This window comes from Macaca thibetana, chromosome 11 (genome assembly GCF_024542745.1).
Source record: "Macaca thibetana thibetana isolate TM-01 chromosome 11, ASM2454274v1, whole genome shotgun sequence".
In the NCBI taxonomy this organism is placed as follows: Eukaryota; Metazoa; Chordata; class Mammalia; order Primates; family Cercopithecidae; genus Macaca; species Macaca thibetana.
The window spans coordinates 115,171,332-115,458,085 of NC_065588.1; the positions used below are offsets into that span (position 1 = coordinate 115,171,332).

Below are 286,754 nucleotides of genomic sequence, written 5' to 3' on the forward strand. Positions count from 1 at the left end.
GCAGAGCTGTTTTTCATCTTCCCCTCCTATTGGAGCTCAGTGTAAGAATCTCAGCACAATCTCAGACCTGACACCTGCAATTAGCACTTTTGGCAGAGCCATGTGTTTAAAGACAAGTAAGAAAACCCTTGCTTATTCCAGAGGCTGCCTACCAGCATGGGGTACGATGACCCAGGCCGTTTTACCCAGCTGTTTCCTCTATATCTTGCAATCAAAGATTACTTTAATATCTTTTTCCTTCTACCAGATCATTAATTCTCATTATTTTGGCATCTAAACATTTTTTCATGAGCATCAGACACTGGGTTTTAGAGCGAGTGGCTTCAAAGAATGAATCTGTCAAGGCTATGATATATGAGCTTAAATCATTTCTTGCCTGTATTTTTTAAAGGAACCCATTTCCCCCTTTTCATATTCCTCAAAGCACGAGGCTAATGTGGTTACAATAACAAAATTAGCTCATCACTTACTAACTGTTAATTTAATTTTTAATTGTCCATTAAATCAGGCTCTGAGCTGTTTATATTTTAATTTTTAATGTCAGGGAGTTAAATTGCTTTCCAAATGAGGGTTACAAGAGAAGGCTATTTCTGACTCTCAAAACAAGTGAAATCATATGAAGTCATAAACATGATGCTGCTATTTTCTGGGGAACAAGGCAGAGTGTGGACAAAGCATGAGGAATTAAGATAATCATAAGTATTTATTGAATACTCACTATGTGCCAAACTCTGTGCTAAGTGCTTTAGATGCATTACCTCATTGATTCCTTAATAAATTACATGATGTAGCTTTTATTCTTACTGTCATTATATATATGGGAGAGCTGAGGCTCAGAGAGGGTAAGACATGAACTTAAGATTCACAGCTAGTAACTAGTTGAGCAAGGAACTGATCCAGTCTCTCTTAATCAGATTCTAGAACTTTGAACTAGAATGCTATACTACCTTGTTTGAAGATGTTGCACTGAGGAAAGGATGGGAAAAGACATGAGGGTGGGAAGATAGTGTAGAATAACGGGAAGAGTGAGACCTGAGAGGGATACTCATGGACTCCCCAAAGCCAACTCTCTGGGTCTCAGATTAAGAATTTCAGCCAGGCTCAGTGGCTCAAACCTGTAATCCCAGCACTTTGGGAGGCCAAAGCAGGAGGATTGCTTGAGCCCAGGAGTTTGAGATCAGCCTGGGAGAGATAGCGAGACCCTGTCTCCACAAAAACCAAATACATAATAGCCAGGTGTGGTGGTGCCTGTCTGTTGTCCCAGTTACTTGGGAGGCTGAGGTGTGAGGATCACCTGAACCCAGGAGTTTGAGGCTGGAGCGGTCTGTGATTGCGTGCTGTACTTCAGCCTGAGTGACAGAGCAAGGCACTGTCAGAAACAAATTCAGGCAAGATAATCTAACAAGTCTATTTGGGCTATTGCATTCTCAAATTCTGTAACATTTCACCTGTAGCTAAGAGCTATTACTAGCTGAAGTTCTCGTGGCCAGAGAAGAGGTTGGAGCTGTGGGCATCCCTGCTGTCAAAACCGGAGAAGCCAAAGTGATGCTTCCTCCTTGGTCCTTCCTCTAGTTCTTTGTGGGACAGAAAAGAATGGTGGAAGATGAGGTCCTATTGCCTAGCTACTTGTACAAACAGTGTTGTGTAAGCCTGTGTGTGTGTATGTGTTTGTGTGTGTGCATGTGTGCGTGTGTGCTGAAGTTCAACAATAAATACGGGATGTGGAAAGCCAGAAAAAATATTGCAGAGGAAAGAGGCAGAGTGGGCAAAACCTACATCAGCTTCTGAAATTATTATTTGTTTTGAGAGCGCCTCTCAGGTAAACTTTGAGAGTATCTCTAAACATCCCTAGGAGGGGCAACAATTCAAGCTAACCCACAACTGGGAATTAGATGAAGGCTAGCTGAAAACTAAATAAATAGCTTCTCTCTCTCTCTCTGTCTCTCTGTCTCTGTCTCTCTCTGTCTCTGTCTCTCTCTCTCTCTTTCTCTCTCCCCCCCCCGCCCCCCCATTTTCCTCTCTTTTTTCTTTCATGCTTCCTTTTTCTAACAAACACTGGGCATTCTCTAATTTAGGCACTGCATTCAATGCTGTGGATACAGTGGTGCAAAGGGTAGCTCTATTCCTGCATATTGGGAATTTACAGTTTAGAAGTTACTCAAGAACAAGGCCAGGCATGGTGGCTCATGCTTGTAATCCCAGCACTTTGGGAGGCTGAGGCAGGTGAATTACTTGAGGTCAGGACTTTGAGACCAGCTTGGCCAATGTGGGGAACCCCATCTCCATAAAAAAAAAAATGAGCTGGGCATGGTGGTGCCTGCCTGTAATCCCAGTTCCTTGGGAGGCTGAGGTGGGAGAATTGCTTGAACTCAGAAGGCAGAGCCCGCAGTGAGCTGAGATTGCATCACTGTACTCCAGCCTGGGCAACAGGGTCTTCCCCGTCTCATCCTGAGTGAGTCAAAACTGAAAGAGAAAGTATATCATTGCCAGAGAGATGTCATCAATTTCACAGCTTTTCCAAGATCTGGTTCTTCCATGACATCTTAGGAGCATCACAGCACAGAGGTGAAGAGTATGGACTCTGGCGGCAGACTGCGGGGGGCCAACCCTGTCTGCCCTCTTTCCTTCAAGCTCTTGGACTTTGGGTAAGTTACTTAACCTCTCTGTGCCTCAGTTTCTTTGTCTGTGAAATAGAGATAATAATAGTTTATGCCTCTGAAGGTTGTTTTGGCATTAAGTAAGTTGATATTTACAAAGTGCTTAGAAAAGTATCTGGCATGTCATAAATGCTAGGCCAATGTCTGCTAACTAGATAACTGTTCTTTTGCATATCCCTACATAGATTCCGGATTAATAGCCAAGCCTACACTTAGTTGAATTCCTTTTGGACTTTCTTACATGCTGGAGGATCTAAAAATAAGAAGGAAGTAGGGCTTTCAAGCTAACTTCTGTTTTTCTTCCCTGACCCATTATGAACAGGCTCCAGCCACGACCAGCCTTACTCTGTACCATTAGTGCCCAAGGACATTTGTTTCTCAGAATTCTTGGAAACATTACTGGACAGTCAGGTTGCCTGGGTGACATGGATCATTTCCTCGTATGCTTGATACCCTTGGCCCAGATTTTACCTTCTGGGAATGAAATGTTTATGCCCTAAACCATGCCCTAAATGAAGAAGTTATATGTATGTAGCTTGTACATGTTCAGGAATATTAGTCTAGTGGCAAGCCTGCCTGGGACCCCAGATGTCTCCAGCTGTCTCTGTCCTTAGGAGAACATTAGGAAAGGTCTAAAGGAATAAAAGGACAGAATAAAGCCAATATTCTGACCCTGTCTCCTAGAGCACTTTCAGGCCCATCCAATGGCTTCTGATAAACAAGTGAGCCCTAATAAGAAACAAGAGGAGCAGTCAATGAAGCTTGGAGGTGTTGGCTAAATTCCCACTGTGATTAAATTTTATATTTTACCCTGGGCTGGGATGGTTTCCAGAGATCAGTTTGTGAAAACAGCTATATTGAGCCAACTCTGTTTTCCTAAATAACCGAAATTCAGAGCTCTCTTCTGAGTTGTCAGGGGCTGAGAGAAGAAAGGGCTCTCCTTGGTGAAAAACAAACCATCTTGGGGTCTGATACCATTTAGTTTTCCAGATTATTAACAGAAGATGTGCAGAAAAAGACATTTGCTCAAACCAGAATGATCTAAAAGAGGGACCATGGATTTAGGGCTGAGACATCCTGAGTTTGAGTGCTGGCTCTGTCATTTGTTAGGTGAGTGTCTTGGGCAAGTCACTCATCTCTTTAAGCCTTATATTCCTCATCTGTAAAATGGGTATGTTAGTTAGCATAAGCTAGTTATGCTATGGTAACAAAGAGCACCTCCACCCCCAAACCTTGGTGGTTTACAGAAACAAATATTTATTTCTCACTCATATCATATTCTGGCTATAAAGCAGAGCTCAGCTATGGTTCTGTGGCTCCTTTCCATGTAGATTTTCATTCTGGGGTCCAGGATGCAGAAGCACCTGCTTGCTATCTTGGCTTTGAGACTAGGGGATAAAGGGTGATGGCAGAGTCATGCAAGACCTCTTAAGCTTTTGCTCGGATATACTCTGTAATCACCAGTGCTCATATTCTATTTGCCTTGGGGTTAGGAATGTTACACTTTTCCCACAGAAAGGCAGTGTAAGTTACATGGAAGTTAGAGGGTCCTATACCAACTCTCTTACAGAGAAGACAGCAAATAATTTAGAACAATAATATGGCCTACCCCAGTGGAAATAATAATACTTCTTCTTCACAGGGTACTTATGAAACCCAAATGAAATCATGCATATGAAAGTTTATTACAAACTATAAAGTTCGCTGTTCACGCCACTCATTCTCTTTAATGCCAAGCTATCCATGGGTCTCATAAAGGCTGAATGGAGACATATTGTGTGTATATCTCTATTTGTATGGAAATCTATTTGTTTTCAAATATACTTCCATTTATTTTGAGGTGATTATCTCAGTATCAATTTCACTCCACATAGCCCTCCTTATAACGGCCCAGAATCCAAAGAGTTTAGTTTTGTATGAAGATGAGTGTTGAGCCCAATATTTCAGAAATTTGTGATAGAGAATTTTGGCATTGCCTGGCTCTGTGTCACTAAGAATGACAGACTCTCCTAAAGGGAACCAGGCTTTGTTAGTTGGAATTTGACTCTTCATTGCCAACTACTCATTGATAGACTCTTTGTTCTTACCACTGGAGAAGACACTTACAGAATCATGTCAGAGACTGGCACAAATCCCCATGGATAATTGAAGACCTGGAAACTGGAGACCTGGAAATTTAAGAAGATTGAGAAACATAGTAACACTAGCAAAAAACTCATTTTGACATATCAGAAGACTTCATTAGTTGATGAATTTACTCAATAAATTATATTGCCTGTCTGCTATCTGCTAGGCAGTTGGTATTCAAATAATTTGTTTATTCATTTGCTCTTTTATTTATTTGACAAATATTTCATGAACATGTGCTGTGTGCCAGGCACTGTTGTAGGCACTGGGACTATATCAACGAATGGCACACTCAAAACTTGCCATTAGGGAGCTGATCTTCTGGGGATAGAGGATTCGGGATACACACAATGAATAAAACAAATAAACAAGGAAAATATGTGGTATAATGCCATACAATTAAGAAAATAAGAAAAGAGGATAGGAAATGTTGAAAAGGGGGCTGAAACTTTAAATACGGTACCCAAAAAGGGCTGGCTGAAAGAGTGCCATTTGCAAAAAGACCTGGAGGAGACGAAGAAGGAAGCCTTGTGAAAGAACAATCCAGGCAGAAGGAATAGTGAATGTGTACTCTCTGAGGCAGGAGCATGACCCTGGCATGCCTGAGGAACCGTAGGGAGGCCACTGGGGCTGGTATGGCATGAGCTGGGAATAGAATAGTAGACGATGATTTGAGGAAGAAACAGGTGGCCATATCATATAAAGCCTTGTAGGCCATTTTAGAAACTTCAATCTTTTTCCAAGTAAATGAGAAGCCAAATGTAAGGTTTTGAGAAGAGGATTAACATGAACTGAATTACATTATAAAAGGTTGCTGGCTGCCATTTTGCTATGGATTTAAGGGTGGCCAGGACAGAATCAAGGAGGTCTTGTTACAAGGCTGATGCAACAACATAAGTGGGAGATGATGGTGGCTTAGACAATATTAGTAAATGGTGGTGATATTGGGTGGTTATATTTGGAGTATGTTCTAAAAGTTTTAAAAGTACAGCTGCCAATATTTGCACATGAATTAGATGTGAGTTGTGAGAGAAAGACAAATAAAACAGAGCCCTTCTCTTCATGGGGCAATAGGCACCCAAGCACACAATCATAAAGCAGATAGAAGTGTAGGGATAGAGGTACATACAATTCCTTCTGAGGTACCTAACATAGAACTGAAGAAGGTATCTCAGCTGGATTTTAATGGATGAGTGGGATGTTCCTAAGAGAAGAGGCTCTAAAAATGGTGTTGTGGTTTGAATGTGCCCCCTCCAAAACCCGTGTGTTGAAACTCAAAGGCCAATATGATAGGATTAATAGGTGGGACATTTTAGAAGTAATTAGGTCACGAGGGCTCTTTCCCCTCACTCATGAAGGGGTCTAGGTGTCCTCATAAAAAGGGCTTGACAGAGGGAGTTTACTCTCTCTTGCCTTTTTGCCTTCTGCCATGTGAGGACACAGCAAGAAGGCCTTCACCAGATGCCAACACCCTGATCTTGGAGTTCCTTGCCTCCAGAACTGTGAGGAAATAAATTTCTGTTCTTTATAAATTACAGAGTCTGTGGTATTTTGACATAGCAACACAAATAGAGTAAGACAAATGGTATGTACAGACAAGTAGAAGCCACTCAATGTTGGTGAAGGGAAAACTGTGGTTTAGAGGGTGCTAAGCCATGAGGCTAGAACAGTGGTCAGAATCCAAACTTTGGAGGATTCTATAGGCTAACTTGAAGAACTAGGACCCCTGGTTGCAGATGTTACACTTTGGTCTTAGCAACAAGTGACCTGATCAGATTTGAGTTCTCAAAGAGTCCTCTGCTGCAGTGTGAATAGTAGATTGGAGGTGGTGGCAAAAGGGGAGGCAGGGATGCAAGTAAGAAGGGGGAGTGAGGCTTGACTCAAGGAAGAATTGTGTTGAAAGACTTTGACATCCAGTTCTCAAAGGGATCACAGCCCTGAGAAGGAGCAGGATAGGGTTTTGAGGCAGGGCTCCAACGACTGTACTCACTGGCTACACGACTTCCTCCCATGTAGTAGAGGCTTCCCGCCCTTTTCAAGAACTTGTAGTGAGGTTTTGCAGCATTCACGTGAATGTTGGAGAAAGTGACCATTTTGGAGGGCAAGGGACAGAAACCCAACTTAAGCTATAATAGCATGCAGCATGAAAGAATACTGGAGCAGTCCCATGTCCATTTCTTTCAGTTGCTTACCCACAGTAAGAAAAGCATTAACTTTCTCCAAATATCTCTTCATAAAAAGCAAAGATAAGACATGATTGGCTGTGTTTGGGTCACATGCCTATCCCTAGACCAATCATAGTAATTAGGAAAACATAGAATGTGATTGGCTTAGACTGCATCTTATGATAACCCCTGTGGACCTGGAAAAAGTGTCTTTTCAAAGAGAAAGAGGGATAAGGAAGCTTACCGGGTAGACACAAAACAGCAGCATCCATATAGTTTGAAGAAAGCTCTCAGGAAGGATGTTGAGGGAGAAGAGATGACCTGTGATTGAGGAGTCAACACTAGCTCCACGGTTCCTCATCTCTTGGCTGACCGTGTAGGCTGTATTAAAATCATGCAACTATCATTCAATTCCAAATTAAGCAATGAGCTCTCAAACTGTACAGACTTTCCTAGGTAATTCTCTATGCCAGAATAACCTGTCCTTCTCAAACTTGGCCTCATCCTCAACATAAATGTCTTCTCCTTTATTAAATGTTTCTTTCATAATCAAGGCAGATTGATTCTCTCTCTCCTCTGTGTTCCTATGGCAGTTCATTATACCTCTGCTATAACATCTGGGATGTTGCATTGTACTTGGCTGCTTACTGTCTGTCTACAAGCTTTGCCTTTTAGACTGTGAACTCCTGCAAGATGATGACTGTGCCTCATTCATCTTTGTATCCGAGTTCCATGAACAGTAACAGGCACATAATAGACACTCAAAAAAGATAGCTCAAAATGGTGATTTTCTTTTCGTGTGTTGGGACTGGGTTTGTGCAAAGTCAGCATTACTTACTGGGCATGTAAGATGGAATGTTAAATATTCAGAGTGAATACATGGTGTCTGTCATCAACTCTTCTTTTGAAGAAATGCCTTGCCTCCTCTTCTCTGCTTAATTTATTTTCACCTGACTAATCATACCACTGCATACCCCTGGCCACAAAGATTGAATCAGACATGAGTCCATGACTCAAAATGGGTAAATTGGGGAAAATATTTTCTTTCTCTGTATCATATATTGCAAGCTTGAGATTTCTGTGGAGCAATATTGCTGTCAACTGCAAAAGCCAATAATGAAGCCAGACAGAGAAAAGCTGTTTCAATAGAAGAGGAGAGAGAATAGAGAGAACAGGAGGAAGGTGAAGGGAAGTTGAGGGAAAGAGTTAGCTAGATCCAGCTAGCCTAAAGCATATGAAACCCTAGGACTTAGAGTTACATGAACAAATAAATACTCTTTTTGCTTAAGCTGAATTCATTTGGGTTTCTACCGTTTGCAACTGAAAATGTCATAATTAATACAGTATTACATCTGCTTCTTAGAGAGGCACAAGTCCTTTGGCAATATAAAAGGCTCTGTCAAGTCCTGCAGGAAGGAAACTGATGTTACCTTGTTTTCATTGAACCAAGTATTTCCCAAATTTGTTTGATCACTAATTCCTTTTTTCCAGTAACAAGTATTAATATCTGCAGGTCTACTACTTTTACATTTTGTGAAATATTGGCTAAAACGTTGGCTACTTTAGATTAAGAGAGCATACACTTAATAATGTAAAATGAAGTGAACTAGTGTTCACAAGGTGTAGATTCATAACTTAGATCAGCTTAATTGGGAGAATTATCCTGAATTAGGGGAAATCCTCTGTCCCCAGAATTATTTGTAACGCTTAAGTTTATAATGGTAGTAATGAAGTAATAGTAGTATTAGTAATTATTACTGCTCATTAATTGCTACTCTAGTAATTAAAACAACTAATATTTGTCAAGCACTTACTATGTGCCAGACACAGTGCTAAGAAATTTACACAAATTATCTCATTTAGTCCTCACCTGTAAGGCTGGCATTATTATATTTTACCCATGGAGCAAACAGGTCAGAAAAGTTGAATAACTTACCCAATGTCATAAAATCAGGACATGAAGGGACCAGTGTTTGAACTCAGGTCTGGTTGATATTGTAACCCGTGATCTTTGTCATTGCATGTTCATGCCTGTGAGCTTGAAAATAAGTCATCTAACTAGATGCATTGGTCATCTCTGATAACTGTTGCTTAATTGGCACACATACATTTCCACCAAGGAATCTAGTCAAAGAAACTCCTCACATTTTAACATGCACATTTTACACTACTCACTGGCCAAAGCAACTCATGTGGATTATAAATAGGGGCTGCTAACATTATATTATGATTTGTCTCCATGCTCTTTTAATAGACCTAGTGTTTGCAGCTCTATAGAGATGCAGAACAAATGAGAAATTTTGAAACAACAACAAACCCGCTACTGTCTGAACACTGCTATTTGGAGGGTGAGACTGTGTTATGAGCACAGGAACTGACATAGCTGGATTTCTTATCTGTCGATAGATGCCAATTTGCTAACATTGCACTATGGCATTGCAGTAAAAGCCCCCACTTGCAGCACAAGAATCATCACTCAACCCTGACGCTGACGAATGACCGTCAGAGCTTAGTGTGACTGCTTCCTGGTGTGGGAAGGTCGCTACCTGATACTACCAGTCACTACTAGCCACAGTGAGGAGCCAGGTGCACCTAGACAAGCAGAAAGGGAGGCCATGTGTGTATTAGGGATACAGCATTTAAAGGGAAGGACCCTGGATGAGAAGTCTAGGACTTGGAATCCTGGCTCTGTCATCTGCAAGTTGAGTGACTTTACTGAGTAATCACCTAATGTCTCTGGGCTGTAGATTTCTCCTCTGGAAATGGAGAAACAGAGTTTGCATTTGCCATCTGAGAAGGCACTTGTTGTCAGAGTGATAAAAAATGTGTTATGTGAAAGCACTTTTTTTTTTTTTTTGAGACAGAGTTTTGTTCTGTCACCCAGGCTGGAGTGCAGTGGCACAATCTTGGCTCATTGCAACCTCCGCCTCCCAGCCTCAAATTATCCTCCTGCCTCAGGTTCCTGGGTAACTGAGACTACAGGCGCATGCCACCACACCTGGCTAATTATTGTATTATTATTATTTTTTTTTAGTAGAGATGGGGTTTCACCATGTTGGCCAGGCCAGGGTGGTCTTGAACTCCTGACCTCAAGCGATCCGCCTGCCTCGGCCTCCCAAAGTGCTGGGACTACAGGCATGAGCTACCGTGTCTGGCCTGTGAAAGCACTTTTAAAACTCTTAAGTGTCTATAAGGTATAAGGTGGTCACACACTACATTATTGATAACAGTTATCTGGGGGAAGGGCAGGGAGGTGTAGTGAGATGTTAAGAATCTTTAAAAAGACTAAAAAAGATAAGATTTTTTAAGTCAGCTGTAAAAAATACATCATAATATGATGCCATTTACATAAAATATAGATATGTGTGTAGAAAAATATACAGGAGAATATTTTCCAAAATACTAGCAGTTTTAGGTGGCATTTACCTTTTTCCATTTACTTTTCTATGTTCTCATTTTTACAATGGACATGGATTATTTATATGGCCAGGAACAAAAAAAGAAAGTAAAACACCTCTTTTCATTTGGGAGTTGCGGCAGACACAGAGATACATTGCTCAGATCTCCCTCAGAGAAAGCACTGGCTGCCGAGTTGTAAGAAGTGTGGTTAGCTAACAGCCTTCCACTGTTAACTCCTTCAGCATTTGAACCAAGGTCCTGTCCTTCGAGAGGGAAGCTCAAGCCAATGGCTAAACATGAGAAGGATAATAGGTCCCAGCTATTTCCATTCAAGGTAGACTCATCTTTAAAAAAAAAAAAAAAAACAGCTTTATTGAGATATAATTAATATATAAAAACATGCACATATTTAATATACAACTTGATGAATTTGGACATATGCATATGCCTATGAAACCATCAGCACCATCAAGGTAATAGGCATATCCGATACCTCCAAAAGTTTCCTTGTGTTCCACTGATTTCTTTTTCTTTTTTTCTCCCTTGAGACTTAGTATATAACTCAATTGGAGCATGCATCACCTTGTATTAGATTATCTGCTTTAGTGTTTGCCTCTGTTTCACTAGGTGGTAAATGACTTAAGGGTAAGAACATGTTTTATTTGTATTTGTACCACCAGCCCTCATTTATAGCACATAATAATTGCACAGTAAAATTTTGCTGGATGATTCTGACCTCATAAGTTATATATATGGGCTGGGTGTGGTGGCTCACGTCTGTAATCCTAGCATTTTGGGAGGCCAAGGCAGGAGGATTGCTTGAGGCCATGACTTCAAAAGCAGCTTTGGCAACATAGTGAGACCCCATCTGTACAAAAAGCAAAAAGAAAATAATTAGCCAGGCCTGGTGGTATGCACCTGTAGCCTCAGCTACTTGGGAGGCTGAGGCAGGAGGATCACTTGAGCTGAGGAGGTCAAGGTTTCAGTGAGCCATGATCATGCTACCACCCTCCAGCCTGGCTGACAGAGCACAACACTGTCTCTAATAACAACAACAACAACAACAAACTATATACATGCCTTAGCAGAAGCTTGGAGTTTTTTTAAAGAGTGAAACCTAGCTTGAAGAGATAAAACTGTACTCGCTCATATAAATACAAAATTTAGATGAAAATAACTTCAGAAACAGCTGAATATACCCGTACAAACGAAATCATCTGCACTCGGTCTTTCTCTCCATCTTTCAGCCCTGTTTTGCTCTCTGTTGTCTTCATTCTCAGGTGGGCTCTCCAAGGACATACACTGCCTTAGGTATATGTCCCTCCAGTCAACCAATCGCAAGAGAAAGAGAATAAATATTGTGTACTATCCCCTTTCACAGTACTATAAAGAACTGTCTGAGACTGGGTAATTTGTAAAGAAAAGAGGTTTAATTGACTCACAGTTCAGCATAGCTGGGGAGGCCTCAGGAAACTTATAATCATGGCAGAAGGCAAAGAGGAAGCAAGGTGCCTTCTTCACAAAGCAGCAGGAAGGAGAAGTGCAAGCAGAAGAAATGCCAGACACTCATAAAACCATCAGATCTTGTGAAAACTCACTCCTTATCATGAGAACAACATTGCGGGAAACCACCGCATGATCCAATCACCTCCCTCCAAGTCTCTCCCTAGACACATGGGGATTATGGGGATTACAATACAAGATGAGATTTGGGTGGGGACACAAAACCTAACCATATCATCTTTATTGATGGTCCCAGTAAAATTCCAGAGTCGAATCTCATTGAACCAGCCTGGGTCACATACCCATCTCTGAATCAATCATGATGGCCAGTGAGAATATGCTGACTGGCCACACCTGGGTCTTGCATTCATCCTTGGAAAGCAAAGGGGTATGAACCCTAACAGAATCACAGCCTGAGGATAGGAAAGAGGGTGGATTACCAATGCTCTCATCAGAAGAAGGGGAATGAATACAGGTCAGGCCAAACAACAGATGTCCGTGGTACATGTTAGGATTCCACACTGGGGATACCAGCAAAGAAAAGACAGGTGTGATCCATTGAGGAAAATGCTACAGGCAAACACCAGATGCTGGAAGCCAGATAAACAGGGGAGTGAATCTTCTTTTTGCAAAATTAATCCAACAGTTTTCCCCATCCTTTTCTTGTACAGTGCTCTATTACATTTTTGTGTTTACCTCCAAATTATCAAATGCATATCTGCATATGAAGACATATATTCCCATGCCTTGGGGAAGTAGGTATTAAGTGAAATTTCTTTTAAAGTAAAGTCACTATTCTATAGTGACACCATGCCCTTTGTTTCCTGTCTGATTTTTACCTAGTAGGAATACAATGGGGACATGCAAATCCCGCCCCTCAGCCCAGGAAGGGACAGGATAACTGACTCCATTGTAGCACAATATTTATAAGATTAATCAAGAGAGGATTTGCATGATCAAAGTTCGAGACACTGAATTCAACAAAGTTCAGTAGGCATCTTTCCTGTAGGACTTCTCAGATACTTCAATATGCTAATCATCATTGAGACTTTCCAGGAGGGACACTGGGGATGGCAGAATTTCCCGACTTTATTATTTTTTTTTCCCAGCACTGAACACTTTCTGAAAAGTGCATATCACAGGGCATGTGTTACGAGGAAAACATTTTGGGTTGGCTCTATAATACCATTATTTTAAACATTTTCAAAATTCTAATGATGGAATTTGATCATTATATAGAACTGTTAAAAACTAAAAATGACTTATATTTTGTGTGTGGCAGACCATTGAACGTACATAGGCACAGCTATTAAACAATACCTCTATTTTAAAAGAAATTTCATTGGGTTTATATGGGCATAAACATAACCTCAAAAGGTGGAAAATCCCTTCTTCTTGCCAGATTCCTTATCTGGGAATGTGTCGTTAAATCCTTTCCAATCATACCCCAGCCTTATTAAGTTCCAATCTCCTCTTCATTCTCCTTCCCATCCCAAGACACTGATATTTCCATTCTTTGCCTTTTTCCTACCTGTTCCTGCTTCCAGGCCTTTGCTCCTCAGTTTCCCCAGCCTGAATTGCCTTTATCTCCAGTCCATTATATCACACCAAATAGTCTACAATCCACTCCTCTATCCTTCCCCACCTTGGCTCCTGTATGCCAGATTATAGTTGTGTGGGCAGGGGGCACAGCTACTAGAGAAGTGTCTAACTGTATGTGTATGTGTTGGGACGGTTCATGTTTGGGAGTCGAATCCAGTTGCAGGAAGGTCAGGAAGAGAATGGGTCATAGGGTTCTGCTTCCTCTCTCATACTCCTTTCTCTGGCTGGGGAGACATGGAAACAGCCTGGGGAAGCAATGATCTATAAGAGGAATGGATAGGTGATATGGTTTTGCTGTGTCCCCACCCAAATCTCACCTTGAATTGTAAGAATCCCCATGTGTCAAGGTTGGGGGACAAGTGGAGATAATTGAATCATGGGGACAATTTCCCTCATACTGTTCTCATGGTAGTGAATACATCTCATGAGAACTGATGATTTCATATATGGAAGTTCCCCTGCACAAATTCTCTTGCCTGCCGCCATGTAAGACATGACTTTGCTCTTCATTTGCCTTCCGCCATGATTGTGAGGCCTCCCCTGCCATGTGGAACTGTGAGTCAATTAAACCTCTTTTCTTTATAAGTTACCCAGTCTTGGGTTTGACTTTATTAGTAGGGTGAGAACAGACTAATACTATAGGGACTGCAAAGTGTGTGAACTCTAGTCTTACTCTTCTGCCTCTTCCTGAATATGTGACTTGGGGTGAATTGTTTTCCTCTGTGGGCCTTCAGTTTTTCCCTCAGTAAAATGACAGGTTTGGGATAGACCAGTGATTCCCATACCTAGTTGATCACTGGCATCATCTGGAAAGCTGGTTAAAAATATATTTTTTCTGGGCTCTAATCCCTGACTTTGGGTGATGACTGGGAATCTGAACTTTAACAAACTCATCCAGGTGTAGGTAACACTAGACTAGATTATTTCTAAGACCTTTTTCCCAAACAAAGCATTGATAAATATCCTGTCCATCTTGGGGTAGTGGAAGTCTCTCTTGCCATCCTCTCTACTACTGTGGTTCTGATGAAACTGTCAGTCACAGAACTCTATTGATGATCCAAACCTGTCCAATCATAGGACTACACTCCTCTGGTCACTGGAAAGGACCCATGAGAGTCAAGTGACCAAGAAAAGTCAATCAGAGCTTTTCCCTAGGACTTTTTACTTGGAGCTGCAGGAGAAATAGCCTATTGGCTAAGGTCATGGAACTCAAGGGGTGTTATCCAGAGCTTTCAGGTGGCATATGCCCTGCCAAGTGGAGAAAGCCTTTTGGCAGCAGTAAAGGGTGAGGCTGAGCAGAGAAAAGTTGAAATAAGATGGATAGAGTCAGACAATCCTAGGAACCTTCAGTTTCTCATGTCCTGAGAACTTCCCTAATTTCTATGATCTGTTCTGTGAGTTACTCCCTATTCTGTGAACCAGTAAAGCCTCTTTCTGCTTACATCAACTAAGTTTGGTGTCTTTCACTTGCAACTAAGGATTCTGTGGCAAAATCAGGATTATATCTGAGTCTGACTCCAAAGTCTGTACTTCTAACCATTGTCCTATCTTGTACTCTTCCATGGGAACAAACATAACAAATTTCACAGATGTCCCTCCATTCCCTGCAAAAAGTCCCATGCCCTGCAAACAGCTTCAGTGATGGTTAAGGTCTTAACCCTCCTGCATGAATCTATTGCACTCTTTTACTCCTCCTTTTGCTCTTATAATACTTTTTTTTTTTTTACAACTCTTTTGCTAATAGTCATTTACTGCAGTGGACCATAATTTCTCGTATCTGTATTAAACCTTTGTTTAAACTTTTTTATTTTGTCTCCTCCATTAAATTATAACTTCCTGAGGGCAGAGAACATGAACTGTATCTTTGAAAACAGATTTTTGGTTGGGCAAAGTGGTTCACACCTGTAATCCCAGCACTTTGAGAGGCCGAGGTGAGTGGATCACTTGAGTTCGAGACAAGCCTGGCCATCAAGGTGAAACCCCATCTCTACCACAACTACAAAAATTAGCTGGATGTGGTGGCACACACCTGTAGTCCCAGTTGCTTGGGAGGCTGAGGCAGGAGAATTGCTTGAACCTGAGAGGTGGAGGTTGTAGTGAGCCGAGATCTCACCACTGCACTCCAGCCTGGGCGACAGAGCGAGACTCTGTCTCAAAAATTAATTAATTACTTAAAATAAAAAATAAATAAAAACAGATTCTTCATCATTATAAGCACAGGTGTGATCAAGAGCATTTTGATTAAGACACAAGGGCTTCGGTTCTAATCTGTTGCACCAATTCGTGAATGGGATTTGAACCCAAGAAGGGAGGTCCTCAGAGCTTGTGTAAGTTTGTATTATGTCATTCAAAGTCACAGATGTGATGGATTGGGGACCCCAAAGAGAGAACACCCAGAGAAACCTGCCTGTTAATTTGGGATGATTTGAAGGAAGTCACTTTCCTCTGCAAAAGCAGCCACATCTTCCCAGCAGCAGGCAGGATTCCCCAAGGAAACAGAGACCTAATTTATACATCTGGCAGACAAGATGTTAGTGGAAGTACTTAACCTTGATTCCCTTGCCTCACTTCCCTAGAACGTCGGGAGTGATGGAAGCTGCCCTCCCAAGATCCAGAGCTCAGACCCCCAAATGATGTGAGTCTCACAGCCATCCAGAGCCACTGCTCAGGGAGAATCACTCAGCCTGACTCTCTTCTCCAGTCAGAGATGAACCCTCATTCCGGGAGTCAGAAACAGAGACCCCAACAAACCAGGGACCTGGTCCCTGTCCTCAGCAAGTCTAGGATCTATTTGAGGACACAGTTCACATCTGCACATGAAAACCAATTTGGAATATTTATAAGGCTGCCCAGTATGCTGTGTAATCAAACAGTGCATGCTGAGTACTGATAAAGACACCCCAGCCTTAGAGCAGGAAGAAATCTTATACATTTGCCAGTCCAGGATCTCTGAATGGTGGCTCATGGGCTGAATTTGACCTGTAGATGGGTGTGTTTGAGTTATACCGTGGTTTTTTTTTTTCTTTTCTTTTCTTTCAATTTTACTATTCTTTAAACAGGCTTTTAAACTTGGAGAGAATTTATATAAAATACAGATTTGAGCTTCTCTTTAAAATTAGGTGATCTGGCAGCTTTACAGGCTTACGTTCCTGCATGGTCACATCTGGCTAGAGCTAAGCAGAAGGTGCCCTCTCAAGAAAGAATACACTCTACAACTTGCCAGAGTCCTCACCAGTCCCTACTGCCTCCCCGATTCTGAGGCTCAGTGTCATCTATTATGTGTTGTTGCATGTGCGCTATTGTTTTTCTTATAGTTAAAAAAAATCACTCTCTATACTCATTTCCTACCCAAGAGAGAACAACCTCAAGTTTATCAAGAGGATGGCACTTAGCTTGTTTCTCTTGCATAAATAAACTTCCTTGTGCATTAAGCTCCTGAATGTGTGGTCCCTGGTTTCTCCCAAACCCTATATTTGAAGAAAATGAGGTTGAGAAAGAGGAAGAGACTGAAGTTTGGCATCATGGAATGAGCTCTGAGCTCAGTTCAAGTAAAGAGGACTGGAAGCCTTGGTCTAAAACCCATCAGTAAGTATGTGATGACTATATATACCTGGAAAGTTTGTAGACTTACATTCTCTCTGAGCCTCAGTTGGTCCATCCATAAAATGGACTCAAGAATAACCATCCTGCTATAACAAGATTTCTTAGAAAAAAAGAATAACCATCCTATGGGGTTATTCTGAGGATTGAAAGATGTAAATCTGTAAGTACTTTACAGACTATAAAAGTGTAAGGAACAAGAATAGTGTGCCCATCAGTGCTCTGAATGTTCTACTTTTATAGTTTGTGTTTAATTTGGGTCCCACAGCTCCTGCCATTGGTTTACCTAAATCCTTGCAATTCTGAAAAGAACTTTTAGTCTTTTAGACTTTTATTTGCTTCATCTTCTTTATGGGTAATAGAAAAGTTGTATTCTTGGATCTGCATCATCTGTGTTATTACTTACATACACAGATGTTTTTGATGCCTCTTCCAGGGAATATTTTTGTAGATATTTCCTGAGTTATTGAATCAGAGGAAAAAGCAAGTGATCTCTTTCTATGGCTCAAAATAAGAATAATAGGTGATAGTTCCTGAGCTGTTACTATAGGCCAGGCATCATACAAGACAGACTCTTCACATTCATTTGAACTTCACAGTGGCCATATGAGGTGTGTCTACCAGGAATTCATTGCCGAGTAACTAAGTAACCAAAATTTAGCAACTTAAAAATTGCAATAAATTTGTAGTGCCTCATATATAGTTTCTGTTGGTCAGGAATTCGGGAGTCATTTCACTGAGTGATTCTAGCTCAGGCTATCTCATTAGGTTGACATCATCTGAAGGTTTGACTGGGGCTGGAGGATCCACTTCCAAGGTGTTTCACTCACATGGCTGGCAAGTTGGAGCTGGCTATTGGCAGGAGGCCTCGGTTCCTTGCCATGTGGACCTCTCCATAGGCCTTCTTGAATATGCTCCTGACATAGTGACTGGCTTCCCCCAGACTAAGTGATCCAAGAGAGAGTGAGGCTAAGGCTGCAGTGTCCCTTATGGAAATCTCAGAAGTCACACTCCATCATGGCAGCAACATCCTATTGGCTGTGTAGTTCAGCCCTATTCATTTTCAAAGAAGACTACATAAGAACTGAACTTTCAGGAGAAGGAATTAATGGAGGCTATCTTTGAGGCTGGCTAGCACAGTCTATTATTCTCATATTTAAAAGATGGAGTAACTAAGGTTTAGAAAGATTATGTAACTTGTCCAAGATCACATGGATAGTACTGGCAGAGCTGGGATTCAAATCCAGATTTGTCTATTTGAAACTATGCAAATGGAAGCCCTGAACCACTCAGCTCTACTGCATCCCAGATATTTTCAAAACTGTAAAGCACTAAGCAAATAATTCTGCTATTTGATAGAATATTGCGGGAACAGGTATGATTTTATTGGTAAGTGAGAGATCATTCATTTACCTAGTCATTCATTCATTTATCCATTTAACAAACATCCATGGAATGTTTCATTTTTGCTAGGATCTGAGATAAATGACTTGGCTAAAATCACATAGCTGACAAATGGCAGAGTAGGTCACAAACCCAGGTCTGTATGACCCATAGTACTGTGTTCCTTCACCACCTAGATGGTTGCTTTGAACTTATTTTATATGTCTTCAGAGCATCTTGGTGAAGTCCAGAGAAGTGAAGTGACTTCTCACAGTCTAAGAGAATAGGCTTTAGCAAATACCAGATTTCTGCCTCAAAAGAGCTCTATGCCCTAGAGCAGAGAAACATTCAGACCTGCAAGAAAAACTCAGCTGTTGTCATGATTCAGATCTCACATTTTTTGTTTAATGGGAATTAGGTCTGAATCTCAACATATTTGATATGGTCTGGACGTTTTGTCCCCACCAAATCTCAGGTTGAAATGTGACCTCCAATATTAGAGGTGGGGTCTGGTGGGAGGTGTTTGGGTCATGGGGGTGGATCCCTCATGAATAGCTTGGTACGTTCCTCATGGTGATGAGTGAGTTCTTTCTCTGAGTTCAAGCAAGATGTGGTTATTTAAAAGACTGTGGCACCTCCCTCTTCTCTCTCTTGCTCCCTCTCTCACCATGTGACACACCTGCTCCCCCCTTCGCCTTCCACCATGACTGGAAGCTTCCTGAGGCCCTCACCAGGAGTGGCTTCTGGCGCCATGCTTCTTGTACAGTCTGCAGAACTGTGGGCCAAAAAAACCTCTTTCTTTTATAATTTACCTAGTCTTAAGTACTTCTTTATAGCAATGCCAAATGGACTAACACAATGTTCCAGGCACTAAACAAAAATATTATCATGTTAGTGTTTAATGGGTATAGAGTTTCAGTTTTGCAAGCTGAAAAGCATCCTGGAGATAGATGGTAGTGATGGTTGCACAACAATGTGAAGGTACTTAATATCGCTAAACTGTACACTTAAAAATGGTTAAGATGGTAATTGTATGTTATGTGTATTTTACTACAATTTTAAAAATATATTGTTGCATTATCTAATTATGTCTTGAAGACAGCCCCAGATGACAACATGTCTTTTGGAAGAAGAAATCAAGGCTCAGAGATGCTAAGTCACTTGCTCAGTATCAAATAGCTGAGAACCAGAGCTGGAGAATTGAAACCTAAATCCTTTCTACTAAAATACATAGTGCCCTTTTCTCTTGCTCCTGGTTTTGCAGCCAAAGGGAGGCCAGGTAACCATTTCACCATTGCTAGGGCAGCAATTTATCAGTCACTGAACGCCTTGGGAGGCAATTGGCCTTTATGGTCTGCAATCAAGCTGGGGAGAAAGAGCTGAGGCTCTGGGCTCCTTGACCAGGGACAGCTGACTTCAGAGCAGCAGTCTGCAATGAGCTAGTTCTCGCAAAAACATCCCAGGTGTGCCTTGGCTGCGCAGCTGGTATAATTAGCTAGCCTGGGAACACCACAAAAGATATTTACAGGTCCAACTGCTATTCTCAAATATTTTCCTGCACCAGCTAGGCCAGATATTGTCAGTTTTTTAAACTCCCTGAGATTCTGGGATTATTTTTGTGTAACTCGTGTGTGGGAAGGGGTTGCATGTGGCATTACCATCACGGGCCCAGGCAAGGGGCTGGGAGCTGACTCGGGGCTGTCCCAGTCTCCCTCCCTTGCTTTCCGAGCTCGGTGCTTGTACTTTCCATCTGCAGTCTCTTGCTGGGAAAAGTGACACTTTAATTCAGAACAAGTGAAAAGGAGGCTCCACTTGGCTTAATGGGAAGTGACCAGGGAACACACTGGATTAACCAAGGGAGATTGTAAAGTGCTGTGTAAATATCAACTGCTGGACCACTGTGGGTGCGAAGGCATTTGAGTCCGTCTGGAAGAGGCACCAGCTTCCCGAGGTGAGGCTGAGTTAGCAGCTTTGCAACCTGCTGAAGTTTGGGACTTGCTAGGTGTTGTCTGAAACAGGCAGGCTCATTCTGAAAAGAGTTTTCTAGCCTTTCTGGGCCCTGCAGGTGCTTCTTAGTGATTTGCAGGAGTAGGAACCCTGATCAAGAAAGAGAAGAAGAAAATTTTATTTGGGGAAGACCTATCAGGAGCCAGGGCTTATGCTGTATGCTGTCACACAGAGGTGGCTAACAGCTTCAGAGCTGCACATGCCCACCTTTGAACCCTGCTTCTGTGTCTTGCTAGGTAACTGAACCTGCGTTTACCACTTAACCTCTCTGTGCCTCATGTTCATCATGTATAAAAGGGGGTTAATAACATCTACCTGATGAGTTTGTTGGGGGAATTCGAGAGGATTAGCCTTATGCCTCACACATAGTCAACACCCAGTGCATGGAATTTGTTATTTCCATTGTTTATATTGTCATCTCCTGGGGTCATGATTCCAATGTTTATGGAGAATAACCAGTCACCAGTAGATCTAGAGAGATGCATGCAAGGTGGGTAATTTTCAATATTGATCACCTCTTTTTTTCTCCTACAGCAAGAGCCAGCAAACTTTTTCTGTAAAGGGTCGTATATTAAACATTTCTGGCTTTAAGGGCCAGATGGTCTCTGTAGCAACTACTAGGCTCAAAAGCAGCTACAGGCTGGGTGCATTGGCTCTGTAATCCTAGCACTTTGGGAGGCCGAGGTGGGTGGATCACCTGAGGTTAGGAATTTGAGACCAGCCTGGCCACCATGGTGAAACCCCGTCTCTACTAAAAATACAAAAAGTATCTGGGCATGGTGGTGCATGCCTGTAATCCCAGCTACTCTGAAGGCTGAGGCAGGAGAATTGCTTGAACCCGGGAGGCTGAGGTGGCAGCAAGCCGAGATCACACCACTGCACTCCAGCCTGGGCAACAGAGTGAGACTCCATCTCAAAAAAAAAAAAAAAAAAAAAAAAAAAAAAGGCCGGGCACGGTGGCTCAAGCCTGTAATCCCAGCACTTTGGGAGGCCAAGATGGGCGGATCACGAGGTCAGGAGATCGAGACCATCCTGGCTAACACGGTGAAACCCCGTCTCTACTAAAAAATACAAAAAACTTAGCCAGGTGTGGTAGCAGGCGCCTGTAGTCCCAGCTACTCAGGAGGCTGAGGCAGGAGAATGGCGTGAACCTGGGAGGCGGAGCTTGCAGTGAGCCGAGATCGCGCCACTGCACTCCAGCTTGGACGACAGAGTGAGACTCCATCTCCAAAAAAAAAAAAAAAAAAAAAAAAAAAAAAGGCAGCCTGTCTTACAGTGATTTATTGGACTCTTAATACCTGATCACTTTTCATTTTGTTTTACAGCTAGTGGTAAATGTGCTTGATGTTTCATTTGAACACAAGCTCCTTGAAGTCAGCATGTGTTCCACAATGTCTCTCTCTCTCTCTCTCTCTCTCATTTCTTTTTTTTTTTTTTTTTTAACAGTCAGGGTCTTGCTCTGTCACCCAGGCTGGAGTCCAGCATTATGATCATAGCTCACTGCAACCTCATCCCCCTGGACTCAAGTGATCCTTCCACTTTAGCCTACCAAGTAGCTAGGACTACAAGCATGTGCCACTGTACCCAGCTAATTTGTTTTTTAATTTTTTTTGTAGAGGCAGGGTCTTGCTATGTTGCCCAGGCTGGTCTTAACTTCTTTGCTCAAGCAGTCCTCCCACCTCAGCCTCCCAAGGTGCTGGGATTACAGGCATGAGGCTTTGAACCTGGCCCATAATTGGTTTTGTGTGTTTCTAATTTTCTCTAAATGAGGAACTCAATACATGCTTCCTCATTGGATTATCACTGTGGGAGGCTTCAGGACAGTGAAGTGGTTAAGATCACAGGAGTCAAAGTCATAAATGCCTAGGTTCAAATTTTGGTGACTTTGGTCAAATGACTTCACTTCTCTGAATCTCCAGAAGAATTTTTATAGTTCTCCAACTATAAAAATGGAGATGCACAGAGTACCTATTCCACTGGGTTGTTGGAAAGATTGACTGAGATGATGAATATAAAATTCTTAGCGATGTGCCTGGCAAGTAAGCAAATACTTAATAAGTGTTAGCAGAAGGGACAAATCCCTGAACCAGAACAAAGATACGCCAGATACTCAATAAGTATTTGTGCAATGCCATTTATGAAGCCTAGGGGAAAGTCTCTCTCTTTCTCTGGGCCTCAGTATCCTCATTTGTGGACTGGTGATAAGAAGTTGTACTGTGGGGCCAGAGTGAAGATGTAGTGAGACGGTGTGGTTGAGAACACTTAGCAAATCATACAGGTTCTCTGATGACACAGCTACTTTTACGGGTATTGTCTGCAGTATCCTCTGTCTCCTTTTTATCTCCTTAGTAACCCCCAGCCCTCAGCTCTCCCTCCCCTAATTCTTTTTGACAACGGTTTATCTACCTTGGTGTTATTGACATTTTGGGCTGGAGATTTGTCTGTTGTTTGGGGCTGTCCTGCGCACTGTAGGATGCTGAGCAGCATCCCTGACCTTTACCCACTCGATGCCAGAAGCACACTCTACCTCCACCAGTTATGACAACCAAAACTGTCTTCAGACGTTGCCAAATATGCCTGGAGGGAGGTCAGAAATGCCCTCTGCTCTGGTTAAAAGCCATTCCTTTAGTACAAGCCTAATGCATATAGCAAGGCAAAATTTGGAAGGAGGAAGAGGTGTCTGGGGCCTTCTGTGCTGCAGAGATACATGGAGAAATGATTACTCCATCTGCAGGGACTTTGCAAAGTGTGGCCTCGGACAAGTGTCTTAACCTCAGACAAGTGTCTTAACCTCTGCAAGCCTCAGTTTCCTCATCAGTACATTGGAGTAAAAATTCCCACACCCCAAGCGTTGTGGTGAGGACCCAGTGGAAGAGTACAACCACAATGAAGACTGAATAAATCATAACTATTCCTTTTATTGTGTCTTTTGTTATGGTTATTGAGGTATGATAAAGTTCCCCTCTGCTTCTTGAATTTCAGATTTCATTTCAGCATTCATAGCACAGTTTGCAAACTGAAATGAATAAACTGGATTTGACCTTCAGATATGTTTTATTTGGCCTTCAATGTGATTAAAAAATGTTTGAATTCTTAGCTTACATTTAAATGTTGGGAGATTTTTGTCTAGAATTCCAGATTTGGGGCTTTTCCTAAAGAAGGGGGAATTGGCCAGGGCTGGAGCTGGTACGTGCCACCCCCTTTTGATAAGGTGTGTGCTCTCCTGTTCCTCCAAAGCCTTGCCAAGCTCATTTCCACTTAACTCTATGGCATTTTCCTTTTGATTCCTACAGGTATTTGAGTTTGCAATCCCTCAAAATGTTTTTGGAGAATTTTTTTCCAAGGCCCTCAGAGTTGGTGATTCTTATCCAGGTTTTTCTATTTCTTTCTTTAAAGCTGAGCCACTTGTGAGGTAAGGGTATGTCACTTTCGATGCTCCACCTAACCTCAATGTTCCTTTGACTTTCTGACTCTTGACAGGGAGCCAAGGTGGGACCATCTCCAAACCATCCCTTCAGTCTGGGGTGCTGTGCGGGGGTTTGAGTCTCTGCCACCCCCATTCTGTTATATGTTCCCATTTTCCTGACCCAAGTCCTCCCCCAATCCAATCTTCACCCAGCGAAACCAGAACTGTCAGCTTCTCGACAACCGTTTATCAGACGCAAGGAAATAACAGCTTTTAACCACGCTTGAAGACTGTGATCAAATTCTGAACCATTTCCAGAAGTGCCCCTTGGGACCCAGGGGGAGACGTGGTTTCCATGATAACAAACTCTTTGCTGTCTCCTGTCTCCGGCCTCTCGGAAGGGAAGCAGATCTTACCTCCCTACGGTGCTAGAGGAAATTTAACTACAAAAGCTGGCAGAGGTGACATATACAGAAACAACAGCATCACCTTGATGGGGACCTGTAATCAAATGTGCTGTCCATGACGGCAGATATAATGGAGAGTCTTGCAGCCCCCTTCCCTCCAGACACGTCTTCCAGGTTTGCCTGGGCCAGCGTCCAAAATGGAGAGATGGGGGAGCTATGACTGGAAGAAAGACTCAAGTTCTTTCCCGACAGGATTATAGCCTCTCCTTCACGCGATCTTGGGACTTAAGTACTTTCCTGAGAATTATTTAAAAACTAAGTAGACAAAAGAGAAAACAGAAAATGAAACTAGGAAAGGCTTGGGAGGTAGGGAAGAGGCTTCCTTCATTTGAAAAAGATGATACATGCAAATTACTTACAGGCTGATATCAAGAAAGCACTCCACGTTTGTGGTATTTATTATCCTCTGATTGGCTGTGCCTCAGAGGCTACAGTGATAACCATGTCAAACTTCTACTGAGTTCTTAATTTATGTTCATGATCATTTTTAATTCTCACAACAATCTTATCTGGGCATTGTTATGGCCATCTCAGAGATAAACTGAGTCTCAGACTGGTTAAGCTTGCTAAGGTCACAAAACCTATTAGCAGCAGAATTTGGTCCCAACTCCAGTCTGTCTAATTCCAAAGTCCACGGTCCTATTCTACCACATTACACTGTATGTCCTTATCATAGTCTGAGTAGAATCAGTGTTAAGTCTGCAGGGAAGTGTAGAAGAGCCTGTGAACTTCTGAAGTCAATGGCTATATCTACCTTATCTGTCATTTTATCCCTCAAGGCTAGTGTAGCACCCAGAAACATAGAAGGTGCTCAATAAATATTCATGGGATTAACGAAAGAGCAATGATTAATTCAAATAGATGTATTTTTATCGGTGGGCTTTCAGGCAGGGTAAAGAGATGTGTTTGTATTGTAATTGTCTGTTTAATTGTCTTTCTCTGCCTCTTAATTGTGAACACCTGTTTCTGTGATGGTGTCTGAATTCATTTGTTAGGGATGCCATAACAGAATATCACAGACTGGGTGGCTTAAACAACACAAATCTATTTTCTCACAGTTTTGGAGGCTGGAAATCTGAGATCAAGGTAACAACAGTTTCATTTCTTCTGAGACCTTTCTCAGAAGTCAAATACTTACCTTGTAAGATGGTGATAAGTGCTAAAGAGAGAGCGAGAAGAAAAGCAGATATCTTTGGTAGAAACATGTTTCAAATTTGAATGTAAGATGATGTTATAAAAGCATGGGTCCCTGTCCAGTGATGAGATCTTGGAGGGAGGCCTCCGACTATGGTGAACCACCACACTCCAGATCTACCTATAAACACACCCACCCATCCACTCATCTGTCTACCTGTCATCTATCCATCATTGATCCATCCATCTATCCCCTCATCCACCCATCTATTCATCCATCCAAGTATTTTACTCCTTGACTGGAGACAGCCATCTTCTCACTGTGTGCTCACATGGTTATCTCTCTGCACTTGAATGTATCCGGTGTCTCTGTCTGTGTCCTAATCTTCTCTTCTTATAAGGACACCAGTCATTTTTAATTAAGGCCCACCCTAATGACCCCAACTTGAACTTAATTACTCTTTAAAGACCCTGTCTCCAAACACAGTCACATTCTGAGGTACTGTGGGTTAGGGCTTTTAAATTGGAATTAGGGGAATAGAGTATATAATTCAGCCCATAACAATGTCTGTTTTGTTCACTTTCATATTTCTAGAACTTCACAGAAGGTCAAGCGCACACAGTTGGATAAGTAGGTTTAATTAATGAATGAAGGAAAGAATAGAAGACAGAAAAATGGATATGGAGGATGGACAGGTGTCATATGGATGGATGAATAGATGGGTGGATGAGGGGATAGATGGATGGACTGATGATAGATAGATGACAGGTAGACAGATGGGCGGATGGGTGTGTGTATGTATGGGTAGATCTGGAGTGTGATGGTTCACTGTAGTTGGAGGCCTCCCTCCAAGATCTCACCAATGGACAGGGACCCATGTTTGTGTAACACCATCTTACATTCAAATTCGAAACATGTTTCTACCAAAGATATCTGCTTTTTTTTTTCTCTTTAGCACTTATTACCATCTTGCAAGGTAAGTATTTCACTTACATATTTTGTTTATTGCCTGTCTCTCCCAACTAAATCCATGAGGACAGGCAGGAGCTTTTTTCTCTCTTAAAGTTCAGTGTAAACATTTTTATTATTTGCTTATTTATTTATTAGAGACAGGGTCTCACTCTGTCACCCAGGCTGGCTGGAGTGCAGTGGCACAATCATAGCTCACTGCAGCTTTGAACTCCTGGGCTCAACTCCTCCTGCCTCAGCCTCCTAAGTAGCTAGAACTGTAGGCATGCCCAGTTGTCTGTCTTTTGTACTGTTCTATTCTTAGAACCTAGAACAAATTAGTCACACAAGATGTATTCAGTAAATATTTGGTAAATGAATGCATGAATAAGTTAACCTCCTCCTATGGCCCCCATCTGGATACTTCAAGAGCCAGTGGAAGACTTTCCTTTTCAAGAGGCCTTTTCTGACCACCCAGTTTGCAGTAATCCTCATGCTTCCCCAGAGGTGGGAAGTGTGTTGGGCTATTCTCATCAGGTACTAATTATTCATTTACATCATTAATGTGCCTTGATTGGTAAAACAGCTTGTATAACTACAAAATACAGATTCAACCCCACCCCAAAATGGACTAAATCTAAGTATCTAGGTGCAGGACCCTGTATAGTCCTCCCCCAGAATATTCTAAATTACATGGTTCTCTAATCAACTTTGAGAAACTGTGTAATGGGGAACCTGAGGTCATAACTGCTTGAGAATTTAGTCAAGTTTTCTGTCTTCATTTCTTGCAAACAGCCACCTGGTAACTTTCCCTCTATTTGTCTTAGAAGGATTTGATTTCCTCTGATAGACATGTACAAACTATGTCACATGGAGACCTTTTCTGATTACTGACAGTGGAGTGGGAAAGGGAGTTGAGCCCCCACAGATTTTGAGAAAGTCCACATCCTTTGGTGCTTCTGTTACAAGGTCTCAAGTGTGGGAGCTGTTACCTTATAACAGAAGTGAACAGGAGACCAGGTTCTCAGGGCAAAGGTTGCAGATCCAAGGGCAAAGGCCTCAGGGTCCAGCTGATTTATTTCCTTGCTTTTATTAACACATTCCCTCTCTTCCCAACCCCCTACCCAAGGGTTTACAATGTGGGTGGTTGTGGTATTATGTTGGGAAGAGGTTAGGGAATCTTTCACTGGGGAAATAACACTTCTTCTTCTTTGTTGTCTTAGATGTGTTTGGAAACTGACTAGGAGCTCTTATTTCCCTCTTTCTCCTCCTCCTCTGTCTCTTCTTTTTCTGTCTCCTCTTCCTTCATCTCCTCCTTCTCCTTCCAACAGCTACCATATATTGAGCACTTAGCATAGGCCTGCCTCTATATCAAAAGTTTTACAAGTATTGTTCCATTGAATCCTTAGGACAATCATTTGAAGTACAACTATGACCTTCCGCACTTCCCTTTGTTGTTGTTTGTTTATTGAGACTGAGTCTCGCTGTGTTGCCCAGGCTGGAGTGCAGTGACACAAACTTGGCTCGCTGCAACTTCCACCTCCCAGGTTAAAGTGATTCTCCTGCCTCAGCCTCCCAAGTAGCTAGGATTACAGATGTGCACCGCCACGCCCAGCTAATGTTTTGTATTCTTAGTAGAGATGGGGTTTCATCATGTTGACCAGGCTGGTCTTGAACTCCTAACCTCAAGTGATCCACCCGCCTTGGCCTCCCAAATTGGTGGGATTACAGGCATGAGACATCGCACCTGCCCCCACTTTACTTTTAAGGAAGCTGAGGTTCTGAAAGGTGAAGTCACTTAAGTTTACACAGCTTGTTACAAGGCAGAAATGGGATTCAAACTCAGTTTGTCTGATGCTAAGCAAAGCTTATGCCTATAACTGTGACACAAAGACAAATAAATCCAAATGCCTACATGAGATGCTTAGATTACAAGGAGTGGTGGAGACTGTGGCCAACTGAAGAATTCCTACCCTGGGTAAAGGAGGCTTCTGCTACCCATCTCCATCTGAATATTGCCAGGTGCATGGGGTTAGGGGCAGTCTTCTGATTTTTCAAGATTAGCTGGAAATTCAAATCTTTATGCAAAAATCTCTTGCATAAAGATTTTTTTCTCTTTTAAATGTCAGCAACTAATTGATTTTTTAATTGTGTAAGTCAAACATGCCTACAGATGGAATTTAGCTTGAAAATTACCAATCTGTGACCGCTGCTTGAAACAACCACTAGAGTGCAGCTCCCATGGGCATGGAGCTACAATCCATGACATCCATCCATTGGCCCCAGATTCTGAGAGTCAGATTAATCTTTGTCTTCTTGTATGTTATCTGCTGACTCACAAAGAGCTATGGCTTCTGTAAAAGGAGAAGACCCAGATACTCTCAAAATAATATCTTGTGGAGCTGCATTGTCCAGTATAGCAGCCATCAGTTACACGTGGCTATTTATATTTAAATTAATTGAAATTAAATAAAGGATAACATCCCATTTCCTAATGTCACTAGCCACATTTCATGTGGTTTGTGGCCACTACGTCAGGCAGCACAAATCAAACACATTTTCATCATCACAGAATGCCTTACTGGATGGACAACCCTATTGAGAATCAAACTCTGGACCCATCCCTTTTCTCTGCCTTTTATCTCCCATAAAATACCTCTGCAGGCTGGGCACCGTGGCTTGTGCCTGTAACTCCAGCACTGTAGGAGGCCTAGGCAGGTGGATCACGAGGTCAGGAGTTCAAGATCAGCCTGGCCAATATGGTGAAACCCCATCTCCACTAAAAATACAAAAATTAGCTGGGCATGGTGGCACACACCTATAATCCCAGCTACTCGGGAGGCTGAGGCAGCAGAATTGCTTGAACCCGGGAGGCGGAGTTTGCAGTGAGGTGAGATCATGCCACTGCACTCCAGCCTGGGTGACAGAGTGAGACTCTGTCTCAAAAACAAACAAACAAACAAACAAAAGCACCTCTGCATGCCCCACCCTCCCAGGGAAATATCTGCTAGTGACAAAGTAACTCACCTGGAAAGAGAAAAGGAAATAATCTCATATATGTTAATGGGAGAAAGCTAGTTGATCAGTCCACCTTCCTCTCATAGTAAATATGGACATTATTAGTGTCCTTCTGGAGACTTTTTCCTGTGCCTCATTAGTTCAGAAGAGTAATTCTTGGAAAGCATTTCAGAACAGACAGATGAGCAGCAAGCCCTTGGAAATGATTTTTGAGGGTACACAGTGCCAGCTCTCTACCCTTGGGAACTCCCACCCTCATGCTGTGTCTACTGCTGCTTCTGCAAGGACATCAGTGTAGTAAGTTAGTCCATGTTAGTCCTAGCTCACTGATGGGAAGGAAAATTAAATGGAGGCTCTCAAATGCATCAAAGAGGAAAGAGTTCTTGGTGGGAATGTAGAACAGCTAATAAAAGAAGACAAGCTTGAAATTAATGATGATTCAAAAATGCCAGAGTTACCAAGGCTTTTTTAAGTAGTCAACGAGAAAGACAAAGTGCAGAAATTGGAACATTTACCAGACATGAAGAAATTGCAAGAATAGTTATCAGCCAAGAAGTAATTAGAAAAGACTTGGATGAGCTGGGGCATCTGCAAGGTTGGCAGAGAGTAAGGCATGGATATAAAGTGAAACTGCCAAATTGCCCCATGATTCAGGACCTGGGTGGGTGGGGAGCCAGAGTATTAGGGGAAAAGGAAGCCAGAGGAAGGGCTATCTTTGCAGAAAGTTTTCTTAGGATAGTTATCTGGAATTGTAACAAGAAGACTTAATGAAGAATTGAAGTGAGCAACATAGAGAAGTAAACCTTTTCAGAGTGGTACAAAACTAATTACAGGAGACACGGAAGACTCAGTCAGATGGAGATCAAAGTGTCACCTTTATTATTGATAAAAAAGCTCTGCTGGAGACACAGCTTGTGAATACTCTCCTGAATTGAATTTATCCCTCACTCCAACTTCATCCAGACCAGTAGGACAATGCCTGATCGTCTAACCTCAGAATGCACACTTTCTGCAGGCAAGTGGATCCCAAGAGAGTGATGACTTAGATGAGTGCTTTCAGTTTCTTCTTCCAGATGCACCAATCAAGTGGGGCAAGAGGTCAGGAATGTCACTCTATTGGAGGTCCCTCTATAGAGAAACATGAGGAATGGGGAATAAATTCCTCCTGTTCCATCCCCTCGCCCAACAACATCAGATTGTTTCAAGAAAATGGTATACTGAATATGAGAAAATAGAAATTGTGAAGTCATCAGAATTTGAGGAAAATATGTAGGGCTGCCTGCCAGCCTGGAGTAGTCAGTCTCTCTCTCTCTCTCTCTCTTTCTCGCTATCTCCCCCTTACTCTTTTATTTCCTCATTACTAGATTTTTACGTGAGTAGACTTTACACTGAAGTCCTGACTCAATCTTAACTTCTTACTGCATCTGCTTTTCTTGGATTATCACATTGACTCTATGAGTTAGGTACTATTATCTCTCCATTTTACTGATGGGAAAACTGAGGCTTAGAGATATTAAATATCTTGTCTAAGTCACTCAGCTAGTAGGTGGAAGAGCCAGGATTTGAACCCAGGCTTGTGCCCTTGTCCACTCCACTCCACTGCTGCCTCAGGACAGACAGAGAACCTGACTGGTTCAGCCTCTTTTTTGTTTGTTTGTTTTCATATCAGACCATGAGAAAAATGTGTGGGTCCACAGGTATTTGAAGACTTGTCCTATTCAGTGGCAACTAGAAGCCCCTCCCTTTCTGTGTTGCCTGTTACAGACACAATACAGGCATTGGATGTATAATACAGACACAATACAGGCATTGGATGTATAATACAGACACAATACAGGCATTGGATGTATAATACAGACACAATACAGGCATTGGATTTATAATACAGACACAATACAGGCATTGGATGTATAATACAGACACAATACAGGCATTGGATGTATAATACAGACACAATACAGGCATTGGATGTATAATACAGACACAATACAGGCATTGGATGTATAATACAGACACAATACAGGCATTGGATGTATAATACAGACGTAATACAGGCATTGGATGGTCGAGAGAGCAGCTCTAAAGTCAGACATATCAACATTCAAATTCAAGCTTAGCCACTGACTTGCTATGTGACCTTGAGCAAGTCACTTCTGCTCTTTGGGACTTAATTTCTTTGCCTATAAAAGGGCATTTTTCCCATTTATAAGAATTCAGTGAGCTACTGAGTGTTAATATTTAGCAGAGCAAATGTGGAATGAATGCATTTTGTTGTCGTTGTTGCACAGGAATCAGAATAAGGAAGGTTAAACTTTCCATTGTTTGCCCAATTAGGACAAACCTCTTTGGGCTGCTGTGTTTTCGCCTATGGTGTTCCTCTTACCTACACTGTTCTTCCCTACCCCCGCCAACTCCCCCAGTTTGATGACCTCCCACTTGTCCTTCAAGACCACTCACCTTTTTGGAGCCTCCTTAGACTCTCCCAAGCAGAATAAGATGCTCCTTGTACACATCTCTGCTAGGTCCTTCTTCCTTTTCCTGTTAAATATTATGATGAGCTGGTAACTTGCCTCTCTTCCCAACTCCCAACTAGGCTAGAACTTTTAAAAACTCGACTAGGTCTTTCTTCTTTTTCCTATTAGAGTTTCTTTGGTTTGGGCTTTTTTTCTTTTTTCTTTTTTCTTTTTTTGAGATGGAGTCTTATTCTGTCACCCAAGCTAGAGTGCAATGGCATGATCTTGGCTCACTGCAACCTCTGTCGTCTGGGTTGGAGCAATTCTCCTGCCTCAGCCTCCCAAGTAGCTAGGATTATAGGCATGTGCCACCATACGTGGCTAATTTTTGTATTTTTAGTAGAGAGAGGGTTTTGCCATGTTGGCCAGGCCGGTCTTGAACTCCTGATTTCAGGTGATCCACCCACCTTGGCCTCCCAGAGTGTTGGGCGTGAGCCACTGTGCCCGGCCTAGAGTTCTTAAAGTATGATTTTACAATAATATCACAACTTGTCTGTCTCCCCAGTTTCCAACTAGGCTAGCTAGAGCTTTTCAAAACTAAAGAACCATATCTGGTTCACCCAAGTGTTCCCTCATTTCACTTGGGCAACGTGTTAAATGCTCAAAAAATGTTTGAGTAAATGGATACTTAATGTATTAGTTATCTATTTCTGGTTAACAAATCATCCTCTAAGACAACATACTTCTGATCTCACACTCTGTGGGTAAAAAGTCTGGGTATGTTTTAGCTGAGTCCTCTGGTTCTGGGTCTCTCACAAGACTCAGCTGGGAAAGATCCACTTCACAGACTCGCTTATGTGGTTGCTGGCAGGACACGGTTCCATGTGGTTGCTGGACTGAGACCTCAATTCTCAGTTGAATTGTTGGCTAGAAGCCTTCCTTGATTCTTTGTGATATGGGTCTCTCCACAGAGCATTTTACAACATGGAAGCTGCCTTCAACAGACTGAGAACAAGAGAAAGGACAAGAAAGAGTGGCTGCCAAGAGAGTGCTAAACAAAAGAGAGTCATGTTTCCTGTAACCTCATCGTGGAAGTCACGTGCTATTACCTTTGTCGTACCCTGTTCATTAGAAGCAAGTCACTATGTTCACCCTGCATCAGTGGGAAAGGATTGCCCAAGGTTGCAAATATCATGAGGCAGGGATCACTGGGAGCCACATTGGCAGCTGCCTGCCATGCTTAGCAAAGCAGAGGGTAACCAAAAGGAGAAAGAAGAAGGAAAGGAAATACCAAAGGGAGGGGATGAGGAGGGAACGAGGAAGAAGAAATAGTGTTATCCACACAATAGGTGGGTTCTAGCACTTGTTGGGTGATGGCCCAACGACCACAATCAAAGAGGATTTAGCAAGGGGGTTTTATTACTTGCAGTAAATAAAGAAAACAGGGGTGATAGCTCCCAAAGCAGTGCCTTCCTGAGCTGGGGGCTGAGTCAGGTTTCATAAGGATAGGGTAATGAGATGTGATCTGATTGGATCTTGCAATGAGGTGATGCCAAGAGGAATGATCTGACTGGCTTCCACCATGGGGTGATTCCAGAGCTCGATCTGATTGGATCTTGGATTCTGCCACGTGGTGTCCGTGTCTTAATTCAGTCCCTGCTCCTTGGTCTGAGCACTTAGGTTCCCCTTGTGGTTGCATACTTGGTTTATCCAGGCATGCTAATGTTATGTGACCTTCAATCTGGGAGTCCATGGCAGCTAAAAAGAAATGACTCTACAACTTTGTTACATAACAATTGACTCAGATTGGTCTAGTGCAGTTACAGTAAGAAGAAAGAAGAGAAAGGAAGCAGCAAGAAGGAGATCAGTCATAAAATACTATGCATTTGCTGTGTTTCCAGTAAGGTGATTTGAGACACAGGTGCCATGACATGGCCCCACCCCATGGGTGTCTGTCAAGATGAGAAGCCAGAAAACACACATAAGGGATGATTATTGGCAACTCAGGGTCATGGGTGGGGAACACTACATGGTTCACCAAACCTTAAATGTTATGAGATTAAGATTAGGGTGAACTTATTGGGCCTGGTGTGCTAAGAAAGCTGAAACTTGAACTGGGGCTTGTAACATGAGTATATTTGGGATAGAAAAACAGAGTGAGGAACAATGTGGGAGACTGCTTAGAGGTAAAAGACTTCTTAAAGAAAGGGGACTCCAAAATACCTGCCATGGAGGATTCTAGGAGGCTTCCATTGGGAGATGAGATTGCAGAAGCAGATGGAGATCAGGCTTTGAAGGCTCTTGAGAGTCTATGAGATAATTTTGAACTCATTTGGGGTACAGCTAGGAGACTGTGAAGGTGGTTTGTGAGATAATTTTGAACTCATTTGGTGGACAGCTATGAGACTGCAAAGGTGGTTGAGTGGAGGCAGCGTGAGGCAGGGTTAAGCACAGAAATTTGGAATCAGGAACACTGGCTTTCCAATCCCTCTGCCACTTACCGGGTGTGAGAAGCTCTTTGGTCAATGTAAGTTCTCCAAGCCTCAGTGTCTTCATCTGCAACATACTAATGTCTCCTTCATGGGTTTTTCTGAGGATTTAATAAATAATGTATGTAAAGTGCTTAGCGTAGTGCCTGTCACCCGATGAGCTCTCAATGACAATAATAAAGTTATTATTGTTACCATTATTATTATTTCTGAGTTGGGAATGGGACACATGGAGAGAGATGGAGAATTTTTTAAATGTCAAAGTCTTCCTCTTAGTGGCAGGCCATTCATCTGGCCCCTTCTCTTGTCTCTTCTTGGTTGTGCACCGTGACAGATGAGCAATAGGGACTTAAAAGTGACAGATGTGTCCGTCCAGGACAAAGAGGGGAGGGCCAGAGGGAGGTAGGGTTGAGGAATGACCTCACAATGCCTGGAATCATGGTCAATGGAGCTGCAGAGGTTGAAGGAACTGTCTTCACAGAAATGTAATTCTGAGGCCAAGCCAAGGGCAGAGTTTCCAGAATTTGCTTGGGGCACTGGTCTCGCAGTTCTCATTTGGAGGGAGTGGCCTGATGTGGATTCTAAAGACAAGAGGGTCCTTGGAGGTCAATGGGATGGACATCCCTCCTTGTACTGTATTGTTATTCCTTGAAGGAGGTTGCTGACCTGAGCAACTGGATTAGGGACAGTTGGGGGCGCCTTGGACTCAAGTAAATTAAGTTCCTGAGCTCTGTGATGGTGAGGTTCAGTCCTAGGTGAGTTGGGAAGTAGAAAAAGTTTGTTTGCTTTTTAAATTCCTCGTTTTGCACCCCCAAACTCCTTTTTATTCAGATAAAATATCTTTCCAGCTATGTCTCATGCTGTAATTCTTTCCTGTCTTCTTCTTCTAGTGAAAATTTACCAACCCTGGATTACATTCCCTGCAATTCTGCTTTTTACTCATTTCATAAAGCAGTGGCTCTCAGACTTGTGAATTTCAAGAACTAGTGCATTTTTTGTGTTGAAACTTCCACATTGAAATATAGAGAGAGAGTGATATAGGGACAGATACAGAGATATGGATGTAGCTCAATGTAGAGATTGCCAACTCCTTATTCTTTCAAATACCTTTAAAAATTGTTCTATAAATGACATGGTTTTTAGAAAAAAAACTCTAAACAAATAAGAATAGTCTCGAATAAAAGGCAATCCTTTAAATATAATAATTTTAGCGTTGTAAGAAACTCTCTTACATCGACTTTATTTTTTTGCACCATGGACTATCATTTAGAAACTGTTATCATAGATAATTTATGCCAAGGTGTTAATGGCTTGATAACATGTTCATTTAGGAAATATCCAGCTCCTCCTATGTGTCAAGCCCTGTTTTAAATGCTGAACCTGTGGAGATGGAGAAAACTGGATATCTTGAGGTCAAAAAATTTAGTCCGGTTGGGAAAACATTTATAAACACTGATGCTGATACCAATGCAATACCTCAGAGTGTGTGGGCTTTTCTAACAGTTTAGACAACATTCTTTAAGTGTTCAGGAGGGCAAGATGCAGAAAGCCTCATGACTAAGTAGGAGTTGAGGGAGGGCATTGCAGGCAGAAGGAACTGCCTGCTAGAGGGTGTATGTTAAGGGCTGTCATTTATCCAGGAGTTACAGTGTGCTGGGTGCTTTAATGTCACCTCATTTCAACTCAGCAACAACTGTATAAGTTGGATATTAAGACTCTCATTTTATCATAAAGAAGGTTTAGGAGGGGGAAGTCACTTGCTGAAGATCATGTAGTAAGAGACGGGCATGGGGTTTGAATCTAGCCCTTCCTGATGTTAAAACCTATGTATCAAACCACCCCAGTGATGTCCTCCAAAAGCTTTAAACGGCTCTCTGATCTTATCCATACCCACCTGTACTGCTGCATCCCCCATACTGTTTACAAGAAAACGAAACAGGAAATGAGAGATGTAGTTAAATTGTCAGTAGGTAAGGTTGCCAAACAAAATATAAGATGCTTGTTTAAATTTGAATTTCAGACAAACAATGAGTACTTTTTTTTTTTTTGAGACAGAGTCTCACTCTGTTGCCCAAGCTGAAGGGCAGTGGCACGATCTCAGCTCACCACAAACTCCACCTCCCTGGTGCAAGTGATTCTCCTGCCTCAGCCTCCTGAGTAGCTGGGATTACAAGTGTGTGCCACTATGCCCGGCTAATTTTTGTATTTTTAGTAGAGATGGGATTTCACCATGTTGGCCAGGCTGGCCTGGAATTTGTAACCTCAAGTGATCCTCCCACCTAGGCCTCCAAAAGTGCTGGGATTACAGCGTGAACCACCGTGCCCAGCCAAGTACTTTCTGTTTTTTAGTGTAAGGATATTCCAAATGTTACATGGGATATACTACACTTTTAAAAATAATCCTAGTTCACCTGAAATCTAAATTTAACGGGTGTCCTATATTTTTATTTGCTACATCTGTCCACCTTTTCAACAGGACAACACCTTTGCCTTTATATTCCAACAAGAACTTTCAAAACCTAACAGTAATTTACACAAAAAAGTTTCTGCCGCCCACGAAAACCCAAGTTCTCACATCGCCAAACTGAAGCTGAATTTCAGTGAAGCAAGATGGACCCCTCCTCCAGACTCTCAAAAGTCTTTCTGAGCAGTTTATTCATTTTGTTCAAGAATATGACTTGCTGTATGGAGAATGTCATGGAACAGACTGGTTTCCAATGTCGCGATATCCACGGAAGAAAAATGGGGGAGAGCACACGAGTTTTCAACCTTCCCAACTTGAGAATTCCACAGTCCTATGGGGGCTTTTCAGGGTCTGTCATCCCCATCCCATTTTCTCTCCTAATCTAAGAAGCTGAAGTCCAGCATTGCCTCCCAGCTTGAGAATCGCTTTGTAGGCACTGGCACACCTGACCCATTGAGAGCGGGGAGGGAGTGCACTTTTAGAGCACTTAACAGTGACAAGAGCTTTCCTTTATTCTCTTCTCCCTGCTATTTGACAAACAAAAGAGTTGTTTAATCACAGAAAGCAGACAAGTAGAGTTTTTTTTTTTTTATCTTGAGCCATTCACTAACGGGATCAAATTTGGGTTGCCTTTGAAGAAATGAAAAAGAGTGGCTTCTTTTCCTTCTTCTTTCCTGTTCCATCAGCTTCGAAAAAAAAAAAAAAAGTCAGCAATTATTTGAAGAAAAAATGCTTATGGACATAGAAAGTTCCCTATTGGTTAGAGATGCAAAATCAAACCTTTGGGCTAATGCTATCCAAGAAGCTGTTCAATATGTTTTTTTCTTCTTCTTCTTTGTTCTACTATGTTTTTGCAAGCCCTCTGATGCAGGGCTTCACATTTTTTGCCATCTGTCTTCCTGGGGCTGCCTAGAATGGGGGGTTCAACAGCTAGGTTAATCTAAAGGTTTCTTGGAAGCGTAGGCTAGTGTATAGTGAGAAGGAAATATAGTGACAGAAACTTTGCATATGTTGCCACATGTAATCCTCACAATAATACTAACAGATAAATATTGTTCTCAGCACTTTATAGATTAGGAGACAGGCTCATGAAAGTTCAGGCAAGATGAGGTAACATGAAGATTTTGGGGAGTCTTGGCCTTTGGGTGAGAGTTAGAACAAGCAGGCTGATTCTGCTAATTTGACATCCACTGAAATACTCCATTGACTCACCCTAGTTGAACTCTTTGCCTTCAGAATTACTCATCCTTACTCTAACAATATTAAACCCCAAGCTGCTATTGTAATGTGGGTAGTTTTTTTTCTCTTCTCTTCACATGGGATGATGTAGAACAAACGAAAGTCTTCCCACCTTCCTGACAGCTCAGAAAGAATAAGCAAAATAGAGCAACATGTTCATTGAAAAATAGATATCAGGTTCTCCAAGAAAAAAAAAAAGGAGAGAATAACATACTGGTGCTGGTCAATGATGGGGTTCACTGACCACTTTGGAAAAGTCCCAGGATTCTAGCACATGGAGTGCACCTGCTCACTAAGTGATTGAAAACATCCATATAAAGCCACCAAGGCAGGTTTCAGAAACCTGCCCAGTACAGTCAATTCCCTTCTGCAATTCTTTTCCACCATACTATGGGCAACAACCTACTGGTCTACAAGGGTCATATCCTCAGATACAAAATGACAAGTTGGATCGGGAGTAAGATTAAGGTTGAGGTGGAGACAATTCAGGTGGTAATGATCAGCTGTGTGAATCCACGTTTTTATTCAAATATTCATGTAATCACTCAGTAATATTTATTCAGGCCCCACCATGTGCCTGAACCTGTTTAGTGTGTTGAGATTATAGCTATGAACAAGACAGATGTTATCTGCCCACAAGGAGTGTTTACTAGTAGATGAGGGGAGTACAGATAGCTTTGAGTGATGAATTACATTATGTATTATATAATTATAACATGTGACAGTTGTTTCAAAGCAGCTCTGGGTGTGTGTAATGGGAGGGGGGCCGATGTCACAGGGGAGTCAAGCTAGTCTTTTTCTAAGGGGGCAGATTTTGAATTGAGATCTGAAGGATGAGTAAGAATTAGCTAGGTGAGATGTGGGTGGCAGTGGGGGTGAGAATGAACATCCCAGGCAGAGACAACTGCTGTGCAAAGATTCAAGGGGGAAGAAAAAAAAGCGTGGTGAGCTCTTCTTCTATCACTGCACCTTCTACCCCAGTGTTGTGATATTCTGTTGCCTGCACAGAATGAGCCTAACAATGGAGACTCCCAGGGGTTCTTATCTATTTGGGGATCTAAAGTCCCTTGGAGAGTCTGATGAAAATGCAATGGTTTTATCCCAGGATAATGCACATAGACATATAAGCACAATCTTTTCAGGGAGTTTATTGACCCCATAGACCTCGGGCTTCAAAACGAAGTACACATGCCTGAGTGGGACATTCGAGCCCCTTGTACTTCTCCAGACTCTTCTCTGGCTGCATCCCCATTTCCAACACTCAGGAACTGAGCTACTTCTGGGAAGAGGCTCTGTTCTCTCTGACTCTTGTGTTAGCTGCCTATTCTCTCTCCTCTGCCTGAGACCCCCTCTGCTTCCAGCCACTCTTCTGGGGCTCATACTTATCTTTAAAGGCTCAGCTCAGCCATCGCTTCCTCCAAGAATTATTTCATAACTCCCTCAGACTGGGCCAAGGATCCCCCTCAAAGGCTTCCCCCACTAAAGTGATCCCTCGGTATTCTGCGTTTCACCTGTTTTATGGTTTGTCCCCCTCCTACAGGACTGTGAACTCCTTGAAGGCAGGGGCTGTGGTTATAACTAGACCCTCAGTGCCTAGTATAACACTGTGCCCTAAGAGATGCTCAGTAAATATTTTCTGAACGAATGAATGGAGTGTGCTAATTCTTATCCCCAAACATTCACTTCCTAGTCCCAAAGCTTGGATTCCTACGTGACCCAAACCCCCCTGCAATGTGAGAACTGAGCCTCCAGCTGACTCCCCATCAACAGTCTCTAGTTCACGATGATCGTTATTCTTAGGCCTTCTATTCCCATCTCTCTGAGCAACAGGAGCTACTGTGAAGTTATTTGCATCAACTAAAGTCCACGCTACAGCAACAGGCCCTTTGCCTCTTGTAGGAAACTTTGTAGGTTTACTTCTGTTATTGGATCACTCCCTTTACTCCAGCACCCAGTGGACATCTTAAACATTAACATCTAAGGACATTATTACTTCTTACTGACATCTACCACACACTTAATCCAGATCCGACCAGCCCTGGGGTAGTCTTTTTAAAAAACTTTGTTCCTCAAAGTGTGGCTGTGGCACCAGCACACCCTGGGAGCTGGCTAGAAATATGGAATCTCTGGCCCCACCTCTGGCCTGCTGAACCAGAAATTACATTCTAATAAGATTCCCAGGTGATTCTTGGAAAGCACTAGAACACACTGTTTCTCAAATTTGATGCACCTTGGAATCATCTTGGGCGCTTAAAAAAAGAGGGGGGACAGGCACGATCTCAGACCAAGTGAATCAGACTCTTTGGGTGTGGAGCTCATGCATCAGTGACTTTAAAACTGTCTAGGTGATCGAATGCACCACCAGGGTCCAGAAGCATTGGGATGAGATGATCTATCAGCATCAGCAGCATCAGCACCATTATGATATCAATTCCTATGAGATAGGTACTATTATTGCCCCATTTGACAGATATGTAAACTGAGGCTCAGAGAGGGGTTAACTCTTACCATAAGCAACAAAGTTGATAAGTGGAAGAGCCAGGAATTTGCACCCAGGTTTGCAGCCTCCATCCCAAATCCACACTCTTCACAAGCAAGTTTTTCTACCTCCTGCTGTACTAAGGCTCGAGCTTGTATCATGGGTGGGCATCTTATTCCTCCAAATTTTGCTTTTCAGCTATTTAGAAGCAGGCCTTTCTTTCCTAGGACTAGCCCAGAATTCTGAAGTCAGAACATTCTCATCAATTTTCATTGCTTCCTAACTTCTCCCAAGACGTAGGTGCCTTCCCTCAAGCACTTGAGCAAAAGTGTTCTAATTTTATTCCTATCCATTTCTGGACTTATTTCTTCCACACTACTCTGCCCACCCAGTCTCTTAGGTTGGCAGTTGTAGAGACATGAACATTTTTGTGCTTGGTCCAGTATTGGAAAAACTGACTGCAGAAAATGAGACTCTTGCCCAGGGGATACCCAGCGCCTGTCACTGGCCTTGATCGTGACTCTCTGGTTTCTCCCCTCTATCTGTTATTATCCACTGAGATTGACAGAAAGTCCAGGAGTCCTGTTACAACTCTGCTGCCTCCTCAATGCTGTGTGACCTGAGAAAGATCCTGCACCCACTCCAGGCTTCAATTTCTTGACAGTTAAAAAGAGGGTTCAGTTCTTCAAAATGTTAACCATAGAATTACCACATGATCCCACAATCTCACTCTTAAAAGAATTGGAAGCAGGGACTCAAACAGATATTTGTACACCAATGCTCAGAATAGCATTGTTTACAATAGTCAAAAGGTGGAAGCAACTCGAGTGTTCATCAACTAATATACAGATAGGCAGAATGTGGTATATCTATACAATGGAGTATTATTTAGCCACAGAAAGGAATTAAGTGCTGAGACATACTACGGTGTGGATGAATCTCAAAAACATTAATTTTGGTAAAGTAAGCCAGACACAAAAGGACAAATATTGTATGACTCCACTTACATGAAGCACCAATAATTTAAAAACACTTATAGAAAGGGAACATAGAATACAGGTTACCAAGATCTGCGGCAGTGGGTGCTTGGAAGAGAGGGGAGTTATTATTTAATGATAGCTTGTTTTGGATAATGAAGAAGTTCTGGAAATGGAACTGGTGATGACTGCACAATGTTATGAACATATTTAATGCCCTAGAGTTATACACTTAAAAATAATTAAAATGGTAAATTTTATGTCACATATATTTTACCACAACAAAAGATGCAAGTATAAAGATTAAATAGGTGAGTCTATAAGGTTAGTGATCCTGTAAAGTTAACTTCAACTTTCTAGGCCTAGGTAAGAAGCCACTGATTTTGCTATTCATTTCTATTTTTATTTTATTTTAATTTATTAATTTCTTTTGAGATACGGTCTCACTCCATTACTCAGGCTGGAGTGCAGTGGCATGAACACAACTCACTGCAGCCTCCACCTCCTGGGCTCAAACAATCCTCCCGCCTCAGCCTCCTGTGTATCTGGGACCACAGACACGTGCCACCATGCTGGAGTAAATTTTTTATTTTTTGTAGAGATGGGGTTTCATTTTGTTACCCAAACTGGTCTCAAATTCCTGGGCTCAAGCAATCCTCCAGCCTCAGCCTCCCAAATTGCTGGGATTATAGGCGTGAGCCATTATGCCCAGCTTTGTTTTAAATATACTTACTCAGTCCTCACCCCGCCTCCTTCTGGGGCTGGCTGTATCACATCCAAGGCAGTGTTCCAAATGCTTACCTCTGTTCCAATGTGGGTCTTTCTCACCAATCTGTGGCAACGGGAGGAAAACACAGTATGGACAATGCTGGGAGCTTGTCAGCAAATGAGATTTAGCCCATTTAGGAGCAAAGTCTTTAATTCTGAGATAGTGTCTTTCACTTCCCTACATTTTGGGTTTAAAATGTATTTCCTTTTGTGAAATGATCATGATAATTTATGACAGTTGATTCTCCCAAAAAAATTGTCTATGCTTGACAGAAAAAGTGACAGCCTCTATTTATTTAATGTATTTACATTTAAAAAGTTATGCTTGTTTGTGGAAACCCAATATCCAGGGACATTCGTTCTAACTTAGAAAGAGTCAATATCCTGAGAAGGATGGATGGACCGAGGGACAGAAAGTTCAATGAGACTTTGAGCAATGGCCAAGGAGAAAGAGTTCGTTACTAGTCTCTAAGTTTATGAGGCTCCCCGCAAATCATACCTGCCTTCCTGCTCCCCACCCACCTTCTTCATCATTCTCCTTCCATGGTTTGTCTTTACACACTTAATCTACTTGGGTTGCCTGCCTTCTACTTGCTGGTTTTGACCTCTGAGTTCATTTTGAGTCTACTTTCTGAATTACTTCTTCCCTTCTCCTTTTTACCTCACCTTATTGTCCTGAAAAAAAAAAAAAATTCAATGCCTGCCTCTTTCTGGAAGACATCCCAGGTAACCCCCCTGGTCCAGAGCATCTATTTTGATGACCATTGTGGGAATTCCATGGTGAGAGTTGCTGTGGGCTTTGTGCTTCCTTTATTCACTGAGTTTGCTGACTGAAAGCACCTACTATGTGCAGAGTACTGCGCTGGGGGAGTGGTGATACATAGGGTGAGCAAGGCAGACTGTTTTCCTCCTTTGTCGAGTTATGATTTAGTAGAGGGAGACAGGCAACAAATACATACTAAACAGGAAGATTGCAGGTATGGATAAGAGCTATAAGAATAAACCAAGCTGATGGGAGAGGGAAGCAGAAGGACCACTTATTGTGGGGTGATCAGAGGAAGTACCATTTGAACTCAATAAAGAGGAGTTCATATTTTAAAAATCTGGAGGTAGAACGTTTCAGGCAAATGCAACAGCAAACACAAAGGCTTAGAAGTAGTAACAAGCTCAGCAATTTTGAGGAACACTTATGAAGCAAAAATCCAAGTGTCATGTCACTGCTCGTATTAAAGTTCCTCCAAAGCACATTACACTAAAGATAAAATTTCAATCACATCAGGCTTCTCACGATCTGGTTCCTCCTCTTCTCTCCAACCACACTTCTGACCACTCAACCATGAAATTCTGTACTCAGTGTTTTTCAAGCTTAAACTTGAATTAGAGCCACCTGGAGAGCCTGTCAAAACACAGATTGCTGGGTTCCATCTATAGTTTCTTTTGCTGTGCAGAAGCTCTTAAGTCAATAAGGCTATGGTAGCGCCTCGGAATTTGCATTGTCACCAAGTTCCCAGGAGACATTGATGCTGCCAGCCCCGACTCCACTTCAAGAAACACAGCATTACTGTAAGCAAAGTGAGTTCTGTTTTACCTCTGGGTCTTTGTACATGGTGAGCTCTCTCCCTGAGGTGCCTGCACCCTTTCCCTGCCTCTTTGGCTTGGATCACTCATACTTTGGGTCTTAATTTTCCCTGATTGCACCAATACAGAGAAGAATTCTTTTTTCATGCATCTCCTCAGCCTTCTAAGTTTAGCCCTTAATATCACAGATTACTCCACCCACACCCTGGATTGGAGGCAGAGATCTTTTCCTACTGCTTTGTTGAAACCTCAACACTTGGTATAATGCCTGGCACTTAGTCTGTGCCCAATAAATTTTGTCAGTGTGTTATAATAATTAGAAAGGGCACGTGATTTGAGTTACTTTTTTTAGCAGTCAGCCACACTCTGTCCGTGGTTTGGGGCCAGAGCCATATTAAGTGATCCACTTAATATTAAGTCTGGCTTCACTCAACTCATGTGGAAACCCACCGATCTATCTTTCCAGGTCAATGCCATCTTCCTTTCTTATTTATAAGTTTCTGCAAGCAGGGAGTCTAGCCATCGTTTCTGAATTTCCCAACCTCCTCATCTCCCAGGAGACCCCATCCAGCCCCAGAATCACCTGGTCTTCCAGCCCTCTGGTCACTGTCACATTCTTCATGTTTCTCAGACATAGGCTCTTTTTGTTTGTTTGTTTGTTTTTTTGTTTGTTTTTAAATTATACTTTAAGTTCTGGAATACTCGTGCAGAACATGCAGATTTGTTACACAGGTATACATGTGCCATGTTGGTTTGCTGCACTCATCAACCCGTCATCTACATTAGGTATTTCTCCTAATGCTATCCCTCCCCTAGCCCCCCACCCCCCGACAGGCCCCAGTGTGTGATGTTCCCCTCCTTGTGTCCGTGGGTTCTCAATGTTCAACTCCCACTTCTGAGTGAGAACATGTCGTGTTCGGTTTTCTGCTCCTGTGTTAGTTTGCTTAGAATGGTGATTTCCAGCTTCATCCATGTCCCTGAAAAGGACATGAATTCATCCTTTTTTTATGGCTGCATAATATTCCATGGTGCATATGTGTCATATTTTCTTTATCCAGCCTATCATTGGTGGACATTTGGGTTGGTTCCAAGTCTTTGCTATTGTGAATAGCACTGCAATAAACACACCTGTGCATGTGTCTTTATAGTAGCATGATTTATAATCCTTTGGGTATATACCCAGTAATGGGATTGCTGGGTCAAATGGTATTTCTGGTTCTAGATCCTTGAGGAATTACCACACTGTCTTCCACACTGGTTGAACTAATTTACATTCCCACCAACAGTGTAAAAGTGTTCCTATTTTGCCACATCCTCTCCAGCATCTGCTGTTTCCTGACTTTTTAATGATTGCCATTCTAACTGGCGTGAGATGGTATCTCATTGTAGTTTTGATTTGCGTTTCTCTAATGATCAGTGATGATGAGCTTTTTTAAATATGATTTTTGGCCACATAAATGTCTTCTTTTGAGAAGTATCTGTTCCTATCCTTTGCCCACTTTTTGATGGAGTTATTTTTTTCTTGTACATGTGTTTAAGTTCCTTGTAGATTCTGGATATTAGCCCTCTGTCAGACAGATAGATTGCAAAAGTTTTCTCCCATTCTGTGGGTTGCCTGTTCACTCTTATGAGAGTTTTTTTTTTATGTGCAGAAGCTCTTTAGTTTAATTAGATCCCATTTGTCAATTTTGGCTTATGTTGTATTGCTTTTCGTGTTTTAGAAATGAAGTCTTTGCCCATGCCTATGTCCTGAATGGTATTGTGTAGGTTTTCTTCTAGGGTTTTTATGATTTTAGGTCTTATGTTTAAGTCTTTAATCCATCTTTAATTAATTTTTGTATAAGGTGTAAGGAAGGGGTCCAATTTCAGTTTTCTGTATATGGCTAGCCAGTTTTCCCAACACCATTTGTTAAATAGGGAATCTTTTCCCCATTTCTTGTTTTTGTCAGGTTTGTCAAAGATCAGATGGTTGTAGATGTGTGGTGTTATTTCTGAGGCCTCTGTTCTGTTCCATTTGTCTATATCTCTGTTTTGGTACTAGTACCATGCTGTTTTAGTTACTGTAGCTTTGTAGTATAGTTTGAAGTCAGGTAGCATGTTGCCTCCAGCTTTGTTCTTTTTGCTTTGTATTCTCTTGGCTATATGGGCTCTTTTTTGGTTCCACATGAAATTTAAAGTAGTTTTTTCGACTTCTGTGAAGGAAGTCAATGATAGCTTCACGGGGATAGCACTGAATCTATAAATTACTTTGGGCAGTATGGTCATTTTTATGATATTGATTCTTCCTATCCATGAGCATGGAATGTTTTTCCATTTGTTTGTGTCCTCTCTTATTTCCTTGAGCAGTGGTTTGTAGTTCTCCTTGAAGAGATCCTTGTAAGTTGTATTTCTAGGTATTTTATTCTCTTTGTAGCAATTGTGAATGGGTGTTCACTCATGATTTGGCTCTATTTGTCTATTATTGATGTATAGGAATGCTTGTGAGTTTTGCATATTGATTCTGTATACTGAGACTTTGCTGAAGTTGCTCATCAGCTTAAGGAGTTTAGGGCTGAGACGATGGGGTTTTCTAAATATATAATCATGTCATCTGCAGACAGAGACAATTTGATTTCCTCTCCTCTTATCTGAATACCCTTTATTTCTTTGTCCTGCCTATTGCTCTGGCCAGAACTTCAAATACTATGTTGAATAGGAGTGGTGAGAGAGGGCATCCTTGTCTTGTGCCATTTTTCAAAGGGAATGCTTTCAGCTTTTCGCCATTCAGTAGGATATTAGCTATGGGTTTGTCATAAATGGCTCTTATTATTTTGAGATACATTCCATCAATACCTAGTTCATTGAGAGTTTTTAGCATGAAGAGGTGTTGAATTTTATCAAAGGCCTTTTCTGAATCTATTGAGATAATCATGTGGTTTTTGTTATTGATTCTGTTTACGTGATGGATTATGTTTATTGATTTGCATATGTTGAACCAACCTTGCATCCCAGGGATGAAGCTGACTTGATCATGGTAGATACGCTTTTTTATGTGCTGCTGGATTCAGTTTGCCAGTATTTTACTGAAGATTTTTGCCTTGATGTTCATCAGGCATATTGGCCTGAAATTTTCTTTTTTTGTTGTGTTTCTGCCAGTTTTGGTATCAGGATGATGCTGGCTTCATAAAATGAGTTAGGGAGGAGTCCCTCCTTTTATATTGTTTGGAATAGTTTCAGAAGGAATGGTACCAACTCCTCTTTGTACCTCTGGTAGAATTCAGCTGTGAATCTCTCTGGTCCTGAGCTTGTTTTGGTTGGTAGGCTATTAATTACTGCCTCAATTTCAGAACTTGTTATTGGTCTATTCAGGGATTCTACTTCCTCCTGGTTTAGTCTTGGAAGGGTGTATGTGCCCAGGAATTTATCCATTTCTTCTAGATTTTCTAGTTTATATACATAGAGGTGTTTATAGTATTATCTGATAGCAGTTTGTATTTCTGTGGGATCAGTGGTGATATCCCCTTTATCATATTTTATTGTATCTATTGGATTCTTCTCTCTTTTCTTCTTTATTAGTCTGGTGAGTAGTCTATTTACTTAATCTTTTCAAAACACCAGCTCCTGTATTCATCGATTTTTTGAAGGGTTTTTCACATCTCTATCTCCTTTAGTCCTGCTGTAATCTTAATTATTTCTTGTTTTCTGCTAGCTTTTGAATTTGTTTGCTCTTGCTTCTCGAATTCTTTTAATTGTGATGTTAGGGTGTCGATTTTAGATCTTTCCCGCTTTCTCCTGTGGGTATTTAGTGCTATAAATTTCCCTCTTAACACTGCTCTAGCTGTGTCCCAGAGATTCTGGTACGTTGTGTCAGATGTAGGTCCTTAAGACACCACAGACGCCTTCTACTCAGCATGACAAACGGCAAGTGGGATGGTTAGGAGCTGGACACTCAGCCAGAGAGCTCGGTTCAGTCGCACTGGATGTTGAATATAGCAATACTTCAATTTAACTTGGGAAATAGCTTCTCCTACGATCTCACTCCAGTGCCCACCCCCTCTGCATGACCTGGCCACTGCAACCACTTCCCTGGGACGCCAGCTGTCCTATACCCAATATCCATCTGATGGGTCAGAGCCATGCCATATGAGTCTGTTTGTTTGTTTTATTTTGTTGAGACAGTCTCATTCTGCAGCCCAGGCTGGAGTGCAGTGGTACGATCTTGGCTCACTGAAACCTCCACCTCCCGGGTTTAAGAAATTCTTCTGCCTCAGCCTTCTGAGTAGCTGGGATTATAGGCACACACCACTGCACCCAGCTAATTTTTGTATTTTTAGTAGAGACAGGGTTTCACCATGTTGGCCAGGCTGGTCTTGAACTCCTGACCTCAAGTGATCCTCCCACCTCTGCCTCCCAATGTGCTGGGATTACAGACGTGAGCCACTGCACCCGGCCCATACGAGTTGTTAAGTGCTTTGAATATTACTCCTGGATAAGAGCATGGGCTTTGGGCTCAGAAAGACCAAGATTTAAATTCCAGCTTTTCTGTCTACCACCACTGCGTGACCTTAAACAGACATTTTATCTCGCTGAGTCTCAGCTTCATCATACACAAAGGATGGATTCCAATAAGAGCTCCCTCACTGCATTGGTATCAGAAGGGAATGAGATGACATTTGTACTTAGTTCCAATGCGAGGCACATAGGAATCATTCAACAAATGCTAATTTCTGCTGTTATTAAAATTATTGTTATGAATATTCTCAGGAAAGAAAAATACAAAGAAGCTACAGAATGTCATTCCTAAGAGGATCCTCAGGCCCAGGAATTGCAATGGTCAAGATGGAAAATATATATGCATAAAAAAGCCTGGATGAAATGCAATTAGGAGTGGTGGGGTCTGTGGCAAAAGGTGAACATTTTCCATACCTATAGTCATTCATATTCTCTATTCTTAAATACATTGTGGCCATCAAACAAAAAACACATCTGTAAGCGAGGTTCATACTCTGGGTTGCCAGTTGGAGACCTCTGAGAGCCTAACCCTTTAATTGTACAGATGGCAAAACTGAGACCCAGACTTAGCAGTAAGAATTGCCTAAGTTCAATGAGGACCAGAATGCTGGTCCTTCAAGCCTTCAATGCATTGCCCAACCTCTCTAAAGTCCCCCTTGAAGGAGATCAGATTGGGAGTTATGGCTTGTTGCTCATATTCCTGAATAAATAGATCTAGGGAATCCTTCATAAAGTCTAATTGAAAGAGATATTTTAAAAAAAGCATTTATCACCTTTCTAAAGACAAAATTCTATGGTACTTTCATTATAATCACGAATACATCCTCCTCCTCCCCTGCCATGGAAAAATAAAAGAGAAATGCACTCTAGATGTTCTGGCTGTCTGACCTCAGACAAGTCCCTTCACTTCTTACAGAGACTGCTTCAAAGGGTCACAGTGAGAATTAAATGCGAATATGTACATAAAGCGCTCATACCAAAGAGGAAAGATTAAACGCTCCAGAAGTTATTCTGGGTTTTTGGGTTGTCAGGAGCTTACATAGAATCTGGTCTGCCTGTAAGGCAAACCAAGTTTCCAGGAGAAAAATGATGCATTAACAGTCGTGGTCACATCACAACACTAACTATCGATTTGTTCACTAATTACTTCTGCAACATCCAATCTGGGGGCAAGGCGAAAGCGAGGGTGCTGCCGCAGAGAGCTTTCTCCCAAAGCCCCTGGATGCAGAAGACACTCGTTTTCAGTTCTGCCTCCACATCTGTGTACAAGGGCATATGAACAGCCTTGATTTTCTCTTCCTTGTCCTTTTTTTTTTTTCTCCCAAACCAAAGGTCAGTTGCCTTTGTCTTCTGCTTCAAAGCATTCCAGGAGAGAATTCTGTACTCCTTTCAGTAGAAAAGAGTAACAGACAAGACACAGCAAGCACATTCAAAAGTTGCAGCCTGTCTTTAAAGGCAGAAGGCACTTGAGGCTATATATAATATAGACGCACAACACACACACACACACACACACACACACACACACACACACACACACATAAGACGAGCCATGACAGATAGAGAGATGCTTTTAGATATAAAACTGGATTCTTTTAGGCAAGTTTTTTTTTCCACCTTCCTGTTTATAGGAACAGAGATTTGCACATCCATATTTGAATATTACAGCAGCTTCATACAACAGGTGAGATGCTCACAGTGTGCGTATGTCACATACATGTTGTTTGTAAGTAAAGGAACTAAGCTACGCACCTCTACACAAAAAGGTTGTCGAGTCAAATGCTAGAAGCACCCTTTCTAGCCTGGGCAAAGGAAATCTCAGGCTATTACAGATAGGTAACAGGGTGCACACAAATGTTAATGGCTGTAATACTGCTGTAGGGTCTCCATAGTATCTTTCTGTCACTGATGCTCTTATATACTACTTATGCTTTTACAAAATGGAACAATTCTGAATGAGGAATATTTTTAAGTGAAAAGATAAACCACAAAAAATGTTTAAAATTACCTGAGGAGAGGAAGAAAATAGGGTAGACGGGAAAGCATGTGCAGGCTTGTCTAAATATACCTTCTTAGTAGTTTTGACTTCAGAGCCATGTAAATATTTTACATTTAAAGAAATAAAGTTATATTGAAAAGTAATCCTTAAAAATCAAAAGTAAACAAATAAACTTCAATGCAATCCCATTCCAGTTGACTTTAATACACAGTCCTTTGAATATACATCCAAATAAGAGGCAAAAAAAAAAAAAAAAACACTTTTAACTGAATTCAGTAATCATATTATGGAGGTAGGATAAGTATAGTTGTCCTAAAATACGTGTGTGCTGTGGGATAAAGAAATGAGTAATTATGTGGGTGTCACTAAATGTAGATTGTGAGCATATCAGAAAAGAGACACAGAGGTACAATTTATGAGGTTAAAAAGAAACCCTTAGCCCTTATTTTAACTAGAAATACAAGTTAAAACTCATGATATAGTTTTGGTCTTAAAATAAAATTTCCTGGGTCTGTATGCTAAAAAAATCCTAGAAACACTGACCAACTAATCCAGTAATGATGAGAAACTCTGACACCTGTTGAAAGGAATCATTGCATTTTGGAGAAATGGCTGATTTCTGGTCTGGGTCAGGAAATATATAAGTTGAGCTTGGAACAGCTTGACATATCAGAAAGTGAGAAAGCCACTGAAAACCTTCTAGGACATATCAAAGGATTCAGGACCCAATTGAATAGGCTCTCCTGGCTAAAGGTGGAACAATTAAAGCATCAATAAGAATAACAGCAATTTATTGAAGCACATACAATTTATTCAAATCTGAGTTCATTATAAGGATTAAAAATGGCAACAGCAAATAACCAATCAACTCAGTAGTACCTTAGAAGGATACTAGTAGCCCAACCCGTTATTTTATAAACTAGAAAATAAAAGGGAAAGAGTCAAATATCTTATTCTGCCATTTCTATAGTAATGGTGCTCCAAGGTAACCAAATAGTTGATGAGAGATATTTCTTTATAGGAGTATTCCAGCTAATACATTAAAGATAAATGATAGATTAGAATATCACTCTTTTGCAACCACTAGTAAATTAATAAATTAAGCAGTGATCTTCGGTGTCAGCTAGCATCACAAGAAAAGAGAAAACCATACATTATTAATCTCCTGGTAGATTTTCTTTTGAACCTAAATCTGATTAAGCCTCTAGCTTACCACCACTTAACAAAAAAAAAAAAAAAAAAAGGATGCAGAGAAACATATTATCAATGTCACAGACTTGTAAAATCAGCAAAATACAGATTATGGAAAACTCTGCTAGGCAAATAATCAAGTTTCTTATGAAAAATAAAGAAGACAGAGGTAGAATGTTTGTGTGCATGTTGGCAGTGGCAGAGAACCTAGGAATTAAAAGATACTTAAGGAGATATATCACCCAACCATGAGGAATGGGCCTTATTTGAATTCCAATTCACACAAACGAGCCAATGAACAATAAGCAAACACTTAAAAGGCAATTGGGAATGGGGGATATTGACTGGATACTTGATGATATTCAGAAATTATTGTTAATTTTGTTTTGTGTGATGATATTGCATTATGCTTTTAAAAGAGAGTTCCTATTTTTTAGAGATGCACCTTGTATTTAGAACTGGGGATAATGCAATGTCTTAGACTTGCTTCAAAATAATTTAGTAGTGTGGAAAGTGGGTGAGGGTACCAATGAAACAAAATTGACTCTGTATTGATCAGTGTTGAAATTAGACAATGGGGACATAGGGGCTCATTATGCTAGTCTCTTTATTTTTATGTATGTTTTAAATTTTTTATAATAAAAAAGTTTTTTAAAACTGATTTACTTCATTACTTAACAAATTTTAGCTAAAGAGGACATTTCAGAAATGAAAAACCAGTATCACATGCCAGTGATGAAAAATAACTATAAAAATAAATTCAGTGAAAGCAAATCAAGGTTATTAAATTGTAGTTGTCCAAACCTCTGAATTTGAAGTCACTTTCTTGTTGAAAACTAAGTTCTAAGACAGGTTCAAGACATTTCAAGAAAATCAAGATGTGAAGATTTACTTCTGGAGGTAACCCAATGGCTAGAAAAGAGAATTGAAAAAGAAATAACTTTCTCACATTATGATCATGTGTTCCAATGTTATTTGGTGTGCTTGATCTGCCTGGATATCACCTAAAACATGCTTGGGGCAGGGGGACACCACTAGGGTTCCAAGGCTCCTTCCTTTGGGTTCCAAGGCTCCTTCCTTTGAGAAATAATGATATAAAATAATTGGCTTTTAAAACTGGGTATAGTAATGGTGATTCTCTCATTTTGCATTTGAAAGAAAGATGAGCCTCATTTAAAAGGAAAATGAGACTCAGAGAGTATAATTTCACTGCATGCAGCACAATTCCAACATTCTGCCTCCATTTTTTTCATCCCTGTGTTCTCTGGGCTTCAGCCTCTCCGTTAAGTGCACCCAACTCTTTCCCAAGGTGTGGTCTTTGTGCATACTGAACTCTTCTGAAATGCTGTCTCACTTCTTCACTTGGCAAATGCCTCTTACTCTTAGTTGAAACTTAAATGCAACTGTCTTGGACAGACTTTACCTCTTTACATTTAGTAAATTCTCCAGTTATCCAGTTTTACATCATCTCCTTTGAGGCATGGTTTTTGTTTGTTTGTTTGTTTTTTTACAATGTTTAACGTAACTACCACCACCCTCAACTGGACTGAAGAGTTCAGGAGAGGAGGGCCCATTTTTGTCCCTGTCCAATTGCTATGCCTAATACATACTTGCACATTGAATGAATGTCACTTCAGGATATAAAAAATCATATTAAAGGCAGTATATAAGAATGATGAAGGGCTCTGCAAGTCAGACTAACTGAATTCATATGTTGGTTCCACCTTTTACTAACTGTGTGTCCCTGGGTAAGTTACTTAAACTCTCTGTGTTTCAGCTTATAAAATGTGGTTAATAGTAGGGCCTAATCCATAGGGTTTTGGTTATTAACTCATTGGGCATTCAATGAGTTAATATTTGTAAAGTACTTAGAAAAATGCCTGGCACTGAGTACTGTGTAACTATATAAACATACATTGTTATAATTGCATATTATTACTGTTATACATACTACATAGAATATACATAAAATAGTGTTTTTCTCTCACCAATTCACAGTTAAGTGAATATATACAATATCAGTAAGCACAGTGTGAATACTATATTGTCATGGGTAATATGACTATAAAATCATGCCTCATTTCCTGCGGGACTGGGTAACTTGAACATTAGTATAGTTTCATACTGTATAGGGAATCTACTCGTTAACACTGGCATTTATTGAACTTCTACTAGATGCCAATTCTATACTAGGCATTGGTGACTCAAATAAGAAATAGACATAGTCTGTTCTTTCAAGGATCACCCAGTCAATACTATGACAAGTAACTCTAAATAAATCATAAAGTATACCCATGACTCAAAGGAGGGACAAGAGAGGAAGATTTTATTATGGATATGGAAGGCTAGCAATGCATCTGTTAAGATTTCTGAAATAATGTGATTATGAAGTATCAAAAAAAGAATAGGGCATTTTCAAAAGGACAGAGATGTCAGAGGGGTTTGTTTTGCCTGATTTGGAGAGTTATGGAGTAGAACAGGGTATAAAGAGACACGATGAGCATTGTGAAATAACTGGAGGGTGAAGTTCAAGGACAGACAGAAGGCAAGCACCAGATCATGAGAGCTGTAATGCAGAGGGGTTAGCACTTACCCTACTAATTTGGGGGAGTCAGTGCAAGGTTTTCAAGAGAAGGAAATTATGAGCCAGCCCTGAATTTGAAGGAAAAAAAAATTACCTAGAGAGAATAAGTATAAAGGATGGTGAATTGTAGAAGGTGAATTCTTGCAGCAGGAAGGCAGATTAGGTGGCTGGTACAATTGTTCTGGGAAGGAATGGTCCCTTCATTCCAGTGTTGATTTTGAGCATCTCTCTCCTTCTCCTCCCACTGAGATTCTTCAGTTTGGTTTTCTTCAACAAAATCAATATGGTAGCCTTGGAGACTCATGTCTTGTCCTGCCAACTACCTATAAAATACCAGGTTGCCCATATTAGCGTAGTACCAGGCAAGTACTCTTTACTGTTGTGTAGGAAGAAGGTGGAGGCTCTGAAAATAACATCCTTGGTAGCATAAATAGATATGCAGACCAAAGGGCAGATCTACACATGGACACAATATAGAGACAGGATGGATACATTTGTACACTCACCTAATGTTACACTTTTCTTATCCTGTTTCTGGAGGTCAGTATAGCCTATACTTTAGATTAAGACATATCTGAATTTGAAAGCAGACTCCTCTACTTGCTAGCTATGCAACTCTGGGCAAGTGATTCTACCATTCAGAGACTCAATTTCCAAATCTGCAAAATTTGGATGATGACGGTTCCTTTATCATAGAGCTGTTGTGAAAATTAAGTGAGACAATGTTTATCAAGGGTTTAAGCACATGTTGTGACTAGAACATAGTAACATATATCTGATAAGTGTAGCAATTATTATTGTCTGAGACAGCAATGAATCCATCTGTCTTATAGAATCTTGAGATCTATGCAGTCAGAAGGAGGCTTTCTGGTTTATCCATATTAGTCCAGGAGTATATGAAGTAGTGCACATATGTGTTCCAGAAGAGGAATGGACAATACACAACAGAGGTGGGATTCAGGTTAGACATAAGGTAAAACTTTCAAGAAGTGAGGATGAAAGGAAGAAGTCAAATTGGGAACGAAGAAGACAAGGAGTCAGGATTGATCAACCTTGAGTAGTGCAATCATATTTTTCTCCCCAAATAAAGAATCTTGTAATTTGGATGGTTTAGCACGATCTTGTTTAAAGACATAAAGACAGATGAATTGGTCTCATTATTATATTTCCCATCATCTCAGTAATTATTTGAATCTTTCACTGTTCCCTGGACTTTTAGAAATGGGTACAGACTGTCAAGTTCTCTGACGCTGGTAAATAATGGTTGGCTCCATTGTCCTCAGAGAAATTGTGGATACCGAAAGATTAAGAGATTTACCCAAGGTATCATGGTAATGTTAGTGAGGTGGGATTTGAACTGCCTCAGGAGAAGGGGTAGCTAGTTCTCTGAGCTGGAGGTGCTGTATCTTTGGATCACTAGGGAGAATGATGCATAAGAATCTTCTTAGTTCCTGCTCTAGAGTGCCTGGGTTTGCAAATTTTAGAATCATTTCTCCCTGCTGTCCCCTTTTTCAAGTGAAAGAAAAATAACTATCAGGTAAACAAACATTCTCTAGACATGGATGGCAAATTGATTTTATCTGGAATGCCAAGGCCAACCTATTAGTAGTGGCTATCTAGAAACTGTGTGTTGAGAAGGATTCTGAGGGTCAGTCTGAGAAAGAGTATTGTGAAGGATCAGTGATGCCTACCATCAGTAAAGCACAGAGGGTAAGAAATAATTGTGCCGTAAGTTTATATTCTTTAACCAGCATATTAATAAGTCCTTGTTTATGGGGTGGGCTGGCTTGCATCTGGGGACACAGAAAGCAATACCATGAAGGAATGAGACACAAGATAGTTCTATTTTAATAGAGTGATGGAGGAACTGGAGTTCACGTTATATTGGAGAAGCCGGACCTGAAGTAGAAGTCACTGTGATAAGATGGAAAGGGGACAAGTGTTAGTCAGTGAGGGCCCAGAAGGTGAATTAGGCTGCGAACTGCTTCAGGGAAGGGACTATGTCTGGTTTGTCCTCGAGCCCTCCATGCCTGGGACTGTGCCTGGCCAAGATGCAAGATTGGGCATCAGTTAATGATTATTGAACTGAACATGGCCTGACTTAACATACTAAGAGGTGATTATTCAAAGATCATCAGCAAGAAGAGCTACCATTGAATGGTCACTTGCTATAAAGTGGACAATTTGTTAAGTCCTTTACAGGTAATATTTCATTTAATCTTCCCAACCACTGTGTGGTATCTCCATTTTTGCAAATGGGGAAACAATGGCAGAGGTTAGTTATTAGCCCAAGCTCATCCAGCTAAAAAGTGGCAGAGCTAGGCTTCATTTTCTCTAAATCCATAGGCTGGGCTTTTAACCACTTGAGTAATTGATATTTTTGAGTAAAATGTGTTTCAGACACCATTCTATAAACTGTATGTATGTTAATTCCTTCAATCCTCACAGCTAGTTCATCTAAACATATTATTTATAATCTTTATAGAATCTTCATGAAACCCCGTCTCTAAAAATACAAAAAATTAGCTGGGCTTTGGTGGCAGGTGCCTGCAATCCCAGCTACTAGGGAGGCTGAGACAAGAGAACGCCTTGAACCCGGGAGGCGGAAGTTGGTTGCAGTGAGCCGAGATCACGCCACTGCACTCCAGCCTGGGCGACAGAGCGAGACTCTATCTCAAAAAACAAAAAAATCTTCATAGCATTGATAAGGAAACTGTGACATAAGCAAGTGAAGTCTCTCCTCCAACATTCCACAGCTAGGAAATGGCAGAGCTGGAAGTTGAAGCCAGGCATTCTGGATTCCAGGTCCTGAACTGATTACTGCAGACTCCCAATTTAGGAGCCTCAACCCCAAGTGCTTCTAAATATGTGGCTCAATGTTATCTGATTTATTTTTAAATGCAACTCCATCCTGATATGCATAGTATCCCACTCCGTCCTCCACTCCACCAAGCAAAAACAGAAACTGTATTTTTCACAGATTTCCTTTGCTTCCTACAGGATCACCCCGGGGAAGTCACTTGGTCATCCTCAACTTCTTCATCTTTAAAATAGAGTAAGATCGAATAGCAGGTCTACGTTTTTTAACTTTTATTTTAAGTTCAGGGGTACAAGCGCAGGTTTGTTACATATGGAAACTTGTGTCACGGGGGTTTGTCGAACAAATTATTTCATCACCCAGGTATTTAGCCTAGTACTAATTAGTTATTTCTCCTGATCCCTCCTCCCAACTTCCACCCTCCAAAAGACCCCAGTGTGTGTTGTTCCCATCTATGTGTTCATGTGTTCTCATCATTTAGCTCCCATTTATAAGTGAGAACATGTGGTATCAGGTTTTCTGTTCCTGTGTTAGTTTGCTGAGGATAATGACTTCCAGCTTCATCCATGTCCCTGCAAAGGACATGATATTCGTTTTATGACTGCATAGTATTCCATGGTGTAAATGTGCCACAATTTCTTTATCCAGTCTATCACTGATGGGCATTTAGTTTGATTCCATGTCTTTGCTATTGTGAATAGTGCTGCAGTGAACATACACATGCATGTGTCTTTATAAAAGAATGAGCAGGTCTACTTTTAGTTCTTTGAGAAATCTTCACACTGTTTTCCTTAGTTGTTGTACGAATTTACATCCCCACCAACAGTGTATAAGTGTTCCCTTTTCACTGCATCTACACCATCTATTGTTTTTTGTGTGTTTTTTTTTTTTTTTTTTTTTTTTTTTTACTTTTTAATAATGGTCTCTTGGGGGTAAGGTACTATTTGGGTGACAGGTATGTAAAAGCCCAGACTTCACCACTATACAATTCCTCCATGTAACCAGAAAACACTTGGACCCTTAAAGCTATTGAAGTAAGATAAATAAATAAAATGGAATAAGAGCAGCTTTCTCTCCCGCCTCACCTGGCTACTATGGGATTTTAAAAAGGCAATGTCTTGCAAATGGGAGCTCTGTCAACATTTTAGGGATTAGGAGCAGGCACACAGCTGGAAGATGTTGATTGATCTTGTGGGAGTAGGACCCCACCTACCTCTCTCCTGCAGGTGACTCAGTTCACACCCTAAATGTCATGACTAAGGTTAGTTTTAAAGATGCCAGGCTACTTAAGAAGCCAGCTCTAGATTGCATTGACAATGATACCAACTTCTGGATGGGAAATGGGGGTCGAGCCCAATCGGGGAATGGGGCACTTGGGGCGCAAGGGAAGAGGGAGAGGGAGGGAAGGGGCTAGCCTAGTCTCCACTTTGCTCCACCTCCAACCTTCCCAGGCCTGACCCCATCTCTGGGCCCTCTCCCCCGGCAACCCACTTAAGAAGCCAGCAGATGCACCTCTCGTCGTTGACCAGAAGGGGTCACTGCAGAGCGAGCAGCGCTCTCAGGCACTCAGATAAGCGAACGCAGGCATATCTAACACACACGCTTCAAACGTAGATACTCTTTGGGACGGGTATTCATTTACTCCAAGGATCTTTCTTCTCCTGCCCCATCTTATCCTCTCTGTCGGCCTCTTTCTCTTCACCTCCTAGTTACCTCCTGTTCCCCTTCAGAGAATTTCTGGAGTTCCCATTGTTCCCCCGACCCCCTCGCCTCCCCCCCTACCCTGCCCTCATTGGGTCCCCATTACTATCTGCATTAGCAAAGAGCAGGAGTTTATTCTCGCTGTGACTGGAACCCAGCACCAGGGGCTTGAAGGCCTTTAAGACTGATTGAGGCCTCCTTCCAGGAATTGACAACCTGGAAAGTGGAAGCCGGGGTGGGGCGGCGTTAGGTGGAGATGGGGGAGTAGCAACTCTGCTAAGATTAAAAGTCTTCCAGGAAGGCAAGGGCTGAGGGGTCCCGCCACGATATCTTTTTTTATAATGAAAACCCTGGGGGGGGGGGCGGGGAGCAAGAGTCATTCTAACCAGATCCTGTGTGTCTGGGGTTGATCTGGGATTCTAAACCTCCACTTGCTTGGGATTACGATTGAACTGCGAGGCGGTAAGAAGATGGGGAGGAGAGAACGAAAAGTAACTATCCCCTTGCTAATCCTCGAGATTTTCCTCTCCAACCCTCCCATTAAGCGCTTTCTTTTCCAAAACATGCTCCTTTTCCGAGACTAGCGGCATTAGGAAAAGTGGCTGCAGGCGGATTCCCCAGGAGTGGATGGGGGTGGGGTGGGGTGGGGTGGGAGGGGAACTCTTTCCTTTGGACGGGGTTGGCGGCGGGGGCGCTGGGCAGGCCGGCTGTGAAACACAAAAGAGGTACCCTTGACAGCTCCGCATGCACAGATGTAACGCTGCGCCCCTTGGCGGGCGGGGGCCCGGCTCGGCAGATGGCGAGAAGCCGAACTGGTGAGGGATTGTCGATCAAATGGCACTTTCTGGGTGGTGAAGACCTTGCTAACCCCTGGCTCAAAGAGGAACGCAGGGGACCCTCTGTACCGGCCTAGGCCGTCTCTGCCAAAAGTGAGGGTCCGGTGGAGGCCGGCCGGGGTGGATAAATTAAGTTTTTTACCCCCTTCCCCCCGCCCCTCCCCCACCCCGGCAGAAGATCAGCTACAAGACTTGTGAAGGGGCTGGGAAGAAAGGTGGCCTGGCCCCAAGGGCACCCAAGAAAGGACTGAGGAAGGCCGGCGATGATGGAAGAGGAGAGGGGCCTGGGAAGCAGGATCTCCTGCCTGGCGCAGATTGGGGTGCCAGGATGGCTTCTCAGAGTGGTCAGCGTTGCAACTCGGTCGCTGCGGGGCCCTGGTGACAGGCGCACGCCCCGCCCTTTCTCCTCCCAAGACCTGCGGGCTTTTGTTATGCAGATGGCGGCAGGAGGCTGAGCCTGAGGAGGAGGGGGTTGGTGGGGAGGAGGAGAAACGGAGAGAGGGGAGGAAAGTGCAGCTCGCGCGACCAGCCTCCTCTTCCAACGTCACATTGTGCGAGAGACAAAACCCGGGCGCGCCGGAGCTCACACGCGCACGCACACACATCCGACCCCGTCGCCTCTTCTCTCCTGGCTCTGCCCAGAAAGCCAGCCCTCCCTTCCCTTCTTGGGGCGCAGAGGCTCAGCCAGCTCAGAGCGCAGCCAGGAGCCGACCCAGAAGGGCGAAGAAAACCCGGCGGACGAGCCTCCTTTCTCTGCTGCCTGCTCGGACTGGGGCGTCCCATCCCCCGCCCTGAACTCCGATCTCTCCCACCCCACCCCTCTCTGGGTTTCACCCGGACAGAGCCCGGAGCTGGGTGTCGCCCCCGTTTGGAATCCACGTTTCAGCACTTCGGACAGCGCCCCGGGCGCCCCGGCCTCTTTGGGTTGGCGATGGCGAGCGTTCAGCAAGGCGAGAAGCAGCTTTTTGAGAAGTTCTGGCGAGGAACCTTCAAAGCGGTGGCCACCCCCCGTCCCGAGAGCATCATTGTCGCCAGTATCACGGCCCGCAAGCCGCTGCCAAGGTAATGATCTCCTTCTTAAAAGGGGGGGATCCCGAAGGTCCCCCTTTCTGGCCTGTGCCCTATAGCCCGGAGGGGTGGATGCAGGCAGTCGGGCCAGGGCGCCTGTCTTTTCCCGTCACTACTCGGCGGCTCCCGCTGAAACATGGGAACTCATTGCTTGTGTGAGGTGGAAGATGGTGAGAAGGGACAGGAATTCTTTGTGGGGGGAGCAACGCTCAGCGGAACCCCGTAGCTCCTATTCAAGAGGTTTTGCTACCTGAGGGTGGACGGTGCAGGTGGGGTATGACTTGACTGAAAAACTTTTCTTGGTGTCACAGAGTCCAGAGGGCAGGTGGGCCAAAGAATGGTGGATTTGAGGAGTTTGGGGGGTGTTGTACCAGAAAAGGAGAATTAAGCCAGCTCAAGCAGCGTTCAGAGATAGCACACATTTCCATCCTCGGCTCGGAAGCTAGCGAGCTTTGAACATTTTTGACAAAAGCCCATATGCTGTTGCCTCAAATACACCCAAAACAGCACCCTCCTCCACGCCTTTCTGGCGGCTGCTGCCGCTGCTGCTGAATTCTCTCCTCTCCAGCATCCAAAACCAAGACTCTGAGCTCAGGAGTCAGGGAGGAGCCTTCCAAGATCGTGAAGATGATCTTGGAAGAGTTTTATTTTGTTTTCTTTTTTGTTTTTTTTCCAAAAAGAATCTGATTGCTTTGAACTCAGGGATGAGAACAGATCCTTGGATGGTGGTAGACATGGTGCTGATGGAAGGAAGAATAAGGGAAAAAATGAAAGAAAGAGGGGAACAGGAGGTGGGGTGAGAGGGAGAGGAGGTTGGGGGAAAATAGAAGCATTCCAAGACAGAGAAAAATCCAATTCTTTTCATAAATCATTCAATTTAGAGGAGTTTGAGAATGAAAGGAAGAAGGCTGTGCCTTCTGTCAGGGAAAATCAAGGCAGTATGAAAACTCATCTTTTGCTGGTGTTGGATGAGTGGTTTAGTGGGAGAAAGGAAAGAAGTTGACCAGGGGGACCACTTGGAAGATTTATTAATCCTGGCAGTCTGCATTAGGGAGCAGATTGAAAACATGTCTGCAAAAGTGATTCGGACAGACTGAACGTCTGTTCTGGCACAACTGATTCTGAACTTTCCAGTGGGTGTAAGGTGGAAGACGTATGGGGAATTACGCCTGAAGAATCAAAGCCAGACTGGAGAAGTTTTCCTCTTCACTGTCTTGTAGAGGATCACACAGGTCTTTAGAGAAATGGGTGTCCCATTTTAGGAATGGGTGGACAAGCAACACAACAGGCCAGTGGCGTGTAGCAGGCTGCAAGCTGAAGCAGCACCAGCCAGTGTTTGCAGATGGGAAGGAGGGGACACACACCCACCCACCGACACAGGCTGGAGAAGGGGAACAACAATACCAAATGCCGTTAAAAGCTGATGCTTCGCTGCTTCAAAGAAGGTTCTTTGTATAGAGTTTTGACGTCAGTGGTTTTATCTTCCTGGGTTTCTGCTATCTATTCCACCTTTGGAATGTACCTACTGTTGGCTAATCAGGTGCTGCACTGGCCAAAGAAAATGCCCTTGTAGAAGGAACTAGAGGAAATTTCACTGGAAACTAGAAGTATGGCATTTAGTCCAGAGTCTTCCATCTATTTTAGGGGTACGGGGAGAGGAAAGCGGATTCCTGGTGGTGTTTTGATTCAAGAAAGCACACCTAATGTCCACCTTGCTTGGTACTTTCCACTTTTGTCTGTCTGTCTGTTACTTTCCTGCCCTTTTCTTGGTCATATTTGCAATCACATGAATGGTGCACAAGGTCTTTCAACCCTCACGCTTTCTGCAGCTTTTTGCTAATTCTAATGTAATCCTTTTGAGACTTATAATACTCCACTCCCCCTCTGCAACCAGTATCATTTCACTCTTGGTGCCTTTTCATGTCGTGGGTCTTCTTTGCCGTAGAAACCACCCCTGGGGTGAAAGCCTGAGCCATAAGCCCTCGATTTATGTCATGCTAGGAGAATCCTGTGTAATACTTCTGTAATAGGCGTGGCCTCTCTGTAGAACAGATTCCAGTTTTATAACTGTTACTCCCGGTTTGGGGTAGAGAGTGAGAAGGGAACATTTGTTTCCAAGTCCTCAGGAAAGGTTGGATTGGAGTTGTCTTTTAACAGACCAGATAAAACCTGAATCATCCCCATTCTCACCCAAGGCAGCCGCATCCAGTGACATTCAATTTCCACTTCCTTTTCAACATTCCACACTTACTTAAGGGTGAAAGTACCATGTTTCCAAAGCTGAGTTCTCAAGAGGAAAGAAGATAGAGGCATTGGCACAATATCAGCTGTGTTTTGGTGGCTTCCTCTAGAGGCAATCTGGGGACTTGGTCTCATCAGAAATGTTGTTTAGTTCCATGAGTCAAGCCCAGATCACAGTCAGCAGACCAACACATGTAGCAGTCTGTAGGGGGATGGCAGAGAGTGAGTGGAGGAACCACTAGTCAGTCCTGTTGGTGACACACTTAATATTTATTTATAGATGAAGGCCACCCCCTAAATAAACTTCCTCAGGATATTTTAAGTCTATCTCTGAAGGTAATTTAGCACCAGGATAGAAACATATATTCAATTCATTGATTTCATAGCAATATGCATACATCATGCAACTGCAATCCAAGCAACCCCCTGCTTAGTCTCTCTTTCTCCTCTCCCCCTCTGTGAGGCATACTTGGTGAGGCAATATCTTTATAATGTATCAAATTGCAACCAGATGTCTGCCTCAAATGTCAGAACAGTATAGCAGAGTGGGAAGCAGTATATCACAGTGGTTAAGAGCTCAGACTTGAGTATAAGACAACCTGGATTCATGTCCTGGTTCTATCATTTACTAGTTGTGTATCCGAATCAAGTAGTTTACCACACTGAGCTTGAAAATAGAAATAATAACAGTAGCCCCTCAGACAGCAGGTTGTAAGGATTGAGTTAGGTAAAGCTCTACCCCTGTGTGTGGTACATGGTGTTGTTTAGTAGACATTGACTCTGGAGCAAAGCGTATAGTGGCCAAAAGGAAAGCAACAACTCCTCATCGTTGGATTCTCCATGCCTACCCATGTCTCCCCCAAGTAATGCTGACAATTTTTATTGGGATTTCAACTCCTGATGGACAATTACATTCAGATGAAATGAACACACATGAGGCAGGCTAGAGAGTGGTCCCATAATCCTCGTCTCTGAGAAAAAGTTAGTTGCTTTCTGATCTGACTGTTTCAGTTAGGGAGTTGGGGATAATACATAATTATCCGGATTCAGAATTGATTGGTATAACATTTCCATAGAGCATTCTGTTGGTTTGTATAGAGAAGATCAGGTACTGTCAGTCTAAAGAAAGCTCAAACTCCTTGAAAAATCATAATTTTAATCCCATGGTTTCATCAAATCTACAGTGACTGTGTGATTTATAGTTTATATCAAAATGTCTTTAAGAATGAAAGAGGGTGTCATTAGTAATTATTCTAGGATGGAAGATCTAACAGAGATAATCCCAGGCAAACCAGGATGTAGAGTGGTCCTTGTCAAACTTTATCTCCCAGCAGGCAGGGAACCAGCATGAATTGATAAGACATGTGAATCTCTAAAGTGTAGAGAGCCACCTCCCTTTTATCCCCACCCAAGAAGGGTAGTCGTTTTGCCTGGCGTTAACTTGTTTCTCTTTCGTAATTGCTTAGTCTAGAAAAGTTTGTACCTAAGAAGTTTCAGCTCGGCAAAAACCTAGTGCTTAAGGCTAGATCAAACCACAATATGATTTCATATCACCATATCGACAAATAGTAGCAGCTAAAGACTTAATGAACATGTAAAAATCATTTGAAATTAGCATATCAATTGTTTGTGGATGCATGAGTGTTAGTAAAGGACTAGAAAAGAGATCCTCTGAAATAGAATGCACATTTTCCTTACAATTCTTTTAGCAAGCTATTAATTTTCTTCGAAAATCCTTTCTACGCAGAATAGACCAGAAGCAGACTTCAGCCCAAGCCCTGTCCAAAAGGCCATAAATTCCAAACCATTGGAGATTTTACTGCATAAAGGGAAACTGTAAGGTGGAAAAAAAAATGCCTTTGAACCATTTAATTCAAGGCTCCCCTTGGTGCCAAGAGATCAGTTAGCATGTTTGTGCTGACTTGATCACCAAGAGCAGAGTGAGGGGCTGTTGAGAGGCGATTTTCTGACAGCAGCCTGTGGTTAAGAGCCAATGTACTGAGGGTCACAGAAAATGCTTGCCCTGGCAGTGAATGAGCATTTTTCTCTAGGAAGGGAGCGTTATTGTTTGGGTCAAACCTTTCTCCTTTTGAAAGGCGAAATTTGTTGAATGGGATGCAGGGGTTGGTTTCAGGGGTCATTTCTGACATTCTGCTGTGTTCACCTGGCAAACGTGCTATCTTAGAGAAGCAGGATGTGGTAGATGTTCAGTGAATGTTGGATGCATTAATTAGATGAGTGTGCATGGTTCAAACCCAGCAACAGATTAGCTCTCTCCCCACCCCACCTCCAATTCTGAGACACTGAGGCTTCTGATCAATGCAACTTGAAAGACACACACACTACAAATAGATTTGACTCTCCCTGGTGTCAGAATGAGGTTCCCTAGATAGAGACATCTGTCTGGCTGGGCAAGTAGACATGTTAGCCAGTATAGGGGCAGGAGGTTGGACTAAATGCCACTTGGATGTGCTTTCCAGGCCTGTGAGTCTCCGTTACCTCCACCCCTGCTCCAGGCCACCAAAAAAAGGGAACACCCCTAAAACCCTAACTCTTTTAATAGGGAAGGAAGCCCGGGTCATGTGCCTTCTTCTCCACGAACACTTCAGGTGTGCTGCAGAAGAACAATACGTTTAAAAAAAAAAAAAAAATCCCATTTTTTTTTTTTCAGAGTGGCTGGATTTACCTTCCTGTGAAGTGGAAGAATTCACAGGGGCTTAGCAAAACTAGAGCTCTTTAATCGCTTGTTCCTAAGACTTTCGCTGAAGTGTGAGATGAAGAATGATGAAGAGTTTGAACTCTGAAGTCAAATCTATCCAGGCTCAAATCTTTCTTTGCTACGTGCAAACTGCAGGACCTGCTAACACTTCACCTCTTTGTGCCTCAGCCTCCCCACCTGTGAAATACTCCTCTGTTGGGGTTGTAGTGAGGAGTGAATGAGATAATTTATATAAAGAGCATGGCACTGTGCCTGATACAAACCCAGCTCTCCATAAAGCAGATGCCCTTGTGTACTATGCCGGGGTTACCCAACGAGATGCAGAGAGGGGAGATGCTAAAGCCCCTTACTACCTGGGCTGTGCTTGTTCAGTAGTGATGCTTGGGTTCTGTGGACTGGACTCCTGAGCACTCCAGTGCTCTGTATTCACTTTTAAATGTGGTTTCGGGGCTCCCTAAAGAGCCACTGGAGATCGGTAGAGCTGTTTAAAACATTTGACAGACCCCAAGGGCACACTAATCAGAGGAAGTGTTTTATTTTATTGGTTGCAAATGCTTACAGGCTATGAGACTTGGCAAGCAGCTTGACCTTCTCAATCTCAGTTTTCTCATCCGTAAAATGGGGCTAATAATAGCAGCTCCCTCCAAGAGCTGCTGTGAGGACTGGATGAGCTAATTTATGGAAAGTGCTACTTGGCACCCAGTCAGGGCTCCATCAGTGTTGGCTCTTGCTATTAATAATAAATGATAGGTTTTTTCATTACTATTTGCCAGGCCCACTGGGGAGAAAAATGTTGAACGTCCTCCTGTGAGGGCCTCAGAGTTTAGTTGCAAAGGTAGATACAACGTAAGTACATATTTCATAAGGCAGATAGTCTTCTTAGTTTTTAAAATTTGTTTTTACATAGTAACTCCATATATTTGGGGGGTACATAGTGATGTTGTGATACATATAATGTACAGTGATCAGCTCAGTGTAATTAACATATCCATCATCTCAAACATTTATAATTTCTTTCATTAGAAACATTCAGTATTTTCCTTCTAGCTATTTGAAACTGTGAAACATATTATTGTCTTAAGTACGATAATGTAGAGAGAAATAAAGACAGAAGAATGTAAAAAAAAAAAAACAGTGGAGGGAGAGACGCTTAATGAAGCTTGGAGTCCCTTGCTATAGTCACACAGTTATTTTTAGTTATCTGATCTGCAAAATGGGGATGATTCTTCTATTTCATTAACTTTATCTACAAATGCAAGGGATGATCAAAAAAAATCAGACCTTTGCCCCCAGCAGGGTCCTGAAGACCATTTCTTTTCCCAGGAGAAAAAGCAGGCTAAACTCTCTGAGAGGAACATTAACTGCTAGGGAATAGTCGATGCTAGTGGAGGGGAGCCGTGGAAGGGAGCTGCTCATATAATATAAATTTTCCAGCTCAAGAATGCAGTCTCTGGCATGGGCTATTAGGCTTCTTGTCCTTCATGGACTAGCTCTGGCTAATAGGAAGTCCAGTCTGCATTCCACGAACAACCACCAGTGATGGGGGGATTATAGCGAGCCTGCAACTGTTGAAGATAAAATTAATCACAGGGGAATTAATACACAAAGTGGAAGAAGCTGCACGTTGGCTAAAAAAAAATTAAGTTGTACTTTCATTCATTTATTCAGTCATTCAACATTTTTATTGAACCACTACTCAACGTAACAGTGAACGAACACGGGAACTCCCTATTCCCATGGAGGAGAAAGACAATGAATGAAGAACCAAATAAATAAATGAGAGCTGGTGGTAATGCATTCTATAAAGAAGAATAAAGCCAAGGAAAGGAATAGAGGGTAAGGGAAGGAGCTGCTTTGTTGGACAGCATGATTAGGGACCCAAATGGAGAGGTGAGCTGTGAGAATAAGTGACAGAAAATTGTTTGAGGCAGAGGGAACAGCAAGTGCAAAGGCCCTGAGGTAGAAGGATGTTTGGTGTATTTGAAAAATAGCAAGGAAGTCACTGTGGCTGGAGCAGAGTGAGTGAATGGGAGAGTGACAGAAGATGATTCCCAGGATGCAGGCAGAAAACAGATCAAGTGGGGCCTTGTAAGCCAGTTTAGGAAATTCCGAGGTCCTACGCTGGGGGCAGGAGGTGGCCCCAGTGGGGGGTTCTTGCCTTAGGCAGAGTTCCAGGTCTGATCTGCTTCTCTTGACTCCTCTTTCCTGACTCTAATGCAGCCAGTGATGACTTTGAACAGCAGTATCAGAAGCATGTCTGGGCCCCTCCATGTGTTATGGACAAGCATGAAATTACAGTCTCTTGACTGTGATCAATCAGATCAGGAAACTTTACAGACGCTGTTTAGACTTCCAAATAGCAGTGACAGATTTTGTTCCCACAGTGCAAGGGTTTGGTCTCTCATATTCATGCATGCAAACCTAGACTATCCCTTGCACCCAGTAGCCCCCTCCACTGCACACACTGAAGCTACAGTCTGCTTTTTCTCTCTCTCTCTCCCTCTGTGTATCTCTCCCCGGCACCCATCTCCCTACACCTTCCAGCCCTCCACTCCATTTGAAATTTTGCTCAGGGAGCTCCCTTATGCTACAGCCGGTGTGCGGAGCTCCGTGAAATAGAACACTGAATTAAGATGTCATAGAGACAAAGCCAAAACAAATACAGGAACAATGCTGAACCCTAAAACAGTCATTAAGTAATTCATGTCTACATGTGTCTGTTCAAAACAAATATTAAGATCTTCCGGACGCAAATATTTCTCATTCAGAGAATCCCCTGGTTGCTGGATTCCCAGAGCTTAGATGCCGCTGTCGGACAGCTTTGCTGAGTACAAACACCAACAGATCACTGTTCTCTGGCTTCATTAAAAGTTAAGCTTAGGCAACTGAGCAGGAATTTAGAAGACAGTTGCCACTTCTGCAGAAAGAAAGGTGCCATTTGGGCCTGAAGCGTGCATCCTCATGGTGTGTGTGCATGCTCGCTTTTGGTGGGAATGTGTGTGCTGAGAGCCTGGTGTTACTATGTGCCTCGCCCTGTACTGAACATATTTCATCTCTTATCCAGTTCTATCCTTATAATAATTCCAGAATAGAGGTGTCTTCAAGACCCTATTTTACAGATGAGAAAACAGAGGCTCTCTGAGTAGACATGACCTGCTCACAGACCCATGGCTGCTAAGAGTCAGAACAGGAATGAGAACCAGAGCTCTTAATCAACATGTTTATAGGATAAGACACTTTGCAGAGGAGGAAAAAAATGATATGAGAGAGTGGAGGTAAGCCCTGGGAATCCAGTAACCAGAGGAGTCTCTAGATGAGAAACCTTTGCATCCAGAGGATCTTGTTATTTGTTTTGAACAGGCACATGTAGATGTGAATTGCTTAATGACTGTGTCAGGGTTCAGCATTGTTCTATTTGGTTCGGCTTTGTCTCTACGTCATCTTAATTCAGTGTGTGCCCACGATCACACGGTGTGTAAGTGATGAAAGCAGGAGCTGAATTCAGGTCTGTCTGATTGCAAGTATATTCTTCTTTCCTGGCTGGACTTCCTGTCACTGTGGTTTGGGTTTTAAGGTTGGGGGTGTTTTTGTTTTATTTTGCTCACCTTGTTTTATGTTCAATCAGCTTAGGTGATTGCCATTGTTATAATCCCATCTTATACCACTTACAGCAATACTGCTTTCCACTCTCCTTGCCCCTGTTATCTGTTATCCACATAGACCCAGAAGAACCTCTTTGAAAAGCACATCAGACCATGTAAGCCCTCTCTCACTCCATCTAAAGCCCTCTATCACTTTCTCATGTTTGTGTTTTTTTGGTTTGTTTTTGTTTTGAGACGGAGTCTTGCTATGTCGCCCAGGCTGGAGTGCAGTGGTGTGAACTCAGCTCACTGCAACCTCTGCCTCCCAGGTTCAAGGAATTATCCTGCCTCAGCCTCCCAAGTAGCTGGGATTACAGGCACCCATCACCGCATCCAGCTAATTTTTGTGTTTTTTTTTTTTTTTAGTAGAGACAGGGTTTCACCATGTCGGCCAGGCTGGTCTCGAACTCCTGACCTCAGGTGATCCACCCTCCTCAACCTCCCAAAGTACTGAGATTACAGACGTGAGCTACCATGCCTGGCCCCATGTTTAAGTATACTGAGCCAGCTCCCTGCCATGGCCTCTAGCCTCTTCATGGTCCAGTTCCTGCCCACCTCCCTGAGACCATTTCTAAAATGCCACCTCTCACTTCCTCTGGTTTAGTTGTATCTTATTCCTTTTAGTTACTCACATTTCCCAGGCTCCTTCCTGCCATGGAGCCTTTGCACATGCTGCTAGGAAAGCTCTTCCTCTCCGCTGGTGCCTGATTCATACCTACTCCACTTTCCCGAGCTCAGAGCAAATGCTATTTCTTTGGGGATCCTTCCACAATGCTGCATTCGAAGTCATACCCCTCATTACAGACATTATTTTCTTATCACCATTTTCAACATGTTTGTAATTGTATGTGGACTTGGGTGATCATTGGCTAAAGTATGCCTCTCCTAATGGTCGAGGCATCATGAGGAGAGGGACTGTGACTATGAGCTCCTTGCTGAATGAATCTCTTTCCCCAGAGGCACGGCAGGGGCCAAACACATGTTGGTAGAATGCATGAACTGTAGCACTTTCCCCTCAAATCACTTTCGCACCTAATAGTCTGAACCATATGGAATTGCCAGTATTCAAAACCAGCAATGTTATTTCCTCTGATTCATAGGAGAATTGTTTGAACCACTGGGGCTGGAGACCGTGCCTGTTTCATTCCTTGTGGTATCCCAGCACCTAGTACAGTGGCTCAAGGTTGGTAATCTTTAAATATTTGTTGAATAAATTGTTAATGAGGACAATACGACCATAAGCACACCGTACAGATGAGAAAACTCAGAGACCTACAGAGGTGTAGTATTAGAATCGTAGAACTAACAGGACCTTAGGGATCACCCAATCTCATTTTACACGTGGAGGGCTGAGGGATAGGTTTGATAACATGTTTAATATATTGGAACCATAGTGCGCATGTGTAATTTGTAAACAAATACACATATATTGGGGTTTTGTTCTCAGCATTTCTCACTGAGAGAGATACGAGACAAAAGAAACTTTGGGGACCATTGATTTAATTCAGCTCCTCTTTTAGCAGAAAGCAACACGAAGCCTGCAAAAAGAGAGAGATTTGCCTAAGGTCTGTAGCCTGTAGGTGAGCTCTGGGTTCAGAGAAGTGATGTTTGCCCAGCGTCAGGGCTCTTGTTTGAACCTCTCTGCTGCGACCAGGTGACCAGACACTGGTTCTCTCTGGTGACCCCACCCACGCTGTGAGACATGACATCCCTCCCCCTCAGGGTCTCCTGCGGCACCTGCTGCCCACCCACTGGTCTGGGGATCCTGTCCATCTGCACCCAGCCTGTGCCTAGCAGAGCAGGTGAGCAGCTCTGGGTGTTTCTGGAATCAGATTTCAGAGCTTCCAGCTGATAAGGGGCTTTTGTTTGGCCAGTGTTTTGCCCCAGCCTCCTGTCCACAGCCAGGTGGCAGGTGATTCTGGGACCCAGCCCACACCCGGAAGGGGTAGGTATCTGAGCAGTGGTGCAAGATTTATCATATGGATGGTTGTTTGCTGCAGGAATGAGAGGCCATCATCATTATAGCGCCTTTCAATGATCAGTTCTCTCTAAATCCTCATTGCCTCACTGTGGCACTCAGTCTACTGTCAGGATGAGAGGGCAGCCAGAGGGGACCTTCAGAACTCAAATATAGCATCTTCATTTGATAGATGGGGAGACTGAGGCACAGAAAGAGCACAGGGCATTCCACATTGCATCAGAAAATTAGTGCCAAAGCTGTAGCTAAAATATGGGCTGCTTGGCACCCAGTCCCAAGACACCACACTGCTCAGAGTTCCCTGGGGAAACAAGACAGAAAAATCAATTTATTCACATTTTACAAATGGACTAATGAGGCTCAGAGATGTGAAATGATTTTCCTAAAGTCACACCATGAAATAATGATATATCATGTCACTGTTAAACAGTTACTATTGATCTTGTTTGATCCTCAGTAAGTACCAGTGTTATGTCCATTTTAAAGACGAAGAAACTGAGGCTTAAGTTCTTATAAAGACCTGGAATAAGCTCCAGATCTCTTGACTCCAAGTTCAGTGCCTTCATGCCACTGTGGGGCAAGATTTCTGACCCCCAAGAGGTTGTGCACTGAGCGGGGATCACCAGGCAAGGGTGGGAACGGTGTGACTGTCTTTAATCACTGACCCAGGCTGCACTGCCTTAAGCAATCCCATTCAATCCCTCTCATTTCTGTTCACCCACAGAGTGTGCCAGCATCCTGCCTTCTTCAACTGCTCTCTATATACTGTATCTTTTTCCTGCATGGAGAGTCTCTTAGAATGACATTCCTCTTAATGGCCTCGGGGGCATGGAGGGATTGGAATGGGCCCCCAAAATCGAAAGGGGAACCCAGAGATCAGTAGCCTTAGGAAGAAACACCATGAACCCCATTATGGAAGGGATAAGACTGAGGCAGAACAGGCCCCAAACTGCAGAGGGAAGAGTGCATGCGGGTCAGGAAACCTTCTTTCCATGGTGGGTCCTGGTTATATGTGGCCCCCAAAGAAAAGACACTTTGACAACTAGAAGAAGTAGGGGTGGCCTCAAGATTGCTGTAGCCCAACCCTCCCTAACCCTTCATTTTACAGAAGGAATCTGGCACAGAGTAGTCAAGTCACTTGCCTAAAGTCTCACAAGCAATCAATGCCATTGACAATAGGTTCACTGTAGGGCACTTGTGGGTTTTTGGAAAGAGAAAAACTAGTATGATTGCTTTCTGCTGGGTGCTATAACACATGCCTGCAGCCCCAGCTACTTGAGAGGTTGACGCAGGAGGATCCATCCCTTGAGCCCAGGAGTTCTGGGCTGAAGTGTGCTATGCCCATGGGGTGTCTGCACTAAGTTTGGCATCAATATGGTGACCTCCCAGGGGCTGGAAACCACCAGGTTGCCTAAGGGAGGTTAAACCGGCCTAGGTCAGAAACAGAGCAGATCTAAACTCCCAGGCTGATCAGTAGTGGGATCGCGCCTGTGAATAGCTACTGCATTCCAGCCTGGGCAACATAGCAAGACCCCAACTCTAAAAAAATAATAGTAAAAATAAATAAAAAATAAAAACGATTGCTTTTCACTGACCACTCCTATCCACACCCCAGAACACCGGCCGTTCCACCTTGGCTCTATAGCATTTATGTCCTTTTAACAAATCAACTCTCGAACTGTCCCCACGTGGTGGTTTGAATGCAGGAGATAGAGGCTATGATCTAAGTGCTCCTAGATGCTTTTAATGTTTTCCAGGGAAGCTCAGGCTGAGGCTTCCACCACAGAGACTCCCAGCTTGCGACGTGGGCAAGATGCCATTTCAGCCACCCTGATGTTTACTATCCTTACTCCAGTTCTTAAAAGCCTTTTGCCTTTCCCCTCCCTGGAAAATAGTGTGCTCTGCATTCCCACCCCTCCAATCCTCCAACCTAAGGAAAGCATCAACTCCCAGTCACCAAGCAAATGTTAGTTCTGACGCATGCCAAGGGAGGGGTGTTGTGTAGTTAGAAGAGTTCTGGCTTTGCAGTTAATGTGCTTGGGCTTGAATTCTACTCCATCACCTAGTAGCCATGTGACCTTCGGCAAATCCCTTCACTACCCTGAGCCTCAGTGCCCTCCTCTGTAATATGGGGACAAAAGTTCTTAACTCAAGTGGTTGCTGATTCCTGGTATGACTGAGTATTTGGAATGGTTGCCTTTGGCCACTCAGGCTCATGTGAGTCAGTTTGATGGTGATGGTGGAGTGAGAAAAGACACTGGGATTATACCCCTGATCAAGAAGGCTAAACCTCACAGTTTATGGGTTCCATTCTCTGTTATGCAGATGGAGAGAAAGCCTCAGAGAGGGAAAGGCATTTGCCCAAAGTCATACAGTGAATGGGAATCCAGGTCTCCTCACCCCTAGAGTTCACTTCTCTGCCTCGGTGACCTCATAAATGTCAATTTTTCAACTTCTTCATCTGTCAAAAGGATTAATAATAGTTACTAACAATAGTTTCTGACTACTTACTATATTCCCAGCACTGAGAAAAGTGCTTTGTCTGCAATATGTCACTTAATCTGCTCAACCACCTTTTGAGGTAGATACTGTGGCAATATCCATTTTGTAGATGAGAAAATTAAGGATCAGAGAGGTAAGTGATTTGTCTAACCTACACAACTACGTAATGTCAGAGCCAGAATTTGAATCCTATGCTGCTAACTCTCACTAACTCTTACTGGGAACACCTGTTCTGCCAATCTCCTGAGATAAGGAGAGATGAGAAAACTTAGGAGCACCATATGGAAACTAGGAAATTCTTGACAAGCTGTTTACATCTTCCAATATGTGGCTCCATTCTGCTCCATCCCAGTGCCACAGTGGCACATCAGAGAGAATGTGGCTCAAGATGTCTGTCCACTTGCACTGCCCTATAGTTCTATTTTGGGACTTGCCAGTTTGATGCTACATTAATGTAGAACCCTTTCCGGAAACAAGTTTCTCTAGGAATGAGAAAAAGACAAGGAGAATAAGTGTTTCTTGAGTGAGAAATTTGGGACTTCTAATTGCAGTGCTTACCCCAGGCTGACCCAGTTAGGTGCAGCCATTATGCAATCATGGTTATTCTTCAGATGCACAATACTTTATGTTTGCTGAGAACTTGATTCATGCATCTACCCATCCGCCCATCCATTTATCATGCATTTACTCATCATCTATTCCTGCATCCATTTGTTTATCCACCACCACCTATTCATCCATCCATCCACCCTTTATCCATCCATCAGTCAAGCAACAATTGAGGCATTTATTATTTCATTCACCCATCCATCCATTTTCCAACATTTTGTCTATTCATCCATTCTACAACTATTTTCTTTTTCCTTTTCCCATTCATCTACCCGTCCATCTACCCATCCATCCACCTCTGCATCCAACCAACATTTATGGAGCATCTAATTTGTGCCTTTCTTCACCACTTCCCCACCTTTATGGTAAAGTTAGATTTATTCATTTCATTCAACTGACAGTAGAAACTAACTACCAGCTCAAATTATTTTTTTCAAGACCACACAGGGATAAAGTTAAACCTGATCTTGCAGTCCTAGTTCTCTCCAAAATACCTATAAAACATTGTGGGTCCAAAGAACCACAGGAATCTTGGGTTTGTTTTTCTTCTCTGAGGTCTTTTGCTGTGCATATTTAAATAATCATGCATATTCATTTATATCAGAAACAAAGGATCACAACAAATGCTGTGACCCTTTTTCACTTGTGCAAAAAGATTTCACATATGCAAAGCACAAAAAATAAAATTTTCTGTATTCTCAACTTGCTTTCATTTAGGTATGGGAGACAGGTTTATGAATAGTGACTAGAAAGCAGGGCAGGAGTTAATAGTATCAAAAAGAAAATTAAGGCCTAGGCAGGTAAAGTGACTTGCCCAAGGTCATAAAAGTTAATATAAATGCTGTGTAATTTAAAATAACTTCAATTCCTAAACTAAGCTCTCTGTTAGGCAATTTATAGACAGATTTCACTGAATCCTCACCCCAACTCTATGTAATAGGTATCATTGTCTCCATTTTAGGGATGGTAGATGTGAGACTCAGACAGTCTAAGCAACTTGGTCAAGGTTATCACTTCGTAAGGGTCAGAGTTAGCACAGGCGTGCTTGCTTCCACAGTTTTCTCTTTCATAAAACTTTTCCCAGAGTCAAGGTATGGAGTAGAAAATGTCACCTGTGAGGCCCAACTGTTCTCCTGCTTCTGAGTTTCTAGGTGATTACTTCAGTGGAAGTCCATCCCAAGACGGGTTCAGATAGAGGAGGAAGGTTCTGCACAGAGATGAGGTGGACCTCAAGGGGATGAATGGGGCAGTGGTGGAGTAGCGATGGTCCCAGCCTGCACTGGGCAATCACTCAGAAGAATCAACCAGCCAGGAAGTGTCTTCTCAGCAAGCAGGTTATCCATGAAGAGGAAAAACCCTTCAAGACAAGGAAACAAGAGATATTAGTTAACCACACGTGCTCTTGACCACAGCTCAACTCAAAGGTGGCACCCCAGAGGGGCATGAACTGAGTCGCTGGAAATGAGGAAGGTGTTGGGAGGAGTGGGGTAAACATTCTCTAAGCACCAGATTTGGTAGGGATTTCCACTTCTTTATACTCACTTGTGGAGTGATTGAAAAGAGCCTTGTAATGTAAAGGAGAACACAAGCCCAGTGAGGTTGTTTTATTTACCCAGGGCTGCCCAACTTGGCAGAGCTCTGACTGCTGGCCATCAGTCCACACACGTTACTGTGGAAGCGTCCATGATCCCTGCCATGTGGCACCTTTCTGGTCTTATGGGTCGCTCTCTCTCTCTCTCTCTCTCTCTCTCTCTCTCTCTCTCTCTTTCACCCTTCTCTCCAGCCTGGAGGCAATCTCTTTCTATTCTGAAGAAATCTTTCTTCCTTTGTGTTTCTTCATGATTCTCTCCTCAGTCCATAAATCCCTTCCCCTAAGGGCTTTGACTTTTCCAAAAAGCAAAAGTGAAAACACTCTCATATTCTTTCTGTTTTCAGCCTGACACATGCCTCCCTGAGGCAATAAGAGTAGAACCCATGGCCTGCTTAAATGGTGAAAAAGAAAAGGGGAACATATAGGGAGAGGAAAAAAAATCCACATAGATCAAGGTCTCAAAATATTGTCCCATTGCACATGCAACATCTCCTTTAAGCTGCTTAAGCTTCTGAGGTGGATACTGTCATTATCTCCAGTTTTCAGAGGAGGAAGCTGAAGTGTGGGGACATTATGTGCCTTCTCCAAGGTGACACAGCTAGGAAGTGGATCCAGGATTCAAACTCAGGTTTGTAAGGCACTAATTGTCAAATTTTAACTACCATATCCTACTGACACACTACCTGTGTGGAAAAAATATGTATCAAAACTGTTCCCTAAGGAAAATTGACTTGCCCAAGATTGTTTGGCAAGTCAGTAGAATGGGAGCCAAGCTTGCTGATCAGAGGCACATCCATCAGGATCTACATTTAATGGACACTGTCTGCATACGTCTGGGTCTAAGGGTCACGTGGCTTGGTCTCTGAGGAGGCTACATTCAACAACCAAAAAAAAAAAATGTTCAGAAAGGGAAGAGATATTTCTTAGAGTGCCAGCCAAGCTCCGGAACTGTGCAACTGAGTGGATAAGAGCAATATGGCAAAAAGAAAAAAAAAATCACAGAGTGTCAACATCTCTAACTAATTGGTAATGGTTGTCTGGAGCACGGTGTTGAAATGGACTCTAGGGCTATATCTGAGATCAGTAGCAAAGAGTGCTTGGATCAATTAGTAATGTCTGTCATTCTTGCAGGAATGGGAGGTTGTAGCATGCATACTATGTATTTATCTTTCCTGCACCTGGAAGGGGATGCTACAGCTTTTGGAAGAATCAGATCAAGTGCTAACTATTGAACATTTACTATGCTGTTGGTGCCATGCTCATCACATTCACTATTTCACTTAGTGTTATCACTGGATTCCCTCTCCTGACACATTTTGCAAAGGAGAAAACAGAATGTCAGAAAGATGAAGTTACTTGCCCAAGGCTAAAGAAGCTGGTCCATGGCTAACCAGCTATGATAATTACTGTGCAATACATAAACAATTAGGTTGATCAATAGAAATGTCAGTAGAGAAACAATCCCAGAACCTGTTAATTGGTGTTTGAATGTGTATCTTTGGCCAGAGGGCTTTGGCTTCTTTATCTCTCTATTCCCAGTGACTAGCACAGGGCTCTGGACACAAGTGATGCCCAATTCATATTTATTTAGAACTGTGAACAGGCACTGCGCAAGACAGTGTTTCGGAGTGTAAAGAGATTTGGTTATACATATAATGGGAAAGTGTCTAGTTTAAGGTTGGGCATAACTAAGTACACAATAAATATTTGTATAATCCAAGAGTGATAGAGGAGTTGGCTACTGGGTGGGATCAGGAAGACAAAATGAAGATAATCTTGGTGAAGACAGGACAAAGGTATTCTTTACCCTATCTGGAAGGATGTGAGGGGCCCAAGGACCAGCCCCCACACTGCTGATTGCTAGGATACCAAGCGATGCAGGCACATTTCATGATACCATCAGGCAAGTCCAGGAGGGAGAGTCCTGCACCTGGGGAGCTATTTCTGGCCATGTGTTCTGCCAGCAGTGTGCTGGGAGGCTGCAGGAGCCGGATCTGCTGCTGGGGCTCTGGAACTCAGAGTCAGGACAATGCCAGCTTTGTCTTGCCAGGGGCACGTGAATGTCATGGCAGGAGGGGAAGGCAGCAGGGAGGGGCGGCCTCAGGGAGCCCAATCTTATTCCGCCACATCTTTTCCCAGCTGTGTCCCACCTGTGTTAAGTTTGAGGGTGATTTATGTTATCTGCAGCATTGGCATATTGCATTTTAAAGAGTCTCAAATTATGAAATCACTGTGAGATTGGAAGAATTATTTTTTTCCATTTCATAGATGAAACAACTAAAACTAACACAGTTATTTATAATAACAACAGTAACAACAGTGTATGTTAGGCATTATACTAAGTATTTCATATACTGTAACTTATTAAAGCCTTAGAATGCCCTGTAAGACAGGGAATATTCTTATAGCTATTTTGCAGCTGAGGAAATTGAAGCTCAGAGAGGTCAAAACTTTATCAAATCGAGTCCCATATGATTCCAGAGCCCATAGTCTTAACCTGTATCCTATGCTACCTCTGTGTCAATCAACTCATTAACTTGTTAATTAATACTTTGCATGTATATAGTGCTTTAAATTTCCCAAACACTTTATGTATATTTGTGCCTTAGAGTGGTGCTCTAATACTAGGCACTAAGTAGAACAAGTACTATGTTTTGTTCACATCCCTTGACACATCAAAAATAATGCCAGAAGCTGGGAAGGTACTTACTGCTCTGCACTGTACTTTGTACAGTATTATGATACATGATATTTTGTATTTTGTACAGAACACACAACACAATATATTTTGTACAGTACAGAAAAGTAACCCCTGTAGTATACTATATTTCACTTCCCCAGGCCTCAACTTTGTCATCTATAAAATGGGGAAAATAACTTTTTCCCAAGGCCTGTGACCACTGGAGATGATAAATGGGAAAAGTGCCCGGCACACCTCACACGTCAAAGGAGTGCAATGTGCTGTAGCTGCCAGCCACACACCTCGGAGTCGTTTTACAGAAGTGAGCAGATATTTCTCTTGCTGAAGTGAACAAGGTGACTGGCTAAAATAAGCCTACTCATCTGTAACTGAGGCATAACACAAGTTTATTCTTAGCATCCCCTTTGCACTCCCAGTCTCTGGAAAAGAAGGGACTCAGACCAAGGAGCCGTGAACTTTCCAATACATTTGACACCAGTGGACCCTGTGTTTCTTGTGACTGGCCCTGTACTAAAGACCTCAGTGTTCTTGGTCTCCATTTAGGCAAGGTCAGACCAGAGCTTTAGTCAGAGTTGGTTTAAACTATTTCCAGGTGCAAGAGGCATCTCTGGGAAAAGAGGCAAAAGGGACAGAGAAAATATGTTTACCATCGGAACATAGATTTTGTGAGTACAAGTCATCTAGCCATGCACAGCCCTGTCCTTGGGCTATAATTATATTCGTTCTGAGTTTTCTCAAGAAACAGCTAGAAAGGGAGGCATTCTGCCAGAGCCTAACCTAAATGAAAGCTTATCACTCGTAGTCACAGGATCATTTGGCCAATGGGGGAACCTGGGAGGAAGGTGAGAATTTCCTTTCATTTCCTCTCCTCTTTCCTATGAATCGCTCAGCCCAGCACCATTTTTCTGCTAAGGAAAGTGGTCTCTGGCCATGAGGAAGTGTCTATTGTCTGCACACACCATTTGGGCTCAAAGAATAAGCAGAATAGCACCATCTCAGATTGTTATAAAAAGGCCATTAAATGAGGGTGGTATAGTTAGGGTAGGCAAGATTAGCAGCTAAAACAGATGAGCTCTGGGATCTGAGTGGCTTCATTGATACATTCATTTCTTGCTCTTGCTCTTGTCTTAGTCCTTCCTATGTTAGTTGAAGGAGAGATTGCTTCTCATGGCATACAGGGACCCACCCTTATGGCATGACTTCAAAGTTATGTGACGTGGTGGTACAGCTAGAAGATGAGGAAAGTGAACAAAGTGGGAGAGGTCCCACCTACTCTTGACTGCCTCTGCTGGAAGTGACTCAACACTCCTCTTTAAATTTCATTGGTGAAAGCTTGTCACAATGTCCCCTGGGTGCTAAGATAACTGGGAAAGGCACTCTCAGAGCATGTCTGAGTGAGAAGGGAAGGAAGTTTAGTACCAACCTCTCTCAAGGAAGGAATTGCCTTTCAGGCCAGGAATCACATATTAATGTGAGCATCTCAGGCTTCTCTGATAAGTTATTTCTCTGTATGAGTGGAAGAGGGCAGGAAAAATAACGGTTACTATTTATTGAACAATTGCTAAGGATCAGGCACTATGTTAAAATTTCCCAAGCCTTACTATGTTTCATATATAAACCCTGTCATGCATGTATTGTTATTTCCATATTATAGACAAGGAAAACCCCCATAAGAGAAAGTAACTTGATCAGCATCACACAGCTAGATGGGAGTAGTGGCTTATGCCTGTAATCCCAGCACTTTGGGAGGGCGAGGCAGGCAGATCGCTTGAGCCCAGGAACTTGAAACCAGCCTGGGCAACATGGCAAAACCCCGCCTCTATAAAATAAACAAAAATTAACCAGGTGTGATGGCTCATGTCTGTAGTCCCAGCTACCTGGGAGGCTGAGATAGGAGGATCCCTTGGGATCCTGGGAGGTGGAGGTTGCAGTGAGCTGTGATCACACGACTCCACTCCAGCCTGGGTGACAGAGTGAGACCCTGTCTAAAAAAAAAAAAAAAAAAAAAATCACACAGCTAGAAAATGCTGGAGCCATGATCTATTCTGATTCTGATTATAGGTCTGATTCTATAGCCTGTGTTCTTACTCATTATACCACACTGCCTACGTGAAATACAGCTTTCAATGTGGCCCTGAGGGATTAAACATGATGATAGACGAAGTGCTTAGCCCAGTTGCCTGACATGCCATTAGTGCTCATTACATGCTGATTACGAAAAGAAAACAAGCAAAAAAAAAAAAAAATTCAGGTTTCTCTTTGATCTTTGAGGAGTTATCTGCTCTGATGGTTTTTTCCCTTGCAAACTGGTTCCCATTTATTCATTTGCACATCGAGTTAAAGTATCTACTCAACGTGTTCTATGGGCTTATAGTGCTAGGCACTTGGTTTGTGAAGATGAGCCAGATATGGTACCTCCGCCCACGGAACAGAGTGAGGGTGTGGGATGGAATCAGTCTCTCCAAATTCTTCTGGATTCTGAGAAATGGCACTGGGGTTGTCAGAAACCTGGGGTCTGATTGGACAGTTGGGACAGGATGAAAATCTAATTGATTAGAAGTGTTTATTTTCCATTTGCGGGGCAAACCAAGTAAGAAGGTAGATAAAAGGAACTGTAATATTTTTATTTAGTTCTCTCCAGAAAGATTTTCCTGTCTGATACCGCCTTATCTCTATCCAACTTAGGGCCACAATAGACACCATTACAGTTCTCGGTTACCCTATGTACTGTGTTTGGTGCAGGACTAACATATGATACTAGGAGAGCCAATCTCAGCCCTTCCCTGGGGCTAAGTACAGAGGAGAGTGACTATCACTAGGCTCTGGTGGTGACAAAGGCCATGCTGGACAGGAAGGATCACAGTAACACCCAGCATCTATTAGACATCTACACCAAGGCCAGTGTTTACACCATGCTGCTGAACACTGCATTTGAATGAAATTGCTTTAACCTCACAACCACCCTTCAAGGCGGGTACCTTTTCATTATCCTTATTTTACAGTTGAGAAACCTGGAGCTCAGAGGGGTGACAACACTCATTCAAGGTCCCACAACTAGTAAGGGATCAAGCAGGGGTTTGAATCCCGCACCCTGTGCTCACAGTCACCATACCATATTGCTACCAGTTATCTCTATGTAGCTACCTCTGGGTCCCAGCAAGGAAGGGCATATGGGAAGATGGCTAGGCTTGGGCTGCAACCTATGTTCAAAGACCAGGGGCAAGTAGATTTAACCCAGCCATTTGGACTGTGCTGTCTCTACTCCCCCTCGTCCCCTGACACCAGCGTCATCCAATCTAAGACCCAAACTGAATAGCTCTGAGCCTTCACAGTTTCCGGCATATCCTGAGCCCCAGCCCCCAGGGCTCTGTAGCATCCTTGATTTTTTATTCTTTCAGGGACATGCTATAAAAGATTGAAGTCAGCAACTGCGTAGATTGCTATCAAAAATGAGGGCAATTTTATACATGTTTTCAGTTCCTATTTCCCCTCCTTGCTTTCCTCCAAGGATTTGAGATTGTTAAGCAGGAGAGCTGGTAGAGGTTCCGAGGGGAGGTCACCAACTGGAAATGAGGCACCTGCCAGATAGAGAAAACTACACATGGCTAAGATACCACACCCAGATCAGCTTCAAAAGCAAGCCCTCCTAATGGGCAGCAGAAAGATCAGAGGGGCACTGGAAGGTCTTGTCACCCCCAGTTCCCCAAGGGCTTGCTGCAGTGGCTTGAGTTCAGTCCTTTCCATGTATCTCCTCCATCTTCATATCTCAGTGGAAACCTTAGACCTCTTATCTTCATGGCTTCTTTTTCCCCAAAGTTCTCTTAAGCAAACCATCACAGAGAAAATGCTGAATTATTCTTTTATTCTCTCTATAGATGATATTACTAAATTGTCATATGAAGAGATGATCAGAATATGAAGGAAAAAAGTACAGGGAATAGAGTATGATAGAGATGTTTCAGGCTGTTAATTATTAATGAATTTTTAATTGATCAGTTATTTAATTAATAAATATATGGTCTAGTCTGGATTTCGGATGTTTGTGGGTTTTCTCAGCTTTTAAAAACGAGTCATGTCTTATGATCATCTTATTCTAAATATCCACCTTGGTACCAAACTCTATTTGAAAATTTGATCTTCTTTCTCTTAAAGAGGGCCTCCAAAATTGTGTAAACTGCAGGTCCCACACCCCTGGTTATGCTCCTGGTTCTAAGATTCTGAAACCATAAGATTCATGGTTTATACATTCCCCGGATCCAAGGTTTGTCATCTCCTGATCCCTTTAGGGTCACTCCCAACCATTCTGCTCCTTGCGTCCTGTGGGATATTGTTCATTAGAACATCCGATTCCTAGACTTCACAATCCTGGAAGTTTTCTGTTTGTCTCCCAAACATTTGAAGACAAGGACTGCAAGGTCCAAGGGGTTTAGGAAAGTACAGTAGCTTCTGAAGCCAGCTGCTCCTGAGAGGGGGATGGGAGCCTACAGCAGAAAGCTTCTGAGGAGGCCTGGTTTTGTTCAGATTTCTCCATTCATTTGGTTTCCTCCATTTTTCATCCTGCGGCTCACAGGCGGATTGAGAGAAATAGCCTCTAGGTAGCAAAGGGTGGATCACAATAAGGGCTCCAACCCCCTTCTTTTACAGGCAAGGAAATTGATCAGAATATGGCAGCCCATTCAACAAGTCAGCCCAGCTGATAGCTAAGACTCCTTTTCTCTCCCCTCGGCTCCCCCAGACTCAGAAAAGAGGACAAGCACTGAGAAGGCACTTTACTTCCTGCCAAGAAAGAAGTGGGGAATGATTTTAAAGGCAGAAGCAAAGACGATGTCCAGTGTCTGAGAAATAAAAATCTCCGTTGCCACCAAACCACAGACCCTTCTTCCAGGATCCATTTTCCTTTGTTCCCTTGGCGGAACCCGAGGCTCCCTGCTCCACTATTATTTCACTCAATTTCGGGGGCACCCAACTGGTTCACCCAGAAAAGATTAAAACAGGCTGCTAGCAGCATCACAGTTCCTGTGGCTTCAGATTTTGGTGTTTCTGATTGCACAAAAACCTATTTGAAATAAACATAATAAAACTTTTACAACAGGCTCACTATAGGCCCCCAAACTCTGGCCGACTTTGAGGGAAAGGAGGAGAAGGGACAGTCAGGAACAGACTGCTTCCGGAGCTCTCAGCTCAAAGCACTCAGGCATTAACTCTTTCCTGTCCCAACCCTGGAAAGGATGGATTCTAGTCTGTCAAAACAGAAGGGGCCCCATTTTATAGACAGGGAAACTCAGCTGTCCCACAGCTTCTCTGAGACGACCAATGGAACAGTCTTTGAGGAGCATGTGGTACAGTGGTTCTCAAACTTGGAGGCTAATTGGAATCAACTGGGAATCTTTAAAAAAGTACTGACACCTGGGCGCCATTTCCAGACATTCTTATTTAATTAATTTGGGAAGAGACCTGGACATTGGGATTTTCTTAACCGCTCCTTAGGTGATCCTAATGTGCACCACTGTGGGAAACTGCTGGTGTGGTGGAGAAGGGACAGGGAGCTGTATATTTATATCTCTGTCCACTGTTTCACAACTGTATCCTTCAGCAATCACGTGGGCTTCAGTCTCCTTCCCCTGTAAATTAAAGCTAACAGTGAAACCTACCTCATCCAGGGTCCAAGTGGGAATTAAATGAAATGATACACATTAATTGTTTAAAGCAGTGCCTATCACAGAGTAATTGATCAGTATATGTTTGCATTATTGCTACTGATGTCACTGTTGTTACTTATCACTAATGTCATCATTTCAAGGTCTTGGGATGGGAAATGGGGGAATATAATTCCCACATCCATTGATGGTTGAATTAGGATTTGGGAGATCTGATTTCCTTTTTGACTGTTCTGACAACAAACAACCTGTGTGACCTTGGGTAAAGCTCTTAACCTCTCTGAGTTTAGTTACCACATCTTACCAGATGGGTCTCACAGCCCCTGGCCATCTATTGTCCAGGAAGCTGTGAGATTCCAATAAGATAATGGATTTGAATGAGATTTGAAAACAGGAATGCACCAGAGGAATTTGAGATATGATTATGACGCCCATTGCATCCCCCTTGTGCCCGGGCTGGCCCATCTGTTCTGAGAGCTTTCCGTTCTCTCTCTGCCTCCTTTGGCCGCCAGTCCTGAGCTGCTCTATCTGACATTTGGGCAGTTTCCAGGGAGGATTCTGTCCCTCTTCCATCTGCCTCTCAACTTAACTCTTTCTCTCCCCTCTTTTGGTCTACCAGGATCTGATGCCAGGGTGTGAGGCGATGGTGTGTGAGAAGAGACGCTAAGGAGTGACTACTTCTTCTTTTCCTGGTGTCAGGAAGCGGCCAGTTATCTTGGATTTCCCACCATGGAAAAGTTGAAAAGTCCCTATGAAACCTTTTAGATAGGCAAGGAGATGAGGTAGAGTGGGAGGTAGAGATGGGATTTGAACCCAGCTTCCTGGACTCTCAGACAGTGTCTTTCTGCTCCCCACTCCACACTCCATTCCATTGCCCTGAGCTCTTGGGGATGGGCTCTGCAATATGGGATCCCTCCTGGCTCCTCAATTTCTCTTGGAGAAGTTACTGCCTGTGGGAGAATATCAGGGCATGGGAGTTTGCTGCTTCCGTCAGGAGCCTGAGCTGTCTCCCAAGGAGAATTTGTGTCCTTGGCCGGGTCATAGAGCTTCTGCAAGACTCAGTTTCCTCTGCTATTAATGGGAAAACCCACCACTGCTTCTATTGGTCAAATGCGACCACAAGCAAGAAAGAATTTGCAACCTCTATTGCCTGAAATGCCAATGCTCCTGCTGGAGATGGGCATGGAGGTGGGTTGAATCTGCCAGGCTGATCTCCCCTGGCTGGAGACCGAGGCCAAGGCAGAGGCATCTGGGCTGCTCCGAGCTGTGTGGGCTGGGAGGAGCCTGCAAGAAGGCAGGGCCTGCTTGGGATTGGCAGCTGCGGGCCTGCTGGCAGATGGTCTCCTAAGTGGGCCACCTCAGGGTCAGCTTTATGGATTTGCACATTAACCCTTCCCTCCCCAGCAGCCCCGTGGCTGCTGGTTCTTTTTGACTTTGGCCTCACTGAGCTGTAGACTACACCCTGCCCACATCTTATCACTCCCCAGCCCTCTCTGAAGACACGAACCATCCGTTGCTCATGGAGTGCAATTTAAAAGTGGGCAGAGTCAGATTCTGAAAACTCGTGACACTCAGAGCTGGGCAAGATTGAGAAGAGAACATCCTTTTAATATTCATCACTTGTATTAATACCCAGTTTTGTAAATACTGATGTACAAAAAAAGAAAATATCACTGCACAGGATAACCAACAGAAATATTTTGGAGTTTATCCTTCTAGACTCACTAACTTACTCTTACTTTATCTCTCTTTTTTCTCGTCTCTCCCTCGCTCTCCCCCTTTACCAATATGAGATAATATTGGACGTGTTTTTTTTTTTTATTCCACACTTTTTAACAAATTTAGCAATAGAGTCTGAGTACCTTGCCATGTAAATATCCATCCATCTCATCATTTTTATGCCTTTATAATGTTCTATTATAGGCATCTATCAAAAGAAATTCACCCATCTGCTCTTGTTGGATGACCTCATTAGAGAATGAGGAAACAAACTCAGAGAGGTTCAGTGACTTGCCCAAGGTCACACAGCTTGGAAATAACAACAGGAACTTGAATTTGGGTCTTGGGACTTGAAATATGGTTCTCTTTTTTAGGTTAGAAGGAGTGAGGGTTTAGCAGCACTGCTCCTGTAAACCAATACGGACCAATCCCACTCCAAGAGGGGCTCAGACGAGTGTTGCTTTTTGATTGTTGTTTGGCTCAGTTCTGGGTTTGAATATCAGCCCCATCTTGATTGGCTGTGTGCTTTTGGGTAGCCTGATTGATTCCCCTGTTTAGTGGGGAGGCCTCTTTGGAGCCTCAATTTCTTCTTCCATAACATGAGACTATTAAGATCTAACTTGTCAAGCCATTAAGGGAAATTGTTAGAGAAGAAATTGTCCAGGTATGTGGCACATAGTGGGTGCTCAGTGGTGAGGCTAATACTCTTCCATTGCTGCTAGAATTTTTGGTGTTATAAGAATATGAATAGGCCTGGAGCAGTGGCTCATGCCTGTAATCCCGGCACTTCGGGAGGCTGAGGCGGGCAGATTGCTTGAGCCCAGGAGTTCAAGACACGACAAAAACCCCATCTCTACAAAAAATACAAAAATTAGCCAGGTGTGGTGGTGCATGCCTGTAGTCCCAGCTACTTGAGAGGCTGAACCCAGGAAATCAAGGCTATAGTGAGCTGATATCGCACCACTGCACTCCAGCCACAGTGAGATCCTGTCTCAAAAAAACAAAAGAATGAAAAGATTAATGTTATCTAATATCTATTCATATTTTCTGATCTCTACTCTTACCTAATGTTATGTAACAGCTAATCATGTTAGAGCTTAACGGTAGTAGTAGCCCCAGTCCTTAGCCAGTCTCCTTACCATGCCTCAGTTTGCCCACCTATGAAAGTAGGCTACTACCTTTGATTGTTTCTGAAGGTGATTCTTCTCCTCACCTCCAGCTCCCCGTGAGAACACACGTTTATCTCCTGATGGGCACAGGCCTGATCTTGAAACCCCTCCCTCATCAGCACTTTCTTTCCCCTCCCCCACCAGTCAGAGCCAACGGGCTGCCCCTTCCCCCACCAGCTCTCAGGCCTTTGACACTAATTGATACGGAGTTTCCCCCTCTAATCCTGCCTCTGCCTGGGGCCCTTGTTCCTAGGGCATCTGCTTGGTGAGAGGAGGAGGAGGCAGGGCCGACCGCCACCCGCCTGTCTGCCATCTGGTCCCCTTCCCCTCCCTCCTCTCAGCGCCACCAAGGGAAATCTGTAATGAATCCGTGGCCCCCCGCCCAAAGGGGTGGGGTAAGACCGGTCACACGCTGGCGGTCTACACACACGCGCACACACATACTCACATACACACACACACTCGCGCACGCAGCTTGTAGACACAATCATTAGCAAAGCTTTTGTGCGGCCCTCCCAGGCCCGCTCCAGCTGAACAGCTGCTGGGAGGGCTCCGGAGCGAGATGCTAACAGGAGGGGAACTTTAATTATCCCACCGAATGGCATCTTTGGCAGACCCCGGGGACTGGACAAGATGGGGAAGAGGGAGGAGAGTAGGGGAGAGAAAGACAATTAAACTACAGAATCCCGGGCAAGAAAGGGATGGGATGCACAAGCCGATGGGGAAGAGATGGTAGAAGTTCACCTCTGCTCCCTGTCTCAGAGGGCCAGATCTCTCCCACCCAGGGGCGTCCTAAGACAAGACTTGGGAAAATGACCACTTTCTTCTCCTTTTCTGATTGGGGTTACTCCACATGACTTTCTCTGCCTCAGCCATCAGGGCTGCCTTCTAAAAGCTTGGCATCAAGAGCAAGGCTTTGAACTCTGCACACCTGGGTCTAATTTAGTTTTGCTCCTTGCCAGCTGTGCGACCTTGGGCCAACTACTTCACCTCTCTGAGGCTTGGAGGTCTTCTGTGTAGAATGGAGATCACAGCAATACCTACTCACCGGGTTGCCAAATCAGTTAATATCATAAATTCAAACAGCAAATGCCCACTGAGTGCCTGCTGTATACAGGCACTGTGCTAGGAGTCAGGGATACAAGAGAATATATGATGGGGGGTGGGAGTGCAGACAATAAACAAGGGAACCAACTAGCTACAGAAAGGGTATTGTGCTTAGGGCAAAATACCAATTGCTTCAAGCAACTGTTTCAGATGTTCCCCCTTCGACTCCCGTCAGAATTATTTTTCCCCTTTCTTCCTTAATTCTGTAGCTGATGTTCATTACTGCTGTAACCGGATCCCATAATATTCCACGAGTGTTTGCCAGCAGGAGTGTATTTTCTATGGTAAGTTCAGTGCTTGGCACATAGTAGGCTCTCAGAAAATATTTTATTTTCCTGAGAAGGAGTCTCACTCTGTCACCCAGGGTGGAGTGCAGTAGCACGATCTTGACTCGCTTCAACCTCCACCTCCCGGGTTCAAGCAATTTTCAGGCCTCAGCCTCCCAAGTAGCTGGGATTACAGGTGCCCACCACCACGCCCGGCTAATTTTTGGATCTTTAGTAGAAACAAGGTTTTGCCATGTTGGCCAGACTGGTTGTGAACTCCTGGCATCAAGTAATCCGCCCGCCTCAGCCTCCCAGAGTGCCGGGAGTACAGGCATGAGCCACTGCGCCCAGCCTCAGAAAATACTTTCTGAGATGAATCATTGCAAACCACACATATATTAAGCGGTTGAAGATGAAAAGTGCCAGCCCTTACATGGGAGGCCAACAAGGGATTTGTCCACTTTGAGAGTTCTCTTTGTTCAGTCAGGGTTTAAACTACACATTTTGTACTCTCCAGATCAGTTAAAACAAAAACAGTGTGGTAATATCACATTTTGGCCAAGATGTCGGGGAACAGATACACTCATACATTGCTGTTGGGAGTGTAAACTGTTGCAACCTTTTGGGAATATGATATTTCAGCATTTATCAAAAATTTCTAAAAATTCACCTATTCCATGACCAGCTCTTGATGTCAATACTAAAGGAAAAAGGAGGTGAGTTCAAGAGTGTTTATTGCAGCCATGTTTTTTATCAAGAAGAATCTGCAAACAACCCAGATGCTCTTAATTAGGAAAATAGCTAAATAAATTATGAAATATGCATAATTATGGAATACAATACAACAGTTGAAAAAAATGTAGTAAATTCATGTGTATTGACATAGATCTCTAAGTGATTGTGACAGGAAAAAGCAAACTGTGGGATGACACACAAGTTGTAATGTTATTTTATATAATATGTGTAGAAAAAAGCATTCTTGCTATCTATATATACAAAAGAACACTATGTACTGTATATAAATATATATGTGTAGAAAAATACTTCAAAGGATGTACACCAAACTGTCAATGACAGCATCACGTATGAAGAAGAGGGGGATATTATAGCTTTATCTCTGTGACTACATATTTAATAAAAAATGTTTTCATCATTCACAAGCTTTCCTCCTGTGTTAGTTATGTACATAAACATGAATTTGAAAAAAAAGGAAAAGTAGGTGGAAGACATATAAATGGCAAAAAGCAAATAAACAAAGTCCTATGAAGAAGATTAGATTTCCATAGTCAGGTTTTTCAACCTTGGCACTACTGACATTTAGGGCCAGCCAGATGATACTTTCATGTGGGGAGCTGTCCTGTGCACTACAATGTTTAGCAGCATCTCTGGCCTCTACCCACTAGATGTCATTAGCACCACCCTCCCTTTAGGCTGTGACAATCAAACATGTCTCTAGACCTTGCCAAATGTCCCCTGGGGAGCAAAGTTGCCACTAGTTGAGAATCACTGATCTAGAGATACATTTCCATCTACCCCTAGATGATCTAGTCAGAAAAAATCTGAAATGCTGAAAACATCAGGACCATTAAGACAACGTTTGCAAATCAAGAGATGTCTAAGACTTTGGAAATTAAAAAATAAAATAAAAGCTACATTGGTTTGTGTCTCCTGCCTTCCCATGGGTTTGGGGAGTGCCAGAGCTGCACAGTGAAAGGAGGAGCCTGTGACTGGAGTCTGACAGTGCTAAACTCCCTGAGTCTGTCCCTCCTATAAAATAGGGAGACTAGTGACATTGCCGAGTGTCAGTTGTGGGCATCTTAGGGTACATAGCTTGAGCCTTGGAATTGAAAGACCTGGTTGCCAATCCCAACTGGGCAACATTGGGCAGGCCACTTTGCCTTCCTAAGCTCTAAGCTCACCTGTAAAATGGGGATGATGGTAGTATCCACTTCATAGGTTGAATCTGAGGATTAAGTAAGGTAACATCTGCAAGCATTTAGAACTGTCCTGATATCTAGTTAAGTACTCAGTAAATGGTAGCCATCATGCTCTTGGTGACAATGTTTGTAAATTGTATATTAGACAGTGTCCTGATATAAATCAATAGTTTTTACATGGAAAAAGAGGACCAGAGCTTTTCTTTTTCACCTCCCTGGGATCATCATCTGGGAATTCAGATGTGTGCCCTGAAGTGAAAGGCCACCATTCATCCATTGGTGCAGCAAGGGTTTATAATTTGCTAACCAAGGGCCACTTCCTTAAGATAGGGATGAATGAGTCCTACCCACGAGGGGATGGAAACACTGCTTCGTGACCTAGTATCTGAACTGGACCCACCTGGTTGTCTTTTTCGTCAAGGCTGCCGTGATATATCTCCCAAGAGGATATCCCCTGACTTAGCAACATTCCTCAGAGACAAAGCTTTCTGTGAGCTCTGTGGATTCTTCTCTTCTGGCCACGTTCCCTGCCCCCATACTCAGTCTTTCCCCACTTTGGAATTGTAGGGCAAATTGATAACAATCATAAGAACACAGTTTTCTCTTGCTATTCTTACTCTTCTACTTGTCTGTTACTTTCTTTCTCAACTAACAAACTCCCCCAGGATGATCTTTGTCTGCCACGGAGTCCCACTCTCTTTCTTCAAGGGCAGTTCTGCTCACTGAGCCGACTTCTTCCTTCAGCCACATGTGGGCTCCATCCTTGTTCTTTAACCCATGATTCTTTGATACTTCTCTGCAAATACCCTACAATGTTCCTTTATTTTTACGTGGTCAGATACTTCTCACCTGTGCATTTCTGCTTTTCTTGTCCCTATTGATACTTCCTCTTTTTGGTGATTTTCTCTGTTGATATTTACTACATCTCCATTGACTCCTACCCAAGACATAGACAGACCCAATTACCTTCTAAACCTTAGGGAAGGCGCCAAAGAAAAATCTCACCAGGTGTTTTACATCAACCTGGGAGGTAACGCTATTTACTCTCTGCACGCACTAGGCCACAGGTGGAATTAACAGAAGGAAAGGTGAATGCTGGATCACCCTCTAGCATCTCCAGATATGCCTTCACAGTGGGGAAACATCATTATTGTTTCCTTAGCTAAGTAAGTGACATGATCTTCAAGAGTACTAGATCAATGTTTGCACATGAGTAACAAGCAAAATTTTGGAGTCAATCAGGCTGTTTCCTTTCTGTACCATTTTGCCCCTCCTGTAGCATAAAGAACATCAACAACAACAAATCTGTAGCATTTCCAGTTCAGTGACGAGAAAATCAGGCCCACAGAGGCTGAGCAATTAACTCAGTGTAACACAGCCAAAACAGAACATGAACCAGGGTTAAGATTCAAATGATCTGATTTTCAGATTTTAAGTTCGGTACTGAATGATCTGCTTTCTTCTAAATAATTTGTAAATGAGTTTTAATCATAAAAGTTACACAGACAATGGTGTATAAAAAGTACTGCAGAAGTACAAAAAAACCCAAAAGTTCCTTCATCTTTGTATTCCTTTCTTTTAGACACAACTACTATTGCACTTTCTTTCTTTCTTTTTTTTTATTATTATACTTTAAGTTCTAGGGTACATGTGCACAACATGCAGGTTTGTTACATATATATACCTGTGCCATGTTGGTGTGCTGCACCCATCAACTCGTCAGCACCCATCAACTCGTCATTTACATCAGGTGTAACTCCCAGTGCAATCCCTCCCCACTCCCCCCTCCCCATAATAGGCCCCGGTGTGTGACGTTCCCCTTCCCAAGTCCAAGTGATCTCATTGTTCAGTTCCAACCTATGAGTGAGAACATGCGGTGTTTGGTTTTCTGTTCTTGCGATAGTTTGCTGAGAATGATGGTTTCCAGCTGCACCCATGTCCCTACAAAGGACACAAACTCATCCCTTTTTATGGCTGCATAGTATTCCATGGTGTATATGTGCCACATTTTCTTAATCCAGTCTGTCACTGATGGACATTCGGGTTGATTCCAAGTCTTTGCTATTGTGAATAGTGCCACAATGAACATACGTGTGCATGTGTCTTTATAGCAGCATGATTTACAATCCTTTGGGTATATCACAGTAATGGGATGGCTGGGTCATATGGTACTTCTAGCTCTAGATCCTTGAGGAATTGCCACACTGTCTTCCATAATGGTTGAACTAGTTTACAATCCCACCAACAGTGTAAAAGTGTTCCTATTTCTCCACATCTATTGTGTTTTCTAATGTATTTTTTTCAGAAATATTTTATATGAAAATACAATGTATTATGCTGGGAAACTTGCCTTTTCTTCTTAACTTTGTATTTTGGATTTTTAAAAGATATGGCTACATTTAGAACTACCCTGTTATTTTTTTAATGACTGCATCATATTTGATTATATAGATGCATCATTTATTTAATCAATATCCTATTGATTTATAATCAGGTTGTTTTCAGGATTTTTGCTATAACAAACAATACTACAGTAAACATTTTGGTACATTTATTTTAGCCCACCTTGAAGGGTATATCGATACTATAAATTCCTAGAAACGGAATTGTTAGAAATGTCCAGAAAATGATACTGTCTCATTGCCCACCCCAAAGTGTGCATGCTACCCTCCCCTTCTTCCCAACCCACGGTATAAGAATCATTTTATTTGACCATTACTTGATAAGTTGGGGAATTATCAAGGTCTTTCATCTATCTCATTCTGAGAGTTAGAAAGTAGTGTATACTTGTTTTTATTTCTCTTTCTTTAATGAGTGAGGGCCCACGTCTTGGCATGTTTGTTGACAATTTTATATTTTGCTATGATTACCTTCGTGTCTTTCATCCATTTAATAGAATTTGATTATTCTTTTTTTTAATTTGTAAGAGCTCTTTGCATATTAAAGGAATTATTCTTCTGTCATGTGTGTTGCCTCAAACTCTTTGTTTCCAATGAGTACAGAGATTTAGAACAGACAAAAAAAATTATAGGTAGCTTTTGGAAAAGGGATAGGAATTAAAATGGGATTTTATCTCCCTCCCCAGTCCCCTCCCCCCACCCCTCTACCAAGAATGACTTGCTGTAACAGATGGAGAGCTATGAGTCAGAACAGGTATGAGGCTCTAATCTTTCCTCCTGTGGACCTGGGTTCAAAGGAAGGCAGGTATTAGAGGAAAGAAAAACTGTCTGCAAGGAGGCTTGGGCTATTTCCCAGATCCAAGCTGCAGTTGGCAACCTGATCCCCATTCCCAAAATGCCACTCCATGTTTTTAAAGACTAGACACAAGGTAGCATATGGCCTACAGGAACCCTGCAATTTTTAAATTTAGGAAGGCACAGGAAGTGAGGAGGTGAGAAGGGAGGTACAGCGGGCTCCTCTGGGGCTGTTTAGCTTCAGAGGGTTGGGAAGGGATGGGCTTTTTCTGCTTCATAAGAGACCAGCTCACCCCTGGCCACTGAAACCATGGGAATATCTTATGATTACATACAATTCCGTTAAAGTGAAAGTACCCTGCAACCCAACTACACCCTTCTAGCTTGGAGAAACCCTCAGATGTGCCCAAATGCTGTTCAAGAAACTTTTGATGAATTGAGTGATTGGATTGATGTTTATGGAAGCATTGCTGTAACTGTGAGAAATTAAAAACAACTGAAGTATCCAACAAAAGGGGAATTAATAAATGCTAGATTGTGACCTGCCAATAAGAAGGAATGCAATGAAGCAGTCAAAATGAATGAGGCTGAACTATAAGTGTCGATATGAGAAGTTGACCAAGGTGTTTGTTAAGTGAAAAATGGTAGCGCAGGTAGATGTGGAGAGAGTATAACACTAAGGACTCCAGGATCATCCTCTGCCTCCCCAGCATATAATCAATCCACCAACAGGTCTATCACTTATAAATAAAGCCGGGATCCCTTTTTCTCTATCTCCAGTGCTACCGAATTAGTCAGAGCAGCCATCACCTCTCAACCAGACTTACAGGGACTGTCTTCCAAAAACCCCACTGCTGTTAACATTGTTTACTCCCCTCCAAGCTGTGCTGAATGCAATAGCCACAGTGATCAATTATAAACCAAACCAGTCCCACATCGCTCCTCTGCTCAAAACCTGTGCTGCTGTGCTCTAAATAAAACCCCAAGCTCCTGTCAAAGCCCCCCCACCCACTTTCCTTCCTCCTTTGGCCTCACTCACCCTTCTACATGCTGCTGCCTTTTCTTTTTGACTTTGTATTTTGAATTTTTAAAATATATGACTGCATTTAGAACTACCCTGTTATTTTCTTAATGGCTGCATCATATTTGATTGTATAGATGCATCATTTAATCAATATCCTATTGATTTATAATCAGGTTGTTTTCAGGATTTTTGCTATAACAAACAATACTCAAATTCCTCAGACACACCATCCTCATCCCAGGCTTAGAGTCCTCACACTTCACCCTGGACTGTCCTTCCCCCTGATTTGTGCATGGTCAAGTCCTCCTCGTTCTTCATATTTCAGCACAATTATTGCATTCTTGGAAAGGCCATCTCTGACGACCTGTAGTGGTCATCAGACCATGCAAATTCATGCCCACCAAGAACCTTTGAATGCAGTCTTATTTGGAAACATCGTCATTGCAGATGTCATTAGTTAAGATGAGGTCACACTAGAATAGGATGGGCACTTAATCCAATACAACTGGTGTCCTTATGATGAGAGAAGACACAGATGCAGAGGGAAGACGAAGGTGAAGGCAGAGGCTGGAATGATGCTGCCACAAACCTAGCAATGCCACAGCCACCAGAAGCTGGAAGAAGTAAAGCAGAATCTTTTCCTAGAGCCTTTGGGGGAAGCGTGGTCCTAACAACACATTGATTTTGAATTTCTAGCCTCCATAACTGTGAGAAAATATATGTCAGTTATTTTAAGCCACTCAGCATGTGGTACTTTATTATGGCAGTCCTAGGAAATGAACTCACTCCCCCCAGCCCCCATTCAGTAACCACCTTTCACATCACACTCGATGAGGAGACTCTTCCTGAAAATGAACAAGGTGTGGTATTTGCCCTCCAGAGTTCAGGATTCAATTAGATGTAATTGTTTTTGAAAAAGAAAAAATAGACTGTTGCACTTCCCCAGAAGAACTGTTTTCTAATAAAGAATTATGAAAACCATATAATGTAGACTTTGTATTTTCCCTTTGTCTACCAGGAGACTCAAATACAAATTTATGGTTCAACACTCGTCACCCTGGGAAAGGTTAGACCTTGCAGATCCCTGTTCCATGTTCTCCTCCATCACCTTGGCTACTGAGTGCCATTTAGTTTTTCTTAATTCTGACTTTGCATTGTTTGTTTGTTTGTATTTTTACCTCTTTTACTATGTTTTGAGGGGCTTATTGGTAGCTTTCATTTTTCCTTTACAATATCATGCTATGGAAGAGCTTGGGAAAGGCAGGGTAGCACACTGCAGATAAGGTAGGCTGACTCTGAACCCCAGCTCTGCCAGTTTCTGTTGTGCAACCGTAGTCAAGTCACTTCATGTTTCTGTACCTCAGTTTTCTCATCTGTAGAATAGGGATTAAATACTACCTACTTCATAGGATTGTTGTCATAATTAAATGATATTTATAAATACTACAGGGTCTGCAATATGAAAAGTACTATCATGCTTGTTAAATAAATAGCAAACTTTAATATCTGCATGGATTATAAGACTTTTTAAGGTGGAGTTCATATCACCACAGCCTAGTCTGTAAATCCCCTGAGGTTGTTTTATTCCATTTTTAATCTCCAGCTTCTATGATTGGCATAGGGTGGCTGACTGATAAATCTTCCTTGGATGAGTGAATGAATGAAACCTATCAAGTACATGGTGGTAGAAAAGTCACTTTCTCTTTTTGGACTTTACTGTTCCCATCTTGAAACTGACACACCCTTATACTTTCTTCCAGTTCTAAACTTCCCTGATGCTATGCATGGAAAGGCACATCAGCATCCCGTTTTCTTGGGCTAGGCATTTCCTTTTTTCTGGATATTTACCTCTGGAGCTTTGACTAAGCCCCCTCAAGACTGTGGGCTCGTGTGTCTGGGCTGAGGACTCAGCATATACTAAGTGGGCAGATGGATGCTGCATTCCGTGGGCTGAGGAAGATAGGAAGCAGGAGGAGGCTGTGGAGGAGTGTAAGGGGGTAGAAGGAGCGGGAGCAGGGGAGGAGACATGGGTGGGTGCAACTATGCAGATGAAAGTGGAAGACTAGCATCTTGGGGACGTGAAGAGGAACAACAAAGAGTGGAGTCCGTGGCAGGGGGCAGTCGAGAGTGAAGGTTTCTGGCATCCTTTGGGGAGGGGTCTATCTCATCTTTGCTCTAGCAGAGATCCCCCCCCCACTCGCTTTGAATCTTCTATAGACTCATTACACCACAGTGAACTCATTCTGCTTTATTCCTCTCAGTTTATCTGCTCCCACCCACCTGCATGCTGGTAGTTCCACACTGCGCATCTTCTAAATTCAGGCTGACCTGAGTTCAATCCTGGTTCTACCACATATGGGATATGTTGACTTGGGTAGGTTGCTTAACCCATCTGAACCCCAACTTCCTCATCACTAACATGGGGCAGAATAATTTAGCAGGATCATTGTGAATATTAAATAAAACAAACTCAATAAAAGGCTCAGTACAGTGTTGTTGTCAAGCAAAAGGGGCTCACTGCCCCCATGTGCTATGGGTTTTTGAGAAAAGAAAAGCTTTACACTGAAAGTCGACTCCCAAGGAGACAGGAGTCAAACTCAAATCTATCTCTCTGTGCTGGCTTTAAGGCAATATTTGCATTAGAAAAGCCTACGAGGATAGATTCTGAAACTAGTAGGTGATTGGTGGAAGAAAAGAGGGGTTTTGGAAAGTCCTTGGGCATACACAGTTATCTCTGTGTGCTACTTCATGGGTTGTGTGTGCAAATTTGAGGGGAGTTAGTATGAAACATGCTGAGGAAATTCAGCATGAACTCCAGTCGGCCATCTTGGTTCCAACTGACTTCAGCCATTTTTTAAAAAAAATCTCATTAATGAAGGAAGTTTCAGTGTTTCAGCAAGTTGTTCCTTTTCTTAACTGACATCTTGCAAACTCAAGAATTTTTTTTGTTAGTCACTGATTTCTTTAACTCTTTGGGTCACAGTTTCAGTGTTAGGATGTAGTACGAGTTCAAAACATTCCAGCTGTTGCAATTATTACAAGAAAAAGAGAAGAGAGAGAGGTAGAGAGAAAAGCATTTTTTCAAATACCTGAAGAACAAGAACAGGAAGAAATGGGTTTAATTGAGAATGCTGGGTGGCCACTCGTATTGAGAAAGAGTCCAATGGCTGGTACTCTAGAGTAATGGAAAGAATTACTCTACCTAATTTGTTTTGTTGTAAGTTAGAAATTTTGTATCCTCAGTTTTGTAAAAAGTAGGGTATACCTACTCTCAAGTACCCTAGGAATCATAAAGACACCACTGAAAATTCTAGGGAATCAGTTCTGCAATCACTCACCCCCAGGAGTAGCTGAAGTTTGTGAGTCTCTCTTCAGAATGATTCGGTTGCAAAAATCTCAAACTTAATGAAGCTCAAGTGGAAAGAAATAGATTTATCCCAGGGAACTTTCCCAGAACTGAACTTCTCCAGAATGACAGGTATGGTCCCCAGCCCTTCATAACCTTCCTGGTCCACTCCCCAGAGCTGACAGACTGAATCTCCTTGCCACAATGCCACCTTTCCTGCCGACAGGATCTTGTCGGTAAAGGTGATGTGTAAATCAATGTGACATAAATCAAATTCTAATTCAAATGCTCCGGGGGCCAGCTACTTAAATATTTAACGGAGGCTTTAAAAAGTTGAGCCCCAAATCCTTTGTGCAATGTGAACAATCAAATCCTAATCAAAGACATGTCAACCATCCCCGGGTTGAAATAATGGGTGTTCAGCAGATGGGGGCTGCCTACAAATCTGAGCCTGCTGCCTCATTTCCTCTAGTCAACATGGGTAGAAAGGGGATTTCAGTAAGTCCCTGAAGCTTTCCAGGGCTTGAATTCCTGCCCCCCCCCCGCCCCCAGCCCCCCACACCGAGCATTTCCCCTCTACCCACTCACTCCAGCTGTGTTTGTTTTAATTTTTTGCTCTCAGCCTGAGACCTCAGACAACAGCAGTTCCTTGCCTTCTCTGTTGGCAACTGCTCATGCACCCTGTTACCTTCCGAAATTACATAGTTTATTAACTTGTTACCCTAACCTACACCACCCTTCGTAAGAACTCCCTTCTCTGCCCATGAACATCCCGCCACAGTGTCCCTGGAATTAAACTGCTTCTCTGAGAAATGAAACCATTGCCCAGCCCAACATCCCCTTTCCTGCTATTTTATTTGAGGAGTAGGGCTCTGTGGTTATTGATCACTTGAGAGGTAGAAGAAGGATGTTTGAAGGGAAAGGAAACATCAAGAAAACTTACAGAGTGGCAGGGAAGCCTGAGAGATCTCATAAACTAGTGACTTTGAAGCCTTCATGGGGACTCAGATGCTTTGAGAAGCTGGAAAGCTCTGGACAGTTTCCCCCCACCCCACAAAAAAAAAAATCACACACATGCAACAGCACCCAGGCTGCTGCTTAACCGTACAGCACCTTTGTAGGAATTAGGGAAGGGGGTTGCTTTCTCTGGGCGGCAAAGTGTGGTCAATGGAGTAGGGTAAACTCCAGCCCTCACTTACCTTCTCAACAGGGCATCCTCGTGCGCATCACAACTTGCACCACCGGGGTGGTGGTGCTGCATGGACCCCTCACAAGTTTCCCCTCTCTGACTTAGTTCACATCCCCTTTATCATACTGATGGGACCCTGAAGCCCAGAGGGGGGAAGTGACACTCTCAAGGTTGCGAAGTGTGTTATTTGTCCTTGCTATTTTATTTCCCTGTGCCCTGCACAGACCCTCTCACCTGCCTGCTCATTAAGTAGCCCATTGATTATGCTCACTATACTAAAAGGCAATACGACCAGTATGGTAGATAAAAATCTGTTGTCTAAATATCTAAATTAAATCCTTGTAGAAGATGCTTACATCCAAGTGTTAGTAAACCCAGTGGCCCCGGGCAGGGAGGAGCTATTCGTCTTATCAGTAACTGTCTGGGTAGAATGATCCATTTCAAACAGCGCAAGGAATGAAATCATGAAAAGGATAAGAGTCCTGACGAAGGGCGGGTGAGTCGGAGCTGGTGGCATTGAAAAGTGTAGCTCAGAGCCAGCAGGCTGTCCTGAAGAGGATCATTCAGGTGTGTTAAAGACAGGCCCGGTGTGAAAGCGCAAATGAATCGCTCAAAATAGATGAGATTTCTCTCCGTGGTAATTGCAAGAGGAGCTGGCGAGAGGTTTTATATCGAAATCACAGAAAGGAAAGAGCTGGGGAAATAAAGAGGATTTTATTTTGGAACGGAGAATGAGGCAGGACTTTTACAAAGAAAGCTGGGAGAGGGTGTTCCCTTCCAATGAGAGAAAAGCCCTATGGGTAGGCAGGAAAATGAGATGCCTTCTCGCCCGTAGAGGGCGCTGTAGAGGCAGCGGGAAAGCGAGTCCTAGAGACGGTGGCGAGGAGGCGCTGTGTTCTACTGGTTGCCTGGGTGACTTTACCTGTGATTCCTTTTTCTGAGTCTTAGTTTCCTCAAAACCCAGACAAAACACATCTAGACATCAGGAAAGTCAGGGAAAGGAGGTGAGAGAATCACTGGAAGTGAGTGCGAGATGGGTGACGGGGTGCTTCTGGACATTGGGAATATTTTGTTTTCCAATCTGGTAGAAATTGATCGAATTCTACCTTGATCATTTGGACACTCTTCTGTAAGTATATTCCAGTTTATTTAAAAGTTTACTTAAGAAAAAAAAAAAAAGAAGTGATCCTATGGTCATAGTGTCTCAGAAGAGATGGAACCTGTAGTTCAAGGCAGAAGATAAAACCATATGGAAAAGAGGCAGAATGACAAACAAGAGATTGGCTGACTTGAAGCTATAGAAGGCTGTGCTTTCATCAGGGTACGGGTTCAGAGAATAAGAACACGTAGGACTCCTTAAGTCAGATAGGCAGGCAGGAACTTGAGCAGACTAGAACTTTCCAAGGACCCAACATGTCTGTGTGCACATGCGTATGCACCAACTACCCCCATTATTATTGCCAGATGTGCATTTTGAGGAGGTGCCTTCTCATAGATGGCTGAAAATTCCAGCTTTTGCCCCCTCCCACTGGGGACCCCACCCCTGAACTAAAGTTAGCAGAAATAGATGTGCTTGCAACTTCATCAAAAGAGAAGAATGCTTGCTGAGGATGAGGCTTCCAGCTTCATCCTTCTCTCTGCCAAGGACATGATCTTGTTCCTTTTTGTGGTTGCATAGTGTTCCATAGTGTATATGTGTTACATTTTCTTTATCTAGTCTATCATTGATGGGCATTTGGATTAATTCCATGTCTTTGCTATTGTGAATAGTGCTGCAGTAAGCATACATGTGCATGTAACCTTATAAAAGAATGACTTATATTCCTTTGGATATATACCCGGTAATGGGATTGCTGAGTCAAATGGTATTTCTTATTCTAGATCCTTGACACAGGGAGGGGAACAACACACATTGGGGCCTGTTGGGGAGGCGGGGGAAGGGCAAAGCATCAGGATAAATAGTTAATGCATGTGGGGCTTAATACCTAGGTGATGGGTTGATAGTTGATAGGTGCAGCAAACCACCATGGCACATGTTTACCTATGTAACAAACCTGCACATTCTGCACATATCCTGGAACTTAAAATAAAATTAAAAAAAGAAAGAGGAGAATGCTTATTTTCTTTCTCTGATAGACAAGCCTACACATGACTCTGATGATTTCACATTTTTTGGTTACTTAAAACAAACAAACAAAAACCTTTTGTCAAGACCCACTCTGCGGAGCACTGGTCTAGATGCTGAGGATCCAATCACAACCATGGTTATTACCCGGTGGGGCCAAAATTCTAGGTAGTGATTTAAGGCAAAGAGATGATCTCCACCAGCCTTCCTTCACAGGGGGATCATCCCCAAAGCAGCAATAGAAATGTAAGCCAGATGCCAAGAAGAACTTCCTGACTGCAATGTTAGTTGACTGTCTACCTGATGTGAAGGAAGGAAGCTTTACTAGACATAGATTTCATGTACCCTGGAGCTGAGTTTCTAGCTATATCTTATCTAACATTGGCAGAGGGATTGTGCAGTTTTGTCACACGGTCACATATATCTCAGTATTATCGCATATATCTCAAACTGAGCATGGTCACATATATCTCAAACTGAGGACCAGAGAACCTTTACCAATTGAAGTGTTTTCAGCTGCAATTTCAGAAAACACAATAATCAGGGAAATGCATTCTCCTACTTCATAGAAGTCCAGAGGCAGGGTTGGTTAATTCAGCAACTCAACTAGACTTCAGGTTTGGCTCTGCCATTCTCAGGGTGTTAATGATGTTCCCCCTCACCACTGCAAGAGGGCTGCAGTGTCTCCAGCTATTGAATGCAGACACAATGAGCAGAGCATCTCTTTTTGTGTCTTTTTGAGAACAACAAAAGTCCTCCCTTGAAGCCCCTTAGAATTATACTCCATACTTTTACCTACGCCTGTCATGATAAGAAGAATGTACTTTCCATGGCTGGCTTCCATCAGTTCATTCTCTGGGGCTGAGGGAGAGCTTGGTCTCCTCTGATGAGGTACACTGTCTTTCCCCCAATTCAAATGCTTTAACAGGAGCAGGATTGTGGCTAGCAATTCCTTGCTCCCCTTGCAGAGGAAAGTATCTCCTGGGTGGATAATGATGTGTCTCAGTGACAAATTAGAAACCACATATAGAAGCCCTGCTCTTCATAAGCCCATTCTGTGTGTCTATTCTACTCAACACATCTCCTGTATGTCCTGGGTGCCCCCTCCCCTAACAGGCAGCTTGTCAGCTTTGATCTTTTAATCCAGGATTCTCCAGAGCATGATTGACGTGCATTTAAACTGAGCTTCCCTGGGGCTGAGAACTGCTCCTGTCTAAACTCAAGGATGGCCAGGCTGGCCAGGCCTCTAAGCTTGATCTTAGTGCCTTAGGATCTTTTCCAATCCCTTTATGTCCAACCCAGGCTGATGCTGGGAGTGAGTGTAACATGAATGTTTTTCAGGACACTCTATCCTGAAAAACAAGGATTCTCTGTGTCTCCCCTAGCCATGTATGGGGACAATAGGAGGAGAAGGAGACCATCAGGCCACAAGCACTTACTGTGTGCCAGGGCCTGTTCTGGAGATTGGACAAATGGGGAGTGAGAGGATATGGTGCTGCCTTACATAGAGCCTCATTCTATGTGGGGAAACACTCAAGTCAGAAATTGCAGCATAGATGGATGGGTGCTTTGATGGAGGTTGGAAGAGCATTCTGGGCATTCAGTGCAGAGACATGTAACCCTGGTGGGTGGGTGTTAGGGGGTATGTGTGTGTATTTGTGTGTAGGGAAAGGGAGAATAAAGAATTCCAGGAGAAAGAACACTTACATTGAGATGTTAGCCAAACATGGAGTGTAGGGGGTGTATTGGGGCAGAGAATCAGGCAATGCAAACACCAGTATGTAAGGGGAGGCTGTCTGCATTTCAGGGGGGTTGGAGTATATGGTGCAAGGAGTATGCATGGGACATGAGGCTGGACAGTCAGGCAGAGTCCGGATCATGGAGGTTTGTTAATCCAGGCCTGCTTAGATGTGGGTGTCGACAAGATTGCTCACATATGGATTTTTTTTTTTTTTTTTTTTTTTTTTTTTTGAGATGGAGTTTCGCTCTTGTTGCCCAGGCTGGAGTGCAATGGCATGATCTTGGCTCACTACAACCTCCACCTCCTGGGTTGAAGCAATTCTCCTGCCTCAGCCTCCCAAGTAGCTAGAATTATAGGCATGTGCCACCATGCCCAGCTAATTTTGTATTTTTTAGTAGAGACAGGGTTTTTCCATGTTGGGCAGGCTGGTCTCAAACTCCTGACCTCAGGTGATCCGCCCGCCTTGGCCTCCCAAAGTACTGGGATCACAGGCATGAGCCACCATGCCTGGCCTCATATATGGATTTTACTAGGGGAACTGTCCAAAGGAGAAATGGGGAGGGAGGCTGAGAAAGCATCAGACCTCCATGCAAATGATCAGACCATGATCCAAAGAAAAAGGGGAGGAAGAAAGATTGGGAAAAAAAGCGTCTTAGCCTGCTGTGCAGTTTGAGAAAGATTTGGCAAGGCACTTTGGAAGCCCTTAAACCAAAGTTGGCCATCAGGGGAGTCCTGTGTGTCCCTGCCTTAGAGTCATGGCCACCGAGCCATTGGCTGGTGGTTTGACCTTCCACAAGGTCAGGGCTCCACGTTGGAGGTCCTCGTGCCCTCTGTGGTTGAAGATCCGGGCGGTAGATTCTCATGGCTGCCACATCTGGGTTTGGTTTTATTCTAGGGAGAATGGGAAGCCACAGAAGATTTTAAGCAATTTATGTTATGAAAAGAATCACTCTGTGGCTGTGGAGGAGATAAGTAGGAAGAGTTCAATAATGAAATTAAAAAAGAAATTGTGAGGTGGAGCTGCTGGAGAGGTTCAGGAAAGAGAGAATGTTGACCTAGACTCGGAAGGTGATAGGATCACATAGAGAAATGGACAATTTGAAGTTATATTAAGGAGGCAAAATGCACAGAACTTGTTGCCTGTGTGTGAGTGGTAAGAAAAAGGACTCGAAGAGGAAGTAACAGAGGACAAGGACCACATCTGTAACTGTCACTTGTGTGCTAGATAAAGTGTAAGTACAATGATCTCATTTTATCACCACGATGATCCTTTTTTTAAATTAATTAAATTTTTTCATTTTAATTTTTATTTATTTATATTTGAGATGGAGTCTTGCTCTGTCACCCAGGCTAGTGTGCAATGGCATACCCTCGGCTCACCACAAACTCCGCCTCCCAGGTTCAAGTGATTCTCGTGCCTCAGCCTCTTGAGTAGCAAGGATTACCAGCATACACCACCTCACCTGGCTAATTTTTCGTATTTTTCGTAGAGACAGAGTTTCAACAGAGGTTAGACAGAGATTAGCCAGGTTGACCTCAAGTGATCCGCCCGCCTCAGCCTCCCAAAGTGCTGGGATTACAGGCGTGAACCACTTTGCCAGGCCCGCAATGATCCTTTAAATTTGGTTCTAGGCATAGCATTGGAGAACCCCCAGTTTATCCACAACACCTCAGGTGATCAGTATAAACTAACCATGCTAATCCCATTCTCACACCTGCAAATGTTTTAGGAATGGGAGACGTCTGCTCCAGAGGCTTTGGGGAAATATTTCTCCTTCAGAAGAAAGAGTCACATTTAGGTGGTTCCTTTATTCCTCTGGACATTGATGTCTGGGTGTGATGCCTGGGACTGCCTGGCATCTTGGAATCCCGAGGGGAGCAGCTGAGAGCACAGCCCTCCATCAAGAACAGGAGAGAAAAAGAGATGGGAGGAGTCTGGGCCCCAAATGACAGCATGGAGCACCAACTAAACCAACACTGGATCACCTACCCACCCAACCAGACTCCTGGGAATTGAGATCCTGTATTTCTTTATGGTTTGCACCAATGCGAGTTAGGGCTTTCTGTTTCTAAACTCATATTAAAGTATCACCCCATTTTATAGACAAAGAAATGGAATCTTAAAGTCACAGAATGGGTAGGTGGCAGAGGAGGGACACAATCTTAGGTCTTCCTGAAAGATCATGTCCCTTTTCAATGGCAATTTTCTTTCATGATGTCAACTAAAGTCACCTGACCATGAGAATGCTAGTGATCTTATCTTATAAGATATTAATATATGGTGCAATGAGAGTCAGATCTACAAGCATTCATTGTGCCCTTGCATGCTGCAAATGAGCTACATATAAGCCCTGCTCATGAAGAGTTTATGATATAAATGAGGTGAGATGAACACAATTGGAGACTATGATAATAGATAACTTGCAGGGGCACTCATTATTCATTAGACAGTGGGCAAGTATTCTACATGTCTTGTTAGGTTTTACTCCCCACAACAAACAACAGTATTTATTATTACTATCCCTGTCTGTCTCCATATTACAGGTATGTAGACACAGAAAGGGTATGAACTCTCCCGAGACCACAAAGCTGGTATAAATGGAATTTAAAGCAGTCTGAGTTTGACTTTGGAGCCTGTACTTTTATAACCACTATGTTCTTTTGCATCCCCATATAGAGATTAATTAATGCAAGACAGCATCAAACCAAGTGGAGTATGCACAGGATAATAATAGCAAAGATTCTTAAACATATACATGCAGGTGCTTTGCACGTGTTGTTGCTAGTCCTTAGTGGGTCTCAAACTTCAGCATGAATAGGAATCATCTGGAGGGCTTGTTAAAGCACAGATCACTGGGCACCACCCCTAGACTTTCCAGCAGATTTGGGGTGGTGGTCTTAGGGTTTGCATTTGTGACAAGTTCTCAGGTGGTATTTGTTCTAGGGATCACATTTTGAGAGCCACTGCCTTAAAATAACTCTGCGAAGGAAAGGTGATTACCCCCATTAAACAGATGTGAAAAGTGGCTTAGTGTAGGCAGCTGATATGGTTTGGCTGTGTCTCCACCCAAATCTCATCTTGAATTGCAGCTCCCACAATTCCCATGTGTTGTGGGAGAGGCCTGGTGGGAGGTAATTGAATCGTGGGGGCAGGTCTTTCCCGTGCTAGTCTCATGATAGTGAATAAGCCTCACAAGATCTGATGGTTTTATAAAGGGCAGTTCCCCTGCACAAGTTCTCTTCTCTTGTCTGCCACCATGTGAGACATGGCTTTCACCTTCTGCCATGATTGTGAGGCCTCCCCAGCAACATGGAACTTGAGTGCATTAAACCTCTTTCTTTTGTAAATTCCTCAGTCTCAGGTACATCTTTATCAGCAGCACGAAAACGGACTAATACAGCAACTCATCTGTACATACCCACAATGGACAAATTCCAGAGCCAGGATTTGAACCTGGGTCACCCTGGCTCCAAAGTCCATGCTGGTTTATTGTACCATGCTGTCCCCAGATATAAATGCACCACAAATTTGGGAGGAGAGACAACAGTGGGCTGCACATGCAGGAGAGACTTTTGGAAGAAAAGGCCTTGAAGGAAAATAAATTTGAATCGGTGATCCCAGGCTATAGGCAAGATGCAAGAAACACTGGACTTGCCAAGTTATAGCTGATAGACACTTTGCCAGAGGTTTCTATGTAGCAGGAGGGATTATGGTGAGGACACACAGTCGGGATTGCTCCATAACAGGGAGCAGGAAAATAGCAGGGATCTTAGAGACAGAAAGGGACAACGAAGAATGCCACCACTGCAAAAAGTACACAGGTGGGAAAATACTATGCCCTATATGCAAAGGTGAGAAATAACTTACAATATCTTTTTTCATGAGAGGGATGGGTAGGCATTACACCAACCCCATTCCCTCAAGGAAGAAGGAGGAGCATGGCTTACATATACTCCCACCAGAACCTGCTCCCTTATTCTCATTCTAATTTCCTTAATCAAAGCAAAGGACAAGGACAGTGATTTCTCCTTTGTCTCTGAGTGGAAAATGATACTATTCTAAGAGTGATTGAAGGCACTGGCTATGTTAAGCCCTGATGAAGACATGAAGACGCAAGCATGTGAGCAAACAGAGGAGAGAAGGTTTGTGCTGTGTGATTGCCAAGATAAGAAGTTGGACCAATAGGTGAAAATTCCAAGCTAATTATGTGCTAGAAATTCTTCATGTCATCCATTCAACAAGCATTGAGTCATTCAACAACCACTGAGGCATTCAACAACCAGTCATTAGGAGCCCTCTGTGTGCCAGGGACTGTCATAGATGTCTGGTGAGTCAAACAGAAGTGATCCTTGTCTTCCTGGTTGGCCTAAATCCATCTCGTTACAACCTAGACTTACTTTGAAGTTGAAGTATTTTAAGACCTTTCTCAGTGAAAGAAAATCTAGAGTCACCAACTCACTCTTCTCCTACACGTTCGTTTCTTCTTGCAGGGATAAAACATGTTTTGATGGTGATGGGACTTGCCAAATATGCCAAAATCACATCACACAGATCCCTTTCTCCTCCAGGTAGTGGGAGCCTTGGATTAAATGCAGACATGGCACGGTCAGAGACACAGTAGGCAGACAGCACCAGGTAAATCTGGTAGGAGCGAATTTTAATGTAGGAGAATAGGTTTCTCGGTGAGGATGACCTTCCAGCTAATGGCCCATCCCTGGGGACCCATGCAGCTGTCCCAAGGCATTTCTGGAGTCCGAGAGAGAAAAATCCATCAGCCATTCTTGACTAAGCTGGGGAACATTTCAGCTTTCTAATAGGGTCATTAGCTGGGTAACAGATGAAACGGAACAGCAACAGAAGGGCAGAGGTAACTGAAATGAGGGAGAAAAATGCATAGTGATTTTCCACATTCTTTCAGCACACATGTTTTCCTCAAAATTCCCTCTACTGCCCAGCATTATGAAATGTCAGGAACCAAGGGATTTGGAGAGAGCAACTCAAAGAACCAAGGGTATGACACAGGATGGGAAGAACCTCCCCACAAGGGAGGATAACAGATTTCCATAAGGCAGAGAAGTAATCCGGTAGAGCTGTTGATGATATCACAGGGCACCTCCAAACACACTCTCAGGGATTCTGTAAGCCCAGGAAATCAGGCAGAGTGATTTGTGAGCAACAAGGGACAGTGTTACAAACAGAGAGTTCCAAACAGTGTTCTAAACAGAGAGCTCAGGAATTCATTCCATTGTTGACTTGTATTAATTAATCTTGCTTTTTGATTACAAAAAAATATACATGTCTGTTGTAGGGAGTACAGAAAAAAAGAATATAAAAATTACCCCAAATTCTATAATTTGAAGGTAAACATTGTTCACTTTTTGTTGGTATATCTGCAGTCTTTTTCTCTATGCATATCTGTATATCTCTCTTGCAAAATTGCAATCATATTTTCATTGTTTTATAAACCATTTTTCTCACTTAACAATATATCATGAAATTTTATGATGTTCCCCCATATTGTATTTTTCATAAATACTATTTTCATGTCTGTATCATATGAATGCATTAGGTTGAAACACATAAAATTTGTGCTATTTGACCTTTTTCAACCTGCAAAAATGATTTCATATGGTTCATCTATATTATAATTGATTTCTCCAGCCTTATATTCATTTATATTTAGGCTATTTCCAAAGGTTCTCAATTATTTAAAAATTTGCAGTGCAGGTCTTTGTGTTTAGGTCTTTGCACACATCCATGATTACTTTCTTCTGGTAAGTCCTTATGCACTAGTTATGTATTGCCAGGTAATAAGTTTCCACAAATTTAGCAGTTTAAACAACACGCATTTTATGTTACAGTTTCCATGGATCAGGTTAAGCTGGTTGCTCTGCTTCAAGGTTTCTCTTAGGGCTGCAACCTAGGTGCAGGTGAGCACTGAGTCTCATCTGAAGACTCAACTGGGGAAGGGTCTGCTTTCAAGTTCTTTCAGTTGACTCAACTGGGGAAGGGTCTGCTTTCAAGTTCTTTCAGTTGACTCAACTGGGGAAGGGTCTGCTTTCAAGTTCTTTCAGTTGGTTGTTAGCAGGATTCAGTTTCTTGCTGGCTGTTAATCTGAGACCTCCCCCAATTCCTTGCCAAGTGGGCTCCTTCATAGAACAGCTCACAGAATGGCAGCTGTCTTCATTAAAGCTAGCAATGGAAAGAGTCAGATAGTAAGATGAATGTTGCAATCTTATGTAACTTAACTACAGACATGATAGCCCATCACCCTTGCCATATTCTATTAGATAGAAGGAAGCCCTAGGTCTTGCCCACACTCAAGAGGAGGAGATTATACAAGAATGCAAACACCAGAAAGAAGGGATTATCAGGGATCATCTTGGAGTATGCCTACTACATTCTAGAAGTGGAATTGCTAGACAAAATGAGGTGAACGTTTTTAGGGTTTTGAGATTTACTGATAAGTTGACCCCTGGGATAGCCACAGAAGTTCATCTTCCCACTAGGAGTGAATGAAAAAACCTAGCTGCCTAAAGTGTCATCATATTTAAAGTCTTTTCAATTTGATGGGAAAACCATGATATCCTGTTTTTATTTGCATTTCTTTGAGAGCTCATTTATTTCTTCCTTGACAAATTGCTAATTCATAATTTTTGCCCGTTAAAAACAGCTGTTCAAAGTTTTAATAGAATAAAGATGTTATTAACCATTTGTCTTTAATACATATCTTAGATATTTTTTTCTGATTTTACCATTTGTTTTAAAGTCTTGATGGCAAAATTTACAAAAATACTTAATTTTTAAATAGTCAAACCCAGCAATATTTTACTTTATAATTTCTTCTTTTGTTTTTTTTCCTTAAAAAAACCATCACTCCCAAATTAGATAGATGACTATCTAAAGTTCATTTTTTAATAGCAATTAGTAATTTTGTTGTTTCATTATTTATCTGTAACTCTTTAATCCACAGTTCATCTTTTCCTCACCCTTCTCACCTGAGCAATGAGTGATGGTGTAATAATATCTCATAGTGTGTATCCTGGCTGGGAATGAGGGGTTCCCTCTCAAGAAGGGATATTAGAATCTGTCTTGTTGGTATGGAAGGGAAGGATGGTGTGTGGAAATACCAACCGTATTATTTCAGTTTTCTGCATTAATTAGAACTTCTGAGGGAAATTGTAAAATAAAAAAGATAGTAGTGAGTGTCTTTTTCAAGAATGTCCCCAGTGTTTCACCACTAAGCATGATGTTCTATGTAATATATATTCTTGATCAAATTTGTTTCTTATGCAGAGACATTTCAAATACATCTGTAATGAGTATTGACTTTGGAGCAGAGAGTATTAATTTAAAAGATCCCAGTATTTTTTCTTATTTGACTTTTTGGAATAAATCTCATTGGTTGTGGCCCATTTCTCTCTTTAAAAACTTCTGCTTTCCATCTGGTAATAGTTTATTAATAATTTTGACACTTGTATTTAAAGTGAGATTGATTGCTTATTTATCAAGATTAGGGTTATGCTAATCTCAAATACTTTGGGAAGCTTTCTCCTTTCTCTATGTCTTGATATAATTTATGAAGTATGATATTGCTGGTTCTTGGAGGTTGGAAAGATCTTACTCTAGAGTGACCAAGGCCCAAGACTTTTAACAGAGTTAACCATGTAACAATCCTTCAGATTATTTATCATTAATCATCTCACCAATTTTCTATCTCTTATGTTAATATGGTAATTTATGTTTCCCCTGCAAATTGTCCATTTTGTTGAGAATTTAAAATTTATCAGCTAAAAGTTATAATAGTCCCATAATATTTAAATCTAACTTTTGATCTGTAATTATATTCCTAATGATATGTATTCTTTGGTTCTTGCTTTACCCTTGGTTAGATATGATGAATCACCTCTTTTATTGTTGATTATTTTCAAGATCCAGTTTTCATACGTATATATCCATTCCATTAGCTTTCAATTTTTAAAAACTTCATTAATGTCTTCACTTTTTTTTTATTCCTTCCTCCTCTGTTTTAATTATGAAAATGTTCATACTAAAAATTAGGGCAAATAATATAATGTATGCTTCCTTATAGATCCATGAGCAATATACAACAAATACCAACATTTTGCCACATTTGCTTCATCTTTTTCTCTTTTCTTTGTATTATTTGCTGAAATGTTTTAAATAAAACCCTAGAGATTATGTTATTTCATCCCTACACACCTCAGAGTGCATCTCTAAAAAATACTTTTCTCAACCGGGTGTGGTGACTCACACCTGTAATCCCAGCACTTTGGGAGACTGAGGCAGGCAGATCACGAGGTCAAGAGATCAAGGCCATCCTGGCCCACATGGTGAAATCCCATCTCTACTAAAAATACAAAAATTAGCTGAGCATGGTGGCATGCGCCTATAGTCCCAGATACTCCAGAGGCTGAGGCAGGAGAATCGCTTGAACCCGAGAGGTGGAGGTTGCAGTGAGGGGAGAATACTCCACTGCACTCCAGCCTGGCGACAGAGTGAGACTCCATGTCAAAAAAAAAAATACTTTTCTCACCTTCTTAGACATGTTTTGTGTTTCTTTCTCCGCCTTACTGGATTGATTTTTCTTGGTTTATTGATTTTTCATTCTTTCTTTTATAATAAGAAAGCATTTAACCCTATGAATTTTCTACTGAGTATAGAATTAGCAGCACATATTAATAAACTTGATATGTAATTTTCCCAATGTCAACATGTTCGAAGTTGGCTACAGTTAAAGTTTTCAGTCCTCTTCTAGTAACTATATAGAAGAAACACATACACTCATATATATCCTTCTGGTGTTTTTGCTTAAGTATTTTGGAAACAACTCTAACATTAGTTTGTTTCACAGGTTGGGTTGTCTGGACAGTAGGGTCTGAGATGGAAATTAGCATGCAGGGGACTTAGAAGCAAGGGGCCTTGGGGTCAAGTGACACTTGTGGAAGGAAAGGAAAGGGGATAGGACTGGACAGAGGGAGAAGTTGAGCTGCAACGAGATCTCAGTGGAAGACTCAGCCCACCCCACAGAGAGCGCTGAAGGATCTTTTCAAGTTGTCTGGAGCTGAGAACAAGAGGACAGGCCTTTATTCCCCACACCAATCATTGAATACAGGCTGCCCCAGGAAGGGGACATGGCTTTGGGCTCTTCAGTGGGAACAGACTCTGGAGAGGGCTGACAGTTGAGTGCTGTCTGCTGGAAGGACTCTCAGTGGCTGGGAGGGTCCACTCTTCCTTGTTGAAGATGAATCTGGGTGGGGCATCCCAGTCTCCATCACAGTTGCAGAATTTCTAAGTTCGGGGATTTGTTTGTTTAGTGTTCAAGAATCATGTGTATTCTTCCGCAGTCTAAAAATCTAATGCATGCATATTACTCAAACTCACTAATTTTACCTACTTGGTTTATTGAAGAATGTTAAAGTAGTCTAATAAAATTATGATTTGGCTGTTTATCCTTGTATTTTTATTTTTCATAGTTTTTCCTTTATACGTTTTGAAGCTGTGCCATTCAATACAGAAATGTCGACAGTATCGCATCTTCCTTATGGCTCGAATCTGCTGCCCCTGCAAAGCACCCTCTCTGAATATTGTTTTCTCTTGCCTTGAATTCTTTGTTTGTGGACATTTTCATCCCTGGTTCTTTTGGTGTGCCTGATAGATCTTTAGCTATACTTTTATTCCTAATCATTTTTTGTCATTTTAAAGGTGCATCCCTTATAAAAAGCATATAATAGACTTGGATTTTTATTTTTTACTCACAACTGAGAATTTTGGTGGTTGGAACTGAAATTTAGCCCCTTTATAATTACAGTCATGACCAATATAACATCTTGTTTTATGAGGCAAAATTTTCAGGCTTCTTTAAATTTTACTTCATTCCCTGTCTCTCACTATACGAACTATATAATTCTTTATTTTGATTAATTTATTACTTGACTACAGTATATTCTTGAATAATTTTTTCAGAGTGTATAAATTAAAAAATTAACTCTTGCATTTAAAATAATGTGGTTTTTCTCCTCTTCAGTTGGAATATTACCTTCATTAACTGTGTAATTCTTGGGTCACAATTTTTTCCCGTGAAAACTGCACCGTTTGTATTGTAGAGAAGAAATTTGGGGCTTGCCTAGTTTTCTGTTTCTTAGCAGTAGTAATTCTCCCCTGCTTTGCTGATAGAATTGCTTCTTTGTAATTGAAACTGAAGAAGTTTGACGAATGTATTTAAGGGCTTGTTGCTTCTCATCATTTTTTCCTTGAGCTTAGTAGGTGCATTTAGTTTGCATATAGAAGTAATTATTCAGCCAAGCAAGGTTTTCTTCACTATTTCCTGGTACTCTTGCCTCTCCTTCCCACTCTACAATTTTGAGTGTTGTGAATCCATGTTCTGTATGTTTTATTTTTCCTTTTTCATTTCCATGTTTCTAAGTTTTCTTAACCTTATTTTTATTTTTTAAAAATTGATCCTTTATTATTTTCAATATACTATTTAATGCTTCTATTGCAATTTTATTTTTAATTGGGTCGTTTTTCATTTCCGTGGCATTTTCCAGATTTCATAGGTGCCCCTCTCTGATTATCCCCTCTGGTTACAGAGATGTGATACCCTGTTTCCATCTTATCAGGAACATTTCTAAACCTTTCTGCTTGTAGTAACTCTATATTGTTAAGTCTCCTTCTTTATCCCCTTCTTCCGTACTTTGAGTCTTTTCATATGGCTAAATGTCTTTATCTGCTGGCCCCTGGCTTACAGAGTGAAGTCCTTGCTTCTAATAAATTGGAGGCCTACATGTATTCTAAGAGGGGCTTAGTTGATTTCTGATTGGATATTTCAGGCCACATGAAGGGAAAAGGGAAAATTCTTATTGTCATTTTTCTTTTCCTTTTCAAAAAGTCGGCTGCTTGGAGAGATAAGAGAGATAGACGGAGCCAACGATATCTTTGGCAAGGAGTTTTGCCTGCATGGAAAAATTTCTTTTTCTTGTTTGTGAGGAAGCTAGAAGTGGTGTCAGACTTCAGTCAGCAAAGACTCAGCAGTGTCCCACATCTTCACACTTCAAGCGCTCTATGAACCAGTGCCACAGGCTCCACTTGGTGTGGCCATCGGCTCCGCTTTGCTTTTCAAAGATACCAGTGGATTCCAAAATTTGATCTCACTGTCTTTGATAGCCCACTCTGGCTCCCAGGCAGGTGTTTGTAAGGCTCAGCCAGGGTCTCTTCCATTTGCTTCCAGGCCCATCGTTCTGAGCATACGGTGGCTTGCAGCTGAGTTTGGGCCTCCTTCCGCGGTCACTCTGACAACCCCGTACCCTGCTGCTATTTTCCAGTGTGTCTTTGGCTGTGAGTTTCCCTTCCTCAGCTTCCAGCAGAAACAGAGTGTCTTGAGGTTGAATAAAGGAATAAGACAGGTTTCCCTCTATGTGTGCACTTCACTCATCATCTCAGTGGCAGTTTGAGGACCACCAGGGGAGGGAGATGGATGACACCCTTGAGGAGTTCTTGCTTGCCAGTTAGATTTCAAATAATGTCCCAGGGAATAATGGTCCAGGTTTAAGGGAGAAGGAAAGGGGAAAAGATGCAGTGAGCGCAGAAAAGACAAGAAAAGGAAGAAGACCCTGGACAGAAAGGAAAACGGTCCCGCCAAGTGTTCTGTGATGCCCATATGTGCCTTATGAAATCACCCACTGCTTGAGCCAGCTGTGTGCAGGGTTTCTAGGGCAGTCCCACCACCCCAGCTCGTGCTTCAGGGATATGATGACGTTAAGGATGCTGTTCCAGGTAGGCTCCTTGTCCATTCTCTTCATTTCAGCCACTCACGATTCTGGGGAAAGAGGACACACAAAGAAATTTCTGTCCCATTCCGGAAAAGTCTTAGAAATGGATTGTGGTGGAAACAAGAGGTTATATCAAAGACCAGACCAAGAGAGGTCCACGCCCCCTGCTGGTGAAAGCAATAAATAGCTCCACCATTTTTCCTGCGCGTGGTTCCACGCGGTTCTTGGGTGGGTGGATGGGTGGTTGGTTTGGTCTGTTTTGCTCAAATGGTGATGGGGGTTTGGGAGAAAGGGAGTCCGTGGGAGAGAGAGAGATCTATCAGAATAAATGACACCCAGACTGCAAAATACCATACCATGTGAGGGGGAAAATGCCCCAGGAGTTAAGGATCGTCATCAGAAAATAGATTTTTCTGTCCAGAATGCAAAACAGATAGCAGGACCTTGTGGGTGGAGCTGGCGGGGAGGCTGGGAGGCAGGGGGAGAGACAGGGTGTCACCAGCCCTTCAGAATGAGGATTGGATTTCTGTTGAATTTTTTATGGATGCCTGTAAGCCTCCCCATCACATTATAGTCTGGATGAAAAATTATCCACCAAGGAAAATAGATCTGCGTGAATCAAGATTTCATTGCCAAGGGCCAGGTTATCACATGGAATTTCTTTGTGGGTCAACATGGCTGATTTATTTATATGTGTACCCTGTGGGTGTCTATTAGGCCTCCCAGACTGTGATCACCATGGGGACGGCTGGCTTATATGTATGTGTTGCTGGGCATGTGGTGGAACTGAAGCTGAACGTTCGCCAAAGAGAAGGGGAAGGAAGACACGGAAATGTATTTGGGCTGCTTCTAAGCAGTCAAGGCCAGAGCCCAGATCTAGGACTTGAAATATCTGGCTTCTCTTTCTAATTCCATTGATTGCTGGATATGTAAATTTGAATAATAGCATCACCTTGCTGAATTTCAGTTTCCTCAACCATAAAATGAGGATAGTAATATTCTCTGCTGAGCCAGCAGGTCAATGAAGTACGACGGTGGCTGAAATACTACAGGAATGACTAACTTGGGTAGGGATTAATAATGCTATTATATCTATTTATTTAGTCATTCAACAACCATTTATTGAGCAACTACTATGGGTCATGCACTTTGCTAGGTGCTGGGGACACAGCAAAGATCAAGTGGGCACTGCCTCTGCTTTCTTTGTGTTGACAGTCCAGCGGCAGAACAGATAAGTCATCCTCCTCTGCCTTGCTAATACACTTGATTCTTTATTCTTGAAATTAAAAACTTTTACCAAGATTTCTAGGTGTTTGTCTTTTCACATTATTTGTTCCTGGAACTTGCTATGTCTGTTTGACTTGCAGATAGAAGTTGTTCTCAACTCAGCAAAGTTTGCTTCATCATTTCTGTGTGCTCTTTTGTCTCCTTCTTATCAGACAGTATCAAGTGTTCTGGATTCATGCTCCACGTTTTTTCATGTTTCCTCTTCATTTTTATGTCTTCATGGGATGCTACAAGGGGATTCTGTCCTCAGGAATTTGCTAGTGGTATTCTTGCTGCCCTGTTAGATCTGACGTATTATCAGCGATTTGTAGAAAGCCATTATGATTCTCCCTCACTGTCTGTCATCCTCCAAAAAATGTACTGTTATTATGGGAGCCAGAGAGGTGCAATTGAGGAGCTGAACTGGCCTGAAGAGATCCAGCTGATCCCTTGAGGTGTAACACCACCTACTAAGAGCAGATCTTGTCTACTTCAGTTCCACATTTCAATGCTCAAAATGCAAGGGTACTGAACAGGGAGCTGAAGAAATAAAGAAAACCTGGGACGGGACTGGGTTCAAACACAACAAGCATCATCCCAGCTCTTACTTTTTGGAACATGCTAAGAGTTGGATCAAATCAGCTCTTATCACCAAAATGGGGCACCAACACCCCATGTCCTGCCATAGGGCTTACCCCTGCTTTCATAGGGGAAAAGGTCACAAGCCAAACTCAATGATGTTGCAGTCAGGGTTGACACACTGCGCAGCACACCAAGAAAGCACCATGTATGTGATAGCCTATGTAAATGGCGTGCTCTTGAGTACACACAAGGGTGTCTCCTGGAGGGCCTGGCTGGGGTGGTCCCTGAATGATGGAATTATGGGTGATATCAACTGTTTTCTTCTCTATTTTATTCCTGGGTATTTCAAATGTCCTATTATTTTCACATTTTTCCACTAGTACTACTATTTCTATACTATTATTATTTGTTTGTTTAAGGAGTTTAGTAAATCACTCATCACTTCAAAGTTTGAACCAATATGCAGGGTGACCACCTCATCCCTGTCGGGGTAGGACTTCCCCAGTTTCAGCACTGAAATCTCCACATCCCAGGACGCCCCTCAGTTTTAGATAAACTAAGATTGTTGGACACCGTACCGAGGTGATATATAAACCACATGGCAGATTAATAACCAAACAAAAAACACAAAGTAACACAAAGTGTCATCACAAATATTCAGTGCTGAACTTGAGAAGGCTGCAGTAGAAAATGTGACCTGGTTCTGAGGCTGAATTAGGACATTTGCCTTTGATACCTGAACTAAATCCTGAAACCTGAGACCCACATTTGCAGATGTGGCTGGAGAGAGAGAGAGAGAGAGAGAGAGAGAGAGAGAGAGAGAGCTTTCCTCAGCCATATACCAGGGCAGGAAACAGCAGGTGAAGCACATGCATTGCCCCACACACCAATAAAGCCTGTCCCAATTATTTCCATTCTCTGACCATTTGGATGCCAGCTTTCACACAGACGGGAGTGAATATGGGGAGGGCAGAAGATCAAAAATGTTAGTTATATGTAACTTTCCCAATATGGAGAAAGAGTGGATAGAAGTCACCTCCCCTAAGGGACAAGACATGTATGTGAGGAAAGGAGGAAAAAAGGCACCTGTCCCAACATTAATAACAATAAGAACAATAATAGTATAGCAGCTACCTTTTATTTTATTTATTTTCTTTTTCCATAAGTTATTGGGGTACAGGTGGTATTTGATTACATGAGTAAGTTCTTTAGTGGTGATTTGTGAGATCCTGGTGGTCCTGTGAGATCCATCAACCAAGCAGTATACACTGCACCATGTTTGTTGTCTCCCTCTTCTCCCTTCCACTCTTCCCCACAAGTCCCCAAAGTCCATTGTATCATTCTTATGCCTTTGTGTCCTCATAGCTTAGCTCCCACATATCAGTGAGAACATACGATGTTTGGTTTTCCATTCCTGAGTTATTTCACTTAGAATAATAATCTTCAGTCTCATCCAGATCATTGCAAATGCTGTTAATTCATTCCTTTTTATGGCTGAGTAGTATTCCATTGTATATTTATATACCACAATTTCTTTATCCACACATTGATTGATGGGCATTTGGGTTGGTTCCATGATTTTGCAATTGTGAATTGTGCTGCTATAAACATGCGTGTGCAAGTATCTTTTTTGAATAATGACTTCTTTCCCTCAGGGTAGATACCCAGTAGTGGGATTGTTGGATCAAATGAGCTACCTTTTTTTATTTTTATTTTTGGGGGGACGGAGTCTCACTCACTCTTTTGCCCAGGCTGGAGTGCATGACATGATCTCAGCTCACTGCCACTTCTGCCTCCTGGGTTCAAGCAATTTTCCTGCCTCAGCCTCCTGAGAAGCTGGAATTACAGGCAAGTGCCACAACCCTTGGCTAATTTTTGTATTTTTTTAAAGTAATGGTGGAGTTTCACCATGCTGGCCAGGATGGTCTTGAACTCCTGACCTCAAGTGATCTACCCGCCTCAGCCTCCCAAAGTACTAGGATTACAGGCATGAGTCACCATGCCTGGTGGCTGACTACTTTGTTGACTACTCATTATATGCAGCCATCAGGTTACGTTTCTTACATATATAAGCTTAATTGATCATTAATAATTCTATGAAAGGTACTTACATTACCCCGTCCTTCAGATGAGGAAACTGAGGCACAGAGCAGTCAAGCCATTTGCCTAAGACACCCAGCCAGTAAGTGCAGAGCTGAGATTAAAATCCAGTTCCACGTGGGTCTAATTAGATGGTAGGTTGGAGTCACACCTCTAAATTAATATGACTTTGATTGGGCCCCTTAACTTGTGGATGCCTCAGTTTCCCCATTTGTCCAGTGAGGATAATAGGCCTTCATTAATCTTACAGAGATATTCTGAAGATTCAGTGAAATGGTGAGTAGGAAAGTACTTCTCACAACTTACCCGTATAAATCATTTTTTACATAAGTTACATAATATCAATAGCATTTCAATTTCAAGAATAAAACGATGAGCCCTGCAGGTTTAAATGACAGCCCTGCAATATGGATCCCATGGACATTTCAAAGTTGCACTCTGTATTGAAAAGCAGAGTCAGGTGATAAGGTAAGGCCTGTATCCAGGCCAAGATCTCTGATTTCTTTAGCTTTTGTAGGATGTCATTGTAGTTTTAGAGAGATCTGCTGTGGAATGGGTACAAATGGAGAACAACCAGTGCCCCACTTGAGTTTTGATTGGAAATCAGGTAGCGTTGAGACTCCTGCTTTTAGAGAGGGAATAGTGGGACAGAGGTGATTAGATGCTCTGGATAGTGGTCAGAGAGTGATGAGGATTCTCAGTGAAAGCAGGAGGATGCCTGCTGTCTACAAATAACAATCTGAGCTCAATCTTCTCAGCACGGCTTCTTCCTACCAGGGGCCTTGCTTTAAGGTGGTGGGGAGAGGGTGGCAACAAATCTCTCCAGGACCCTGTGTCTCTTGGGAACTTTAATGTCATTTGTGGCCATGGAACCAACTTCACGAGCTAAGAATGACCTTGGAAATCACTCAGTTCAATGCCTCCATTTGGCAGATGACAAGAGTCTTAGAAAGACTCCAAGACTTTCCCAAGAACACGCAGACAGTGGCAGAGCTAAGAACAAGAATTCAAGTCTCCAGACTCCCAGGTCAGTGTTCTTTTCATCTGACTAGCTGCCCTATAATGCAGTTTGAATCCCAGGTTGAGGAAGCAGGTTGTACAGCGAGGTGGGTGGGCTAAAGAAAGCTGTAGGCAGACCTGGTGGGACAGGAAAGGAGGAGGGGTCAGAGGGTGGGCAAAAAAGAAAAGGAGGAGAAAGAGGAGACACGTGGAAGGAACGGAGAGGCAGCGACAGAGAAACAAGATTTGCAATAAATAGGAGAAATGCTGCGGAAATTACTTGGTGAATGGTATTTAACTGGTTTATTAGTGTAATTCAGTTGCAGTTTGATTTGATTCAAACTTCTAATATGTGTGATCCACCATCCACCAAGGACACTTCCAGCCTTACACAAGCAGCAGAAAATGGCAGATCTGAGAGGAAGACGGGGTGGTAGACAATGGAAGATGAAAGATAAGGAGAAAAGAGGAGAGAGCAAGAGGGGATGAGAGGAGAAAGGGAAAGAAAGAGAAAAGAAAGAAGAGGAAAGAAGGGCAGGAAGAGGGAGGGAAGGAAGTGAGAATGGCGGACAGGAGATTGGAGATGGAGAAAGAGAAGAGAGGAGAAAGAAACGGGGAGGAAAAGAAGATAAGGAACAAGAAAGAGAGCCAGAAACGGGGGCATGTGATAGAGTGACTATGAGAGGCATGAGAGGGAAAGCAGGGAGCCAGGAGAGATCGAGAGAGATGAGGGAAAGTATAAATACAGCAAAGAGGCTGGCGAGGCTGCAGAGAAATAAGAACGCTTTTACACTGTTGGTGGGAGTGTAAATTAGTTCCACCATTGTGGGAGACAGTGTGGCGATTCCTCAAAGATCTAGAGACAGAAATACCATTTGACCCAGCAATCCCATTACTGGGTATATGTCCAAAGGAATATAAATCATTCTATATAAAGATACGTGCATGTGTATGTTCATTGCAGCACAATTCACAATAGCAAAGACAGAGAATGAACCCAGATGCCCATCAATGATAGACTGGATAAAGCAAATGTGTACATATACACCACAGAACACTATGCAGCCTTAAAAAGGAATGAGATCATGTCTTTTGCAGGCCTGTGGATGGAGCTGGGAGCCATTATCCTCAGCAAACTCATTCAAGAACAGAAAACCAAACACCTCGTGTTCTCACTTCTAAGTGGGAGCTGAACAATGAGAACACATGGACACAGGGAGGGGAACAACATACGCTGGGGCCTGTTGGGGTGGGGGAGGGAGAGCAGCAGGATAAATAGCTAATGTATGCAGGGCTTAATATCTAGGTGATGGGTTGATCTTTGCAGCAAGTCACCAAGGCATATGTTTACCTATGTAACAAAACTGCATGTCCTGCACATGTATCCCAGGACTTAATATAATAAAATAAAATTTAAAAATAAATAAATACACAAATACAGCAAAAAGAAGTTTAGGAAGACCTGGGAGACCAAGGAAGTCAGCAGGGCACAGAGCAATAGATGTGGAGAGACAAAAACAAAGAAAGGACAAAGGAAAAAGAAAGAGCATGGGGAGAGAAGAAAAGAGCATAGGGGAACAATGAGTCGCAAACACATACACGCACACGCACACGCATATACACACACATACACACACACACACACACATCCTGGGCATCTTCTCCTGATGCCCTTGAGGACCCATTGGCTGAACATTCCCTGGACTTTTTTTTTTTTTTTCAGTAGATACGGGGTTTCTCCATGTTGGTCAGTCTGGTCTCGAACTTCTGACATCAGGTAATCCACCTGCTTTGGCCTCCCAAAATGCTGGGATTACTGGCGTGAGCCACTGCACCTGACCCATTCCCTGTACTTATAACACTAGGGTGGCACCAGGACCCCGCCACCCTCCAGGTTATTTTCCAACCCAGGAAGACGTTCTACGTCAGTGGTGCTATTCCCTCCTCAAACCCTCTGGTGACAGGGGCGGTCCTTAGATGCAGCTCCTGATGGGTACCTTGGGAGATGAGGAGGGTGGGCTTCAGCAGGTACAGACAGTAGCATTTCAGAGCTGCACAGGCCCAGAGTTTTTATTAAAGCTAATCCTCTTCCTTTCACAGACAGGGAGACAGGACTCTGGGGAGGAGAATGGAGTCAGAGGCAGGGCTTCCTAAGCCATGTGTCCTGCCTCCCAAAGCCCCCACAGCAAGCTCTTGGTATAGTGCCATGCCATGGTTATAGGCACAAGCTTTAGACCCAAACAGATCCAGCTGTGTAGACTTGGCCAAGTCCTTTAGGCTCTCTGATCCTTACTTTCTGCAAAATGTAGATTGAGACAGTTCTTAGGTCATAAGGCTGCTGCGAGGAACCAGAGAGATAAAAATATGTGGAAAATATCTAGAAAAAAAAAGCCTGGCACATACAAAGTGCTTGATATATTATGATTTTTACTATTAATAAAAGAAGGCACCTGAGAGCCCCAATGGAGTTGGAGGCAGAGTTCTCCTCAGCTAAAATTTGGAAAGGGCAATGGGGGCATAGTGGATATGAATGTGAACTCTAGGCATCAGAATGCCTGGGTTTGGTTCCCAGCTCTGCCACCGAGTGACCTTGAACAAGTTAATGACCTTGCTGTGCCTCAGTTTCTTCAGCTGTGAAATGAGAATGAATCTAATTCCTACCTCACTGGATTGTTCACAAGAATCAATTAATACATACTTAGAATGGGGTCTGACACCCAGTAGGTGTTAGATGCACGGTAGCTGTCACTGTTAGTACCATCACTGGGCTCAGCTATATGGATGTGGAGACCGAGATCCAAAAGGTGGACACGCCCAAGGTCACATGCAGTTAGTGCAAAGCTGGGATTTGAACTCAGATCTACTTGTAGGCTCAAGACTTCCCAAGACTACAGAATCCCTGTTCAGAAATCTTTCCACATTGCCACACTTTCCCAAGAGGAAGACCCACCCCCGCCCCTTCCCCACAGCCAACACCACACGTCTTGTTCCTTCTGACTTAAATTTTAACCGTATCTTTGATGAAAATGTCTCCCTTCCATAAGGAGAAAGGGCAGAGTGTGTTATAATGAAGACTTAGGAACTCCCAGGGCTTTGTCTCTGCCCCTACGCCCCACACTCCCCTTCCCCACCCAGACCCCCTACACACACCCTGCTTCTCCGTCTGTAATTACAGAAGCCAACTCCATGTGACTGGTGGTAATTGGTTGGGAACCCTGGCTAGATTTGTCTCTAATGCCGATTCCAGGGACCTGTAATTTTCATCAGCATCGCGTGATTTTTTATGGAACCGTAAGATGCACGGCACAGCTAACGAGTTGTAATTCTGAACAGCTTCTGCCTTGATTGGGACTAATTATTTTTATAAAGAAAATAATTAGGCCAGGCACGATGGCTCACACCTGTAATCCCAGCACTTCGGGAGGCCAAGGTGGGCGAATCACGAGGTCAGCAGATCAAGACCTGCCTGGCCAATATGGTGAAACCCCCTCTCTACTAAAATACAAAAAATTAGCCAGGCGTGGTGGCGTGCACTCGTAGTCCCAGCTACTTGGGAGGCTGAGGCAGGGGAATCGCTTGAACGAGGAAGGCGGAGGTTGCACTGAGCCGAGATTGCTCCGCTGCACTCCAGCCTGGCGACAGAGCGAGACTCCATCTCAAAATAATAATAATAAAATTAAAAAATAATAATAATAATAAATTAACAATCCCAGCGACCCACCGATGGGGAAAGGAGGCCTGCTTTGTGCACCATTGTATCCCAGGGCTGGTTTTCAGAACCTTTTGATCTCTTCTCAGCCTGGGACTGAGCAGAGTGAAGAGGAGCAGTGGTGCCGTCTTCGCCCTCATCAAAGAGCTTTTGCAATGGGCCCCTAGGAGCAGGAGGAGGGAAGTCCAAGTCTGACCTCAGCCAAGAAAAAGAGATCTCTTGGCCTCTATCCACACTGAAACTCACCCAGATAATCTGGGAGCTAGAAGGGACCCTGGAGCTCTGAAATAAGTCTGGCAGTCTGGGTTTGGATTCCAACTATCTAACCTTGACTTCTCTGCATTTTGGGTTGTTAGCGGGCCCTGGAAGAATTTTGTATGGATTAAATGAGAAAACCTGTGAAAGAAACATCTAGAGCTTAATGGAGACATCTGGTAAATGATTTTTATACTTGATTCACAGTTTAACGTCCTCAAAAATGCCCAGAGAAGGGAGAGTGTTTATCTAAGGACACACAGTTTGCAGCAAAACCAGAATCAGAACCCAGGTATTTTGAGGCCTCTGTGTTGCTATTTTGTGTTTGTGTGTTTGCTTTCAATTTCACCATGGTGAACTCTCCATTATCCAATCTCTCTGAAATATCTTGAACACTGATGATATGGCCCTTATTTAGCCTGAATTATCTGGATACAATTTGGTCTTCCATTTCACAGGTGTAAGGAAGCAGCACAGTCTGGAGCATAAAAATGTATGGACTCTGTTTTCACACAGTTCAGTGTTTTATGGCTTAGCTACACCATTTCCTTGCTGGATAATCTTGGGAAAATCTCTGAAACGGTGCTCAGTTTCCTTATCTTTAAAATAGAAATAATAATGAAATTTACCACAAATTTTATAAGATAATGAGCATAAAGTGACATTTAACAAGCATGTACATTTGTCAGCTAATGCCACAATAATGCTGTGTAACAAACCACATCCAAACTCAATGTTTTAAAAGATTAATCATTTATTTTATTATTAACTTTTTAATTTTTTTTTAATTTCAATAGGTTTTTGGGGAGCAGGTGGGTGTTTGGTTACATGAATAAGTTCTTTAGCAGTGACTTCTGAGATTTTGGTGCACCCATCACAGGAGCAGTGTACACTGTATCCAACATGTAGTCTTTTATCCCTCACCCACCTCCCACCCTTTCTCCCCAAGTCCCCAAAGTCCATTGTATCATTCTTATGCCTTTGTGTCCTCATAGTTAAGCTCGCATTTATGAGTTAAAACATTTATCATTTATTCTCACTTGTGCAACTGCAGTTAGTTTATCTAGGCTGAGCCCAGCTGGACTTTGGTTTAGATCTGTTTTAAATGCACTCATTTCCTTGGTCCAGTGGTGACCCGGACAAGTTCCATGTGATGGTAGAAGTGCAGAACAGGCAAGTGGGAAAACACAGTCTTTCTTACGGCCTAAGCCTGGAGCTGGCACAGTTATTCTTTCCCTTCTGCATTGGCTGGAGCAGGTCACATGACCAAACCCAATACTGATGGGTGGACAAATAAGCCTACCCCTAGTAGGAAGAACTGCAAAGTCATATGACAAAGGGCATGGAAGACATATGACAAGGAAGCAGAACAGAGAACCATAATGCAACCTACTACAATACACAATCGATGCTAGCAGTTCTTATAAGAGACAAATGTTGCAACTCTAGATCTTGAGATAGAATTCTGCCTTCTGTGTGCATGCTACTTGGCAGTTTTCAGAGTTTTCCTCTCTCAAATATTCTTTTATGTTGTCCCCACTGCAACCCTCTGAAGCAAGAATTAGAACCCCTGTTTTACAGTGGGGACACTGGATCTCAGGGTGATAATGGAGCTTGCTCCAGACCACAGCTGGAGAGGGTGGTAAAGCCAAGACCCGGCTCTGGGTCTCCCTAACCCAGTCCCAAATCAGGGGTGAGTCCATGAGTCCAAATGAAGGGAAATAATTCCTGGTGGCCTTTGCCTTTCCTCTTCTTCCTAAAATCAAATCATCAAGACATATTTAGCGAGCCCATGTGATGGAGGTGAAGGAGCTAGATAACACAGTGAGAATAAACATAAATTGTGAGCTCTAGGAAATATTCTCATCACTTGCCTGGAGTAGAGTTTTCCGAGTCCTTCCTAGTGTTTAAGAGCATGGGGAACCTGAGGTAGGGAAAGTCGGGTTCAAATCCTGCCACCAGCTCCCATTCATTGTTTACACCTGGACGTTTGAATTCTCTGAGCCTTGGTTTCCTTACCTGTAAAATAAGGATAATAATAGTAGCAATTGCAGGCTCGGTGCAGTGGCCTGTAATCTCAGCACTTTGGGAGGCCGAGGTGGGGCTGATCGCTTGAGGTCAGGAGTTCGAGACCAGCCTGGCCAACAAGGAGAAACCCTTTCTCTATTAAAAATACAAACATTAGTCTGGCATGGTAGCGCTTGCCTGTAGTCTGAGTACTCAGGAGGCTGAGGCAAGAGAATCACTTGAACCCAGGAGGCAGAGGCTGCAGTGAGCTGAGATCACACCACTGTGCTCCAGCCTGGGTGACAGAGTGAGACTCTGTCTCAATAATAATAATAATAACAGCAATTGCATCAAGAAGTTGTGAGGACAGATTCATTCGTTCAAGACATATTTATTGGATACCTACTGTGTGCCAGACACTGTTCTAGGTGCTATAGATGTAGCAGTAAATACAGGAAAGCCTTTGCACTTATGAAGCTTAAATTTTTGTGGAAGAAGACAGGCTATAGACAGATACACAAGCAAATACACAGGAGAAAAATGACACATGGTAAGGGGGATAGGGAAAGCCTGGCATTGGGCAGGGGTCCCAGGTTATTTTTTTACATCTGGTGTTTAAGAATCTCACTGATGAAGTCGCGCTTGAGCAAAGAGTCAAAAGAAGTGTGGAAACAATCCAGGGGACATCTGGGCGAAGAGTATCCCAGGCACATGCAAAAGCCTGGTGGTGGGTGTATACTTGGCCTGTGTCATTGGAGCAATTTGAGAGAAGAGGAAAGTGATAAAATGAAATTAGAGAAATAACAGGGAGCCAATTCGTACAGCAATTTTTTTTCGCTATGAGCAGGCCTTGGCTTTGTAATTTGAGTGAGATAGGAAGCCTCGGTTTGAGAAGAGGACTGACATGATCCGACTTCCGTTTGAAAGGATCACTCTGGCTATGGGGCAGAGAGTAGCTTTAAGGGAACTAGGGTATGAATTTAAGGAGATAATGCATGTGGAGTCTTAATACAGAGTCTGATCAGTAGTGTATTCATCTTCTAGAACTACCATGACAAAATGCCACAGACTGAGTGTCTTAAACAGTAACAATTTATTTTCTCATTGTTTTGAAGCCTGGAGGTTCAAGGTCAAGGTGTCAGTAGGTTTGGTTTCTTCTGAGGTCTCTTTGGCTTACAGATGGCTGCCTCACTCTAGGTCTTTACATCATCTTCTTTTTATACATATCTGTGTTCTAATCTCCTACTGGATTAGGGCCCACCCATAGGACCTCATTCTACCTCAATTACCTTTTCAAAGGTCCTATTTTCAAATACAATCATATTCTGAGGTACTGAGGGTTAGGACTTCAATATATGAATTTTGGAGAGACAGAATTCAGCCCCAAACAAGTAGTAATCTAATTATTATTGTCATTATTATCCTTATGCTCCATCTAGGAGCTCTCTTGTCTGGGCCAATCGTGCACTCTTCATACGTGAACAATACCTCCCAGACAGTGACAGCAACCCTCTCCCACAATCTTTAGTCAACAATTATTTATTAAGCACGTACTCTGTGCCAGGTACTGAGCAAGGACAGCAAGGACGCTCACTTGTCCTTGGCATGACAGTTTTCAGCACTTTCACCATATTTAACAGAGTTCTGGATCTGTTCTGGATTTGTTTGATCTCCTTTCAAGAAGTAGTTGTGATCACCTACATGTGCCAGGTTCTAGTGACGATAATGATGAACAAGACAGGGCTCTGCTTTCAAGGGGTTCTTGGGGATTTTGCTCAGCATAGCATAACATAGCATAAACAAACAAAAAAAAAACCGCATAAATAAATCCATCCTGATGCATCAGTGAGTGTTCATAAATTTTCCTCTTGAGGTAATACGTGTGCCTTTTAGAGACCTTGCAGTTCAATGGGGTGCATGTGGTGGAACTTGCAGCAGAGTGACAGGCCTTTAGGGGAAGTATCTTTTGTTGTGAAAACTCAAAGCACACAGTGCCTTGTATCCTAGCTTACTTGCTAGTGTCTAACAGTTTGGTGAGAACAAGAGCCATGTCTGCCACTTTCCACTGTATATCCAGTGTGTGGGATCTTGGTTGGCACCTAATAGGTATTCAACAAACATTTGTTGACTGAATAGATGGACCTCAAACTATGTTATCTAGAACTGTGCTGTCCAATATGGTACCCATCTGTGGCTATTTATAAATTAAATATTTATTATTAAATGTATTATTTATTTAATATTAATTTATTATTAACATTTAAAATTAATTTTCTAAGTCACCCTAGCCACATCCCAACTGCTCAGTAGCCACCTGTGGCTCCCATATTGGACAGACAGATACAAGACGCAGACCATCTCTATCATCATAGAAAGGTTGCAGAGCCAGAACAGTGGTTCTCAACCAGGAGCAATTTTTTCCTCCAAGAGAATTTGGTAGTGGTTGGAGGTGTTTCTGGTTGTCACAACTGAGGGATTGCTACTGGTGTCTGCTGGATAGAAGCTAGGGATGCTACTAAACATCTACAGTGCACAGGACAGACCCCCAATAGTGCCATGGTTGAAAAACTATGTTGTAGATGATCAGCCTCCAGGAGAGCCCAAGGATTTCTACCTGAAGCATTGGTATTTACATAAGACTGTGATGCTATTTTGTGGGTGACAGCTCACATATTTACAACACTCAACAGTTCACAAAGTTGAGCCATCCAATGTAATCCTCCCAACACTGGGAGAAAAGTAAACTCTCCTACTCTATCGGGGAAAAGAAGCAAGGCTCAGAGATGTGTCTTAGAGGGCGCTGAAATGGAACTCAAGTGTGCAAGTTACAGGGAAGCTGCTTTTTTTCTTAGTTAAGGAAGAATTTTTCCAAATGTTAGAGATTTCTGAAAGTGGAGGGAATGAATCTTCTCTTATTGAAAATACTCTAAGATTATTCCATGGGGCTGTATTTCTCAAAGTACCCACTAGATTACAAAAGAAAAGTTCCATGAACCCAAATGTCTAAGAAAGACTACACAATACTTTCCCTTCCTTGGCCTTCATGTTGCACTGAATGTATTAAAGGAACTAATAAGTCCTGCAGCAGCAAAATTTGGTTCTTTTGTTTAATCCCATGTTTCTTAATCTCATTTGAGTACACAATCCCATCCCCACTCCATGATAGAGGAGCAAGCAACGATTAACGTATGGTAGAACTGATGTTTGGTGGAGCACATTGTGGTAAATGCTGCTTTACAGCATCGTCAGACATGGCAGGTAATATCAAACAATCTTTCTGTCTTCTTGGCCCATCTGCACTTCCATTACTATCTAGGTAACCACAGGCAAGTTTTGGTATTTGGTGAGAAACATTTAGAGTGTCTGGATTTGAGCTAAATGACTTACCCATGGCCACACAGCTAGAGTGGACCATTTTAGAGTTTCGCTGGCATTTATTTATCATTTTCCTCTTCCTACCTCTTGGGAGTCTATTTGGATCAGTGTGAAGTCTTTCTCCTCAAGAGGCTGAATCAGATGCAATGCGCCCAATTCATCTGCTTGATGCCACACCCCGAAGGGGAATTACATCACCTGCTGTGTTTAGAATAATCACCATGGTAACTGTGGCTGCTCTGGTGGATGTGGATGGTTCCCATGTAGCCGCGATGGGTGCTGGCTCATACGAGAGAGAGACGGGTAGTGGGTTTCCACTGCTAAGGACCCTTAGTTTTCACGTATGTCTGTCTGGTGATAATTGGGTGGGTGGATATGTCAATGTGCAATTTGGTGTTTCCAAGACTCACCTGGGAAAGACATATGTAAACTGTAAACTTTTCCAACCAAGTACCAGCATAGAGATTACCTAGGATGTTTAACTGTTTGTTTGTTTGTTTTGAGACTGAGTCTCGCCAGGCTGGAGTGCCGTGGTGCAATCTTGGCTCACTGCAAGCTCTGCCTCCCAGGTTCATGCCATTCTCCTGCTTCAGCCTCCCAAGTAGCTGGGACTACAGGTGCCCGCCACCACGCCCAGCTAATTTTTTGTATTTTTAGTAGAGACGCGGTTTCACCGTGTTAGCCAGGATGGTCTCGATCTCCTGACCTTGTGATAGGCCCGCCTCAGCCTCCTAAAGTTCTTGGATTACAGGTGTGAGCCACCGCGCCCAGCCTAGGATGTTTAACTGTTGAGAGACAGAGGGGACATAGTGTGGCATAGGAAAAGAAGGTCCTTCAGTAATAAATAAATTGGAGATTAGAGTGCTACGTTTTTCAAATTTCTGTATCCAAATTATTATTTGCCTGAGAGATTTGAGGTGGCAGCACAAAAACAGAATGAAATTTCGTGGAATCTCATGGTGAGAAAGTGATTGTGCTTTCAATTCACTTTCTCTCCTTCCAGTTGTCAGAGTTGTCTCAGTTTGGGGCTACTATGTTTTTAACACCTCTCAACACTTGCTAATCATCCCTTTTTTTAACAAAAGAGGGAGCAGCTGTCAGGCTCAGAGACTGGGGTGACTAGCAGTGTATAGCTGAAATTTAATAATGTTCTCTTGTTTTCATTTGTATCTATTTTAAGGCCTTCATCTATTTGTAAATAGGACACTTATTTTCCATTTACAATTGTAATACGAAGCTTCCTTTTTAAGTATATGCATTAAGTTAAAAAGTAAGCCAATTGCAAAAATAATAATAAGCAAATAATAGTATAGGAGACACATGCATAAATGCACAGCAAATCATTATTGGTCTTGTGTGGGCAGCTGAGGCTTAAGAAACATTCTGTGGGAGACATGGCTTAGGAGGAAGGAGACCTGGGTTAAAAGCCAGCTCTATCATGCACTGTGTTGCCTTGAGAAAGGCTTGTGACTCTCTGAGTCTGTTTTGGTGTCAATTAAATGCAGATAATAAATTTCCTATCTTATCACATAATCAATGTGAAATAATTATATAAAGCACATAGTAGGGACTCAACAAGTGAAAACACCCGCTGTGCGCATGTTGTGACTAACATATCCATTTGTACAAATGGCGCCTCTAAGGGTCCCATGTTTGGGGTAAAACAGCCTTCCTTGTGATCAAAATCCCAACAGTAGTTTTTTTCTTCAACTTTTGTAGGTATGTAGTAGGGGTATATGTTTATGAGATATTTTGATACAGACATGCAAAACGTAATTATCACATCATGGAGAATGCAGTATCCATTCCCTTAAGCATTTATGCTTTGTGTTACAAACTATCCAATTAAACTCTTTTATTTTTAAATGTACCATTAAGTTAATATTGGCTATAGTCACCCCATTGTGCTGTCAAATAGTAGATCTCATTCATTCTTTCTATTTTTTGTACCCATTAACCACCCCCACCTCCCCACTACCAACCTCCCCACTACCTTTCCCATCTGCTGGTAACCATCCTTCTACTCTCTATGTCCATGAGTTCAATTGTGTTTACTTTTAGATCTCACAAACAAGTGAGAACATGCAGTTTGTCTTTCTGTGCCTGACCTATTTCACTTAACTTGATGATCTCCAGTTCCATTTATGTTGTGGCAATGATGGGATCTCATTCTTTTTATGGTTTAATAGTATTCCTTTGTGTATATGTACCACATTTTATTTACCCATCCATGTAACAGTAACACTTTTTGAGCACTCACTCTGGGCCAGATGCTGTTATAATCTTTAGATATGTATATTATCTCATTTAACATCCTCGGTGATTCAGTGAGGTGGGGAATATTATTATCCCACTTCACAGATGAGGCAGAGGGAGCTAGGGTAACTTACCAAAATCAAACAACTGGAAAGTGGAAAAGGCAGACCTCAAATTAAGTCTGTCAAATTCCAGTGTGCATGCACTTAACCATTCTCAGAAACTAGACTTTCCTACATTTTGTGGACCTACAGCAAAGTTTGGTTGTTGATGATGAGTGTGATTGTATTAGTTAGGAGTCCTTTACATACCAGGGATATAAGCCACACAAAGCTGGATCCAATAATAAAGGGGATGTATTGGTTCTCATACACGAAAAGTTGAATGGCTTTAGGTCCAGATAGATCCAGGAGCTTGAGCAATGTCATCCCTGTATCCATTTCTTGACACTTTTCTCCATGGTGTTGATTCCCTTCTTAGGCAGCTGTCCCTTGGGGTGGCAAGAGTGCTACCAGAGCACCACACTTTTATCCTTTTTTAGCAACCTGTAGCAAAGGATAGTGACAGTTTCTTCCTAATAGTTTCAATACAAGTTCCAGAATTGAGTCTCACTGGCTCTGGTTGTCCTGGCTTTGATAGGTGCTCATCTCTGAACCAACCACTGTGGCCAGGTGCATGTGATGCTTAAAATGACCAGGGCGGGGTCATGCCCCTCTCTGGAACTGGGGTGAAGCCACCTCTGCTTGCATCAGATAGACTGAAAGTAGAGAAGGGGCTGGTTCCTCAGAGAAGAATCTGCTGCTTGTCATAACAAGACAGAATGGATGCTCAGCAGGGAAATTCATGCCCTCTGTGAAATCTTATTTTTAATCTTCATTGAGAAGATTCATGGGCTACACAGGAGGGAACAGACTGGAGTTTCGTCACTTCTCTCCTACTGGTTTGCTCTGTGACAGACAACCCAATAAACTCTAGTGGGTCTCAGTGTCTTCAGCTGCTACACGGGGCCAGTAACTCCTTCCCCACATGCTTTACAAGACTATTCTAAAAAGCACATGTCAATGATGTTATTTATAAATGTAATTAACATTGTGGCTTTTTTCCCCTCCAGAGTTTCCATAAGAAACATATTTTAGTTCAGGGTTTTTTTCCTAGTGGCAAGTACCACTCTCAAAATCCCAGTTTAGTCAGCCTCTGCTGGATTTTGAAGACCTGCCTTTATTCCTCCCCGCAAGACTGAAATGCCACACATTTGGTATGGACTCAATAGCAGTTTCAAAGACGGTATGCTATATGCCAAGCACTGTGCTGGATATTCTTATATGCCACCTCATTTAGTGGTCAGATGACCCTGTTCTGTCATGAGTAATAACAGGGAGAGAGAATAACACAGGACAATTAACTCTGGAAAGCTGAGTTCAAATCCTGATTCTGCCTTGAGTAGCAGTGGGACCATGGCAAGTCACTTAACCTCCCTGAGCTTCAGTTTCCTCACCTGTGAAATGGGAGCAACACAGAAGCTATGTCATAAAGTTGTTGGGAGGATACAAGGACCTAATGAATGTAGTGGGCATCTGCCCAAGGTCACAGAACAGGTGTAGGTGCCTGCCCTTTCTGCTTCTAGAACCCATGCTGTACTGCCTAACAATAGAACCAGATCTTTTCTGGGGCCATGTAGGGACGTCCTTTAGCTTCCACCAACTGCAGGGTCTCTGGGCCCCTCCAGTCTATCCAGATTTGCTCTGTACACCCTGGCTACAATTGCCTGCTGCAATGTCTTGAAATAACTCTGCTCTTCCGGCCAGCCCCCCTCTCAGCCTCCCTCCCACAAGGCCCAGAATAGCCATGTACATCCTGGCTCCAAAACAGCCTGCATGATGCTCCCTCCCCTTTGATAATAGCTCAGCTTTGTCTAAGTTCTGGCATCTCCAGGACCACAGTGCCTGGTGCAGCCACAGTGAGGCTTAAGTATGCTATGCTATCATGTGGAGATGTCCTTTGATGTCAGCTACAAGGAGATGTCACCTCATCATTTTACCTGGGTAAAACCACCCGGGTGGTTGGGGAGGCAGGAAATATGATGTTACCTCACTTTGCTGATGGAGAAACCAAAAGACTAGTGACAGGTCCATCGTGATGGTCTCATGTAACATTCCAGTGAAGCTTTACCATTGATTAAGAGAGCTTACATTTCTGTCTCACTTAGAATCTCTTTGCTGTGACCTGCAGAGACCCGGTGCCTGCCCACCTCTCTGATCTTACCTTCTGCCTCTCTTCTCCTTTCCCATTTTTCTCAAGTCTTTCTCGCCTCTTTTCAGTTTTTCAAACCCACTAAGCTTTCTGTCCCGCCTCAGGGCCTTTGCACATGCTGTTCTCTCGGCCTCGCTTGTTCTCATTCAACCTTCTTTTGCATGCATGGCTATTTTTTCTTGCCATTCAGATTTCAAGCAATTCCTTCCCAGTTGCTCACCCCTTCTTCCTTTGCTGCACATATCACAAATATAATTACACATATTTTTTCCCAGAACACTTATTTATTGAATGTCTGTCTCCCATGCTAAATTGTGAGCTCCATTATGGTAGAAACCTACCTGTCTTGTTCATTAAGTTTCTGCAGAGCCCACTACAGTACCTAAATCTTGGAATCTTTCTGGCAGTAAATATTTTTTAAGGAAGGAGAGATAGGTTTGCAACAATGTTATTTGGTAACCAACATCACTCCCATTCAACAGTTGGTAAGATATAGGCACAGAATATCCAGGGATTTTCCTAGATCACCTCAAGGCTAAGAACATAAAAGAAATGAAACCCACATCCTCAGACACTTTTTCCATGGTATTTTCTTTCTTTCTTTCTTTCTTTCTTTCTTTCTTTCTTTCTTTCTTTCTTTTTTTTTAATAATTAGGTGAAGAAAGAAATAGTTGGGTTTTGTCTTCATTTTTTATTTTAAGTTTTGGAATATATGTGCAGGATGTGCAGGTTTGTTACATAGGTAAATGTGTGCCATAGTGGTTTGCTACAAAGATCAACTCATCACCTAGGTATTAACCCCAGTGCCTGGTATCCACTAGCTATTCTTCCTGATGCTCTCCCTCACCCAACCCCCTGACAGACCCCAGCATGTGTTGTTCCCTTCGACATGTCTGTGTGTTGTCATCATTCAGCTCCCACTTAGAAGTGAGAATGTGCAGTGTGTGGTTTTCTGTTCCTGTGTTAGTTTGCTAAGGATAACAGCTTCCAGCTCCAACCATGTCCCTGCAAAGGACATTATCTTGTTCCATTTTATGACTACATAGTATTCCATGGTGTATATGTACCACATTTTCTTTATCCAGTCTATCATTGATGGGCATTTGGGTTCATTCCATGTCTTTGCTATTGTGAACAGTGCTGCAGTGAACATACGTGTGCATGTATCTTTATAACAGAATGATTTATATTCCTTTGGCCATATACCCAGTAATAGGATTGCTAGGCTGAATTGTATTTCTGTTTCTAGATCTTTGAGGAATCACTGTACTGTCTTCCACAATGGCTGGGCTAATTTACATTCTCACCAACAGTGTAAAAGTGTTCCTTTTTCTCTGCAACCTTGTCAACATCTGTTGTTTCTGGACTTTTTAGTAATTGCCATTGGTCCAGGGTTTTTTCTATCCCTCACAGCTGCTTTCAGAACAAAGGCACAAAACCATGATCTTCCCCAAGGGATGACAGGAAGGACATCTCCTGGAAAATAGACTCTTTGGGTGGATTCTTGACCTATAGATAAAAAAATCACTGGGAAAGAAGATGGGGAAGGGAGTTCCCAGAAGAGGGAACAGTAGGTGCAAAGCGTGTAACTGCCTCATTGCAAGCACTGGGCATATAATAAATCTTTTCTTGATTTACTCATTTGTTCATTCATTTATTTGTATGATATTTATTCAATATCTACTAGGTATTATACATTTTGGGACATACTAAAATACATAAATAATAACATTTAACATTAATAATACTAAGTATTAATGAAGTCACTAATAAATAAAAAGGATTAACATGTTGTTAACAAATAGTAAAGATTAACAAAAATTAGTCAATCTTTACTGAGTCCATATTGTGCCTCAGACACTGTATTCAGTGCCTTGTAACAATGAGATAGATATTCCCTGAGACTGGTATGGGAGTTGTCCCCATTTTACAGAAAGGAAGACTGAGGCTTGAAGAGGTTAAATAGCTTTCTCATATTACTCAGCCCAAAGGTGGCAAAGCTAGAAATGGAATTCAGGTACTTTGAGTCAAAAGTCCAAGTTCACAATCTATTGGTCACCCTGCTCTTCCTATAGCCCTTCTATGGTACAGGATCTAGCATACTATAAAATATTTCCAGTGAAAATGACACCAGCATTCCTTAGAAGTGTCAGCTACTATCAGAAATCTTTCCCCCTTCCCCACTTCTTTTGATGCTTCCTGGAGTGGAGACAAGCCAGTTACTGTCTGGTCTCCCTAGAGGACACACTCCAGCTCCATTCCCCTGCCTCTCTTCCTCTTTCTCCTCCCTTTTTCTTTCAGAGCCATTGTTCTCTTAACATATTTTGCCTTCCCTCTAAGGCTTCCCCTGCCGATAGCAGCTATGTTTGGTGCCATCCACCCCACTTTGCAATGGCGTGTGTGAGTCCTGCAGTGAAGAGGTCTGTGATCACCACCCCGCCCGCAGCAGAGCCAGATGGAAAAAGTTGCCTTCAAATCCTGCAATTACCTCTCCTTAGATTGCAGCTATTTATCTGGAGACATCTCCACCCAGCCCTCCTCTGTGCCCAGCAAGCTCAAGGTCTGTGAACAACAGAGCAGCAATTCAGGGCCTCCAGAGCAGTTCTCAGCCCTGTAACCCCTTCTATTTGGATCTTAGCTTAAGAAATATTGATTCTACCAATTAAATATCCCCTTCCCTCCCCACCCTGTCTCTTTCTACTTTACATTCAACCCCTTGACAACTATGTTGAAAAGACTCAGAGTGCTGTTTTTATTCATTCATTCATTCATTTGTTCATTTTGTATATATGACAGGTGCTGTGCCAACCAGATACAGATACCAGTTAATAACATACCTGTCTGTCTTTCTATATGTAGTGGGGTTACAGAAGAGGCACATTTATCAAGGACTTGGGGAGCCAGAAGAAGCTTACACAGGAAGTACTGATTAAGATAAAACTTAAGGCATGTGCAGTCACTGGTCATGACCAGGAAAGAAGAGAGGAGCAGTGCAGGTGTCCCCAGTATGTGCGAAGAGTGATGTGAAAGAGGACCTGGCCCACCTAGGGAAATGTCTCCCTGGCTACAGTATAGGGTGAAAGTTGAGAATTGAAAGGGTGGAAGCTGGGGAGGTGGAAAGGGATCAGATTCTGCTGTGCAACATAAGGGACATGATCTTATCTTAAAGGCAGTGGGAGCCACAGAAGGTTTTAGGCAATTGCATCTTCTCCATATCTCACATCACTGCTACCCTGGCTCTTGACTACTCTTCTATATCTTTCTACCAAGAAATTTTTATCCATCACCAGGTCATATCCTCTTAGTCCAGGAATATCTATCCCTCAAGCAAACCAGATTTCAAGACTGAAATGTCCAGAATCTCTGGGGAAAGGAGAGAGGGTGCAGAGTCCCTTCATGTTGGGGGTCAGTGGAAGATTTGTGTTGACTGGTTCATCAGCCAGTTCTCTGCTTCATGTCAATCCAGTTTTCTGTATGCTGAGGAACCAAGATTAGTAGAGTGAAAGCCCTAGGGTAGAAGTTGAAAGTCTGTACTAGGCACTGTCCTGACTTTGAGTAGATTTAACCCACTTTTCTAGATATCAGTCTCTCCATCTATAAAATGAAGTGATTAGAGGCCCTCTCAGCTTTGATATTTCATGAACCAATGGGTATCCAGGAAGAGCAAAATGATATCTGAGAAAACAATTACCTAAAAATACCTGCATATTAATATATGATGCACAAACTCTTCTCCTTGGAATTACTCACTTTGGTGGACAGATGAACAAAACAGGAGAAAATAAAATAAAGTGTCCAGGAGAGCCATGGATCCAAAGTGGAAATGTCTATTGATATGCCGCTCCTATCCCACACTGTTGAACATGGGTGGGCATTTTCATATGTATCCATGTGAGCATTCCCACACATTTAGGTGACATGGATAACTACATGCGTGTACATCAACACGCATGCATATACACATTCGCACTCATTTACACTCTCACCCATTTACCTAAATGTACCGAGGATCTTTCAGTATCTCAAGTGTTCTTTATGGGAGTCAGGTCTCTGAGTGTCCTGTAGGAATTAGTAGAGTTTGTGTATTATCTGTGACTTCTTTCACAAGACCCCCTCCCAAGTATGGCCCAAAAGAACAAAAGAATGAGGACCGGGACTTCAACCGTGTAACACTCAGCTTCTCATTCCATCTTTAGCCCTGGAGAATTTCTCCCATATGCTGGATCCTCTGCATTTTACATTCCAGGTTTTCTAGTTCCCAAAGGACATAATGACCTCTGAAGACAGCTTCTGGGATGAGATCAGCTCATGTCTGCTCTTACCAAACATCTTATCAACCTAACTCATAGTGTGAGATGAAAGGAGGATCATAATCCCTACTTGCCAATTGAATCCTGGTCACTGGCTAGTTTGCTTTAAGAATAGAGCCCTATGTGCTACCACGTCCCTTCCCCACCTCCTCCTGTAGGACACTGGAGTGTTACTTTCTGTTCTCATCTGAACATGCCTACTCCCTCCGTGCACCTCTTAGTATGGAGTGTGTGTGTGTGTGTGAGTGTGTTTGTGTGTGCATGCGTGCGCATGTGCACATGCAACAGCATGTGTGACAAGGCTGTGTACTTAGCAGCAGAAAAGTCCCTGAAGGTGGAAGGAATGAATAATGGAAGGAAAACAATAACCACCCTGTCAAGCCCCAGACCAAAAATTCTTCAAGATGGACTCAAAAACAGCAATGTTTCCCGCATGTTAATTGTCTTGTTCCAAGGGTGGGGGCAGAGTGTCCTTGAGATGTGGTTAGAAAAGAAAAAAAGATGTAGCCCTGCGTGTGCACTTGGGTGTGTTGGCAGAACTTCCGCTCAAATCCAGGGGCTTTGCCGATTCATGTTTCCTAGAGCCTGACGGTGGTTCAGCACCAGGGACAGCGACCGCTGATTAAATAACAGGCTGCAGTGAATCCAACCATGAAAGCACTACCTGGCTGTTGCAGTCGTCCTTGCCTATTGAACCTACTAGTTACATTACTTTTCAGGTTTCTCTCACTTTTACAGAATGTGTGCTATTGAAAAGGTTTGTGTAAATCTATATTTTACAATGTGATCAATCTTGAAACACATTTATTTATTTCCAAACAATCTTCCAAGGGGTTAAGGCAGGAAGCTAGAAGATTTTGTCCCCCTCATTTCTGAAAAGATAGATGTGTCCTTTAACTTAGTAGTTAAAAGTGTATAGGATATACCAGAATTTCTTGGCAATACTGACATTTGGGGCTGGATAATTATTTGGGTGACTGCTCTGTGTGTCCTAAGACACTTGCAGCTTCCCTGGCCTCTACACACTAGATTCTTATTGTATTTCCCCAGTTGTGACAACCAAAAGTGTCTCCAGACATTTTTAAATGCCCCCAGAGGGAAAAAATATTCCACCTCCATTGAAAATCTATGGATAGACATGCAGTCATGTGCCACTTATAGATGGGAATACATTCTGAAGTACGCATTGTTACGCACATATCATAGAGTGTACTTACACTCTATGGTAGCCTACTTCACACCTAGGCTGTATGGTACAGTTTGCTGCACCTAGGCTACAAACCTGCACAGCATGTTACTGTACTGAATTCTGTAGGCAACTGTAACACAATGGTAAGTGTTTGTGTATACAGGCATATCTAAATGCAGAAAAGGTACATTAAAATACAGTATAAAAGATAAAAAATGGTTTATCTGTATAGGGCACTTACTGGAGCTTTCAGGGCTGGGAGTTGCTTCTGGTGAGCCAGGGAAAGAATGGTGAGTGAATGTGAAGAACTAGGACATTACTGTATGCTACTGTAGACTTGATAAACACTGTAAACTGAAGCTACACTAAATTTATTTTTTAAATAATTTTCTTTCTTCAATAATAGATTAACTTTAGCTTACTTGTGCTTTTTGGACTTTATAAACTTTTTCACTTATTTAAGTTTTTGATTATTTTATAGTAGCACTTAAACGCAAACACACTGCGCAGCCATACAAAAAATATTTTCTATCTTTATATCCTTATTCCTCTTGCTTTTTTCTGTTTAAATTTTTTTTTTTTACTTTTTAACTTTATTCAGTTTAAACAATTTAAACCTTTAAACTGTTTTAAACTTTCACATTGTCTTAAAAACTAAGACACAAACACACACTTTAGCCTAAGCCTATATCAAGGTCAGGATATCAAGACATCACTAGGCGATAAGAATTTTTCGTCTTCATTATAATCGCATGGGACCACCATCTATGTACAGCTTACCATTAACCGAAAGATTGTTATGCAGTGCACAGCCATATCTGGATTTGAATCCTGGCTCTGCCACTTATTAGTGGCCCTAGGCAATGGGCCTACCTGATTCATGGCTTTAGTTTCTCATATGCAAAATGAGGGCAACATTAATATTACCTTATGGGGTTACTGTGAGGACTGAATAAGATATTGTTTGTCAACTTATTTAGCAAAGTGCTAGGCACATAGTAAGCCTTCAATAGATGCCAGTGTCATGAATCAGGTTGTTTTTGTCATCCTCATCATCATTATCATCTCAGCCATTTAACTTCAATGGTTTACACTGTCATATTTCTAAATAATTCATTTAGAAAACATTACTGGTATCTACTAAATACCTGGTACTCTGCTAGGCAATAGATGTTCAAAGATGAATGAGCCACAGTCTCTTTCCCCAAATAATTAGTAAGTTCCAGATTTAATGTCATGGTTATCAATGCACATGATTCCCATGGCCATGTATGCATGAGACTTCATCCAGCATGTATTAGTAAGGATGGGCTTGGTTGTGCTGTAGTAACAACTAACCCCCAAATGTCAGGGGCTTAAAACAACAAAGGTTCCTTTTCATGCTTATACTACATATTTGTCATGGGCTGACCAGAGGCCCTGCTCCATGTTTTCCTCTCTCAAGAGCCAAAACTGAATGAACCATCTAGAATGTCTGTAGTTACTAAGGCAGAGGAAAAGGGAAAAAGGAGAAACACACTCTTGTCTTAAAACTTCTAGCCAGAATTTTCACACATCAATTACATCCACACTTTACTTGTCAAAGAAAGCCATGGCACCATGGTACCTAAATTCAAAGGGAAGAGTAAATGCAATCCTACTATGTGTCCAGAAGAAGAACCAAGATATTAATTAACAGCCTTAATAACTACCACGCAACAATTTTACAAATGCTAGACATTGGTCTCTGGGAAATATTATGAGTAAGAGTGAAAGAGTGAATCCTGTGAGTAAGAGTAAAACCCTTCCCACTAATAGAAACAATTCAGTAGTTTCATCCTCTGATAATGAGTAAGGAATATCATCACACACAAAATATAGTATCCTATGCTCTTAAGAATGAAGATGGGAGAGACAGAAACAGAGAGAGATAGGGAAATTGAGATCAGTGGAGCCTCTCCTCTCCATTCCTAAACCCATGTAAGAGCCCCAGGCTTTAACATACCGTGATCCTGGGCTATATGCTAACAACATAAGAAGAGCTCATACTTTCAGAAAGAAAACAAGAAGCAAAAAAATACCCCCATATCTGGTTGATGTTATTATCTTCTGAAAATAATTAACAAGAAAATTTTAATGGAAGCAGGGTAAGAGCAACTCCATTGATTTACAACTCAAATAGGAATAATCTGCATCAAGGCCTCATTGGCCATTTCATTTTGGCTTCCAAAAGTCCTATTATTAATTCATTTCTAAAGTGATCTCTCTCATTCCCAAGGGGTATATCCTGGTAACTACGTGCTTACAACACTCTATTTGATTAAAATTTAACAAGCTATGTTATTGGCAAATAAACTATTTATTTCAGTGCTGTTGCCAATGCCAAAAGGAATGTTTCAAACAAAGGAATGAAATTGACACACTAAAGAGATTGTCATTAATAATTTACAATAGCCAAAAAATGCACACATATAATTTTTTTAGTGATGGCATTGGAGTATGAAAAGCCAGAGGAGTCAGCCAAAGTCCTCTGGTTTCCTATTTATTAAAAGGGGAAAACCAAAAACTTGAACTTAGGTTGGCATGTGGTGTAGTGAAAAGAACATTTCAGAAAACTAGCTATAACCCTGCTATTAACCTGCTGTGTGACCTGAGGCAAGCCACTTAACCTCCTCATTTCCTTCTTTTCAAAATGAGGCTAAGAAAAACCTTGCTTATTTAAAGCTTAGGGTTTTGTCAGGATAAACTGAGAGAAAAGATATAAATGTACTTTGGAATGCAGAAAGTGCTTTATAAATGTATTATATTGATAAGTGCTTCTCTTCCTTGCTCCTCAAACCAGACACCAATTTACCTAGCATAAATTTGTGGAAAGGGGGGAAAAAAGGTTTTCTCTAGCATCTTTTTTGGATGTGTATTGTCAGGAAAAGCCCCAAGTAAAGTTCAGCTTCAGTTGATAATGAAGACATTGGTCTGAGCAAAGTGCCCCCATCGATCCTTAATTCCCCTGCTTTACTGATAACAATATTAGTTATGATTTGTTTAGCATTTAACTAACATATACTAGGAATCATGCTAACCTATACATACATATATATTATGTATTATCTCACAACCACTACAATGAGGTTGGTACTATTAACATTGTCATTTTCTAGGGAAGAAAATTGAGGCTCACAGACGTAGGTTACCTGTCCAAGGCCACCCAGCTAATAAGGCGTAGGACCAGCAATCAGGAACCTCCCTCAGATCTGTCCGGCTCCAGAGCCTCAACTCTAAATCTCCCGTCTCCTTTGGTTCTCACATTGGTTGAGAACACACTGTTCTGAGTTGACCCCTGCCCACCTCCATCAAAAATGTGGACAGCTCCAGGTGAGTCAGACCCCCTGACTGAAACAGGGAAATATCAGCCAATTTGAATACCAGGCCCACTTGACCAAGGGTTGTTTCCAATGAACTACATAGGACCTAACACAGTTGATATCTCAGAGTAGGAGTTTAAAAAAAATCCATGGGTGGCCAGGTGTGGTGGCTCACGCTTGTAATCCCAGCACTTTGGGAGGCTGAGGCGGGAAGATCACAAGGTCAGGCATTTAAGACCAGCCTGGCCAACACAGTGAAACCCTGTCTCTACTAAAAATACAAAAATTAGCCGGGCATAGTGGCGTGCGCCTGTAGTCCCAGCTACTTAGGAGACTGAAGCAGGAGAATCGCTTGAACCTGGGACGCAGAGGTTGCAGGGAGGCAAAGGTTGCAGTGAGCTGAGATTGTGCCACTGCACTCCAGCTTGGGCAACAAAGCAAGACTCCGTCTCAAAATAAAATAAAATAAAATAATCCATGGGTAGGTGGTTGGATGGATGGACGGATGGATAGATGGATGGGTGGATGGATGGATGGATGGATGGATGGATGGATGGATGGATGGATGGCTAAATGGGTGGATGGGTGGATGGGTGGGTGAGTGGATAGATGAAAAAATGGTAAGTGGGTGAATTAATGAAGGTATTTTCCACTTAATAGAAGAATAAATAGACAAGCTGATTTAGCAGCCATGAATAAAATAGTCACCAACTCCTGTCTGCCTTTGAAGTCTTGCCTGACAAAGAATAACCCCTAAATATGCCTTACAGAATTTTTATTATTATTCACCAATATTAGCTACTTGTCACTTTACTGGTTTCATGCTTTGTGTACTCATTGAAGATATCATTTTTAGTCTCAGTGCTAATGTGTCATTGACCAAGTGCTGGTTTAAGCTTTTTCTCTGGGTAATAATAGCAATGGCTATTATTTATTGAGCTTCTTTTATGTCCCAAGTACTGTAATAAACCTTATATTTGATTTACTGTAAATACACAACAAACTCACAGTGTTGACATTACCAATCCCATTTATAGATGGAAAGAAAAAACCTGAATGAGGTCATCTAATTCTGCCCAGCTTAAAGAGGGAAAGAAACTGGATTCAGCTCTCAGTGAATGGGGTTGCAAATTGTGTGTTTTTACTCTACACTACTGGGTCTGAAAATGCAGTCCCCACGTCAGCAGAATCAGCATCATTTGGGAGCTTGTTAGAAATGTGAATCCTTGGGTTCCAGCCCAGACATACCAAATCAGAAGCTTCGGAAGTGGGGCTGGGCAATCTGTGCCATATAACAAGCCCTCTAGGCGTTTCTGATACACATTCCGGTTTGACAACCACTGCTCTAGTCTAAAAGCGTTGCTTCCTTAGGCTGCAAGGATGCATTTATACTAAATCATCTACAGCCCTTCACCTGATGTTCCTTGTTACCAGCAACATTGCCTGGAGTTAGGAAGCAAACTTTTGCTGGAGAACGAGTTACATAGTTCCTCCATCTTTTTTGTAAATCCACCATCAACTTTTGTCACGGTGGTGAATTCCTGCAAAAGCCTCCTACCAGTCTTCCTGCTAATGACTCCAGCTTCCCCCGACACATGATTCTTAGGTGCATACACACATCCATTCATTCTATCCGTACATCTACTAAAGCCAGGACTCTTTCCAAAGAGTGGACCTCAGTATGTGACTCTCCTGCCTAATAACCATCGATGGCTCCCTGCTTCTCTCAGGTAAAGTCTAATCACTATGCATGGCCTCCAGGCTCTGCCCTTCTAGTCTCATCTCACAATTCTGTCACTCACTCACTCCTTTCTGCTCCAGTCACTGCTTTTGGTGTCCACTCCAAATTATCCACTTTCCTTCATTTTTTTGCATAATCATGCACCTTGTATATCTCCATCAAATTAAAACTTCTACGAAGGCAGAAACCATATCTGTTTTTCTTAACATCATATCCCCAGCACCTAGCACCATGTCTGACACAAAGTAAGTGCTCAATAAGCATTTCTGCAAATAACACCTGGAAGCCCATTGCTCCTTATCATATTTCTTATTGTAACAATCCTAGTATGGTTTGTTATCTTTTCATGAGTCTATCAGGTAAGATCTTGGGCTCTAAAAGTCAATAAGCCTCGGCTGGGCACAGCGGCTCACTCCTGTAATCCTAGCACTCTGGGAGGCCAAGGTGGGCAGATTACCTGAGGTCAAGAGTTCAAGACCAGTCTGGCCAACATGGTGAAATCCCATCTCTACTAAAAATACAAAAAATTAGCTGGGTGCAGTAGTACGCACCTGTAATCCCAGCTACTGAGGAGGCTGAGGCAGGAGAATCACTTGAACCCAGGAGGTGGAGGTAGTGGTGAGCTGAGATCATGCCACTGCACTCCAGCCTGGGTGACAGAACGAAGAACGGGACTTCGTCTCAAAAAAAAAAAAAAAAAAAAGGTCAACAAGCCTGGATTGGAATCCCAGCTCCTCCACCTACACACTATGTGGCCTTGGGCATGTGATTTAATCTCTCTGAACCTCAGTTTCCTTATCTGTAAAATGGTGGTAATATAATAGGTTGAGAGATTAAATTAGATACTGCACATAAAGCTCTTAGCACTCTGCCTGGCATCTCAGGGTTAATGATTCGTTTTTATTAAATCTGGCCTCCCCATCTATATTGCAAGTTCTTCAAATGGTTGGTGGCACACACCTCACCTAGCAGATGTTCACAGAATGCAAGTCCACTAGGAATGTCCAAGCAGGGACAGAGCCCAGGACCGTGGCAGCATAACCTGGTGTTTAAATACCGGGCTTCAGATTCAGACTGAGAAATATCTGGCTCCTTCTCGTCTTGGCTTTGTGAGCTTGGACAAATTTCTGATCTTCCCTATGCTTCATTTTTCTCAACTGTGATAGCAGTGGTAACTTAGGGCCTTTGTCATAGCAGTTGTGAGACTCAAATGTATGGAGAGCACATAGAACCATGTTCAGCTGGAGCCAGCACGTGGAAGGTGCTGAACACCTGTTAGCTGTCATCACTGTCATAGCCATCATCATCACTATTGTGACCCAGCCTGGGAGCTGCAGGACAAAAAGGGAGCCAAGGCAGTCTTTGAGGCGACTGCTTCTGCCACCAGCCTAATTTCTTTCTCTTTCTCTCTCTTTCTGACTTGGTCCCTTCAGCAAGCAAAGAGAAGGGCTGGGCAGCTGCAGTGAGGGTGGGGGCCTCATCCCAACTCCACTTTCTTCTCCTTCTGTGCATATGCAAAATCACCTTGAAGGGCCGCTGTTTCCATGGCTTGGGGAGTTTTAGATATTTATCTCCCATGCCGCAGACCCCTGGGCACAGGAATCCACACTGGCATGCCACAGAGCTTCTATCGCTCCTGCTCATGACTCATTCTTTCCAACCCCCTCCATCAAGGTGTCAGAAACAGCTGATGGATTTCCAAAGCCAAGAGATAAAACCACACGTATTCCCATTAATTGATCTTAAAAGGAAGGTGAGGCTTAGAAACAGAGAGGGGGGGATGGCAAGGAGGAAGAAACAAGAAAGTCTGGAGTCTGAGAGGAATCCCTACATGAGGCGTGGGGAGGGGAGGGTGATGAGCGATGATTTGGGGTTTCTCTGATTCTTATTTTAAACCCTTCCCCCGAAGATACTGTTCTGGGGTGCCCTTTTTCCTGCCTGTGTAGCTCCAGGGAACAGGGAATCTGGGATTCGGCACTAAGCCCACAGATCTAATTCAAGGTGGCTGAGGAAGAAAATCAAGAAAAAAGCCATCAGGCTTAAGGAGTTATCCTTGAAGGAAGTTCAAGGTAAGGCAAAAATAGAAACAGGAGAGCCCCAAATAGTAAAGTCAACATTTAAGGGAATGGAAAGCAAACGGTGGAACAAAGCGAGCGGTTTAGCCTGTTATCGCCGGTTCCCGCCCCTGGCTGGGCACGAGAACCTCCGGGAGAGCTTTTTATAAATACAAATGCTGGAGTCCACCCCTCCTTCACCACGACCAATTAGATCAGAATCCCCAAGGGTGGGGCCAAGGAATCCATATTTATGGGAAGTGCCTTCCGTGATTCTGAAGTAGCTCGACCAGCACGGGGTGTGGACACACGTTGGGAGGCCATGGATTCAGATGATTAAAATATAATCCTCGCAGTTGGAGCCCACAGCATCAGCTGCATGGCACTCTCTAAATCTGACTGGAGCTGAGCCAACAGTTTAGAACCTGGGAACAAAGACCTCCGTGTACAAAAGGAGAAAATGGGTGGCTGGGTGCATCCTCCCTACAAGCAACTAGAGGATGTGGGTGCTGACCTGTGTGAGAAATTCCTGGAGCACCCTCAGCCAATGAGATGTAAATCCATGCTCTTGCTTCTTGGTTGAAAGTAATAGAAAAGAATGAATTTTTCCGTTTTCTGGGCCAGTTTCACATAGGCCACCTTATTTCTTAGATGGTGCCTAGAATCAGAAAACCACCACCAGGTTACCCCCTATCACTTAAGCTATGACTTATGGCAAGCGTAGACCCCGGCATGGCTAGCTAGGCATGGCTAGCTCTGTGCATTTCCAACACTTTGAAGGATAACAGAAGAAACTAGCCTTTAAACCAGGGAATCTCAAAATTAAATACCTACCAGGGTCATATAGATACCATAAATGGGTAGAGTGAGCCAGGTGGGGACTAACGTGAGTTGTGAATTGCAGGGAGGTGTTAGGGGCGGGGGGCACTGCTAACTAGATCCAGCCGATGGTTGCTTTGGGAGAGGAATGCAGGTCCCTTGCCTCCAATCTTGATCCTTCTTAAATTAAAATTTGTACATGAAGTACCTGATGTTGAAATGTTGGCAATGAATTTGAGTTTATGGAAAGTACTCTACAGTATTAGCAAATGTGTCTGCAGCCACCTTCCTTCCAGAAGCTTCTTCACACAGGGGAGAAAAAAAAAAATCTAGCCACTTTCCACCTGTCCACTAAATGAACAGGCCTTTCAAGCATACGCTCATTCAATATCTGTTTATTAGGCCAAGCACTGTTCTAAGCATGAGGGATTCAGTTGTGAACAGCACAGACCACAGATCACAGCCCTCTAAGTTATAGATCCCCAGATTTTAGAGTAGGGGCGTCTTAGAGTTCACCCATGTCTGCAGTTTCCAAACTATATTCTGTGGAACTATTTCAGCTTTTGCCTTGAGGAGCAAAGAGAAGGTTGAGTGCCCAGATCTCCAAATTACCACCCCCTGCCTCACACAGAAGAGCTCTATTTTTATCTGTCTTATATGGGGAGGTTTTAGGTGACCACCAAGTCTATAAATAGGAAAACTAAGGAACAAGAAGGTGGCATGAAATGTCCTAGGTCACATACAAGTGGTTGGTCACCAAACCAGCATGAGAAACCATTTTCCTGGCTTCATAAAAGAACAGACTAAGAAACTGCTGCTTTCATTCCTATTCAGTTCATCCCATTTTATGGTCCAAAGTCAACCATTCCACTATTCCCCCCGAGCCTGACTGGGCCATGACTCCCTGACACCTGGAATGAAACCAGATGACAGCAGACTTCGTGGTGAGGGTCCTGGGACTTGTCCCCACCGGCCTGATTTCAGAAATGCCAGATCTGCCCCCTCTTTACTCCACTGACTCTGAGGTTCAGAGATTAAACAGAGCGGGGAGGTGCCAGGACTGGCTATGAGCTGATGAAGCTGGATGCTTGGGTGTGACCTCTCTCGGGGAGAGGAGTGAGGGAATTGGCTGTGTCTTCCCCAGAACTCAGGTTCTCCATGGCAGGCCATATTATACTGTGATATGATCAATCACTTACACATTTTTCCTCCCACAAGCCTGGTAGCTTCTTTATTTCAAAGTCCGGGGTATACTTCAGTCACATGATTCCAAATGTAGCCCTAGTGTCCAGCACAACTAAACATTGAATGGCTGAGAGATAAATAAATGAATATAAATGAATCTTAGTATGAGAACGATAACAAATGGGAGGCAGGATACAGCAGTGGTTGGGAGCACAGATTTTCGTGTAAGACACAAATGTGTGTTGGAATCTTGGCTTTGGCCTTTTCTAGCTGTGTGATCTTGGGCAAGTTGCTTAGCCTCTCTGAGCCTCAATAATGCGGTTGTGAGAATTTAATCTGTCTATGCTTGTAACGGCTCAGCACATATGAAGCACACATAAACAGCTGCCGTCATTGTAATTTGTTTGCTTTCTAATTTTTTTTTTTTGCAACATTTTAGGGGGAATTTACATATAATAAAGTAAGTATGCAATACCAATACCATGAGTTTGCACAAATGCAAGCTCCTGGAACTCACCCTCCATTAAGACATAAGACTTTGTCACCTAAAAAAAAAAATTCCTTCAGGCCTCTCCTTAATCAGTCCCTAGTCCCCAGAACTAATGACTGTTGCCTGTTTTAGAACTTCACAAAAATGGAATCCCACCTCTTATGTGTGGCTTCTTTTGCACAGCATGGCAACTGTGAGATTCATCATGCCACATGCCATTGTCACTGTTGTTACTTTTCAGCAAAGATCTTGGCACACATCCGCTCCATCAGACTTTGACCTCTCTGAGGGTGGGCTGCATGTGTTTAGAACTTTGCCTTCCTGGCACCTAGCCAGTATCTGGCACACAGTCCATGCTCATGAATTATTTGATGAGTGAATGGCTGAGTCTTAGGTGAGAAATACGAGTTCATGTTTCAGAGTAAAGCTCTGCAGCATTTGATCATCGCCTCTGCCACTTACCAACTGGGAAGTTGTCAGCTTCTCCAAGGCTCAGTTTCTTCATCTGTATAATGGGTACTAATAATAGTATTACCTTCCTCACAGTGTTGTCATGAGGACAAAAAGAGATAATGCCTTTGCAGACACAATAATAAGAATTCAGTGAAAGATGACTGTGAGCATCCGGTATTACTGTTCTATCTGGACATCCTATTTTAATAAATGGGGTTCCTTTCCCCCTACTTATTCACTCCAGACTCAAGCAGAAACCAGATTTATAAGGGGAAGGGCCGTGGCAGCTGTCACAGAACCTCAGAGGTAGTTGACCTAAAAATAGCCCCTTCCTCTCATCTTCCTTCCCTACCTGCTCCCCAGGCAGCCATTTGCCCAGGCACTATTAGTCCTCATTTCTCATTTGAGGGAAGGATGAGGAAAGGGGGCAGGGAGGGAAGATCTATTTTTTTCCCCAGGCTGTTAGGGAAGGGAGGGTGAAGCTGCTCTCTCTGAGTTGATTGATGTTGCGCTTGGGGATCTAAATTCTCTGATGTAATTACACTGTGTGCTCTGTGCGATAAGGAGATTAATCAGTCCATTACGCAGGGGCTGTTTTACCCACAGATGGAGGTAATTGAACAGAGACGTCGGACACCACCAGGTCCTAGCTGGCCAGTCAGTCTGCTCCAGTTATAGACAGGTGGCCGGCCTCTGGGCAGATAGGCTATCTTCTCCAAATAGGAACAACTTCTGTTGCTGCCACTACTAACTAGCTTTTTTGAGTTTCGCTGAGGTTCCAGGCACTTCACATGCATGAAATCTCACAATTGCACTGTGAGTTGGCCATGACTCCTACCCCCATTGTACAGAAGGAGTAACTGGGGCTCAGCTACTTTAAGATGTCTGTCCAAAGGTCACAGAGTCTGTCAAAGCTCAGATTTGAATTTAACTCAGGTGAATTCAAAAGTGCTCACATCATCATCGCCTCCAAAAGAGAAAAGAGAAATGAGATAGGACCAACAGCTAACAGCCAAGTTGTCCACTACTGGTGATTTGAGTAAGCAAGCAAGACAAGAGGCATGTGTAACACATGAAAAGCAAAAAAACAAACAAACAAACAAAAAAAAAAAAAACAGGGAAGTGTAGTGATGTGTATGAGGCAAGTGGTTAACAATATCGGATTTGATCCTGGCATTACTGCCTACTTGCTGTGTGACCTTGAACAAGTGACATAACTTCTTGGAGTCTCTATTTCTCTCTCTCTCTCTTTTTGTTTGTTTGTTTGTTTGTTTGAGACAGAGTCTCACTCTGTTGCCCAGGCTGGAGTGCAGTGCAATGGCAGGATCATGGCTCACTGTAACCTTTGCCTCCTGGATTCAAGCGATTCTCCTGTCTCCAGATTTATAAGGGGAAGGGCTGTGGTAGCTGGGATTACAGGCACCTGCCATGCCTGGCTAATTTTTGTATTTTTAGTAGAGATAGGGTTTTGACATGTTGGCCAGCCTGGTCTCAAACTCCTTACTTCAAGTGATCTGCCTACCTCAGCTTCCCAAAGTTCTGGGATTCCAAATGTGAGCCACGGCACCCAGACTCTCTCTTTTCTGAGACAAAATCTCACTCTGTTGCTCAGGCTGGAGTGTAGTGGCACCATCATAGCCTATGGCAGCCTTGAACCCCTGGACTCAAGCAACCCTCTCACCTGAGACTCCAGAGTAGCTGGGACCACAGGAATACCCACTATGCCCTACTAATTTAAAAATTTTTAATAGATAGACATAGGTCTCGCTATGCTGCCCAGGCTGGCTTCTAACTCTTGGGCTCAAGAAACCCTGCTGCCTTGGCCTCCCAAGTGCTGGGATTATAGGCAAGAGTCACTGCACTCAGTCAGAGCCTCTATTTCTCATCTGAAAACTGCATTATAATACCTACCCGATAGGGTTGCCATTGACTTAAATAAGATAATATATGTAAAGTGTTTTTAAAAGAGCCGGGCACAGAGTTGGAGCTTATTATTAATAATGCTGTTGCCGATGGTGGTGGTGGTGATGGCAAGGGGATGGCAGTTTCAGGTATTATGAAAATCTCCTTCTTAGGCTTAATACTGTTTCTTATCTTCCCTTCCTCTGAATGCTTACCAATGGACTTAGGAAAGGGAAACTGTGAAAAAAAAATCACATTTACTGGGTATTTCTGATGTGATGTTCCTGTCCCCATGTAGGCCCCTTTACCCACATTTATCTCATTCAGTGCTTACCATAACTAGCTCCAAATAATAGATGTTCTTTTCAGTGTACAAACAGAGCAACTGAGATTCTGAGAGGTTAAATGGGGCAGAAGCACCATCTTTGTGAGCCAACGAGGGTCATGGTGTTTAGTATAAAAGATTATTGCCCAACTTAATAAATGTTTATTAAGTGCCTATAAGCCCTGTGGTAAGGCTACAGATGCAAAGGCAAATATATGACTCGTACCTAATGGGCTTCCAGTCAGGTGGGCTTGAAAATCATATATATACATATGAAGAGTAAAAGAGTAGGTATCACCTCTGGCTCTATATTAGAATAAATTGCTGAGAGAAAGATGATGCTTCTAAAAAGTACCAGCACCTTATCCCCTGCCCTAGAGATTCTGTTTTGTTAATCTGAAATGACATCGATCAAAGACAGCCTACACAATGACATTTTTTAAACCACCGCCCCCACCCTGTGATTCTTATAGAAGCCACTGGTCTAGGGGCTTAGGAGATTATTTAAAAGCATTACACAATCCTACAAATAAGCCAACTAATTCACCCCATCACATATATATGACGCACTAACTACAAGGCAAGTTGCAGTCCTTGCCCTCATGATATATTAGACACTCTCTTGTGCCTCACCTTTCTTGGTAAGAAAAATGAATTCCTACGAGACGGAAGAGAAAATCTATGAGGCCAAGCAATGTGGAAGAAGCTCACAGAAAGTGGGATTGAGAACTCCAAGGGAGTGGGTTTTTGAGTGAGTCCTGATGGATAAGCAGTGATAGAGGCCAGTGTCCCTCCTGTAAGGTCTGATGAATCAGGTGAAAGTCAAAAAACCAGTGGTCACCATCCCTAAACTCCAATTGAAATAAATGTTAATTGGTTCAAAACTTTGAATGAGGTTCATCATTTTGGATCTTTCTTATTGATTCACAAAACTTCTAACAAATATTTTGACACAATGTGCCAAACATTGTTTCTTCTTGTTTAAAAAAATGAGCAAAGTAAAAAATAATAATAATTTTCTGATATTAATAACTACTTATTGCATCAGCATGGGATCTGGACTGGATGATGATGATAATGACGGTAATGATGGTGAGGCTGATGATGATGATAATGGTGAGAGTGATGATGATGGTGGTGATGATGATGGTGATGATAATGGTGATGATGGTGATGGTGCTGATGGTGCTGATGGTGATGATGATGTTGATGATGGTGGTGATGGTGATGATGGTGGTAATCATGATGGTGATGATGGTAATGATGATGATGATGATGGTGATGATGATGATGATGGTAGTGATGGTGATGATGATGGTGGTAATGATGATGGTGATGATGGTAATGATGACGATGATGATGATGGTGATGATAATGGTGATGATGGTGGTGGTGGTGATGATGGTGAGGGTGATGATGATGATAATATTGATGATGGTAATGATGATGATGATGATGGTGATGATGATGATGATGGTAGTGATGGTGATGATGATGGTGGTAATGATGATGGCGATGATGGTAACAATGATGGTGATGATGGTGATGATGATGATGATGGTGGTGGTGGTGATGGTGATGATGATGGTGATGATGGTGATGGTGGCAATGGTGATGATAGTAATAGTGAAGGTAATGATAACAATGATGATGGTGATGAGGATAGTGACAATGAATGATGATGATGACAATAGGTGTAATGGTGATGATGATGACAATGATGATGATAATGATAGTGATGATAATGACAGTTGCCATTTATTGAGGGTTTACTATATACCAGCCACTGTGCTTAGCATTTTGCATGGATTAACTCATTTAATTCTCACAATCACCCTTTGAAGTGGACAGTATTATTATACCCATTTTACAGAAGAAAAAAAATGGCTTTGAGAGGGTTATTTGCCTAAACTTGTAAGCTAATAGGTAATGGGGATCAGAATTCCAGGAGATGGAAGCATGGTATCAGGAGAACCCTGCATTCAGACACAGGATGCCTAGGCTCCTCCCTGCTGTTCACATGGCTTTGTCACTTCAGGCAAGTTACTCTCTTCTCTCTGCTTCAGTTTCCTCATCTGTGAATTAAGTCTTTGAACTTCTCATATATTAAAATGGTATCAAAGTTGTAAAGTAAGAAATGTAATAAAAGTGTTTGAGGAGAAAGAAGTAAGGGCTGGTCACACTGAATAGAAAATTTATTTGGGGAAGTTGTCAAGATCTGATATTCAACCACCCCCAAGGAAGTGCAAGAGTACAGCTGGCGCTTTGCTGATTCAGAGGAACCGCTGTCAGGGAGGTGGAAGCCAAACACACAGAATCTCTGTAATCAGAGAAAATGTCTCCATGATTTGCCATTATAATTCTTGATAACAAACTCTGGGGCTCCAGCATCAATACTAATAACTTGTAGGAGGTGGGGTTAGGAATGAATTAAGAATTTTTAAAAGCTGGTTTTTGGTAAAGCACTGGGAAATGTTCTGGGCTTCTAAATTTAAAGGGGGTATTTTTAGCACCTGTAATCAAACTGACTTGCGTAAACACATCTGCTGGAGTACTGGCATCAAAATGCCTTTGGTGTCTTTGTTGTATATCTCTTGTAGTTCTCCTGAGACCAAGGGAGAGTTTCACTGATTTTCTTCCTTGCAGTATGTTTTTTCAAATCAGCTGAGTGATAAAGTCAAATGTGATATTTCTTTTATGTTGAAAGCTGCTGGGTCCCTACCTACAGAATGGCAATAAAATTTTCAAACTTTAGAAAGTGTAAGAATCACCTGGGAACGTTGTATAAATGCAGATTCCTGTGCCTTGCCTTCAGATCCTGTGGTCTGATGTGGGCACAGCAGTTTTCATTTCACGCAATTGTCCTAGGTGATTCTGATATAAGTGATCCATGGGCCACACGGAGAAATACTGGACTTGGAATGAACGCACTTACGATTCTGGCTCCATCACGTACCAGCTGTTGACCTTGGGCAAGTTATTTTATCTTTTTGAACATCAATCATCTCATCTGTAAAGCAGGATATTAATGGTACCTACCTCACAACTTCATTGAGAGGATTAAATTTGTCATATTAGCTTAGCACAGTGCCGGGCATGTAATAAATGACCCACAAATGTCAACTATTATCATTATTATTAATTATAACTAGCTGGGCAAGTTATTTTCCTTTCTGACTTCTGGTTCTGCAACTGTGACATGGTAGCAATTATAATAATATCTTAAAATCAACTTTAATTCAAGGGTCATGTCTTAAGTGAGAAAATGTCTGCAGAGCTCTTAGTATCCTATCTGGCACACAGTAGCTATCCCATAAATATTTGTTCAATGAGTCAACAAATGAAGGAATGAATTTAATGAGTGGTCCAAAAATTACCTTCCATAAACTACAGACAATAAGAATGATTTTAGGGGAACTTTCTCTCTCCCCAACACTGGAAAGTGGACCTTTTCCAGATGCCCAATGTATAGGGTTCTTGATCTCTCAACCTTCACTTCATGGAGTCACTTTGCCTTTCACTAGCTTAAATCCTAGCCTCAACCATGCTCAAATGGTTGAGGTCTTATTCACTGGGTCTGCCTACGGGTGGTTCTGAAGACCTTCCCCTACCCAAAGACAACATAAGCAGCTTGAGGGGTGGCAGGTGGGATGTACGTTATTCACACGTCTACTGGATATCATTTTCGTGACTTTGGGAAAACCATAGCATGTAGCCTCAGCCCCCTCCTCTATGAAAGGAATCACTGAGGGACTCTATTCATCCCTTATGTCCTGGTATTATAAGCATCCATTTGCCCCCTAGTTGTGTACCGAGTTATGACTTATTGTGAGGCAGAGATACCACCTTAGTCAGCTCTCTGAAACCCACGTGCCCAGTTTGATGCTGGGCAATTACAGGTGCACAAGTAATGGGAGCAGGAAGTCTGAATGACTGGACAACTGAATCAATGGTGTTCATTTCTAAGAGCCCTAGTCACTGCTGCACGTATCCTTAAAGGGCCAGAAGAATAAGGAGACAGTGAGCCTAATCACACTCATTCATAGTCAAAAAGGCAAGAAAGCATCCTGAGAGAAAGATGGTGTTGCTGATGCCTCATCTTGCAAGGGGGAGGCTATACGTTATCCAGTATCACTGGCAAATCTACAGTCATTCATTCCACAAAGTCTTTAAGCTGGGCATGATGGCTCATGCCTGTAATCCCAGCACTTTGGGAGGCCAAGGAAGGAGGATTGCTTGAGCCCAGAAGTTTGAGACAAGCCTGGGCAATGTAGTGAGACCCCGTCTCTACAAAAAAATTAAAAATTCAAAAATTAGCCAAGTATAGTGGCATGTACCCGTAGTCCCAGCTACTCAAGAGGCTGAGGCAGGAGGATCACTCAAGTCCAGGAGTTTGAGGCTGCATTGAGTTATGACCACACCACTGCACTCCAGCCAGGGCAACAGAGTGAGACTTGTATTAAAAAAAAAAGGTGAAAAACAAAGTACATCTTTAAGGATGCACTCTGGGCTGGATACTGTGTTAGATTCTGTGGACAAAGCAGACCAAAAGCACAGGAGAGGGGCTGCAAACCCAGCCAGGTGAGGGGGTGGTCCAGGAGGATGTGATGCAGGCATAAGTGAGTTAGGGATGGGAGGGAAAGATGTTGCAGGTGGAGGAACTTCATATGTGAAGACATGAAATCATGACAGCAAGAAAGGTTTGGGGTGGCACCATCAGGTTGGTATTCTTGGAACCAAGGATACAGAAGGAGGAAACAAGAACTGCAGAAATGATGGGCTGAGATGGATCATGTCTGGCCTCCTGGGCCACAGTTGGGAGTCTGAACTATTCTCTCAAGAGGAATCCAAAGGATTTTAATCATGAAAGTGACTCAGTGAGGTATGCTTTATAAAGATGGTCCTAGCTGCAGTGGACAAGAAAGATTGGCAGGGGAGAGACGGGAGACAGAGAGACCAATTAGAAGGCTACAGTCCAAGATCTGAATAGCAGGGATACTTGTCAGAGCAATTTCTTTGAGGCATTTGGTCTCTGATTGCCAGTGATCTTGCCCAGCCTCGTGTGTTTGCAATGACTCTAAACTGTGCAGAGAAAAGCCATTTAATCATGTTCGCCTGCCGCATTGCACACTTAGTCCTGCCCGGTGGTCGCACACTTTGTCGGGAGAGTTGAGTTGTACTGTAAAGGAAAGAGGACCTTGGGGGTCAGCTACCTCTCTGTAAACCCCCAAAGCATCCTGTGTTGTCACATCCTTAAAAAGTACTGGCTATTATGCCCAATCCTTTCCACCCATGAAACTGTTGGGATCGCCTAGTCAATTACTAGTCAAGTGGGGTAATGTGCATTTCATTAGAAGCCTCTCATTTCAGATACACAAGGCCGTATATGAAATGAAATGTTCTGAAGTTATTTTTTTTTTCAGCCAGTGATTAGGCATTGTAATTAAGAAGGCATTGTGCCTGATTTCCAATCTTTTCTCTTTATTTAAATTTAATTGATTTTCTCCTTGATTTAATCAACCCGAATTCAGCTACCTGGCGCCCCTCTCCACTCAAATGCTCAGGAGAACTCTGATTCTTAAAGATGTACATCCACACCTGGAGAACGTGGGGTGTCAGCCAGTCTTAACCCCTAACCTTTGCTAGCTGGTATGAGAGGTGTCAGGATCTCTGGGACCTTGGTGGTTCTATTTAGGGAGGAAAGAGGAAGCGTTGGTTTTACATCTTTGAAACCTGGCTTTGCTGTGTAACCTCAGGTGAATTCCTTAAACACACTGTGCCTCTGTTTCCTTGTCTTTAAAATAGGAGAAAAAATATTGTCTTCATAGCATCGTGATGAGCACTAAATTATGTATAATTATATAATTAACATATATATTGCACTTAGAACAATGACTAGAATATAAGTACTAAGGTATTAGCTGTTATTATTTCCACACCATTGTCTATGTGGTAACTCATTTAATTCTCACAACAACGGTCTTAGGTTATAAACATTTAAGGTTATGAAACAGAAACTCACAGATAGTAAGTGGCTGGACTCAAGTCCTGATGTTAATTCCAAAGCTCACACTAATGTGTGTCACCTCTCCCACCATGTGGCTCCTTCTTCCCAAGTTATGCATGGGAAAAATAGAAGTTTCTGAAGTTAAGTTCCTTAGTCAAAATCACTCAGCTAGGGGTGGCAGAGCCAGGACCTAAGCCAAAATCATTCTGGGAGCAATTACCATTGCATTATTCCTCAGCTATCTCTCAGAGAGAGGGCAGGCAACTGCTTCAAAGCCACACAGCAACGAAGGCTGTGAAGTACCCTCAATCTACTCATTCATTAATCCTATTATTCTCAATCTTTTTTTCAAGAGTCCAGATGTATACCAGGTGATATTTACATACATAGCATAGCCCTATGCATAAACCCAAGAATACATGTTAACATTCTGAGCACACAAGCTCCAATCCGCACCTTTCTTTCCTGTTCAAGAAAGCATAACAGAACACAACTGACGGTAAGGAGCTTTATCATAGAAGGAATTTGGAATCTGTTTGCTTGTTCATTTAACAAATATTAATTGAGCCTTTACTGTATCCCAGGCACTATTCAAAGATCTGAGAAATAGCTGTGAATGAAACAGACCCAAAACCCCTACCCTCATGAAACTTAGACTCTAGTGGGAGTAAGGGGCACATCCAATAAACAACATAAATATGTAAATGATTATATTATATTACAGGGTAATAAATACTATAGAGAGAAATAAAGCAGAAGGAGAGACACGTACAATGGGGAGGGAGTACCATTTTAAATCACGTTTGTATAGGGTTGTCAGGGAAGACGTATCATTGAGAAGGTGATATTTATTTGAGCAAAGACTTGAAGAAAATAAGGAAGGAAGTTGTAGCTATTTGGAGAGTGTTCTAGGCAGTGGGAACAGCCCATGCAAAGCTCCTGAGGCAGGAGTGTAATTGGTGCATGAGGGAACAGCAAAGAGACCTGTGGGACCAGAGTGGAGAGAACAAGGGGAAAGGAGCAGGAAGTGAGGTCAGAGTGGTAACAGGGGCTGGACTGTGTAGACCTTGTAGCTACTTTGGCTTTAGGGAAGTGATCAGAGGGCTTTGACGGGAGCAGCACCATGATGTGGATTAATTTTAGTAGGATCCTTCCAGCCACCTTCTGGGGAACACGATGTAGGAAGGCAAGAAGCAGGGAGACCTATTAGGAGGCCTTTGCAATAATGCAGGTGCAAGATGATGGGGGCTTGGACCAGGGCACTAGCCACGTACAGGAGAGAAGTGATTGGATTCTGAACGTACTTTGAAGTTAGCATCTAGATTGGCTGATAGGTCAGAACTGGGGTCTGAAAGAGAGAAGTCAAGGACAACGCCAAGGTTACCACCAGAACAGTTAACAGGAGCTGCCATTAATGGAGATGATGAAGATTCATGTATTTATACCTTTACTTTAATTGGAAACCATTCTCAAATTTTAGTCTTTAATAATCATTAGTAGCAAAGCCATGACAGAGCTGACAATTGATCATGACGGATCTGCATGCCACACCGTGGCTGACAGCCCCCGGGCTGTTCCGCAGGGAGAGGTTGTCTCTCGAGTTTGTAGCATTCCTGGCTCGGACTTGTGGGTCCCAGGATCGGCCTCATTATTTGGCAGGAGTTATTGAGAGTGGGCTGAACTCCCAGCAGGGGTCTCTAAAGGGCTCAGTAGCTCCTTTGAACATGAGCCAAGACCCTCCACAAAAAGAGGAAGTCCCACACCCTGTCCAGCCTCTGTCCCTCCTCCTCCTCCATTAGATGTAAAGCCACCCCCGACCCCTGCCACCACCACAGTGGCCTCATCTCTTCTTTCTTAGCATCTCCCATTTTCCTTTCAGCCAATGTAATTTGGGAGAATGTGGACCTGTAGGGTTTGGCAGAAAACATTTGACTGATCTCAAATGGGCTGCTCTCTAGCGAGAAGGAGAATGTGCTCATGAATCCGCTCCCCCCACCCCCCCCCAGCTTCTTTTAAATTGCAACAAAAGGCAAAATCCTATTTTCTTCCTCAGACTGTTGCAGCGCATAAGGATGCATTTGAATGCTGAGCCAAGCCAGCCTAGCTGGTGATTCAGCCCCAGGGTGCTGTGATGGGATGAAGGCTTCACTTGCTGCCAGCCCTGCACCCAGCAGCCCCGTTTAACCTCCTCATCCTGGAGCCAGCCCCACCCCGGGCCTGCAGCCAGGGGAAGCAGTTCTGGCAGACTGAGCAGTGATGGAGTTTCCAGAAGAGCCCTCCAGAGTAGCCTGAAGCACAAGATGTCAGAAAAGCAGGGGTCTGCTTGCTACTCTGCCACTCACTGGCTATATGACCCACAGCAGGTCAGGTCCCTTCTCTGAGCCTTACAGGGAGAAGGGATTGGACTTGGGGACTTTAGCATTCTGCCTGATCTTTATGCTCTAAGACTGCTTAGCAGAGCAGAAGCTCAAGAAAGATCTGAGGAAGGAGAGAAAGAACATAGGAAGGAAAGCGGGGAAGGAGAGGAGGATTTGATCAAGGGAGTGAAGCCTGGTGTTTCCTTGAATTCAGGACCCCCTCGTGAAAGCTCCAGGGCAGTTGGGCAGTTGATCTTTTTTTTCTGGAGCACAGCCATGGGCTGCAGCCCTTCAAACCCTACTCAGTGCCTAGGCACAGCCAAAGCAGCCAATGTTGTCACTGACCTGCCATTTTCCCCCATCACCCACCATTTCTGAGCACATCAGCTTGACTTCTAACTCATGGACCTGCAGCTCCTTACCTGAGTGTACTCTGGTCATGGAGCATTTTCATTTTGCCTCCTTCAGCTTCATCACCTCCTGTCCATTTTTCAGATTTTAACGTAGGCATCACTTCTTCCAGGAAGTCTTCCCTGATTTCTGCCATACACGAGGCAGGAATTAATGTCTCTTTGGAGCAGCTTTCAACCAATGACAGATGGGAGCTGGTGTATAAATATTCCAGCTCCCTGGTGCTTAGGTGGAACAGCTCTGAGGTCTATGGCCTACACAGGTTCCAGGATTCGCCAGAGATGTTAAGCTCCAGTCACCTGCAGCAGTAACTGGCTTTCTTCCCTGTTTCTCTTCCCAACGTCCTTACCGGAGCATCCTAGGATCATGTCGCAAATAAATTACCTGCCCCAGAATTCTTATCTCTAATGCTGCATATAAGGGAATGGTCCCATTCCCCAGATGGCCAGGGACATTTGCTGGTCAGCTGGTACTTTGGAAAATGGACTCAGAACTATTGTGCTCAGAGCTGAGCTGACAGTGCAGCTGCCCAGAACATTGCTAGGTGCCTACAGTGAGCTTGGATTTATGCTAGAGGAGATAACAGCAGCTGGGCATCTAAATACACAGAGGAGATCCAATCAATAGGACTTGGCCATGCAGAGACATAGGGAGAAGGTGTTAGAAGTGAGCAGAACAGCATGGAGAAGACACAGAATTTGGGATTATTATTTTTTACATCCTGCAAAGCATCACTGAGCTATTGCCATAAGCCATGTGCATTACAAAGTGCATCACCTCACTGAATCCTCACCACGGCCCTACAAAGCAGGTGCTATTACACTTCCCATTTTACAGGTGCAGGAACTGAGGCAAGGAGAGGGAAATTCATTTGCCCAAGGTCACATAGCAAGTCTGTGGCACAGCTGGCATTTGAACCCAGCCCTCTGAGTTCAGAGAGTCTGACTGCTGTAGCAGGTGAATATTGGAGGAGAGAGGGAGGAGAGCAGGGGAAGGGAACTCCTGAACACCAAACAGAGTGATTCTGTTGTCCTCTGCACCCTGGAACTGAGGAGCTACCTCTTCTGGAAGGTGGGAGGGGAAGGCAGGCGAACAACTGGACATCATAGCAGGATATGGGAACTGGAGTCATGCACTCTTTCTGCGTGCAGCATCCTCAGGGGAAACCCATCTGCCCTTCAGTACCTGCCTATCTTGTAGAAATATCTATTACAGATCCCAGTGTACTGGGATTCAGGAATTGCCTCCGGTGGACTATGTGTAGCTACACTGATAGTGAGATACACTGCCATCTGCTGCCTGCACCCTTAGTTAACCTCTCCCTTGCTGGTTTGATTGGGCTATTTCTCTAGTTGGTTCTCTCATTCAACCAATGTTTACTGAAGACGCATGGTGGGGCTATCATTTTCTTAGGTGCTGAGGATAAAATGGAGCAGAAGTCTTGGGCTATGCCTCAAAATTATCATAGTCCGGTGGGGGAAAATAGAGAATTAAACAGACAATTGCAATGGAGGGAATTGTGCACACAGAGAAAGGACACAACAGGCCTAGTAGTCAGGGGAGGCTTCCTGAAAGAGGTGACATCTGAATTGAAATCTGAAAAATGGACAGGAGATGATCGAGTTGAAGGAGGCAAGGTAAATGATGCCAGTTTTTGAAAATATTTATTTATTGATTGATTGATTGAGACAGAGTTTTGCTCTTTGTTGCCCAGGCCGGAATGCAGTGGTGCGATCTCTGTTCACTGCAACCTCTGCCTCCTGGGTTCAAGCGATTCTACTGTCTCAGCCTCCCGAGTAGCTGGGATTACGGCTGCCCGTTACCACGCCAGGCTAATTTTTGTATTTTTAGTAGAGATGAGGTTTCACCATGTTGGCCAGGCTGGTCTCAAACTCCTGACCTCAGGTGATCTGCCTGCCTCGGCCTCCCAAAGTGCTGGAATTACAGGTGTGAACCACCACGCCTGGCCGATGCCATATTTTAATTAGCAAACACAGAGTACTTACTATTTCCGGCACTATTCCAACAGCTTTACATATTTTCACCATTAATTATTGCAATAACCCTATGAGGTAGGTACTATTATTACCCTTGATGACCTGAAGCCCAGAGAGGTAGTCAATTGCTCAAGGTCACAGAGTGGCAGCATTGGGGTTTGAACCCAGTAGTCTGGCTCCAGGCCATGCCCTTGAGTTTCATGCTCTACTCCATCTAGCAGAAAGAACAAAGACAGCCAACATGCTGGGGCTTTTCGGGGCACTGTAAGGCCCTGGTTTGAGCATGGTAAGTGAGAATCAGCTGAGAATGACAAACCTGGAGAAGTAGCTGGGGCCAGAAATTGAAGACGCATGAAAGCCATGCTGAGAAGTTTGGACCTGCTTTTGGGGGCTCTGCACAAGAGAATAACATGATCCGATCTTCACTTTGGAAAGACAGCTTTGCCTCCTGCATGGACATCAGGCTGGGGAGGGTCAGGGTGAAAGCTAAAAGCTGCTCTGGAGGCTGCTGCAGTTGTCTGGGTGAGAGACGGTGGTGGCTTGGACCAGGAGGTGGCAATGCAGTGGGAGGCTGAGATGCTTTGGAGTCGGAATGAGCAAGAAAGTGAGAGAAAGAGGATAGAGGGTGGTGGCCGCTGCTGCTTGGATGAGTAGGAAGCGGGTAGAGCTAGAGAACACTTTGTAGGGGAGGTGACAGGTTGACATTTGGTCACATTAAGTTTGAGATGCCTGTGGGACTTTCAAATGGAGAGGTAGAAAGAGCACTCAAGCCTCTTCAGGAAAACGGGATGACCAGGAGGGCCACACACACCTGAGCACTTATTGTCAACACACTTTTTGTTCCCCAAAGCATCCCAGTTCGGACAATGGATTACATGGCCGCCCTCGACATAACTAATCTGCCTGTATGACACACCTGGATATTAAAAACATCTGGGTCCAGGCTCCACCTCCCTCATACATACACACATCTGGATACATGCTATATACTCATTTGGATATTCTTAGTTGGGTGCAGGTAAAAATATGGCCATGAATATGGAGTTCCTAGACAGGCAGTTTCATTGTGGCTGAGAGATGTCTGATTGGTCTAAAGTGCTTTGCTTCCATCCTGTCCCCCCAACCCTTGTCTCAGCCACAGGTCCCACCACCAGGGGCTGAGAAATTTGTACAGGGAAACAAGACTCTGTCTTCACCCCACCAGCCAAATAGGTAACTGGTGGAATCAAGCCATAGCCATGAATTTTTCTGAATGTTATGGCCTTTTATATTCAAACTATACTCTAAAGCAACCAGAGTGGTTGATGTTTCCCTGCCTGAAAAGGAGGATGCCATAGTGTACATCCACAGAGGCAAGTGCACTCTGGGCTTATGCAGAAGGATGCAGTAGGGCCCCTTCACAGGGAAGGGGGAGTGGGATGGTGCATAGCTTTCTGGCTGTGTATTTCTTATCTGTATCGGCCATATAGATCAAAATAGTTGTAGGAAGAAGCCAGAGCTTTGGCTAGATGGTTGATCCCTAAGAGCAACAAATACCCCCAGACTTTTGAGCCTGGTAAAGATCCTTCTCAAAGTCCTTGCCACTGGTTTCTTTTGAAAGATCTCACTCAGCAGTGTCCATTGTGACTGAAGTCTGGAGACAGAGTTCCAAACCCCAACTCTAAATACCAATCTCACAGCTGTAGAAGGACACAAAGCTTTCTTGCCCCATTATGTGATGCTCTCAGATGCCCAAGGTGGGGGGAAGTTTTGCTGGGGCTGGAGGATCTACAGGTGGTTCCCATGGTGCCCAGCCCAAGAGGTGTACTATGGTGAAAGGGTTAAAACCATGGACTCTGGAGTCAGATTGTCTGGGTTAAATTCTATCTCTACAACTTTTTAGTGGGATCTCCTATGATCTCAGTTTCTTCACTGGTAAATCAGGATTGATCATTGTACCAGCCTCTAATAATTGTCATGAGAATGACAAGATCAAACATATGCAAAGCACTTAGAACAGTACCCAGCACATGGCTGGTGCTCCACGAATATCCACTGTAACTAGTGGTAATATCAGCATTGACAATGGTGCTGTCAGTCATAAAATCCAACCATAGAGATAGATGCAGGTGAAAGAAGCCAGGAGAAGGAACGAGGAGGAAAGGAGTGGAAACAGGGCCTTTTGCCTGCCAGGGCCTGGCTCAGAAGCTCCCAGGGGTCCGTGTAATGACATTTCATTCAGACATTTTTTTTTTTTTTATTGGAATGAGAAATGCAAGTTCTGTGTCAGAAATCATTGCAAATTCCAAATTAGTGAGGTTTCATGGTCCCCGGAAAGGTGCTGGAGGGAAAATTGGTCGACGGGGTGTTTTTTAGCTGTTGGAGCAAGCTGGCTGATTGATTGAGTGTCTCAGTCTATAGACTGTGCTGACAGCAGCCAGGGAACTGGGCGTAGGAGAGGAAATAGGGAGAAGATGGAACAGCAGTCAGCATGGGGGATGCAGAAACATGATCTGCAGTGGAAAGAGACATAATTACACCAAAAGCTGCGTAGACATAGGTCTTTCTGGATTGGGGAGCCATGCTCAGTCTGGAGACCAGGTACACCCAGCCACTGTTCCTTGAGAACACTGGGCTCTCTCACTTGCTCACTGTGTGTCCTCGGGCAAGCCACTGCACCTCTCTGAGCCTGTTTTCTCATCTAAAAATGACCCTTACAATACCCACCTTAAGAGTTTACTATGGGACTTAAATGAAATAATGGGTTTTAATTGTCTGATGAGGTGTTTAGTACATACTAGGTGCTCAATAAATGTGAGGTCCCTTTACTCTGACACAGTGAGTTGGAGAAGTTGGTAGACCCACGTTTCAGCCTTTGAACGTAATTGCTGTTTGGAGATGACAGCTCTCATCCTTAAATTGGGGGCTCATGGACCCTACTGTGCTGCCCCACACTGGTAGGTTCTGGGCCCTACTGTGCTGTCCCAGAGTGATTCAGAAGGAGATGAAATGATGGGGAGGACTTCCATCCAGAGAAAAATCTGACTTACAAAAGTCCTGGAACTGGACAGGTTAATCAGAGGTCATTGGGGCCAGTCCCCTGATTTCAGGTTCCCCAAAGGGTTCTAGGCAAATTAAAAGTCACGCACCCCCTCAAATATGACTGGGAAAGAATAATCCACAGAGCTCCTCACCAAGCAGAAATTATTTCTTATATTGGAGTTACTGAGCCTCTTTCAATAATAATTGCAATGCTAAATATAATAATAAAACAGTGTGCTTAGTTGGATGTATATTTCCCATAGCTACTGCAATACATAAGGTATTATCATCCCCATCTTTAAAATGAGAAAACTGAGACTTAAATAGATGAAGGACTTTGCCCAAGGCCACCAGTGATGTCTCGGAGGGATTCACAAAGAGATGCTGGAACATAATGCAGTAAAGAATTGATTCATCTTTGGGGGTGCGGGGGGTGGGTAATAAGTGGGGGGCCACAAAAGGAGGTTGGGATAGTTGAGCTGAGATATGAAGGATGAGTGAGGCTTCTCCTGACAGATAAGGGTAGAGAAGGTACTCTGGGCAGAGGGATCAGCTTGAACCAAGACAGGGAGGTTGGAAGACTAGGTCCCAAAGGCTATTTACAATGAATAATTACAATTACAGTGACAGCTAACGTTGATTAAGTGCTTACTCTGCACAAGGAATTGTGTTAAGCACTTTGCGTGCATCATCTCTATGAGCTGGACACTATCGTTATCCCAGTTTTGCAGAAGAGAGATGAAGTGACTCGCCCAGGATCGCAGCTTGAAAGCAGCAGGATCAGCTTTTCAGCTGGAATCTGCCTGATTCCCAAGCCCCCGGTGTCTCCTAGTTGTTCCATCCCTGCCCCTCGTCAACAGCGAAGCCATGTAGTTTAAAGAGAGCCCATATGAGGCCGGGCGCGGTGGCTCAAGCCTGTAATCCCAGCACTTTGGGAGGCCGAGATGGGCAGATCACGAGGTCAGGAGATCGAGACCATCCTGGCTAACATGGTGAAACCCCATCTCTACTAAAAAATACAAAAAACTAGCCGGGCGAGGTGGCGGGCCCCTGTAGTCCCAGCTACTCGGGAGGCTGAGGCAGGAGAATGGCATGAACCCGGGAGGCGGAGCTTGCAGTGAGCTGAGATCCGGCCACTGCACTCCAGCCCGGGCAACAGAGCGAGACTCCGTCTCAAAAAAAAAAAAAAAAAAAAAAAAAAAGAGAGCCCATGTGAGAGCCCATCTTAGCACAGACCCTCTGTCCGTGTGGTTGGGAGGGTGCTGTGCTAAGTTGACCTAGGTGCTGTGCTAAGTTGACCTAGTCTGTTTTTGCCACAACCCACCGCACCACCCCAAGTCCTCTTGGAGCCACGGGGAGCCCACCAATTGGTAGGAGATAATCACGAAGCTGACTGCCTAATAAAGATAAAGCTCTCTAATAAACCCACAGTCCTGAGGTAATGGGTTTGACTTTTAAAAGGCAGATAAAAAGTCCCAACGGAAGGACAGACATTTCCTATCAACTCCTTGTTCAGAATCACTGTGGAGGAGGCATTTCCTACAGGTGGGAACAGCTGGATGCCTGGGTTGGCATTGAGAAATGGCCACTTTTGCATAAAGCCAGACACCTCCTCTCTCCAGAGCTCCCTCTCTCCCACAGAGAATCCTTTGTCAGAGAAGAATGATGATGACAAAGGATGGAGCCTATGGAATAAGCCTAAAGGAGGGTGAATGGAGAGGGTGGGTTTGAGAGCTTGCTGATGATTGGTGCTGGAGCTGCAGAGGTGGAGTCTTCTGAGAGCTTTGTGCTGACTGGTGGGGTTGGTATAGACGACCCTCTCTATTCATCCTGCCGTCATCCTCAATATCATCATCATGATCATCATCATCATCACCATTATCACCATTATCACCATCACTATCATCATCAGTAGCATTATCACCATCTTCACCATCACCATCATCATCATCAAACATATATTGAGCATTTATCAGGCAACCAGAAAATATGCATTTTACAACTGCCTTGTGAAGCAGGTAATATTAACATCTCTGATAACGTTTCCCATTCTCAGACGGGAAAACTAAGTCTTGATAATATTAAAGAACTTCCTGTGGATCACACTGCCAGGAAGCAGCAAAGCAGAATTCAAACCCAGGTCTATTTGACTCCAGATAATACAATCTGGCTTCTCTGTTGACAAGGGAATGATGTTAACCATCATTTTGCATTTAGTATTAATAGTTTGATAGAGGAAAACATGGTCTGGGTCTGTGTCTTAGATGGAATTCACAAGAAAGGAAGCCTGAGATAGGGGTCTGGGTGCATGTGACTTATTGAGAGAGGAGAAAGGGAGTGAGGAAGCAGGGTAGGACAGGGGAAGACAGCTGAGAAAAGATGTAGTTTCAACTGGACTCAAGCCTCAGCCTGATCCTAAGGGGAGTTCTGGAATGTGGATTCCCCCATCGAATTGGTCTGACCTTGAGGCAAGGGGGCAGGTCTTTTGTACTCCTAATGTCAGCTAGTCATTGGCTCTGGGCCTCCCTCCCCACATCCCACCAGGAGTGGGCAAAATCTTCTGGAGGGAGCATCCCTCAGGCATTTGCAGCTAACATTCCACCAATCTGGAAAGAGATCTAGGATCTGACCAACAACATCCACTATGCTGCAGACAAAGAGAGCTGATGGTCCTTCCTCAGCCTCTAACTCACCAAGTGCCCTTGAGTGTAGCACTCACCCCTACTGGACCTCAGTTTCTCCAGGCTTGGACTCAATGCTCCCCAAGGGCTGGCCCAGCTCTGACAAGTTCTCACTTTGATCTGGCAACAATGCAACTGACCAAGCTGGCAATCTCAGTTTCTGTAACCCAGGAGGAGAGACAAGGAGACCCCTCTGGTGGCCCCAACAGTGTGAAGCAAGGTGTCTGACAGCTTCTCCCACTGAAGCCCTTTATCTCACTTCTTGCTGTGTTATTTTAAAACTAACAAGCCCAGACCGCAGGAGCTCACAGCCTGCCATGAAGATCTGTGGCTTGTCTGGTCTGTCCTTTCTGCAGATTTCAGCAGCAGCTTACTCTTTGCTTGTTGGAATTTTCTCCCAAGCCTCAGCCTCTGGCATGAGTGTGTGTGTGTGTCTGCAGGAGCGCAAGGTCCTAACTGAGCCATCCTCTCCGAAGCCCCCTGTCTGCAGTTCTAGCTGATGAGAGGATCCTGTGAGGGACCCTGCAGTGGAGGGAGAGACAAATTTATCCCTGCACTGGAGAGAGAGAAGCCTGAACTCAGCAGGAATTGGGTTCCTGTAGCATTTCTAGGTTCCAGCAGCATTTCTAGGTTCTGAAGTAGCCACTCAGCTTGGTGGTAGGAAGCCAAGACCTCGGTGTAGGAGGATCTCCTGGGACCCTCAAGGGCATTTCAACCTCCCGTCCCTCTCCTTCCCAGAATCCCTTGCCTTGGCTGTTTGAGGAAAGGTAATCAGAGTCACAGTGAGTGGGTCCCCAGAGGCAAGCTTTGCAACTGAGGCTGGAGACCAGTGTCGTCTGTTCTTGGAAAATGTGGCTGATATTCAAAGTACCACCATGTGCCAGATACTGTCTAAGCGCTGGACATGCGTCATCTCATTTCATTCTTGCAGCAGCCTCGTAAAGTGATTGCAACTTACGGTTTCACCAGGGACGTGAAAGGACTTGCCCAAGGTCACCCAGCTGGTGAGTGGTCAGGCAGAGTCTATCCGACGGCTCTACTCACTATGCACGCCCAACTCTCCCGGATTAGTAATCTGTCCCTTCTGTGCAGCTTGCCTTGTATCCTCTGAGCACACATGCCTTTCCCCAGTCAGGATGTCTCCTTTCTCAGCCACTTACACCCCATACACCTATATGAGAGTTTCTAATGTACCTGCTGCATCCCTTCCTCTGGACTGCGCACTTGAAGGAGAGGCTCATGTTTGGGTCATCTTGAAACAACCCTCCTCAGGAGGCAAATGATGCTTAGCAGATGAGTGAGTGAATGAATAGCTGAGGAACGAATGGATGAATAAATGCACAAACAATAAATGAATCACTGGGTCTAGATAAATAACTTGGAGCTGTCGGTCACTTTATATTTGAAGAGCCAGTCTACCAGGCTGGGGCACTTTTATTGAGCCATCTTGTTATTTAAAACCCCACTGGTAGAATGCCATGGGAGCTTACCTCCCTCCTCAACTTTCACCCTTAATGTAGTTAGTTACTAGCCTGGTGTTCCATCTTACTCCCAGAAGATCCAGTCTCCTGGCTTTAAACACTGTCCAAATGCGATCATCTCTCAAACGTGTTTCCCTAGCTCTGATCTCTTCTCTGAACTCCAGACTCATGTACCCACTTGCCCACCTGCCATCTCAACATAGATGTCTGATTGGCATCTCAAAATCTAATTGGCATCTCAAAAACTGAGCTTTAGAAGACTCTTCCAAAACACGCTTCCCCGTCTGCAGTTGTTCCAGCTCAGTGATTGGCAGCAAGATCCTCCCAGTTGCTCAGACCCAGAACCTTGGAGTCATCCTTGGCCCCTCTCTTTCACACTCCATAGCCAATCCATGCAACAACTACATTGATTCTACCTTCAATAAAAGTCCATAATCTGACCACCTCTCAACACTACTGCAGAAAAAACATTGACCCCAGCCACCATCTTCTCTCATACGGATCATTGTAGTCATTTCTTCACTGGTCTTCCTGTATCTATTCCAGATCCCTTGCCATATATGCTCAGCAAGATGCCAGAGGGATCCTTTAAAACCTAAGTCAGAACATATCTATCCAATGAAGCCTTCAGTGACTTCTCATCTCACCGAGAAGAAAAAGCCAAGTCCCTGTGAAAGCCCACCGGATTCTTATACCTGCTCCCTCATTACCTCTCTGACTTTACCTCCTACTAATCTCCCCCTTGCTCCCTCAGCTCCAGTCACACTGCTAATTCTTCAGTGCATTTCGTATGTTCCTACCTCAGGGCCTTTGCACTGGCTGCAGTCTGCCTGTTATATTCTCCTGGGTATGCTCAAGGCTCACCCCCTCATCACTTTCAAGTATTTGCTCAAATCTCACCTTCTCAATGAGGGCTTCTCTGATTACCCAGTTTAAAATTGCAAGTCCATCCCAGTAGTATTCCATCTCCCTTATCCCACTCTGTATCTTTTCTCCATAGCACTCATTACTTTCTAAGATTTACCACTTAATTATGTTTATTTTCTGCTCTCTTCCTACCTCCACCCATTGCAGTACAATGCAAGCTCCACCAAGCAAGGTTTTTTTTCTCTATCTTGTTCCCAGTGCCTGCACATAATAGGTGCTCAATAAATACCTGTTGACTGAAGAATAGGTGAATGGTCCCTGCAAGCACCTCTTGGGACCAGTTTACACTCTCCTAGATCTCGTACCAAGGTTCCTCCTTTCCTTGGTTGGAGGTTTCCTCTTAAGCTGAGGGCTTCTTCCCACTTTCCAGTTCCCTCTTGCTTGCTTTGTTGTTCTTCTAATAGTGGCTGTGATGATCCCCAAAAGGGACTCACTTGTCCTGTGGCAAGAAAACATAATTAGCAACTCACCCTCCCCAGAGAAATTCTAACTCTGTCTGCAATTCCAGCTGATGCCCAGGGGGCCTGGGCTGGAAGAAGAGGTGTTATTCTTGCCCATGGTGACACAACTTAGCAGAATCAGGACTTGAACTCAGGTCAGCAGGACTCCAGACCCCATGCACTTTCCCAGCATCACCTAATTACCTTTTGCACACCCTGCTCAAGTGGAAAACTATGACATTTTGGAATTCAGTCCCTTCCATAGTTGGAGGCAGCCTGCATTTTAGGCAGTCTCAACAATCGAATCCAATCCACTTCTCAGCAGTTTTATCTCTCATGAAGCAAATAGGCAATCGACAGGCCAGCCTGTGGAGGGAGAAATGACAGGGTGGATGTGGGGTTGATTGGAGGGCAGTGGATGGATATATTCTGTGATGACAGTTCAAACCCTAGGCAGGTTGGGTGCCTGACCTGCTTGGCTGAGCTGGGCAAAAAATGCTGAGCTGATTTTTCTCCAGATGGTTCTTTTGTCCTTTGACCTGAACTTGAGAGCCAAGCAATTCTTGATATACAAGAGTGTTTACCACACACTCATAAGCACATATACTCACACACGTCCACACACTTACACACTTGCTGTCAGCCCCAAGAACTGGACTAAGCCATTCTCATCCATTGCCTGTGGAGAGGCAGTGGTAGGGAGCTGTGCTTGTCTGTGTTGCTCCGCCCTCAGGATCAAGTTCAAATTCCTTGTAGAATCTACAACCCAGATACTCAGAGCATGGTTCGTGGAGCAGCAGCCTCACCTGGGAATTGGTTAGAAATACAGACACTCAGGCCCTCCCCAAGACCTACTGAAGAATCAGCATCTGTAGTCTGACAAGATCCCCAGGTGACCCGTGCACATGGAGGCTTGAAAAGCACCTGTCTACATGGCCCTGAAGAATCCAGCCCCTTTCTTCCTTCCTAGACTCAAGTCTTGCCTCCCACCCTCCACCTTCACTATCTGTCCTAACTTACTGCATCCCCTGAAGTCACATGAAGGTCCACTGCTGTGTCTTGGTGCTGGACCTTTGCACTTGCTCTTCTTCCTTTTTCCTCCACTTTTCTGACCACTTTATATTCATCTGGTAGGAACACTTCTGTGATCACCTGCCCACATTCCCCAGGTTGGGTTAGGTGCCCTCTCTGTGGGTCCACTGCCCCCCTAAGCCTCTGTCTATCAGATAACTTATTATACACCACGTTGTAATTCCCGGTTTAGGGATCTGTCTCCCCTTCCAGGGTGAGAAGTCCTGCAGGGCAGAAACAATGTCTTGGTTACTTTTGGGTCCTTGAAATCCAATACTAAGTAAGTGTTCAGTAAACAACTATTGAGTAATGAATGAAATAATGAGAGAAATGACAGCCTCATAAAACTTCCTTTCATTTTTCATTTAATTTCTACTAAGATGAACATTACTGCCCCTGTATCCAAATGATGTCTCCCACAGCAGTGCTGTGCAATCCCCAGTTTTCCTCCAAGCTCTATTGCTTTTTCCAGCCACAACGACAAAGCTCAAAGGGTCACAGCTCCTGAAGATTACCCCCATCCAGGCTTAATGAACTGAATTCATGTTGAAAACGACTCGGAATGCCAAGACCGCAGGCCAGGACATTATTAACACAGCCCAGACTGAGGTCCCAGGAGCCAAGGCACAAATTGGCCAACTTCATCTTGTCTGTGGGCTAGGTCAGCCCCATGATAACTCTTGGACTTTCTGGTGAGCATTTAAGCACGAGAGTCTAGGCTTACACTCTCTGTCAAAACAGGCAGAGTGTGGGTGTCTGGCAAGTGTGGGCACACGGATGGACCATTCACAGCCCTGGATGCAAGGGCAGAACAAGTACCTGAGCCATGAGCCCTGGATGGAAGCAAGTCCTTTTGCCTCTCCAGGTTTCAGTGCCTTCAGCTATGCAAGGGAAGGAGGTTCACCACGCTGCTGCTGCACACCCCACAGAGGGTTATAGGAATCAATTGAGACACTAGATTAGTAAGTCCTCTATACACAGAAGGAGCTACTTGTGGAATGGAGGCAATAAATGTCAGAGATGTCTCCAATCTCCTGGCCAACTGCCATTTCTGTTTGTGGAATATAAGATTCAGACCAAACCTTGAGATACAGATCCTCTCCAAACACATAAGACCATTCCTATCTTACAATGTAATTACCACGATTCCCCCTGTACCTCCACTTATCATTTCCTGTATTTTCAAAATGTTTTCTACTAAAAATGCAAAAATTAGCCAAGCGTGATGACGGGTGCCTGTAATCCCAGCTACTCAGGAAGCTGAAGCAGAAGAATCACTTGAACCCGGGAGGCAGATGTTGCAGTGAGCTGAGATCACGCCACTGCACTCCACCCTGGGCGATAGAGCGAGATGCAGTCTCAAAAAAAAAAAAAAAAAAAAAAAAAAAAAAAATGTTTTCCAGAGTCGTCGTCTTTTTGTTCTCAGTTGATTTTTTTTTTTTTTTTTTTTTTTTTTTTTTTTTTTTTTTTGAGACAGAATCTCACTCTGTGGCCCAGGCTGGAGTGCAGTGGTGTGATCTCGGCTCACTGTGAGCTCTGTCTGCCTCCCGGGTTCACGCCACTCTCCTGCCTCAGCCTCCCAAGTAGCTGGGACTATAGGTGCCCACCACCACGCCTGGCTATTTTATTTATTTATTTATTTATTTTTTAGTAGTGACAGAGTTTCACTGTGTTAGCCAGGATAGTCTCGATCTCCTGATCTCGAGATCCGCCCGCCTCGGCCTCCCAAAGTTCTGGGATTATAGGCATGAGCAACCAAGCCTGGCCTCTCAGTTGATTCTTATAAACAGGCAGGGCAGCCGCTGATGTTCTTGCCAGGTAATATCTCAGAGTCCCAGTTTGTTCTTCACAGTAGGGATGGTAATGCTGGCTGGTGGGTTTCTTTGACAGCTTCAATGAGAAGATAAGTGAGAAGTGCTTAGTTAGCTCAGTGTCTGGTATGCAGGAGGTGCTTGATAAATAGTAGCTGCTGTGATGATAGAGTGATGTGGAGAGAGCACTGGGCTGGGAGTCAAAAGGTGGCAATTCTACTAGCCAGAGCTATGGTATGAGTCACTATTTGCCTTGGGCAAGTCCCCTTGGCTCTTGGGCCTCCGTTTCTCCACTCTGTACAGAGCTGAGCTGGAGCTGGGGTTCTTCCTGTTCCACCATTGTTGGTCTCTGATTCCCCAAACAGTGTTTAACTCGAAACCTAGTGCTTGGGGCATGAGGATCTGCACCCCACGCTGGGTCAAATGAGCACTTTGTTGGGAGCAGCTGACTGATCGGCTCAGTGAGCAAGAGCCTTGATGGGAAGCAGGGAAGCAGCTAGGGAGCCAGGCCTCTTGAGGAGTTTTGCAGAAAAGTTCAGCCCTGACTCTTATCGGAGCCTTGGAATCTGCCGGTTGCCATGACGACAGAGACAGCATCTAAGCTCCAGGTCTCTGATTAGCAGGAACAGAGCCGGGAGGCCTTGAGGAATTCGGCACTCATGGCTCCCTCCCTCCCTCCCTCCCTCTGTGAAGTGGAGTGTGCCGGCCCTTGACTCCACTGTTTTAGCTGTCCCCGAAGATTTCGCCTTCTTTTAAGTATTTTTTTTTTAATGCGATATAGAAGGAAAATGAGGCAACTGCCGGTACTCCTCAGCAAGGATGGAACACAGAATTTTTCATAAGGACCTGCAAAGATGCAAGGCTGGAGACAGGGAGGGGAGATGGGTGGGGCTGTGGAGGGCTGAGGCTGTGGCTGAAGCCTGATTCCACTGCAGCGTTGAGTGACCTCAGACTCTTTATTTGTACCTCTGCTTCTTTATTTGTAAGGAGAATTAGGATCTGATCTGTGGTTCCTACATGAGATCGGTAATCACAATTCATTTGTTCACCCATCCAAGTATTCATTTGTTCATTCAATAAATGTTCATTGAGCAGTAAGCTACACGACGTCAGGCACTGCATCTCTGGGGATTCAGGGGTGAGGAAAGAGACGAGTTCCCTCTCATAAAGCTTACATTCTAGTCCAGAAGACAATCATTTGGCAAATAGACACATAAAATGATCATTTCAAACACTAAAAAACTCGGTGAAGAAAGACACCACAGGTTACCGTGATTCCCATCACAGGTGGAGCAGAGAGCACGGGAATCAGGGAGGGCCTCTCTGAAAAGGTGACTTTTGAATAGAAAGAGGGCGCTGGCCATGCAAAGAGCTGGAGGAACAGCATACCAGATGGAGGGAACAGAAAGCGCAAAGGCTCTGAGCATTTGAGGAGAAGCAATGATGTCATGTGGCTAGAACAGAGTGAGATACGAAGAGGAGTAGGAGATGGGTAGAAGAGGGATTGAAAGCAGGGTCACAGGCCAGATTGTGCCAAGTGTTTTAGTCTGGACTGTCAGTTTGGATTTTATTCCTGATCCAATAGGAGGCTGAATTGCCTGCGATGTGTCTTTAAGATGCAGATTCCTGGATGTCACCCCTTAGAGACTCTGATTTACTACAACTAGGATGGGACCTAAGAATCCATATTTTTAAAAGCTCCTTAAAGGCCTCTGATATTGTGCCAGTCATGGAAAACCCTCAGCTACATGCTGTCTGAGTCTTTTTAAGTTTTAAGAAAGCTGAGAAGCAGCCTCTTGGAACATTTTGAAAAAAATACTTTAAATGTTATGGTATATTACAGAGAATTTCCTTCTTCCTCCCCTTAGCACTTCCTGTCTGCCTGACAGAATTCATTTTATTTCTGTTGGTTTTATTGCAAAATTCCAGGTGGGGTACCCAACACCAGGAAGGTGAAACCAGTACTATTGGAGAAAAAGAAAAATCTACCACATCAGAGGGTAAAAGTTACATAAATTCCTGCAACTCCATTGTGTCCTTCCTCACCAAATCATCTTCAAGATTTCCCCATATCTGATTCCTGACCCCTATTGCTGGCAATGATGGATGAGGCACTGTCCTCACCCGAAGCCTTACACCCCAGGGCTCTGGCAGTAGCATCCACCAGCTTCTCCTATACTTCAGATAACTCACGCCTCTACTCTCTCCATTAGACAAGTCACTGAGACCTCCCACCCAATGCCAGTACACTCACCATGTGTTTATTCACTGCCAAATTCCTCACAGCTCTCAGCTTTTACCTATCATGGGATTGCTTGTGGTATCGATTTATTTTCTACAATGCCCCAGAGAGTTCAAAATTGTATTCTTATGTGTCTCCACCTTGACATAGCAATAATGTCTGACTTGCAAGAATTGGTCACAAAAGGCAGCTTCTGCCTTGCTCTCTTGGATTGATCATTGTCAGGGAAGCCAGCCGCCATATTGTGAGGATGCTCAAGCAGCCATACGGGGAGGTCCATGTGAAGAAGTAAGGCCTTCTGCCCACAGCCAGCACCAGCTTGCTAGTAGTATGAGTGAGCCACCTGGGAAGTGAACTACCTTATGTGTCAAGGCTTTGCTGGACAATGCACACAAATCAATAAGCTCACTGATCTTTTCTAAAAGAAATATGAGGTTGAACAGAGAAGACATGGATTGAGCAGTCTGAGTAGACTGAGGCATTGGCTGAGTTATGGACCCTTTCTGAGATTCCATTCCCACCAACTATAACATCACGAAATTAGTCCAAAGCATCTCAAAAGTACTTTCTAACTTTTTGAAACAATGTTCTCTTTGGCTAATTTGTTACCGCTTTTATTGATTCATTGAAAAAATATTGCTGAGTGCTCGCTAAGCAGCAGGCTCTGGGGCAGTAAGACCCAGTCTTGCTCACAGGGAGCTCACAGTCCAGTTTGATAGAAGACAATCAAATGACAACAACATATTATTAAGAGTTGCTGGTAGGGGAGCAAAGGCATACCACGTCTTAGAAAAGAGGATAGATCTTCCCAAAAGCTTTCTCCCTATTCTACTTCTCCATCTCCTCAATGTTGACGCCATCCTTCCAGTTGCTCAGGCTCAAAACCTTGACGTCATCCTTGACTCCTCCTCCTGTCTGACTCTCTTACTTTTCACATTTAGTCAGCAGCAAATCATGTCAGTACTACTTTCAAAATTCGTTATAATCAGACCACATCTCATCCCCCACTCCACTCTGCTACTACACTGATCGGAGCCTGGACTATTGCAACCATTTCCCCATCTCTGCCCTTCTCTCCCTTCAGCCTTGTGTCCCTCAACCACTAGAGTGATCTTTCTCAAATGTGATCACGCTTGTTCCAAAGACTCCTCTCCCATCTCAGCTGCAGAGAGCCTCAAAGGTCTTCCCATGACCTGATCTCTGATCTCACCTCTTGCCACTCTAGCCCTTGCTTGCTGTTTATTATTGTTATTGTTGTTGTTATTATTATTATTATTATTATTTGAGACAGAATCTCATTTTGTCACCCAGGCTGGAGTGCAGTGGCATGATCTCAGCTCACTGCAACCTCTGCCTCCTGGGGTCAAGCGATTCTCCCGCCTCAGTCTCCTGAGTAGCTGGGATTACAGACGTGTACCACCACATCAGCTAATTCTTTTATATTCAGTAGAGACAGGGTTTTACCATATTGGCCAGGCTGGTCTCAAACTCCTTACCTCAAGTTATCCACTTCCCTCGGTCTCCCAAAGTGCTGGGATTACAGGCATGAGCCACTGTGCCCGGCGGCTCTTCCTTATAATATGCTAACAATTTTTGAACTTGCTATTCCTTCTGCCTAGGGTACACTTCTTACTTCCAGCAGATACCTGTGTAGAAGATATATATCACTGTAACAAATTATTCCAAATCTTTTGGCTGAAAACAACAACAAACAGTTATTATGGTTCATAGTTTCTGTGACTCAGGAATTTGACTGAGTGGTTCTAACTCACCATCTCTCATGAAGCTGTGGTTAGATGTCAACCAGGTTTGCAGTCTCATGGTAAGGCTTGACTGGAGCTGGAGAATCCACTTCCAAGGCGGCTCACTCATAGGGCTGACAAGTTGGTGCTGACTGTCGGCAGGAGGCCTCAGTTCTTCTTCACATAGGCCTCTCCATATGGCTGCTTGAGTGTCCTCACAACACGGCTTCTGCCAGAATTATCAACCCAAGAGAAGAAGGCAGAAGCTCCCTTTTGTGACCAAGTCTTGAAGGTCTTACATTATTACTTCTACTACATTCTTTTCATTAAATGTGAGTCACTAAGCCCATCCAATATTCAAAGGGAGATAAATTAAGTTCCATCTTTTGATATTTTGATGACAAGAGTGTCAAATAATCTAAGAATACATTCTAAACTGCCCAAACTTAAAGATTAGTCCTGAATCCTTCAAGTCTCCACTCCCTTGTTACTCCTCCGGAAGGACTTCCCTGATTATTATATACAAAGTAGCAGCCATTCCTCCCATTTCTTAGCTCTGTCAGCTGAAAATGGTGGCTCACACCTGTAATCCCAGCACTTTGGGAGGCCATGTCAGGAGGTCTTGAGTCCAGGAGTTCAAGACCAGTTTGAGCAATATAGTGGAACCCTGTCTCTACAAAAAAAAAAGGTGAGTATGGTGGTGTGTGCCTGTGGTCCCAGCTACTTGGGAGGTTGAGGCCAGAGGATCACTTGAGCCAGGGAGTTCAAGGCTGCAGTGAGCTGTGATTATGCCACTGCACTCCATCCTGGACAACACAGTGAGACTCTGTCTCAAAAAAAAAAAAAATGTGTTACCATTCAACAAGCCACATTTTTACTTGCTATGTGTTTATTATCTATTCCTCCATCTAGAATGTAAACATTCCATAATCACAGGAGATATCACTGTCTTGTTCACTGTATCTCCACACCTGAAACTGACCTGGATACAATGAAGGCACTCAGGAAATTGGAGTTAATGAATGCAGGTTACCCTAGGCCAGGACAAGTGTGGGAAGAGGCAAGCCTTGCTGGGTGTTAGGCAGAAAACAGAAGCTTTGTTGTCAGACAGCAGATAGGACAGCATTCCTCAGGGATAAATGGGCAGAAGTAAAGGCATGGAAAGGTAACCCCCATAGTAGGGAGGTTTAGGGAAAACTGAGGCTGAGCAGGACAGAAGGGAGTTCTGAAAGCACAGAGTTGGCAGTGAGAAGGGCTGAGAAGCCCTAATTAGAATCTCCATCCCTCCAGGGCTTGCAGTTCTACCAGCTCTGCTTCTAAAGATGCACTCATAAGTGGCTGACAGAGATGGATGTGTTTTGCTGCCCTTCCTTCAATATCGACTGGGCTTGGCTTGCTCTCTTAGAAGCCCTAAGGAGCAGGGGGCTTGTCAGACGCATTCATCCTGAGTCATGAAACCAACCTGGATGCACCGATGCAGGAGCCTGGTGCATGAGACATGCTAATGCCTTTGATCAACGATTGACATGGGGTCTGAAGGCAGGGTGAGCAGGGAGGGACGCTCTCTGCGTGTCACCAAATACACCTGTTTCTCTCAAACTCCTGACTCTTCCTAGTTAAGAGGCAAGAACTTGAGTGACAGTCTCTTCAAAACTGATTAACCAGACAACTTCCTTGCCCTCTCAGGAACTCCCATAAAGAAGTGGGACTCATAGGCGACTCCTCAGTATTCTCTGCAGCCTTTGTCAGTGGCAGAGGAGGGGGCTGCAGGACTGCAGGCCTTCATGGGGACTGCTGTCCCAAGTGGTTGGTTCATACCAATGAAGGACATCAGATTGGAGATTTGGTTTACAAGGAAGTAAAACCAAAGAAAACTGACACTTTTGAGGCCTTTCTGCTTGTATATTTTATCTCATTTTATATTCACAATAGCTCAGCAATACATGAATTGATACTATTCACTATTTTATAACTGAAGAAACTGCAACTCAGAGATGTTGTGACTGGCCCCAGATACTATAGCTACTACATAGTTAAGACTATTTGAATCTACATATATGTGGTCCATACAGAAATAAGGCAGAAAAATGGAATAGAAATGGCAAAGTGGGGTTTACACTAATCTTATCATGCTTTGGCCTCCCATTATGTCTTGAGAAAGGAAATGAAATGCTGGTTTCCAGCATCTCTCTGTGATTTAGTCCAAATAGAATAAGCTATGCTGCTGTGACAAATAAACCTACATCAAAGTGGTTTAACCTAATTTCAGTTTATTTCTCTCTTGCAAAATCTGATGTGGTACAGGCATCTTTCCTCCATCAAATAGTTTCACCCTTCAGAATGTGTGGACTCTAAAGTCACTATGACAGAGGAAGGGGGAGCTGGAGAAGGCACATGGATCTTGATTGCCTTGAACTGGAAATTACATGTGTTCCTTCCTGCTTAGAGACCATTGGCCAAAGATAATCTCATGGGCTCAACCTAACTGCAAGGGAAGCTGGGAAATACTAGGAATTCTATGAATATTTAATGAACATTAAGTGTCTCTGTATATTCTAACACTTTTGTGTCCTTATTTCTTCCTCTGTAGGACAGAGCCCCAGAATAGCCCCGTTGTCCCAGCTCGGGATGGACCCTCAGAAAAGCTGGGTCAGCATCTGGCCACTGACCCCTTGGGCACCAACAGCTGGGAGAGAGACAAGGCCTGTCGGGAACTGGGTGCCGCCAGAGGACACAGGTGAGATCCAGTGAGGACTTTCAAGTTGAAGACACAGAAATAAAGTCTGCCTGTCTGGTCATGGCTCACCTCTCTCTTATGCAAGTTCCTCTTTCAAACCCTTAAATCAAGGGTTAGTAAATATTTACCGTGGAGGAACAAATCATAAATATTTTAAGTTTGTAGACCCAGTGGTTTCTGTCACAACTACTCCTTTCTGCCACTGTAGTGCAAAAACAGCCCTAGGTATTATGCAAACAAAAAAGCATATCTGTATTCCAATAAAATTGTATTTATAAAAGCAGGAGGCAGGCTAAATTGGCCCACTGGCTGTAGTTCGGCAAGCCCTACCTTAAATGATAGAGTTCCTTTCCATTTTAATGGCTCCATGAGCCGCTGACTCCCAAATCATAGTTTCAGCCCAGACCTGTCTCAGGAGTTTCAGGTCTTTGTATTTTTTTTTTTACTCAGTTATTTAACTAATACTTCTTGAGCACCCACTGTGTGATGGGCACTGTGCTAGCACACATATACAGAGAGCATACTCCAGAAAAATACTGTATACTCAGCATTTTACTGAGGCTGGGAGAGGTAAAATGAGTTCCCCAGAATACAACAGCCAGTAAGTGGCAGAGCGAAGTTTTGAACTCCAGTCTCTCTGATCTTAAACCCTTGGCTAAAACCCACTCCATTATCCTATGGATGCTACTGAAAAAAAAAAAAAATTATCCCCTGCCTCCTATTTTCGGCATACACTTACCAAGCCTGGCCCAGGCTTTGTAAGGCCTCTGGAAAATCTATTTCTAGAAGATGTGATTACTGAATTTTGGAGAAGTGGCTTGGGAAACTGGAGCCATTTTTTTCTTTTAAATTTTTATTTCATTATTATTTTCTAACTTTTATTTTAGGTTTGGGGTTACATGTGAATGTTTGTTGCATAGGTAAACACGTGTCACAGGGATTTGTTGTATACATTATCACCCAAGTATCCAGCCCATTACCCAACAGTTATCTTTCCTGCTCCTCTCCCTCCACCCACCCTCTCTCATCAAGTAGAGCCCCAGTGTCTGTTGTTTCCTTCTTTGTGTTCATAAGTTCTTATAAGTGGGAGTTAAGTGGAGTAATTTTCAAAAATGAAGTCTTCCCCACCACCTAGGCTGCCCTCTCAGGTACAGGCTTTAGTTACGCTGCAATTTCAAGGAGAGAGAAACAGTTAAGCCCTATCAACTTGGAGAAGTGAAGTTCAACCACATGTCTGGAGAGTTCACTCCAGGAAACAGGAAGAAAGTAGTTTCCATAATAGGCAGAGGGAGATAAAGAGAGAAGTGAGAAGGAAGGGAATTTCCCTACTTTTAAAACATTGGGCCAGGCGTGGTGGCTCACACCTGTAATCCCAACACTTTGGGAGGCTGAGGTGGGAGGATCACCTGAGGTCGGGAGTTGGAGACCAGCCTGGCCAACATGGTGAAACCCCTGTCTCTGCTAAAAATATAAAAATTAGCCAGGTGTGGTGGCGAGCACCTGTAATTCCAGCTACTCGGGAGGCTGAGGCAGGAGAATGGCGGGAACCGGGAGGCAGAGCTTGCAGTGAGCTGAGATCCGGCCACTGCACTCCAGCCCGGGTGACAGAGCGAGACTCCGTCTCAAAAAATAAATAAATAAATAAATAAAATAATAAAAATAAAAAATATTGTCTCCTACATAGAATCTGTGTGTACGAATCTCGACCCTGTCACTTACGAATCGAGCAACCTTGGGCAAGTTTCTTTTCCTCCATGGGCCTCAGTTTCACAGCTATAAAATGGGAATGTTGAGATGTAATTCTCAAGGTCAGGATGAGGATTAAGTTAGACCAGGCATGTACAGATTGTGGCAGTGAGGCTACAGCATAGGAAATCCTAAGATATGTTAGTGAGAGTTTCATGAAGCCAGAAGACAAGATTCTGGTCGTGAAAATCTGAAAAAAATTATGCCGTGTCGTACAGCGTCTCTATTGTAGAGCTGTTGTACTCTAATGTACAGCGTGTGGGCCTCTTGCTCCCTTCTATCTGTGACTGACCCTCTGATGTGACAAAACCATAATAATGATGATAATAATAACAGTGATAATATAAGTAATCATAATTATAGTAATATTATATAATAAATTTATAATATAACAATTAATTATAATTATAATAACAGAAACCCCTTATACTGTCCTCTTACTCTATGCCAGACCAGGGCATATTACCTAAGTCAGCTCCTTTATTCCTGGAAGCGAACTTAGGACACAGGTACCATGTTTCTTCCCACCTCATTGATGATCAAGATGAGACTCAGAGAGGTCTCTGAGCCCTGTTGGAAGTAAAAGAGTTAGACTTTAAATCTAGGTTTGTCAGCTTCTGAACCAGCATTCCTTACTGCTGCCTATTTTACTGCATATGTAACCACTGTGTTTTGAACCACTGCATACTTAACCACTGCATGTTTAATCGATGCATGTTTAACCTGCATACTTTAACCTGCTGCATACTTTACTGCATAGGTAATCTCTGCATATGGAACCACTGTGTTGGAACCACTGTGTACTTAACCACTGCATTTTTAAAAACTTTTTTATTATACTTTAAGTTCTAGGGTACATGTGCACAAAGTGCAGGTTTGTTACATATGTATACACGTGCCATGTTGGTGTGCTGCACCCATTAACTAGTCATTTACATTAGGTATATCTCCTAATGCTATCCCTCCTGCCTCCCCTCACCCCACAACAGGCCCCAGTGTGTGATGTTCCCCATTCTGTGTCTAAGTGTTCTCAGTGTTCAGTTCCCACCTATGAGTGAAAACATGTGGTATTTGGTTTTCTGTCCTTGTGATAGTTTGCTCAGAATGATGGTTTCCAGCTTCATCCATGTCCCTACAAAGGACATGAACTCATTCTTTTTTATGGCTGCATAATATTCCGTGGTGTATATGTGCCACATTTTCTTAATCCAGTCTGTCATTGATGGACATTTGGGTTGGTTCCAAGTCTTTGCTATTGTGAATAGTGCTGCAATAAACGTATATGTGCACGTGTCTTTATAGCAGCATGATTTATAATCCTTTGGGTATATACCCAGTAATGGGATGGCTGGGTCAAATGGTATTTCTAGTTCTAGATCCTTGAGGAATCGCCACACTGTCTTCCTCAATGGTTGAACTAGTTTACAGTCCCACCAATATGTAAAAGTGTTCCTATTTCTCCACATCATCTCCAGCACCTGTTGTTTCCTGACTTTTTAGTGATCGCCATTCTAACTGGTGTGAGATGGTGTCTCATTGTGGTTTTGATTTGCATTTCTCTGATGGCCAGTGATGATGAGCACTTTTTCATGTGTCTGTTGGCTGCATAAATGTCTTCTTTTGAGAAGTGTCTGCTCATATCTTTCACCCACTTTTTGATGGGGTTATTTGATTTTTTCTTGTAAATTTGTTTAAGTTCTTTGTAGATTCTGGATATTAGCCCTTTGTCAGATGGGTAGACTGTAAAAATTTTCTCCCATTCTGTAGGTTGCCTGTTCACTCTGATGGTAGCTTCTTTTGTTGTGCAGAAGCTCTTTAGTTTAATTAGATCCCATTTGTCTATTTTGGCTTTTGTTGCCATTGTTTTTGGTGTTTTAGTCATGAAGTCCTTGCCCATGCCAATGGCCTGAATGGTATTGCCTAGGTTTTCTTCTAGGGTTTTTACAGTTTTAGGTCTAACTTTTAAGTCTTTAATCCATCTTGAATTAATTTTTGAAATAGGTGTAAGGAAGTGATCCAGTTTCAACTTTCTACATATGGCTAGCCAGGTTCCCAGCACCATTTATTAAATAGTGAATCCTTTCCCCATTTCTTGTTTTTGTCAGTTTTGTCAAAGATCAGATGGTTGTAGATGTGTGGTATTATTTCTGAGGGCTCTGTTCTGTTCCATTGCTCTATATCTCTGTTTTGGTACCAGTACCATGCTGTTTTGGTTACTGTAGCCTTGTGGTATAGTTTGAAGTCAGGTAGTGTGATGCCTCCAGCTTTGTTCCTTTTGCTTAGGATTGTCTTGGCAATACGGGGGCTTTTTTGGTTCCATGTAAACTTTAAAGTAGTTTTTTTCCAATTCTGTGAAGAAAGTCATTGGTAGCTTGATGGGGATGGCATTGAATCTATAAATTACCTTGGGCAGTATGGACATTTTCACGATATTGATTCTTCCTATCCATGAGCATGGAATGTTCTTCTATTTGTTTGTGTCCTCTTTTATTTCATTGAGCAGTGGTTTGTAGTTCTCCTTGAAGAGGTCCTTCACATCCCTTGTAAGTTGGATTCCTAGGTATTTTATTCTCTTTGAAGCAATTGTGAATGGGAGTTCACTCATGATTTGACTCTCTGTTTGTCTGTTATTGGTGTATAGGAATGCTTCTGATTTTTGCACATTGATTTTGTATCCTGAGACTTTGCTGAAGTTGCTTATCAGTTTAAGGAGATTTTGGGCTGAGACAATAGGGTTTTCTAAATATACAATCATTTCATCTGTAAACAGGGACAATTTGACTTCCTCTTTTCCTAATTGAATAACCTTTATTTCTTTGTCCTGCCTGATTGCCCTGGCCAGAACTTCCAACACTATGTTGAATAGGAGTGGTGAGAGAGGGCATCCCTGTCTTGTGCCAGTTTTCAGAGGGAATGCTTCCAGGTTTTGCCCATTCAGTATGTTATTGGCTATGGGTTTGTCATAAGCAGCTCTTATTATTTTGAGATACATCCCGTCATTACCTAGTTTATTAAGAGTTTTTAGCACGAAGGAGTGTTGAATTTTGTCGAAAGCCTTTTCTGCATCTATTGAGATAATCATGTGGTTTTTGTCTTTGGTTCTGTTTATATGATGGGTTACATTTATTGATTTGCATATGTTGAACCAGCCTTGATTCCCAGGGATGAAGCCCACTTGATCATGGTGGATAAGCTTTTTGATGTGCTGCTGGATTTGGTTTGCCAGTGTTTTATTGAGGATTATTACATCGATGTTCATCAGGGATACTGGTCTAAAGTTTTCTTTTTTTGTTGTGTCTCTGCCAGATTTTGGTATCATGATGATGTTGGCCTCATAAAATGAGTTAGGGAGGATTCCCTCTTTTTCTATTGATTGGAATAATTTCAGAAGGAATGGTACCAGCTCCTCTTTGTACCTCTGGTAGAATTCAGCTGTGAATCTGTCTGGTCCTGGACTTTTTTTGGTTGGTAGGCCTCAATTTCAGAGCCTGTTATTGGTCTATTTAGGGATTCAACTTCTTCCTGGTTTAGTCTTGGGAGGGTGTGTGTGTCCAGGAATTTATCCATTTATTCTAGATTTTCTAGTTGATTTGTGTAGCGTGTTTATAGTATTCCTGATGGTAGTTTGTATTTCTGTGGGATTGGTGGTGATATCCCCTTTATCACTTTTTATTGCGTCTATTTGATTCTTCTCTCTTTTCTTCTTTATTAGTCTTGCTAGCAGTCTGTCAATTTTGGTGATCTTTCCAAAAAATCAGCTCCTGAATTTATTGATTTTTTGAAGGGTTTTTTGTGTCTCTATCTCTTTCAGTTCTGCTCTGATCTTAGTTATTTCTTGCCTTCTGCTAGCTTTTGAATGTGTTTGCTCTTGCTTCTCTAGTTCTTTTCATTGTGATGTTAGGGCATCAATTTTAGATATTTCCTGCTTTCTCTTGTGGGCATTTAGTGTTATAAATTTCCCTCCACACACTGCTTGAAATGTGTCCCAGAGATTCTGGTATGTTGTGTCTTTGTTCTCATTGGTTTCAAAGAACATCTTTATTTCTGCCTTCATTTTGTTATGTACCCAGTAGTCATTCAGGAGCAGGTTGTTCAGTTTCCATGTAGTTGAGTGGTTTTGAGTGAGTTTCTTAATCCTGAGTTCTAGTTTGATTGCACTGTTGTCTGAGAGGCAGTTTGTTATAATTTCTGTTCTTTTACATTTGCTGAAGAGTGCTTTACTTCCAACTATGTGGTCTATTTTGGAATAAGTGTGATGTGGTGCTGAGAAGAATGTATATTCTGTTGATTTGGGGTGAAGAGTTCTGTAGATGTCTATTAGGTCTGCTTGGTGCAGAGCTGAGTTCAATTCCTGAATATCCTTGTTAACTTTCTGTCTCATTGATCTGTCTAATGTTGACAGTGGGGTGTTAAAGTCTCCCATTATTATTGTGTGGGAATCTAAGTCTCTTTGTAGGTCTCTAAGGACTTGCTTTATGAATCTGGGTGCTCCTGTATTGGGTGCATATATATTTATGATAGTCAGGTCTTCTTGTTGTATTGATCCTTTTACCATTATGTAATGGCCTTCTTTGTCTCTTTTGATCTTTGTTGGTTTAGAGTCTGTTTTATCAGAGACTAGGATTGCACCCCTGCATTTTTTTGATTTCCATTTGTTTGGTAGATCTTCCTCCATCGCTTTATTTTGAGCCTATGTGTGTCTCTGCACATGAGATGGGTCTCCTGAATACAGCACACTGATGGGTCTTGACTCTTTATCCAATTTGCCAGTCTGTGTCTTTTAATTGGAGCATTTAGCCCATTTACATTTAAGGTTAATATTGTTATGTGTGTATTTGATCCTGTCATTATAATGTTAGCTGGTTATTTTGTTCAGTAGTTGATGCAATTTTTTCCTAGCATCGATGGTTTTTACAATTTGCCTTGTTCCTTTCCATGTTTTGTGCTTCCTACAGGAGCTCCTCTAAGGGAGGCCTGGTGGTGAAAAAATCTCTCAGCATTTGCTTGTCTGTAAAGGATTTTATTTCTCCTTCACTTATGAAGCTTAGTTTGGCTGGATATGAAGCTCTGGTTTGAAAACTCTTTTCTTTAAGAATGTTGAATATTGGCCCCCACTCTCTTCTGACTTGTAGAGTTTCTGCCAAGAGATCCACTGTTAGTCTGATGGGCTTCTCTTTGTGGATAACCCGACTTTCTCTCTGGCTGCACTTAATGTTTTTTCCTTCATTTCAACTTTGGTGAATCTGATAATTATGTGTCTTGGAGTTGCTCTTCTCGAGGAGTATCTTTGTGGTATTCTCTGTATTTCCTGAATTTGAATGTTGGCCTGCCTTGCTAGGTTGGGGAAGTTCTCCTGGATAATATCCTGAAGAGTGTTTTCCAACTTGGTTCCATTCTCCCTGTCACTTTCAGGTACACCAATCAGATGTAGATTTGGTCTTTTCACATAGTCCCATATTTCTTGGAGGCTTTGTTCATTTCTTTTTACTCTTTTTTCTCTAAACTTCTCTTCTCACCTTCTCACTTCATTTCATTCATTTGATCTTCAATCACTGATACCCTTTCTTCCACTTGATTGAATCCGCTACTGAAGCTTATGCATGTGTCACGTAGTTCTCGTGCCTTGATTTTCGGCTCCATCAGGTTATTTAAGGTCTTCTCTATACTGTTTATTCTAGTTATCCATTCATCTAATCTTTTTTCAAGGTTTTTAGCTTCTTTGCGATGGGTTCAAACATCCTCCTTTAGCTCGAAGAAGTTTATTATTACTGAGTGTCTGAAGCCTTCTTCTCTCAACTCATCAAAGTCATTCACCATCCAGCTTTGTTCCGTTGCTGGCGAGGAGCTGTGTTCCTTTGGAGAAGAAGAGGTGCTCTGATTTTTAGAATTTTCAGCTTTTTTGCTCTGGTTTCTCCCCATCTTTGTGGTTTTATCTACCTTTGGTCTTTGATGATGGTGACATACAGATGGGGTTTTAGTGTGGATGTCCTTTCTGTTTGTTAGTTTTCCTTCTAACAGTCAGGACCCTCAGCTGCAGGTCTATTGGAGTTTGCTGGAGGTCCGCTCCAGACCCTGTTTGCCAGGGTATCACCAGCGGAGGCTGAAGAACAGCAAATATTGCAGAACGGAAAATGTTGCTGCCTGATTCTTTCTCTGGAAGCTTCGTCTCAGGGGGCATCCGGCTGTATGAGGTGTCAGTCGGCCCCTACTGGGAAGTGTCTCCTAGTTAGGCTACTCGGGGGTCAGGGACCCAGTTGAGGAGGCAGTCTGTCCGTTTTCAGATCTCAAACTCCATGCTGGGAGAACCACTACTCTCTTCAAAGCTGTCAGACAGGGACATTTAAGTCTGTAGAAGTTTCTGCTGCCTTTTGTTCAGCTATGCCCTGCCCCAGAGGTAGAGTTTACAGAGGCAGGCAGGCTTCCTTAAGCTGCAGTTGGCTCCACCCAGTTCAAACTTCCTGACCGCTTTGTTTACCTACTCAAGCCTCAGCAATGGCGGACATCCCTCCCCCAGCCTCACTGCTGCCTTGCAGTTCAATCTCAGACTGCTGTGCTAGCAGTGAGCGAAGCTCCATGGGCGTGGTACCCTCTGAGCCAGGCACAGGATATAATCTCCTGGTGTGCCGTTTGCTAAGACCACTGGAGAAGCGCAGTATTAGGGTGGGAGTGTCCTGATTTTCCAGGTACTGTCTGTCATGGCTTCCCTTGGTTAAAAAAGGGAATTCCCTGACCCCGTGCACTTCCCAGGTGAGGCAATGCCCCGCCCTGCTTCAGCTCATGCTCTGCGGGCTGCACCCACTGTCCAACAAGCCCGCATGAGATGAACCCGGTACCTCAGTTGGAAATGCAGAAGTCACCCGTCTTCTGTGTCACTCATGCTGGGAGCTGTAGACTAGAGCTGTTCCTATTCAGCCATCTTGGAACCTCCTCACCACTGCATATTTACTCGATGCATGTTTAACCACTGTGTACATAACTCCTGAGCAGTTAACCACCGCATAGTTAACCTCTGCTACTTCCCCAAGGTGTGTTTAACTACCACTTGTTTAACCACTACAGACTTAACTGCTGCACATCTAACCACTGCATACTCAACTGATGCTTACTGAATTGTTGTGTATTTCATCACTGTATTTAGCCTTGCATATGTAACCACAGCATACACAAGCATTATGTACTTAACCTCTGCATGCATATCCTGGGTACACTTAACCACTATTCTGCCCCTTCCTGACTCTCTATGATGGTACACGTAGAACTAGTGTAGGGAAAAATAGGGGGTAGAAGAAATGTAGACCTACCTGGGTAAAGGCTTTCGGGATTTATTGAGGGAGTTGATGATCTCCATCTCACACACCTCAAATGTCTCCAAATTCAAGCGCTTTCTGAGTTTTACCCCATTACTTAAATGTGAATCAAGGACAATGTTCCCAAATCATGCTCCCCTGGGACCCTAGGATTCCAGAAGTTATAGCTGACTGAAACAATAGGCTGTTTCCTCATTTTGTAAGACACACTTTTAAAAGGTTGTTTTTTTTTTTCCTCTCTCAAGTATTTCTCCTTTCATGTTTTCCCAGTTTAAATTCCCAGTAGTTGTTGCACTGGGAAGTGTTTACATGAAACAAGATGATTTAACAAGAAGCTCAATTATTTCATTCATTTATTCCCTCTTTTGGTCACTCAACAAATATTGATTAGGCTTTTGCTCTATGACAAGCACTCTTTAAGGAAAGAATTTGGTGGCCAGGCACCATGGCTCATGCCTGTAATCCTAGCATTTTGGGAGGCTGAAGCAGGTGGATCACCTAGGGTCAGGAGTTCGAGACCAGCCTGACCAACATAGTGAAACCCTGTCTCTACTTTAAAAATACAAAAATTAGCCTGGCGTGGTGGTGGGTGCCTGTCGTCCTAGCTACTAGGGAAGCTGAGGCAGGAGAATTGCTTGAACCCAGGAGATGGAGGTTGCAGTGAACTGAGATCATGCCACTGCACTCCAGCCTAGGCAACAGAGTGAAACCCTGTCTCAAAAAATAATAATAATAAAAAGAATTTGGAAGTAGCCCATCCTGTTTACACAACCATCCTGTTTGCTTCCCGGACATGCATACTGTGCCTTGTGCTTTATAACATATAAGTGTAGTTAAGTAGCGAGGTAATTAATTCCTGTGATGTTTATTTTTAACCTGCTAAAAGGGACCCTCTTAGAAATGCAGATCAAAACCACAATGAGATGCCATCTCACGCCAGTCAGAATGGCAATTATTAAAAAGTCAAGAAACAACAGATGCTGGTGAGGTTGTGCAGAAACAGGAATGCTTTTACACTATTGGTGGGAATGTAAATTAGTTCAACCATTGTGGAAGACAGTGGTTCCTCAAAGACCTAGAACCAGAAATACCATTTGACCCAGCAATCCCATTACTGGGTATATACCCAAAGGAATATGTCATCCTATTATAAAGATACATGCACGCATATGTTCATTGCAGCACTATTCACAATAGCAAAGACATGAAATGAACCCAATTCCCATCAATGATAGACTGGATAAAGGAAATCTGGTATATATACACCATGGAATACTGTGCAGTATTCCATACTGTGAACAAGATCGTGTCCTTTGCAGGAACATGAATGAAGCTGGAAGCTATTATCCTCTGCCAACCACTGCAAGAACAGAAAACCACACACTGCATGTTCTCACTTATAAGTAGGAGCTGAACATTGAGAACACATGGACACAGGGAGGGGAACACCACACACTGGGGCCTGTTGGGGGAGAGAGGGGGCTGAGGAAGAGCATTAGGGAAAAGGGCTAATGCATGCTGGGCTTACTGTCTAGGTAATGGGTTGATAGGTGCAGAAAACCACCATGGCACACGTTTATCTGTGTAACAAACCAGCACATCCTGCAAGTGTACCCTGGAATGTACAAAATTAAAATTAAAAAAAAAATAGCACATCACAAGTTCCACATTCAGGAAAGCAAATTAGTAGAAAAGCTCAATAAGATAAATAGTCTCTCCTCCAGCTGTTTAAATAAAAAGACATCTGATAAATTTTTTTAGTGACTCTCTTGAAAATATTATAAATATTGCTATATGATTCTTATTTGCTGGAGATAGAGACCCTGACATATATTCTAGCCATTTTATCATTCTTTCTACTAATCATAATGATCCAGATTCTTAAAATGGAATTAAATACCGCAGTATTTTATGATGTTCTATAAAAAGTTGGGTAATTTTCAGATGATTGGCCACATGAACAAGTTTGAGAAGGCAGCTGGTTTTGTGGGGAAAATCTCAGGGTAGGAATCACACAGGCCTTGATTCAAATCCTAGCCCGGACACATTCTAATTGTCTAGCCATCAGCAAGTTAATTAAACTTTCTGAGCCTCAGTTTCTTTACCTATAAAATAAGATAGTAAAAGTCATACCATTCTCAAAGTGTTTGTATCCTAATATATTAAAATCTTGGCACATAGCAAGTGCATAAATGCTAGTTGTGTCACTGCTAAAATAATGACAGTAGTATTAGTAGTAAGATTATGTTTTCCCCGTAAGGTTCCACTAGGTTGGCATGTTTCAATTCCCAAGCAGTTTTTCATCTAAAACCATCTTCCTTTGCCATGGGATAGTGTTTTTTTAAAAAATCCCTGGAGCCTGCCCCAATTATAAAAGAAGATAACTTGACTTCATTTAACTGCAGCCTCAGCATTTGAATTTAATTGAACGGGAAATAATTATTCTTGAAGAACGGAGGTTTTTGAGGTTCTGCGAGGCAATATAAGATATGTATCTTGTTACATTAGACCTTGGCAAATATACTTTTAATAATCAGCTGCTACTTAACATACCTTCCGTCTCCTATTAAATTTCCAGCAGGAACTACAGACACGATGTATTGGGGAGGGAGGGGGCTGAACGGCTGATGAATTATTTAAAACGTGATTTATTTACCAAGGCAAGCCATTTGCAAATTCAATAATACATCTATTAAGGAGTAGTTAACCTCTATAACCCTGTTTTTAATAATCAATTGGTGTTTGGGTGACGTACAACGTCTGTCTCATTAAGTCGGTATTAAGTCCTTATTTAGGTACTTAGTCTGAAGTGTGACCCAATCAGCCATGAGGTGGTAATGAGGCACTGGCTATGGGTCCTTGATCATCCAAGGACCTGGGTCCTTCCCTGGCTGCACCAGCTCTGGTTGGGGAGTTGGAGACCATGAGTTCTCTAATGCTCCTCTCTTTGCTCCTCACAGTGCCTCTCATGACAAAGACTTGACACCACCACCTTCCTCCAGGGGAAAGAAGAAAAAGAAGAAATCCACTCGGAAGAAGAGAAGGAGGTAAGAGCACCAAGAAAGAGACAAAACCTGTAAGACGCAGGCAGGGGCAAAATATGGGTTTCAAAGTCAGACAGTGACTCCCTCTTGGGATCAAATCCCCTCTCTGATGCTTAACTAGCTGTGTGACCTTAGGCACGTCACTTTACCTCTCTGTTCCTGTTTTTATTATACTTCTCCAAAATAGTGATAATATCTACCTTTTGAGTTTTCACGAAAACTAAAAGAAAAATTCGTGTGGAAGCAGCTGTCACAGTACCTGGCACGTAGTAAATGACTAACTAATAGGAAGCATAGTCTTTAGCATGAATATTGAATTATTTTTTGAGAGCTTACTAGATGCAGAGGTCTACACTAAGCACTGTGATCTTCAATATCTCTTTTATCCCTGACCATTGTCTACCAGGAAAGCATTATTATCCCCATTTTAGAGATGAGAAAATAAAGGCTCACAGAGGGCGTGACAGGATCTACAGGGGCTTGATCCCAGGTCCTCGGTTGGTTCTACTACACCCACCTACCTAGTTAAATGTCTAGGATAATAAGTGGGTTTTTGAGGGTTTTTTTGTTTGTTTGCCAGCTATTGACTCTTTGATATCCTATGAATTTTTTTCTATTTCCAATTCCTTTAAAAAATTTTATATTTAAAATGATTTCCAGATTTGCTTGTAGGCTGCCACTAACTAGACTAAAAGCATCTCTAGTGTGCCATCCCCAGAGGGGCAGGCTTAACTCTTAGGGCTGCCAACTGAGAATCACAGCAAACCTCTGAGGCAGTATTTATAGAAACCTGTAGGGGGCAGCAGAGAGAAGCATCTGATGACTTGGGCTTCAACTCCAGATTCTCTGGAACCTTGTTTCACAGACACCTCTTAGCCTCATTCTAAAAGGACAGGCTCAAACAGGACCCAGGGGAAATATGGATGAAGACTCTGAGTCCTAGCTGTTGTAGGGTAGGAGATGAAATTGGGGCAAGTGCTTTGGCTTTCCTAATTTGAGGGGTGGGCCAGAGAATACTTCAAAAAAGGAAACCTCAGATACTAAGATTCACTAATTGACTCGTTCATCTGATGAATGTTCACTGAGCATGTGTCTGGGGACAAACATTATGATTCCTTGAAGGCTGAATTGTTTCTCAGTCATTCCCTTCTGCAGACATGTTTTGTTTGACCTGCAAAGTCATTTGATTTTTTTTTTTTTTTTAATTGGTGGTCAACATTTCCAAATGGAGAGATTTCATACTAAAATATGGAGTTTTGGAGGCTCCCTTAGAAAAGGCAGGTGCTTTAGAAGCCCAGACCTACATTCCTACACAGGATCTTCGGCTAATCTGAGAAGCAGATCCCCCTCCAGCCAGAACCCCTCTGGTTCCCCACAGTCCTCACTACTCTCTACAGTCTTCCACCCAGCCTGCCTCATCCATTCATGTTATCTGAGAGGGCCCTGTTGGCATTGAATTTGTAACCTCTCATCTGTTTCAACCCTGGTCTTTTGTCAGCGGGGAAATAAGAGACTTAGAGATGAGCCTTGACATGCCCAAGGTGGCTCTGTAAGTTAGTAGTAGAGTCAAGATTGGAACTTAGGTCACCTAAGCCTCAGTCTTGAGTCATCACCATGGACTTAGAGTAGCTCTGTTTCTCAGGTAACACTTTGATGGCACTATCCGTGCAGCCACAGCCTGGCAAGATATCCTTCAGGGGCTCAGTCTTACCAGGGAGACAAAGGATGGGGCAAAGGAGAGATCCTGAGACTTTGAGAGGAGGGTTATAGCTTGAAGGGAGAACAGCAGACAGAAGGAAGCCTTTCCAGCTTGACCAGGCAGGCAGCTATGAGGTGCTGTGGTGACTGAGAGCAAAAACCACTGGGATCCCAGCTCATCTACTTCCTGGCTGTGTGTCTTTGGGCCGGTCACTTCACCCCTCTGAACTTCATTTTCTTTGTCTGAAAAGGGAGGGTAGCAATTGTACCTACCTAAGAAGTGTGTGGAAGGATTGAATGGGATAATGTTTACAAAACACAAGGTAATGGTTTACAGTAACTTGTTAAAAATTAAAATCAAATGAAAAGTAAAATTAAATTTGTGAGCAATTAAAAATTGCTTACAAATGCAAGCTAATATCAGCATGGATATTATCCTTGATGTGTGTTCCTGAAAGAGCTAAAGCCCTGTATAAGGACTGGGGAAGGTTCTTTTTGAAACCACCTTGGCCTTTAAGAGCCTCCTTCTGAAGTGTGTCTTCTCGGCCCTGGCAGGTCCTCATCCTATAGCCCATCGCCTGTCAAGAAAAAGAAGAAGAAAAGTTCCAAGAAACATAAGCGACGCAGGTATTGTCCTTTTTCTCTGCAAACAAGGCCTCCCCAGGTGGGGTGAGGAGGACAGTTGATGGCACCAAAAGGTCATCTGGAAGCATATCATGTCATTTATGTAAAATAATTATCTATGTCTTTTTACGTATTTGTGTCTTGTATAAGCTGAGACTGTGGCTGCGAAGACTAGAGGTCCACACATGCTAACTGAGGCCAGAGGAGGACTTGATTATGAAGAAGCAGGAGTGACTCAGGGACCAACCAGGCCTGAGCAAGGGGCTAGAACAAGGAGTGGAAAGCTGATAGGACCCACTTGGGACCTGAAGTGCCCGCTGTCTCCTGGTCCCAATGAGGGACATGGCTGCACCCTGCCCCATCTCTCCATGTTGCAGGCCAAGTTACAAGGAGACACGGAATCTCTCTGTCTTGTTCCTTACTCCAAATTCCCAAGGAAAGGCCCCTCTTGTCAGTACATTGCATGCTAGAGAATGGAATAATGTTGAAAAACATGGCTATGCTGAGATTGCCCACGCTGGTGCATGGGGATGCAGGGACGGTAGTTACAGGATGTTATGAACTGGGCCCGTGTTCCTGGTGTTCACTATGCACACACACACACACACACACACACACTCACGTGTATGTTTACAGGGGAAGGAAAAGACTAAAAGGATACTGTAGTCCCAGCACTTTGGGAGACTGAGGCAGGCAGATCACGAGGTCAGGAGGTCGAGACCATCCCGGCCAACGTGGTGAAACCCTGTCTCTACTAAAAATACAAAAATGAGCTGGGCATGGTGGCATGTGCCTGTAATCCCAGCTATTCGGGAGGCTGGGGCAGGAGAATCACTTGAACCAGGGAGTCTGAGGTTGCAGTGAGCCGAGATCGCTCCACTGCACTCCAGCCTGGCGGCAGAGCGAGACTCTGTCTAAAAAAACAAACAAACGAACAAAAGATATACAACATCTCAGGGCTGGTTGCTAGAATGGCCTTAGACTCAGTTTGTTCTCACTGGTTATGTCAACCACCTGCCCAGACTTCCTGACTGATGTTAGATCTGAGTTTGTGTTTACTACAAGACATGGGCAAACTAATTAGTGAAATGTTGTTAATTTGGTGTCAGAAATCTTTCCCAACGTGGAGTCCTTTGTAGAAACAATGACCCACACTTATGATTCTAGATGGCCACCTTATCACCTTCCTTTGTTGAGCAGCTCCTCCCTATTTGGGGGTTCGCTGGGGAAAGTGGAACAATTTTCCCATATTTGGGTTCTGGAAACCAGGTGGCTTCTCACTCACAGGTTCCTTCTCATAAGAAAGACACTGACAGACAGTCAGAAACAGGCCTTTCCTGCTCTGTCAGCCCAGGTCTTAGAGCTTCACAGAGTAGGGCTCATATGAGGGAGATGATTAGGAGGGGAAATTCTGTTGCTGTTGCTTCCCAAACCCTGACCTCCTGAGCACCATCCTACTCCTGGTCCAGCCTCTCTAAGCTCTTGAAATGTTTGGTTAATGATAGCTGTCAATTTTGGAGATGGGAGCTAGGGGTAGCAAAAGCACTGAGATTCTTTTTTTTTTTTTTTTTTTTTGTCTCCCCAGTTAGCAAGGCTTCTGAGTTTTAAAATTTTTTTCGTTGTTCTGGCTAATGCATGCTGCGCTTTAATACCTAGTGATGGGTTGATAGGTGCAGAAAACCACCGTGGCACACATTTACATATAACAAACCTGTACATCCTGCATATGTACCCCAGAACTTAGAACAAAAATTAAAAATTTTAAAAAATTATTTTTCACATCTATTTATTGAACACCCATTATGTATCATGAATGAGGATTCTGAGTCCCAGGAAAGAAACCAAAACTCAGTCCCTGCCCTCCAATTTCTCACATTCTAGGGGGGGAAATAGGTCACTCAAATATGGAGAGGTCTGTACCCTGCGGATGATAAGCTCAGAGGCTCACCCAGAGCTTGGGGTAATAGACGGGAGGCACTAACCAGCCTGAGGGACTCAGAAAATGTTACAAGGAGAAGATGGCCTCCAACTGGAGCACTGAAGAATGAGAAGCAGCTACATGGGTGATGCTGTTTGACTCTGAGAAACTTAATCAACTTCTCTGATCTTCAGTGTCTTTGTAAAATGGTTGTTAATAGTACTCCACAGGGCTTGGGGAAGATTGAATGAGATTGTGTGTGACAGGTGCTAAGTACAGAACGTGGCACACAGTAAGAGTTCCACATGTGGAAGCTGGCTGTGTCATGATGATAACGGTAATGACGAGGAGGAGGAGGAGGAGGAATCCACAACAAGGGAGAGAGAAGACGAGATGGAGAATGGAGGAGGGGAAAGGCAGGGAAGGCAGAAGACCCTCTCTTACGTTTTCCCTATCCAGCCTCATCCAGGACAGATTTACTGACAATTTTGGGGGAGGACTGAAGCACTGGTAGGCTTTGATCTGGAAATTCAGAATGCAAACCAGTATCTCCCATACAATTTTCTTAGTCTCTGAAATCTAAGAGAGGAGGAGGATTAGCTAGGTGTCCTGACCCCCTGTCACGTGATCACAAACACGCTGATACCTTCATACCAGGAAAACAAACAAACAAACAAACTTTCAAACTCACCTATATTTACTTTCTCCCTTTCCTCCCTTCCTTCTCCCTCCCTCTCTTTCTTCCTTCCTCCTTTCTCTCTTTCTCTCCCTCTCTCCATCTCTCTCTCTCCCTCTCTCTCTCTCTGCCTTTTTTTTCTTTCATTCTTTTTTCATTTTTTTTCTTTCTTTCTTTTCAGGTCTTTCTCCAAGAAGAGAAGGCACAGGTAAGACTCTGGTTCTCTGACTGCCTGTTCAACTTTCTGCTTTCTCAGCAGCTTTGGGCAGCTTCTAGGTCAGCCCTCAGTTTCCATCTGTGCTCTTAGGCATGACCCCTTCGTCTTCCTGGGCCTCAGTTTCCTCCAAAATGAAGATCTGAGCTGTTTTTTTCTGAGCATTCCAAGCCAATTTTTTACTTCCATCAGGCCAGGTGGCTGCTCTTGGACCAGCCCTATCGATACCTTGACCCCAGAATGTCTCATTACCCCTGCCACTGGTTGGAATCCTGAACTGGGGCACATAGGGAAACATCGGTCCTGTCACACCACCAAAACCTTCCCAGATCTGGCCAAGGAACAGGGCCAAGTCCTCCTATACTGGACACATTAGGGTGAACACAAATAGTTATTACTTACAGAGTCCTCACTCCAAACTGGATCCTGAGCTACGTCCCTTCCATGTGTAGATGTGTTTAATTCTCACTAATCCCTACCACACCCTTGCACAGTGGATATGTTTATTGTTCGCATTTGACAGATGAGGAAACTGAGACTAAGACAGATTGTAACAGGAATGTCCACAGATAGAACCAGAAGGCATCGGAGCTGAAATTCAAACCCAAATCTGTAGACAGAGGATAAGGAGAGCGACGATGGCTTCTTAAAGAACAATAACCACATCTACAGCAATTTGCAAAATGCAGCCCTATCATTTATTCACTTAATAAGTAGATACTGGTTGCCAATTTCGTCTGTCCACTCAGCTCTGCAGCTTCAGTAACGGCCCCATTGCACGGTTGAAGAAACCAGGTTTTAGAGAGGACGGGTAACTACCCTGATGTCACACAGCAGCTAAGAAGCAGAGGCAGATCTTGGGTCCAATTGAATTCAGATCTGTCAGCAAGGTCCTTGGCTCTCCCACTGCCTGGGGTGAGTCTCAACATGAAGATAGACCCTGTGGCTAGCTTCAAGGTGTAAGATAGTTAGATGAAATAAAATTTCCCCTTCCCAGGTCCTGGGCCAGTAATAGGTTCTTGGTGACCCTCCGCAAACCAGTCTAGCTTAAACTACCAAATAGTGTGTTCATCCTCCCTGATCTCTATTTGATTACACTGAGACCCCAAGTCATTCTTATCCATTGTACTCAGACCCCTGCCCTATGACTCAAAAAAATAATTTAAACCTGGATACCTGGATATGCATGGACCGACCATTTCAGAATCTACCAAGCTGCATGAGAGTTCAAATATCTTCCTGGATATTCCATTCGCTTCTCTTATAAATTGATTGACCAGCAGTCAAGAGCAGGGACTCTGGGGACGCATGGTCTTGGATCCATGGCCACATCCTAGCTCACTTGTGCAATCCTAACCAAGTTTCTTTGCCCATCTGAGGTTCACCTTAGAATGAGCACTTGTTAAATTGTGCCTCCACCCTTAGGTCGCGGAGAGAATAAAATGAAGTTGTTGATAGCAGGTATTCAACAGAATGCCTAGCCTGTAATTAAAGCCTCAAAAAATAGCAGACATTGTTATTACTACCTTTATTGCTGCCATTATTATCAACCTAGCAAAGCTGAACTTGGCATCCTCCACACTCCATTCTCAACATATGTATGTGCGTCGGTATCCCTAGCCGAACTTGCTGCATGAAAATGTTGTTGGCAGTGAATTTTCCAGTCTGAGGCAATGATCGGTGTCCATTCCAAAACTGCCTGGATCTCACACTGTGTGTTAAGCATTTTAACTACTTGTTTATCTTTAACTAGAATTTTGTGTCTTTCAATTAATTGACCATTTCTTGTTTAGCTCCTCTAGTCCAAAAAGCAAAAGAAGAGATGAGAAGAGGCACAAGAAACAGTAAGTACATACTACCTGGAATGTACTCATCAGTTGGAGGAGTTGGGGGTTCTGGCTTCTTAAAAGCCAGAGTCTTAGAGTTGACAAATAAACAGGGAAAGGGAGGAGAGGGTGAGCAGGTGAGAGGAGGGAAGGAAGGAAGGAAGGAAGGAAGGAAGGAAGGAAGGAAGGAAGGAAGGAAGGAAGGGAAGGGAGGGAGGGAGGGAGGGAGGGAGGGAGGGAGGGAGGGAGGGAGGGGGAGGAGGGAGGAAGGAAGGAAGGAAGGAGAGAGAGGGCGGGACAGAAAGGCATAACTGCGTGTGTTGTAGGTTTAGGTATGTATGAGTGCACTGGGTCATGTGTATATAATGTGTATGTGTATGCATGCTTGTTTATGTTGCATGAAAGTGTGCATGTGTGTGCCTGGCATGTCCCTTGTGAGTATATCTTGTATGTACATTGTGTGTATATTTATATGCAATATGTATATATCTAGTGTGCACATTGTCGACATCTGCACATTTTTACATTTTTGTACACTGTGTGTACAAATGTATACAATATGGGAACATTGTGTGGTCTATATTTGTGCCTACACCAGTGCATTTGTGTGTCTGTGCTTGTGTGAGCATGAACGTGAATGGTGTACACAGGGCACACTGAATTCTATGCACTGTGTGTGTGCACGGTGTAAGTACCTCTGTACATTTTGTGCACAGGGGTTGTATGGGGGTTTTTACCTGTGCATGGGTGGTCATGGGGGTGTGGTCACAGGGTGCACGTGCGTGAGCATGTGTATGAATTCATGTCCTGACTGCTGGATTTTCAGTGTGGAGATGTCAATGAAGCTCCTAGCTCCAGTCTTGGGGCCCCAGCTGTTTCACAGTTTATAGCTGGTAGTAGAAATTCAAATCAGCCACTGCTGCCTGTGGAGTTCAGTTCCCAGCCAAATTAAAAGTAAATTTGGTTACAACCTACCTACTTTATATCCTGCAAATGTTAGTGCGTGTGTTTTCCAATCAACTAATATTTTATCTCCCGCCAAGAAGCTTCTAAAGAGAGGATCAAAGACAATAAGATGAAAGGTAGTCGGCTGCCAGGGAGAAAAAAGAGGAGGCAGGAATGCAGAGGGAGGGTGCCCAGCTTTGCTGCCCCAAACGGTCTTTTCACCCAAGGTCAGCACGAAGGAGGGTATTTCAGCCACCACCACAGAGGCCTGGGGAATGCTCCAGAAGAAAGCAGTAGATCCTTGAGTTAGCTCAGGGAAGAGCTTCCTTATCATCGAATTTGTTCAGCTCAAGTCAAGAAACAATTATTGGCCACATGTATTGAATGTGCTTTCACACTAAGCACAGATAGAGTACGCGTTCTCAGCAATCTCGGTGTCACTTGACCAGTGGGGCCCCAGGGTAGGCAGCCACAGAGTCAGGGGCTAAGTCCAGACATCAAAAGCGCTAGGAAGGACCATCACTGAGACAAGGACTGCCTGCGTAAGGGCAGCAAGGTGGCCACCCTCCCCGATGGCAAGAGCTGGATAAGTCCCAGAAATTGCTAGCAGGGCATCAGAAAGCTTGTGCAAGCCAAAAGACAAGAGGCAGGAGAGAAAAAAGCAAGAAGAATAAGGCATCCTCAAGATAAACGATGGCTTATTCTTGCTAAGTCCATGATCAGGGCTGCTTCCAGGCAAGTGGCTGCTGGAGTGAGTCAGCTTCCTTTCATTCCACATCCCTTAATGAGTGAGGCCCTACTAGGTGACTGGCCCTGTGCTGGGCCCAAGGACAAAGATGAGCCAGACACTGTCCTGGCCTTGAAGAGCTCACAGGAGCCAGATGTAGGGCTGGTCACAGCATAGCAGATGAAACCCTGGGCATTGTGGGAACACAGGCACTGGAAAAAGGGCTTGGTGGCCTCCCACAGGAGGCAGCGTCTAAGCCACAGGTGAGGATGGGAAGTAACCATTCTAGGCTACAAGTTAAGCAGGTTGTTTAAACTCTCTGTGCCTCAGTTTCTTCATCTGTAAAATGGGAATAATAAGAGAACCTACTTCGTAGGTTGTTATGAGGAATAGATAAATCCCTTTAAGAAAAATGCTTAGAATACAGTGCCTGGCATGAAATATGTGTTAGATGCGGGTTACCTGTCGTCATCACCTTCGTTGTCATCATCATCCCTAAGACATCATGAACTGGAAAATGTGTGAGCCAGCATACATACAGTTCAGAGCTGCTTTAGCCCACCAGGCCAGGGCAGAAGACAAGGAGTGAGGCCAGAGAACTAGGCCAGGGCTAGCTCCAAAAGCTGCCTGAGATTCAGGATCAGAGTTTGGACTCAATATGAGAGCAATGGGAAAGTTTTAAGCAGGGAAGGGATATGGTCTGATGATTACATTAGAAGAATCCCTGAGTCCTTTGTTGAGATAACCAAGTTACGTCCCAATAGAATCATCTCTAACTCCCACTGGCTTTCTTGTTTGGCCCAAACCATTGACGTCCTTTATATATCCTCAGTTACCACTACCACTGCCACTACTATTTCCGAATTATTACTACTTAGAAGTAGCCGAAGTAACCTGTAGTAACACCATTGTTAGTGGTAGCGGTAGTAATTGTTGTTGTTCTAATTTTTGTTTTTGATGAGGTTTGTAGCCCATCCTGAAAGGCTTTTGATTCCATGCTAAGAACCTGGATTTAATTTTCCAGGTCTGAGGTTATAAATTGGCAGCCTGAAGGCCTGATTTACTCTGCAAATGTGTTTCATTTGCCCAAAAAGGTGCCTTTAAAAAAATGAGCTTCCGTTTAAAATAAGAATATTTTACCTAAAAATCTGTATTTCCACATTCACTTGAAAAATTAGAGGATCACCACACAAATATTCTGGAGGCAAAGCAGCTCCTTCTGTTTTAACTCAAGCCTCCACTTGATATTGTGTTAGTGTTTGGCTGATTCACACATTTATGCTCCCTGAATGACCCCTGAAGCTCTGTGACACTGAGGTGCCTACCATGAGTGATGCAGAGGAGATATAGGGAAGTGACTTTCTGCCAAGGGTGTCATCTGGGGAGCGGGGAGGACCCTGAGTCATCCACATTCCCTCCAGAGGACCCCTCTCTGCTCACCCGCGTTCAGCACCATTGGTTACAGGAACCCTCCACCCAACACCCAGGCAGGAAGCTGGACTAACGCATGGGGTCGAGGGAGATGGAGAACTTCGGGAGGGATGGTGACTTGAGTGCAAGGGAAAAACAGGTGTCACAAGATCAAATCTCTCTCTCTCCCTTTTTTACTCTCTCTCTCCTCTCCTCTGACTCGTTCCTTCTCATCCCCCCAAGATCTCGAAGCCGGCCCCGAAAGTCTCACCGCCACCGCCACCACCGCTGCCCCTCGCGGTCCCAGAGCTCGGAGTCCCGCCCCTCAAGCTGTGAGAGCAGGTAACCCCTCGCCCCAGGATCCTCTTCTGTCAGCCACAGCCGAGCCCAGGCTAAGACACTGTGAACACTAGCTTTGCCTCCACACTTCCAGCACAGGGTTTGGCCCCCTTCCTCGCACTCAGCAGCTGGCACCACTTCCCTGTAGAGACAGTGCTGGAGAGGCCGGGTGCAGTGGCTCATGCCTGTAATCCCAGCACTTTGGGAGGCCCAGGTGGGCGAATTACGAGATTAGAAGTTTGAGACCAGCCTGGCCAACATGGTGAAACTCCATCTCTACTAAAAATACAAAAAAAATTAGCTGGGTGTCGTGGCGGGCACTTGTAATTCCAGCTACTCCGGAGGCTGAGGCAGGAGAATCGCTTGAACCGGGAGACAGTGGTTGCAGTGAGCTGAGATCATGCCGCTGCATTCCAGCCTGGGCGACAGGGCAAACCTCCGTCTCAAAAAAAAAAAAAAAAGTTTTTTACAAAGGGCTTTCTTAAGTGTCCTTAGGTGATCCGCCTGCCTCGGCCTCCCAAACTGTTAGAATTACAGGCATGAGCCACCATGCAGGGCCCTAGCTGCTCTTTGTGCATCCACTTGCAGGATCCTCTCTACAACCCTAAGAAGTGGGCATTATTGTTATCCCCATTTTAAATATGAGAAAACTGAGGCATGGGGGGGGGGTGGTTAAGGAATTTGCTAGTCTCTTAGCAACTAAGTGACAGGATTGAAATGAGGGAGCGTGGCTCTAGACTTCGCACTCTCACTAAGGGACCACTCTAAGCACAGAGAAGTTAAGCAAACTATGTAAAACCAAACAGTGCAAAGTAGCAGATTCATTCTAATGCCTTTTCAAGTCCGTTTTCTCCTAACCTGGACCTTCTCTATGCTAATACATTGGTCGTCCCAACCTGAGAAGGCATCTTGTTGATGAGAAGAAGCAGGAAGGGAAGGAGAAGAGCAAGAATAAGAACTGGGGCTTTGTTGGTGTTTGGAATTGTTGATATTCAGTGGGGACACTGAGACCTCCAGTTTCCAGACGTGAGGGGCTGCTTTTTTCTTTCTCAAATGCATCTCACACTTGACTCTCTGTTCACATCACCAGGGGAGATTTAAAATTTCATTGCCCTGGCCATACTTTTCCCAAATAAAGCAGAATGTCTATAGAACAAGGGAGGAAGGGCCAGGTGCAATGGCTCACGCCTGTAATCCCAGCACTTTGGGGGGCCAAGGTGGGTGTATCGCCTGAGGTCAGGAGTTCGTGATCAGCCTGGCCAACATAGTGAAACCTCATCTCTATTAAAAATACAAAAAATAGCCAGGTGTGGTGGTAGGTGCCTGTAATCCCAGCTACTCGGGAGACTGAGGCAGGAGAATCACTTGAACCCAGGAGATGGAGGTTGCAGTGAGCCGAGATCTGCCGTTGCACTCCAGCCTGGGTGACAAGAGTGAAAGTCTGTCTCAAAAAAAAAAAAAAAAAAAAAAGAAAGAAAAAGAAAAGAAAAAGGGAGAAGGAGAAGGTAGAAGGGGGAGAAGGAGAAAGAGGAGGCAGGAGAGGAATATTTACCCAAATCCTGCTCTGTGTCAGACACTGCGCTAAGAGTTTCAATACATTTTCTCTCTTATCATTCTGATAACACCATGTGCTATGCCAGTGCTTCTCTACTTCAGCTGCCCTTTTCAATCACTTGGGAAGTTTTAAAAGATGCCAATGTCTGGATCCCACCCTCTAAACATTCTGATTTAATCCAGATGAGATGGAGACCAGAACAGTGAGATTTTTAAATCTCCCCAGGCAATGTGTGGGAAGCATTTCAGAAAGAGGTCCCTGGTACCTACTATCAAGATTAGACCTTGGTGTTTCTGCTGAACATCAACAATTTCCAAGAATATCACCATCCAACAAGGCCACTCTGCAGCCCTGATTGCTCAAGACAAAACTAAGCCCCCTCTGTAATCAAGTCTGAGCCCAGATGAGAACACTGCACAAAACACAAAAGTGACCAAGCATCTCTCTACCCTGCCTAATATGAGTGACTGCTGCTTCCTCAGCAGTCAGCCTTAGCCTTGGTCTAGTCCTCACTCTTTCTAGATAAGATTGATGAAGACACCCAATCAGAATTACCCCCACTTCCTGGCAGCATCCAATTCCGAACAAAGCTCCAGGTCTGTAAATGCTCCCCAGACCACCTATCACCAGCCCAAAGCCTATAATAGATTCTTTCTAACACCCTCTTACAGAGATACCTGAAACTTCCCTATGGTATCAAGGAGTGACAACAATGTTTGTTCAACCCCAGGTGGACTCCTGGTGGCCTCTTTCTGGAGGACGTTGTCCAAATGAGCTAAACCACATCTCTGATCTGTTACAGCAGAGACAACTGCCTTTTGGTGGGCAAAGGGATCTGAGCGAGGTCACATAGCTAGGAAGTGTCTGGCAGTGCTGGAATAGGCGCCAAGTTGGTGTGACTCAGCCTGAGCACTTCACCTACACCCCAGGCTGAATTGTCTCTCGGCAGCTAAGCCCTACTGGCCTGGGCCAGAGAATCATACAAGGCTCTAGGAACTTACCTGTTAGATAAATGGTTAACATCACATACACTACCCCAGGCCTCCTCTGCTGTCCCATCTCCTCCTGATGGTGTTGGCATCTGAGCTCCCAGTGCCAATGAGCTGAGGAGCTTCCTAGCAGAAATGGAAGCAAACTGAGAGCTGGCACACAGGTTACACATTCAGTAGAAACGTGATTTTCAAGCCACAGAGCAGTCAGAGGCACTCCAGGGCATGAACCAGAGGCACTAGTTCCTAGAGGGCCAAAAAACTTCCCTGACCCTTGCTCTGCCGCTTTCAGGCTGTTTGACCTCAGGCAGATCCCTAAACATCTCTGAGTTTTGGCTCCCTCATCTGTAAAATGGGAAAGTAATACCTTGCCCTGTCTATGTCTTCAAGTTGTAGGGAAAACTATGAAACTGCTTCAAGACAGGTTTATACACACCGTGCAAATCCATAATGTGCTATTTTTATTACTCCTGTGGCTCAGAGAACTAATGAGATATGCAGAGTCCAAACATACCCTTTCTAAGAAGTCAGACATGCCTTTGGTTTTCACTGCAGACCAAGCAGCCAGATCTAGACGTGATAAACTTGCAGAAGGCATCTCTGTCATTTTTGTCAGCCATTTTTTTTCACCAAAGTTTTGGGTGACAGTCAACAGGATGTCTTTATTTCACAGATGGCGAAGTCACATACACAAAGACACACAGTTATACACAGTTACATTTATAGACAAACACATGGAAACACAGATGGACACACCCAGACATACACACAGTCACATGACAGACAATCAGGGAGGCACACAAGTGACATTAAACTGAATAACTAATCTGGATGGGGACCTTTTCTGGTTTTAAAGCTGCATCCTCAGACCCCAAAGCAGTTCCAGATACGTGAAGTAGTATTTGTCAAATGAACAAGTTAGAGAATGAATAAATAAAGGAATGAATAGATGGATGGATAGGTGGATAAATGGATGAATAGATTGTTGGTTAGGTAGATGGATGGATGAATGGCTGAATGGTTAGATGGATGGATGAATGGATGAATGGTTATGTGGACAAACGGATGGATGGATGGATGGTTAGTTGAATGGATGAACAGACGATGGATGGACAGATGGATAGATGGATGGTTGGTTGGTTGGTTAGTTGGTTGGTTGGTTAGTTAGTTGGATGGATAAATGGATGGATGGATAGATGGATGGTTGGATGGTTGGATGATTGGATGGATGGATGGATGGATAGATGAATAGTTAGAAGGATGGATAGATGGGTGGATGGATGGATGGATGGATCATGGTTAGATGGATGGATAGATGGTTGCTTAGATGGATGGATGGATGATTGGATGGATGGATGAATAGATGGATGGATGGATGGATGGATGGATGGATGGTTGGATAGATAGATGGTTGTCTGGATGGATGGATGGATGGATGGATGGATGGATGGATGTTTAGATGGATGGATAGATGGTTGCTTAGATGGATGGATGGATGGTTTCTTAGACAAATGAAAGGATGGAGGGATGGGTAATACATGGTTGGTTGGACTGATGGATGGATGATGGACAGATGGTTGGTTAGATGGATGAATAGATGGCTGCTTAGACAAACGGATGGCTAAATGTCTGGTTGGATGGATGGATGGATGGATGGATGGATGGATGGATGGATGAATGGATGGATGGTTAAATGGATGAATTAATGAATAAATGGATATACACACAGTCCAGCTTTCATACGCACACATGCAGACATACCCAGGAACAAAATCACATATGAACATATACAAACACCCCCAAACACACTTTATCATCCTCAGATCCTGTTGGTCCCGCATCCATCTCCCTACCATGCTCCCCTTCAAAAGACCCTCAGGTCTCTCTCCCCTATGCCCAGGCACCGCGGCCGGTCCCCTGAGGAAGGGCAGAAGTCCCGCCGAAGGCACTCCCGCCGCTGCTCCAAGACCCTCTGCAAGGACAGCCCTGAGGCCCAGTCCAGTCGCCCGCCCAATCAACCCCTCCAGATGCTTGGCTACCTGTCAGCCAGGGGTGTAGTAAGTATTCTTCACAGCCTCCTCTGCCAGCCTTGGCCACGACACTTGGGGGAGATGGAGGCACAAGTTCAGGGCAGTATATGATACATTTTAATTCAATTTCTGACAAAATATCCCACTGGCTACAGACCTCATTAATGATGAACCAAATGATCATTCACCAGACTTTGGCAACACTGGCTTGGGGATTTGGGGGGGAAGGGGGAGAAAAACTGAATACCCAGTCTTTTATCAGGGGAATGTTGACAAATAAATACTTGTCTCCAGAGTGATATCTGCAGGAAGACATGTTTAAGATACCATAGGAGGATTTTCTGTTTGTTTGTTTGTTTGTTTGTTTTTGGGAGAGAAAGGAAAAGAAGGGCTCTTTGACATAACAGAGGCACTCCAGCTTTTACATGAAGTCTGCATCTTTTATGCCAGCTGGATGGCAATATTGGTTGGCAGCTGGGATTTCATTTCACCTATAAACATTACCTTGAATTTATATGACAGTTTTCTTCCAAGGAGGTCATAGCTCTTGACCTGCATCCTCTCATGTAGCCACACAAGGTCTTGGGAGTTGAGGTCACAGCTGTTCTCACTAGTCCCTTCTACAGATGGGAAAGAAGAATTAAGGCGCAGAGAGGTTAAGGGCTAGGGTAAAGCCCCAGAGCAAGGCAAGAGTTAATCCAATTTAGCAACAGAGCATTGAATAGAATTAAGCGGTGCTGCCCCAAGTCAACAAGGACAAGCTGGAATTTTGACTTCAGATAGTTTGACACCATGAGCAAGAGACTTAGAAATGGATCTGAATTCAGTTCTAGTGTGGCCACTTCCTAGCTGTGTGGCTTTGGGCAAATTACTTAATCTCCATTTTCTCATTGGTAAACTTGAAGTAAATACCACTTCCATATGGGATTGTTGGGAATATCCAATAAGATAAAGTACATGAAGGCCTTTTGTAGACTCTAAAGAGACAGACAGATTAACAGGAAGAGAGTCAACATTGATAGAGTCTACAATTGCAGCAAACAGCTGTGAAAGGGACTGTCTTCTCTAGCTACATGTGAACTTGAAAATTTCAGGTAGATGCTCCCTAAGGAAGGATGAGGTGGAAGCAAGGAAAAGTTCAGGGGTCCTTGTGGGGATGTCAAGAAAGGGAAAGCAATGACAACAGTTGGGCCTGGTTGACACAATAATTATCTGCAGTGCATTCCAGGAAACTTCTTTACCAGTCAAGACACCCAGCATCACCAAGGTCTAGTTTTACCCAAATCCTCTGCCTACCTGGAACCATCTGCAACTGTCCCCAGACCCCTTCTTGGTAGAGATGTCTGTGGTTACTGAGTCCTTGCAGATGGCAAATGCCCACCTGTGTACTCTCTCTCACACAAATATCCTAAAAAGGGGTCTTCCCAGCATGACAAAGTCTAGAGGCTTGGATTTGAGTCTTGTTTTGGGTGGACTTGTCATTTTACCCCTCTCAACCTCAGCTTTCTCACCTGAGAAATGGGCATGATTATCCCACTTGTCTCCCAGGAGGATTGTGGCAAAGGTAAAGATAAATTTGAAATATGAGCATGAAGAGGTAGAGGAATGTTTTTAAGTTAGCAAAGGATGCCTAATCTCCCTGATCATGGTATTCGTGGTGGTCCATCTGGAGGTCCCAATTGACCCTAGCTAAAAAGTGCCATTGGAAGCAACTGGCTTATACTTTCTTACAGGTCTGGGATGGTTTTCCAATAAGACATGTCTGTCAAGATGTTACAAAAAGCTAGATCTGTCCACCCACACAAGCTGGGGAGGTTACCAGATTGGCTATTGGTAGTTTGCTTTCCTAAAACACATGGGTTCTTGATGGCTTTGAGGTACAATGCCTCACTGTTCTTCATGAGCCTGGCCCTATCAGAAGAGCTAAAAGCCAGGGTTCACCTGTACCTATAAGAGAGGCCTTAAGAGCTCAGCTAGTGTAATGCTCTGATTACTAAGAAAGGAAACTGAGATTCACAGAAGGGAAATGATTTACATGGGCTATGGCAAGGCAGAGTTGTTTAAAAACATGGGATTATGAATTTGTGGTCACATCATATCCCTGAGATAGGAGTAATTACTTAAATATTTCTGAGCTGTAGTTTCCTCATCTGTAAAAACTAATAATAGTAATAATAGAGATAATAACAGTCTCTTCTTCAAAAGGCAGCTGTTGAGCCCAGTACTTGACACAGGTGCAAAACTTGACAAAAAATATGATGACAACATTCCAGATCCTGGCTGCACTTACCAGCTGTGGCTCCTTGAGCAAGTTTCTGTGTCTCAGTTTCCTCAAAAACTGCAAAACAAGGATAGCAATAAGACCTACCTCATAAGAATGTTATGAGAATTCAATGACACAATGTAAGTAAAAGTTTTAGAGTATAACAGGCAAGAAGTAAATGCTGCATAATGCTTACTGCTTGTGATAGTAACAGCAGTAGAAGTAATAGTGGAAATAGCAGTGGTGATAGTAGTGGTGGCAATAGTAGTGGTGATAGTAGTAGCCACAATAGTAGTAGCAGTGGTAGTAGTAGTAGTAATAGTAGTATAGTTCCAGGCACAGGCTAGGCTGCGACTTGAGCCAGGGCCCCTGCTTCCCAGACCAATTTCTTTCCATTATAAATGGTAGCTGTAGCCCAAATGGCTACCCTGCCCCACTCAAGGTTGCCTGGCTCCCTGAAGAATCACATGGCCCTGAATCTGGTTCTTTGAGTGCTCATCATGCATGGCCCTTTCTCATCTTCTCCATTACAAAAGCAGAGATGGAAGAAATTTCCAGATTGGATCAAAGGTTTTCCAAGGATCCTGGCCCCAAGTTTTTCTCTCTGTTAAAGCTAACAGTACATTTTCATTGAATCACCTGTCTGATCATTCATTTATGTCTACAAACACCTATGGAACATCTACAAAGGGTCAAGCTCTGACTTATCTCAGGATCTAATTACTAAGAAAAAAATAGCCTGTGCCTTCCAATGAAGGGAGACAGACAAGTTAAAAACAGTTAAAGGCAATGCACAACAATTGATGCTCAGATGCTTAATTGGGGTACAAGGTTAGCAGACAGGGGAGGGAACTGGGATTAGGGTTAGGGTTGGGCAGGGAAGGTAACAATTACCAGAAAAGCTAAGGGTGAGCCAATGAAGGGGAAAATAAAGATTAGAATTGAGAGTTGAGATAAAATTCCAGGGCAAGATATGGGCTCTGGAGGTAAAGAGGAGCCCAAGCATGAAGGATTGTCTATGCCATATTTGATTACAGGTATTTCACATGCACAGCTCTTTTAAAAAATCAAGGACAGTTGCATAATATCAAGGGACTTATTTACATATATGAATATGAAAATTTGGGGGTTGGTTCTTAATGGAAATCTTAGTTGGTGAGCTTAAGGTAACCTGAAGCTCTCTTGCTTGGTCAGCACCCAAATCCAAATAGAGAATCCCAAGACAGTTTAGAGACCCCTCACAGCCTCACACATGGTCCTTATCTTCACTCCACCATCTCTGTTCAAGGTACTGGGGAGACAGATAGATTGTAAAAAAGAAAAAAAAAATACTACTCTTCCTGAACTCCAGGGGCTCACAGTCTAGTAGTCAGAAGAATGCTGCAATATAGTGTGATTGTTTTGTAGTTAGGGCTGGGATTGAGTCAGGAGTACCAGTACCTTCTCCAGTTGTTAAAATATTCAAATATTTTCATGCCAGTTGGTAAATAGGCCCTGTCATTACCTTACCCAACCCCAGTCAACCTAGCCATCCCTCCTCTTCCTTGGCACTTTCTGGATCTTCTCAGAATCCTGAAACTGAAAAGTGACAACTACTTCCCTTCAGCATCAAAGCCAGCTTCCTTTGTGGTGGGGCAGTACCCACAACCAACTAGTTATTGAATATTGTGAATGTCACTCCTGGCAGTGATGAAAGCAACTACAATGTGTCATGGAAGCACAGAGTAAGGGCCAGACAATGTTGTCTTGATGTCTGAGAAGACTTTACCAATAAAGGATTATTTGAACCAGGCTTTGAAGGATGCATAGGAGTTCATTGGGTTGCAATGGTTGATGGACAGAGGGAGGGGAAAACACCACTATGTGTCAGGCACTGTCACATACTTTACATAATTTTTGCCTCATTTGATACCTAAAACAGTTATTTGAAGTAGGTACAATTATTATCATCATTTCGAAGATGGGAAAATAGGCCCTGTGAGGTGTTGGTACCTAGGAATGTAACCAAATTGGGAGAAAGGGCAACTGTTATGAGTTGTGGTTTGTGCCTTGAAAGCTTACCCTGATAGCTGGCATGGAGGGTGGACTGGATGATGGGAGGGTGGATTGGATGATGGAGGGACTCTTGGCTCCAAGGATTAGCCAACCCCTTTCCCTGTGGTATAGGGCTCTCTATCAAGTCTATCATAACCAGAGAGGGAATCTAGAAGGAGGCTGATCAAGACTGGAGCTGGGCCAAAGACAATGGCAGGTTTCTTGTTTCCTCCTCTTGCCTTCAGCCTGGGCCAATAGTTGCTAATGCCTGTCAACAAAAACCTGTACAGATGTCGAAACCAAAAATAATAAGAATAAAAGCAGAACTCATAGTCCATAAAAGAGGATCTCATGAAATGTGTAAACTGGAAGAGGCAATGTGATTAAGACATGAGCTTTGGAGTAGATCTGGGCACCCTGGAGTTCTTGATCTCTCCCTGTGAGACTCTGGGTGACAGCAATAACTAATGCCTACTAAGCACCTACTATGCACCAGGTGCTAGGCCGATTGTTTACATGTATCATCATCATTGCATTTATTTTTACAATAGCTTTTCAATGGAGCTTCCCCGAATATCTCCACTTTATGATAAGGAAACCCCAGTCCAAAAAAAAATTAAGTAAAAGGCAGCTATTCAACAGAGAAGCTAGGGTTTGAATCCAGGGTCCATGTTGACCTCAGAGTCCTGTGTTTAATTACATGACCTCCTCTGTGCCATTTCATGTCTTTGGGCCTCAGTATCCTTATCTGTGCCTTGAGCTAATAATAATCATACCTACTTATAGGATTGTTATGAGGATGGAGTAAGATAAGGTATCCATTCATTTCAAAAATAAACATTAAGCATCTACTCTCCTGCCCTCATGTGGCTTATGCTCTATGTGAAAAAATTTGTCCCAATGCTTGGGACGTAACCCTCAATGTATGCTAGTTACCATAATATTTTTTGTCATCATAGCAGCTTTACTAAACTTATCCCAGATAAACCTAGATATGATGTTCTCAGAGTATCTCTAGCTTCAAAAAGCTGAATCCATCCAAGATCTCAGGTGAACTTCACACCAACCCCAGGAGAAAGGCAAGATGGGAATATGCTTCCCACTTTGTAGATAGGGAAAACGGGGCTGAGGGAGAATCTGGATGGCCCAGGCCTTCTGACCCCTGGTCCAGGTGCTTGCACGTTCTGCAAAGCCTTTGAGCTCTTGCCCAGCTGGGAGACTCAACATCCAACGTTTAATACCATCATCATAGTTGAGAGAAGAGAGGAACCAAAGTACAGAACATGGATGAGACGAGATTTGGGGATTTTCTGAGCCATTGGTTTTTTTGTTTGTTTGTTTTTGTTTTGCTTTGTTTTGTTTAATGGGAGGTGACATAGCTTTGTCAACTTTTACTTTTGCTAAGGAAGGACAGAAAAAAGAAAACCACTATTTTCTATCACTGAAGGGAGATTTTACTACTAGAACAAGTAGGAAAGACATGACCTTGGAAGAAAAAAATGAGTCTTTAAATTGAAAGTATTTAGCAGGATGAAAAACTAATTACATTGAACTTATTTGTTTTTGTTTCAATTTGGGCTGGTGAAAATGTGTCTAACTGGGTCCAGGTGGGGATTTCTGAGAACAGGTGGGCAGGGTGTCCTCAGGAGAGGCTTCGAAGAAAGGGTGAGCCTGAAGCTGTCATTCCCTCTGGCTCCTGCTTAAGGAAAAGAATAAGGAGGCCAGACCACCTCTGCCTACCAAAGGTTCAATGCAGTGTACAGCCCCATGGCATAGCCCCAGCCCTAAAGGACTTTGTCATCTTCCCACAATGCCCGGCACGTCTCCTTTCTCTTTCTCCATCTCCTCCTCCTCCCAAATGAACTCCCACCAGGTCAATGAATCCATTCTTTTGCTGTCTTCCTAATTAGTGCACTAAGGAAGATGAACAACAGAAAGGAAAATAAACTGAATGTCTTTGTGAAACAAAAGCTTTTTTTTTTTTTTAGGAACAACCAGAACCCTCTAGCTAAAAGCTCTGCCATACAGCTCCATACTCACATGAGAATTTCCAGTCCCCCATATGGCAGGGAAGAACAAAAAAATTTATAGCCGTCTCTCTCCATGGGGCCATTTGAAGCTCAGTAAATGGACTTGTTCAGTTTAATTGGAATTCTCTTCTTGATTGTATTTTTGTAACCTATTAGGCCGTGCTGCCTCTTGATCTTGGAATTCAGCTGAAATTAAATTTTGAAGTGTAAGTGAGAGGTTGCCTTTTTTCCCCGTTCTTGATTAAATAATGATTTGAAACAAAAACAATAAATAACAGTGCCGGCTTCCCCGGAGGGCTGAGAGAGACTCCCAGTGAAACGCCAGGGAGTTGGAGTTCGTGGTGGGGGGATTTAATTACTTATTAGAAAAACCTGAATGTGAACACTGAGTATATTAAGGAACAAGGAGATGAGGCGAGCTTTGGAGTGGAGAGAGAGAGAGAGAGAAGAGATACTGGAGCTTCACATTGGAGGGAGTTGAGGGAGTAAAAAGGGAAATATTTGCTCACTTCCCCCCAATGGCTTTGAGTTCATGAAAAGCATTCTGTATTTAAAATTTTTTTAGATAAATTTTAAAAAGTCTGAGACTGACTACCCTGACCCAGAAAGAAGGAGTTTATAATAACTCTGAGGTCGGGATATGGTTTAATGGATCTGGTCTCCCGGTTCCTTTCATTGACGAAAGTCCAAGAGGGATTGAACAGATCGAGATGGGAGAGATGAAGCAATTCACTTCACAGATCTGAAGGGAAGACATGAAACATACAAAATGTACCAGGTTTATGTTGCTTACAGTGGGATCAGAGTAGCAACAAACTTTTAAAACAGAGGGTCTCCAACTTAGATGTCTTGGTGGCCAGGCAGCTAATAGATATGAGTACAATGATCTCGTGGGTTTGGGGTCAGGAGATCTCATGCCCCATCTAAAAGGGGAAGCTGTAATTACTCTCAGCTGATTCTTGCCAGTCAGGGATTCGGGCCCAATGTTGCCAGATCTTATTTTTCAACAGAAACTGGAAATGGGGTTGTTATGTGAAACCTCCCCATTCTACCAATGTTGGCAGTTAATTCCAATTTACTTCCGACATACTAAGGGAGCTAAAGAAAGCATGTCTGAAACAAAGCATAACTCGGCTCACTGGTTTCGGCTTACCAGTTTTCCAGTGTTGATCTGGGATATTGAAGCAGATAGTGTCCATATATAGATCCTCACCCTCTGCACTTTGGGGCACATGGCTGACTTCCAGCTTCCAGATGGTATTCTCTGCTGCCAAAACCTATTTTCTCTGCCTGTTTGGCAGTCTGGACATACTAGAGAATTTATGCTCCAGTGTTCAACCTTCAACCTGTGAGTGATGGGGAACTGGTGTATAAATATCCCAGCTCCCTCACTCCTTGGTTGAGGTTAACTCTGGGGTGCGTGTTCTACACTGGTTCCCAGGGTGTCATCACCAAAATTAAGCATCCGCTGCTCACTGTAATACCTGGTTTGATAATGCATCTTTTTTTGGCTCCCTCTCTCCTCTACATCATTTCCACACTCCACTAGAGAAGTTCCTTCCCCTCTCAAGTTATTGGCACTCATTTTCCATCTCGACTTCTAAGAATCCAGATTAGACAGGCATTATTTCACTTGATCATTAAGTAGATCTTGTAGAAGCTGGATTTTCATGCCATAACCCCAAGAGTAGGCTTTTATGTAGACATCATGGAGGGTGAGGGCTGAGATGGAAGAAGAGGTAAAATTTGACCAAAGAAGAGAACCCTGGTGTGAGGGCTCCAGCTCTTAAAAGGGGGTCCTGGGTACCTGGAGGGCATTATTACCAGATGACAGAGGATCTGGAGTGGCTCTTGCTAACAAGTGTCTTGGGGACAAAGAGCAGTTGCATGCACAGACAGAAACTCCCAATGCATGAAGAGGAGCTCTTCAAAGATGAATTATGAGAGGCCTATTACATAAATAAGGAGGCAGAAAGAAGCAAAGGAGAACCATCCTGTTGTATCAGTGTCGGAGGGTGGTGACTCTTTGCACCTTACGTGCCAGAGAGAGTAGCTGACTAGGAAGGCAATACCCAGGGATGGAAGGGCAGAGGCAAGACCATGAGAGGCCCCTATTGTCAGCCCATCAGAAGCTCACAACTCTAATGTCTCCTCTGCACTTTCATGGTCAGACCTCTCCCATCCTGTCTTGGGCTTCCCTCAGGTGTGTCTTCCTTCCTCCTCTTCGTGTGGAGTGAATGGAGAGCTCTGGAGAAGGTGGAGTCTGGGGTTTAGGAGACCATTAAACTATCTGAACATCTCTGCTGATGGCTTTGTGAAAATGCTCCTACCACCTGGAAGGATAAACAGAGCCCAGCGAGACTTGTAAAGACAATACCAAGTAGAGTTCAGCTGAAAAGAAGGAGGAATGAATGTCTTCAGGTTACCACCTCCTCTGTGCCAGAGGAATCTTCTAAGCAGGCCAGATGGAGTGAGATGATTTGCTCATTCCAGATGTACCTGCTAGGGACATGATGTCATGCTGGTTGTGCTCTTTGAGAGGGTGACCAGCATGGAGAGCAACTGGGAGATCCAAACCCCCCTGCTCTCCATTTACCAAGCTCTGAATACAGATTCAGGACTGCTGCAGCCCAGAAAAAGGTGTACTATCTCTTTTCTAATCTGTCTGGCCAGAAAAGGCACCTTTTTCTAATTCTTAACCCATAAGGAGCACCTTTTTTGTTTTTTCCTTTAAAAAATTTAATTCTTATGTATATATTTCCAGGGTATATGTGATGTTTTGATACAGGCTTACACTGTGTAAGGATCAAATCAGGGTAATTGTGCATCCATCACCTCCAGCATGTATCATTTCTTTGTGTTAGAAACATTCCAATTACACTTTTTTAGTTATTTTAAAATATAAGATAAATTATTGCTCATTCTGCCGGGTGTGGTGGCTCATGCCTGTAATCCCAGCACTTTGGGAGGCTGAGGTGAAACAGATCACCTGAGGTCAGGAGTTTGAGACCAGCCTGGCCAACATGGCAAAACCCCATCTCTACTAAAAATACAAAAAACAATTACCCGGGCTTGGTGATAGGCACCTGTAATCCCAGCTACCTGGGAGGCTGAAGAAGGAGAATTGCTTGAAGGCTGCAATGAGCTGAGATCGTGCCACTGCACTCCAGCCTGGGTGACAGAGAGAGACTCTGTCTCCAAAAAAAAAAAAAAAAATTATTGTTAACTATAGTCATCCTGATGTGCTACCAAATACTAGATCTCATTTATTCTCTCTAATTGCATTTTTGTACCCAGCAACCATGCCTATTTTATACTCCACTTCCCACTACCCTTCCCAGTCTCTAGTAACCATCGTTCCAATCTCTATAGGAGTACCTTTTCCTAATGGGAACAAAGTCACTATGCAGGCTGGCAGCCTTGCTACATGCAGATGACCGAACTCAGTCCGTCTTTGAACTTGAGCTCCCATAGTAGCAGAGAGTGGAATAAGAAGTAAGAAGACCCAGCACAGCTTGTTTCATCTGGAAGGTTTTGCAGGTCTGACATTTCTCGCCTGAAGCCTGGAGCTTATGCTGTTGAGAATCTGTACAGAGCCTCTGTGTGCTTCCTCTCAGGGTCCTGGGTCTGAGGAGCATCAGGCGGAATGAGAGAAATAACAGGGAGCATTCTTTCTCTCTGCCAGGGGTCTGGACCCCAAACTGTCTTCTAAGACCTTCTGTTCGACAGCACAGTAGAGTGGCTCTAGTAAACAATAATCTACTGTATATTTCAAAGTAACTAGAAGAGAATAATTTTTTTTTTTTTTTTGGCTCAGGCTGGAGTGCAGTGGTGTGATCTTGGTTCACTGTAGCCTCCACCTCCCAGGTTCAAGTGACTCTCCCACCTCAGCCTCCCAAGTAGCTAGGACTACAGGCATGTGCCACTACACTCGACTAATTTTTTTAGTTTTTGGTAGAGGCAGGGTGTCGCCATGTTGGCCATCCTGGTCTCGAACTCCTGACCTCAAGTAATCTGGCCACTTTGGCCTCCCAAAGTGTTGGAATTACAGGCATCAGTCACCGCACTTGGCCTTAGAAGAGAATAATTTGAATGCTCCTAGCATAAAGAAAAGATAAATGTTTAAGGTGATGGATATCTATCTCTATTATCCTGATCTGATCATTACACATTATGTGAATGTATCAAAATATCACATATATTCCAAAAATATGTACATCTATTATATATCAATAAAAATAAATGTTTGATTCTAGAGGTTCCCTCAAGCTCACACACCCAGCCGAGCTGGTCTTGAGACCCCAAGCTTCAGCCAGGGGTTCCCAAGTTTCCTAGAACGATTCTCAGTGTGATGGAGGCTGATTTCTTCTCAAATTCCCGAAGCTGGCAGACACCCAGCTGGATCCCACCTGGGCCTGATCACCCAGTTGTCTCTACAATAAATTAAGTCAGGCAGGCCCACAGAGGCTTCCAAGTGACCTGAGCGCAAACTTGTTCATTAGACAAAATTTACTGAGTGCCTACTCTGTGCCAGGCACTGGTGAATGCTGGGGAGCAACATTGAACCAGTCACGGCCCTGCCGTCAGCAAGCTCCAAACCCAGTCGGAGAGACGGCCAATAAAATAAGCAACTACTCTACTAAGGCAGTGGCACACAAATGACATTCATTTTTGAATGAGTGAGTGAATTCAAGATTCAGTGAATGAATGAAGTACAGAGTATTGTGCTATCCTGGTCTGGAGGATGACAGAAGGCTTTCTAGAAGAGGTGATAGTACGCCTGGAGGATGAATAAATTGAGCCATGTGAAGTGGGGAAGAGAGGAGTATTCTAGGCAGAGGAAATGGCAAGTGCACATGGCCTGGGGTTAGAACAAGATGGGATGGCAGAACCAAGAAAACTCAAATCTGAATCAGTCAGCTTAGGTTATGGGGCTGGGGTGGGATGGTGTGGAAGGGATGCTATGTGTGAAGTAGGCAGGGCTGGGGTATAAAAAACACTCTCATCCATGTCGAAGAGTTTAGATCCATTCGAAGAAATGGGACTTTTAAACATGCAGGAGAAGTTGGTATTTGCAGGCACCAAATTTAACCCAATGAGAACATTTCAATAGTGCCTTTATCCCTGTTTTCTGGTGATGATGGAAAAGTATGATGCCTTGTAGATTTATCAGTTCTGACCACACAAGTTACATGTAGATAAGTCACAGACAGGTGGTAATACTCTGAAAGTATCCCTGTGAGCTCAGGGCATGGGGTTGAGAAGATGAACAAGGCCAGATCCCCTTCTATATCCACTAGCCTGGAGGGGCCTCACATTCAAGAAATCCTTGCCTACGGGGATCCGTGGTGCACCAGGAAAAATGAAATTCATAGTCAAGACTAGGAACAAGTACCTGGGAGAGAAAGGCCCAGCCTGGCAGCCTCCAGGTAGCAAACCACAAGATAATGAAAATTATTGTACTCACAGGCCCCTGTCCTTGAGTTCTTCCAGCCTAGCTCCCTCCAAGACGGGCTTGCTGGATTCACTTGTAACACCCTGGCTACCAACCATTCACCATCTCTGGGGCAAAGATTCCATGATCCCATTCTTGTACCAAGCCCAAGCCAGAGATCACAGATCTCAGGGTCTAGTTGTCTGGCATGATACATTCCTGACAGGGGTGGTGGAGATACATGTATTACCACTGAACTCCAGAGTTGAGAAAGATGTGGCATCCAAAACGCAAAACAAGAAGACAAATAAATAGGAGGACTGAATGGGAACAGGGCCTTTACATTGTTGTTTTAAAAGTCTCACTCTAAAAGACTCCACCAGAGCAAACTTATTTTGAGGTCCCTTCTCCCAAAGCAAAGCTATCCAAGGTGCCATGCAGGTAAAATGGCAGCTGTGGTGGACAGAACTTGCTAAAGCTAGACTATCACCTTGCCTGTGTGCAAAGCCTCCTGGGAGAATCTACAAAGGAATCCCTGCTTCCCCGGCCCCAAGAGCTGACACCCTGAGCGCTGGAGTTATGCTATTCTCACAGTTCCACTGTGTCTGTGTTTCACCCACATGACCAATTGCTGAGAAGGCAGAAATGGTTCTTAAGAAATTCCAGAAGCGCCCCCTCCTTTAGGGCCAAGATGCACAAGATAAAGTTGGGAGAAAGAGTAGGCTCTTTTTGGTGAAGCCTGCCCTAACATTTGTGACGTCAGAGCAAAGTTATAGAAGAAGATCCGTATATTAGATGTCTAAATGGTCATAAATAAGTCAGCAAACTTAATAAAATATGTTCTGTTATCTTGGTAAACATACCTTCAAAATGATCTGAAAGTTAGTTATGATTTTAGAATCTTGGACCATTTCAGAGTGCCAGGATGGGACATAGCAGTTGGGGGAGAATCTGGCCCCGGAACTATCCCTTTCTCTCCCTGAATCTGGCACATCCAGCACCATGATGGGGCTTACACACATGCATATAGACCCCTCAGCCTGAACATCCAAGTTCTGTCCAAATAGCTACCCTTGGACCTAGGAGTGTGGACACTTGAAGCATGCTCTCCCTGCAGGAGAATGGATCCATGGATGAGGCCTACAGAGACCTGGAAAGGGGCATAGGAGTCATTTAAACAGAGAATTCTGGGATCTCAGATATCCAGAGAGTGGTTGAGGCAGGCAGTAGTCTTAAGGGGGTGCCTTCTTGGTCCCCCAGATTTCTCATCCCATAGGGATGGTTATCTCTGGAGGAGGCCCAGGGCAGGGGTCCCTCCCATCCACAGCTGAGCGTGGTACTGCTGGCAGAGGCCAGCATCAAACTTACTGTGTCATCCCAGCCACAACAGGACTGAATATTTAAAGAAACCGCCCCTTCCCCCCCCGCCCCCCCACCATCCTGCTTCTAAAAGTGTGCTCACCTTCCCAAGTGCTGGCTTTCCATCGCCTCCTTTACTCCTTCATTGGTCCTAGATCAGCCCTAGACAGGGTTCTGGGGGCCCCTCTTTATTCCCAGTCACCCCAAAGCCCAATCTCCAAGCCCGTTCCAAAGCCCTCTGTTTCGCATCCTCCCTCCCTCGTGCCCCCTCGACATTCACACCTAGGTAGTAGATGCCATACTCTAGCTGCCATTGGCATATTCCACAAGGGTTTCCTGCTCCAACTTGGGCCCTAAGGGATTGATTAGGTTGGCTAGGTTAGGTCCCCTTTATGACAAAACCAAACAGAATTGATGCCCCCACCTGTCAAGGGCACTGAAAAAACCAAAACTCAAAGTTCAGGGCCAAGTTTGAGGATGTGCAGAAAGGTGTGTGTTTTTTCTTGTCAATTGCGACTCTAATGATGGACTCACGTTGCCCGCTCTTCCCTTTCTCTTACACCTTACCTACCTACTAAAGGAGGAGTTCTTGCTTGGTAAGTGGATATAATCCGCAAAGACATGAGAGAATTTATTAGAAGCCACTCAAGAACCTTAGCTACCTTCTACAAGGGGAAAAGGACACACACAAATATCTATAGAGACCCTTTTTTTCATTTATTTTTGGTCAGACTATTTGACTTCCATTTTTTTTTGTCCCCTCCTTTCTTTTCCCCTTTAGTTGAAAACTGCTAAAATGTCAGTTTGCGACCTTGACTTTATATTTAAAAAAACAAAAACAAACTCTCATCTTTATTTCATTTCTTTTCCCCATGTGATATTTGTTTAGGGTTCTATTCAGGCAACTTTTTCTTTTCAAAACCAAAAATTGTTAAATTAATTGAGGATTTGGTTGAAGTTTAAAATTTTGGCTTTACCTGCTTTTATTTTTGATTTCCAAGATATATTTTTTCAGGCCCATAGTTCCATTTCTTTTTCCCCTTCCCTTTCCTTTATTTTTTATTATTGTTTTAGGTTGAGTTAAGGGTGTTTACACCCCCTTTCTATTGAGTTGACTCTTTTGTTTAATTCATTAGAAATTAAATTTTGTATAATTTCCTTTTTCTTTTGTTTAACCTGAATCGCATGCTGTTTCTCTGCATGATACCTAAATCTTCCAGTTATCCTAGCAGGGGGTAAAAAAAAAAAAAAAAAATCTCCTTTCTGTGGTATTCTTTCAGGAATTTGTGCTTTTGTTTTTTGGCGTCTCTTCTTTCTTCTCCTCTCTCTCTCTTTCCTTTCGTTACAGTGCATCATGACGGTAAACATTTCTTGGTTATTTAGACACAGCCCATGGGCCCAGCGCTCAGCAGTGTCCAACGGGTCTTTTTGCTTTCAGATCACTGGGTCGGGGTCTGCTGCTGACCTCTTTACCAAAACAGCCAGCCCGCTCACCACCTCGCGAGGACGTTCCCAGGAGTACGACTCAGGCAATGACACGTCCTCACCACCCTCCACGCAAACCAGCTCAGCCCGGTCTCGGGGCCAGGAGAAGGGGAGCCCCAGCGGGGGTTTGAGCAAGAGCCGGGAGCTCAACAGTGGCAACACCTCTGATTCAGGGAACTCCTTCACCACCTCCTCACCCCAGAACAAGGGGGCCATGTTGGAGAATCTCTCCCCAACCAGCAGGGGCAGAGAGTCAAGGTCAGTGCACTGCACGGGGTGGGGGATAGAGAGTCTCCCACCTTAGCTCCACCTTCTCATGCTCTCATCCCAGCCTCCCCCACTCCACCCCCAAGATTCTTTTATTTGTAACAGAGAGAAAACTTAACTCACACTGGCTTAATTGTTTTAAAACGCTAGTGGCACTAGCTTCAGGTACAGCTGGATTCAGGGGCTCAAAAATATGTTGCTGGAAATATGTCTTTCTCATTACATCTCTTATTCTGCTTCCTCATTCTACTGGCCTTATTCTCAAGCAGATCCTCCCAAAACATTGTCAAATATGCCAAGTAGCTAACATTCTATCGGTTTAGCCAGCCAACAGGAGAACAGTGCTTCTTTCTCAAAGATTTCGGCAAAACACCAGGGCAGGTGCTCATTGGTTCTGTTTGGCCCAGCTTAGGTCATCTGCCCATCACTGTCCCAGGGGATGATAATGCTTTTGGCCAGAATGTGTCACATGCCATCACTAGGGCTAATGAGTAGAACCTTCCCACATTCCTCTATAGGAAAAGCCAGGTTATTGGTATCAGAAGAGATGGAGGCTAGGCAGGCAGAAAAGCAGATGACAATTTTACTAATAATCTTAGAAGAAAGTCTAACATTGGCAGGGTGTGGTGGCTCGCGCCTGTAATCCCAGCACTTTGGGAGGCTGAGGCGGGCGGATCACCTGAGGTCGGGAGTTCGAGACCAGCGTGACCAACATGGAGAAACCCCGTCTCTATTAAAAATACAAAATTAGCCGGGTGTGATGGCGCATGCCTGTAATCCCAGCTACTAGGGAGGCTGAGGCAGGAGAATTGCTTGAACCCTGGAGGCGGAGGTGGCAGTGAGCTGAGATTGTACCGTTGCACTCCAGCCTGGGCAACAAGAGTGAAACTCCATCTCAAAAGAAAAAAAGAAAGAAAGAAAGTCTAACATTAAATTCACTGTAAGTCACTGTCATTTAAGAACATATCACCGTATTTACCCAAATGAATTGAAAACTTATCTCCACATAAAAACCTGCACTTGGATGTTACAACAGCTTTATTCGTAATTGCTAAAACTTGGAAGCAACCAGGATATCCTTCAGTAGGTGAGTGAATACATAAATTGTGATATGTCCACACAATGGAATGCTATTCAGTGCTCGGAAGATATGAGGTACCACGCTATGAAAAGACATGGAGGAAACGTAAATGCATATTACTAAGTGAAAGAAGCCAATGTGAAAAGGTGGCACACTGCATGGCTCCAACTGTATGACATTCTCGAAAAGGCAAAACTATGGAGAAAGTAAAAAGATCAGTGGTTGCCAGAGGGTGAGGGGAGGGAGGGATGAATAGGCAGAGCACAGAGGATTTTTAGGGCAGTGGAACTACTCTGTGTGATACTACAATGGTGGATAACTGTCATTATACATTTGTCCAAATCCATAGAATGTATAACACCAACAGGGTACTCTGATGTGAACTATAGACTCTGGGTGATAATGATATGTCAGCGGAGGTTCATCGATTGTAGCAAATGGAGCACGTTGGTGGAGGATGCAGATAGTGGGGAATAAGGCTGTGCGTGTGTAGCAGCAAGAAATGTATGGGAGCTCCCTGTGCTTTCCATTCAATTGTGCTATGAAACTAAAACTGCTCTAAAAATAAAGTTTATTAATTGTAGATACAGATATACCATAGTATAATTTATCAACATATCAGAGAACATTGAGACTTCTCCATTTTTTTACCCATCTTAACACACTCACTAGATACAGTTTTCCTGCAGAAAACTCTTCCATACAGTTGCATATGAGCCAGTTGTAATTCTACTTCGTCACCCGCTTACTCTCTCACTCAAGAAATCACAACAAAATGCTAATTACTGAGGGTACTGTCATCATAATAGCTACTAAAATTTACTGATCACTTAGTCTGTACCATTCATTCTGTTATTTATTCCTCAACTTGTTTATCAGGCAAGTCTTCTCTACCAGACACTCAGCCTGGTGCTGGGGATATAAAATGGAACAGTCTCCTTTTTCTCAGGAGCTTATAATTTATGGGGCAGATGCACAGGTGCAGGATGGGTGGAAAAGCTTTGCTGATGCCCTCTGTCATGTTAACGGTGAGGTTTTTCTACTTCTGAGGGTGGGAGTTTGCCTTTGTTCCATGTAGCCAAGATTTTCAAAAGATCACTAAAGCCTTAGCGCTGAAGCAGCTAACAGCTTCTTCAAAGACAGAGTACTCTTTGTCCCTAACACATACCCCACTTCAGTCCTGGACAAACAGCTTGACATTCACATGCAGAACAGTCTTCCCTTTTGCCTGCCCCAGGTCATCCCTGGCCTCAGCCCACACCCATGCTTGGCTGAGAACCTGAGCTGGGCCAGGGCGAATATCAGTGTCTCCAAGAACAGGCAGTGAAGTTCCCAGAAGGGAGGAGGAGGACACATGTTTACTGATATACTGCAGTGCTATTATGCAGGAAAAGTTGAAATAGCAGTAACAACGACAATAATAACGGCAGTTCATATTCATGGAGCCCAAATCACATGCTAGGTACACTACCAAATGCTTTCCAGAAATAATCTTCCTCAGCTCCTCAAAACTTTTATGGGATAGTACTATTTGTAACCCTTTTTTTACCTGATGGGGAAACTGAGGCTCAGAGTGGTTGAGAAACTCAGTTAATAAGTGGCAGCACCAGGATTCAAATGCAAATAAATCCCCCAAAAAGGAACTAAAGCCTGAGAGACATCTAGCAGTTACCTGTTTAATTTGATCTCCATGGACAGCCAAATTAAATAGTTTAGACCCAGCCTTTCACTTTGAAATATAAATGATGGTTGAGTCCACAGCTATTTATGTCATGCCATTTATGAGCAGAGAGGGCTCAATAAATATGGACTGAGTGGAAGAGACCTCAGCTCTAAATCAAAGGAACCATAGGCACTGAAGGTAGGGAGCTGGTGAGGTGGGAGGGGTGTGGGCTCTGGAGCTGCACAGATCAGGGTTTGAGGCTCTGGGTGGTGTTGAGCAAATAACAAACCCTTCTGATACTTCTCTGTAAATTTGGGGGTAATAATAGCGTTGGTTGCTGGGTGCAGTGGCTCACACCTGTAATCCCAGCACTTTGGGAGGCTGAGGCAGGCGGATCATGAGGTCAAGAGATCAAGGCCATCCTGGCCAACATGGTGAAATCCCATTTCTACTAAAAATACAAAAACTAGCTGAGTGTGGTGGTGCGCACCTGTAGTCCCAGCCACTCGGGAGACTAAGGCAGGAGAATTGCTTGAACCCGGGAGGTGGAGGTTGCAGTCAGCCGAGATCATGTCACTGTACTCCAGCCTGGCGACAGAGTGAGACTGTCTCAAAAATTAAATAAATAAATAATAGCGTCAACTTGAGAAGGTTGTTGGGAATGAAATGACACTTGTGAAATTCTCTGAACATTGAAAAGGTCCCCAGGGAGTTGTCCCCAAGGAGCTCAATATCTGGGACAGAAGAGACAGCGAACAAGTATAAGACTAAGTAAGTCTATAGGGATGGGGGAAACATAGGAACTAAGGTCTGTGGTAACACATTGGAGGTCACCCAACCCAGACAGGGGACAGGGGCTGTCAAGCAAGGTTTTCCAGAAAGGGTGAGGTCAGGTTAAAGCCAGAATCGTAAGTAGGGGTTGCCAGATGAAGAGGGAATGGGAGAGGGTTTGCAGACAGGCAGAATGTTCTGAGGCCGGGAGACAAGGAAGAGAATAGGGATATTTCAGGAGGAACAAGTAGTCTAAGACAGCTGGAATCAGGAGAGGAAAGAGTCAAGACCTGAGATCGGAGGGGTGAGCAGGGGCCAGGTCATCGTGAGCCTTGAAACCCATATTAATGTGATTTGAACTTGATTCTTGGCCCAATCCAAATAAATATGCCTTCACTGAGCACCTAACGGAGGTCAGCCTGGCCCTAGGAGGGTGGGAGTACAGAAGACAGCACCCTAACCTTCTGATGATCCTGAAGCCTCTGTCTTTTGGGAGGTCTCAAGTCCTCCATCTGCAAAATGAGTGACATCAAAATCTCCCAAAACCAAACCAACAACAAGTCATCTTGATTTTTACCATATCCACGTACTACTGATATTCCTGTTTACTTTAATAAACTCATTTTTTAATATATAAGTAAAAGGAAAATTACATTACTATCTGAAATAGAAAATTAGAATCAAATGTCCTTGACCGGGCACGGGGGCTCACATCTGTAATCCCAGCACTTTGGGAGGCCAAGGCAGGTGGATCATGTGAGGTCAGGAGTTTGAGACCAGTCTGGCCAACATGGTGAAACCCCATCTCTACTAAAAATACAAAAATTGGCTGGACATGGTGGCACGTGCCTGTAATCTCAGCTACTCGGGAGGCTGAGGCAGGAGAATTGCTTGACCCTGGAAGGCGGAAGTTGCAGTCAGCCGAGATCACGCCATTGCACTACAGCCTGGGTGATAGAGCGAGACTCTGTCTCAAAACAAACAAACAAACCAAAAAAAAGAATCACATATCCTAAAGAAAAAGTACCTATAAAAATACATATGATTAAAACAATGGATTTAATCCTACTAGTTGCAGTTGCCTACCCAAGGCTGAGTCTGAGGTGTGCTTCTCCCTCTTACAGAGATTACAAAGTGTTAGAGAGGTGTTACAAACCGACTAGCACCCAATGGGGGCTTTCTCATTAATGTAATCAGAAGGACAGAAAAAGACTAGACAGGGAATAAATTTCTCACCATGTAATTTGATGTTACTTACCATCATGCCCATGCCTGATGACATCCTAAAATACTCCACTTGTGTTCCCAGTGGTATGTGTTTCACACTTGAGGAAATGTTAACCTGAATTGTCTACTTTTAAGGCATCTTCTCTCTCTACTCCTCTAACATATGTGGCCTGGGAAGTCTTTCCAGAGAGAATAGATGGGAAAAGGGGCAAGGAGGGTTCTATGAGAGCACCACAGCCTAAGCCAAGGTAGGGAGGTATTCACGCAAGATGCTCCCAGAGTAGTGGGCAGTCGGTGCTCATGGACATTTTCCCTCCTGCAGGGGATTTCAGTCACCGTGTCTGGAATGTGCCGAAGTGAAGAAGTCCAGTTTGGTCCCATCCACAGCCCGGGGTTCACCCATGAAAGGGTGCTCCCGCAGCTCCTCCTATGCCAGCACCCGATCCTCCAGTCACTCATCCCGATCCCCAAATCCCAGGGCTTCCCCCAGGTACACTCAAAGCCGATCCACCTCTTCTGAAAAAAGGTGAGTGTGGTTTTGACCTTTGCTCTGCAGCACCTTTCTCCTTAGGAAACTAGTTAATTGCAGAGGTCCTTTGACCAATGGGGGAGAGAAGTCAGATGAACTTAGGTTTGAATACTCATTTTGCCCATTTCTAGCTGGTGGCCTTGGGAAAGTCAGTTAACTTCTCTGAACCTCAGTTTTCCCATCTGCAATATGAAAAAATAGCAATTCTTACCAGAAAGGATTGTTCTGAGGACTATAAGGTACTTAGAACAGTATACAGAACATAATGAGTATCAGTTATTATTGCTGCTATTGGCATGAGAATGAGCTAATGTGTATCAATTAACTTCTGCATAAAAAATTATCCCCAAACTTCGCATCTTTAAAACAAGTGCTTACTTAGTTCCTAATCCTGTGGATCAGCAGTTGGTCTGGGCTCAGCTGGATGGTTTTTCTGATCTCACTGGGCTCACTCATATGCCTTTGATTGGGTTGGCTGGTGGGTTGGCTGGGGGCTGGAGGGTTTGAAAGGCCCCAGCTGACTCATCTCTGCTCCATGTGGTCTCTCCTCCTCAAGCAGGCCTGTCTTGGTTTGTTCACATGGTGTTGGCAGAATTCCAAGAGAGAGCGCAGTATTGTGCAAGGCTTCGAAGTGATTAGCATCCCTTCTGCTATTCTATTAGCCATAGCAAGTAACAAGACCAGTACAGATTCAAGGGTATTCCTCTCAGTGAAAGGAGCTGCAAAGTCACATTGCAGGGGATGTGGACACTGGGAGAAGAAAAATTATGGCCATTTTTGCATTCTGCTACCCAGTTTCAATAGCTATTGGTAATTGCTTGACTGCCTCATGTAGAATAATAATGTAGCAGAATGAGACATGAAATCTCAGAAATTGGAAGATTCTATCCAAACGAATCAGCCCATAAATTCAGGGAGTCCAGCTTTCCTCTGCAAAAAAGAAATTGATAATAGTACCTAACCCTAAGAAAGCTAGTAAGTGGCCAGGATAGTAGGCACAAAATAGAAGTTGTTGGTATTATTATTAACCACCCAGTGGGGAGGAACTTTCATTCTTTGATCAGGGCCCAGTTCCTCTGCCTGGCTTCCAGAAAGAAAAAGGTCACTGCCCAGGGACCCGCCGAATAAAGCGGAAGCCGTCTTGGACAACCCAGGCGGACATTCAGCAGGCTCCTCAGAGGCTGTTACCTCTCCCCCAGGTCCTACTCCCGTTCTCCCAGCTATTCCTCCAAGTCTGGCAAGAGGAGCCCGCCCAGCAGAAGCTCTCGGTCCCGCCGCAGCCCCAGCTACTCCCGCTACAGCCCCAGCAGGTACCGGCCCCGCCCCTTAAATTAGGCCCGTCCAAGGCCCCACCCCCTTTGCTCTGATCCTCCTCTCTGGCCCCGCCTCCCCGTTCTCGGGCCTTCCTCCTCTTAGGTCTGACCCTGACTCAGCATTCTTACAGTTCCCTTTGTCCAATCAGGAGTGGCAGCGAGGCACCAAATATACCCTTGTTTCCTAATGTCTCCAGCCCAAACACTCCCACAGACATACCCCAGAATTCATATCCCCAGCTCTCAGCCTCTACCGACCATCCCTATACTCAGTTCTTACCGATGCACCAGGGCCCGCGTAACATTCACGTCCTCACCCCTGCAGCACCTGCACCGATGTGATGCCCACCTGCAAATGCTGGCACCCCTGCACACGCCCAGTCCCCACCCCTACGGTACTAACAACCCTCGCAGACTCTTGCCGCAGCCCCGTCATCCTCCCTCCGGTCTCCCTTGCGGCAACGTGCAGACCCCATCCCCTGACCCAGTCGGGTGGGAAAGAAAGGGAGTGTCCCTCTCCCACGCGCTCACGCGGAAAATCCAGCCCAGCCCCAGCTCCCCAGTAACCCCCCGCGCCCCTTCAGGGAGCGGGATCCCAAATACAGTGAGAAGGACTCGCAGCAGCGGGAGCGCGAGCGAGCGCGTCGGAGACGTCGGTCCTACTCGCCCATGAGGAAGCGCCGGAGAGACTCTCCGAGCCACCTGGAGGCCCGGAGGATAACCAGGTGAGGCCAGGAGGAAAGCGGGACCCATCTTCACCCTCGTTCCTACTCCCATTCTTCCTCATTCGAGCCTCGGGCTCTCCCTAGGCCTTCTTGGGCTGGGATTCAGGATTGTGCGACTCCCAACCCCAACATCGTTGAAATTATGACTGTTGAAAGCCTTGGGACTGAGTCTCCCAGCTCAACCAGCAGGACCTGCAAGAAGGAGGCGGGGCCAGCCTTAAGAATCGGGTGTGGCATGGGGGTGTGGCCAAAGCCTGAGGGTGGAGCTGGGGCCGGGGAGGCGGAGCTGGGGGAGACAGTGGAGTTAGGCCAGGGAATGGAGGTCAAAGCAATGTGGCGGGACGTTGGTCTGGGGGTGGAACCGGAGCAGTAGAGACAGACCTCAACCCTCAGACCTGTACACTCAGCTGTCAGTCTTAAATAAACCTATACGTAATTATACCTTGAACCAAGTGTGGAGAGGGCAAATAGGATTACTTAGGTGCCAAAGGAACCTAGAGGGAGCCACGGTGGATAAGTCGGAGAGCACTGGATGTGGAGTGGAATCCTGGATGTGCCACTTTGCAGGTGATCTAGGAAAGGCTCTTACCTTCCTGAATCTCAGTTTTCTCATCCATGAGATATTGGAGGAAATAACTCCCAGAAGTATGAGGATGAAATGAAAAGGGGCAAAAAGATATGAACGAGTTTTGTAAACTTAAATGCAGAGCACACAATATGCCATTGTTGATTGGTCAGAATAGGTGGATACCTTTCCTGGAACAGGCAAGGCCTCAGAAGAGAAAAGCTCTAGCAGAGTGAGTGCAAGCAAATTTCTCAGGCCTTGAAAGCTGGGAGAATGGTTGAATGCTACCCTAAGATTGGGTTGGGCTCTTCCTGCTGGCCTTCCAAGCATCTGCCACTGAGTCCAGAGACTGGACTGAGGAATCAGGGATCCTCCCTGGAGATGACCAGGAGGAGGAAAAAGAACGTGTGTCTCAGATAGCAAGACTGGGGTGATGGAGTCCCCTTCTCAAATATCCCACAGGGCACCCTGCCTCAGCTTGTAAAGAATTCCTAAACCCTTGGGAGGCCAAGGCAGGCAGATTGCTGGATCTCAGGAGTTTGAGACCTGCCTAGGCAATATGGCAAGACCCTGTCTCTACCAATAATACAAAACACTAGTCAGGCATGGTGGTGTGCACCTGTGGTCCCATCTACTTGGGAGCTGAGGTGGGAGGATCATTTGAGCCGGCGGGGTGGAGGTTGCAGTGAGCTGCGATCGCACCACTGCATTCCAACCTGGGTGACAGAGCGAGACCTTGTCTGAAAAAATGTAATTAATATAATATAATACAATACAATATAATTCCTAGCATAATTTCTAAACCCACTCCCTTGATCCAATGTCACACAGCTAATAAGTGGCCAGGATAATAAGCACAAAATACAAGTTGTTGGTGTTATTATTATCTTTAGGGTCAACTTAGAGGAAAGCTAAGATAGAGAGTGGCATTTCCAAATGGCTGTCTAGTTTCTTTAATCAATCTCAAATTATTCATCTTGATTAACCCATTCAGTGTTTTCCAATCTTCAGTCATTCACCAGTATCTTGACCACGTATGCCTTGCCTGTTTATCAACCGTACTATTCTTAATTTTCTTTAAATAGATATGACCCTTTTCAAAGGTTCATACATTTATTTCTAAAGGAAACTTGATACAGTACAGTAAATGGAAAATTAGCCTCTTTTGCCATAAATAGATGGTTCTAGTAAAAGTAAAAATAGCTAAACAAAACTATGATTAAAGTTTAGATGTAGATTCTGTTGCAAGCTGGAGGCTGTGAGCTCCAGGCTTGCTTATTGGTGGGAAGAAAAAAGTGAGATAATCATTTCTCAAGATATATTAGCACTAAGCTGAGACTTTTACTTTAATGTGTTCTCAGGACTGCAAGAGAAGTGGAAAGGGAGTATTTTTTCCTAAGGAACTGGGAAAAGGGAGGATACTGGTTTCCCTTGGGACAAGACTGGGGCTCGCTGCGGGGAGGCAGGGAGGGACCGGCCCTCATGCCTCCTCTCGCTGGTCTCTGCAGTGCCCGGAAACGCCCCATCCCCTACTATCGGCCCAGCCCCTCTTCGTCCGGCAGCCTCAGCAGCACCTCCTCCTGGTACAGCAGCAGCAGTAGCCGCTCGGCCAGCCGCAGCTACTCCCGGAGCCGGAGTCGGAGCCGGAGCCGGAGTCGGAGCCGGACCCGGAGCCGGACCCGGAGCCGGACCCGCACAAGCAGCAGCTCTAGCTCCCGCAGCCCTAGCCTGGGCTCCCGCAGCCGGAGCCGGAACCGGAGCAGGAGCCGGAGCCGGAGCCGGAGCCGGAGCCGGAGCTACAGCTCAGCAGACAGCTACTCCAGCACGAGGCGCTAAGTGCCCCTGAGCCAGCTGCCCTTGGGGGCCCCTTCGCGCTGCCAGCCTCCCCCAACCACCTGCCCTCAACTGCCTTCTCCTTGGTGACAGATAGTGAGGGCTCCTATACCTTGTCCTTCCTGCTTGCCTAGGGGAAGAGGAGAAGAGGGTACGGGGGCTTCACTCTCTAGATCAACCTGCTAGGAGCCTCTACCAGCACCACCCTGGGGCCCAGCTCAGGCCTGGGCATATGGAGAGAACCATCATCTTGTGGCACAAAAAAAGAAAAAAGGAAAGAAAACCTCAAGGTTTTGTAAGAAGCAATGGGTCGGGGGGGGGGGGGGGGGGGGTGGGGGGGGGGGGGGGGGGTTGGGGGGGGGGGGGGGGGGGGGGGGGGGGGGGGGGGGGGGGGGGGGGGGGGGGGGGGGGGGGGGGGGGGGGGGGGGGGGGGGGGGGGGGGGGGGGGGTGGGGGGGGGGGGGGGGGGGGGGGGGGGGGGGGGGGGGGGGGGGGGGGGGGGGGGGGGGGGGGGGGGGGGGGGGGGGGGGGGGGGGGGGGGGGGGGTGGGGGGGGTGGGGGGGGGGGGGGTGGGGGGGGGGGGGGGGGGGGGGGGGGGGGGGGGGGGGGGGGGGGTGGGGGGGGGGGGGGGGGGGGGGTGGGGGGGGGGGGGGGGGTGGGGGGGGGGGGGGGGTGGGGGTGGGGGGGGGGGGGGGGGGGTGGGGGGGGGGGGGGGGGGGGGGGGGGGGGGGGGGGGGGGGGGGGGGGTGGGGGGGGGGGGGGGGGGGGGGGGGGGGGGGGGGGGTGGGGGGGGGGGGGGGGGGGGGGGGGGTGTTGTTTGTGACTCAAAAATTGAGCTCTGGCCAGGAAAATGTGGAGACAGTTCTTCTCCTCCACTGCTCACAGGAGGCCCGTGGTAATTCTCTTCACCTCCCCGGATGCTCCCCTCGTCCAACCTCATGGCTGCACGTGGATGGACCCCCATGTCGGGGAGAGGTGAAGGAGGAGACCAATGGCAGTTCAGGTTCAAGATAAGGGGGTCAGGCCTTTAACTTCCTCAAACAGGCCAGAGCAAAGGCTGGAAGACACTTGGGTCCTAGAAGAAGGGATATCCTTGAACACCAGACATGGACATTTGACTTGGTGGGAGGTGTCAGGAGATAGGAGATGGTTAAGACGATAGATAGCAAAAAGGAAGGGGTCATTCTGCTGCTCCCAGTATCTCAGCATGGTAAGGGGACAGAGCCCAGCAGATCCCAGCTGTGGAGAGGCCACTGCACGGCTGACACAAAACACCTCTTGGCTGTTCACAGGGGCCCTGCAACCTCACAAGAAAGGAGATAGTGGAAGAGTCAGGGCAGGTTGGTCTCCAGCCCCACTTCCCAAATATGCCTCAGCCCCACTAGCTGGCACCAACTTAATTCCACGGGACCATCTGCTGAACATTCCCCAGTGCCATGGCCGGTTGCCAGGCCCCAGCGCCAGCCAGTCTGGCCTTACCCTCGGGTTGGCGCCTGCCAGCCCCCTCCCCTCTGCCCAGGCTGCCACGCCCTGGATGCCACCCAGTGCAGCCTGGCACCTACCCACCCACCCTTCAGCTTAAGCCACTCCCCTTGCCTCTCAGGAATTTTGCCAGGATGGGGCACAGTGGCTCAGGTTTGGGGGAAAAGACCCGAATCCAGGGTGCCGGGGAGAGGGGCTTGGATGTGCCATGTCTTGGGCTCCTGCTGACTTCTGAGGTTTCTTGTCAGCTTGGGAAAGACCCACCTTTATTTCTGCCCTCACCCCAAGTCCCCCCTGGCTGGGGCTGGGCAGAGAGGGTAAGCTGATCTCCGATATACAAATACCACCAGCTGCTTCATCCACAGAAGGCGCTAAGAACAGGGAGGTGAGGAATAAGATCCTTAAAATAAACTCTTGGGCATCCCCCTCACCAGCTGACTGGCTTTCCGGAGGCTTGTGGGTGAGTTTCAAGTTTGTGGTGGCAACAGCAGCGGGACAGGGCATGGAGGGAGCGAGGGAGAGAGGACCAGTCCCAGCTTTTAGATATTTTGGGTTATGGGGAAGCAGGGGTCAAACGTTCTTTATCCCTCCCACCCCAGGGAAAACATTTGGAAAATAGTCCTTTTTCTTGGAAGCAGTGACATCTCCTCTACCCAATCTTTCCCATCCTATTAATCCATGGGGCTTGAGACTGCAAGGCAACCACCACCACAACAGCCCTTCCTCCATCAGAAGAGAGGAGCAAGGGGCCCGGGCAGCAGTGGACGACCCGGCTTCCCTATACCGGGCCTCTGGCCGAGATCTAAGCCCCGCCCACAAAGACTAATGGATGCCAGTGCTGTCACCACAGAAGGCCGGATGGCAGGTGCCTGGGACAGGGGCAGGTGCCCCGGGGAGGGCATGTACAGCCACTGTAAATAACCCTCATCCCTGCCCAGGAACCCAGACTGGACTTCAGTCTCCCTCCATGGAGACAAAGGCTTCCCAGAGCCACCAAAAATCTTAGCAGGACAGCTGTGAGAGGCATCAGAGCCTCGCGTTCGGACTGCCTTCATCGAGACAACTCTAGGGGACCATTTTGCCTGGGGCTCCTAGCAAACCTTTTTTATTTATTTATTTATCTGTTTATTTATTTATTTATGTGATGACTGTCTCTCTCGCCATTAGCAGTATTGAATTATTTATTTATTTATACAGGGGGTGTGTGTGTGTGTGTGTGTGTGCGCGCGTGTGTGAGTGTGTTGGGGGGATCTCCTAAATTATTTTTGTGTATCTCCCTTTTCTGCTGTTTTTATTGATGGGATTTGAGAGGCCAAAGGTGAGTGGGCTATTGGCTTTCTCCCTGAAGGCTCTAAGCCTGGAACACCCTGGAGTTGGCCCAGAAGGAGGCACATCAGTCCCAAAATTCATCACTTAACCCAGTGTCCAGGAGGGTCAGGCATGTGCCCCAGCCTCCTGTCCCCCAGGTACCTCACAGGGGTATCAAAAAGATGCAGACAGCCCAGAGGCTTATGAGCTACGGTGATGAATTGACACAGTGGAGTTGCAACTTAGATGGGGGTTGGAGTCGAAAGTTGGCAAATGGGGCCAAGGCTGCACAAAGTCGAAATCTCTTGTGAACGTCCCTTAGGGAGGCACCAGATTGGAGACAGATGTGCTATCTCCTAGCAGACTGATGAGGCTTCAGTTGAGTACTTACCGACGTAGTTGTCTTGTATTTTGAGGGCCATGGTGTATAAAAATGACGTCTGGTTTATTACTGGAATTGCACTTGGGGTTGACAAGGTGCTCACACCATGAGACTGGAGGCAGAAATTGAGCTGACTGAGGAAAGATACACCTTGATCTCACCCTCACTCCAAGGCACATAGCAAGATCACTCCCTAGCTTCTCTGAGCACACCTAGTTGGTTTCATGTATGTTACACATGCTTCCACTCCACAGTACCTGATTTCTCTGCGTTCCCCTGAGATCTGAAGGCTACCTTGGGAAGAGGCGTCAGCCATCTTGCTTGAGAACCACCAACCCAAAAGCAAAAGCCTTTATCTATGATATCTTGCTGTTCCATCCAGGGAAAGCACACAGCTATTTCTAAAATTAGGGAAAAAAAATGGTGGAAGGAGCAGCCAGATGTTCCACAGGACCCTGCCAAGAAGGTCATCTCCAAACCCATCCTGGAAGGGCCCAGGATCCAAAGGTCATCAGTTCTGCTTGTCTGACCAACTGGCAGTGTCTTCTGTCTGCTGGCCGGAGACAGCTCTTGCCCTTTCCAAAGTCACTGTCCACTGCCTTGCAATTGCCAGCTTGTCTGGTCCAGCTTTGGGTTTGGTGAGACTTTTGCAACATCCCTGGTTGTTTCCCTGGCAATGTGACTACCCAGTCCTAACCCAAAGCAAGGGAGTGCCCCTTTCCTGGGGGAAGTTTACAAGAAGGCTGCTTAAATGCCTGCTTCTGGAAAATCTCTCTCTCTCTCTCTCTCTCTCTCTCTGTGTGTCTCTCAGTGTATTTCTCTACTTTCTTTTACATTTCCTTTTTTTCTATCCAAAAACAGTGTGCTTGTTGAGGCACTGGTAACCTTGATTAACCAGAACCTCCCATTCGTGGTATTGCTGTTCCTTCACCCATTTCACCCTCATTACCTTCTGCTTCCAAGGAATATGACAGATCACCAGGATGCTGCCCGTGGGGAGGATTTATCTCAAAAACCAACCTCCAAAATGGGAGGGGGATGAGGCTTGAGGTCAAGGACCATGCATCCCAAGCCTTTGACCTTCCTGCTATGGAAGTGCGCTGGATGACAGAAACTGGATATATTGCTCCCTTTCCCCAGGGCAAAGTTCCCACCTCTGTGAAAAGGAGGGGTTTGGGGGATAAAAATTCAGAATGTTGGCCTGAGGCCTGAGAGTGTCCCCGGAGACAGAGGGAGCTTCACTAAGACCCAGAGGGAAAAGGAAAAGAGCCTCAAACATTTTTAGGAGGTTCTCCATTATGAGAGTAAAAACAAAAAGCAAGATTTGATCTCCCCTCAGTTAATTAGGCAATGCTAATTAACTCAAAGCCCCCACTTCGTAACATTCTGGTTCATTGAGGTTTGACCATATTCCTATCTGCTTTCCTTCCCTTCTTTGAAGGACAGTTGATCTTTCAGAAGCAGAATAAAATTAAGATGTTAGAACAAAGGTCTCAGTCTCGGAGAGCCCCATCACTTCATTTGCTCAGAGTCATCCTCTTTTGCAAAAGGGTTTTCTTGGAGAGGCCAAAATTCAGGGTGCTCTCAAAGGCAAAGAAAGCACATTGTCTTCCTTCTCCAGTCCAACTTTCATCTTCTCTTCTGCTGTTTTCTTTTCCCCTCTTTTTTTCACAAATGTTCAAAATGGTCTCATGTGCATGTGTCTTGCCCCGCTTTCCCCTTTAGCTGAACAGAAAATTTCGTCTTTCGACTTAGTAAAACAAGTCAAAAAACAGGATTCCTCCAAACATGCCTCCTCCCACACCGGCCAACCGAGTCCAGCTGAGAAACTTTTGCTAGATTCAATGTCATTGAGCAATGCTTTATTGAAACCTTGTTCTCACTTCTGCATCAATGAGCCAATGATACTGACGCAAATGTCATCTCTCCTCCATCTGTGGTTGTTGTTTTTGGAGTTAAAGTTTGTGTGTGTGTGTGTGTGTGTGTGTGTGTGTGTGTTTAGTTCTTTTGATGGCTGTTGTTTTGCATTGTAAATACCATGATGGGGGACCCCCATCAGAACATGGTTTATTTAATAATTTATTTCCTATTTATTGAGTAATATTGGGAAAAGAGAAGGACCACCTCTTTCCCTGAATTGCTATTGAGAATTGGTCCATCTCCCAGCTCCGGGTGCTGCTGTCTGCAGCAGGGGCATTACTGCCCAGGTAATGAGTGCTAGAATCACCAAGCAAATTGAAGTTGGCAGAAATGGAGGCTTCAGTCACACAAATTAGGCTTGAATGGAACTAAAACACTGGTTATCTCTGAGAAAACCTCATTTAGATGGAAATTAATTGAATAAAATGCTTACACACGAACCAACGTCTATTAAAAAGTCACAACTCCTTGAAAAAAAATGAAGAAAGAAAAATTGTAAACCCTTTTTCTTTCTGGCCAAGAAAAGCTATGCCTCATCTTCTAACGAGCCAAGTCAAAAATACTACAATGGTATTCCTATGTGTTTCTTTGGCCTTTGTGTCAGTCTGAATGAAATAGAATGGGTCTCTAGCCTCAGTCTCGTCATCTGTAAAATGGGGTTTGTCCTATATATTATCTGCAAGATGTAGGAAATGGGGGCCCAAGCTCTGATGCTGTGGACTCCATACTGTTGGATATATTGTCCCTTGTGTCTTCTGCTGACTGTAGATTAAAGGGTGTCAACCAAGGAAGGAAACAAAAAAGTAGGGATTGGACTTCATTTGCAGAGTGAGGTCACAGTCGCTGAGTCCCACAGTCATATATGGGAGACCTCAAGTTGCTGTCACCTTGATAACTCTTGTATACTGGGTTAAAGCCCTCTGTATTTAGTTTGAACTTCTCTCCAAGCCCCGTGGTCCAAAGTCATCACGGGAGAGACCAAGATGGGCTTACCTTGCCCTGCTCTAGATTTAACCACTGTTCATTGTCAGGCTATATTTTTGTACAATCATTCAAACAATCCAGTGACATAGGTCATGTTGCCACTTTTCAGAGGAGAAAACTGAGGCCCAGGAGGGGGGAGTTGACATGCCCAAGCTCCCTTGAGCCCAGATTGGCTTGACTCAATGTCCAACGTTCCCTTGGTAGCTTTTTCTCTGGGGTCCTATGCTGTAAGAACTTCCCTCCGCACTGTATATTTTTTCTCCCAATTCTTAGCTATTTCTTCAAGCAATGATTGGCCAAGGACCTAGCATAATCCACCACATTGGCCTAGGGGACGTGGTGCACCCCAAGGCCATTTCTCTACATTGGAGGCTGCGAATCTCCTCTGGAAAATTCCCAACCCGAGGACCCACCATGAGCCCATCTCAGCCTGACCAGACAGCCTCTGCCTGGAGCATCCACATCAGAGGGAAAGAAGCTGCTGTGTCCTCTAGCATCCTGGGACCCTGTCCTCTGCCCAGTGACACAGCAGCCATGGCTTGCTTGATTTCTGGTCTCCAAAGCTAAGCATAACCTTCCCAGGGTTTCTGGTTTTTCAGCCTGTACGAAACATGTCTCTGTTCTAATTAAAAGTCCCATGGTATGGTGTTCTCATGTATGGCTCAGTGTCCTCTGTTTATATGGGGTACTCAGAAGTAAAAAGTGGGGAGGGAGACAAGGAGCTAGAGAAGGCTTAAGTAGCACCTGCTGCATGTCATACATGTTCACACTGCTCAGCTCACATCTTTAATCTTCCAAACAAACGTGTAAGTATTTTGGGTTTTTGGTTGTATGTACAGTATATATACCAAATATATATGTGTGTGTGTATATATATATATATGTGTTTGTGTGTGTGTGTGTGTCTGTGTGTGTTAGTAGCATCTATGGGGCGCCTTAGGTGACCTTTTTGGAAACATTTTATGTGTCTTATCTTAGTCTTCAGCAACAACCAACCCTATAAAGTAGGTATTAGGAACTTCTTACGAATAAGGAAACTGAGGCTTAGAAAAGCAAAGTCAGCCAGGCACAGTGGCTCATGCCTGTGATCCCAGCACTTTGGGAGGCTGAGGCGGGCAGATTACCTGAGGTCAGGAGTTCGAGACCAGCCTGGCCAACGTGGTGAAACCCCATCTAAACCCCTACTAAAAATACAAAAATTAGCTGGACATGGTGGTGGGCACCTATAGTCCCAGCTACTCAGGAGGCTGAGGTGCAAGAATCACTTAAACCCGGGAGGCAGAGGTTGCAGTGAGCTGAGTTCACACCACTGCACTCCAGCCTGGGCCACAGAGAGACAACCCATCTCAAAAAAATAAAAAGAAAACCAGAAAAGCAAAGTCACTTGCCCAAGGACCACAGAATCCAGAATCGATGATAATATCCAGGCAGGCTAACTCCAAAGCCCAGGTTGTCAACTTCTTTGCTCGGTAGCACTCCAGTATGTGTAATGAGTAACCAGAGTTCTTTGGTGGAACTCTTTTTCTCTGGAATCTTCTTCATGGTTGGGAGGAAGGACACAGATTTTGGAGTCCAAAGACTTAGATTCAAATCTAGACCCTGCCATTACCAGATAGGTGGTATTGGGCAAGCAGTATATACCTTGCTGGTGCTTGATTGGTTTGCTCATCTGTAAAATGGGATAGCAACAGCCACCTCCCTGGGCTGCTGTGGGAACTAAATGAGATGGCGGCTTTAAAAAATAATGAGGCACCAAAAGTAGTCAGTGACTGTTAATGAGCAACATGACTATTTCCTAAACTGAGACTGAGCTATGGTGGTGAAGATTGAGTAGATAGCCTAAAATAGCCAACTTGGATCTGCAGTAGCCCTGCAAGGCCCTGTGGAAATGTCCTCAATGTGGAATTAAATTGTTTCTTTCCCTCCAGAGCAGGGGCTGAAAACAGCCCCCGGGACAGGCAGGTGAGGGAAGCAGACAAGGTTAGAACTGTGGGGAACTGGAGAACTCAACAGATGAATACCAGATCGAAACCTCAGCTCAGAGTTGCCAAATCTTCCCATTTTTCAAGACAGCCTGATTTTTTCCATCTTAAAATCTCCTGATTTTAAAATATTCATAACTCATTGTTTTTTTTCAAACACTATGTGGGTCCAAAAAATTATGCGCACACACACACCAGTCCACAACCGAGTTGATTATCAACTAGGAGAGAAAGATCAAAGAAAACAGGTGACTGCCACTACTCCCCTTGTATCCTGCCCAGCAGAAATTTCCCTTAGGAGTCATTGGATGGGATAATCTCCTTTGAGTAAATCCATGACTATACACCACACTCCCCAAGTCCCCCCAAACACACTGATTTCTTTCTTCCCAAATAGGTTTGGATAAAGCAACAACCAGTATCCTCCTCTGAGGCTCCGTCAATAAATAATGGTAATTACTACTAACAATAAACTTTTATGGATCAGTTACCACCTGCCACGCCCTTTGCATGCATTAACTTATCTCCTTTGGGGAGTGTTACCTAACTTTTTTACTTTTAATTTTTTGGGGTACACACACTAATTTCATTCTCATAGCAACATCATTTAGCCCCATTTGACAGAGGACAAAATTGAGGCTGATGGAGGGAAGACCACATAGCTAGTAGGTATTTGAACTTAGGTCTGTGGGCTCCAGGGCCATTTCTGCTACACCTCTTTACCCCTGAGGGTGGGAGCTCCATCAACTCAGAGCTAGCCGTCCTTAAGGACCCCTGGTAACTTCTTCCCATAAATTATGGCTGCCAGGAGACTGGAGGATGCCTTCACCTTTCTATCTCCTGCTCCAGCCCCCGGTTACCGGAATCCATGTGTTTGTTTCTCCAGCAATTGCTCTCAACAGGCACTTCTCCCAGCCCAGGTGTCTGAGACATCCCTCCGGAGATGCCTCTCTTTCAGGCCAGATTAACAGCTGCCCAACGATGGAGCGGAGGTGGCACGCATTCAACACTCCCACCTGGGCAGCCCTGGGGACGCACACAGCCCTTCCATCGGGTGAAAACAAAGGCATAAGCAGAGGGGCGGGAGGAACATCAGAAAACAAATCCTCCTGAGAGCCAGGGACCAAGACTTGCTGCATGGCCCTAAGTAAATCAAGCCCCTCTCTAGGACCTAGTTACTCTACCTGTTAAAAGGGAATGCACTAGACCAGTGGTCCACAACCCTGGCTAGACATTAAAATCACCTGTGAACTTTACAAAACCGCACATGCTGGAGTTCCACTCCACCCCAAATAACAAGAATCTCTGAGGGTGACATTGGTGTTTCTAAAAGGCTCCGTAGAGCATTCTGATACGAAGCCAGGATTGAGAGTCACTGAATTAGATGGCACCTGAAATGCCATCCAGGTCTGGTGTCTTAGGCATGTTACTAGATGTCATAATGGGGACAATAAAACCAGCACAAAAAGCACCCAACACATACAGGGCCTGCTATGTGCTAGGCATGCTTCTAAGTGCTTCACATATGTGAACATAAATTACATATTCACTGCCACAACATCCTTATAAGGTAGAAAGTACAGTTTTTGAAGCCTATTTTGCAGATGCAGAAACTGAGGCACAGACAGTTTTCCCCAGGTCACACAGATAGTAAGTGGTAACTGCTGGATGCTAGAATAAAAGTGAGTCCAAAGAGGCACGTGAAACAGCCTTGTGGGGTCAAAAAGGCATCACAGAAAAAAACTGACCTCTAGGTTGATTCTGGGAGATGGGTAGGTGTTGGTCAAGCAAAGGAAGGGTTAAAAAAGAGGAGGGAAAGGGCCAAGCACAGTGGCTCATACGTGTAATGCCATCTCTTCGGGAGGCAGAGGCGGACGGATCACTTGAGGTCAGGAGTTCAAGATTAGCCTGGCCAACATGGTGAAACCCCATCTCTACTAAAAATACAAAAATTAGCTGGGCGTAGTGGTGCATACCTATTATCACAGCTACTCCAGAGGCTGAGACAGGAGAATTGCTTGAACCTGGAAGGAAGAGATTGCAGTGAGCCGAGATCGCAACACTGCACTTCACCCTGGGTGACAGAGCAAGACTGTGTCTCAGAAAAAAAGAAAAAAGAAAAAGAAGAAAAGAAAAGAAAGAGGAGGGAAGGGAGTCATCTCCAACAGGGGCAATTCAGAGTGTACAGGGCCAGAGTCAATGACACCCACCTGCCTCCCCCACGTCCCCAGCATATTCCTTCCATGAGGCTTCTTACCACCTATAACCAGTTTGCTTACTTGTTTACTTGTTTACTGCCCGTCTCCATGAGGACAGGAGTCTTGTCCACTTCATTCATCTCTGTACGCCCTGCAGCACATGGCCAGCTGTCAAGTGATTGAATCTGCCTGGAGTGCCAGCCCCGTTCCCTTTCAATACTCATTCATTCTTGGGGTGGTTAATTTTTAGCTTATGTCAGGGACAGAGAGTGGTACTAGGAGGACTGTGGCAAGGCTGTGACATTGTCCCACACAGGGACTCTAAAGATGTCTCATGCACACTCTCTTCCCACCCTGGGAGAGAGAGAAGGCAGCATGCATGGTAGGGTAGACATGAGCACCTACTGTTTGTCCAGCATTGTTCGAAGCACTGGATATATACCCTTAGATGAGAAAATGGCACAATTTTAAAAGGCTGTGGCTTTAAGCAAGAATTTGTGAATCAGACAACCTGGATTGGAGCCTGACTCTGCTACTTCCTCACTGTGTGTCTGTGTGTCAGTGACCTAACCTCTCTGAGCCTCAGGTTCCTTATCTTTCCAATGACTGCTGTGAAGGTTAGTAGAGGTGATGCCTGGAAAGGACTTAGCAAAGTGTCTGACTGAGTGTTAGTTCCATTGTTACTGATCATTTAAAAAAGGGGAGGGGGACTGGGTGAAGTGGCTCACGCCTGTAATCCCAGCACTTTGGGAGGCCTAGGAGGGCGGATCACGTGAGGTTGGGAGTTCAAGACCAGCCTGGCCAACATGGAAAAACCCCGTCTCTACTAAAAATACAAAATTAGCCAGGGGTGGTGGCACATGCCTGTAATCCCAGCTACTCGGGAGGCTGAGGCAGAAGAATCTCTTGAACCCGGGAGACGGAGGTTGCCATGAGCCGAGATCATGCCACTGCACTCCAGCCTTGGCAACAAGAGTGAAACTCCACCTCAAATAAAAAAAGGGGGGGTGGTGGGGGTAGACGCTCAGTTGCGTATATAAGCTCATGATAATTTCTGGGAGGATTTCAGGTCACCTTGGCAAAAGATAGAACAGTATCTCTTCCCCTTTCATCACCTACAACACGAGATTCTCAAGAGAGGCACTCCCACCTGCCATCCTCCATAAGGATCTCCTCCTCTCAGAAGGATCTAAAGCCTCCTGAGAACTTGGCAATCTTCCTATGTAGATCCCCACCCTGATATTTCATCAACATCTTCCACGCAAGTAGCTCTAGCCTGAACCCATCAGTGGAAAGACACTGGGGCACGGTTCAGGCCTTTCCACCCATAGTGGGTTTACAAAACAGGTTTACCACTCCCTTGGAACGCTGTCACTCCACCATTGTATACCTATGGCCAACCTATAGTCAGATGACTCATGGAAATTTTTCTTTTGGTCTTTTCTTCCCCCTTTGCCATGGAAAATTGTCAAATGTTTTCTGAAGGTTTAACACTGTGTTCCTTTGACAATACACTCTCAAATTGAAAACCAAAATAACACAAATCACATCAAGTAGAGTCATACTGCCAAATGGAAAGGGGTTGGAATAGATACACACACACACACACACACACACACACACACACACACACACACACCCCGAGAGAGAGAGAGAGAGACAGAGAGAGAGGATTTGTTTTTTCCCTTCAGTCTCTGTCACCTCAAAACCTATTTCTAGATCAAGGTATCTTAATCTAAAGAAAACCATGCCCTCCTGTGCTTGGGCTTCCTAGAGTCTGTGAATCATTTGAAATTCCAAGCCAAGTTTTCTGTATTAAAATATCAGCATTTCAGTGCAGAGGAGGTATATATTTCCACCAGTTTTCCAAGGGATTCAACTCAATGAAACCTTCAGGATGCTTCTGCAAAATCCATCTTCACTCTCTTCGGATGTGGTGGTGTTTCTAGTTGCCTCCCAAAAGCCATTCCCCCTTCATCCATAGTAATAAAAAACCCCAATTTATAACCGGGATTATAGCCACCCAGAATAAAGACTGCATCTCCCAGCCTCCTTTGCAGCTAGGGGTGGCCATAGCTGCAAGATGTCTGAGCAATAGACAGAATTCTTGGTGGTAGTGTCCAGAAATTTTTATGAAAGAGATTTGTCATGTGCTTTTTCCTTCTTCATCCCTTCCTTTCTCTTGCTGGCTGGAATGTGGACATTATTGCTGGAATGCAGGTGACTTTCTGATTCATGAGGTGGCTTTGGGAATAGAGCACATATGGTTAAAGCACTAAGATAGAAGCGGTCTCCAGCTTGAGGATATGGTGGAGCAGGGACACATATTAGCCTCAGACAGAATCTCTCTGGACTTCAACGTTAAGAAGAAATAAATTTATTCTCTTATTTCAGCCACTCTTATTTTGACTGTCTGTTGTTCACAGCTAAAGTTACTCACAACTCAAATTCAGGGTGAAGCTAAGACAGTCCCCAGAAGGAATATCTTGTTAATCTCTCCTCCATCTCTATACATCCTCCCCAGCTCCTCCAGTCTTCCTCCTGCTCCCAGAACAAAGCTTGAGAATACTCTCAGCTGAATGCTACTAAGAGCTGTCACTCCAGACTTAGAAAAAGCTATTTCTAAGTAGTTGTCTGGCAGCAAAGTCACCAACTGGTCAAACCGGATTCTGCTCTGACTGCAGAGGTATCTGGGAAAGGGGCCTCAAGATTACAGACCTTCCAGCTCTCCCTTTTCCAAAGATCTCAGAGCCACCCTCTGTATAAGGTGCTCATGATGGAATTCTTCATAAATGCTCCAAACTGAGAGGAACATGTACCACTTTCCTAGCCAGGCCCTAGACAGAGGAAGCAGAATGATTTACCCCTTAGTATAACTTTAGTACTGGGGAAGTTCTTTTAAAGCAATACCAACAACCACAGAATTACAGAATTCGGAAGACTCTCCATCAGAATAAGCCAGGTTATGCTGCAATAACAAATAAGTCCAAAATTTCAATGCCTTGAAAGAGCAAAGACTTCTTTCTCACCCGTGTCCATTGTTGGCCAGCAGGGTCAGCCTACTTGTTACTGATGTTGACGACTATGATGCTGATGATTATAGGGCAGAGGGAAAAAGAACTCACTCACCCAAGGGTGCTGCCTACACAGAGCCAAGAGGTTCCCATGGGCTCCCAAGGGCTTTGAACTGGCAGTGATGGACATCATTTCTGCTCACAACTCATCGGCCATAACTAGTTATATGGCTCCTTCCAACCACGGTGGCATCAGGAAGTGCATTGCTACCTCACAGGGGCCCAGAAAGCAGGAGGAGGAGGAAGAGAAACCAGAAATGTTTGGCAAACAACGCTAGTTACAACCTCAAACCACCCATTTCATTGAATCCTCACTATGGATCAGGTACTGCTCTAGGTGGCAATGATACAGCCATGAACAATCAGACATAAGTCCCTGCCCTCTGCCTGCATGGAGCTTACATTCTAATGGAGGCAGCAGAGAAACAAATAACTAGAGATGTAAAATGTTACTAGTAGTTAATGGCAAGTGCTGTGAGGAAAAGTAAACCAGCTAATGTGAGAGTGTGACTTATTAAGTGGTTAGAGAAGCTTTATCTGAGTCGTTGAAATATAAGTAGAGACACAAATGAATGAAGAGACCTGCCTTATGGAGACCCGGGGGAAGAGTGTTCCAAGCAGTGGGAACAGCAGGCAGGAAGACCTTCAGGCAGGAACATGCTTGATTCTTCCATCTGAAGGGTCAGAAATGAGGACCCTGTGATTGAAGCCCATGACCAAGGAGTGGGTATTAGCAGGAAATCCAGTGAGAAGGGTAACCAGGAGCCTTCCTTTTTTCTTCATAAAATTTTGTAGTATTGTCACCAGAAATGGGTCGTGATCCAGATCCCAAGAGAGGGTTCTTGGATCTCACACAAGAAAGAATTCCAGGGGAGTCCATACAGTGAGGCCAAAGCAAGTTTATTAAGAAAGTAAAGGAATAAAAGAATGGCTACTCCATAGGCATAGCAGCCCTGAGGGCTGCTGGTTGCCCATTTATGGTTATTTCTTAATTATATGCCAAACAAGGGGTAGATTATTCATGAGTTTTCTGGGAAGTCAGGGGTAGGGGGGTGAGGGGGTAGGGCAAATTTCTGGAACTGAGGGTTCCTCCCCTTTTTAGACCATGTAGGTGTAAACATAACTTCCTTACATTGCCATGGCATCTGTAAAGTGTGATGGCGCTAGTGGGAGTGTCTTTTAGCATGCTAATGCATTATACTTAGCGAATAATGAGCTGTGATGACCAGAGGTCACTCTCATTGCCATCTTGATTCTGGTGGGTTTTAGCTGGCTTCTTTACGGCAACCTGGAACTTTGTGACCTGTATCTTGTGCCGATCTCCTATCTCATCTCAAAGACCTTGTGACCCAAGGTCTTTGTGACCTGTACCTTGTGCTGACTTCCTATCTCATCCTGTGACAGAATGCCTGACTTAGTGGGAATGCAGCCCAGCAGGTCTCAGTCTTATTTTACCCAGCCCCCATTCACCATGGAGTTGCTCTGGTTCACATGCCACTGACAGTATCTGAAATTCTTTCTATTGTTTATTTATTTTGTGAACCCCAAAAATCTGAAACACATCTCAGTTAACTTAGAAAGTTTATTTTACCAAGGTTGAGGACACGCCTGTGATACAGCTTCGGGTGGACATGTGCCCAAGGTGGTAGGGGCACAGCTTGGTTTTATACATTTTAGGGAGACAGGAGACATCAATCAATATGTGTAAGATGTACATTGGCTCAGTCCAGAAAGGTGGGACAACCAGAGGAGAAGGCAGGACAACTTGAAGAGGGGCGGGGGCTTCCAGGTCATAGGTAGATAAGAGACAAATGGTTGCATTCTTTCCAGTTTCTGATTAGCCTTTCCAAAGGAGGCAATCAGATATGCATGTATCTCAGTGAGTAGAGGGGTGACTTTGGATAGAATGGAAGCAGGTTTGCCCTCAACTGTTCCCAGCTTGACTTTTTCCTTTAGCTTAGTGATTTGGGGGCCCCAAGATTTATTTCCCTTTCATAAACTGTTTATTGATACACATGAAAGCAGGGATTTTGCCTCATTGACTGCTTCATCTCTAGCCCCTCAGCTAGTGCTTTCCAAGTGAGAATGTAACAATTATGGAATGAATGAATCCGTGAGTAAATGAACAGACTGTGTCTCCCACTCCCTGCATCTGGCTCCTCCTCACATGTTCACTGAGTGGCACCACCATTCACCCCATTGAAAGGTCTGAAAACCGAGACATGCATTTGACGAAACTTCTCTTCCCCTCTCACCGCAATCAGCAGTCAAAATGCTCCTGCTTCTTTAACGGATCATGATTATATCCACACTTTACCGCTCCTCAGCCAACAACACAGCCAAGGTTGCCATTTCACTGGGACCACTGCAGCAGCCTCCTAGCTGGTCTCCCTAAAGCCCCTGTAAGATCTTCTCCAAAAGCAGACAGTGATTTTCGTGGAACTCAGTTCTCATCACAGCACGCTCCTCCTTCAAAGAGTTCAGTGGTTCTTCAGTGTGCTCAAGACAAAGTCTAACCTCTTAATGGAGTCTGCAAGGTCCAGTGTGATCAAGGGCACACCTTGACTATTTCATCTCCCTGACTATTATATAGTCACCTCCCTGACTATTTCCCCTGATAATCTATGCTGACAGTTACTCAGGGAGATAGGTGTTGAGATCATCTCCATTTTACAGACGACAAGACAGAGGTTCAGAGAGACTAAGTTCCTTGCCCAAAGCAGCAGAGCTAATGGGATTCAAATCCATATCTGGTTGAGTTCCTACCCACTATGTTTTACTGTCTTTCTTAAGTGGGAAATGGCAGCCCGGTCACTTCCTGAAAATTCTGGTTAGTTGAGATATTGGTTCTCTGAACCCGGAAGAAGTATTTGAACCATGAAAGATCTCAGAGGCCTTGATTTAGGCTCAGGTGTAAGAAATAGAGCCCCTGAGAGCCTAGTTGTGGATGTCCCTTCTTGAGGATGGGTGGAGAGAGGGCAGGATGATCCTCTCCGTCCCATAGCTGAGCCCTGACTCCCTTCTGTTGGCGGCACCTGCAGCAGAGAGGAGCTCCTATTGAGCTTGCGGGGCCCCCAGCCCTGCCCCAGCTCCAAGTGGCTTTCATTAGTAACATGTAAGGATCCTCTGCTCGATGCACAATAGCTCCTCCCAGGCAGTCATCACTCTCCCAAATGTCAGCGTGTTCCTGGTGTCATTTGTTCTGCTGAGAAAGCCTGGAAGGGCTGAAAGAGGTTTCAGAGAGAGAGAAGCCTAGCAAGAAGGTGGGGGAAGAGGTGGTCCAGTGACCTGAAGTTCAGCTGTGTTCTGCTGGTAGATCTGGGTTTGGAAGGCCAGTGCTCTGGCTGGGCATACACCAGGGGTCAGGTGGCACAGGCTCCCTGGGTAGCTGAAGGTACAGGTTTTGCAGCCAGTCATCCCGGATCTGACCCTGTGCTTTAGATTGTTCAACTGTAAAATGTGGTTAACAATAGGACTTCTACCTCCAAGAGTTGTTAGGAGGATTAAAAGAGGCACAACATACAGGGCATTTAGCAGAGCTTGGTACATGATAGTTCTCAAATAATGATGGGTATCATTACTTTCATTTTGTAGTTATTATTCACAGAATCACATAGTGGTTAAAAACACAGACTCCGGAGCCGGATTGCCTAGACGTGAATCCCAGCTTTGCCACTTAGTAGCTGTGTGACCTTCGGCAAGTTATTTAACTGTTCTGTGCTTTGATGTTGTCATCTGTGAATGGGGATAATAATACCTACCTTAGAGCAATTCATGTGAGAATTAAATAAGTTGATATATGCGAAGCACTTACAATTGGTACTAAATGTTAAATACGTATTTATTATTATTATTATTATTATTATTATTACCGCTATGATTATTATTTGCAAAGGTGGTCAGGGAAGGCAATTCCTGGGAAGAATTTTGGAGAAAATAATAGAAGAAAGCTAGAGCTCCAATAAATAAGTGTTACTTTCCCAGGATTGTGAGGGCGTAGGCTCATTTAGGGAGGGACTCACTGCAGGCTGTTTATTTTATTTTGTTTATTTATTCATTCTTGCCGGAGTGTGCGGCAGAGAAAAGAGGCCTGGACTTGAAGTTCAGACAAACCTAAGTTCAGAATCCATAAGCTGGAGGCCTCGGGCAGGTCACTTCATGTCTTGCGCCTCAGTTTCCTTATCTGTAAAAAGGGAATAATGATAGCATAAAATCTCCAGGGGGCGGTGATGAAAATTAAAGAGAGCATGCTTGGGAAGCCTTGGTGCCTGGCACCTTCTATGGACTGCCGAAATATTAGTTAATATTCTGATGCTGTTACTGCATGTAGAGTCTACCCAGTGGGAGCTAGGCAATTCAGACCCAGGGTTGCTGATATGACATCATCTACTCATCCAAGATATGCTGGGCTTCCACAGTGCAGCAGGCACCCTCTAGGTGCTGGGGATGGCGCTATGAACAGGACATCCAAGGTTCCTGCTGTATGGAGCCAAGTGTGCTGGAAATTCCGTTAGTGTCATCGTAGGGGAGTCTGAGAAACGAAAGAAATAAAAAGGCATGAGCATGCTTACTTCCTATTTTCTGGAGGATGTGCTGGGATCCAGGGCCACCCAAAAGAACCAACTCTGAGACGGGTCTTCAGACCCTGGGGAGGGGCTGGGGGCTGGGAATCCCCTAGGGGAGGGTGGGAACTTTTGTTTCTTACTACACTGAAAAGAAAAGGCACAGAATCTGGCAGCTGTGTCTTTGTCCTACTTGGTCCTAGCTTCAGACCACCACTTCCCCCCAGTTTTGCACATGCAGGCTGATCTCATCCTCCTCCTGGGCTGTTTTGAGAATTAATAGTGGTATGCCCCATATGAAAGCTCTAAGAGGATGGCATCCAAGAGAACAATGCTCTGGTTCCCAGGATCTAACGTCCGTACCCTGCACCACAGTACCCTCTAAGGTCTCTTCTTCCCTGGTGTAACCAGCTTGGAGGCCCCGCTTTTCCCGGGCCTCTCCTGAGCCTGGCGTCATATTCTCACCTGATTGGTGACAGCCCATGGGGTTTAGTGACTACTTTCCTCGTGTGTTAGCTGACTCCTCACCAGGTGGCCGAGTTAGCAGGAGCAGCTGCCTCCCTCCTCAGCGTCCTGACATGAAGGGCTTGCTGGATCCAGAAATGCAATGAGAGCCCAAAGGGGAACAGGACACCAGGTAGTGTGGAAGGATCGCTGGGTAAGGCTTGACCAATATTGTCTCATACCAGTTATTACCGTGCACTCCCAAGTCCCCCTGACTTGGATTCCAATCCTTGGTGGCTTCACCTCTCTGAACCACAAGGATTCCATGAGGTCATGGATAAAACTGTTGATCACAGGGCTGGGTGCATGGTTAGTGTTCAATAAATGTGAGCCATGACTTTGACTTCAGAGGCAGTGTAGCAGATGAGACAAGAACCAAACTGCCCAGGTTCGAATCCCAGCTCTGCCACTGACATAGGCATGTCAGGTAATCTCTCTGTGCCTTAGTTTCCTCATCTCTAAAATGTGTTTAATAAAACATCATTCCTGACAGTCATGGTGGCTCATGCCTGTAATCCCAGCAATTTGGGAGGCCGAGGGGGTGGATCACCTGAGGTCCAGAGTTTGAGACCAGCCTGACCAACACGGTGAAACCCCATCTCTACTAAAAATACAAAAATTAGCCAGGTGTGGTGGCAGGTGCCTGTAATCCCAGCTACTCCGGAGGCTGAGGCATGAGAATCACTTGAACCCGGGAGGGAGGCAGAGGTTGCAGTGAGCCAAGATCATGCCATTGCACTCCAGCCTGGGCAACAAGAGTGAAACTCCACCTCTAAATAAATAAATAAATAAATAAATAAATAAATAAATAAAACATCCTTCCTAGTAGGATTGTGGCGAGAAGTACAAGAGTTTTAGGCACATACATTTAAAGTGCTCAGAACAGAAACTGGCATGGGGCAAGTGCCCCATAAATGCTAATGATTGTTATTTCTATTTTCTACCTTTGCATCCTCTCTCTCCTCCCCCTCATCCTTGAAATGAGAAGGTGGATTAGGTCATCACGGTTCAGTTCCCTGCTCCTTTGCCAGGCATCCCCTCCTTCTGGGTCCCCTGGTACCAACTAAGCCACGTTTTAGGCAGAGGGGTCCTCTGGAGGTTTGGGGATGGCCTGGAAAGGGAGAAGGAGGGGAGTTTCTTCCCGAACATACCCCACCAGCAGACTCGCCAATAAATAAACACAGCCCCATCGGCACATAAACACACACTCACCCCTGCACCCACTCAAATCCACACACAAACTCATTCCACCCTGTCCCACGCACTCAGAAACCTCACCCCAGCCCCTGCCCAGGTCCCAGGCAGGGCCAGGTTTCTCTGGTGCGTCATGCGGCATGCAGTGATTCTCCCCACAACTGGTTTCCAACTCAGCCGGCCCCGCCCAGCTGTAATTACAGAGAAAGCGGAGGCTTCTGTGCCCAGCCATGACGTCAGCCCGAAGCTTCCAGCCTGATGAGCTCACCCCACATCCAGCGGGGGCCCAGTCACTCGGGACATGTCATGCCGTGGAGTCCCCACCATTCTTTCTCAGCTGGGGAGGAGGGCAGGGGTCTCTGTCTGTGGGATAAGCACAGATCCGGGATTCAGAACAACCCAGGTTCCCATCCAGGCTCTGCCACTCCATATCTGTGTGCAAGGGCCAAGGCTCTGTGCCTCTGTTTTTTCACCTGCAAAATGGGGGTGATGATAATAGTGACACTTAACTATTGAGTGAGGGTTTAACTCAGTAATGTCTGAAATATACTAACTCTAAAAGCAGATGCACAGGAGGCAATGGGTGACAGTGATTGTTTTTCTCCATATTATTATTTTTAGCAAACTGCCTCATGCAAACACTGTTTAATATCAAAACAATTTCTCAACCTATGACTCACCGAATTCCTTAATATCCTCAACTTACCCTCATCTCGTGAAGAAGGCAGGGCTGAGACCCGAAAGCCCACAGAGGGAAAACGACATGCTGAAAATTGTCTACCTGTTGCGGACAGATCAAAGATTAGAACCAAAGCCGAAGAGGCCTCCGGCCCAAAGGAGGATTTGTAAATTCATTCTTCCAGCTGTGTGGTTAGAGCAGGAAAGTCTAGATTTGGGGCTTTGAGTTTCAGACCAGACATCCTGCTTGAGTATACTACTTTTCAATAATTATCAGTATTAACAGTCATAATAATAACAGAAGCTACTATTCATGAACACTTCTATGGTAGTTTTCTCATCTGTAAAATGGGATAATACTGGTACTCTTACCTCACAGGATTGCTGCTGAGGATTAAATGAGTTCATATTTATAAAGCCCATAGAGCAGGGCCTGGCATGTAGCAAACATTATGTAATCGATAACTCAAAATGGAAACTACAAAGGTGCCCATCAGACTGCTAGGTGCTGAAAGAGAATTACCTCATGTATTCCTCATGGCACATCTGTGAATTGACTACTGTTACATCCATTTATAAGGAGGAAAACTGACAATTTGGAGGTGCCTGGGAATAATGTTACTGCCTATAAAGATGCTTTGCTTGACCAAACATTAATCAGATTTCTGAATCTTCTCCTAAGCCCATCTGTGAGGTTCCTTATAAAAATTCAGTTTTGGGCCAGGCGAGGAGGCTCATGCCTGTAATCCCAGCACTTTGGGAGGCCGAGGCAGGTGGATCATGAGGTCAGGAGTTCAAGACCAGCCTGGCCAAGATGGTGAAACCCATTTCTACTAAAATATACAAAAATTAGCTGGGCATGATGGCGGTGCCTGTAATCCCAGCTACTCGGGAGGCTGAGGCAGGAGAATTGTTTGAACCTGGGAGGCAGAGGTTGCAGTGAGTCGAAATGGCACAACTGTACTCTAGCCTAGGGGACAGAGTGAGACTCCGTCTCAAAAAAAAAAAAAAAAAGAAAGAAAGAAAAATTCAGTTTTGGCGTGAACTCTGCTAAGTCTGTTTAGCAGCAATCACCCATCTTCGATGTCTGATCACCCTCGATATCTGATTAGTTTCCTCATCCTCCACCATCCCCCAGATGACGTCTGAGCACCCTGGCCTGTCTTCAGCAAGCATCCTCTTAGGTTAGCTGAGCCTGAATCCCTCTGATCCCTGGACTTTCCTCCTAGTAATTTTCCATTCGCTGATCCCACCCCCACCCCACCTGCTTCTTGCCTACAAATTCCCACTTACCTATGACCTACTGGGAATCAAATCTAATCTTTCTCCCTCACTGCAAAATCCCATTGCGGGGGTCCTTACATCTATGGAGAAAGTTTCCCTGCCCAGTAAAGTCTTGCTTATCATACTTTGACAAGTGTCATATGAATACATATATATATGTATAATTTTTTGTTTTTTCTTTACCGCTCTCCCCAGAGGGCGTTGAGGCTTTAGGAGCTTGGCCACCTTGTAACTGGGGATTCCAACCCAGGGACATCCTTCAAATCCACTGGGCTAATGTCTCTCTCTTCCCTTTCTGCAGGTCCCCAGGGGAAAGGCAGGATACGACACGCTCTGGGGAAGGTATTTCCAGAGGGTGACCTGAGCCCTCAGCCAGGCTAGGGGTTATTAATAGCCAGGCCTTAGTGCGCCTCTCCGGGAGGGCGGCTCCAGCGCCGGGAGCAAGCGGAGGGCGGAGCTAAGCGGAGTGGCCAGGGGAGGAGAGAGTGTCCAGAGAGGCTGGTTGAACTTGGACGCGGCCCCTCCCAGCTCCCCCCACAGCCCAGCTGTTCCCTCCGCGGATTCTCCGGGGCTGGTTCATCACCTCCGAATATTCCTGTGACAGGAGACGCTTGCAAAACCCGCCTCCAGTCTCCAGCAGCAAATAAATAGAAGGCTTGCAGCCCAGGAGGAGCCAGAAGAAGTTTCTAGGCGCGTGTGCCCTGGGTTTATTAAGCTCCTGGCTCCGCTCTAGACCTCAGCGGCTCTGGCTGCCAGCCTGGGCAGCCTGGGAGGACGGTGGCTTGCTGGTCTGTCGTGAGGCAGTGCGGAGAGGGGCCCTCTGGGATTCTGCTGGACCTGCCTGGGGGTCACCTTTGGGGTCTGGGACCCCAGCCGAGGGGGCACAACCGTTCCTGGCAGTGGTTGGTTCTGCTTCTCCCTGCAGAAAAGCAGCATTTTCGGAAGCTGAAGAATAAGCTAGCCAGGCCACACCACCTTGTTGAGTGACCTTGGGCAGGTGGTTCTGTCTCTCTGAGCCTCTGTTTCCCTCTGAGCTCAGCAGCCACCATGGCTGATGGTCAGATGCCCTTCTCCTGCCACTACCCAAGCCGCCTGCGCCGAGACCCCTTCCGGGACTCTCCCCTCTCCTCTCGCCTGCTGGATGATGGCTTTGGCATGGACCCCTTCCCAGACGACTTGACGGCCTCTTGGCCCGACTGGGCTCTGCCTCGTCTCTCCTCCGCCTGGCCAGGCACCCTAAGGTCTGGCATGGTGCCCCGGGGCCCCACTGCCACCGCCAGGTTTGGGGTACCTGCCGAGGGCCGGACCCCCCCGCCCTTCCCTGGGGAGCCCTGGAAAGTGTGTGTGAATGTGCACAGCTTCAAGCCAGAGGAGTTGATGGTGAAGACCAAAGATGGATATGTGGAGGTGTCTGGTAAGTCAGGGGTAGGAGGTCGGCGGGAGGGGGGGTGGGGCGGGGGAGTCGGCCTCAGCCCTGGGAATAGCCAGGAGAAAAGTTTCCTGAGAGCAGACGCTGGGACAGTGTGACACAGGTGACCTCAGGGCTCAGGAATGCAGCCCGCAAAGTTATCTTTATGGAAAACTTCTCTCCCAGCTCCCAGCAGAGATCTTAACCTGCCTGACTCAGCTACTGGGGCCTTTGGGTGCTGATCAATCAGAGTACAGACAGGAAAATAGAAACCACGTTGGGTATTTTGACAGAGGGCATTTAATATAAAGAACAGGTTAAACAGATACCAAAAAATTAAAAAACAAAGAAGAAATGGGATTTCATGCACTCCAGCATCACAACACAGGGTCTAGAAGTTCACGTTAAGGCTGAGCAATGATAGTGTTAATATCCACAACTGGTTTCCAGTGAAACACCTCTCCTTGTCCCAGACAAGGAAACTGAGGCTTACCAGTAATTGTAGTAACACTAACTGGTAACTCTGAGTGCTAACTATGTGCTCAGCACTTTGCTAAATACTGTTGCCTATCATATCTCAGCTAACACAACCACCAGAGGAGGTGGGTACTGTTTATCTTCTTATTTTTTTGCAGATGAGGAAACTGAGATATGGAGAGATTAATGTAACTTGTTCAAGGGCATCAAAGATTCAGACTCAGGCTGTCTGGGAATTAGGAGGCCAGAAAGAAGGAATGATTTACTGAGCACCTGCTAGGTGCCAAGGGCTGGGCTGACATTCTTATACTTCTTCCCCAAAATCACCCTCAGTCAAGTCCAGAGTAGCAGGGGTGTCTAGGCCCATCTTGCAGTTGAGGAGGCTGAGGCCTAGGTGGGACTTGTTCACAGTCATGCCATGAGTCAGCAATAGGAGTGGAGTAGAGACTGGGCCTATCCACAGCTTTAGGCTCAGGGCTCTCACAGCCACATCCCACCCTGGGAGAAAGAAACATACAAGGGGGAAGAAAGAGAGAAGACAGGAAGCTCAGCCCCTGTTAAGCTGGGCAGCAGAAAAAGCTTTCTTTTCCTTCCCTCCCGCTCCATTAAAAAGAATGTGTTCCCGGCAGAGGCTTGCCTTCCAGAAAATCAGTCAAAGCCATTGCAAACACAGGCTGGGCAGGAACAAGCCCCGGCAATGTTCAGGGGGAGTTTCAAGCCAGTCATGGCAGAATTATAAACATCAGAGGCTCCAGCGGGTGTGGTGGGCTGGGAGACTTGCTGGGGCCACGTGCTGCTGACAGGGTCAGCCAGATCTCTGAGTTGGCTGGGAGCCAGGCACGAGTTCCGAAACTGGCTCCAACTCTAACCAGCAGGATGTGCAAATTACTTTACATCTTTGTGCTTGTTTTGTTTCCTCATCTGGAAATTAGGGTTCAAATGGTTATACCGTAAAGATTGTTGTATTAAATGAGGTGATGCTGTACAATGTGTACCTACCTGTGAACCCAGAAAATCTGAGACGTATCTCAGTTCATTTAGGAAGTTTATTTTGCCCAGGCTGAGGGCATGCCCATGACACAACCTCAGGAAGTCCTCCTGTCACATGCCCAAGGTGGTCTGGGCACAGCTCAGTTTTACACATGTTAGAGAGACATGAGACATCAATCAATATATGTAAGAAGTACATTGGTTCCATCTGGAAAGGCAGGACAACTTGAAGCAAAGGCAGGAAGATTTGAAGTAGGGAGAGGTTTTCCAGGTCACAGGTAGCTGAGAGACAAATAGTTCTTTTGAGTTTCTGATTAGCCTTTCCAAAGAAGGCAAACAGCTATGCATCTATGTCAGTGAGCAGAGGGCTGACTTTGAATAGAATGGGGGGTAGGTTGGCCCTAAACAGTTCCCAGCTTGACTTTTCCCTTTAGCTTAGCGATTTGGGGGCCCCAAGATTTATTTTCCTTTCACATTTCTACGACCTGGAACACAAGGAATTAGTAGTATTATTGCCATCGTTGTTGTTATAATGCCAGGCATCCAGGAAGGCCCCAATAAATAATGAATAATAGATTCTCTTTGAAACCTGGGTTCAGATCCCAGCACTGCTGTTCACTAGCATGATGGAAGTGGACAAGAAAGTCTTCTCATCCCTCTGAGCCTCATTTCTCCTATCTGCAGAATGGGAATCATAATACTATCTGTCCTGCAAGAGTGTAGGAAAGATTAAACATATACAGACTATCTATGATCACATATGCAGAGTGTCTATAAAATGGAGCTAATAATAGTGCTTGGCTGGCATTCTGTAAACAGAACGATTATCACCATTCCTTCTGTCCTTGTTTTAATTAGGCTCTTAGATGCTTCCAGCCCAAGTCCAAGGGTCTTCCCTACCCTGTGGCCTCTCTAGGAGACCCTCTGTCCAGCCTGGAGGGCTTTTCACCATCCTCTTTTGTAGGTGCTTCATAACAAGTGGGGTCTGGCAGCTCCATGTTGAGATCTCAGCTAAGTATTTTACTAATCCAGAGGCTTTGGGTGAGTCATGCAGTCTCAGTTTCCGCATCTGTAAAATGGGGTCATTGGGAGCTTACATAAGACTAAGACAAAGCTTTTCAGATGTACAATTAGTGACATCGGCTAGACAGAATCCAAATTCCCTGAGAGTCCATACAAGTGCTTTCAAAGAAAGAGTTTAAAAAAATAAAATTGATATCAGGCGCTCTATTTAAGAAGCAACTTTCGGGTCGAGTGCGGTGGCTCATGCCTGTAATCGTAGCACTTTGGGAGGCCAAGGCGGGAGGATCACTTGAGGTCAGGAGTTTGAGACCAGCCTGGCCAACATGGTGAAACCCTGTTCTACTAAAAACACAAAAATCAGCTGGGCATGGTGGCAGGCACCTGTAATCTCAGCTACTCAGGAGTCTGAGGCAGGAGAATCTCTTGAACCCAGGAGGTGGAGGTTGCAGTGAGCCGAGACCATGCCACTGCATTCCAGCCTGGGCAACAAGAAAGAAATTCTGTCTCAAAAGATATAAAAAATAAAAATAAATAAAAAGCAATTTTCAAGGGAAGTTGGAAGTCAGATCCACTTTCCCACCCTGTACCACATAATGACAAATCCATTCCTCCACAAGTATGTGCTAAAGGCCTACATGTGGTGGCTCAGTGGTTCCTCATAAGGACCTCCTAGGAAGTGTGGGTAGGTTAACCCCATTATGCAGATAAGGAAACCGAGGCCCAGAGAAAGTAACTCACCTGAGATCACCCACTTCTCCCTGGCAGTGTCTGAGATTCAATGTCAGGCCTCTCTGACTGATTCTGAGCCAGGATGGCTGGATCTACTTCTGGCGGTGTGACCCTGAGCAAATCCCACAGCCTCTGGAGCCTCAGTTTTACTGTTGGTCTTATGAAGAGGTAGACAAGATCAGAATTTACCAAAGCACTTCAAGTGGTTACTAGGCATTTAGAAACAGGAGTAGGAGAGTTCAGAGTCTTATATGGTACCAGTAAAAACAAAATTATAAACAGGTCTTCTCATTGCAGGACTTGTCAGAGCCTTTAAGTCACTAATGTAGTTTATAAATCTCTGAGAGGCAGCCCTGTCTTATCTGACCATGTATGAGTGTCTCATTCAAGGAAGTGTTTGGAACATGCTGGACTAGACAATTTCCAGCAAGCCTCAAATTCCCCTGCCCGCATCCTGCAACCACCAGCCAAGAGATGTTCCCTTCATGGGCCACTGGGCCAGACCCTGGCTAAGATAGAGACTGGAAAGCCCCAAGGCCTTATTGCCACCCCTTCTCCTTAGTCCCAGGGCCTTTGTCTTCCCTGGAAACAGCACCTTCTTTCTTTAGCTGGGCCAATAGTGTTCCACTTACATTTCTCTGAGGCATGTTGAAAAAAAGCATGTCTGCAAGGGGTCTCTGACTTCTAGCCTCTGGATGTATTTTTAATTACTTTTTTCTGTTGACAAAAATAAAATGTCTTCATGATAGAATATGTAGTTAGGAAAGCAAAATAAGAAATGAAAAATCACTCATAATCCTTAAGCTGCCCCAATGGAAGTATGCAAATGACAAGCAAATTGAGTTTCAGGATGATCCTCCTAACAACACTCTCTCTCGACCAGGTTAACTCCACCTCCAGGCCCCTCTTGTGGAGATCTTGGAGCTTTCCCTGCTCAGAGATCCTCCCTTCCCTCAGCCCAATACCCTATTTTCAGAGCAGACAGAGGCACCTAGTTTCTGAGAAGCAGTCCTTTCCCCAAACATCAAAATAAACCACAAGCGTTTACCTTCACATGGTACTTTTACAACTTCAAAGCCATTCTGTGACTCGCTTGCATTTGCTTCCTACAGTAACCCAATAAGGTAGGTGCTGTCACTCCCATTTCAGAGAAGAATAAACTGAGGCTCAGAGACACTCAGAGATGAGCCAGGAAATGTCAGAGTAGAGACTTAAGTCCAAAACCCACTATTCCAGAACTTATCTGCCTGCTTTTGAATCTTTGCACCAGTCACTTCCAAGCTGTGTGACCTTGGGTACAGCACTTAACCTCTCTGAACTTCAGGTTTCCTATCTACAAAATGATAATAATGCAACTGCCTGCTTATATTATCATTTTACTATTATTATTTAAGGTTGTTGCAAAAATTAAAGGAGTTGACATAGATAAGGTGCTTAGAACAGTGGCTGACACCAAGGAAGCACTATATTACTTTGCTATTATTATTTATATCATCAGTTATTCTTCCCAGGACACCAGCTTGCAGGAGGATTCTCGGATGCAAAAGGGCTGAGTCAGAGGCACTGGCCTGTCCCCAGAGGAAGCAGGTCTCCCGGCACCCTGGCTATGTGGAGGGTACCAAAGAACAGACAGTGCTCTTCCAGGCACAGGCCTGTGTTAGAGCCAGGCAGCTGGTGGTCACGGAGTTGGCAGCACAGGATAGATTGTTTAAGCAGCCACACATTCACAGAATAGCATGTTCTGCTTAGCCAGACACTCCAGTTTAAAACGAATTTCTTTTCCTGAGAGCAATTTAGCAATACAGATTAAGCCTTAGAAATTCTGGAAGTTGGATTAGTCTTCAGTTAATCCTAAAGAAGTCACAGGGCCTGGTGTAAAGCTACAAGAATGTTCAGGGCCGTGAAGTTCTCTCCAATGTTGGAAACTCCTCAGTGCCCCAAAGTAGGGGATTGGTTAAATTAGCTCTTATGTATTCCTCAATAGAACACTGCAGCCATTAAAAATTATGTTGTCAAAGAATATTTGGTAATATGGAAAAGTAATTATAATGTGTTAGCAAGAGAAAAAATAAGTTCCAAACATAATGCAGAGAACTATCCCATTTGATAGAATACTGATATACATGGATACTATATAACATTTACACATTTCTGAGAAACATAGAAAAGTCAGAACATATAAAATATATTATTAGTAGCTTCCTTGGGGTGACAGGATTATGGGTAGTTTTGATGGCTTTTTTTTTTTTTAATTTTTTCTTTTGTTGTTGTTGTTGTTGTTAAATTTAGAGACCAGATTTCACTCTCTTGCCCAGGCTGGAGTGCAGTAGTGCATTATAGCTTACTGTAACCTCAGACTCCTGGGCTCAAGCAATCTTCCCACTTCAGCCTCCCAAATAGCTGGGACTACAGGCACACACCATCACACCTGATAATAATAATAATATTAATTACTATTATTATTATTATTACTATTTTGAGACAGAGTCTCGCCCTGTCACCGGGCTGGAGTGCAGTAGCACGATCTCACCTCACTGCAACCTCCACCTCCCAGGTTCAAGCAATTCTCCTGCCTCAGCCTCCCAAGTAGCTGGGACTATAGGCATGTGCCACCACGTCCAGCTAATTTTTGTATTTTTAGTAGAGACGGAGTTTCACCATGTTGGCCAGGAAGATCTCGATCTCTTGACCTCGTGATTCACCTGCTTCGGCCTCCCAAAGTGCTAGGATTACAGCCATAAGCCACCATGCCCTGCCTATTATTATTATTTTTTAGAAACAGCACCTCTCTATGTTGTCCAGGCTGGTCTCAAACTCCTGGCCTCGAGTGATCCTCCTGTCTCCCAAAGTGCAGACATTATAGGAGTGAGCCACCATGCCCCGCCTATTTTCTACATTTTCTAACATACACATGCATTATCTTAAAGCACAAAAAAAGCTATCAACAAAGAAATAATTAAAAGTAATTAGCTATAAGTTGTCAGTTTTAAAAAAATCTGGACTGCTATATTCAACCAAGTTATTTACATTCTAGATTTCAAGGCCTCTCAGAAGCACCTCCCTGTGTAAATGAGAGTTCTTGTCTCCAGAAGGTGGCCCCACAAATGAGGACTGAAAAGTAACAGCCGAATGGCCCCACCGTTGTACTAATCTTGTTTGTTTAAAGAGAAACTAGAGCCACCCTCTTTATTAAAGAAAAACAGAATGAGGAGAGACTGAGAGAATTAGAAGGTGCTCTATACGTTACTAGATCAAAACCAGTTTAGGCCCAAGCCTTCTCGTAATTTCATCTTTCTCCTCCGTAAGGGGGTTGGGAAGCCCTCTCGTCCCGCAGGGTAAGAGGCAGGAGGGCTGGTGGAATTTCACATCCACAGTGCTCTTAGGAGAAGCTGGGCGTTTTTGGTAGATTGAAGCATTCTTTTTCCAGGCTGTGCTTTCACTACTGGCTACAGATAATGTGGCTAAATTGCTAAGCGAGAGCTGGAACAGACAGAAATTCAAGAGCAGAGGGGCGTCAGGCCCTAGAACTTGGCCTAGACTCAGAGAGAGCTGATTCGAAGCTCAGAGCCACCACAGACCTGCTGGGCGACCCCGGATCCATCACCGGGCCTCAGTTTCCATGTCAGGAATCAAAGGGAGAACGACGTCTGGGCTCAGAGTTAGGAAAGCACTCTGTTGACTATAAAGCAAGCTACGTGGCAGAGTTGCCCTCAGCACGTGACCCCACTTCAAGCCTGCCACCCAGTCTGGGATGCCAGCCCCAGGGTTCTACTGGCAGGTTAGAGAAGAGGAGTCAGGTGGGAGACTGGGAAGGTTTGGTACAACACACGGCCCAGCTTCTGTGATTTCCTCAGACTCACCCTTCATTACCTACAAACCACGGTCAACGCCTCCTTTCCATCAACTTCCTTATTTCACCTTCATAGCCAGCCTTGGAGGTGGACTTAAGTGGGTCTGTATGGCAGACAAGGTCCTTGAGGCTTAGAGAACCAGAGTCTCTAGGGCAGACCTAAGCCACACAGCAAGGCAGGTTCAGGTCCAGGATCTGAACCCAAGCCTGAGTCCTGAAGGATGCCCAAGGATCATAGATGCTGACACACCACACTTTTCTTCCTTCCAGGCAAACACGAAGAGAAACAGCAAGAAGGTGGCATTGTTTCTAAGAACTTCACAAAGAAAATCCAGTGAGTAACCTGGAGTCGCGGAGCTCAGGGTGGGAGTGGAGGAGGGGGCACACCTGGGACCCATGATCTGGGGTCTCTCCCTCTTGGGCATCTCCCTTTTAAGAAACATTCTTGGGGCAGGGAATTGAACCCTCACACCTAATGAGAAGGAAGTGTCCCAGCCGACCTGTAATAGGGTCCCAGCAGGGGTAGCACATAGATTGCATCATCTCATCTGCTCGGTGCCCTGTGAGGTGGGTATTAAAAACCCCATTTTATTTATTTATTATTTATTTATTTATCTGGAGACCGAGTCTCACTCTGTCACCCAGTCTGGAGTGCAATGGTGTGATCCTGGCTCACTACAACCTCCACCTCCTGGGTTCAAGTGATCCATGTGCCTCAGCCTCCCGAGTAGTTGGGATTATAGGCATGTGCCACCATGTCCGGCTAATTTTTTGCATTTGTTTAGTACGGATGGGGTTTCGCCATGTTGCCCAGGCTAGTCTCGAACTCCTGGGCACAGCCTCTCAAAGTGCTGGGATTAGAGGCTTGAGCCACTGCACCCGGGGAACAACCCCCTTTTGTAGACTAAGCATCTGAGGGTAAGTGAGACAATGCCTTGTCCATAATCACACAGCCCCTACCCACGGGGCATAGCTGAGGGAGGACCCCTGTCACCAACCAGAAAGACTATCCCCTGATTCCCCCAAATGCTCCAGCAGAATATCTTGCAGGCTGCTTGCTCTGCCTCTGCCCTACCGGGAGAATGAGCACCTTCTCTAGAGCATCCACAAAAATGAAGCTGGAAAGTGTCCTGAGAGCACTGCATACTACCCAGAGGGGTTTGGAGGCTGAGAGATTGGGACAGAGGAAGGGCTATTTTGCTGAGCGGAGGGAGTAAAGGGGATTCATGTTTAACAGGGAAAGCTGGGGGACCATGAGAGCAGCCAAAGACAATCAGGCTGAGGCCATGAACCAAAGCTACCATGAGCCCCTAACTGGCAGTACCTATAGGGAGAAGAGCTGCACAGTGTGGTCATGATGGCCGCACTTCAACAACTGCTGGGTGCTTCATACATACCTTCTCCCTAATCAGCAATCAGCGTCACTCCACTGTGTGCATTTCTGGCCCTAAACTCTCTCTCTGTCTCTCTTTTTTTTTTTTTTGAGATGGAGCCTCACTCTGTCACCCAGGCAGGAGTGCAGAGGCACGGTCTCAACTCACTGCAACCTCCGTCTCCTGGGTTCAAGCAATTCTGCTGCCTCAACCTCCCGAGTAGCTGGGATTACAGGTGCATGCCACCATGCCTGGCTAATTTTTGTATTTTTAGTAGAGACGGGGTTTCACCATGTTTGACCAGCCTGGTCTTGATCTCCTGACTTCAAGTGATCTGCCCGCGTCTGCCTCCCAAAGTGCTGGGAGTACAGGTGTGAGCCACTGCGCCCGACTCCTAAACTCTTTTCCGAGCCATTGTTGCATTTAGCCTTTGCAGCAAAAGTGTGCATCGGGGAGAACAAACATGACCCTCCTTGCAATACAGGGAAACTAGGTCTCCCACAGGTGAAAGGACATACCCAAGGTCTTTAAAACTAGAATTTAGAAGGGCCCAGAAGAGATCCCTGACCTCTGAGTTCCACGCTCAGTCCTTGAGCAACGAATGCTGTGTCCTCATCTGTGAAAGAGATGCTGATTCCAGCCTTGCAGAGTTCCTGGCTGAAAGTGACATGAGGTCACGGCCCAGCGTAGGTCCTCATAAGTGGCAGTTCATTATTACTATTGTTGTTGTTGACTCTTAACTTCTCCATCAGCCTTTGCGAAGACCTTGTGTTTCTGGAGAGATCACACTAGCTGAATTCTGAGGCTTCTTCCAGCTTTGGGATTCTACATTCCTGTCTCTTGCCCCACGTGTCCGTCCCTGGCCCTCCCAGAGCCTCTGCAGTTCTTGGAAGCCTGTGGACACTTCCTGATAAGGCAAACGCCAAACCGTTTGTTCTTCATGTTCGCTGGCTTGCCTGACATCTCCGTGCCCCACACCTCTCCCTGGTATAGCAAGCAGATTAAACATTGCTGAAGGGAGAGGAAGGAAGGCGATGGGGAAGCTGATGTCAAGGCTCAAATGAGGTCTCAGGGTGGAGTCACAAGCAGGGCATAGCTGTAAAAGGGAATGAGTGAGAAAGAAGTGAATTAATCATCTTAAAAGGGGTGTGTGTGTGTGTGTGTGTGTGTGTGTGTGTGTATTTCACAAGCTCCAAGGCCTTAGGGGAGATAGCTCACTGGAAGTAACCTGATGGGAAATGCCTGAAATTGAAATTGCTCCAGGCTGGTGCTCAGCTGCTGAGCTGGGCTAGTTGTTAAAATATTCAGCGGTTCCCAAACTTTTTGGCACCAGGGATCAGTTTCATGGAAGGCAATTTTTCCATGGACTAGGGGATGAAACTGTTCCACCTCAGATCATTGGGCATTAGATTCTCATAAGGAGCGCGCAACCTAGATCCCTCACATACACAGTTCACAATAGGGTTCAAGCTCCTGTGAGAATCTAATGTCACCGCTGATCTGACAGGAGGCGGAGCTCAGGCAGTAATGCTGGTTGAACTGCTGCTCACCTCCTGATGTGCGGCCTGGTTCCTAACAGGCCACAGATGGGTACTGGTCCATGATCCAGGGACCCCTGAATATTGGCTAGCTATTGCCCTGAGCCCTCCCTAGCCAACCCCAGTCACTCTGATCCTGTCCCCAGGACCCTCTAAACCTCTCCACCTTCCAACAACTAAAGGGTCCGAGGACCCTCCTCCATCATTATGACATGCACCCATCCCTTCTGAATGGTCAGTGCCCAGCTGCACCAGTTGTTAAATATTTTGAATCTCATCTCCGGGTGCAGGGAGTCCTGGCTCCATGAGAAAGTGGGTGGGTAACTTGGGGCAACTTGCTTAACTGCCCTGACCTTCCATTCCTGCATCCCTGCATCCCTGCATGGAGGGGTTATGATGGGAGTGAGATGATATGTATAATGCATTAAGCATGGAATACAGACTCAGGGCTTGGTCCGTGGGAATTAATATTATGAAAAGGCTTCACAAGGCTGGACTCACACTCCAGCAACTGGGACTCCTGGGAGCTCCTGGCTCTGCCCAGACTCTAGACACCAAGGAGTCGAACTGGAGTCTGGGACACCTCTGGACCAATCTCAGGAGGCCTCGTTGTCTCCTCTCCCAGGGAAACCTCCGGTCATTAGAGGACAGGGAGATTTCTTCAGCCAGGCTGAGATCCTTGGAGATTTCCACCCAGGCAGGATGCTATAGCTGTTTGCCTTAACTATGGCAAGGAAATTCATCCCAACACATCCATCTCTGTGTGAAAGGCCCCATTTGGACTGAATAAGGAGAGGGAGAGGACTTGGGTTTCCTCTCAGGCTGGGGGCAGGGCAAGGACTGCAGCTGGCCTCTTTTCCACACTCAACCTGGATAAGAGAACAGGAAGACAAGGGTGTAGGAAATTACCAAGGGAGGATGCCTGGAACCAAAGCAAACTTTATTTTCCTGGTTCCACATCTTCCCAGATACCTGTTCTGCCACTTATGACACCTATGACATGCCCAGAACCATGCTAAGAGATTTATAGATTTAATTTTATTTAATCTTTAGAAGAATCCTATTGAGTAGGTTTGTTTTGTTTTGTTTGTTTGTTTTTTAGAGATGGAGCCTGGCTCTGTCACCCGGGCTGGAGTGCAGTGGCGCTATCTCAGCTCACTGAAACCTCCATCTCCCAGGTTCAAGCGATTCTCCTGCCTCAGCCTCCTAAGTAGCTGGAACTAAAGGCATGTGCCACCACACCCAACTAAATTTTTTTTTGCATTTTTAGTAGAGACGGGGTTTCACCGTGTTGGCCAGGCTGGTCTCAAGCTCCTGACCTTAGGTGATCCACCCGCCTCAGCCTCCCAAAGTGCTGGGATTCCAGGCGTGAGCCACCACACCCAGCTAAATTTTTTTTTTTGTATTTTTAGTAGAGACGGGGTTTCACCATGTTGGCCAGGCTGGTCTCAAGCTCCTGACCTTAGGTGATCCGCCCGCCTCGGCCTCCCAAAGTGCTGGGATTACAGGCGTGAGCCACCATGCCTGGCCTTGAATAGGTATTATCAAGCCCATCTTGTGGGTAAAGAGACTGAAGCTCAGAGGAGTAATGGGATTCAACTAAGGTCACACAGCGAGTAAAGAACGGATCTGGAATATAGTATTATTAAGCCTTAAAATAGAAGGAGGCTGGGTGCAGTGGCTCATGCCCGTAATCCCAGCACTTTGGGAGGCCGAGGCGGGCAGATCACTTGAGGCCAGGAGTTCGAGACCAGCCTGGCCAAGATGGTGAAACCCCATCTCTACTAAAAATACAAAAATTAGGTGGGTGTGGTGGTGCACACCTCTAATCCCAGCTACTCGAGAGGCCGAAGCAGGAGAATCACTTGAACTCAGAGGCAGAGGTTGCAGTGAGGCAAGGTCACACCACTGCACTCTAGCCTGGGTGACAGAGGAAAAAAAAGAAGGAAATACTGCCACTGGCAACAGCATGGATGGAGTGAGGACATTCTGCTAAGTGAAATAAGAAAGACACAAAAAGAGAAATCCTGCATGATCTCACCATATGTAGAATCTAAAATCGTCGAACTCGTAGAAGCAGAGAGTAGGGTGGTGGTTGTCAGAGGCCAGTGTGGCGGGGGAAATGGGGAGATGTTGGTCAAAGGGTACACGGTTTCAGTTTTGCAAGATAAGTAAGTTCTGGGGGGCTAATGTACAGCATGGCAATGATAGTCTATGATACTACATTATATATTCAAAATTTGCAGGTAGCGTTGCAAAATTAATCTTCTTAACTTAAATGTAATCTTCCCGACACACACAGATACACAAAATATATGTTAATTAGCTTGACTCTGGTGATCACTGTATTCACCATGCATATATACATCAAAACATCAAGTTGTATACCATGTATATATAGATATATACAGTTTTATATGCCAATAATATCTCAATAAAGCTGTTTTTTAAAAAAGAGCAGATTGGGACCTGAGCACAGCTCTCAACTTTCAAAGTCCATGACCTTCCTATTTGGTTAGGGGAAACCAAATTACAGTCATTTGCAATACCGTCATTCGCATCCCATCTTCACTATTTTTTGCCTTATATGCTTACATTGCTGTACCATGATTTACTAAAGGTTTATTTTTTCTTTTAGATCAACTCATTTTGATAAAGTTAAATTCTCATCACTAAAATGTTCACTGAGGAAGGCAATCATGAAATAAATCCAATGAAAGCAAAATGTGGTTAAATTCTAACTAGATAATATTTCCTGCCTACAGGCCTCAGTTCTTTCATTGTTAAAAAGGGAAGGTAGCAAGTGATAGAGGCTGAAGGCGTTAAAGGCATATTAGTACTTAGCAGAGACATTGCTTCAGATGTAAGTAGAAGCACTGAAAGAGAAATGAAGAGGAATTACTTCCCACCAAGTGGGTTCAACATGCAAGTCACCTGGTGAGAGACCTTGGGCATGTCTATCTCTCTGAGCCTCAGTTTCCCCATAAGTTATATGAGACCATTGTCATGGGCAATCAGGAAGATCCTTTGGGACCCTGATACTCTGTGGTCCAATGATACCGCAATTTGTATGATACTCCATCTTGCTGTCAAGATGCCAACATGTAAGGCCAAAGACTGCAACGTAATTCTCACACCACCCTAAGAGGTGGATACTATTATTGCCCCCCTTTTTCTGCAAAGAAATAGGTTCAGAGAGGCAAGATCACCAGCCCCATGCTCTGTGGTCAGGAAGAGTCAGAATTTGAATGCAGGTTGGCCTGCCTGCAAAACCCATGCTCTAGGCCATAGCTACCCTGTCACACTGTACCTGGTGTGCACTGGGTTGGTGTGCACATGGTTAAACAGTCAGCCCATCCCCAGCAGTGGGAGGGAGCTGTAAACTTTTGACCTTGTCTCTGCTTCAAAATCTTGACTTGGCAGCTTTCTAGTTCCCTCTTTTTCTTCCAAATGTGCTTCCCAGAAGCACCCTTGTTCATTTCCATGGTTCCAATTTGGCAAGGAATCTCCTGGGTAGATATGGCTCATGTGGCTACAGGATGCTGGAGAGAGAGAGCAAGAGAGAGAGAGAGAGAGAGGGAAAGAGAGAGAGAGTGTGTGAAAGAAAGACTCCCCAGCCCCTCCAGAAGGAGTCCTGCCCATGATCAGGAATGGGCTTACCTCATGCCTTGGTTCTTTCATCGAGACCCTTGTATTTACAATAGGCAGAGCTAACGTGGACAAGTGGAAAGATTTTGATTGAACTTCTGGGCCTTCCTGCCATAGTCCTTCTTTCAAATATCTGGTGCTGGGGGAGGCAGGAGAGCATCACAGTCAGGTACTCTGAGTTTGGAGACCAGGATTCCAGTTCCAGTTCCTTTCTGCCGTTTGCCAGCTGAGCGACCTTGGGCAAAGCAGTTCACTTCTCTGAGCCTCGGTTTCCTCATCTGTAAGATGGGGAGGGCAATGGAATCTGCCTGGTGGGATTATTGTTAACACCAAAATGATATGATTCAGCTAAAGTACCTAGCACATAGAAAGTACTCAGAAGGCCATGGATTTCATGATTAAAAAAAATAATGGCACCCCAATGAGACCACTATATGTCCTCACAATTTTAATAGTTTGTTGAAGAAACCAAATTCTCAATAGTCTCATTCACTCAAAGCAATCTGAAAATCATAAAAATACCTTATTAGGGCTGATGCAGGTGGATCATGAGGTCAGGAGATCGAGACTATCCTGGCTAACACAGTGAAATCCCGTCTCTACTAAAAAGTACAAAAAGTTAGCCAGGCGTGGTGGCGGGTGCCTGTAGTCCCAGCTACTCGGGAGGCTGAGGCAGGAGAATGGTGTGAACCCGGGAGGCGGACTTGCAATGAGCCGAGATCGTGCCGCTGCACTCCAGCCTGGGCGACAGAGTGAGACTCCATCAAAAAAAAAAAAAAAACCTTATTAGAACTTGGACCAGATTTAGGTTTAGAAATTCCATCTTCAATGCTTTCTCACTTATTGAGCTTCTCATCTGATTTCCCCCAAGTCTCTGTTTTGTGATCTGTAGAATGGGCATATTAATGCTTACCTCTTAATCATCCTCTTATAATACTCCAACCAGGTATTGTCTATAACTGAGTTTTAAGAACAAGATAATTGGCTAGGCTCGGTGGTTCATGCCTGTAATCCCAGCACTTTGGGAGGCCGAGGTGGGTGGATCACGAGATCAGGAATTCAAGACCAGCCTGGCCAACATGGTGAAACCCCATGTCTACTAAAAATACATAAATTAGCCAGGCGTAGTGGTGGGTTACTGTAATCCCAGCTACTCAGGAGGGTTGAGGCAGAATTGCTTGAACCCAGGAGGCAGAAGTTGCAGTGAGCCAAGATCGTATCACTGCACTTCTGCCTGGGTGACACAGTGAGACTCTGTTTTTAAAAAAAAAAAAAAAAGAAGAAGAAGAAGAAAATAATAATAATGATCTGCTAAGTGATTGTATTAGTCTGTTTTCACACTGCTGATAAAGACATATCTGAGACTACGTAAAAAAAAAAAAAAAAAAAGAGGTTTAACGGATTCGCAGTTCCATGTGGCTGGGGAGGCCTCACAATCATGGCAGAAGGTGAAAGGCACGTCTTACATGGCAGCAGACAAGAAAGAAAATGAGAACCAAGCAAAAAATCTTATAAAACCATCAGATCTCGTGAGACATATTCACTACCATGAGACCAGTACGGAGGAAACTGCCCGCCACCCATGATTCAATTATCTCCCATCAGGCCCCTCCCACAACACGTGAGAGCTACAATTCAAGATGAGATCTGGGTGGACATAGCCAAACCACATCAGAGATACTTAGGTTATGAACAAAATCAAGGCTTATTTTGAATACCATAGAGTATTTGAATACCATAGAGTATGTTGCCATCTGAAATCTACGTGTGGCCAGCTTGGCCCCTTTTATTCACCAAGGTGCCTAGTGCTTGCATCACCCATAATGCATTTTGTAGTGAAGCACTCTGCAGCAAGCACACGTCAGATGAAAATGTGTTGCCTGCTATGCATAACACCCTACTTGTGCTCTATAAAGGGATGGTAGTGGTGCCATTTCTGCTAGTAATTGTGGTTAGTAGTGGGTATTAAGGTGAAGACTTCAACCTGGGACCAAATATGTGGTCCACAGCTCTCTTTTAAGTTAAGAACTACTGTTCAAACAGCACTTTACCATTTCAAAGCATACTCAGACTCTGAAGTTCAAATACTCTACAAGTTCAATATTATTATCCTCATTTTGCAGATGAGAAAACAAGCTCAGAGCAATGGAATAATCTTCCCAAGACCACACAGCTAGAAAGGGGTAAAGCCAGGTTTCAAACCCAGCATTATATATCCCCAAAGCCTAAGCTCTTATCAAAAATATTTCCTCTCAAGTGAATAAAATAATGTTTAAGCTATATTAACAATAATAAATGAATAAAATCATATGTTTCTCCTAGGCTTCCTGCAGAGGTGGATCCTGTGACAGTGTTTGCCTCACTTTCCCCAGAGGGTCTACTGATCATCGAAGCTCCCCAGGTCCCTCCTTACTCAACATTTGGAGAGAGCAGTTTCAACAACGAGCTTCCCCAGGACAGCCAGGAAGTCACCTGTACCTGAGATGCCAGTACTGGCCCATCCTTGTTTTGTCCCCAACCCTAGGGCTTCTCTGATTCCAGGGTACATTACTTTAGCTGAACTCAGATTTAGTGCAAGTAAAATGTTGGGGGCTGCGGGGGTGGGGACTGACCACAGATTCCCTGGATAGTGTAGTGGTAGATTTTTCCACAAGATAGCGCAATTGGCAAACCATGCTTGGTTGCGTTAGGACAAAATCCTAGTTTTTCTTTCTTTACCTTTTCTATCTTGATGAAAATGTTGCACATTCTATAGTTGCAAAACACATAAAAGGGGACTTAACATTTCACGTTGTATCTTACCTTGCAGTGAATGCAAGGGTTACTTTTCTCTGGGGACCTCCCCCATTACCCAGGTTCCTACTCTGGACTCCCAATTCCCATGGCTCCCAAACCATGCTGCATGGTTTGGTTAATGAAATCCAGTAGCTAACCCCACTGTACTTCCACATGCCTGGCCTACAAAGGGTGATATACAGGTCTTATATCCCTATACGGAATTTGTCCATCAATCACATAAAAACAAACAGTGCCTTCTGCCCTCTGCCCAGATATTTCCAGCATGTTCCCAAGGTTTCCAAGTTAGCCTTCCCTAAGGACTCTGGGAGCCTCTCAGTTTATGATCTGGCCAAGGTCCCCATTTTCTTCTGTCCCCTATGTTTAAGTCGGGATTTTTACAGAGGGAGCTGTCTCCAGACAGCTCCATCAGGAACCAAGCAAAGGCCAGATAGCCTGACAGATAGGCTAGTGGTATTGTGTATACGGGAGGGACGTGTGTGTCATTGTTATTTGAGTTATGCTGTTGTTTAGGGGGAAATAACAGTAAATAATTAATAACAATAATAATAAAGGAGCTGACGTTCTTAGCCTCGTGTGGTTCTTTTAATGAGGAACTAAATGTAATACCACCTAGATATACAACATCAGTTAGCAATTCTGTGGCTTAAAGTAATGTTTCCTGATGAATAGTGGCTTAAATGATATAAATAGCTGTTTTCTAACTTCACCAAAAGTTTAGAGGTAAGTAGATACAGAGTTGTTTTTTTCAACTGTTATGCCACAAAGAGCCCAGGATATTTCCATTTTTTTCTCTGATGTCTCTGACAAGTTTACATAGTCACAGTCTATCCTCATGGTTGCAAGATGGCTGCAGCAGCTCCAGGCATCTCATCCTCATATGACATTGTATGGGAATAGAAGGAAATCATAAAAAGGTATTATCACCTAGCTTCTTTTATCAGTGAGCAGGATATTTTCCAGAAGCTCCCAGCAGACTTCTTTTTCTATCTCATTGGCCAAAAGTGGGTCACATGCCTACCCTCAGACCAATTTCTGGCAAAAGGGAAAAGGATGATCATGACAGGCTTGGATCAACATCTTCTCAGGCCAGGAACACTGCTGCCTGAACAAAACAAGGTTCTGTTAGGAAGGAGGAAGGAGGCCTAGCAGTTCTGAGGGCAATTAACAGTGTTGTGGCTGCCACGGGTTTCTATGCTGCCAGGAACGAACACAGATCCCTGAGTGTAGGGAAGGAAGAAGGGCTTCTGGTAAGTGCCAGGAGACCCAACTCAAACTAATTTAAGCCAAAAGGGGTATTTATTGCTGCATGTAGCTGAGAAGTCTAGGATAAGAGCTGCTTGCTGCTACAGCTGGATTCAGGGTACCAAAGATATCAGCAGAACTGTTTCCCTCCATCTGACGTCGCCCTGCAGTGCTGGCTTCATTCCCACTCTCCCTCTTGCCCGCGCTTCCCATGCTCCCAGCCCTCCGTGCCCCCATGTCCTCTCACTGGGGCCACAGGTAGCTGCAGTCACTACAGCTCCACATCCACATTCCAGTCCTGAGGGAAAAAAGCCAGTCACCCTAGGAAGCGGATGTTGTTATTTTCGCAATGAAGAAGCCTGAGGCCAAGAGAGAAGTAGCTTGGGTAAGTCACATGGTGACAGCAAAACTCGAACCTATATGTTTTCTTATGGAAGAGTTAATAAGGAGCTGCAGGGCTGCTTCTCAAGGGCACATCCAAACCCCAAAAGACAGCAGAATCAGTGAATGAACACCCACTCTGCTGGGACCTGTGCTAGGGGCCAAGGGCATAGCAAACCATGAGTCGCAATCCCAGCCTGCAAAGAGCTCATCGTTCAGTAACAGAGACAGGCAAATAAAAGAATGGCCCTCACTGAATCTTTGATTCGTGCCAGACACCATGCTGGGTGTTTTATGTATATTTAATACATTTAATTGCACTACAATCATATGAGGTAGGTCCAATTTTCTTTCCTTTTTTTTTTTTTTTTTTTTTTTTTTTCCTCTCACAGAGCCTCACTCTGTCACCCAGGCTGCTGGAGGGCAGTGGCGAGATCTTAGCTCACTGCAACCTCCACCTCCCAGGTTCAAGTGATTCTTGTGCCTCAGCCTCCCCAGTAGCTGGAATTACAGGTGCCCGCCACCACGCCTGGCTAATTTTTGTATTTTTAGTAGAGATGGAGTTTCACCATGTTTGCCAGCCTGGTCTCGAGCTCCCGACCTCAAGTGACCTGCCCATCTCAGCCTGCTGAAGTGCTGGGATTACAGGCGTGAGCCACTGTGCCCAGCTGAGGTAGGTCCGGTGTTTATCTCCATTTTTCAGATAAGCAAAAGTGCCCTGTCCCAAATCATATACCCGGTAAGCAACGGGCCCAGGCAGCCTGACTTCAGGACCTTCACTCTTCACTATTACTCTGTTCTGACTTTCTCCTAACAAAGCAAAATATATATGGCTTAAGTGAGTCCATCCAAATTATGGGAGAGGTGAGAAGACAGGTGTTTCAGACTGGGGCTTTGCAGAGCACAGGGCAATCGGGGTGTCTTCTTAGAGCAGAGTTCACTCATGGCAGGCTTGAGGATCAGGCACAGTTATAGGACTTGAGAAAGCAGGGTTTGGGGTAGGGAGGTGCCTCACAGACAGAAGAAAATACATGAGCCAAAGCAAAAGGCATGTTCCTTTTAAAATCCTTTGATGTTACCCATTGCTTACAGGATTGAGTGCAGACTTCTCTGCAAGACTTATTAGGCTGCTGGATCTGTCCCTGAGTGACCTTTTCCCACTACAGCCCAAACCCCCACTCTTTCCCTCCTGCCCCACCTAACTTGCAACCAGACACGCCCTTTCTTGCTATCAGGACTTTGAATACACTACTCTCTCTCTTCCAAAGATTACTGTCCCACCTTCTTCATTGGATAATTCTTTGGGGCCCCTGCTGGGCCTCCTACCAGGCCGGCCAGAGCCCCCTCTCACTTACCCTCATCCCAACACAACACATCATATTGTAACAGCCTAGGTATTTGTGTAGTAGATAAATAATAATAACAATAAGAAAAATCAAAACTGATTCTAGCTACTCTGCCTTCAAGGAAGGGAGGAGGAATCATTTCAAGCCTAGGGGAAAATCCTTACCCATCTGATATTTGTTCAGCAAATATTTACTGAACACCTACCATGTGCAAGGCACTGGGCTGAGTGTAAGATACTGTTTCTTCCCACTTCAAGAGCCTGGTGAGAGGAGGAAAGTAAGATTGTCATTTCCACGTTCTCTAGTTCTAAGCCACTGAATGGTGAGACCCCAAGCAGGTAGAGTAGAAGCCCATCCATGAGAGGGTTCCGAGCCAAGGGTATGGAGAGCCACACAGATCCGCTCAAGCAAGTGAGCAGGGTCTCTAAAGCAAGGGGGCCTGGCAACGTGTGGGATGGCTGGACTGTCGTGATGTAACCGCCCAATGGGTTCACCTTGCCTGCTGCCTAGACAGAGCTGATTTATCAAGACAGAGGAATTGCAATAGTGAAAGAGTAATTCACGCAGCGCCGGCTGTGCAGGAGACCAGAGTTTTATTATTACTCAAATCAGTCTCTGAGCATTCGAGGATCAGAGTTTTTAAAGATAGTTTGGTGGGTAGGGACTTGGGAAGTGGGGAGTACTGATTGGTCAGGTTGGAAATGGAATCACAGGGCGTCAAAGTGAGATTTTCTTCCCTCCCTCCCTCCCTCCCTCTCTCCCTCCTTCCTTCCTTCCTTCCTTCCTTCCTCTCTTTCTCTCTTTCTTTCTTTTTTTCAGAAGGACCCTCTCTCTGTGACCCAGGCTGGAGTGCCGGCTCACTGCACCCCATAGGTTCAAGTGATTCTTCTGCCTCAGCCTCCTGAGTAGCTGGGATTACAGGTGCCTGCCACTGCGCCCAGCTAATTTTTGTATTTTTAGTAGAGACGGGGTTTCATCATGTTGACCAGGCTGGTCTTGAATTCCTGACCTCGTGATCCACCCACCTCGGCCTCCCAAAGTGCTGGGATTACAGGCGTGAGCCACCACGCCCGGCCGGCAGAGGTTTTCTTAATGTCTTCTGTTCCTGGGTGAGATGGCAGAACTGGTTGGGCCAGATTATCTGGGTGGTGTCAGCTGATCCATCCAGGGCAATGTATGCAAAATATCTCAAGCACTGATTTTAGATTTTACAGTAGTGACGTTACCCCCAGGAGCAATCTGGGGAGGGTCAGACTCTGGGAACCAGAGGCTGCATGATCCTAAACTGTAATTTCTCATCTTGTAGCTACTTTGTGAGTCCTACAAAGGCAGACTGGTCCCCAGGCAAGAAGGCGTCTTTTCAGGAAAGGGCTGTTGTCAATTTTGTTTCAGCGTCAAACCATGAACTGAATTCCTTCCCAAAGTTAGTTCGGCCTACACCCAGGAATGGACAAGGGCAGCTTAAGCAAGATAGAGTCGGTTAGGTCTGATTTCTTTCACTGTAACAATTTCCTCAGTTATAATTTTGCAAAGCCAGTTTCAGTGAGAGGTGATCAGTGAGGAAGGCCAGGTGGTGGGGAGAATCAGAACCTAAAATATGATACACAATATTTAATTTTAAATTCTTTGCATTGTAATATAAAACTCATATGCCAGTACAACTTTTAGGGAAGTCTCACACACCCACAGGTGCTTTGTATGAGTGATCTTGGAGGATGAGGATGGATCAAGGTCAAGGATAGTCCCGAGCAAGGTAAATGGAGAGAATTCTTCATGGGCAGGAACTTGGAGACGGAACCACAAGATTGGTCTCCTGAGAGGCTCTTGGAGAGGGTACTTGATAGGTGTATAAGTCATTTTTATTTAAATATCTCAAAAGAGCATGATTTTTTCCAGATACCCTGACAGTTCCCCTGGTAGAGCACAGACAGAGAACACACGTTGGTGCTTCTTTGCAGTATCCCTAACTCATAACACAGTGCCTGGTGCAGAGGAAGCATTTCACACTTGCCAGATGCGTAGATGAATGGATTGATTGAACAAATGAAATCCAAACTCCATCCTACTGCCTTCAAATCCCCGTGATCTGGCCCCTGTCCGTCTCCAGCTTCACCTCTTGGCCATCTTTCTGTTCCTCAGACACCGTGGTCCTTCTCACCCCAGGGCCTCTGCATTTTCCTTTTCTTTGGTTGTGAACACTTGGCCCCCAGCTCTTTGGCTGCCTTCTTCCTACCCTAATTTCCCCAGATCTCCCCTCCCCAACCCTACCCTTGCTTGCTCAAGTCTTACAATATTGTGAGAGGCCTCACAATCACCACCTCCAGTCACTGACTATTAAATAGATCATACTGCTTTATTTCCATCAAAGCACTTCTGAGAATTGTGCTTGCTTGGTTGGAAGCACACGTGCCTATTAAAATGTAAGCTACCCTCAACACATATCACTTACATAGATACACCCCGGAATGGAAACTCCAAAAGAGTAGGCATTTTATTTGTCCATCTTGTCCATTACTGTCTTTTATGCTAAATGTAATGCTTGGCATATTAGAGACAATGAATATTTATTAAATGGATGGATGAATGAATAAATGGTGAGTGTGGGCCACCCTGGGAAACTAGGCTAAAGGCGTGATTTCAAAACCCAGAAACCTGACTCATTTCCATTCTGAGAGGTTCAAGCTCAAAGACACAAGACTTAGCATCAAAATAGATGACTTGACCCTTCCCCGGAGTTCTCCAATCAAATGACAGAGAAGTATTGTTCCTGAGCTCTCACTTTGATGATACTGGGAGAGGAGATGCCCGGAACCTTCTTGCAGCCCCCTGTCTTGACCCAGCTCTGAGGGAGCTTTATCCGCAGCACACCTCCACCCCCTCCCAACTGCCTTCTAGCCAGCTGGCTGCCAATGGTGATGTATGGAGATGACTTGATTTGACCTTGAAGGGAAGAAACAAATTAATGTGTCTCAAAATAAATTCCGGGAATCAGTGGCTGGATTCTCCTCCAGCCCCTCCCTTCAGTGCCTCACGGGTAGTGCATCATAATGTGAAAATCAATACTGTCTTCTTAAATGAGCCAACATCTGGAACTGGCAGGATGTGGGGCTACCAGGAGGTCCCCCCCCCACCCAATGTCCTGGGCCCAGGAGTTGTTAGAAGCAGTGGGAGTCTCAAGGCCTGCTGTGGGCCCAGCTCTCAGGTTGCTGAAAGCTGGCTGAGCAAACCCACCTGTCCCATAGCTGGAAGGCCTCCCAGGTATAAGCAGGTGTGGGTTACCCTTGGGAAGAAGGGAGGGCAACCATGTGGAAGGGCATTGCCATTGCCGTTCTCTAAGGATGACTTGGATTTGGAGGGTGAGGCAAGAAAGACTCCAAGTCTCACTACCCAACTCAGCAATTCAATGTATATTTACTGAGCACTTGTGCTTGGCAGTAAATTCAACTGGTATGCCAGTGTTCAAATAATGAAATACCTCATTACCGCTTGGTGAATAGCACTGCCTGAGCCTCTCAGGACTCCCAGGATCCTAGCCTATATTAAGCATGTTTTCTTATTCTGATGCTTTGGCATTTGGATCCTGGCTAACCCTGGAGGGACTGCCTGTCCCAGGGCCAGCCAATTTCTGGAAATAGAAAAGGACTCTCTGGGAGAGGAGCACATTTTTCTTATGCAAACCAAACCCTCCAGAGCTCAGACCCCAACCACCTTCTTTATTGTGCTTTTCAGCCCTGAATCACTCTCCACCTGCCCTAATCACCCAGGGCCAGGAACCAGAGAACTAGAGAACAGCCCCTATGTCCCAGAGCCTGCTGCCGTTATTCACACGAGCCAATTCAAAACCTGCATGCCCTGCTTCACCCTTTCCTTCTCGCAGAAGCCATAATAAAGACTCTTGCTCACATTTTCTTCTTACTGCCTCTGCCTCCTGAGGGACCCTGGAGTTTCCCTTTGTGGCTCCCCGTGGCGTGGGATGCCCCCACTTCTTAGAATCTTTGAGTATAACAAGCTATGTTTTCAATGGCAATCTCCTTTTCTCTTGTCCACACCTAAATAATGATAATGATAATACCTACAATTTCATTTTTTCCTATTTTTTTGAGACAATCTCACTCTGTTGCCCAGACTGGAGTACAGTGGTGCGATCACGGCTCACTGCAACCTCTGCCTCCGTGGTTCAAGCAATTCTCCTGCCTCAGCCTGCTGAGTAACAGGAACTACAGATGTCCACCCCTAAACCTGGCAAATTTTTGTATTTTTAGTAGAGACAGGGTTTCATCATATTGGTCAGGCTGGTCTCAAACTCCTGACCTCAGGTGATCCACCCACCTTAACCTCCCACAGTGCTGGGATTACAGGCATGAGCCACCACACCTGGCTACAATTTCAAATATAGCCACAGCCCCCATCACCTCCAACCCCCTCTAAGAATCAACAGCTGAAGTGTTAATATCTCTTCAGCAGGAGGCCTTTGGACCAGTGGCTGTTCTGAAAGATCAGTGCCGTGTCCTACCCGTCAAAGATTTTGAATACCACACAAACACACACACACGCCCGCACACACACACACACACACACTGGCCTACTATGTGGCAGCTATAGCACTGGGCCTTGGGGAACACCCACATGGGTCTCTGCCTGCACCCGGCCTGGATGCAGTAGTTACTGGGGGCTTCTAGGAAGAAATGGAAGAAATGATGTCCAGTTGAAATCTGAAGGGGAGTATTAATAATAATGTTACTGAATGTTATTAGCTGCAAGGCACTGTCTATGCTCTTCACACTTATTTAATCTGTGGTCAACCCTGGAAGGTAGCATCATGATCCAGAAATGTGCCCAAGATCCCATAGCCTGGAAGTGATGAGCCAGTTTTAAACTATAGCAGGCTTGTTCCAGACCAGTGTGTTAGCTAGGCCAGGGAGCAGGGAGGGTGAAAAGAAGGGTTAAGAGTTTCTGGCAGAGGGAATGATAATGCATGGATTTAGTAGGTGTGTGTTTTTTAAAACAAGCGAAACCCTTAAATGTCACTCAGAGCTTCAGTTTCTTTACCCGTAAAATGGGAATAATTAATAATCACGTTTAATATCCCCCAAAGAATTGCTGGGATGATCGCGAGTTTGTAAACTAAACAGGGCGATTGCTTAGTTATTATCACCATCCCAGCAGCTGAGAGAAGCAGAGAGAGCAGAGGAATGACAAGGACCAGCTGTCTTGGAAACGTTGCCTAGTGACCTGATATGGGACAATTTCATTTTTTTCTGTGCCTGCATGACACACCAGCTTGTTCTGGATCTGACAGTGACAGCTTACAAAATCCACAGCAGACACGATGACAGCACTTACTGCCAATAGGCAGGCATGTATGCACACACACGTGCATGCACACACACATACACACACACAGGCCCATGCACACCTCAGATCTAAGCCAGCACAGACGCAGTTGTTGGAGAACAAAGAATGTCTTTGCAGAAGGGATAGAAATGGAGACTTTCTGGCTGTGTCCAAGATTTCGTGCCAGATCAGCAGTACCTAGAGTGGATTCTATCAGCAGAAAAGGAGATGGGAAGAGTTCTGCAGTCAAATAAGTTTGGCAAGTGCTAGGTTAGACAAAGTTAAATACTCCTCTTTAGTCTGGTGATGTGCATTGTGAACCTCCAAGAGGAAGATACAGCTGGTAGCTGTCGTTGCATAAGAGATTACCGTAAAATTTAGTGACTGGGAACGATAAACAGTTATGATTGCAGTTTCGGAGGTTCAGGAATTCAGCTGAGGCTCAGCTGGATGAGCCTGGTTTAAATGAGATTGCAGTCAAGATGTTAGCAGGGACTGCAGCCATCTGAAGGCTAGACCGGGGCTGGAGGGTCTGCCTTTAAGCTCACTCTTGTGGCTGTTGACTGGAGGCCTCAGTTCCTTACCACATGGGCCTCTCCATGGGGATGTGTTAGAATCCTTATGATATGGCAGCTGACCTCCCTCAGAGCAAGCGAGCCAACAGAGAATGAGGCAGAAGCCCAATGTGTGTTTTGTGATCTGTCCTCGAAAGTGGCTATATGCTTTTGGACAGCACCACTATAAATAAACCCTAGAGTGGATGTGAATTTGTTCCAACCTAAGGCAAGAGAGCTGGGCTTTAATGCTTCTGCACCCAACACCCATTGTCTAACGTCTGCCCTGGGGATGGAAATGGGGCATGTAAACTCCCAGTCGCCCTTTGACCCTGTGCCTAAAATGGCTCTAGTAGCCCCAGGGAAATCCTCCACAGAAGAGTCACAGGTGCAAACTCATGGAAACAAAAGCACCCAGAGGCCAGGGGAGGCATATACAGAAATAGTAAAAGGGAGCTGGGGGGATGCAGGCTGCAGTGTCTGCTGCTTTTATATGCACGAATAAGTGGAAGTCAGAAATGGTTCAATTGCAGGGCATCAGTTGGACAAATGGCTGAAACAGTATGCAGCCACTAAATATCATGCTCCTAAAGATGATTTATTGTCACAAAAGTAACATATGGGAAGAGCCAGCCTCAAATAATCAGTGTGTATGATATTCCATTTAAAATAAATAAATATAACTTTGCATTTCTATTTTGTTTTAAAATATCAATATTTCTTGGCTGAGTACAGTGGCTGATGCCTGTAATTCCAGCACTTTGGGAGGCCGAGGTGGGCAAATCACTTAAGGTCAGGAGGTCGAGACCAGCCTGGCCAACATAGTGAAACCTCATCTCTACTAAAAATACAAAAATTAGCCGGGTGCGGTGGCTCACGCCTGTAATCCCAGCACTTTGGGAGGTCGAGGAGGGTGGATCATGAGGTCAGGAGTTTAAGACCAGCCTGGCCAAGATGGTGAAACCCTGTCTCTACTAAAAATACAAAAATTAATGGGGCGCGGTGGCAGGCGATTATAATCCCAGCTACTCAGGAGGCTGAGGCAGGAGAATCCCTTGAACCTGGGTGGCAGAGGTTGCAGTGAGCTGAGATCGTACCACTGCACTTCAGCCTGGGTGACAGAGTGAGACTCTGTGTCCAAAAAAAAAAAAAAAAAAAGAAAAAAGAAAAAGAAAAAAAAAAAGAAAAACATTAGCCAGGCATGGTGGCAGGCACCTGTAATCCCAGCTACTCGGGAGGCTGAGGCAGGAGAATCACTTGAACTCGGGAGGCGGAGGTTGCAGTGAGCAGAGATCGTGCCACTGCACTCCAGCCTAGATGACAAAGTGAGATTCCATTTCCAAAAAAATTTTAAAAATTAAAATATAATTTTGCATTTATTTTGTTTTAAAATCTACTATTTGAGATTAGTGCCTTTATAAAGGGTGCCCCAGAGAGCACTCTCACCTTCTTCCTGCCATGTGAGAGCACAACAAGAGGCTGGCAGTATGCAACCTGAAGAGAGCCCTCACCACCACCCGACCAAGCTGGCAGCCTGGCGTGGACTTCCAGCCTCCAGAACAGTGAGGAATACATTTCTACTGTTTGTAAGCCACCCAGTCTGTGGTGCTTTATTATAACAGCCCAAACTAGGAACAGTGCTTTTCTAATATTCTTCATAGAGAATGGATTGCATTTCAAACAAGAAAAGTAAACTTAGCTGTTAGATCTAAGAAATTCTCATAAGGAAATCTTTGATTTAATATATCACCTGATGCAGATTTTATTTCCTGTCCTAGAACATGGCAGTGGTGTAGCCGTGTGAGGTTATCCATACACACTCCAGAGCAAGACAGCCCTAGTTTGAATTCTGTGCTATCATCTATTAGCTGGGTGGTGACCCTGAGCAGATTTCTTAACTTCTTTGTGCCTCAGGCTCCTTGGCAATAGCATAGGAGTGATGATAGAGTACCTTGCAGAGTTGCGGAAAGGAATAAATGAATTAAGATATGTAAAATACTTAGAGCAATTGCTGGCTAATAAAAAGCACTTTGGCAGCACAGACCTACCTTCCCCCACCCTTCCCTCATCTCTAATTAGTCTAAATGGCTAAGGCCTTTTTTTCCTCTTTTCCCTCTCATTAAAGCTACCCTGTTCCACCTTCTGTTGCATTCCTTGGGGATCCTGCCAGGTATAAGTGGGTAGTGATGAATTAATCAGGTTGGCCAATCACATTCATCTATGCTCAGGTCTTACCTCCTCCAGGGAATGCCCTCTAACCCAGTTTTGAAGGCTCCAGAGAGCCCTGTGCAAGCCTGGGGTGGAGGAGGGGTGGGTAGACACCTGTGGCTTCTGCCTGGCAGCATTTATGTCTCTTTACTCTGGTCACAGTCCCTCAATACCTCTTTGGGACATCTATCTCACCGCTTTGTGCAGATTCACTGGGAATGTCCATCAGAGGACGCCAACCTTCCTTCACTAGGGGTGGGTACATGGCCCAAACTAAGCCAAGCAGAGTCTCTCTCATGGAAATTTGAACCTCTTGCAGAGAGACTTGAGAATGGGAAACAGTTGAAGCTGATTCATTCCAGAGACAGTGCCCTGAGATGTCCATTTTCCTTGCTCCGGATCCCCAGAGTGGCCCCATTCCTGTCCTTCCTGACATCTAAATAATGCTCAACTTTTCTTTTCAATTAAATGAACTATCTCACATCCCTTTCTCCCCAAATTAGGTAAAGTCTGTTTCTTTCACTTAAAAACAGACTACCAGCTGCTATGCTATAGTAAGTACACTAGGAGAGAGGGGAAAGAGAGAGAGAGAGAGAGATGTCAGGCTGGGCAGCATAGTATCTCCCATGTTACCTGTAAGGTGACACTTGAGTTCTAAACCAGCCAAACTACTAACTCCTTCCGTGACCCTGGCCAAGTCCTCTCGCCTCTCCCCCGCTTCCCCCAACCCCACTCTCCTTTGCAAAGTTACCTTCCTAGAAGCGTCCCATAAATGCAGTTGTGGTGGAGTCCCCGCCTAAGGCCCCCGTGCATTTTCCTGGGAGTATCTCGCACATTCCGTAGCCTTCTCTAAGCTAACACACCCAAGTCCCTTCCAGATCAGCTCTCTGGGGCTTCAGGTAGCTCCTAGACATCTCCACTCACAGGATTCTGAAACTCCACATGTCCAAAGCAGAATCCACTATCTCTCCCTGCAAACTGCTCCCTTCCCTTCCTTCCCCCAAGTTAGGACTCAGCACTAACACCTTCCCCGCAGAAACCCCAGAACTCCTCTAGACTTCTCTCCTTGTCAGCCTGTCACCAAGGTGCTGTCCATACTCTCTGATCTGTATCTGCCAATACTGTCCTCTGTCATATGATTCCTCCTGTTGTCCAGCAATTGTCACTTTACAAAACCCAGTCATCCATTTATTACTTAACCCTTACAACAAGTCGAAGAGGTGGATGGATGGTATTATCTCAATTCAAGGAAATGGAGGATCAGAAAAGGAAAGCCATCTGCTCAGGGTCACACAGGAATTAGAAAGTAGGGCTGGGGTTTGAATCTAGAGCTGACTGAGCCTAAAACCCAGCTGGTCCGTCCAGGACCTCCTCTGTCCATGGTGCCTGAATGCAGGAGGAGCAAGTTCTGAGCCCGTCTCTCTCTGGCGGGTCACTAAGGTCCACGGTGCAAACAGCAACAGTGTTGTTCATGAGCTCATCTGCTCCACCTTGCTCCACCCAGTCCTAATCCGGGCTTATGACCTGGGAATTCATCTCCCAGGCAACCAGAGTGATGCAACAAACAGAGGAGCTGCCCAGGCAGGATTGGTGGTGCCAGCCCAGGACCGTGGCTGACGTTCAAGGGTTCCAGCCCAGAATGCCCCCTCTGTGGAATTAGCACCATGTGTCCCTGATGAGCCGGAGGAATCCAAAACCCAGTCCTGGCAAGGACAACAGAGGCTGGAAACACGGGGAGGCTGGTGACCTGCAGTCATCACAAAACACTCATTGCACATCCTGGGGTACAGGGGAGGGTTCAAGAGACCCACGTTTTATGTCTTACCCCAAGAATTACTAACTCTGCATATGATTCATCAGGAAATCCTTCGCTCTCAAATGTATCCAGTGTCCAACCACTTCTCACCACCTCCCCTGCCTGCACTTTGATCCAAGCCTATGTTACAGCAAAGGTTGTTTCCACACTTGTCCCTACAGTCAATTTTTTTTTTTTTCTGAGACGGAGTCTCACTCTGTCACCCAGGCTGAAGTGCAGTAGCACAACTCACCACAACCTCCACCTCACAGGCTCAAGCGATTCGCATGTCTCAGCCTCCTGAGTAGCTGGGACTACAGTCATGCACAACTGCATCTGGCTAATTTTTTTGTATTTTTAGTAGAGATGGGGTTTCGCCATGTTGGTCAGGCTGGTCTTGAACTCCTGGCCTCAAGTGATCTGCCCTCCTCGGCTTCCCAAAGTGCTGGGATTACAGGTGCGAGCCACCATGCCTGGCCAATTTTTTTTTTTTTAATTTTCATTGTAGTAAAATACGTAACATGCAATACACCATTTAAATCATTTTCACAAGCAAACAATTCAGTGGCATTAATTACATTCAAAATGCTGTGCAACCACCACCCCATGTTCCAAACTTTTCATCGTCCAAAAAAACAGAAGAAAAAAAAAAACCTCTGTAAGCATTAAGCAACAACTTCCTCATTTCTCTCTGCACCCAGCCCCTGGGAACTTCTAATCTACTTTCTGTCTCTAAATTTGCCTACTCTAGATATCTCATACCAGTGAAATCATACCATATTTGTTCTTTTGTGTCGGGCTTCTTTCACTTAGCTTAATGTTTTCAAGGTTCATCCATGTTATAGCATATATTGAAACATAATTTTTTTATGACTGGGTAATATTCCACATTGTATGGCTATATGACATTCTGTGCATACACGTATCTGTTGATGTATACCCTGCATCAATTTGAACACTAAAGCTGGATTGACCTTGGTAAAATATTACTCAGTTCCAATATGACTCAGATCAAAGCCTCTTAAGGCTCCTCTGTTCAGCAAAATCCATAGCCCTTATCATGGCTACAAAACCCTAAAGGATTCTCCCAACACACATACCACACACACATGCATATACATACACAGGCACACACACACGCACACATGCACATATGTGCACGTGCACACACACACACACACACACACACTTGCCTGTACACCCTGTTACCTTTGTGCCCCTTCAGCCTCATCACTTTCCCCCCTTCCCATCCCCACTCCACTCCTTGCTGCTCCATGAATGCCCCTGGCACCCCACCACCCCAGAGCCTTTGACCATCCTGCATATGCTCTTCCTCAAGACATCTGAATGGCTGAGCCCCTTATTTCTGTCAAATATTTGCTCAAATATAATCTCAGTGAGGCTCAGCCTGAATACCCCATTTGAAACTGCAGCTGTTCCCCTTTGTTTATCATTCCTGATCTCCCTTATCAGATCTGGTTTTTTCCCACAGCACTTGCCACTTGCTGACATATTCTATAATTTATCTATTCATGCCTTCCATTGTGTATTATCTCCCTCCACTTCTAGAATGTAAGTTCTACAAGAGCAGGAATTTTTTCACCTGTTCTATTCATCTATGTGTCTGAAGCACCTAAGACAGCGGCTAATATCCAGGAGGCGCTCAGTATAGTATTTGTTGAGTGAATAAATAAAAGAGGGGATGAGTTGCTGCACTTCTCTGGCCCCTGTATCTGTGAATTAGGGATTACAATCTGTCACTGGAGCAGAGCGTGTTAGGGTGGGAATCATGTTAGATAATGGTTGTTACCACCCTTCATGCATCATAAGGTATTATGCAAGGAAGAGAGGGTGGAGGAAAACCGATCTTCATTCAGTACGCTTGACGTCAGATACTTTCCATAATGTATCTCATTTCATTATTGCCGTTTTACAGATGAGGAGACTGAGGCTTAGAAAGGTGAAGTAACTTGTCCAGACATCACAGTGTGTAAGTGTCAGGGAATCTGAGCTTCAACCCAGCTACCGGGCTTTTTCCATAAGTTGAGTCCAGCTCTGGTATTTCATAAGCCTGAGAGCAAACTCCTTCTTCACCAGTGCTGGACCCAGGAGAATAATAAGAATGAAGCTATGAACAATAACCACCTTTTATTAAGAGCTTTGTACATATGTCAGGCTCACTTTACTAGGTGCCAGGTGCTTTCCGTATCTTCCCTCACAAGAAAGCAGGGAATAAGTATTAGTATTATTCCCTCATAACAGATGATGCAGAACCTGAGACTCAGAGAGGTCAGGCCGTTGACTTGAGGCTACACAGCTAATAAACAGAAGAGACAGCATTTGAGCCCGTAGCAATCTGACTCCGATGGCATCTTGAAAAGGGATGATCATAGGAATATGGTTTCTCTAATGCTATGTATGTTTCCCACCTCCATGACCACCCCCAAGAACCTCCCCACCCAAAGCATACCCTCAATAGCGCTTCTGTAGGTGAGAAGGTAAACACAATACCAACCCTCATGCCTGTGCCCTCAGAGTGAGCAGCAG

General features: G+C 44.1%; 2 protein-coding genes and 1 long non-coding RNA gene across 3 annotated transcripts; 2 read left to right on the top strand and 1 right to left on the bottom strand.

The window, feature by feature from the left end:
• Positions 1 to 59,899: 59,899 nt before the first annotated feature.
• Positions 59,900 to 232,267, top strand: SRRM4 (serine/arginine repetitive matrix 4). Its single transcript, XM_050747987.1, has 13 exons — positions 59,900 to 60,546; positions 180,188 to 180,334; positions 192,348 to 192,434; positions 194,685 to 194,756; positions 197,529 to 197,555; positions 199,355 to 199,405; positions 202,713 to 202,811; positions 207,253 to 207,409; positions 221,941 to 222,245; positions 227,319 to 227,522; positions 228,725 to 228,835; positions 229,423 to 229,563; positions 231,637 to 232,267. Exons 1-13 carry the CDS (start codon positions 60,416 to 60,418, stop codon positions 231,962 to 231,964), a joined length of 1,860 nt encoding a protein of 619 aa, XP_050603944.1. The 5' UTR covers positions 59,900 to 60,415; the 3' UTR covers positions 231,965 to 232,267.
• A 17,058-nt stretch (positions 232,268 to 249,325) lies between these two features.
• LOC126930725 (uncharacterized) lies at positions 249,326 to 251,723 on the bottom strand. The gene is made up of 2 exons (XR_007717661.1): positions 251,635 to 251,723; positions 249,326 to 249,821 (listed from the first exon to the last, which is right to left on the bottom strand). It is a non-coding gene; the product is annotated as an uncharacterized LOC126930725 (long non-coding RNA).
• Positions 251,724 to 253,904: 2,181 nt separating this feature from the next.
• HSPB8 (heat shock protein family B (small) member 8) lies at positions 253,905 to 271,913 on the top strand. Its single transcript, XM_050748186.1, has 3 exons — positions 253,905 to 254,926; positions 262,260 to 262,323; positions 270,871 to 271,913. The coding sequence occupies exons 1-3, from the start codon at positions 254,560 to 254,562 to the stop codon at positions 271,028 to 271,030; spliced, it is 591 nt and encodes a 196-aa protein (XP_050604143.1). The 5' UTR covers positions 253,905 to 254,559; the 3' UTR covers positions 271,031 to 271,913.
• Positions 271,914 to 286,754: the final 14,841 nt, after the last annotated feature.

Excerpts from the sequence above, each read along its gene's own strand:
- HSPB8 (XM_050748186.1), top strand. The coding sequence starts at position 254,560 with ATGGCTGATGGTCAGATGCCCTTCTCCTGCCACTACCCAAGCCGCCTG. Across the intron at positions 254,927-262,259 it reads TGGATATGTGGAGGTGTCTG|GCAAACACGAAGAGAAACAG; the intron begins GTAAGTCAGGGG and ends TCTTCCTTCCAG. Across the intron at positions 262,324-270,870 it reads AACTTCACAAAGAAAATCCA|GCTTCCTGCAGAGGTGGATC; the intron begins GTGAGTAACCTG and ends TGTTTCTCCTAG.
- SRRM4 (XM_050747987.1), top strand. The coding sequence starts at position 60,416 with ATGGCGAGCGTTCAGCAAGGCGAGAAGCAGCTTTTTGAGAAGTTCTGG. Across the intron at positions 192,435-194,684 it reads ACTCGGAAGAAGAGAAGGAG|GTCCTCATCCTATAGCCCAT; the intron begins GTAAGAGCACCA and ends CGGCCCTGGCAG. Across the intron at positions 207,410-221,940 it reads ACCTGTCAGCCAGGGGTGTA|ATCACTGGGTCGGGGTCTGC; the intron begins GTAAGTATTCTT and ends TTTTGCTTTCAG.